The sequence below is a fragment of the Salmo trutta genome, chromosome 4 (assembly GCF_901001165.1).
Source record: "Salmo trutta chromosome 4, fSalTru1.1, whole genome shotgun sequence".
Lineage (NCBI taxonomy): Eukaryota > Metazoa > Chordata > Actinopteri > Salmoniformes > Salmonidae > Salmo > Salmo trutta.
Window position 1 is genome coordinate 4066000 of NC_042960.1, and position 288358 is coordinate 4354357.

The window sequence follows — 288358 nt, forward strand, 5'->3', positions numbered from 1 at the left end:
ACCGTGATAACTAGCACCGCTCATAGGAAGTGAAGGATTGCACAGTCAAGTCTGAATAATCAATTCCTTCCTATGATCCCAATTCGCCTTTAATGAATTGCACTTTTCCTGGAGTTTTCATGCTGGAGTGGTTTTGACAGATATGACGGCACTAATCAAAGGGAGTTCATTAAAATGGTAGGGGTGTGAGTTGAGTGCGTCATAAGCTTTGACATTCAGGAACTGTTACGGAGCGGAGGGGGGTGTGTGTGTGTGTGTGTGTGTGTGTGTGTGTGTGTGTGTGTGTGTGTGTGTGTGTGTGTGTGTGCGTGCGTGTGTGTGTGTTTACTGAGTGACTTTACTACAGGAAACGGAAAACTGTAATTTATACAGTAATTTGCGATATTATCAACAGTAAAATACTGTGTAATGTTTTACTTCAGCATACTGTAAATCATGGTTCACTGTGAGAATGTTAGCGAGAAAATAATTGCAGTATTTTGAATGGTACTGTAATTCCATCACACAGAATACAGTACCGTAATGTATTTTTGGAGCGCCAAAAACCTTTTGACCACTAGTAGGTTGTTTCTGGCTCATGAACATGTTTTGAGGTGTGCCTTTTAAGAGGCTATATTTGTTGTACCAATTAGTGAGAGTGCTGTACCAATTTAACTGGTATGTGGTTGTAATGCCCAATCAATTGAAAATGTAAAGGGGTCAAATTAGGGGCGGCAGGTAGCCTAGTGGTTAGAGCGTTGGGCCAGTAACCGAAAGGTTACTAGATTGATTCCCTGACAAGCTGACAAGGTAAAAATCTGTTGTTCTGCCCCTGAACAAGGCAGATAACCCACTGTTCCTAGGCCGTCATTGTAAATAAGAATTTGTTTTTATAAAGGTTAAAAAAAATCTTAAACCTTTAATGGTTTAGCATTTTGCCAGTTCATTTTGGTCTGTTTTGCCCTGTAGTTGCTGACACTTTGGAACCCTTGTTAAGGCCTCGAGAAGTAGAAGTGTCATAAAACACCAAAATAGGAATTGATCTGCTGTAATGTGGAAACACATTACCTGGAAACCAACCTGCTTTGCGGTGTTTTAACATGATATGTAGCTTCATGACTGACTTACTAAGGACACGTAGAGACACTCCAGTCTGTTGATTTTTGTGTTGATTTTTGTGTCTCTGAACAACCCCCTCTAAGGAAAACCCTCAAAGACCTTCTGAGGAAAATAATGAGCTGGTGACAGAAGTCTCTAATCATACAGCAGGAAGTGGAGGAAGAAGGTGAAGGAGTGAAAGAGGAGGAGGAGGGACTCTTTGTTTTTGCCGAGGCCTTGTAGGCCCCTGAAGGTTCATAACTAACTCAAACTAACTCACGGCATGGCATTATCTCCCAAACTTTGATCAACACTGAGTGCATCCAAAATGGGACTCTATTCCCTATATAGTGGCATGGCCCCTATAGGTCCTTGTTAAAGGTAGTCCACTATAAAGGGAATAGGGAGCTATTTGGGATGCAGGACTGTCTCTAGTCTTAAGTGAGGTTCCTCTCCCCCGGCTCTCAACCTTGGGCAGGCTTTGAAATCTCTCCCTTTCTAGGAACCCCTCGCCCACTTATCTGCCATATTCAAGTTTCATTTCCAAATTACCAAGGGTGGCTTTGTCGTTGCTCTGTCGCTCTGTAACCAAAGTATCACTGCAACCCTCCTCTCTAGACTATTTTCTTTTTGTTTACTGCTGTATCTTTACAGAATAGGACCCTCCTCTCTAGACTATTTTCTTTTTGTTTACTGCTGTATCTTTACAGAATAGGACCCTCCTCTCTAGACTATTTTCTTTTTGTTTACTGCGGTATCTTTACAGAATACAACCCTCCTCTCTTGACTTGTATTTCTTTCAAAAGGCTGTTTGCTATTGAGTCTTTCAAGAATGTATCTGTTTGTTCGCCGGATGGATGAAAGAGTGGATGAAAGAGTTTGAAGGACAAGAGCAGGAACAGTCAGAGAAAATAATGGGTCTATTGGATTTAAGGTTGTACTGTTTTGACAAAGTTACAGCAGATACATGACAGATCAGATCCTGAACTGAACTTGGAAAAGGAAAACCTTTATGGACTGCACAAAAAGTTTGGCACCAAAAGGAGGACATTTACTCTGTGTGTGATCATGTGAGAAAATATCTCTCTCTCTCTCTCTCTCTCTCTCTCTCTCTCTCTCTCTCTCTCTCTCTCTCTCTCTCTCTCAGCAGCTGTTACTGTACCTTCTCCCATGACGTCCTTAGAGCTGGTTTCCACAGTCAATATCCAACAACCAACGGTTGGCAGTTGCCTTACCTGGATAACCCCACCGAGACGCCATTTAGGCTGTTAGTTGCCGGGAAACCCTTGTCTCATAGGGAAACTAGGGTCCTCAGTCCTACATACGGGGCCTGTTTAGAGCCGGTTAGAGCCCCAATGGAGACTCACAGCTCTGTAAGTGACAGTGACGAGAGGGGAGGAGGATCGAGGCAGGAGAGCTGGCTACAGCAGCGCTCCATGCCAGAGATTTCTTGGCCACGTCGGCAACACGTTTTCCCACCACTCAAAAGGGAAACACTATACATTCCATTACAATATGCTTCCTAAATGGGGCTTTCAGTGGCGCAGCTCGGCGGCAAAGAGAGACACGCCTGTAAGCGCTCCGACAGAAGAATCGTTAGACGAGCACTAATGCCCGCACACAGATGCCAGAGATTTTGATTCACGCCAGTTCCAATTGAATCGCACTCTAAAAGACCCTTTTGGATTGTGAAGGGGGACTATGGATGGAACAGTGCGCTGGGGTAGGTGCTTTACTACTGTACACGTGTGTGTGTTTTCTGCTTAAACACCAGCCCCTCGTGTCACACCTGAGGAGCCTCTGCTATGAGTGCAGGTCTACTGTTGGTGATATTGGGAAATCTGGGCCATGTTCACAGAGTGACAGTACCTTCAGATAGCAGGCCTGCATGAGACTAAGGCGAAGCAGCTAGCGAGGTACTGCTCCAGGTCAGCAGTCATGGACGGCCTTGCTGTGTTTCCCTAGGTGTCCTGAAATGTTTTAATCGTTCTTGTATGAACGATGATTTGTGGATTCAAACAAAGTGTTTCAAATGTGTGTGTGTGTGTGTGTGTGTGTGTGTGTGTGTGTGTGTGTGTGTGTGTGTGTGTGTGTGTGTGTGTGTGTGTGTGTGTGTGTGTGTGTGTGTGTGTGTGTGTGTGTGTGTGTGTGTGTGTCTGAGTAGCGCTGTCACAGTGGAGTCTCTGTTAGTCCAGCAGGCCTGACGAGAGGCAACAGTGAAAGCAACTGAGGGAATTAATGCAGTGGCAGCGACTCAGCACTGCAGAGAGAGAGACAAGAGAGTGGGAGAGAGAGAGAGACAATGAGAAATATATAGCGAAAGGGAGAGCGGGGGAGAGACTAGAAAGGGAGAGAGAGAAAGAAAGGGAGAGCGGGGGAGAGAAGAGAAAGGAAAGCCTTGATGTGTCACTGATTGTTAAGTCTTACTTTGGGTGTTTGATTGCAAGCATGGTGTCCATCTCAGTCTTCACACACCTACATACAGGAAGCTGGTGTATAATAGTTAGCGTGTGTCCACCGTGTCCAAGTATCAAGGCATTGGACTCGCGTCTCAACCGAAACTCCTAAGGCGACACAGTGGTTACCTCCATTTTACTCTCAGCCGGTGTTTATATTACAGTGTCTAGATGACAGTCAGCTCCCACACAACCGGAATGCAGAAAGGTATTTACTGACTGCTCCTGTCTGAGTCTTGAACACATGAAGACAGCAGTTAGGGGACAACCAAACACCATTGCCTCATCCTCTACCCACAATCCTCTTCGGTTTCTGCATTAAGGAAGTGGTGTTGTGCAGACCCTTGTCTTTGATCATGCTAAAATGTGCTTTTAACCACAGCTCTTGGATCAGATTACCTTAAACTCAATCCTGACATTAACCTAGGGGGATGAAAGTAAGATCTGACCCTGTATCAGTGTGTATTTCTCCCTGCAGTTTAGGAGTTAAGCCTCCGCTAGGCTGGAGGCTGCATTTAAAACACTCTGCATCAGGATGAAGTCATGAGCTCAGTCAGCTATGGGAACTGTGGGTTGCCATAGAAATTAGAACCGGTGAGTTGGAGAGAGAGGGAGGGAAGAGAGGAGAGAGAGAGGAGGCAGGAAGGGGAGAGGTACCCATGGCAACAGAAGCATTCTAAATAGAAGCCGAGACTGACCTGCCTTGGCGAGTGTTAAGTCAGGCCTACACCCACGCACACAAGCGAGGGCACACACAAAAACGTATGTACACACATGCATCCAGGCACATGGAGAGAGAGAGAGAGACGTCTGAAGAAAAGGTAAGAAACCCCACTGTGGAACCACTAGACTATTGGTACAGCAAATGTCAGACAAGACACTTCTGTCTCTGTTTTCTCCCCACCCGCCTCCTCAGTCATGTAAGCAGGGTGTGTAAAGTCAACCAAGCGACATTGTAGAGCGAGAGAGACGTTAAAACAATGGGGTTCATTAACACTTCTGTGACACGGTACATTCCCTCGTTCCCTCACTTATTCTCTTTCTCTCACTCGACTGACACTCGCTCACTAAAAGGAAAAGTAGAATTCGATTGACAGTGTTGTTTGGGTCTTGTAGCCACACTGCTTGTTTCTAGCCTGGTCCCAGATCTGTTTGACAATGACCATCGGAGTTGACAAAACGGCACAAACAGATCTGGGACCAGGCTAGCTTGTTTCTACACCGCTTCTGAATCACAATGCCATCGGACTAGTGTCGGTGCTTTCGACACATACAGTGAGGGAAAAAAGTATTTGATCCCCTGCTGATTTTGTACGTTTGCCCACTGACAAAGAAATGACCAGTCTATTATGTTAATGGTAGGTTTATTTGAACAGTGAGAGACAGAATAACAACAACAACTAAAATCCAGAAAAACGCATGTCAAAAATGTTATAAAATGATTTGCATTTTAATGAGGGAAATAAGTATTTGACCCCCTCTCAATCAGAAAGATTTCTGGCTCCCAGGTGTCTTTTATACAGGTAACGAGCTGAGATTAGGAGCACACTCTTAAAGGGAGTGCTCCTAATCTCAGCTTGTTACCTGTATAAAAGACACCTGTCCACAGAAGCAATCAATCAATCAGGTTCCAAACTCTCCATCCACCATGGCCAAGACCAAAGAGCTCTCCAAGGATGTCAGGGACAAGATTGTAGACCTACACAAGGCTGGAATGGGCTACAAGACCATCGCCAAGCAGCTTGGTTAGAAGGTGACAACAGTTGGTGTGATTATTCGCAAATGGAAGAAACACAAAAGAACTGTCAATCTCCCTCGGCCTGGGGCTCCATGCAAGATCTCACCCCGTGGAGTTGCAATGATCATGAGAACGGTGAGGAATCAGCCCAGAACTACACGGGAGGATCTTGTCAATGATCTCAAGGCAGCTGGGACCATAGTCACCAAGAAAAACAATTGGTAACACACTATGCCGTGAAGGGCTGAAATCCTGCAGCGCCCACAAGGTCCCCCTGCTCAAGAATACATATACATGCCCGTCTGAAGTTTGCCAATGTACATCTGAATGATTCAGAGGACAACTGGTGAAAGTGTTGTGGTCAGATGAGACCAAAATGGAGCTGTTGTTTGGAGGAGGAGGAATGCTGCCTATGACCCCAAGAAAACCATCTCCACCGTCAAACATGGAGGTGGAAACATTATGCTTTGGGGGTGTTTTTCTGCTAAGGGGACAGGACAACTTCACCGCATCAAAGGGACGATGGAGGGGCCTCCTCCCCTCAGCCAGGGCATTGAAAATGGGTCGTGGATGGGTATTCCAGCATGACAATGACCCAAAACACACGGCCAAGGCAACAAAGGAGTGGCTCAAGAAGAAGCACATTAAGGTCCTGGAGTGGCCTAGCCAGTCTCCAGACCTTAATCCCATAGAAAATCTGTGGAGGGAGCTGAAGGTTCGAGTTGCCAAACATCAGCCTCGAAACCTTAATGACTTGGAGAAGATCTGCAAAGAGGAGTGGGACAAAATCCCTCCTGAGATGTGTGCAAACCTGGTGGCCAACTAAAAGAAACGTCTGACCTCTGTGATTGCCAACAAGTGTTATGCCACCAAGTACTAAGTAATATTTTGCAGAGGGGTCAAATACTTATTTCCCTCATTAAAATGCAAATAAATGTATAACATTTTTTACATGTGTTTTTCTGGATTTTTTTGTTGTTATTCTGTCTCTCACTGTTAAAATAAACCTACCATTAAAATTATAGACTGATCATTTCTTTGTCAGTGGGCAAACGTACAAAATCAGCACAGGATCAAACACTTGTTTCCCTCACTGTAGCTGACCTGGGGGTAAACATCATACCACATCAATTGATTGTATAGCAAATAAGCTAGTGTTATAAACAGCTAGGTATACCCTGCCTGACTGGGAGATCTCTAGTGTTATAAACAGCTAGGTATACCCTGCCTGACTGGGAGATCTCTAGTGTTATAAACAGCTAGGTATACCCTGCCTGACTGGGAGATCTCTAGTGTTATAAACAGCTAGGTATACCCTGCCTGACTGGGAGATCTCTAGTGTTAGATTGGAGAGCAGAGACAGGATGGTGATGGAATGATGTGTTCTCTCTCTCTGTAGAAAACACACACGTTCAGTAGTCTCATGTTATAATGCACCGACCACCCCGGTTTTACCATTCTACAGTACTCTGTCTACTACAGATACTATAATATACTACAGTACATCACCTGTCTACTACAGATACTATAATATACTACAGTATATCACCTGTCTACTACAGATACTATAATATACTACAGTATATCACCTGTCTACAACAGATACTATAATATACTACAGTATATCACCTGTCTACTACAGATACTATAATATACTACAGTACATCACCTGTCTACTACAGATACTATAATATACTACAGTACATCACCTGTCTACTACAGATACTATACTATACTACAGTACATCACCTGACTACTACAGATACTATACTATACTACAGTACATCACCTGTCTACTACAGATACTATAATATACTACAGTACATCACCTGTCTACTACAGAGACTATAATATACTACAGTATATCACCTGTCTACTACAGATACTATAATATACTACAGTATATCACCTGTCTACTACAGATACTATAATATACTACAGTATATCACCTGTCTACTACAGATACTATAATATACTACAGTACATCACCTGTCTACTACAGATACTATAATATACTACAGTATATCACCTGTCTACTACAGATACTATAATATACTACAGTACATCACCTGTCTACTACAGATACTATAATATACTACAGTATATCACCTGACTACTACAGATACTATACTATACTACAGTACATCACCTGTCTACTACAGATACTATAAGATACTACAGTACCTGCTCGATTCGTTTTTTTAAATGTTTTTTTAGTGAACAAAAATAGTAGTGATTATGAATACTCCCAATATTATTGGTGTCATGGTTGTAAAAAAAAGAGCGGGGGAAAGAGAAAGAGAGAAAGGGAGGCATATAAATACAGAGCGTGAGAAAGAGAGACGGAGAAATGCAGAGAAAGAGGGAGAGAGGACATGAGAGAGAGAGAGAGAGACAGAGGGAGAAAGACAAAGGGAGGCAGGGTTGGAGGAGGAGATTGAGGTGTGTTCAGCAGAGGGTGAGATCATTACCCTGTTCCAGTGAGCTGCACATTTGTGATATTGCAGAATATGTTTGGAAGGACACACCTGCGTTTAGAATCTACCCATGGTGCATCTGTATTCCTTGTTGTTGTCGGGGGAGGAGGGGTGCTGATTAAGGCCTGGTTTCATTAACAACAGAGCGAGCCAGACCATTAATCACCTGGTTACAGGGGGGTACGGAGGACGGTGAGCAGGGTGGAGGGTACCAAGATGGCTCCTAACGGTCCGCTGATTACAATAACTGCACAGATAATGAAATTGTCTCTCGTCTCAATCACCGAGAAATTAGACACTTGGGAGAAACACAGTGGGTGGTTTGAGAACTGTGGCTTTCGGGCAAGATGGCGACACTTCCTCTGAGATATGTTTGGTGCAGAGTCTGTTACAGCTTCCATCAATAGATCGTAACTGTAGTGGCTAAATTGTCCAATATAATTGTCTCGATAGAATTTCCATTTTAATTCTTTAACCACACGTGACGCATACAAATCCAATGTCCAGAGTTTGATTCAACTTGAAAAATGATAATACATTGATTTGTCGCTACAGTATTCTACCAAAACTAATTGTGATGCTTAAACTAAAGAAACAAACTGCATTGTAAACATGGTCTTGTATGGTCAAAATAGTGTGTGCTGCTATTCCAGTCACTCCCAGTAGGCCTTGGAGCAAGTCTGCCTTTTAACTGTATTCTCCATTGGCCTGTAGAGGGGGAACACACACTTGACAGGGGATTAATGGCAAACACACATACAACAGAACTGCGTCATGAATTGGAAACATGCAAATATACAATATGACCTATTCGGGCTCCTAAATGATCAATATAATGATCGTTATCGACATTATCGGTACACATTACTGCCTAGTGCTTGGGGTTTTGAAGTGAATAGCTCTCTCTCTCTCTCTGTAGGTTGAAGATGTACACCATTCCCTATGGTCTTCTCTCAGATGCCATAGCAGATCTTCTGAACAGATCTGTGTGTCTGGAGTTACGTACCCTGATTGTACAAGCTGTACTGCTGTAGTAGTTCAGCAGCCTTGACTGGTGAAGAAGTAAGGGAATGGATAGTTTGTCTCATGTTGAAGCATCAGTTAATGCAATGTAGCCATGGTTCATCTAGGTGTTTCTTGTTTTGCACACGCACACACACACGCACACGCACACACATCACCTAAATAATTTAGGCCCAGCGTTCCTGTGTGGCTCAGTTGGTAGAGCATGGTGCTTGCAACATCAGGGTTCTGGGTTTAATTCCCTCAGGGGGACCAGTACGAAAAAGTAAAAATATGAATCCACTCACTACTATAAGTCACTCTGGATAAGAATGTCTGCTAAATGATTGAAATGTGAAAATATAACGTTGATTGAGTTTTACAGGAAGCGCACCGTCCCGTCGACGCACAGATGGGGAATGTCACATCACTCTCACACACACACACTCAAAGTGCTAATACCGTTAGAGACTGCAACCAGCAATGCGGCAACATCCAATATATATGCTAACCAGAAACACAAAGGGCCACTTTGAACAGAATTATCATAAAGCCCCTTTCACTGACTAGGAGAAGCATAGTGGAGATGTTGTTCCAGGAACACTGAGAGGGTCCATAGAAACGGTTCTTACCTGGTTGGAAAACATTTGAGGGAGTAAGTTCCAATTTCTACCCCTCCGAGCGATACATCAGTGTGGATGAAATACCCGGTGAGAGGAATGGGTGGATGATGAAGGGAGGAATGGGTGGATGATGAAGGGAGGAATGGGTGGATGATGAAGGGAGGAATGGGTGGATGATGAAGGGAGGAATGGGTGGATGATGAAGGGAGGAATGGGTGGATGATGAAGGGAGGAATGGGTGGATGATGAAGGGAGGAATGGGTGGATGATGAAGGGAGGAATGGGTGGATGATGAAGGGAGGAATGGGTGGATGATGAAGGGAGGAATGGGTGGATGATGAAGGGAGGAATGGGTGGATGATGAAGGGAGGAATGGGTGGATGATGAAGGGAGGAATGGGTGGATGATGAAGGGAGGAATGGGTGGATGATGAAGGGAGGACTGGGTGGATGATGAAGGGAGGAATGGGTGGATGATGAAGGGAGGAATGGGTGGATGATGAAGGGAGGACTGGGTGGATGATGAAGGGAGGAATGGCTGGATGATGAAGGGAGGAATGGGTGGATGATGAAGGGCGGAATGGCTGGATGATGAAGGGAGGAATGGCTGGATGATGAAGGGAGGAATGGGTGGATGATGAAGGGAGGAATGGATAAATACATGGATGAATGGATGTATGGATGAATGATTGCATAGGTCGATAACTTAGTGAGGGTACGGTATCGCCATTCGAGATAATGAGAAAGAGAGAGATAGACAGAGAGAGAGAGAGAGAGACAGAGAGAGACAGAAAGAGAGAGAGACTGAGCGAGACAGAAAGAGAGAGATAGACTGAGAAAGAGAGAGACTGAGAGATAGAAAGAGAGAGATAGACAGAGAGAGACAGAAAGAGAGAGATAGACTGAGAAAGAGAGAGGCTGAGAGACAGAAAGAGAGAGATAGACAGAGAGAGAGACAGAGAGAGAGAGAGAAAGAGAGAGATAGACTGAGAAAGAGAGACAGAGATAGAAAGAGAGAGACAGAGAGAGAGAGAGACTGAGAGAGAGACAGAAAGAGAGAGATAGACTGAAAAAGAGAGAGACTGAGAGATAGAAAGAGAGAGATAGACAGAGAGAGACAGAAAGAGAGAGAGACTGAGAAAGAGAGAGGCTGAGAGACAGAAAGAGAGAGAGACAGAGAGAGAGAGAGAGAAAGAGAGAGATAGACTGAGAAAGAGAGACAGAGATAGAAAGAGAGAGATAGACAGAAAGAGAGAGAGAGACTGAGAGAGAGAGACAGAGAGAGAGAGAGAAACTGAGAGAGAGATAGACTAAGAGAGAGAGAGACTGAGAGAGAGAGAAAGAGAGAGAGAGAAAGAGAGAGAGATAAACTGACAGAAAGAGAGGAGGACTCTAAGCATACTTGGCACCGGAGGGTCATTATCAATAGTGTTAATGCCATTGTCTTCCATCTGAATGGAATTATTCAGCCTGTGATGTAGAGGCCTTGTCATCTCCCAGCCTCGTCCCTATTCATAAATACATAGTTGTGTGTGTGTGTGTGTGTGTGTGTTAATCAGCCATTAAGGGAATAGAGATCATGTTTATTGTTAATATTATTATTACTTACACATTATTATTACACCGTTTCTATGGTGATTGTGCAATTACCATAGAAACGGTGCGATAAACACATTATTTATTGTATACAAATTAAGAGGCACTCATTGGTGTTCCATACGCTGCCATACATTAACCTCTTGTGAAAGCGATGGGAAACCATTGCCAGGAAGGTAAATAAACAGGGCCCGTAATCACAAAGAGCGCTGGGCCCTGGTCAGAGGTAGTGCACTATATAGGGAGTAAGGTGCCATTTGGGACCAGCCCTAATGTAGCTTTGAGTTGGCTCTGAAAGACCCTGTAATAGCTGTTTTCCTATTTGGGTAGAATGGGCCGACCCTCGCTCCTGTTCCTGGAAGGCTCTGCTTGACCTGGCACTCTGGACATGCTGCTTCTTCTTCATCTTCTTGTACTGACTCATTTTCCATACCACATTATTTTGTCCCTGCCAAACATCCCCCCCTCCTTTCAGAGGAAGAGAGAAAGAGATTTTGCAAGTTGGCGTTCGTACAAATGTCGGATTTCCTAGTGCAAGCTGGTCTTTCTTTTGTTGTTGATGTATTTTCGTGTTTTTTTGTTCTTGCACATGTTTACACGCACAGATGACTGCACACACACACACAGGCACGAACACATACACACGCACACACAGGAAGGTAAATAAACAGGCACACTTACATACACATTTGCTCCCCCATCCCCCCAGACACACCCCCACACCTTGTCCTGTCCCCTCCTCTGGGGTAGGATGTGGGCATTGGTGCAGTCCTCAGTTGTCATTTCGGAAGCACAGAAGCTATACCTTGCAGAACTTCTGCCTCTAATTCATAAAGACACTGTGATGATGGCAGGTTAACACTATTTTAACATACAGAGAAGGCTCTATTAACATATGGTTAACACTATATTAACATACAGAGAAGGTTGTATTAACATATGGTTAACACTATTTTAACATACAGAGAAGGCTGTATTAACATATGGTTAACACTATATTAACATACAGAGAAGGCTGTATTAACATATGGTTAACACTATTTTAACATACAGAGAAGGCTCTATTAGCATATGGTTAACACTATATTAACATACAGAGAAGGTTGTATTAACATATGGTTAACACTATTTTAACATACAGAGAAGGCTGTATTAACATATGGTTAACACTATATTAACATATGGTTAACACTATATTAACATGTAGAGAAGGCTGTATTAACATATGGTTAACACTACATTAACATACAGAGAAGGCTGTATTAACATATGGTTAACACTATATTAACATACAGAGAAGGCTGTATTAACATATGGTTAACACTATATTAACATACAGAGAAGGCTGTATTAACATATGGTTAACACTATATTAACATACAGAGAAGGTTGTATTAACATATGGTTAACACTATTTTAACATACAGAGAAGGCTCTATTAGCATATGGTTAACACTATATTAACATACAGAGAAGGTTGTATTAACATATGGTTAACACTATATTAACATACAGAGAAGTCGGAAGTTTACATACACTTAGGTTGGAGTCATTAAAACTTGTTATTCAACCACTCCACAAATTTCTTGTTAACAAACTATAGTTTTGGCAAGTCGGTTATGACATCTACTTTGTACATGACACAAGTAATTTTTCCAACAATTGTTTACAGACAGATTATTTGACTTATAATTCACTGTATCACAATTCCAGTGGGTCAGAAGAATTACACACACTAAATTGACTGTCCCGTTAAAGAGCTTGGAAAATTCCCCAAAATGAAGAGGCTAATGGAGGTGTACCTGTGGATGTATTTCAAGGCCTACCTTCAAACTCAGTGCCTCTTTGTGTCACGACTTCCGCCGAAGTCGGCCCCTCTCCTTGTTCGGGCGGCGTTCGGCGGTCGACGTCACCGGCTTACTAGTCACCACCGATCTATGTTTCCCTGTTCAGTTTGTTTTGTCTTAATTATACACACCTGTTTTCAATTTCCTGATTATGTTACTTATTTAACCCTCTGGCTTCCCTGTTTGTCTTGTCCGTGATTGTTCATGTTTTGTGGTTGTTGGAGGTGTTTCTCCCAACCCTGTTATTTTGCTGTGGGAGAAGTCTTATTGTGGTTTTCAGTAAACACGTTTTGTTTGCACTCATCCCTGTGTCTTGCGCCTGACTCCGATACTTCTTCTAACGAAAGCGTTACACTTTGCTTGACATCATGGGAAAATCAAAAGAAATCAGCCAAGTCCTCAGAAAAAAATTGTAGACCTCCACAAGTCTTGTTTATCCTTGGGAGCAATTTACAAATGCCAGAAGGTACCACGTTCATCTGTACAAACAATAGTACGCTAGTATAAACACCATGGGTGTCACGTCCTGACCAGTAAAAGGGGTCATTTGTCATTGTAGTATGGTCAGGGCGTGGCAGGGGGTGTTGTTTTTGTGTGTTTTGGGGTTGGTTTGTTTCATGGGGATTTGTTCTAATTTTAATTTTCTATGTTCATTTTCTATGTGTAGCCGAGTATGGTTTCTAATCAGAGGCAGGTGTCTTTCATTGTCTCTGATTGGAAGCCATACTTAGGCAGCCTGTTTTTTCCTGTGGGTTGTGGGTGGTTGTTTTTTCGTATTGTCTATGTTACCTTACGGAACTGTCGTTTGTTTATTTTGTTTAAGTGTTCTCTTTAATAAAATAAAAGAAGATGAGCACTCAACACACTGCGCCTTGGTCTGTCCCTTCCGACAGTTATGACAATGGGACCACGCAGCCGTCATACCGCTCAGGAAGGAGACGCGTTCTGTCTTCTACAGATGAACGTAGTTTGGTGCGAAAAGTGCAAATCAATCCCAGAACAACAGCAAAGGACCTTGTGAAGATGCTGGAGGAAACAGGTACAAAAGTATCTATATCCACAGTAAAACGAGTCCTATATCGATATAACCTGAAAGGCCGCTCAGCAAAGAAGAAGCCATTGCTCCAAAACTGCCATAAAAAGCCAGGCTACGGTTTGCAACTGCACATGGGGACAAAGATCGTACTTTTTGGAGAAATGTCCTCTGGTCTGATGAAACAAAAATAGAACTGTTTGGCCATAAAGACCATCATTATGTTTGGAGGAAAAAGGGGGGGCTTGCAAGCCAAAGAACACCATCCCAACCGTGAAGCACGGGGGTGGCAGCATCATGCCATGGGTGTGCTTTGCTGCAGGAGGGACTGGTGCACTTCACAAAATAGATGGCATCATGAGAAAGGAAAATTTATGTGGATATATTGAAGCAACATCTCAAGACATCAGTCAGGAAGTTAAAGCTTGGTCGCAAATGGGTCTTCCAAATGGACAATGACCCCAAGCATACTTCCAAAGTTGTGGCAAAATGGCTTAAGGACAACAAAGTCAAGGTATTGGAGTGGCCATCACAAAGCCCTGACCTCAAGCCTATAGAAAACTTCAGAATTCCACTGTATTTAGAAGGCTGTATTAACATATGGTTAACACTATCTTAACATATGGAGAAGACTGTATTAACATATGGTTAACACTATATTAAGATATGGTTAACACTATATTAACATATGGTTAACACTATATTAACATATGGTTAACTATATTAACATATGGTTAACACTATATTAACATGTAGAGAAGGCTGTATTAACATATAGTTAACAGTATATTAACATGTAGAGAAGGCTGTATTAACATATGGTTAACTATATTAACATATGGTTAACAGTATATTAACATGTAGAGAAGGCTGTATTAACTCCATACATCATGATTAAGGGTGATGGTGGGGCATAGCGTCACTCCTCTTTAACACATCGTGTAAATAGAGTTAAATAAAGCATAGTATCATGCGTTATGCACCATGTGCAGGGTGTTGCTTCATTAGATGGGAATAAGCCATGGGCTGGAGATGTGGTAGAAAGGTTTGAGTAATGCAGGGATCTGTTTAGTGTAGTGCCTAGAAGAGTGGTGGTGTTCTGTAGAATCAACAGCTCTTTTGACTAAGCTTAGCAACACAAGCACACAGACACACTTAAACACACACAAGCACACAGACGTTTGAACACACACACACAAGCCCACACGCATTCACACACCCTTTGTTTTTGAGTGCAGTAACAATTTATTTTGGCAATAAAATGTTTGTGTGCGTGTGCGTGTTTGTGTGTGTGTGTGTACACAACATGGGTACTAGGGAGACCATTTTGGAAGCACGTTCACGCTGGGTTGGTGCTTCTCTTCCTCTGTTTAGTCATGGTAGCTGTGGTGAGAACACGAACATTCAAGCACAGTTTGTTTACAGAGCTCTTTTGGCTCTGAAGAACCATCTCTCCCCGCAAACCGATTTATATTCAGCCCACATTTGTACATGTTTAATAAAATTATAACCCCAGTCAGGAGAAAGTGCTTCTTCTTCTTCTTCGTCTTTTTCCTCTTCGTCTTAAAAAATGTTTACAGTAATCCACCATGAATGAGCAACTGTCCTGTAGTGGGACTCTTTCTGCTATTGCTTCTGGCTGGACCCATGTAGGCAGAAATACCCGCTTCATGTTTGCTCCTTTTAAATACAGGTATGTCCTTTTAAATACAGGAATGACCTTTTAAATACAGGAATGTCCTTTTAAATACAGGAATGACCTTTTAAATACAGGAATGTCCTTTTAAATACAGGAATGTCCTTTTAAATACAGGAATGACCTTTTAAATACAGGAATGTCTTTTAAATACAGGAATGTCCTTTTAAATACAGGAATGTCCTTTTAAATACAGGTATGTCCTTTTAAATACAGGAATGTCCTTTTAAATACAGGAATGTCCTTTTAAATACAGGAATGGCCTTTTAAATACAGGAATGACCTTTTAAATACAGGAATGTCCTTTTAAATACAGGAATGACCTTTTAAATACAGGAATGGCCTTTTAAATACAGGAATGACCTTTTAAATACAGGAATGTCCTTTTAAATACAGGAATGTCCTTTTAAATACAGGAATGACCTTTTAAATACAGGAATGTCTTTTAAATACAGGAATGTCCTTTTAAATACAGGAATGTCCTTTTAAATACAGGAATGACCTTTTAAATACAGGAATGTCTTTTAAATACAGGAATGTCCTTTTAAATACAGGTATGTCCTTTTAAATACAGGAATGACCTTTTAAATACAGGAATGGCCTTTTAAATACAGGAATGACCTTTTAAATGCAGGAATGTCCTTTTAAATACAGGAATGACCTTTTAAATACAGGAATGACCTTTTAAATACAGGAATGTCCTTTTAAATACAGGAATGACCTTTTAAATACAGGAATGACCTTTTAAATACAGGAATGTCCTTTTAAATACAGGAATGACCTTTTAAATGCAGGAATGTCCTTTCAAATACAGGAATGTTTTTTTTTAAATACAGGAATGACCTTTTAAATGCAGGAATGTCCTTTCAAATACAGGAATGTTTTTTTTAAATACAGGAATGTTTTTTTTTAAATACAGGAATGACCTTTTAAATGCAGGAATGTCCTTTCAAATACAGGAATGTTTTTTTTAAATACAGGCAAACAAGAATATAACTGAAGCCCAAAGATGGGATCACAACTTTGCGTAAGTTTGCTGGCAGAATTTTCCCATTGTGAATATACTGGACATTAATATGTGTTCTTTATATGGTTACTATATCTATGTGAGTCCCATTGAGGTAGATATGTCTACTACAAGGGACATCTACTGTAAGTAGGGAGGCGAAAGTATTGTCCATGTTGATGGGTTATCATGGACACACAGCTGAGGTCTGTTGCATAAGGAAGGAGCCTTAAAACTCCACAGCTATGCCATCGTCAGGATATTGATGTTATAGCCTTATGGGTCACAGACCTGGAGAGATGAAGGTGTGTGTGTGTGTGTGTGTGTGTGTGTGTGTGTGTGTGTGTGTGTGTGTGTGTGTGTGTGTGTGTGTGTGTGTGTGTGTGTGTGTGTGTGTGTGTGTGTGTGTGTGTGTGTGTGTGAGAGGGAAAATAAGACTTGAATATGGATTCAAAATAAATCAATCCAGATGTATTTACCTGAGAGGGATAGCCCTAATGTAGGAAACAGACATCTTTCATTTTTGCCTGGTATTATCACAGCCCTAGTAGATAGACATCAGAGAGAGAGAGAGAGAGAGAGAGAGAGAGAGAGAGAAGGATGCGTGAGTGAAAGAGGGGGTGGGGTGAAAGTAACAAAGAAAAATTAAGAGACCCAGAGGGAGAGAGACTCAGAGAGAGAGAGGGAGAGACCCAGAGAGAGATTGAGAGATTCAGAGAGAGAGAGAGGGAGAGACCCAGAGAGAGGGAGAGACCCAGAGAGAGAGAGGGAGAGACCTAGAGAGAGGGAGAGACCCCGAGAGAGAGAGGGAGAGACCTAGAGAGAGGGAGAGACCCAGAGAGAGAGAGGGAGAGACCTAGAGAGAGAGACCCAGAGAGGGAGAGACCTAGAGAGAGAGACCCAGAGAGAGAGAGAGACCCAGAGGGAGAACGAGACCCAAAGCGATTCATAGCTCAATGTTCCGATTGGTTCCCTACTAGATCCCAGGGTTTTTAAGCCAGGCAATCAGCTCCACCGGGCCATTAAGGCCTATTTGCATCTGTTGACATGACAGGTGCTAAGGGACCCGCGGTGTGCCCGGTCCTCTTGGGCTGCCACCACCAGCGGGCCCACGCAATGTCACAGCCATTAATCAGTGATGAACTCCCAGTGACCAGGGACAGAGGCTGTGTCTCAAAGGGCACCCTATTCCTTATTTAGTTTACTACTTTCGACCAGACGCCATCAAAAGTAGTGCACTATGTAGGGAATATGGTGCCATTTGGGACGTAGCCAGAGTACCAGAGACACCGGGGTCGGGGCCAAGGGGACTCAGATGCCACCCAGCCATGGCAGATGTCATGGGGGACAGGCGCAGGAAAAAAGGCCCCTGATGGGCTGGGGTTGTTGGCTGGGAGTGAGGGAGGTTGGCAGATGCACAAGCAAAAACACACACACACAGAAATAGGTTGATGTAGTTTTTCTGCATGCACACACACACACACACACACAAGTAAACTCACCCAGGTACACACACATACCGGCATACCGCACACACCAACCAGTTGTAGATGTATGGTACTGTATGTATTCATTTGTGGATGTCCATCATCCATTTTGTACAAAATGTTACCAATTTGCAATACGTAAAATATGTTACGAATTCCAATTTGTTGTTGTGGCTAACGTTAGCAAGGTGGCTAGGTGGCTAACGCTAGCTAGGCTTGGGGTTAGGGGTTAAGGTTAGGTTGAACAATTAAAAATATATATATAATAATTTCACCTTTATTTAACTAGGCAAGTCAGTTAAGAACAAATTCTTATTTACAATTAGGGCCTACCATTAGGGTTAAGGGTTTGAGTTAGGGTAGGGATTAAGGTATGGTTAGGTTTAGGGGAAGGGTTATCTAACATGCTAAGTAGTTGCTAAAAAGTAGTAAATGGTCGCAAAGTTTCTAATTAGCTAAAATGCTAAAGTTGTGATTTGAACACGCAACCTTTGGGTTGCTAGACGTTCGTGTTACACGCCCACCTATCCACCCTGACAACCCCCTCCTTCATTACACGCCCCCCCATCCACCCTGACAACCCCCCTCCTTCATTACACGCCCACCCATCCACCCTGACAACCACTCTCCTTCATTACACGCCCACCCACCCACCCTGACAACCCCCCTCCTTCATTACACCCCCACCCATCCACCCTGAAAACCACTCTCCTTCGTTACACCCCCACCCATCCACCCTGACAACCACTCTCCTTCATTACACCCCCACCCATCCACCCTGAAAACCACTCTCCTTCGTTACACCCCCACCCATCCACCCTGACAACCACTCTCCTTCGTTACACCCCCACCCATCCACCCTGACAACCACTCTCCTTCGTTACACCCTCACCCATCCACCCTGACAACCACTCTCCTTCGTTACACCCCCACCGATCCACCCTGACAACCACTCTCCTTCGTTACACCCCTACCCATCCACCCTGACAACCCCCCTCCTTCTCATTACACGCCCACCCATCCACCCTGACCAATCACCCTCCTTCATTACACGCGCATCTATCCACCCTGACCAACCAACCACCCTCCTTTGTTTTTGCCTTAATGCCTTCTGTCTTATGTAATCACACCAAACATAACATCCTAACATATCATACACATCAAAGATGTACATTTACTATGTTACCTCTACTCTTTGAGACCGCGCACACACACACACACACACACACACACACACACACACACACCGTCACCATGCAGTGCCTTATTGGTATTTCTATCTCTGGGCCCATTTGATGTGCAATTACAACATAGCTAAAGATTCCTAGTGTACCTCAGCTCTGGCCTCTAGAAATTATGAAAGGAGAGAGAGATGTGTTATGTGCCTATAAGACAGGGTATCCTGATAGGAGAAGGGAGGGAGAGATGTTGCTATGTGCCTATAAGACAGGGTATCCTGATAGGAGAAGGGAGGGAGAGATGTGTTATGTGCCTATAAGACAGGGTATCCTGATAGGAGAAGGGAGGGAGAGAGGTTGCTATGTGCCTATAAGACAGGGTATCCTGATAGGAGAAGGGAGAGAGAGATGTGTTATGTGCCTATAAGACAGGGTATCCTGATAGGAGAAGGGAGGGAGAGATGTGTTATGTGCCTATAAGACAGGGTATCCTGATAGGAGAAGGGAGAGAGAGATGTGTTATGTGCCTATAAGACAGGGTATCCTGATAGGAGAAGGGAGGGAGAGATGTGTTATGTGCCTATAAGACAGGATATCCTGATAGGAGAAGGGAGGGAGAGAGGTTGCTATGTGCCTATAAGACAGGGTATCCTGATAGGAGAAGGGAGGGAGAGATGTTGCTATGTGCCTATAAGACAGGGTATCCTGATAGGAGAAGGGAGAGAGAGATGTTGCTATGTGCCTATAAGACAGGGTATCCTGATAGGAGAAGGGAGAGAGAGATGTTGCTATGTGCCTATAAGACAGGGTATCCTGATAGTAGAAGGGAGGGAGAGATGTTGCTATGTGCCTATAAGACAGGGTATCCTGATAGGAGAAGGGAGAGAGAGATGTTGCTATGTGCCTATAAGACAGGGTATCCTGATAGGAGAAGGGAGGGAGAGATGTGTTATGTGCCTATAAGACAGGGTATCCTGATAGGAGAAGGGAGGGAGAGATGTGTTATGTGCCTATAAGACAGGGTATCCTGATAGGAGAAGGGAGAGAGAGATGTTGCTATGTGCCTATAAGACAAGGTATCCTGATAGGAGAAGGGAGGGAGAGATGTGTTATGTGCCTATAAGACAGGGCATCCTGATAGGAGAAGGGAGGGAGAGATGTGTTATGTGCCTATAAGACAGGGTATCCTGATAGGAGAAGGGAGGGAGAGATGTTGCTATGTGCCTATAAGACAGGGTATCCTGATAGGAGAAGGGAGGGAGAGATGTTGCTATGTGCCTATAAGACAGGGTATCCTGATAGGAGAAGGGAGGGAGAGATGTTGCTATGTGCCTATAAGACAGGGTATCCTGATAGGAGAAGGGAGGGAGAGATGTTGCTATGTGCCTATAAGACAGGGTATCCTGATAGGAGAAGGGAGGGAGAGATGTTGCTATGTGCCTATAAGACAGGGTATCCTGATAGGAGAAGGGAGGGAGAGAGGTTGCTATGTGCCTATAAGACAGGGTATCCTGATAGGAGAAGGGAGGGAGAGATGTGTTATGTGCCTATAAGACAGGGTATCCTGATAGGAGAAGGGAGGGAGAGATGTTGCTATGTGCCTATAAGACAGGGTATCCTGATAGTAGAAGGGAGGGAGAGAGGTTATTATGTGCTATAAGACAGGGTATCCTGATAGGAGAAGGGAGGGAGAGATGTTGCTATGTGCCTATAAGACAGGGTATCCTGATAGTAGAAGGGAGGGAGAGAGGTTATTATGTGCTATAAGACAGGGTATCCTGATAGGAGAAGGGAGGGAGAGATGGGAGATGACAGTGGTCAATGGGGAACACACACAAACACACACGTACACCCACTCACAAACCAATTTCTCCAGCATGAGCTACCGTATACAGCTATTTAAGTTAACACCTCGTGGAGATCACAGACACTCTCCCAGTCCACTGTTCACACACAGTCCCGCTTCACACACTCCATCACACACAGTCCATCACACATAGTCTATCACACACAGTGTATCACACAGACTTTATCATGACTGTGATGTGCCAGGGGAAATGTGAAGGAGCAGATCATCACCGCTATCAGCCTCTTCTAAAAGCCCTTCTCTGTGATGGGAGAGACAGAGAGGGAACTGGAACCAGCTGGCTCCAGGCACCGGCGAGTGTGTGTTTGTGTGTGTGTGAGTCTGTGTGTGTAGTAGGTAGCAGTGCAGGAGGCAGTGTGACTATGTGTGAAACATCCACTATACGTGTAGGATGTAACTTGACATAGATCAACTATGTTTGTAAGCATGTTGATTAATTAGTACTAGATGGTCATGAATGCGGAGTGACTACAGTAGCAGATGAATGTGGAGTGACTACAGTAGCAGATGAATGTGGAGTGACTACAGTAGCAGATGAATGCGGAGTGACTACAGTAGCAGATGAATGTGTAGTGACTACAGTAGCAGATGAATGTGGAGTGACTAAAGTAGCAGATGAATGTTGACTACAGTAGCAGATGAATGTGTAGTGACTACAGTAGCAGATGAATGCGTAGTGACTACAGCAGCAGATGAATGCGGAGTGACTACAGTAGCAGATGAATGTGTAGTGACTACAGTAGCAGATGAATGCGGAGTGACTACAGTAGCAGATGAATACGGAGTGACTACAGTAGCAGATGAATGCGGAGTGACTACAGTAGCAGATGAATGTGTAGTGACTACAGTAGCAGATGAATGTGGAGTGACTACAGTAGCAGATGAATGTGTAGTGACTACAGTAGCAGATGAATGTGTAGTGACTACAGTAGCAGATGAATGTGTAGTGACTACAGTAGCAGAGGAATGTGGAGTGACTACAGTAGCAGATGAATGTCGAGTGACTACAGTAGCAGGTGAATGCGGAGTGACTACAGTAGCAGATGAATGTGTAGTGACTACAGTAGCAGATGAATGTGTAGTGACTACAGTAGCAGATGAATGTGTAGTGACTACAGTAGCAGATGAATGTGGAGTGACTACAGTAGCAGATGAATGTGGAGTGACTACAGTAGCAGATGAATGTGGAGTGACTACAGTAGCAGATTAATGTGTAGTGACTACAGTAGCAGATGAATGTGGAGTGACTACAGTAGCAGATGAATGTGGAGTGACTACAGTAGCAGATGAATGTGTAGTGACTACAGTAGCAGATGAATGCAGAGTGACTACAGTAGCAGATGAATGCGGAGTGACTACAGTAGCAGATGAATGCGGAGTGACTACAGTAGCAGATGAATGTGGAGTGAGTACAGTAGCAGATGAATGTGGAGTGACTACAGTAGCAGATGAATGTGGAGTGACTACAGTAGCAGATGAATGTGTAGTGACTACAATAGCAGATGAATGTGGAGTGACTACAGTAGCAGATAAATGTGTAGTGACTACAGTAGCAGATGAATGTGTAGTGACTACAGTAGCAGATGAATGCGGAGTAACTACAGTAGCAGATGAATGCGGAGTGACTACAGTAGCAGATGAATGTGGAGTGACTACAGTAGCAGATGAATGTGTAGTGACTACAGTAGCAGATGAATGTGGAGTGACTACAGTAGCAGATGAATGTGGAGTGACTACAGTAGCAGATGAATGTGGAGTGACTACAGTAGCAGATGAATGTGGAGTGACTACAGTAGCAGATGAATGTGGAGTGACTACAGTAGCAGATGAATGTGTAGTGACTACAGTAGCAGATGAATGTGGAGTGACTACAGTAGCAGATGAATGTGGAGTGACTACAGTAGCAGATGAATGTGGAGTGACTACAGTAGCAGATGAATGTGGAGTGACTACAGTAGCAGATGAATGTGTAGTGACTACAGTAGCAGATGAATGTGGAGTGACTACAGTAGCAGATGAATGTGGAGTGACTACAGTAGCAGATGAATGTGTAGTGACTACAGTAGCAGATGAATGTGTAGTGACTACAGTAGCAGATGAATGTGGAGTGACTACAGTAGCAGATGAATGTGTAGTGACTACAGTAGCAGATGAATGTGGAGTGACTACAGTAGCAGATGAATGTGGAGTTACTACAGTAGCAGATGAATGTGGAGTGACTACAGTAGCAGATGAATGTGGAGTGACTACAGTAGCAGATGAATGTGGAGTGACTACAGTAGCAGATGAATGTGGAGGATTTGTCCCAAATGGCAACCTATTCCTTTTATAGTGCACTACTAAGGCCAAAGGGATCTGGTCAAAAGTTGTGCCCTATTTAGAGAATAGGGTGCCATTTGGGAGGCATCTGAGGTATTCTGCCCATTTGGTTTTAGTCTTCCAATAGTTCCTCTCTTTGTGAGGCTCCTTTTGGCCTCTTCTCCATCTCTGTCACACTGTTCTCCCAAGCAGCAAGGTGCCTCCTATATTGAGCCAGGTCACTCATGATACAAGTCAGTATTCGTTGTCCATCCATGTCTGAGGAAGTCGGGAGATGACGTGGACACCGGCCACTAGAGGCAACAGTGAGCGCTGGTACCGTTCAATTCAGTTTCGGTTTTGCTAGGGTGTTGTTGGCTGGGATGGTGGATGGTGGTAAGCATATGCCTCTGATACCGAAGTTTGCAACTCCAAATCCAATGATAGAAGGTATTTTTTTAGATTTCTGTATTAAGCCTATCCCAAACCTTAACCCTTACCTTCAAATGTTGGAGTTAATGCCTGATCTTAACCATAAAACATGGATGAACTTCTGTGAGACTGTGAGAACTAGTTGATAGACTGTGAGAGCTAGTTCATAGACTGTGAGAGCTAGTTGATAGACTGTGAGAGCTAGTTGATAGACTGTGAGAGCTAGTTGACAGACTGTGAGAGCTAGTTGATAGACTGTGAGAACTAGTTGATAGGCTGTGAGAGCTAGTTGATAGACCCAGAGAGCTAGTTGATAGGCTGTGAGAGCTAGTTGATAGACCCAGAGAGCTAGTTGATAGACTGTGAGAGCTAGTTGATAGACTGTGAGAGCTAGTTGATAGACCCAGAGAGCTAGTTGATAGACCCAGAGAGCTAGTTGATAGACCCAGAGAGCTAGTTGATAGACCCAGAGAGCTAGTTGATAGACTGTGAGAGCTAGTTGATAGACCCAGAGAGCTAGTTGATAGACCGTGAGAGCTAGTTGATAGACTGTGAGAGCTAGTTGATAGGCTGTGAGAGCTAGTTGATAGACCCAGAGAGCTAGTTGATAGACCCAGAGAGCTAGTTGATAGACCCAGAGAGCTAGTTGATAGACTGTGAGAGCTAGTTGATAGACTGTGAGAGCTAGTTGATAGACCCAGAGAGCTAGTTGATAGACTGTGAGAGCTAGTTGATAGACCCAGAGAGCTAGTTGATAGACCCAGAGAGCTAGTTGATAGACCCAGAGAGCTAGTTGATAGACTGTGAGAGCTAGTTGATAGACTGTGAGAGCTAGATGATAGACCCAGAGAGCTAGTTGATAGACCCAGAGAGCTAGTTGATAGACTGTGAGAGCTAGTTGATAGACCCAGAGAGCTAGTTGATAGACCCAGAGAGCTAGTTGATAGACTGTGAGAGCTAGTTGATAGACCGTGAGAGCTAGTTGAGAGCTAGTTGATAGACTGTGAGAGCTAGTTGAGAGCTAGTTGATGGACCGTGAGAGCTAGTTGAGAGCTAATTGATAGAATGTGAGAGCTAGTTGAGAGCTAGTTGATAGACTGTGAGAGCTAGTTGATAGACTGTGAGAGCTAGTTGATAGACCGTGAGAGCTAGTTGAGAGCTAGTTGATAGACTGTGAGAGCTAGTTGAGAGCTAGTTGATAGACTGTGAGAGCTAGTTGATAGACTGTGAGAGCTAGTTGAGAGCTAGTTGATAGACTGTGAGAGCTAGTTGAGAGCTAGTTGAAAGACTGTGAGAGCTAGTTGATAGACTGTGAGAGCTAGTTGATAGACTGTGAGAGCTAGTTGATAGACTGTGAGAGCTAGTTGATAGACTGTGAGAGCTAGTTGATAGACTGTGAGAGCTAGTTGACAGACTGTGAGAGCTAGTTGATAGACTGTGAGAGCTAGTTGATAGGCTGTGAGAGCTAGTTGATAGACCCAGAGAGCTAGTTGATAGGCTGTGAGAGCTAGTTGATAGACCCAGAGAGCTAGTTGATAGACTGTGAGAGCTAGTTGATAGACTGTGAGAGCTAGTTGATAGACCCAGAGAGCTAGTTGATAGACCCAGAGAGCTAGTTGATAGACCCAGAGAGCTAGTTGATAGACCCAGAGAGCTAGTTGATAGACTGTGAGAGCTAGTTGATAGACCCAGAGAGCTAGTTGATAGACTGTGAGAGCTAGTTGATAGACTGTGAGAGCTAGTTGATAGGCTGTGAGAGCTAGTTGATAGACCCAGAGAGCTAGTTGATAGACCCAGAGAGCTAGTTGATAGAACCAGAGAGCTAGTTGATAGACTGTGAGAGCTAGTTGATAGACTGTGAGAGCTAGTTGATAGACTGTGAGAGCTAGTTGATAGACTGTGAGAGCTAGTTGATAGACCCAGAGAGCTAGTTGATAGACCCAGAGAGCTAGTTGATAGACCCAGAGAGCTAGTTGATAGACCCAGAGAGCTAGTTGATAGACTGTGAGAGCTAGATGATAGACCCAGAGAGCTAGTTGATAGACCCAGAGAGCTAGTTGATAGACTGTGAGAGCTAGTTGATAGACCCAGAGAGCTAGTTGATAGACCCAGAGAGCTAGTTGATAGACTGTGAGAGCTAGTTGATAGACCGTGAGAGCTAGTTGAGAGCTAGTTGATAGACTGTGAGAGCTAGTTGAGAGCTAGTTGATGGACCGTGAGAGCTAGTTGAGAGCTAATTGATAGAATGTGAGAGCTAGTTGAGAGCTAGTTGATAGACTGTGAGAGCTAGTTGATAGACTGTGAGAGCTAGTTGATAGACCGTGAGAGCTAGTTGAGAGCTAGTTGATAGACTGTGAGAGCTAGTTGAGAGCTAGTTGATAGACTGTGAGAGCTAGTTGATAGACTGTGAGAGCTAGTTGAGAGCTAGTTGATAGACTGTGAGAGCTAGTTGAGAGCTAGTTGAAAGACTGTGAGAGCTAGTCGATAGACTGTGAGAGCTAGTTGACAGACTGTGAGAGCTAGTTGACAGACTGTGAGAGCTAGTTGATAGACCCAGAGAGCTAGTTGATAGACTGTGAGAGCTAGTTGACAGACTGTGAGAGCTAGTTGACAGACTGTGAGAGCTAGTTGATAGACTGTGAGAGCTAGTTGACAGACTGTGAGAGCTAGTTGACAGACTGTGAGAGCTAGTTGATAGACTGTGAGAGCTAGTTGATAGACTGTGAGAGCTAGTTGATAGACTGTGAGAGCTAGTTGATAGACTGTGAGAGCTAGTTGATAGACTGTGAGAGCTAGTTGACAGACTGTGAGAGCTAGTTGATAGACCCAGAGAGCTAGTTGATAGACTGTGAGAGCTAGTTGATAGACCCAGAGAGCTAGTTGACAGACTGTGAGAGCTAGTTGATAGACTGTGAGAGCTAGTTGACAGACTGTGAGAGCTAGTTGATAGACTGTGAGAGCTAGTTGACAGACTGTGAGAGCTAGTTGATAGACTGTGAGAGCTAGTTGACAGACTGTGAGAGCTAGTTGACAGACTGTGAGAGCTAGTTGACAGACTGTGAGAGCTAGTTGACAGACTGTGAGAGCTAGTTGATAGACTGTGAGAGCTAGATGATAGACCCAGAGAGCTAGTTGATAGACCCAGAGAGCTAGTTGATAGACTGTGAGAGCTAGTTGATAGACCCAGAGAGCTAGTTGATAGACCCAGAGAGCTAGTTGATAGACTGTGAGAGCTAGTTGATAGACCGTGAGAGCTAGTTGAGAGCTAGTTGATAGACTGTGAGAGCTAGTTGAGAGCTAGTTGATGGACCGTGAGAGCTAGTTGAGAGCTAATTGATAGAATGTGAGAGCTAGTTGAGAGCTAGTTGATAGACTGTGAGAGCTAGTTGATAGACTGTGAGAGCTAGTTGATAGACCGTGAGAGCTAGTTGAGAGCTAGTTGATAGACTGTGAGAGCTAGTTGAGAGCTAGTTGATAGACTGTGAGAGCTAGTTGATAGACTGTGAGAGCTAGTTGAGAGCTAGTTGATAGACTGTGAGAGCTAGTTGAGAGCTAGTTGAAAGACTGTGAGAGCTAGTTGATAGACTGTGAGAGCTAGTTGATAGACTGTGAGAGCTAGTTGATAGACTGTGAGAGCTAGTTGATAGACTGTGAGAGCTAGTTGATAGACTGTGAGAGCTAGTTGACAGACTGTGAGAGCTAGTTGATAGACTGTGAGAGCTAGTTGATAGGCTGTGAGAGCTAGTTGATAGACCCAGAGAGCTAGTTGATAGGCTGTGAGAGCTAGTTGATAGACCCAGAGAGCTAGTTGATAGACTGTGAGAGCTAGTTGATAGACTGTGAGAGCTAGTTGATAGACCCAGAGAGCTAGTTGATAGACCCAGAGAGCTAGTTGATAGACCCAGAGAGCTAGTTGATAGACCCAGAGAGCTAGTTGATAGACTGTGAGAGCTAGTTGATAGACCCAGAGAGCTAGTTGATAGACTGTGAGAGCTAGTTGATAGACTGTGAGAGCTAGTTGATAGGCTGTGAGAGCTAGTTGATAGACCCAGAGAGCTAGTTGATAGACCCAGAGAGCTAGTTGATAGAACCAGAGAGCTAGTTGATAGACTGTGAGAGCTAGTTGATAGACTGTGAGAGCTAGTTGATAGACTGTGAGAGCTAGTTGATAGACTGTGAGAGCTAGTTGATAGACCCAGAGAGCTAGTTGATAGACCCAGAGAGCTAGTTGATAGACCCAGAGAGCTAGTTGATAGACTGTGAGAGCTAGATGATAGACCCAGAGAGCTAGTTGATAGACCCAGAGAGCTAGTTGATAGACTGTGAGAGCTAGTTGATAGACCCAGAGAGCTAGTTGATAGACCCAGAGAGCTAGTTGATAGACTGTGAGAGCTAGTTGATAGACCGTGAGAGCTAGTTGAGAGCTAGTTGATAGACTGTGAGAGCTAGTTGAGAGCTAGTTGATGGACCGTGAGAGCTAGTTGAGAGCTAATTGATAGAATGTGAGAGCTAGTTGAGAGCTAGTTGATAGACTGTGAGAGCTAGTTGATAGACTGTGAGAGCTAGTTGATAGACCGTGAGAGCTAGTTGAGAGCTAGTTGATAGACTGTGAGAGCTAGTTGAGAGCTAGTTGATAGACTGTGAGAGCTAGTTGATAGACTGTGAGAGCTAGTTGAGAGCTAGTTGATAGACTGTGAGAGCTAGTTGAGAGCTAGTTGAAAGACTGTGAGAGCTAGTCGATAGACTGTGAGAGCTAGTTGACAGACTGTGAGAGCTAGTTGACAGACTGTGAGAGCTAGTTGATAGACCCAGAGAGCTAGTTGATAGACTGTGAGAGCTAGTTGACAGACTGTGAGAGCTAGTTGACAGACTGTGAGAGCTAGTTGATAGACTGTGAGAGCTAGTTGACAGACTGTGAGAGCTAGTTGACAGACTGTGAGAGCTAGTTGATAGACTGTGAGAGCTAGTTGATAGACTGTGAGAGCTAGTTGATAGACTGTGAGAGCTAGTTGATAGACTGTGAGAGCTAGTTGATAGACTGTGAGAGCTAGTTGATAGACTGTGAGAGCTAGTTGACAGACTGTGAGAGCTAGTTGATAGACCCAGAGAGCTAGTTGATAGACTGTGAGAGCTAGTTGATAGACTGTGAGAGCTAGTTGACAGACTGTGAGAGCTAGTTGATAGACTGTGAGAGCTAGTTGACAGACTGTGAGAGCTAGTTGATAGACTGTGAGAGCTAGTTGACAGACTGTGAGAGCTAGTTGATAGACTGTGAGAGCTAGTTGACAGACTGTGAGAGCTAGTTGACAGACTGTGAGAGCTAGTTGACAGACTGTGAGAGCTAGTTGACAGACTGTGAGAGCTAGTTGATAGACTGTGAGAGGTAGTTGACAGACTGTGAGAGCTAGTTGATAGACTGTGAGAGCTAGTTGACAGACTGTGAGAGCTAGTTGACAGACTGTGAGAGCTAGTTGATAGACTGTGAGAGCTAGTTGACAGACTGTGAGAGCTAGTTGACAGACTGTGAGAGCTAGTTGACAGACTGTTAGAGCTAGTTGACAGACTGTGAGAGCTAGTTGACAGACTGTGAGAGCTAGTTGACAGACTGTGAGAGCTAGTTGATAGACCCAGAGAGCTAGTTGACAGACTGTGAGAGCTAGTTGACAGACTGTGAGAGCTAGTTGATAGACTGTGAGAGCTAGTTGACAGACTGTGAGAGCTAGTTGACAGACTGTGAGAGCTAGTTGACAGACTGTGAGAGCTAGTTGACAGACTGTGAGAGCTAGTTGACAGACTTTGAGAGCTAGTTGATAGACTGTGAGAGCTAGTTGATAGACTGTGAGAGCTAGTTGATAGACTGTGAGAGCTAGTTGACAGACTGTGAGAGCTAGTTGACAGACTGTGAGAGCTAGTTGACAGACTGTGAGAGCTAGTTGACAGACTGTGAGAGCTAGTTGATAGACTGTGAGAGCTAGTTGACAGACTGTGAGAGCTAGTTGACAGACTGTGAGAGCTAGTTGACAGACTGTGAGAGCTAGTTGATAGACTGTGAGAGCTAGATGATAGACCCAGAGAGCTAGTTGATAGACCCAGAGAGCTAGTTGATAGACTGTGAGAGCTAGTTGATAGACCCAGAGAGCTAGTTGATAGACCCAGAGAGCTAGTTGATAGACTGTGAGAGCTAGTTGATAGACCGTGAGAGCTAGTTGAGAGCTAGTTGATAGACTGTGAGAGCTAGTTGAGAGCTAGTTGATGGACCGTGAGAGCTAGTTGAGAGCTAATTGATAGAATGTGAGAGCTAGTTGAGAGCTAGTTGATAGACTGTGAGAGCTAGTTGATAGACTGTGAGAGCTAGTTGATAGACCGTGAGAGCTAGTTGAGAGCTAGTTGATAGACTGTGAGAGCTAGTTGAGAGCTAGTTGATAGACTGTGAGAGCTAGTTGATAGACTGTGAGAGCTAGTTGAGAGCTAGTTGATAGACTGTGAGAGCTAGTTGAGAGCTAGTTGAAAGACTGTGAGAGCTAGTTGATAGACTGTGAGAGCTAGTTGATAGACTGTGAGAGCTAGTTGATAGACTGTGAGAGCTAGTTGATAGACTGTGAGAGCTAGTTGATAGACTGTGAGAGCTAGTTGACAGACTGTGAGAGCTAGTTGATAGACTGTGAGAGCTAGTTGATAGGCTGTGAGAGCTAGTTGATAGACCCAGAGAGCTAGTTGATAGGCTGTGAGAGCTAGTTGATAGACCCAGAGAGCTAGTTGATAGACTGTGAGAGCTAGTTGATAGACTGTGAGAGCTAGTTGATAGACCCAGAGAGCTAGTTGATAGACCCAGAGAGCTAGTTGATAGACCCAGAGAGCTAGTTGATAGACCCAGAGAGCTAGTTGATAGACTGTGAGAGCTAGTTGATAGACCCAGAGAGCTAGTTGATAGACTGTGAGAGCTAGTTGATAGACTGTGAGAGCTAGTTGATAGGCTGTGAGAGCTAGTTGATAGACCCAGAGAGCTAGTTGATAGACCCAGAGAGCTAGTTGATAGAACCAGAGAGCTAGTTGATAGACTGTGAGAGCTAGTTGATAGACTGTGAGAGCTAGTTGATAGACTGTGAGAGCTAGTTGATAGACTGTGAGAGCTAGTTGATAGACCCAGAGAGCTAGTTGATAGACCCAGAGAGCTAGTTGATAGACCCAGAGAGCTAGTTGATAGACCCAGAGAGCTAGTTGATAGACTGTGAGAGCTAGATGATAGACCCAGAGAGCTAGTTGATAGACCCAGAGAGCTAGTTGATAGACTGTGAGAGCTAGTTGATAGACCCAGAGAGCTAGTTGATAGACCCAGAGAGCTAGTTGATAGACTGTGAGAGCTAGTTGATAGACCGTGAGAGCTAGTTGAGAGCTAGTTGATAGACTGTGAGAGCTAGTTGAGAGCTAGTTGATGGACCGTGAGAGCTAGTTGAGAGCTAATTGATAGAATGTGAGAGCTAGTTGAGAGCTAGTTGATAGACTGTGAGAGCTAGTTGATAGACTGTGAGAGCTAGTTGATAGACCGTGAGAGCTAGTTGAGAGCTAGTTGATAGACTGTGAGAGCTAGTTGAGAGCTAGTTGATAGACTGTGAGAGCTAGTTGATAGACTGTGAGAGCTAGTTGAGAGCTAATTGATAGACTGTGAGAGCTAGTTGAGAGCTAGTTGAAAGACTGTGAGAGCTAGTCGATAGACTGTGAGAGCTAGTTGACAGACTGTGAGAGCTAGTTGACAGACTGTGAGAGCTAGTTGATAGACCCAGAGAGCTAGTTGATAGACTGTGAGAGCTAGTTGACAGACTGTGAGAGCTAGTTGACAGACTGTGAGAGCTAGTTGATAGACTGTGAGAGCTAGTTGACAGACTGTGAGAGCTAGTTGACAGACTGTGAGAGCTAGTTGATAGACTGTGAGAGCTAGTTGATAGACTGTGAGAGCTAGTTGATAGACTGTGAGAGCTAGTTGATAGACTGTGAGAGCTAGTTGATAGACTGTGAGAGCTAGTTGATAGACTGTGAGAGCTAGTTGACAGACTGTGAGAGCTAGTTGATAGACTGTGAGAGCTAGTTGACAGACTGTGAGAGCTAGTTGACAGACTGTGAGAGCTAGTTGACAGACTGTGAGAGCTAGTTGACAGACTGTGAGAGCTAGTTGACAGACTGTGAGAGCTAGTTGACAGACTGTGAGAGCTAGTTGACAGACTGTGAGAGCTAGTTGACAGACTGTGAGAGCTAGTTGACAGACTGTGAGAGCTAGTTGACTAGACTGTGAGAGCTAGTTGACAGACTGTGAGAGCTAGTTGACAGACTGTGAGAGCTAGTTGACAGACTGTGAGAGCTAGTTGACAGACTGTGAGAGCTAGTTGATAGACTGTGAGAGCTAGTTGATAGACTGTGAGAGCTAGTTGATAGACTGTGAGAGCTAGTTGACAGACTGTGAGAGCTAGTTGACAGACTGTGAGAGCTAGTTGACAGACTGTGAGAGCTAGTTGACAGACTGTGAGAGCTAGTTGATAGACTGTGAGAGCTAGTTGACAGACTGTGAGAGCTAGTTGACAGACTGTGAGAGCTAGTTGACAGACTGTGAGAGCTAGTTGATAGACTGTGAGAGCTAGTTGATAGACTGTGAGAGCTAGTTGACAGACTGTGAGAGCTAGTTGACAGACTGTGAGAGCTAGTTGACAGACTGTGAGAGCTAGTTGACAGACTGTGAGAGCTAGTTGACAGACTGTGAGAGCTAGTTGACAGACTGTGAGAGCTAGTTGACAGACTGTGAGAGCTAGTTGACAGACTGTGAGAGCTAGTTGACAGACTGTGAGAGCTAGTTGATAGACTGTGAGAGCTAGTTGATAGACTGTGAGAGCTAGTTGACAGACTGTGAGAGCTAGTTGACAGACTGTGAGAGCTAGTTGACAGACTGTGAGAGCTAGTTGACAGACTGTGAGAGCTAGTTGATAGACCCAGAGAGCTAGTTGACAGACTGTGAGAGCTAGTTGACAGACTGTGAGAGCTAGTTGACAGACTGTGAGAGCTAGTTGATAGACTGTGAGAGCTAGTTGACAGACTGTGAGAGCTAGTTGACAGACTGTGAGAGCTAGTTGACAGACTGTGAGAGCTAGTTGACAGACTGTGAGAGCTAGTTGACAGACTGTGAGAGCTAGTTGACAGACTGTGAGAGCTAGTTGATAGACCCAGAGAGCTAGTTGACAGACTGTGAGAGCTAGTTGACAGACTGTGAGAGCTAGTTGATAGACTGTGAGAGCTAGTTGACAGACTGTGAGAGCTAGTTGACAGACTGTGAGAGCTAGTTGACAGACTGTGAGAGCTAGTTGACAGACTGTGAGAGCTAGTTGATAGACTGTGAGAGCTAGTTGATAGACTGTGAGAGCTAGTTGATAGACTGTGAGAGCTAGTGACAGACTGTGAGAGCTAGTTGACAGACTGTGAGAGCTAGTTGACAGACTGTGAGAGCTAGTTGACAGACTGTGAGAGCTAGTTGACAGACTGTGAGAGCTAGTTGACAGACTGTGAGAGCTAGTTGACAGACTGTGAGAGCTAGTTGATATATTATCTCTCTCTCTTTTACTGTCTTTTTTCTCTGTATGTTTCTATCCTTCTTTTGTTTATCCCCCATCTGAATCTCTGTCTTTTAATTCCACTATTGATCTCTCGCTTCTTCATCCCTCCTTCTACTGTGTTTCTGTATCTGTCAAAAACAGTCATGCACATGCGCAGAAGCCCTGACTCTCCCCTCTCAGTCCTCCAGGGCTTTACTGCATGATATCATGGGCTGTGGAAGGGAAAAGGCTAGATGTTTATTTTAACCCAAAGAAGAAGCTGACAGCCCTGCTAAAGAGCTGTGGAGAAACATGTAATTTAGGTATCAGCAAGCTCCCGTGGAAATGCGGCAAAGAGCACTGAAAACACAGTGATGGACAAACAAATTGCAGAGAGGAAAAGAGTTGAAGAGTAAAAGATGGGGGGAGAAGAGAAGGGATGGAAGTTTGAGAGTGGGCAAGAGAACCACAGAATAAGGCAGAAAGAGACTACAATCCATTCTGTGAATATCCAGTTTTACAACACAGGCACGTTATTGTGATGGATCTTGTGATTTTCTTATTCCCAGAATTGAACCTTGGGACATTTTTCACTATGTCTTTGTGTGACTGTATAAAATAATATAATTGTAGTGTGGCTAGATGGTAGTTGTACTGGTTGTGATTATTGTATGCGTATAATTTGCACAATCTTTTTTTTCTGTAGTGTATTGTAAGCATGACGGCTGGGCACCGGTATGATGCTTAAATAAATCATAACAATTAAAAAAATATATATATATTGGCACATCCTTATTACATGGTTATCTATGCTTCGCCTGGAAGCAGACCTTATAACAGAGAGCAGAGATTATAACATTATTGAGTTTTTACTGGAGATTGTGCTATGTACTCTGAAATAGGATTGCTGTGTCTAGAGCAGAGCAGCATTGTGCTGGATCAGAAGGTCTTTGACCACCTGTTCTCTCAGTGTGTGTGTGTGTGTGTGTGTGTGTGTGTGTGTGTGTGTGTGTGTGTGTGTGTGTGTGTGTGTGTGTGTGTGTGTGTGTGTGTGTGTGTGTGTGTGTGAGTGTGTGTGTGTGCTCCCCCCTTTCCTAGCTGTCACTTTGATGCACAAGGTAATCAGGCCGGCTAATGAAGTCCTCAGGCATGTTAATGACTGTCTAAACTCCCTGTAAGACTCTCTCTCCCTCTCCGCTCCGCCAACGGGACACTACACACCCCGTTCCCACGCCTCCATACCACACAGGTCAGCGTTTCCATTTAAATCCAATTACCCACGGCATATTTCATTCTCTGGCCCCGGGTCTTCCGCGGCAACAAAAACAAGAAAACAACTCATTGCAGGCATCAGTCATCAATGAAAATGAATCGATGCAATAATGTGACAGGTAATATAAGGAGTTGGGACGCAAATAGAATAGGCCACCGAGAGGACCTGGTTGAGATCTCCTTGGTATTCTACTCTCTCTGCTCTCACCCTGAACTTCAGGCCTTATTGATTCGGAGTAGTTCTTTTTCATTTCATTGTTGACAGGAACACGATACCCGTGTGGATATTATTTTCTATTATTGCTCCATAACTTATGTACATCAGTGGAATTATAGTAATTTTCTGTTGTTTTTAAGGGGTTGGTTCTCCATCAGTTTCTTGTCAACGCTGTGACACGTTTGGTAATGACTTTATCCACGGCGACAGAATGCATATTGAAATAGATTGAGGTATTGTGAAAGGAAGATGAGCGTGCATTGGGGGATTCATTCCACCGTCCTCTGGCCGGGATGCGCCGAGAATGATTGCGTTTGTTATAGTTTTGGCTTTCATTAGAAGTCGAGATCGAAGCAGTGTCCTTCTTTTCCCCCTCCGCCGTTCTGCACGGAGAAGTGCACAAAGTCAATACAGTATAAAACTAGTCTCCCATTCAGAGCACTGAAGCTGAGTACACCAAGCTGGACGAGGAGAAGAGGAGTAGGGTTACACCGGGCCAAACGAACAAAGGTGTGAACGTAAGAGTCTTTTCTTCCTGAGTCTTCCTTGTAAATCAGTGTATTTCTTCTGAAAGAATCGCTTGGCATTGAAGGCAACCCGAGCTCGCTACGGTGGTGCGGCATTCACAAAAGCACACGCAATGTCAACGTTTTTTGCATCGTTAGTGGACAGAGGTGAACCTCCACATCCACCAACAACAAGGTCTCCCAGGCTTTTAGTCTACACGTTCAGGAGTGAACCGCAAACCGTTAATGTGTTTCCCTTATCACCGACAGAAAGATAATAGCTCCTACAATTCCACCCTGGACGGGCGCACACAGCACTCAGCCTTTAATATCACACCGCATCTCAAAACAAACTCCAAAAGCTTTTCACGCTGACTTTAAACCTTCTTATGTGTTTATCTCGGATGAATAAACAGCGTCGCGCGAAGGAGAAGGTAGACAGTAGAGGTTACAACTGTGGACTTTTGTTATGATCCAGCATTCATGTCGAGGACCCAATTGCTGGATCTTTCGAAAGCAAAACAAAACTCTGTGTTCTCTTTGTGAGCGATGCTGGTAGCTGCAGACACTGATTTATGTATAGATACAGTGCCTTGCAAAAGTATTCATCCCCCTTAGCGTTTTTCCTATTTTGTTGCATTAGAACCTGTAATTTAAATGGATTTTATTTAGTTTTCATATGATGGACATACACAAAATTGTTCAAATTGGTGAAGTGAAATAAACAAAAATAATCCCCCCTTTGCTATGAAGCCCCTAAATAAGATCTGGTGCAACCAATTACCTTCAGAAGTCACATAATTAGTTAAATAAAGTTCACCTGTGTGCAATATAAGTGTCACATGATCTGTCACATGATCTCAGTATATATACACCTGCTCTGAAAGGCCCCAGAGTCTGCAACACCACTAAGCAAGGGGCACCACCAAGCAAGCGGCACCATGAAGACCAAGGAGCTCTCCAAACAGGTCAGGGACAAAGTTGTGGAAAAGTACAGATCAGGGTTGGATTATAAAAAAATATCGAAACTTCGAACATCCCACGGAGCACCATTAAACCATTATAAAAAAAATGAAAAAATATGGCACAACAAACCTGCCAAGAGAGGGCCGCCCACCAAAACTCACAGACCAGGCAAGGAGGGCATTAATCAGAGAGGCAACAAAGAGACCAAAGATAAGGAAGGAGGAGCTGCAAAGCTCCACAGCGGAGATTGGAGTATCTGTCCACAGGACCACTTTAAGCCGTACACTCCACAGAGCTGGGCTTTATGGAAGAGTGGCCAGAAAAAAGCCATTTCTTAAAGACAAAAATAAGCAAACACATTTGGGGTCCACAAATATATGGAAGAAGGTGCTCTGGTCCGATGAGACTAAAATGTAGCTTTTTGGCCATCAAGGAAAATGCTATGTCTGGTGCAAAATCACCCCGAGAACACCATCCCAGCATCATGCTGTAGGGATGTTTTTCATCGTCAGGGACTGGGAAACTGGTCAGAATTGAAGGAATGATGGATGGCGCTAAATACAGGGAAATTCTTCAGGAAAACCTGTTTCAGTCTTCCAGAGATTTGAGACTGGGACGGAGGTTCACCTTTCAGCAGGACAATGATCCTAAGCATACTGCTAAATCAACACTCAAGTGGTTTAAGGGGAAACATTTAAATGTCTTGGAATGGTTTTGGAATGTTTTTGTCATATTTATTGTTTGTTTCACCCCCCAAAATATTTTGCACCTTCAAAGTGGCAGGCATGTTGTGTAAATCAATTGATACAAACCCCAGGTTGTAAGGCAACAATTCCAGGTTGTAAGGCAACAAAATAGGAAAAATGCCAAGGGGGGGGAATACTTTCGCAAGCCACTGTAACTGAAGATAAGGACTAGAGGTCACCCGATTATGACTTTTCAACGCCGATACCGATACCGATTATTGGAGGACCAAAAAAAGCCAATACTGATTAATCGGCCGATTTATATATATATATGTATATATATATATGTAATAATGACAATTACAACAATACTGAATGAACAATGAACACTTATTTTAACTTAATATAATACATAAATAAAATCTATTTAGTCTCAAAATAAATAATGAAACATGCTCAATTTGTTTTAAATAATGCAAAAACACAGTGTTGGGGAAGAAAGTAAAAGTGCAATATGTGCCATGTTAAAAAGCTAACGTTTAAGTTCCTTGCCCAGAACATATGAAAGCTGGTAGTTCAATATTCCCAGTTCTTCAATATTCCCAGTTAAGAAGTTTTAGGTTGTAGTTATTATAGGAATTATGACGCGTCAACTATTTCTCTCTATACCATTTGTATTTCATATACCTTTGACTATTGGATGTTCTAATAGGCACTTTAGTATTGTCAGCTTAATCTTAGGACTTGATAGGCTTGAAGTCTTAAACAGCGCTGAGAATCAAGCATTGCTAAGAGCTGCTAGCAAATGCAGTAAAGTTTGAATGAATGTTTACGAGCCTGCTGCTGCCTACCACCGCTCAGTCAGACTGCTCTATCAAATATCAAATCATAGACTTAATTATAATATAATAAACAGAGAAATACGAGCCTTTGGTCATTAATATGGTCAAATCGGAAACTATAATTTCGAAAACAAAACGTTAATTCTTTCAGTGAAATACGGAACCGTTCCGCAAATCTAAATATTGTTATATAATAATTATGTAAAATTCTGGCAAATTAGTTCAAAACAAGCCAAGCGGCCCAAACTGTTGCATGTACCATGACTCTGCATGCAATAAACGCAAGAGAAGTGACACAATTTCCCTAGTTAATATTGCCCGCTAACAGGAATTTCTTTTAACTAAATATGCAGGTTTAAAAAAATATACTTCTGTGTATTGATTTTAAGAAAGGCATTGATGTTTATGGTTAGTTACATTCGTGCAACAATTGTGCTTTTTTCGCGAATGCGCTTTTGTTAAAACATCACCTGTTTGGCGAAGTAGGCTGTGATTCGATGATAAATTCACAGGCACCACATTGATTATATGCAACGCAGGACAAGCTAGATAAACTAGTAATATCATCAACCATGTGTACAGTCGTGGCCAAAAGTTTTGAGAATGACACAAATTTGAATTTCCACAAAGTTTGCTGCTTCAGTGTCTTTAGATATTTTTGTCAGATGTTACTATGGAATACTGAAGTATAATTATAAGCATTTCATAAGTGTCAAAGGCTTTTATTGACAATTACATGAAGTTGATGCAAATAGTCAATATTTGCAGTGTTGACCCTTCTTTTTCAAGACCTCTGCAATCTGCCCTGGCATGCTGTCAATTAACTTCTGGGCCACATCCTGACTGATGGCAGCACATTCTTGCATAATCAATGCTTGGAGTTTGTCAGAATTTGTGGGTTTTTGTTTGTCCACCGGCCTCTTGAAGATTGACCACAAGTTCTCAATGGGATTAAGGTCTGTGGAGTTTCCTGGCCATGGACCCAAAATATCAATGTTTTTTTCCCCGAGCCACTTAGTTATCACTTTGGCCTTATGGCAAGGTGCTCCATCATGCTGGAAAAGGCATTGTTCATCACCAAACCTTTCCTGGATGGTTGGGAGAAGTTGCTCTCGGAGGATGTGTTGGTACCATTCTTTATTCATGGCTGTGTTCTTAGGCAAAATTGTGAGTGAGCCCACTCCCTTGGCTGAGAAGCAACCCCACACATGAATGGTCTCAGGATGCTTTACTGTTGGCATGACACAGGACTTATGGTAGCGCTCACCTTGTCTTCTCCGGACAAGCTTTTGTCCGGATGCCCCAAACAATCGGAAAGGGATTCATCAGAGAAAATGACTTTACCACAGTCCTCAGCAGTCCAATCCCTGTAGCTTTTGCAGAATATCAGTCTGTCTCTGATGATTTTTCTGGAGAGAAGTGGCTTCTTTGCTGCCCTTCTTGACACCAGGCCATCCTCCAAAAGTCTTCACCTCACTGTGTGTGCAGATCCACTCACACCTGCTTGCTGCCATTCCTGAGCAAGCTCTGTACTGGTGGTGCCCCGATCCTGCAGCTGTTATCAACTTTAGGAGACGGTCCTGGCGCTTGCTGGACTTTCTTGGGCGCCCTGAAGCTTTCTTCACAACAATTGAACCGCTCTCCTTGAAGTTCTTGATGATCCGATAAATGGTTGATTTAGGTGCAATCTTACTGGCAGCAATATCCTTGCCTGTGAAGCCCTTTTGGTGCAAAGCAATGATGACAGCACGTGTTTCCTTGCAGGTAACCATGATTGACAGAGGAAGAACAATGATTCCAAGCACCACCCTCCTTTTGAAGCTTCCAGTCTGTTTTGAACTCAATCAGCATGACAGAGTGATCTCCAGCCTTGTCCTGGTCAACACTCACACCTGTGTTAACGAGAGAATCACTGACATGATGTCAGCTGGTCCTTTTGTGGCAGGGCTGAAATGCAGTGGAAATGTTTTTTGGGGGATTCAGTTCATTTGCATGGCAAAGAGGGATTTTGAAATTAATTGCAATTCATCTGATCACTCTTCATAACATTCTGGAGTATATGCAAATTGCCATCATACAAACTGAGGCAGCAGACTTTGTGAAAATGTATATTTGTGACATTCTCAAAACTTTTGGCCACGGCTGTAGTTAAGTAGTGATTATGTGAAGATTGATTGTTTTTTATAAGGTAAGTTTAATGCTAGCTAGCAACTTACCTTGGCTCCTTGATGCACTCGCGTAACAGGTGGTCAGGCTGCCACGCAGTTTCCTCGTGGAATGCAATGTAATCGGCCACAATCGGCGTCCAAAAAAATGCTGATTATCAATTGTTATGAAAACTTGAAATCAGCCCTAATTACTTGGCCATGCCGATGAATCGGTCAATCTATAATAAGGACATAGGATCACTCCCAAGCCTAATGCAACGATGTAACGGCAACATCTTCCAAATGAATTTTCATTGACCTTCCATAACGGCCACTGACAGTAAACTAATCTGTGAATACACAGTACCGTATAGGATCTCACTACAGTGTATATGCTTACATTATGCATAGGAATTATATTAGGCCTTTACTCTTATGAGATCGTTAAAGGTTATTAGTGAGGTCATTAATCTAGAACCTTAAGGCTCTTAAGGTTTTTTCCTCCCTTGTGGGGAGACTTTTATTTTATTTATTCATGAAGTTTTTTTAGGGACAATATACGACAAAACGTAGAGAAAAGATGTGTTGCACCAGATTTATTTCATGTATCATATCCAGAACCACTGGGAATCCCATGCAGTCAGTGCTCTTCAACGTAAATACTACCAATATACATCTGAAAGGGAAATGCATCGACCGTGGAGTTACATGAAAAACACATATCTGCATTTCAACCCAATCCCATTGTGCCATACAGTGACATGGGTAGAAGGCTCTGTTCTCTTCTCCTCCAGTGAACACAAGCAGCACTTTCCTGCAAAACATATACTTTCCCAGGGCTTACGGTGAGAGGTTATTGTCATCACGACGACTTTTCTTTTCTATATGAGGATGAAACTGTATTGTATTGTATTCTCTCTGCATTCTTTCTCATCCTCTCTCTTTAGTCTTCTCTCTCTCTCTCTCTCTCTCTCTCTCTCTCTCTCTCTCTCTCTCTCTCTCTCTCTCTCTCTCTCTCTCTCTCTCTCTCTCTCTCTCTCATTTCTTAACACTACCATGCTGGGTCACTTAAAATTTTAAATAGACAAAAAAGGACCCCAAATAGTATATTCAATGTCTGATGAGCTGGCCTGTGAAGAGCCTGACTGTAAACATAGAAAGCTGCTCTGAGCTGTGACTGGCAGGGAGTCGGGCAGTGCCAGGGACTCATATATGAGAGAAGGGCCTGAGATGAATAGGACAGTCTTGCTCTGCGAGATTCCTCTGACAAGAGTACGTGACCAGCACGGTGAAACCAGATGAAAACACCTTAACATTAGTCTCTCTTCATAAAGCCCGGTGGATGGTGGAGGAGGGGGGAGGAACGGGTTGGCAGCGTTACCATAGCGATAAGTGTCTCTTCCCCCCGGCAAATGGACGCAGCGCGGAAGTCTCTCAGTCCACTGTCCCCAATAATCCAAAATACATCAAGGCTTCTCAGCTCTGTGGGTTGAGTTTAATTGGAACTTTGTTCGACGGGAAAGAGAGAGACGGAGAGAGTTGGCGGAGAAGTTTAGTGGCCTACTGGCTGTCTTCATTGAGCTGAGGATTTGAAAAGAAAACGGCCTCGCGCTTGTTCTTCTTCTTTGTACATGTTCTGTCTGTCATTTTAGTGGCGTCAGTATGTAGATGGGCCTGTAGCGAATGTTGTGAAGTTGAAATGAGGGCGATGAGGTTTACAGTGGAAAGAAACGTTTGCTAGCATCACATCAATGCAGAACAAAACGGTTCTCCATGTTTTCACATGATTAGAGTGTTGCTATGGCTTTTAGCGTCAATATTTCCCATGAGTTATTGTCCCGAATACACAGGGAGTCAGGAAGCAGGTGCAGAAGGAGAGTTTAATAACAATGATGAAAGGCAAATGAACAAAACAGGCGATGCGTATTGAACATGAAAGCAAACCAATATTGCCTGATGACTGAGGCCACTGAGGGTTGAATAAAGGGAAGGTAATCAAGGTGATGATGAAGTCCAGGTGTGCGTAATGATGGTTGCCAGGACTGGTGGTTAGTAGACCGGCAACGTGGAGCGCGGGAGAGGAAGAGCAGCACTAGGCGTGACAGCTATGACCTATTGGTTGGTACAGTTGCAGCTCATTTAGGACTTAAGATCCTGGCTTTAAATTATGGGTTTGGGTCACAAGAAAACGGCAAATGTTTTTGGTCTGTATCACCTACTACTGTTTGGCTACCATTTGGTGAAAGCCATTACAACTTCAATATGCAGAAGCACGCATTGTAGGAAGTATTGTCAAGGTCTATATCTGAAGAGAAAATACAAATTTTTAACTGTGATTCCGTCAATAATGCTAATAGTGGCTTCTAAAGAGTGTTGTTGATTCAGTAATGTTTTGGTATTCAAAGCACTTCCTCTTATAGTTTGATGCCTTGGGGAGTCCAACAACTGCTGTCTTTCAAATGAGTATAAAAAAAAGACTTCAATCTCTCTTATCTCAGATGTACTACGGTGGTGCTGCTGTCGATCAGTATTCTCTAAATAAGAAAGTATTGCCTGATCATTAATGGTGGTACTTCTGAGTGGTACAGACAACATCTGAATGTTGAACAACATGTTATTGCGAAACATCATCAAGAAGAATCACCAAGCACTTTCTGTACATGTCAGACTCAGCCCTCTACTGCTTATTGCTGAGTTTCTTGGGTAAAACTCACTTCTCTTTTAGCCCACTTATCCCTCCATCCTCTTCTTACCCAATCCTGTACTTCTCCTCAGAGCTCTGATGTCATTCCTTCATCCCTCCATCCATCCCCGATCCCAAGTGGGTTTTACGCCACTGTCCCATCACATACGCATGGCCTTCATACATTTCTCTCAGAGTCTGTCTGTAGTACTTTAAAGCCATTCCCCTTAGCGGAGGCAGAGACTGGACCCTCCAGTTGTAGAATCGATCCTGGTTTAATATAACTAGAAGGCTTGCCCGTTAGGTCAAGCTCAGGGGTCATTTACAGATGGTGATAATAAAGGGCCTTGCTTGGGACATCGTCAGCGTCGGGACGTCTCTGTCATCCAGCCATCTCTGTAGAGTTCTTATACTGTTTCTACCAGTTCTTATAGAGATTCCAAAGATGGAGGACAGAGGATTGGTGTATTGGAACAGGTTGCCAGTGAGCTGAGAAATGGCTCTGACAGGACACGGAAGGGAAGGTTTCAGTGTGTGGTTTTGTTATGGATATAAAGGACATATCATCTCATTTTTTTCATCTTCTTGGATTTTTATACATTGTACAGTAAGCCGTTTTGCTTCCTAAGCTGGTGGATTTATAAAAAGAGTTACTTCATGATAATCGCATCACTTTTGTGAACATTTTCTGTCTTTAAATCATTATCTTCCAGGAAGTTATGTTGTTTCTCGATTTTTAGGGCAGGTTGTTTTCTAAGATTGGTCACAATTGTTACTCACACAATAGTCTTACTGGAATTGTTGCTGAATCTGAAGGAGAGAATGCAAGTAAGTTGAAAAGTGCAAAACCATTACTCACCAGAACTGTTTGTCCCTCATGCACGACAGCAGAAAGCATTATCACTGGTAGAAGTTTTGGATGACTCATGCCAAACCATTCAAAGAAATGGGCCCAACTGCTTGAAAGAAGGCAAATCAGGCTATACGGTGCCACGCTCTGTGGTTTACATGTATACAGCTTTACATTCATACAGGCTTCCTCTGCCGTGGTGTTATTATAATGCATATTTTGAATGAATGTGAGCGTGAGATCCATGAACATTTGAAATGGGTGGCATATGGCTGTGTACCTGAGCCCTCTGGTTTAGTATGGCCGTTACCTGTATTTGTCTAGCGTCCCTTTATGTGAGGACACTACAGCATCTGCCAGGAGGTCTGGACTTTATGACACAGGTTGAGGGAATGGTTAGGTGGGGACTGAAATCTGTCTAGTTTCACTTTTTTTTAAGGAACAACTTGTTGAAGGCTATAACTTCACAGGCCAACTTCAAACCTGTGACACAAATGAAACATAACGAGAATGAAAATAAGAGCATGAAAGTTTTATGCTTTTCTTTCTTCTAGTTTTGTAATAAAGTTTTTAAAATAGCATAGCAGAAATCCTCAGGCAGTTTTAGAAGGCTGGTTTTAAAGACAGGGAAGGGAGGCAGGGAAGATCAGTGCGCCAGCGTTTGATAACAATATTTTCCCTCCCCGGTTCTGTTGTTCTCACTGGGGGGGAAGACTTGGTGCACCGCCGGGAGCCTCGCCAGCTGATTTGGTGGCTTGTTAGAAATGATTGCTTTATAATTACCTTCGACGCATTGTGTGCGAGCCTCGTGAGCAACGTTCTATTATACTGTATTAGTCGTAATGAACCAGTCCATATGCTAGCAATCTGCTTGAGAGACAAGACAGCGGGAAACGGAGACCGTTTTGCCTCTTTCTATCAGACGTTTACGTCTCAAGCTCCAACTGGGCCTCCTGAAGATGACGAGAAGCAAAGGTTTGGGGAAGGTAGCAAACATGTCCGCTGAGACGCAACAACTAGCCGCCCTGAATTACCGCCTCCCGCTTTGTACCGTTGTATAACTGGTTTTGTGGTGAGACGCGATTCGCCAGGGAGCCTCAGCTTTCAAAAGAGACGTTATTTAATTCTCTCAAAGTTTCAGAAGTGAATTCATAGGCTACATGCCTAAGAATGCCATGATGTTTCATCTACTAACTTTGTTGAATGAGCGTTTCCCCTAGTTTCCAACCTAACTGCGGTAGAGTGAAGAAGCAAAGCACTCTGTAAGTACCATGCTCATACACAACCTGCACTCTGCGATTAGATGGTGTATCTATCTACTGTATGGGGGACTAGAGGCAGTAAACGCACTTACAGCGCCATGTCTCTATTGTAGGTAATTAATCATGCAAATTAGCTTTTGTAGGTACCCTTGGGACAGCCAGATTTTAAGTTTACATTAAAATGTGAGTTAGCTCCACATGCAAGATTATGATAGCAGAGCCAACTTTATTTCTTCCGCCCTTCTGCTGTTTCCAAGCCTCAGGATCTACGTCGGCTATTTTGTTGTTAGCCATGACGGTTGGTATTAGTGTAGCAATTTCTCAAAGTCACAGTACTGTAAAGTTGATATAGACAGACTAATGGCAAAGTGTTCAATGGACTGTTTTAATGCCTAACTGTTTGATGAATTGTTCATAGGCCTACAATCTTAGTTTTTGGGAGTGGAGGACGGTATTTTCATAACAGTTACTATAAGTTAAAGGTCCAATGCAGCTGTTTTTATCCAAATATAAAATAGTTTCTGAGTAGCGATTAAGTACCGTACTGTGATTGTTTTCAAGTAAAATTGTCAAAAAGAAACAAAAATTGCTTCTTAGCTGGGAGTGGTCTGAGTGGGGAGGGGAAAACTAGCTGTTATTGGCAGAGAGGTTTGTAACTCTCTTTTTTATTGGTCTATTAACCAATTTACCGCCCAATGATGTCACCTGGCACGCCAAAACTCCATCCAACCAACACAGGCTGAAATTTCAGACAGTTTTTTCAAACAGCTCTCAAACTAAAATTAGTTCATATTTAATAATAATTTTCACAATTTCACAGAATTGTTCCAACCACATAGTGTGGAAGTATATATAAAACATAGGAAAATCACATTTTTGACTGCACTGGGCCTTTAATCAGTTGATGTCCGTTTGGTTCTTCTCCTTCATGCCCCAGGGATTAATTTCCTATATATATATATATATATATATATATATATATATATATATATATATATATATATATATATCGTTCTCATTGTATCAGTTCAACCATTGGCTGCACAGTTTGGTCTCATCCTTACAGAGTGAACACACTTAGGCTTCTGCATAATAAATATCCCCTACCCAGCCCATACTGAAGAGTTGTAAGCAGCATCAGTACAGCATCGGCGACGTGCATGGCGTCTTTACTAGCGTCAGATGCAGCCTCGCTTTAATCACCGTATCCAGGCTTTAACTGTCATGGGGCTTCGTAGCCAGCCGCCACCGCTTCCTCAAAACGTGACAGGAACATGCTCCGGTAGGCAAGCGTGGTTGACGGCGTGGGCCAGGGGAGCATGGGCCGTGTGCAAACATCACACAATTAATATTTTATTGAACGTTTAAAAGGGGCAGCGACTGGCGGTAAAACTGTTGTCCGGCAGTCGGTTTTTACCTTAACAATACTTCGATCTTATCTTGACTATTAGTGGTCAATGACGTAGCTTAGTGCCCGTTTAGTGTACTAGGGTCTTAATGTCCAACCTAGAAAACAACCACTCACCTCTTAATGTAAGGCCATACTGTTAGTATATTATATGATGTTGGTATCATCTGTTCAGCTTCCTCTGAATACTCTAAATCTTGTAGACCTTCTACACATAATGTATCTCAATGACATGGTTTCTCTCACACAGACAATCTACTCATAAAATATCTACATATACTGTATCCATAAAACGTATACATGTAAGTATATACATATTTACAGTACCGGTCAAACGTTTTAGAACACCTACTCGTTCAAGGGCTTTTCTTTATTTTTACTATTTTCTACATTGTAGCATGATAGGGAAGACATCAATATTATGCAATAACACATATGGAATCATGTGGTAACCAAAAAAGTGTTAATCAAATAAAGATATATTTTATATTTCAGATTCTTCAAAGTAGCCACCCTTTGCCTTGATGACAGCTTTGCACACTCTTGGCATTCTCTCAACCAGCTTCATGAGGTAGTCACCTAGAATGCATTTTAATTAACAGGTGTGCCTTCTTAAAAGTTAATGTATAGAATTTATTTCCTTCTTAATGTGTTTGAGCCAATCAGTTGTGTTGTGACAAGGTAGGGGTGGCATACAGAAGATAGTCCTATTTGGTAAAAGACCAAGTCCATATTATGGCAAGAACAGCTCAAATAAGTAAAGAGAAATGACAGTCCATCATTACTTTAAGACATTTTCAATCAAATTTCAAGAACTTTGACAGTTTCTTCAAGTGCAGTCACAAAAACCATCAATCACTATGATGAAACTGGCTCTCATGAGGACCGCCACAGGAAAGAAAGACCCTGAGTTACTTCTGCTGCAGAGGATAAGTTCATTAGAGTTATCTGCAGAAATTGCAGCCCAAATAAATGCTTCACAGAGTTCAAGTAAGAGACACATCTCAACATCAACTGCTCAGAGGAGACTGCATGAATCAGGCCTTCATGATCCATTTGCTGCAAAGAAACTACTACTAAAGGACACCAATAATAAGAAGAGACTTGCTTGGGCCAAGAAACACAAGCAATGGACATTAGACTGGTGGAAATTTGTCCTTTGGTCTGATGAGTCCACATTGGAGATTTTTGGTTCCAACCACCATGTCTTTGTGAGACGCGGTGTGGGTGAACGGATGATCTCCGCATGTGTATTTCCCACCGGGAAGCATGAAGGAGGAGGTGTTGTGGTGTGGTGTGGGAGTGCTTTGCTGGTGACACTGTCAGTGATTTATTTCCAATTCAAGGCACGCTTAACCAGCATGGCTACCACAGCATTCTTCAGCGATACGCCATCCCATCTGGTTTGCACTAAGTGGGACTATCATTTGTTTTTCAACAAGACAATGACCCAACACACCTCCAGGCTGTGTAAGGGCTATTTTACCAATATGAAGAGTGATGGAGTGATGCATCAGATGACCTGGCCTCCACAATCCCCCGACCCTAACCAAATTGAGATAGTTTGGGATGAGTCGGACCACAGAGTGAAGGAAAAGCACCCAACAAGTGCTCAGCGTATGTGGGAACTCCTTCAAGATTGTTGGAAAATCATTCCAGGTGAAGCTGTTGAGAGAATGCCAAGAGTGTGCAGAGCTGTCATCAAGGCAAAGGGTGGCTATTTGAAGAATCTCAAATATAAAATAATATACTTTTTTTTTGCTTACAACATGATGCCATGTGTTATTTCATAGTTTTGATGTCTTCACTATTATGCAAATCTAAAAAATAGTAAAAATAAAGAAAAACCCTTGAATGAGTAGGTGCTCTGAAACTTTTGACTGGTAGTTTACATAAAACATATACAGTTGAAGTCGGAAGTTTACCTACACAGTCTTCCCTGTGGCTCAGTTGGTAGAGCCTGGTGTGTGCAATGCCAGGGTTGTGGGTTTGATTCCCACAGGGGGCCAGTACAAAAAAAAAATGCATGAAATGGAATGTATGCATTCACTACTGTAAGTTGCTCTGGATAAGAGTGTCTACTAAAATGTAAATGTACACCTAAGCCAAATACATTTAAACTCAGTTTTTCACAATTCCTGACATTTAATCCTAGTAAAAATTCCCTGTCTTTTATTTCTTTCATCACATTTCGAGTGGGTCAGAAGTTTACATACACTCAATTAGTATTTGGTAGCATTGCCTTTAAAGTGTTTAACTTGGGTCAAATGTTTCGGGTAGCCTTCCACAAGCTTCCCACAATAAGTTGGGTGAATTTTGGCCCATTCCTCCTGACAGAGCTGGTGTAACTGAGTCAGGTTTGTAGGCCTCCTTGCTCGCACACGCTTTTTCAGTTCTGCCCACAAATGTTATATAGGATTGAGGTCAGGGCTTTGTGATGGCCACTCCAATACCTTGACTTTGTTGTCCTTAAGCCATTTTGCCACAACTTTGGAAGTATGCTTGGGGTCATTGTCCATTTGGAAGACCCATTTGCGACCAAGCTTTAACTTCCTGACTGATGTTTTGAGATGTTGCTTCAATATATCCACACAATTTTCCCTCCTCATGATGCCATCTATTTTGTGAAGTGGACCAGGCCCTCCTGCAGCAAAGGACCCCCACAACATGATGCTGCCACCCCCGTGCTTCACGGTTGGAATGGTGTGCTTTGGCTTGCAAGCCTCTCCCTTTTTCCTCCAAACATAACGATGGTCATTATGACCAAACAGTTCTATTTTTGTTTCATCAGACCAGAGGACATTTCTCCAAAAAGTACAATCTTTGTCCCCATGTGCAGTTGCAGACTGTAGTCTGGCTTCTTTATGGCGGTTTTGGAGCAGTGGTTTCTTCTTTGCTGAGCGGCCTTTCAGGTTATATCGATATAGCACTCGTTTTACTGTGAATATAGATACTTTTGTACCTGTTTCCTCCAGCATCTTCACAAGGGCCCTTGCTGTTGTTCTGGGATTGATTTGCACTTTTCGCACCAAACTACATTCATCTCTATGAGACAGAACGCGTCTCCTTCCTGAGCGGTATGATGGCTGCGTGGTCCCATGGTGTTTATACTGGCATACTATTGTCAACTTAGTGTATGTAAACTTCTGACCCACTGTAATTGTGATACAGTGAATTATAAGTGAAATATTATGTCTGTAAACAATTGTTGGAAAAATGACTTGTGTCATGCACAAAGTAGATGTCCTAACCGACTTGTCAAAACCATAGTTTGTTAACAAGAGTTTTAATGATTCAAACCTAAGTGTATGTAAACTTCTGACTTCAACTGTACATATATAATATATATATATATATATATATATATATATATATATATATATATATATATATATGTGTGTATATATTCATAAAATATATACATTTATACATAACATATGTTCTTAGATAATCTCTCAACTCTCCCCTCTTGCTATTACATATTCATTTACCACTGCATGTTTACATTGGTACATTTTGTTCATGGTACATATATAATATGCACCAGCCTGGCAACAAGCCTGTTTCCAGCCTACTTACCAGTATTTCAAATGCAAATACCACTTGTGCATTCGACAAACAAACAACCTGTTGACCAGCCACAAACAATGTCCCATTGTACAGTATGTCACATAATACATCTCCATGTCCATAGATGGCCTTCTTCCTGGCTATTACATATTTATGCATATACTGGAACGTTTTATTCCGTGGTACATAATATGCAATAGACAGCGAGGCGAGTATGGCACCCCAGCGTGTTTGACATTCAAACAGATCTGAAGCGCAGAGACCAGGCAGACTCAGCTGGCGGTTTACATCTCTTTAAACCTGGGGCTCTTCTGGCAGCCGCTCAGAACAGCCAGACCCAGATGTTGGGTGTATAGCCGGCCGTGGCTGACGGCCAAGTGCTGTGCGATGGTGGCTAGGTGAGCAGAGATTGAACGGGATGGAGAGGGAGGGAGGGGAGCAGGGGTATAGGGTAGAGATATAAGGATGTGCGATAGAGAGAGCGAGGGGGACGAAGGATGAGAGAAGGGGGAGAAAAGACAGTTAGGATGAGGAAGATTGAGAGACTATGAGAGCGAGGGGGAGAGGGAGGATGTGGAAGAGAGAGATTAGATGAGGGAGAGAAGAGAGAGAGACGCTGGCTCAGTGTGCTATAAGGACAGATGCTGCGTTTGAATGTATCACCAGTGAACAGAGCTTTATACTGCTGTGTTCTGACCAGTTTTACAGCAGGCGGCTGGGTTTACAAGAGCACAGAAAATAGAGCGCAGCCTTACAATCTATTACTAGTGTCAGTTTACAATACAGATAGATAGCTATGCTATTTATACATTATTAATACTGTAGGCTACTAATTGGGACATTTGCATGAAGATGGAGGGGTCCATATGTAATTACTGGATAATAAAATATCATGGTAGTAATGTCTGTGTGTGTGTGTGTGTGTATTTGTGTGCGAGTGAGCAAACGTGTGTATGCTGCAGGTATGTTCCTGCATGTGTGTGTGTGTGTGTATCCGTGCATGCATGTGTACATGCGTGGGTGTGCCAGTCCATGTGTTAGCATGTGACACTGTTCTCATGTGTTGTCATCCTTGAGCCAGCATATTCCCAACCACTACTCAGTACCCACCAGTCCCCTGTACCCCACCATGTCCTCTCATCCAGCAGGCAGGACACCCACCTGTCCCCTGTACCCCCATGTCCTCTCATCCAGCAGGCAGGACACCCACCTGTCCCCTGTACCCACCATGTCCTCTCATCCAGCAGGCAGGACACCCACCAGTCCCCTGTACCCCCCATGTCCTCTCATCCAGCAGGCAGGACACCCACCTGTCCCCTGTACCCCCATGTCCTCTCATCCAGCAGGCAGGACACCCACCAGTCCCCTGTACCCCACCATGTCCTCTAATCCAGCAGGCAGGACACCCACCAGTCCCCTGTACCCCACCATGTCCTCTCATCCAGCAGGCAGGACACCCACCAGTCCCCTGTACCCCACCATGTCCTCTAATCCAGCAGGCAGGACACCCACCAGTCCCCTGTACCCCACCATGTCCTCTCATCCAGCAGGCAGGACACCCACCAGTCCCCTGTACCCCACCATGTCCTCTCATCCAGCAGGCAGGACACCCACCAGTCCCCTGTACCCCACCATGTCCTCTAATCCAGCAGGCAGGACACCCACCAGTCCCCTGTACCCCACCATGTCCTCTCATCCAGCAGGCAGGACACCCACCAGTCCCCTGTACCCCACCATGTCCTCTCACCCAGCAGGCAGGACACCCACCAGTCCCCTGTACCCCACCATGTCCTCTCATCCAGCAGGCAGGACACCCACCAGTCCCCTGTACCCCACCATGTCCTCTCATCCAGCAGGCAGGACACCCACCAGTCCCCTGTACCCCACCATGTCCTCTCATCCAGCAGGCAGGACACCCACCAGTCCCCTGTACCCCACCATGTCCTCTCATCCAGCAGGCAGGACACCCACCAGTCCCCTGTACCCCACCATGTCCTCTCATCCAGCAGGCAGGACACCCACCAGTCCCCTGTACCCCACCATGTCCTCTCATCCAGCAGGCAGGACACCCACCAGTCCCCTGTACCCCACTATGTCCTCTCATCCAGCAGGCAGGACACCCACCAGTCCCCTGTACCCCACCATGTCCTCTCATCCAGCAGGCAGGACACCCACCAGTCCCCTGTACCCCACCATGTCCTCTCACCCAGCAGGCAGGACACCCACCAGTCCCCTGTACCCCACCATGTCCTCTCATCCAGCAGGCAGGACACCCACCAGTCCCCTGTACCCCACCATGTCCTCTCATCCAGCAGGCAGGACACCCACCCGTCCCCTGTACCCCACCATGTCCTCTCATCCAGCAGGCAGGACACCCACCAGTCCCCTGTACCCCACCATGTCCTCTCATCCAGCAGGCAGGACACCCACCAGTCCCCTGTACCCCACCATGTCCTCTCATCCTGGGTTCTTAGTATTCATGGCCATAATGCTGCCTCCCTGGGGAGGGAGAGAGAGGTAATACCTGCTACTCCCTATCCTCTCTTCCACTGTTCATTCCATCCCTTTATCCTACACGCTTCCCTAGTCACTGTCCTTATCCTCCCTTCCTTCTCTTCATCCTTTCATCCCTCCATCCTCCACTCTTCCGTAGTCACTGTACCCATCTTTGCCTCCTATCTTCCATCCCTCACTCCACTCCTCCCTAATAACCGCCCCCAAACCTCCCCTCCATCCCTCTATTTCTCTTCAAACCTCCCCTCCATCCCTATATTTTTCTTCAATCCTCCCCTCCATCCCTATATTTCTCTTCAAGCCTCCCCTCCATCCCTCTATTTCTCTTCAAACCTCCCCTCCATCCCTCTATTTCTCTTCAAACCTCCCCTCCATCACTCTATTTCTCTTCAAGCCTCCCCTCCATCCCTCTATTTCTCTTCAAACCTCCCCTCCATCCCTCTATTTCTCTTCAAACCTCCCCTCCATCACTCTATTTCTCTTCAAGCCTCCCCTCCATCCCTCTATTTCTCTTCAAACCTCCCCTCCATCACTCTATTTCTCTTCAAGCCTCCCCTCCATCCCTCTATTTCTCTTCAATCCTCCCCTCCATCCCTCTATTCATCTTCACTCTTCCCCTTCATCACTCTATTTATCTTCTTTCCTCCCCTCCATCCCTCTATTTTTCTTCAATCCTCCCCTCCATCCCTCTATTTCTCTTCCATCCTCCCCTCCATCCCTCTATTTCTCTTCAATCCTCCCCTCTATTCATCTTCAATCCTCCCCTCCATCCCTCTATTTCTCTTCAATCCTCCCCTCCATCCCTCTATTTCTCTTCAACCCTCCCCTCCATCCCTCTATTTCTCTTCAATCCATCCCTCCACCCTCTCCTATTTCCCTCCCTTCCTTCCCCCAGGCAGCCTCTGTCACCTGGGCAGCAGCTGGAGTGTGCCCACTGTGCCCGTGCCAGGCTCACAGCCTCTGGCAGGAGGTGGCAGTGATGCCAGGTGAGCCATTAACACAGCCACCCTCCAGGCATGTAGCCCTCACATCCAAGTGTGAGTGTGTGTTTGCATTTGCGTGTAATGCCCACACATTGAGGACCACACACACACACACACACACACACACACACACACACACACACACACACACACACACACACACACACACACACACACACACACACACACACAGCGCACACACTCATATGCAATCACACACACTCATATGCAATCACACGTGTTCTCTCTCCAACCAACACATGCAAGGACACACACACACACTCATACAAGCTGGTGAAAAGGATGTTGTTGCCAAGACACATTCACAAATCCAGGCCTTTGGATGTGCAGTACTTAAGGTCCAGCCCCACAGTACAGCTGGTGTCAACAGGATACAAAGTGTATAATTGAAGAGGCTGAGACTGAGACAGGTAGCATGCATTGGCTTCAGTGAGAGTTGATACACTCAGTGACCATGTAGTGTGTGTGTGGCCTGCAGGTCAAGAAGTGTGTGTGGGCTCTGTTGGCTTGTCTTCCCCTGCCAGGCTAGCAGGCATGAGGCTGAGGGTCTCTCTCTCTCTCTCTCTCTCTCTCTCTCTCTCTATTTCTATCACTCTCTCTTTCTCTCCCTCTTTCTGTCACTCTCTTTTTCTCTTCTATTTCCCTCTTTCTCTTTCTCTTTCTCTCTCTCTCTCCTTTTCAAGGGATGGACGTCTGCCAGGATCCTTTTCAGCTACTCAGCCAATTTAGCAGGTTCCTTTCTGCCTCTCTGTGTGTATTTCAGAGGCTAGAGCGAGATAGAGAAATGGATTGAATTCCTGTCTCTTCCAGTGCGACAGTACACACTGACCCTCTGTACTACTGTATAGTCTGTCTGTCTGTCTGTCTGTCTGTCTGTCTGTCTGTCTGTCTGTCTGTCTGTCTGTCTGTCTGTCTGTCTGTCTGTCCAGCTGCTGGTTTCTATGTAGCGTGATTCTATTCAAATGGCTTCCTCCTCCTCCCCTCCTTCAGGAAATGTAGAGTCAACAGACACACACACACTGTTACTTTCAGTCACATTTTCCTCCCCTTTCCTGTGCCTATGGTGTTGAAGGACTGCCTGATGCGTTAATGATTATGAATTCCAAAGGTTTTAGAGGGAACATTCCGCCACTTATTTCCATAATATCCAGTTAACCACAGGAAGCATATTGGGCGGCCATTCAAAAGGTTTATCACTGTTAAGACCTCTTAGTAGAATGACGTAGCCTAATGATTTGGAACGGGCCTCTCTCTATGATCGTGACGGATAGCCATTGGTCGTCATATGTTGTTTTATTGTCAATCCGCCATTACATTTATCCAGGGTTTGTTTCGTTTTCGTTGTTGAAGAAGAACAATGACCGAGACGCAATCATTCAAGTTTTCATTTGACTTATGCATCCTTATTGAACTGTTAGGGTAAATAGTGTCACACTTGGATAAGCTGTGTGTGTGTGTGTGTGTGTGTGTGTGTGTGTGTGTGTGTGTGTGTGTGTGTGTGTGTGTGTGTGTGTGATAGTGTGTGTGATTATGTGTGATTATGTGAGATTATGTGTGATTGTGTGTGTGATAGTGTGTGTGATAGTGTGTGTGAGTGTGTGTGTGTGTGTGTGAGATTATGTGAGATTATGTGAGATTATGTGTGATTGTGTGTGTGATTGTGTGTGTGATAGTGTGTGTGATAGTGTGTGTGCGTGTGTGATAGTGTGTGTGAGTGTGTGATAGTGTGTGTGCGTGTGTGATAGTGTGTGTGTGTGCGTGTGTGATAGTGTGTGTGCGTGTGTGATAGTGTGTGTGCGTGTGTGATAGTGTGTGTGCGTGTGTGATAGTGTGTGTGCGTGTGTGATAGTGTGTGTGCGTGTGTGATAGTGTGTGTGCGTGTGTGATAGTGTGTGTGCGTGTGTGATAGTGTGTGTGCGTGTGTGATAGTGTGTGTGCGTGTGTGATAGTGTGTGTGTGTGTGTGTGATAGTGTGTGTGCGTGTGTGATAGTGTGTGTGCGTGTGTGATAGTGTGTGTGCGTGTGTGATAGTGTGTGTGTGTGTGTGTGTGTGATAGTGTGTGTGCGTGTGTGATAGTGTGTGTGCGTGTGTGATAGTGTGTGTGCGTGTGTGATAGTGTGTGTGCGTGTGTGATAGTGTGTGTGCGTGAGTGATAGTGTGTGTGCGTGTGTGATAGTGTGTGTGCGTGTGTGATAGTGTGTGTGCGTGTGTGATAGTGTGTGTGCGTGTGTGATAGTGTGTGTGCGTGTGTGTGCGTGTGTGATAGTGTGTGTGCGTGTGTGATAGTGTGTGTGTGTGTGTGTGCGTGTGTGATAGTGTGTGATAGTGTGTGTGTGTGTGTGTGCGTGTGTGATAGTGTGTGTGCGTGTGTGATAGTGTGTGTGCGTGTGTGATAGTGTGTGTGCGTGTGTGATAGTGTGTGTGCGTGTGTGTGTGCGTGTGTGATAGTGTGTGCGTGTGTGATAGTGTGTGTGATAGTGTGCGTGTGTGATAGTGTGTGTGCGTGTGTGTGTGTGTGTGTGATAGTGTGTGTGCGTGTGTACTATAAGACATTGATTTAAATGTACAGCTGGGGATGTGAGACGTCCAACAATGCAGTTAGAGACGCGTGAACTCAGACAAGATCAATAGCTCAGCCTGATCAATCTGATCAATCTGATCAATCTGAACAATCTGATCAATCTTAGTCTCGGTCCTGCTTTCTTCCTCTCTCTTTTCTCTCTTTTCTCTCTCCCTCTCTCTCTCACTTTATTCCTCTCTCTCTCTCTGTCCTGCTTTCTTCCTCTCTCTTTTCTCTCTCCCTCTCTCTCTCACTTTATTCCTCTCTCTCTCTCTCTGTCCTGCTTTCTTCCTCTCTCTTTTCTCTCTCCCTCTCTCTCTCACTTTATTCCTCTCTCTCTCTCTCTTTCTCTCTCTCTTTCTCTCTCTCTCTCTCTCTCTCTCTCTCTTTCTTTGTCTTTCTTTCTTTCTTTCTCTCTCTCCTGCTTTCTTCCTCTCTCTCTCTGGTTTATCCATACGTCTCCATTTTGGATAGATAACTCTTTGTGTTGTTGTTTGTTTAGAGTTTTCCAGTTTTCCCAGAAGTGGTTAGATTCTATGAGTTCTTCAATTATGTTGAGCTGATTGATGTCTGACCTGCTGTATTGTATTTCTGTATTGTTTTAGTGATTCACCTTAGTAAAGGTGTAGGCTCAGCTTTTCTGGAACTATGCTTTTGGTTGGATAGGTTTCTCAATTTCTTTCTTAGGTTTTTCCATTCTTCATCAAACCATTTGTCATTGTTGTTCATTTTCTTAGGTTGTCTGCTTGACATTTTTAGATTTGATAGGGAAGCTGAGAGGTCAAATATACTGTTTAGGTTTTCTACTGCCAAGTTTACAGGAAATTGTCTAAAAGGGATTGAATTTGTTGTTGCCTAATTGTTTTTTGGTAGATTTCCAAACTATTTTCCTAATATCTATAGCATTTCTTAATATTATTCAGTTCCTTTGGCTTTGATGCCTCATAAATGAGCAAAGCTCTGTTCAGTGACAAAGTAGTCTATTGACAAGAGATGAGCTATAGGTGTACCTACCATAGGAGTCCCCTCGAAGCCTACCTTTGACTATTTACATACCCAGTGTTTGACAGAGCTGAGTTGTGAACCGTTTTCGTAGTTATGTGTGGGGGGCATATGGGGGAGGGAATGCTGTCACCTATAGGTAGGTGTTTGTTCCTCTGTTTGCTGAGGGTGTCGGATTCTTGTCCAGTTCTGGTATTTAGGTCGCCAGAGACTAGTACATGTCCCTGAGCCTGGAAATTGTTGATCATCCCCTCTAGGACGGAGAAGCTGTCATCGTTAAAGGATGGGGATTCTATTGGGGGATATAGGTAGCACACGAGGACATTTTTCTCTGTTGAGATCATTTCTTTGTTCATTTCTAGCCAGATGTAAATTGTTCCTGTTTTGACTATTTTTAAAGAGGGGGTTAGGTCTGCTCTATACCAAATGAGCGTACCCCCTGAGTCTCTTCCCTGTTTCCCACCTGGTAGTTTAGTGGAGTGGGACTACCAGCTCTCTGTAACCTAGAGGGCAACCAGGGGATCTGTCTCCTCTACACCTTGTTTCTTGTAGGATGACAATGTCTGTATTTCCGATTTCTTGGATGAAGTCTGTGTTCCTGCTCTTTAGGCCAAAGGCAGTTGACCTCATACCTTGTATATATGAGATAATAAAAGCTTTGTGTTCCATAGGGTCTAGTGTTGTTTTTGTGTGGATTAGGCCCGGATCATCACAGTAGGTGTGAGAAGAGTATGTTGAGCATCTGATACATACCTCTTAGGTCGCAGGATAGGGATAAGGCAGGTGTAATAGTGGGGGTTGGGCCTGTTGCTCTGCTCATGGCCTGGGCATACAGTACCAGTCAAAAGTTTGGACACACCTACTCATTCAAGGGTTTTTCTTTATTTTTTCCTATTTTCTACATTGTAAAATAATAGCATCAAAACTATGAAATAACACATATGGAATCATGTAGTAACCCAAAAAGCGTTAAACAAATCAAAATATATTTTAGATTCTTCAAAGTAGTCACTCTTTGCCTTGTTGACAGCTTTGCACACTCTTGGCATTCTCTCAACCAGCTTCACCTGGAATGCTTTTCCAACAGTCTTGAAGGAGTCACCACATATGCTGAGCACTTGTTGGCTGCTTTTCCTTCACTCTGCGGTCCGACTCATCCCAAATCATCTCAATTGGGTTGAGGTCGGTTGACTGTGGAGGCCAGGTCATCTGATGCAGCACTCCATCACTCTCCTTCTTGGTCAAATGGCCCTTACACAGCCTGGAGGTGTGTTGGGTCATTGTTCTGTTGAAAAACAAATGATAGTCTGACTAACTGCAAACCAGATGGGATGGCGTATCACTGCAGTATGCTGTGGTAGCCATGCTGGTTAATTGTGCCTTGAATTGTAAATAAATCACTGACAGTGTCACCAGCAAAGCACCTTCACACCATCACACCTCCTCCTCCATGCTTCACGTTGGGAACCACACATGCGGAGATCATCCGTTCACCTACTCTGCATCTCACAAAGACACAGCGGTTGGAACCAAAAATCTCAAATTTTGACTCATCAGACCAAAGGACAGATTTCTACCCTTTGTGGGGTTGAGGTTCTGGTCTGGGTCTGAGCTGGGCTGTTCTGCTGGCTTGTCTGGGGGATTATTCTGCTCCCTGTCACAGCTCAGCTTTCTGACCTCGTCCTTCAGTGCCATGTGTGCCTCTTTAAGTTCTCTCACCTCAGTCCGTAGAGCAGCCAGTTCTCTCAGACAGCCGTCTATATCCACCTTCTTCCCTCCGGGTCTTGTTAGGGGGTGTTGTTGTGCTGGTCTGTTTTGTGGGTTTGTTCTGTCTTGATTGTGTGGACTAGCTCTCTGAGCTCCACCATGTCTCTCTCCAGCTCTGTGAATGTATCCCTCTAAATGATGGAGGAGCAGTGCAGTTGTGGGACCTAGCTGTTTTCAGTGCCGGGGGGGGGGGGGGGGGGGGGGGGGGGGTGACTATCGTTGTCTGCAGGACATTTTGAAGAGGTGTGATCAGACTCACTCAGGATGGAGGAGTCATCACAGAGAAAGAGCTTTTCCTGCTGTGCTCTCTCTTTGATCCTGTAATGGTGCAGGATGCCCTGCACCATTACTGTCCCAGACTTGTACACGTTGACAGAGGCTGTTTCAATTTCCTCAATGTCTAGTATTGTGAGTTTCCACCCTGGGCCAATACCCTCTCTAATGACATAGAGGTAGTGTCCTCTTATAGCACTGTACCATGCCAGGTTCGTTTTAATATCCATGGGGTATTGTAATGACCCCTGGACAGGGATAAGCCATTGGGGCTTCAAAGGCCTCTGCATTTGGGAAGGGTAGGGGTGGAGAGTTGGAGGAGGAGGAGGGGGAGAAGAGGATGAATGGGTAGTACAGATCAACTCATGGGACGGGGGTTACGATATTAACTAATAAAATGATGTTTTCATCAAAGCCTGCTCAGAGGCCTTTATCCTCACTGATCGTCTCTCTAGCGAGCCCAACCGGCATTAACATTCACCTGCCATCAATGGAAAGACCTTGAAATTGCATCATTCGAGACTTCCATATTTAATACGCCGTTTTCCCTCATTCCTCCTCCTTTTCTTGATTTCTGGTTAAATCGTGCTCCAGATGTAACTTTGTATTTAGATTAGGTCTGCGTCCCTATTCAATATATAGTGCACTACTTTTGACCAGGGCCCATAGGTTCTGGTCAAAAGTCGTGTACCTGTAGGGAATAGGGTGGCATTGGGACACACTTGACGCTTTTACTGTCAAAAGATATTGCCTCGCAAAACAGGGCACTGTCAGGAAGGATGAAAACGGGGTTGTTTTATTGTTGCTGGGCGGCTCTGCCAGGAAAGGGGGATGGAGGACCAGGCCTGATCAGTAGCTGTCAATGTCATCTGTCTGTCTGTCTCCTCCTTCATAGGAACATATTCATATGTAACATATTCATATGGGCATCTGGTGTCCTTTTAGACCCACACACATTGGCATGGATACACACACACACATACACACACACATTGGTATTGGTACACACACACACATACACACACACATTGGCATGGATACACACACACATACACACACACATTGGCATGGATACACACACACACATACACACACACATTGGTATTGGTACACACACATACACACACACACATTGGCATGGATACACTCACACATACACACACACATTGGTATGGATACACACACACATACACACACACATTGACATGGACACACACACACATACACACGAACACTGGCATGGATACACACACACATACACACACACATTGGAATGGACACACACACACACAATTTCACACTCTGGCGCTCCCGATGCATTTGGGTATTGCTCATCACTCATGCACATGAGTGCACACACACATCGACTTGCGGACACACACACACACACACACACACACACACACACACACACACACAAACAAACATTGTGTCATTCACAGAACAGCACAGCAACAAGCTACTGTCATAGTGACACATAAACAGATACACACAGACATGCTGGGCCTGACAGTAAGATGAATGTGATAGAAAGGCATTCTCTAACTGTCCAAAGGCATAACTGCCCCCTCTCTCACCTTAGTGGCCTCCCCCTGCCCCCTCTTTCACCCTAGTGGTCTCCCCTCACCCTGCCCCCTCTCTCACCCTAGTGGCCTCCCCCTGCCCCCTCTCTCACCCTAGTGGCCTCCCCTCACCCTGCCCCCTCTCTCACCCTAGTGGCCTCCCCCTGCCCCCTCTCTCACCCTAGTGGCCTCCCCCTGCCCCCTCTCTCACCCTAGTGGCCTCCCCCTGCCCCCTCTCTCACCCTAGTGGCCTCCCCTCCCCCTGCCCCCTCTCTCACCCTAGTGGCCTCCCCTCCCCCTGCCCCCTCTCTCACCCTAGTGGCCTCCCCTCCCCCTGCCCCCTCTCTCACCCTAGTGGCCTCCCCCTGCCCCCTCTTTCACCCTAGTGGTCTCCCCTCACCCTGCCCCCTCTCTCACCCTTGTGGCCATATACACACTGGACATATAGTATTACAGTAATACAACCAGACCTGCTACTGCATTAGAGCCATATACACACTGGACACATAGTATTACAGTAATACAGCCAGACCTGCTACTGCAGTAGAGCCATATACACACTGGACACAGTATTACAGTGATACTGCCAGACCCATAGATATAAATACATACTGTATGACAACAGATATAGACTCAGCTTTTCATTAAGTATGTGTGGGTCACAGGAGGCTGCTGAGGGGAGAACGGCTCATAATAATGTCTGGAACGGAGCCAATGGAATGGTATCAAATACCTGGAAACCACGGAAACCATTTGTTAGATGTGTTTGATACCATTCCACTAATTCCACTCCAGTCATTACCAGGAGCCTGTCCTAATCATTTAAATGTGCCACCATCCACCTGTGGTGTGTGTGTGGTGTGTGTGTATGTGTGTGTGTGGTGTGTGGTGTGTGTAGTAAGGGATGTTAACCTGATGCAATGCCCTTTATAAATACAGTCCTGTACTGCATTGCATTATGCTTCCAGACCTGTTGCTACAGGACTTGTTATGCGTCTGAAATAAAGGCTTTGTCTTGGCTTTCTATCTAATGAGTTTGTTGTTGTCTGACGCGTATTCTGACCGGCAGGGTGCTGATTTGATTACGGCGCCACGCGGCGCCTCGTCAGATCATGTCGCTGATAAAGAATGTCTGGGACCCCGACCTGCCCAGCTCACCCGTCCGTGTTTGGAGGCCAGAGGGGTGAAGGGTAATTTGCATCGTCTCCCTGTCGCCCCTCGCATCTTGTATTCCTTCATTAGTGTTATCCTTTAACGAGCGGATCAAACGTGAGGGTAATTATTAAGTAGATCATATCTCTGCTGTAGCCGTGGCAACGGTCGCCGGGCAGGGAGGGAAGCGATGTTGGGAACCTGGTGCATGATGAGTACTTTTGGTAGACCCTTGTTTGTGTTGTGTGTGTGTGTGTGTGTGTGTGTGCGTTCGCATTGCGTTGTGTGTTTGAGTTGTGCGTGTGGTGTGTGTGTGTGGTTGTGTTGTGTGTGTGTGCGTTTGCATTGTGTTGTGTTGTGTGTTTTGAGTTGTGTGTGTGTGTTTGTGTTGTGGTTGTGGTGTGTGTGTGTGTGTTGTGTTGTGTGTTTGAGTTGTGTCTGTGGTGTGTGTGCAACAGAAATCTCAGTATTCAACGTTTGTCCAGGAGGGGGATAAACTTCACATTTCAACAGTTCAGTTTAGATAAGGATTAAGGTTTGGGAAAGACCAGAAAAAAACGAATGGCCCTATTCAGGGAAAGGGGAAACCTAGTCAATTGAACAACTCAATGCATTCAACAGACATATGCAGTTGCTAACATATACTAACACTATTGACATCCTGTACATGTTAGCTGATGTGCTGTATCCCTGCTGTGACAGCCCTACCTGTACTACCACTGTACTATACTGTACATAATAGCCGTAACTCAGTGCAGGCTGTAAACCTATAAGAGCCATTGTGACTGGGATGCCCTTGAGTGAGATGGCTCCCTAGCAGTGTGACTAGAACACAGAGTACCCATCACACACACACACAAGCACACACACACACACACACACACACACACACACACACACACACACACACACACGTGCACATACACACACACAAACACACACGCATTTTGTTCCCATCTACTTTCAATGGGGTTAGGGTGGTAGGTTGTAACTCGCCCGCATCAAGGTCTACAGCAAGCAAATCAATTATGCAAATAACTTAAAGGTAAATGCTTTTGCTAACATGGCTGCGTTAGCAGCGGCCTTGGTGTGTGTGTGTGTGTGTGTGTAGAAAGCCTCCCTGGAGGTTTGAGTTATGAAATCCAGGTGCGCTGATAGGGGATTTGCATGTAAACAGCCCCACGGCCATTTCAAAATAATCCCCATAGACATCTATCTGGGAGAGGAGGGAGAGGGACCCGCTAATCAGACGTCTGTAGCTAGCCTAGCCCTGAGGTGCTGCCTTCCTACCATCTACTTACTGCTACACTGTACACTATCTGTTTTGAGATTGTTAGCGCAAAGCTATGGTTGCGTGTGTGTGTGTGTGTGTGTGGGTAGGGGGATTGTGACATCGAATGAATCATACTTCTGTCATCTCTGACATCACACACAATCAAGTGCGCACACACATGCATGCACGCAAGCACACACACAAATATACTAAAACGGAACACAAAGGCCGTTGATTAAAGCCCATCAATTGTAGTGGTGAAGGAGAAAGGTAAGGGCCTCCACATTGATTCTTTGCTAAAGGGACATAAAGGGAGAATAACTGTCCCACAATCAGCTTCACACCTTCAGCAGGGGGCAATTACACTGGTGTAAGGTCAGCTAATCCCTGGTTTACATACACACACACACACACACACAGGCATGCACAAGTGCACACACAACATACCCACACAGACAAACGTTCTCAGGGTCCATCGGTCACCAGTGTACACGTGAGCAGACTTTTGAATGATCACTTAGCATGCGTCTTGTAGAAAAGAAACTGACAGATTAGGGAGAAAAGAGGTGTTCTGAAGAGTGAAGCTGGTGATGCTGGTTGGAAATGGAGGGAGAATGTGATGAGCTAGTGGTTTGGTAGGGCTGATTGTGACAGAGATTGGATATGTTTAGAGAGAGACTCTCTCCCTCTCTCTCTCTCTCTCTCTCTCCTCCTTCTCAGTGTGTAGAAATTCATCAGGCACTCTGATAGATGAGAGTGCATAAAGGGACATGTGGGGTGTAAATCTAACACACACACACACACACACACACACACACACACACACACACACACACACAGCTCTATCAGTGAGGGTTAGTGAATGGTCAGAGACTGCACCGTGGAATAAATCCTACATGGCACCCTATCCCCTGAATAACAGCCTATTCCCTATGGGCCCTGGTCAAAAGTAGTGCACTATATAGGAATTAGGGGGACATTTGTGACACAGACACGGAAAAAACACAGGGAGGGAGGGAGGGAGGGAGGAAGACAGGGAGGGAGGGAGGGAAACAGGGAGGGGAAGAGAGAGGGAAGGGGAGAGGGAGAAATGGTGGTAGGTGGGATGAAAAGAGAAGTACGGAGAGGGAGAGGTAGAGCGAGAGACAGAGGGAGGAGGAAGAGTGGAGGGATCAGAGCTCACTGAGCAACATCATAAAGCTGGTGTTCTGATTCTGTCACCATGAGAGATTTACACACACACACACACACACACACACACACACACACACACACACACGTACAGTACACACACACTTCCATCACCTCTCTGACACACACACAAACGCACATACACACACACACACTAAGCCCCATGTGCTGCCTATTCAACGTTATCTCATGACAAAGTATGGCAAAGAAAAATACTGTATTTTCTCGTCCTTCCCTCAATCACAAATGTCTTACCTTCTCGAGTTAATATGCCATAGCCAAGAATTACCTTTCTCTCCTCTCACTCCCTCCTGCAGTTGTTTAGACTGATCCCTGACCTTTTGGTATATAGATAAACCTATGTACAGGGATGCCTATGGGCAGCCTGTAATGTTGTTATCTGGCCTGTAGGGGGAGGCCTCACCAGGGAGGGATGTTGTGAGGAACAATGCTAGCGCTCGTCAGCATAAATAAGGCGAGGACTGCATCCCAATAATCTCTTATTTCTCCCAAAATGTGTACTTGATCACTCTCTTCCATGGGTTTGAAAGGAAAAGAGTGTCTGCCTCCTGAACTGCATTTCACAGCACTCCAGTCAAGAGTAGTGCACAATACAGGCTGACATTTTGGATGCAAACACTGAATATATGCGTTTCCATCCTCCTCTTTCTGTCCAGAGACAGAGACCCCTACAGAACAACAAGCAACAGTGACGTGGTGATGGCAGACAGACAGCGTGGTGGCAGAGAGGAGAGGAGAGGGAGGAAAGTAGAGGGGAGGAGAGAAGAGGAGAGGAGGACTTTGTCAGCAGAAGGTGATCTGCCAGAAAACCGAATAGAGGGGAGAGAGAGTTGTGAAGAGGGCTGTGAGCATCTGTAGTCACAACATGAGCTCCTAGGGGAACGCCAGAATGGAGAGGACAGAAGAGAGGCTGGACTAGGCTCACACACACACCTGCTCTGCTGGTCCGGCCGAGTTGGTCCGGTGGGTTTGAGAGACGTGATGGAGGGATGTGTTGTTGTAGGTAGTGGACTAAGACTATGTACGTAGTGGACTTAGATGGTGTAGGTAGTGGTCTTAGATGGTGTAGGTAGGGGTCTTAGATGGTGTAGGTAGTGGACTTAGATGGTGTAGGTAGTGGTCTTAGATGGTGTAGGTAGTGGACTTAGATGGTGTAGGTAGTCGTCTTAGATGGTGTAGGTAGTGGTCTTAGATGGTGTAGGTAGTGGTCTTAGATGGTGTAGGTAGTGGTCTTAGATGGTGTAGGTAGTGGTCTTAGATGGTGTAGGTAGTGGTCTTAGATGGTGTAGGTAGTGGTCTTAGATGGTGTAGGTAGTGGTCTTAGATGGTGTAGGTAGTTTTCTTAGATGGTGTAGGTAGTTTTCTTAGATGGTGTAGGTAGTGGTCTTAGATGGTGTAGGTAGTGGTCTTAGATGGTGTAGGTAGTGGTCTTAGATGGTGTAGGTAGTGGTCTTAGATGGTGTAGGTAGTGGACTTAGATGGTGTAGGTAGTAGTCTTAGATGGTGTAGGTAGTGGTCTTAGATGGTGTAGGCGGTGGTCTTAGATGGTGTAGGCGGTGGTCTTAGATGGTGTAGGCGGTGGTCTTAGATGACTGGCACACTTTTATTGACTGGTGCAGTTGGTGAACATTTTTAGCCCAGTGGGCCAACTGAAAAAAAAAACATTTGCACAGAAAGATCCTTATTTGGCTAGTAATTGAGGCCTCAAGTAAAAAAATGGTCTGGTGTGCTAGAAAATGCCAGGGCTGATTTCTGGCCCCAGTCCGCCCCTGGTCAATCAGGTTTCAGGATGCTACTAGGCTGACTGGCCTGACATCCTATTGGGTGTTCTCTAATTGAGCCTGTCACTAATCTGTTTTGTACCCTATCTCCTTCTTGACTCCCATCAGGTCTGAAACATTACACTAATTAACTACCATCCTCAGGTAGATAGTTTAAAACAACAGGATACCTGCCTATCAGCTCTGAGACCACATACCACAGATGTAGGATCTCAATTTGAGCCAGTATGCTACAGCAGGAAATAATCATGCATCAACAGTAAATTTGAATTATTTTGTGGATTATAGTTAATATGCTTTTTTTGTAGGGGTTGATAACTTTTTTCATAAGGGAAAATCAAGTCTGAAATTTCAAAGTGAAAATTACAAACTTCAGAAGCCTTTTTAAACCTCATGCATTACTGTACATGTTTTACATTTCCTGCATTGCAGGCAAGTTCTCCTGCGGCAGGGTGATCAAATTAAGATCCTACATCTGTAATTAACTTCCTAATATCCCCAGGTAGAGAACATAAAACAACAGGATACCTCCCCAACGAACATAGACAGGCAATAAGGGAATAAATTACACAAATAATTACCCAGTGAAGCACTATACATAATTCTTAAGATTTATAAAACATAAAATAATTATACAAGGAATTTGTGAAGTTAAATGTGGTCTTTGCAGTACACGAGATAAGCTATCAAGAAACATTTTCAAAATACTGTAAGCATTAAAGTGGTCTTGGCCGTACACAGGCAGGTAACAGGGTATAGGGCCCACTGGGTTAAGGGTCCACTACTTTTCTGACAAACTAGAGGAGGGAAACCTCTAGTACCCAAATGGCATCCTATTCCCTATATAGTTCACTACTTGTGGACCACACAGGGAATAGGGTGCCATTTGGAACACAGACCAAGTTTGCAAGCTTGGGTTATTAGTTTGACCCTCTGTCAGATTCCAGTGTGTAGTTCTGCAAAACAAGGTATCCAGGGGTCCTAGATAATGTATGGGTTTAGGTGCTGTAGTTTAACATTATCTCTCGCTGTGTGTTTCTGTGTGTTCACGACAAACACTGGAGCTCGGCTGGCCGCACTAAATCTGAAGGATTACTGGGCGGTTGACCGCACAGGGAGATAGGCTGGCAGGTCAAAACCACCGGTCCGGACATACACACACCACCACACACACAAAAGCGCGCACACACACACACACACAAAAGCACACACACATATTTATACACACACACACACACACACACACAACATAGGACTGTTTATCTAAGGGTGGCTCAGTGAGGTCCTGTATGGCTCAGTTGGAAGAGTGTGACACATGCAATGCCAGAATTATGGGTTCGATTTCTGGCCGTGGCCACCACTATATCTAATGTATGCACACATTACTGTACGTTGCTTTGGACAAAAGTGTTAAATGCAGTATAAATGAATACAAATATTTGTTGTGTGTAATGTTCTAAGTCTTTATCAAAGGTAAAGAACTGTCCACGCCAGCCCAGCGGCAAATATTTCTGGTATCTCAGATTGTTCTGTGAATTCTCACATAGAAACTTCATTGGGTGAAAGAATGTTTAACATGCTTTTTACATTTGTATCACAAAACGTATATTGTTTGAGAATCATGATGAACGTAGCCACTTTAGGCCCTTGTTAGACCTAGACATGCCTCCTGTCAGACCTTATGACCTGTGAACTGTACCAGATACAGACATCATGGTGTCGTCACACTCTTATAGTGTCATCTAACTGATGGAATATGCACAAACTCTGACATTCAAATGTTCACATTCATTTATTCAACACTAGAAATATGAATATTTTCCCTTTTTGATTTAGCTTATTTTAAGACATATGGTTTGGAACAATATACTCTTGAGTGGCTGTCTGGTACTTTTAATGACATGACCCATTTTACTGTATACATAGAAATTGACATTCAGCAAATGACTAGCAGCAGGAGTTTGAATCCATTCACTGTGTTGGTGGTGCTCATAACATTGATCAGAACTTCCGAATTAGCTCCGAGCCCACTCTGTAAATGTGATGTACTTGTAGAGTTTATTGTTCCAAAAAATATGTCTTAAAATGAGCACAATCAAAAAGGGTCGTTTTTAGATATTCATATGAATAAATGAATGATGAATAAATGAATGAATAAATGAATGTGAACATTTGTATTTCAGAGTCTAGACATATTCTAGAAGTTAGAGCACACTATGGAGTTTAATAACACCATGATGTCTATCATGTACAATATACAGATCATAAGGTCTTGCAGTGGGTTCCCGAGTGGCGCAGTGGTCTAAGGCACTGCATCTCAGTGCTTGAGGTGTCACTACAGACACCCTGGTTTGAATCCAGGCTGTATCACAAGCGGCTGTGATTGTGAGTCCATAGGGTGGCGCACAATTGGCCCAGCGTGGTCTGGGTGTGGCTGGTGTAGGCCGTCATTTAAATAAGAATTTGTTCTTAAAGGATTACAAAAAATACAAAGAAACAAAAAAGTTTTTTTTGTTGTTTTTGTACCATCATCTTTGAAGTGCAAGAGAAAGGCCATAACGTATTATTCCACCACAGGCACAATTTAGATGTTGGCCACTAGATGGCAGCAGTGTATATGCAAAGTGTTAGACTGATCCAATGAATCATTGCATATCTGTTCAGAATGTTGTGTCAAGACGACCCATAGAGGTTAACTGACTTGCCTAGTTAAATAAAGGTAAAACAAATTATAATAATTGCAGGAGATGTGTAGGTCTTACAAGGGCCTAAAAATGCTAATTTCTCAATGTTTTGTGATACAAATGTAAAAAGCATGTTAAACAGAATTCCTCCCAATGCAGTTCCTGTGTCAGAATTCCCAGAACAATCTCAGATACCAAAATATTTCCCTCTCCTGCCCTGCAGTAATGTGTGTTTTTATAGCTTGTATGGTGTGTAATAGTTCCATGATTACAATCTGGTGTGATATCATGTGTGACAGAAAACAGACACACACTCACACAGCTGTTCCTCACACTGTTAAAGACATGGAGAATGCGAGCCTGGTGAGCATTGAGTCATGTAATCCTTAACTGTGCAGTACTCAGTCGTGAAAAATTCTCAGATAACGAGTCTAGAATCATGGCTTTTTATCAGTTTCACGGGGCCACGAGGATTCAGGCAAACACACTGTATTACATCTTCTCCCCGTGCTCCACACACACACACACACAAAGCAGCTACATTATTATTTATAAGCACCTCACAAACACACACTTAGACACAGTGAGATGTAGCCTACTTTCCTCGACAACCAGTTCCATCTCCCTCCTTTTAAAATCATCAAACCAATTCTCTTCAGCATCCGTTATCTGGCTGAACGGAATCAGTGTCCTCCTTCTCAAGTTTCTTCCACGCGGTGCGGAGCAGGTGAACCCAAGAGCAGACTCAGATGAGGAGACTGGGATGAGGTAGCCAAGGTATTTATTGAAACACAGGGGGAAGGTGGGTTGCAGGTCAGGGGAAGCTCGGGTAGGTTGCAGGAAGCCAAGTGCGGAGGCTGAGGCTGGAGCGAGGGGAGTTGGGACTGGGTAAGCAGGTCCGGAGAGGAATCCAAGGACGCAGTGTAGTGGGCGGTCCAGGACAGTGTAGCAGGACTGACGAGACGTGGGACTGGAGACAGGGACCAGAGTCAGAGCAGGAGAGGAAAACAGCGTCAAGCACAGGAAAACAGACACAACACGAAAACAGAATCTAAGCAGGAACTAACAGCTAAAAAAACAGAGACTGACTGAGCAGAGATTACAATCTGGCAGCGTGGAAGTGGCAAGGCTGAGTACTTGTAGAGGTCTTGATTATGGAACAGGTTGCAGCTGGTGGGGATCTGCTCAGCCTCCAGCACACCTGTGTCCGCCCACACACACACACACACTCACACACACACACACACACACACACACACACACACACACACACACACACACACATAGAGGAACAGGGAGAGAGCACTGTGGGAGTGGCGGCAGGTTAGGGAGACACAGGATGAGCAGTAGAGGGCGTGGCAGGCGCAGATGTAACAGTTTCCCTGGCCAACTTCCAACTGCCTTAAACCTTGTTTGAGGCGTTAATTGGATATGGAAATGAGTGATTACATAGGACAGTACACTACATACTTGAGAACCTTCCACAGGGGAAGTTCATCAGGGAAAATTGGGAAGGAGGACACTGCTTCTTTTCAGTCAGATAACCGATGCTGAAGTGAGTTTGTTTGATGATAGCCTGTGCAGGGCTACTTCAGCCTAGGAGGTTTGATTTTCTCAAACATCTAATGTGGAGCGAGGGGGTGGGGGAGGGAGGGAGAGGGGATGGACGGGGAGGCAGGGAGAGGGGATGGACGAGGAGGCAGGGAGAGGGGATGGACGAGGAGGCAGGGAGAGGGGATGGACAAGGAGGCAGGGAGAGGGGATGGACGAGGAGGCAGGGAGAGGGGATGGACTAGGAGGCAGGGAGAGGGGATGGACGAGGAGGCAGGGAGAGGGGGTGGACGGGGAGGCAGGGAGAGGGGGTGGACGAGGAGGCAGGGAGAGGGGATGGACGAGGAGGCAGGGAGAGGGGATGGACGAGGAGGCAGGGAGAGGGGATGGACGAGGAGGCAGGGAGAGGGGATGGACGGGGAGGCAGGGAGAGGGGATGGACGGGGAGGCAGGGAGAGGGGATGGACGGGGAGGCAGGGAGAGGGGATGGACGGGGAGGCAGGGAGAGGGGATGGACGGGGAGGCAGGGAGAGGGGATGGACGAGGAGGCAGGGAGTGAAATTGAACCGTTTCTCACAGCAGGAAAATAATCTTGCAGCATCAGGGAATGTGAATTATGGTTTGGCTTATAATTAATTAATTAATAATGAATTACACACACACACACACACACACACACACACACACACACACACAGCCTTGTATAACTAACCTTCTGGGAACATTCAAAATCCTATTTTCCCTAAACTTAACCCTAGCCTTAACCCTAAACCCCTTTAGCATTTGAAGTCGTGGGAACAACACCCCCCCCCGGTACATTTTTGTTCGGTTACTATTCTTGTGGGGACTTCTGGGCCCCCCAACTATAGTTAAACATGTCCGCACATGCACGCACGCACGCACGCACGCACGCACACACACACACATACACAAACACACCAGTTAGATCATTATTTATAAGCTTCTCACAAACACACACTTACACACACACTTACACACAGTGAGACGTAGCCTACTTTCCTCGACAACCTCCTTTTAAAATCATCAAACCAAATCACTTCAGCATCCATTATCTGACTGTAAAGAAGCAGTGTCCTCCTTCCCAAGTTTCCCTGGCCAACTTCCTCCTGCCTTAAACCTTGATTGAGGCATTAATTGGATATGGAAATGAGAGTGATTACATAGGACAGCACGGTACACCCTTAGGAACCTACCACTGGGGAAGTTCATCAGGGAAACTAGGGAAGGAGGACACTGCTTCTTTACAGTCGGAAGTCAGATAACGGATGCTGAAGTGATTTGGTTTGATGATTTATTTATTTGTCTTATATATTTTACCCCCTTTTTCGGGATATCCAATTGCGATCCAATTACGATCATGTCTCAACGCTGCAACTCCCCAACGGGCTCGGGAGAGGCGAAGGTCGAGTCATGCGTCCTCCGAAACATGATCCGCCAAACCGCCCTTTTCAACACCCACCTGCTTACCCCGGAAGTCAGCTGCACCAATTTGTCAGCGGAGACACCGCTCAACTGATGACCGGAGTCAGCCTGCAGGTGCCCGGCCCGCCACAAGGAGTCGCTAGAGCCCGATGAGCCAAGTAAAGCCCCCCCCCCCCCCCCCCCCCCCCCCCCCCCAGCCAAACCCTCCCCTAACCCGGACAATGCTTGGTAAATTGTCCGCCGCCCTATGGGACTCCCGGTCATGGCCTTAGACCGCTGTGTCACTTGGGAGGACACAAGTCTGACATTTTAAATTGGAAATTACAAACTTTAGAAGTCTCTTTAAAATCAAATACACTACAAGTTTGTATTTCCTGCAACAACAGTTTGATCAAACTAAGATCCTACATGTGTACTTTTTGCACACACAAACACACACACCCACTCTTGTGACGGCAAAGTTTAATTAGCCATAAATCTGCACTGTCTATCTCTCTACCGTAAGTTGAGTTACAGCAGCAACTGCTATGACCTTTTTAAAAGATGTATTGATTTGTTAATGCGGCTTACCATGTGTGCTCAAACTCTGCCGAATGTCATTGCATGAAATTGAAGCAAGTTGAAAGCCGTATCGATTGAGGAAACATGTTACATATTTGACATGTTTGGTTTGACAGAACGAGTGCGCTAGTCAGTGAAGTTAACATATGACTTTTCCTCTCGACCATACAATCCGATGCCTGTTAGGCAGGTCGAACATGATACGGAAGACCGCAAAAGATGACAATCTTTCAAAGAACAAAATTGGTCATCCCTTTGGCAGTTTTTAAAGGAACACTCCAGAACATTTGTATAATTTCAGCCAGTAGTTTTGAAAGCCTCAGTCCAAAACGAGTCCCCGCTTTCTGTGTACCACGTCATCCAATTGTGTACTACGTCATCCAATTGTGTACTACATCATCCAATTGTGTACTACGTCATCCAATTGTGTACTACGTCATCCAATTGTGTACTACGTCATCCAATTGTGTACTACGTCATCCAATTTTGTACTATGTCATCCAATTGTGTACTACGTCATACATTTAATTTGATATGTTACGTCCTGCAAAGAACTGTCAAATAATAATGTTTTGCAATTCGTATGATATGTTACGAATCAAATTATACTTTTTTACGAATTTGTTGACCTTAAGATCCCAGACTGCATCTTTAGCAGTTACATTTACATTTTGGTCATTTAGCAGACACTCTTATCCAGAGCACTTCAGTCAGTGCATTCATCTCAGGTAGATAAAACAACCACATATTGAAGCAAGTCAAAACTTTCTCTTCTCCGTCCTCCTTTCCTGTCTTTAACAAGGAAAAGTCACTTGCCCGTCCCAACACCATTATCTCCTTCCCAGTTCTCTGATGAGCTGTGTCGGTGTCCCAAATGGCACTGTATTCCCTTTAAAGTGCGCCATATAGGGAATAGGGTGCTATTTGGGATGCATCAAGTGTTTTCTTACACACCTTCAATCACCTGTACTCTGAGTCATTGTATCAGAGGAGATGTGTATCCATTTGGGGAATGGGATTCAATAGGGCAATCTGCAGGAAGAGAAAATAGCATTACATCTTGGCTGGCTGGATCCCTTCCTGTCCCTTGATGCTTTCGCTACTCCTCTCTGACTGAGGCATGAGTCATTACACACACACACACACACACACACACACACACACACACACACACACACACACACACACACACACACACACACACACACACACGAGCAGGCAGGCAGGTACACACACACACATACGCGCGCAGGCAGGCAGGCAGGTACACACACACACATACGCGCGCAGGCAGGCAGGCAGGTACACACACACACACACACACACGAACGAAGGCAGGCAGGTACACACACACACACGCCTCCTGCAAGTATCTGACTGACGATGTAGTGTCATTACCCTTAACATTAGTCTCTCTATGAGTCATCAGTGTACCTTTAACCCAGACCTCTCCACACCTCTTCAACTAAACCTCACCAATATAACTCACCTCTATCTCCCACATCACTGGTTTACAGCTGAGCCATTCCTCCATCTCTTCCCTTTTCCTTTCCATCCCGTTCCCTCCATATATCTCTACCCAGGGAATTCTGGGAAATTCCCCCTCAAAACAAACAACCAACCTCATTCTGTGAGTTTTCCCATTTCTTTCCCCCCTACTTTCTTCTCTAAAGTCTTCCCTTCTTGAATGGCTGCTAAGATGTGGTGATGCAGCACAAGACGCTATCAGGCTGATTGGATGGCGGCGGCGCCTGGGTTGCCGCGACAGCAGAGGCGTTTGGCTGTTAAGGCGTTAATAAAGTCACGTTGCGGCCCCATCGGAAAGCCTCTCAGGCGGGGAGACCCGGGCGTGATGGATTGCTCCTTGTCAGTACAATTTGAGAAATGTATTGAGACTACATGGGGTTGGTGGTGGAGGGTTGAGAGGCATACAGGTAGCGTAAAGAGAGAGGGAGAGGGGGATGGAGAAATGGATGGAGAGAGAGAGAGAGATGGATGGGAAAGGAATGAGAGAGTAAGAGGAAAAAAGAGGGAAATGGAGAGAGAGCTAGAGAGAAGGAGGGGGAAAAGATGGCCAGAGAAAGGAGTGAGGTAAAGAGGGAGAGCAGGAAAGAGAGGGAGAGGAGAGATGTGGCCACATTAGTGATGTTCAGAAGAAGGATGAGAAATGGGAAAAGGCAACAAACAGTGAGAGGAAATAGAGAGAGAGAGAGACACAGATTGAGGGAGGAGGTGGTGGGAATGAGAAGTTATGTTTCTTCACTTCTAATGCATTGCTCATTAGATATTTATAGCCACATGAAGTCCCGGGGCTGTGAGAAGCAGCTCTGACCTGTTGAGCCCAGGCAACGTCTCCGTCCCAAATAGAACCCTATTCCCTCTTCAGTGCACTACTTTAGACCAAGGCCCATAGGCACTAAAAAGGAAATAGCGGTGACATTTTGGACTTCTAACACAGCATTCTGAATGGTAGAATACAGTCATGCTGTTTACACAAACAATCAAGTTTGGCAAGCGGTGAAAATGCCAGTGAGAATGTCTGCAATCTCCAATAGCAGAACACTGCTGCTGAACACTATTGCTAATTCAATACGTCACCGTGTAATTTTCTATGGGCTTGTGAGTAATGGGCATTCGCTGATGTGTCGAATGGATTCTATAGTTCCCGGTTAGACTTTTTAGTGAGAATCCAGGCAGAGCCCAGCAATATAGACTAGAGATCTACAGGGAGATACCAGAGGCCTGGCAGAGTGGTATCTTTCCTATCCTCAGCTCTTCAAGCAGTAGAACGAATGGGTTTTCTCTCCTGTCTTTCTTATCTCTCCCGCTCTCCTTCGCACGCTCTCTTTCTCCGTTCTCATCTTGCCTTCCTCCCTCCTTTCCTTCCTTCCTTCCTTCGTTCCACACCACCTGTCTTCGCAATCTCTGCTCTATCCACTGCTCTCTGTCTCTCTTTCTCTCTCTTTTTCTCTCTCTCTGTCTCTCTTTGTCTCTCTCTCTCACACTGTCTCTCTCTCAATTCAATTCACATTACACTCACAGAAGTTCCAAAAGAATAAAGACATTACAAATGTCATATTATGTATATATACAGTGTTGTAACGATGTACAAATGGTTAAAGTACAAAGGGGAAAATAAATAAGCATAAATATGGGTTGTATTTACAATGGTGTTTGTAATTCACTGGTTGACCTTTTCTTGTGGCAACAGGTCACACATATTGCTTCTGTAATGGCACACTGTGGTATTTCACCCAGTAGATATGGGAGTTTATCAAAATCGGGTTAGTTTTCGAATTATTTGTGGATCTGTGTAATCTGAGGGAAATATGTGGCTCTAATATGGTCATACATTGGGCAGGAGGTTAGGAAGTGCAGCTCAGTTTCCACCTCATTTTGTGGGCAGTGTGCATATAGCCTGTCTTCTCTTGAGAGCCAGGTCTGCCTACAGCGGGCTTTCTCAATAGCAAGGCTAGTCTCACTGAGTCTGTACATAGTCAAAGCTTTCCTTAAGTTTGGGTCAGTCACAGTGCCACTGTGTACTGTGTACTCTCTGTTTAGGGCCAAATAGCATCTCTCTCTGTCTCTCTCTCTCTCTCTCTCTCTCTCTCCGTCATATGTCCATTCTTTCTATCTCCCATCTGCTCCTCCCCCATCCCTCCTCCCCTCTCTTTGACCTTCTCTTCCTCCTTTCCTCTATGTCATCTTCTTCCGCTTTCTGCCTCACTTCATCCATATCCTCTCCTTCCCTCTCTCTCTCTCTCTCTCTCTCTCTCTCTCTCTCTCTCTCTCTCTCTCTCTCTCTCTCTAACCTTGACCCCTCTTTCTTGCCTCCCATCCTCTCTTTCCCTGTCCCGTTAGTCCTAACCCTTTGTCTCTTTCCCTGTCCCGTTAGTCCTAACCCTTTGTCTCTTTCCCTGTCCCATTGGTCCTAACCCTTTCTCTCTTTCCCTGTCCCGTTAGTCCTAACCCTTTGTCTCTTTCCCTGTCCCATTGGTCCTAACCCTTTCTCTCTTTCCCTGTCCCATTGGTCCTAACCCTTTCTCTCTTTCCCTGTCCCATTGGTCCTAACCCTTTCTCCCTTCCCTGTCCCATTGGTCCTAACCCTTTCTCTCTTTCCCTGTCCCATTGGTCCTAACCCTTTCTCTCTTTCCCTGTCCCGTTAGTCCTAACCCTTTCTCTCTTTCCCTGTCCCATTGGTCCTAACCCTTTCTCTCTTTCCCTGTCCCATTGGTCCTAACCCTTTCTCTCTTTCCCTGTCCCGTTAGTCCTAACCCTTTGTCTCTTTCCCTGTCCCATTGGTCCTAACCCTTTCTCTCTTTCCCTGTCCCATTGGTCCTAACCCTTTCTCTCTTTCCCTGTCCCATTGGTCCTAACCCTTTCTCTCTTTCCCTGTCCCATTGGTCCTAACCCTTTCTCTCTTTCCCTGTCCCATTGGTCCTAACCCTTTCTCTCTTTCCCTGTCCCATTGGTCCTAACCCTTTCTCTCTTTCCCTGTCCCATTGGTCCTAACCCTTTCCCTCATCCCCTCTCCCCTTACTAACTTCTCAGTCTCCCTCTTCCTGTTCGCGCCTTCCACTCCATTGCTTCCCCCATCTCCGCTAACCTCCAACCTCACCTCCCTAATCCCTTTGTCACCTCTCTCTGTCTTAACCCTCATCCCCCATCCATGTCTGTCCTCTCTCCTCTCACTGCACCTTCTCTCTCCATCCCTACCTTGGAAGTGACAGAGGGCAGCAGATAGCCTAGAGGTTAGAGAAGTGCTTCATCAGTTGGAGGATTGTGGGTTTGAATCCCAAGTCTGACCAGCATTTCTGTTCTCTCCCCCTCCTCCTCCAGATGACCCAGGAGCAGTACATCCTCGCGGCCCAGCCCAACACCCTGAGCCAGCGGGTACACCAAGGTGCCCAGGCCTACCCGGTGGGTATCTACGGCTGGAGGAAGCGCTGCCTCTACTTCTTCATCCTCCTGCTCCTGGTCACCATGATCGTCAACCTGGCGCTCACCATCTGGATCCTCAAGGTCATGAACTTCACCGTGGTGAGTTACCCATAGTGCCCCTGGAGGTCTGGAGGGGAAGTGTGACCGTGTGCTGAGAGGTAGCTTGTTGTAAGGGTGGTAGTGTGTCCCATGTAATGCTTTACGAGTGTTGAAAAGTTCCCAGTCTGGTTCTTTAAGGTCATGAACTTCACCGCGGTGAGGTGACCATAGTGCCCCTAGAGGGCTAGAGGGGAAATGCATGTGAACGTGTACCTACGCTGGTTGTTTGGGATCTTGTCAAGGCTATGTCATGTTGATGTCAGGTTTATGTCACGTCTATGTCATGTAAACCTCAACGTGTTAACATACAAGATATCTAAGAGTGGTTTCATAAGACCAACTAAATGCTCCGTTTGCTCAACATTAGTCCTCGATTGTAGCTAAGTGATTATGCAGGTTTCTGCTCCAACCTAAATCATGCTGATAGAGTATCTTCACTGAGTAAGGATGTTGCTAGGGAACTATATCATGTCCTCATGGAGACGAGATGAGGCTTGCGGAGGAAAGGTTTTCTCACTTGATAGATGGGTCAATTGAAAAACATTCAGTGATCAGGCGGAAGGGGAACCCAATGTTAAATTAGTGGCTAAACATGACTGTGGATGAAATTCTTAGCGGGACAAAAAGCCAGATCAAATCACATGTTAATGTGAATATGTTAATGGCTTTAGATAGACCATTTGTCGTGGCTCAAGGCACAGGTAAACAGCCTTCTCTAACTATGACAGAAACCCAGCTGTGAAAGTGGACGGCGTGTGAAATGGAGCCTATGGAAATCCTGTCTGGATGGGGAGAGAGCGGGGGCGTACCAAAATTGAGTGTGCGCTCCAAATGTCACCCTATTTGTGTATTATTTTTGACCAGAGCTCTATGGTAAACGTAGTGCACTATATAGGAAAAGGATACGATTTGAGATCATTACCATGAATATTTCCATCCAATGCTCTGCCTCTGACAGATAAACAAACCTGTCAAAAGTTGCGGATCTATTTACTTGTTTTTCATCTATTTGTCTTTTCAACTCAATTTGGCGCGGGGTGGTCAGGGGGGCGGCCTAGTCTGTAATATACCCAGCACGCCCCGGGGCCCCTGGGGCCGCCCATAATAATATATATGCAAATAAGTTTGGATGAGGTGACCCCGCCTGCCAATTGCTGATGTTCTTCCCCTTCTGTTTTCATAATGGCTTCCTGCAATCAAATCTGCCGGCGACTTCAAAATAACCTAAAATACGCCGGAAGGCATTTAATTTCTACCAAATAAAAGGGCGAGAGCGAGTGTGTTTGTGTGAGCGTGTGTGAGAGACAGAGCGGTGCGGGTTTTTCGCGAGGCCCCCAGCCATTCCCATAGGCCGCCGGCATTCCTGGTCCCAAATCCAATTGTGCAGATGCATTTTCCGAGGTGTTATTCCCACCATGGCTCCCAATATCCTCCAGATATTAGTGAAATCCCTCAAAGTGATAAATGTCAACGTGCGCTGACTAATGGGCCGCGTTCCCCCCTGTACACAGAGACAGAGAGAGAGCGACAGAGGGAGAGCGACAGAGGGAGAGCGACAGAGGGAGAGCGACAGAGGGACAGAGGGAGAGGGACAGAGGGAGAGCGACAGAGGGAGAGGGACAGAGGGAGAGCGACAGAGGGAGAGCGACAGAGGGAGAGCGACAGAGGGACAGAGGGAGAGGGACAGAAGGAGAGCGACAGAGGGAGAGGGACAGAGGGAGAGCGACAGAGGGAGAGCGACAGAGGGACAGAGGGAGAGGGACAGAAGGAGAGCGACAGAGGGACAGAGGGAGAGCGACAGAGGGACAGAGGGAGAGCGACAGAGGGACAGAGGGAGAGCGACAGAGGGAGAGCGACAGAGGGAGAGCGACAGAGGGACAGAGGGACAGAGGGAGAGGGACAGAGGGAGAGGGACAGAGGGAGAGCGACAGAGAGAGAGCGACAGAGAGAGAGCGACAGAGGGAGAGCGACAGAGGGAGAGCGACAGAGGGAGAGCGACAGAGGGAGAGCGACAGACAGACAGACAGACAGACAGACAGACAGACAGACAGACAGACAGACAGACAGACAGACAGACAGAGCTCGATAACCACATACCTAGCACTATAGCACTGTTTTTCATTTCTTCTGCCTCACTCTCTCTTTCTCAATTAAATTAAAATAGCTTTTTAGGCATGACAAAACAATGTAGATATTGCCAAAGCATACTTTGGGAATGAAGTGATTAATTTACAATATTAACATAATGAATTCCCTCTCTCGCTCTTTCTCTCTCGCTCGCTCTCTCTCTCTCTCCCAGGTCTATTTTCCTGTACAAGTCACCTTTCCCCTTGTCTGCACATCTCCTCCTCCTCTCCTTAACTTTTCCTCTTCTGTCTTTTCCCGTCTGTTTATCGTTCCTCTCCTTGTTACTGTATCCTCTGTGAGAAACGCAGGCGGCCAGGCAGAGTAGGGATCCATATTGCTGCAAAATGCCTCGGCTGTGTGTTTTATTTCCTGGTTTGACCCAGCTGAAACCAGACTGTTGCTTCGAACAAACAGATCAATAGGCGAGCAGCAGAAAACACATAAAAGATGGATCCCCCTCGGACAGATATAGGCTCACCTCTTCATTACCTGGGGGGGAGGGGAGGGGGGAGGGGGGTGACTGACAATGGTGCTCTGAAGCTGCAGCTTGCCACAGTGTTTCTGATATCAGTGGTCTTGGTGTTTGAAGCAGTAACCGGCCTTGATGACAGAATAACCAAGCATCTCTTTTGAACGGTACTATTGCTGCTGCTATTACTGATGCGTTATTCCTCTAGCTATCGCTACATGCTATAGGGTGGCATCAATACACAGTCTTGCTCTATGTGAATCCCCAGTGAGCCATGATTTGACGTCGATCCACATAGATCAAAGCTGTTCAGACACGGTTTCTGTGTGGATTTCAGAACACTGTTTTGTGGCGCTTGTAGATTTGGCGGCGCTGCACACTAAACGCGGCGGGTGATTCTTCAAAGCTAACTCTTTGATGGTGACATCACACTAGTTTAGGACCCCCTCGACGAGTCAGGAGAAGATTCTTTGGCGTGTCGGCGAGACATTAAACATGGATGCATGACAGCCCTGAGCCTCAATGGAGATAAGTCACATCTATTTTGGATGGGTTATCCTTGGTTGACATGGGCTGGAGTGGCCGGGGTTTATGTGTTGGAATGTGATTTGACGATGGAAGTATGCCAGCAATCAAATTCAACTTACAATTTCTGTTCTATTCTATGTTATAATATATGTATAATATTCTACTTTCTATTCTTAGCTATTCTTTCTATTGTATTCTACACTATTCTACACGCAATCTGGTCATTGAAGTCGTAATCTGTATCTCGGAGACAATTTGGTTATCAGATCAAATGAACATTAAACAACGATATGGAATCTGCCCAAAAGACGGGGGCGTATCAATGACATTCACTTCAACACAAGTCCATGTCAGTGAAGACTCCATAGACTAGCACCATGTCAGTGAAGACTCCATAGACTAACACCATGTCAGTGAAGACTCCATAGACTAACACCATGTCAGTGAAGACTCCATAGACTAACACCATGTCAGTGAAGACTCCATAGACTAACACCATGTCAGTGAAGACTCCATAGACTAACACCATGTCAGTGAAGACTCCATAGACTAGCACCATGTCAGTGAAGACTCCATAGACTAGCACCATGTCAGTGAAGACTCCATAGACTAGCACCATGTCAGTGAAGACTCCATAGACTAACACCATGTCAGTGAAGACTCCATAGACTAGCACCATGTCAGTGAAGACTCCATAGACTAGCACCATGTCAGTGAAGACTCCATAGACTAGCACCATGTCAGTGAAGTCTCCATAGACTAGCACCATGTCAGTGAAGACTCCATAGACTAGCACCATGCCAGTGAAGACTCCATAGACTAACACCATGTCAGTGAAGACTCCATAGACTAACACCATGAGAATAATAATGAGATCTGAAATATAGTTATATTATTAAAGCTGGTTGCAGATGACGTGGTACAAAAAGGTCAGAGTTCATCAAAGTGTTAATGGCCTATTTTAGGTAGTGATTAGCGATATGATGAATAGGCTATGTGTTGTTATGATTGCTTCATGATTATTTATTGAGTTTCAATGTCACCCGAAAGGCTATCAAAGGAAGATTTAAATTAAACACTTGACAAATGGCAAAAAGGCAACAAAAAAATTATGTTTTAATTCTTTTGTTTGAAGTGACAGCTTGGCTGTAAATGGGGAGGTCGGACTTCAATTTGGGGAATGCAAATCCTGCGGGGTCCTTTGGGGGTTTCACGCAGGGATAACATTTCCACTTGTTCTGCCGTTGGCATGGCAATGTTGTCACCAATCAATTGTCTTCATTTCCTCGTCGGGGGAAGGATGTGAGGTTACTTTCTAATGGCATGAGGATGAGGAGAAACAAAGATATTGGGATAGTGCGTGGAATTACCCATTGGTTCTCCTGACATCATGACCGGACTAGAGTTGTTCCTGGTCATATCTCATTCCTGTTCATGGATTGTACTTTACAGCCACAACAGACGCTGTGTTAACGTCTAACCCCCAAGGCACAAGAAATATATGGTATTTATTCCTTGTGTCACTATTTCTATGTTTTATTTTTGATCTTTAACTGCATTGTGGGAAAATAACCCGTAAGTAAGCATTTCACTGTTAGTCTACACCTGTTGTTTACGATGAATGGGACAAATAACATTTGATTTGATTTGTCTCTTGAGACTGCGATGCTGTGGACCACCATCTCAGAACATGGTCATCATTCCGTTGCACATCCTGTCTAAGCTAACCATCCTGTCTAAGCTAACCATCCTGTCTAAGCTAACCATCCTGTCTAAGCTAACCATCCTGTCTAAGCTAACCATCCTCCGCTTACATTCCCTCTTGTCTGTCAGACAGTACGCTGGGACAAACACTATCATTCTCCGTTGTAGACAAAAATAAACAGGCTGACAAGCCAAGCCCAGTGCTGCTGCTCAGATCCAGAATGGGGGGGGTTGATGATAGATTAGAGAGACTGGGGACGGCCGTGTTTGGCCATGGGAATGGAGGGAAGGAGGGATGGGAAGCGGAGGTTAAGAGATGGTGAGGCAGGTGTTGGACAATATGGCCGCTGTTATTATTAGGGGTTTAAGAGACAGGGTGCTTTTGTTTTGGTGCATCCTTAGAAAAGAAACGCAGGAGAGAGAGAGAGAGAGAGAGAGAGAGAGAGAGAGAGAGAGAGAGAGAGAGAGAGAGAGAGAGAGAGAGAGAGAGAGAGAGAGAATGTATGTGTGTCTGCAGTGTGTGGGAAGGCATTTCTTATGTAACAATTTGGTATGAGTGAAATAATGTTGTGCGTGTATTTGTGCGTGTGTGTGTGCGTTGGTGTGCGTTTGTGCGCATGCCAATGTGTGTGTCCTATACTATCCTATATCTCCCAGCTGTGCCCTGGGGCCAGAATATGCTGTACGGTGCTCTTCTACAAACCTGTGTGCTCAGCTCTAGTCATTACGAGAGGCTAGCACCTGAGCCCACTGCTACACACACACACACACACACACACACACACACTGCTTATCCGCTGAACTCCATCACTGATCCCCCCTAGCCACGCCTGGGTCTTTGTTCTGACCTGAGGTAATGGAGGAGGCCCGGCTTGAAACACACACACATACGTGTTCTCATGCTAACACCAATACCCCCTCAGGTAATTGAGGGCACACCATTAAATGCACACACACACACACACACACACGCACACACACGCACACACACACACAGAGCAGAGGGAGGGTGGGTTAATGTTGGGGATCCATCAGGTCCAGAGTGCTGACGTGTCTGATCTTAATCAGAGCAGAGGGAGGTCTGCACAGAGAGAGATAATCTAACAGCCTCCCTCCCTCCTTCCTTCCATCTTGCCACGCTCTGTCTGTCTGGACACTACTGGCCATTCTTCACTTCCTGTCCCCATCTCTCTCTCTCTGTCTATCTCTCGCTCTCTCGCTCTCTCTTTCTCCCTCTCTCTCTCTGTCTCTGTCTCTTCTCCCCGCCCCCTCTCTCTCAATTAAATTCAAAGGGCTTTATTGGCATGGGAATCATATGTTTACATTGCCAAAGCAATTGAAACTATCTCTCTCTCTCTCTCTCTCTCTCTCTCTCTCTCTCTCTCTCTCTCTCTCTCTCTCTCTCTCTCTCTCTCTCTCTCTTTCTATATATATCTATTTAGACATTGTATATAATTTACCAGTTCCATTTCACGTCATGCTGTTCGTAGAAATAATTGATTATAATATACCAGTTCATCTCCATTATTTATCCGCAGAAACGATAATGGGTTTGGCCGGGAAATAGCGGTTCCCGCTCTTAAACCCTAGTGCGTGCGTGCTTGTGCGTTCGTGTGAGTGTGTGTCTGTAAGTGTGTGATTTATATATACATTTTTTCTCTGCAAGAATGACGATGCTAGTGAGAGAGGGAGAAAGTAGCAGGAGATGATAAAGAAGAGAAAAAAGTCATATCCATCCATTCAGCATTAAATCTTTCTCAGAAACAGATACGCTGTCGGCAAGCCTTTCTCGGAACGTACAGAGAAAGCCAGATGGCCCTTGACCTTTATTTGACCTTATATGTGAACCCCGCTGACCCCCACAGTGTGTAACAAAGCCTGTGGCCTGGGCTTCACAGCAGAATGTTTTCTCATTTCCTCTCCGCTAAATGAGCTAAGATCCCTCAGCCCTCCACCACTGAAGATCACAGCCCCGTCTTTCTCTGTCTCTCTGTCTGCTATGGAGGGAGATAAAGGTTGTGGCCCTGCTGCTCTCGCTACTCCAGTCCGTCTGTCTCTCTGTCTGCTATGGAGGGAGATAAAGGTTGTGGCCCTGCTGCGCTCGCTACTCCAGTCCGTCTGTCTCTCTGTCTGCTATGGAGGGAGATAAAGGTTGTGGCCCTGCTGCTCTCGCTACTCCAGTCCGTCTGTCTCTCTGTCTGCTATGGAGGGAGATAAAGGTTGTGGCCCTGCTGCTCTCGCTACTCCAGTCCGTCTGTCTCTCTGTCTGCTATGGAGGGAGATAAAGGTTGTGGCCCTGCTGCTCTCGCTACTCCAGTCCGTCTGTCTCTCTGTCTGCTATGGAGGGAGATAAAGGTTGTGGCCCTGCTGCGCTCGCTACTCCAGTCCGTCTGTCTCTCTGTCTGCTATGGAGGGAAATAAAGGTTGTGGCCCTGCTGCTCTCGCTACTCCAGTCCGTCTGTCTCTCTGTCTGCTATGGAGGGAGATAAAGGTTGTGGCCCTGCTGCTCTCGCTACTCCAGTCCGTCTGTCTCTCTGTCTGCTATGGAGGGAGATAAAGGTTGTGGCCCTGCAGCTCTCGCTACTCCAGTCCGTCTGTCTCTCTGTCTGCTATGGAGGGAGATAAAGGTTGTGGCCCTGCTGCTCTCGCTACTCCAGTCCGTCTGTCTCTCTGTCTGCTATGGAGGGAGATAAAGGTTGTGGCCCTGCTGCCCTTGCTACTCCAGTCCGTCTGTCTCTCTGTCTGCTATGGAGGGAGATAAAGGTTGTGGCCCTGCTGCTCTCGCTACTCCAGTCCGTCTGTCTCTCTGTCTGCTATGGAGGGAGATAAAGGTTGTGGCCCTGCTGCTCTCGCTACTCCAGTCCGTCTGTCTCTCTGTCTGCTATGGAGGGAGATAAAGGTTGTGGCCCTGCTGCCCTCGCTACTCCAGTCCGTCTGTCTCTCTGTCTGCTATGGAGGGAGATAAAGGTTGTGGCCCTGCTGCTCTCGCTACTCCAGTCCGTCTGTCTCTCTGTCTGCTATGGAGGGAGATAAAGGTTGTGGTCCTACTGCGCTCGCTACTCCAGTCCGTCTTTTCTCTGTCTCCTTTCTGTTCGTCAAAGAGAGAAGTGATTCTTCTCCAGCACATGCGGGTTACAAGCTTGGGTTACAGCTGTGCGTGTCAAATCAAATTTTATTTGTCACATGTGTCGAATACAAAAGGTGTAGACTTTACCGTGAAAATGTTACTCACGAGTCCTTTCCCAACAATAAAGAGTTAAAAAGTAAGAAAAAAATAAATAGTAACACAATAAATAACAATAATGAGGCTATATAAAGGGTACCAGTACCGTGCAGGGGTACCAGTACCGAGTCAATGTGCAGGGGTACCAGTACCGAGTCAATGTGCAGGGGTACCAGTACCGTGTCAATGTGCAGGGGTACCAGTACCGTGCAGGGGTACCAGTACCGTGCAGTGGTACCAGTACCGAGTCAATGTGCAGGGGTACCAGTACCGTGCAGGGGTACCAGTACCGTGTCAATGTGCAGGGGTACCAGTACCGAGTCAATGTGCAGGGGTACCAGTACCGTGTCAATGTGCAGGGGTACCAGTACCGAGTCAATGTGCAGGGGTACCAGTACCGTGTCAATGTGCAGGGGTACCAGTACCGAGTCAATGTGCAGGGGTACCAGTACCGAGTCAATGTGCAGGGGTACCAGTACCGTGTCAATGTGCAGGGGTACCAGTACCGTGTCAATGTGCAGGGGTATCAGTACCGAGTCAATGTGCAGGGGTACCAGTACCGAGTCAATGTGCAGGGGTACCAGTACCGTGTCAATGTGCAGGGGTACCAGTACCGTGTCAATGTGCAGGGGTACCAGTACCGAGTCAATGTGCAGGGGTATCAGTACCGAGTCAATGTGCAGGGGTACCAGTTCCGAGCCAATGTGCAGGGGTACCAGTACCGAGTCAATGTGCAGGGGTACCAGTACCGAGTCAATGTGCAGGGGTATCAGTACCGAGTCACTGTGCAGGGGTACCAGTACCGAGTCACTGTGCAGGGGTACGGGGTAGTTGAGGTAATATGTACATGTAGGTAGGGGTAAAAGTGATCAGGCAATTTGTGTGCGTGTGTGCTTCTGTGTCTATGCGCAAAGTGACCCTAACCTGGAAAACTTTCATGTGAAAATGTTGAAAATGATCCAAATATTGAATTAAAATACAACTTTTTTTCCTTTGGATGATTTTCTCTCCACTCCCTCCTCTCCTAAACGGTTTCTTCACGGTGACTGAACTGGTTTTCTCTGCTTCACTGTTTGGACTTATTTTCTCACATGTGAACATGGTTGACAAGAGTACTGGTACCGAGTCAATGTGCAGGGGTACGAGGTAGTTGAGGTAATATGTACATGTAGGTAGGGGTAAAACTGACTAGGCAATAGGGGGGAGTGTGTGTGTGCATGAATGCTGGTGTGCATTGACATCTGTCCGTCCATCTGTCCGTCCACCCATGTATTTCCACAAGCCCTTACGTGTGTGTCTTCTTAAAGCTATAGCCTTGCTCTTTGACTAAAAGATAAATGGTTGGTAGCAGTCATTAAGGCCCAGGGGGAATCATCCCAGCCAATCACCATGCTGATGTGGTGCAACGGAGAGCTGGGTCAAACCACCTGGAAACTAATGGCCATTAGCACTTCAACGCCGCGTCTCATTGTCCTTGTGCCACAGGGGATGAGGATGAACGAGAGCGAGGGAGAGTCTGGGGATGGAACAGGGGGGCGTGTGTGTAAGAGGTAATTACAGAATCTTAACACACTCTCTAGACGAGATTTCTATAGCTCAGTTGGTAAAACATGGTGCTTGCAACGCCAGGATAGGCTGTTCGATTCCCAGGACCACCTGTACGTAAAATGTGTGCACGTGTGACTGTAATTAAATGTGGATAAAATAGTCTGCTTAATGGTATATATTACAAGACAATTTATAAACCCAGTCTGCCAAATAACATATTCACCGACTACTATTCCGACTCTAGCTGTATAGCGGCCAATATTATTCACGTTTGAGCTAATGAACAGGGAACTGTCACCAGTTTAAATCATCATGGAATCATACAGGAATTAGCTCATACCCAGCATCTGTGCACCCAGGGGTCCTCGCAGCCTGGCTGGACCCCTCAGCCAGGGTACAAAGCCATCCAGCACGATGCCGGTCTGTATTCCCCTGTCCGTGTTGACGACCTTGAGGATGACATAACAGGGGAAGACATGTTAGGTTTAATTAACGCTGAAAGAACGTTGGGAGTTTACCTTTACACCACCGCGGATTAGCAGTTGATTAAAGAAGGGTGTTTCAAACGGCTGGGACGATATCCCTGCGTGGGATAGGGACATCCGGTCACGCCTGAGGCCTTCTTTCCTTCTCATCCCCCTCTCCTCTCTTCGATCACCTCGACCCTCTCCCGGGGCCCTGACAGATCTCCTTTCTTTTCATGTTTGCATCGTTCCCTCCCTTTTTCCTCTCATCCACCGGCCGACTTTCCCTCCCCCCTGCGGGAGATCGATACCGATCGCATCGGGCTGATTGTCTCACGCTGACGATGTCACAGCTCCTGTGAAGTGGAGCCCAGGAGGAGTGAGTCACTCCCGGGCAGAGGATACCGTGACTTCCTGCCCAGAAAAATCAACAGAAGGAGGATAGAGGAGGACAGAGCAGGTAAGCACAGTACAGAGGGACAAGCAGAGGACAGAGGCTCCAGAGGACACAGGCTATAGGTTAGACCAGAGGACACGGGCTGCAGGTTAGACCAGAGGACACGGGCTGCAGGTTAGACCAGAGGACACGGGCTGCAGGTTAGACCAGAGGACACGGGCTGCAGGTTAGACCAGAGGACAGAGGCTGCAGGTTAGACCAGAGGACACGGGCTGCAGGTTAGACCAGAGGACAGAGGCTGCAGGTTAGACCAGAGGACAGAGGCTGCAGGTTAGACCAGAGGACAGAGGCTGCAGGTTAGACCAGAGGACAGAGGCTGCAGGTTAGACCAGAGGACACGGGCTGCAGGTTAGACCAGAGGACACGGGCTACAGGTTAGACCAGAGGACACGGGCTGCAGGTTAGACCAGAGGACAGAGGCTGCAGGTTAGACCAGAGGACACGGGCTGCAGGTTAGACCAGAGGACACAGGCTACAGGTTAGACCAGAGGACACGGGCTGCAGGTTAGACCAGAGGACAGAGGCTGCAGGTTAGACCAGGGGACACAGGCTGCAGGTTAGACCAGGGGACAGAGGCTGCAGGTTAGACCAGAGGACAGAGGCTGCAGGTTAGACCAGAGGACAGAGGACTGCAAGGTTAGACCAGAGGACAGAGGCTGCAGGTTAGACCAGAGGACAGAGGACTGCAGGTTTAGACCAGAGGACGAGGACCTGCAGGTTAGACCAGGGGACAGAGGCTGCAGGTTAGACCAGGGGACAGAGGCTGCAGGTTAGACCAGGGGACAGAGGCTGCAGGTTAGACCAGGGGACAGAGGCTGCAGGTTAGACCAGGGGACAGAGGCTGCAGGTTAGACCAGGGGACACAGGCTGCAGGTTAGACCCAGGGGACAGCGGGGGAGGGGCTGCAGGTTAGACCAGGGGACAGAGGCTGCAGGTTAGACCAGGGACAGCAGGCTGCAGGTTTAGACCAGGGGACAACAGGCTGCAGGTTAGACCAGGGGACACAGGCCTGCAAGGTTAGACCAGGGGACACAGCTGCAGGTTAGAAGGACACAGGTTAGACCAGGGGACACAGGCTGCAGGTTAGACCAGGGGACACAGGCTGCAAGTTAGACCAGGGGACACAGGCTGCAGGTTAGACCAGGGGACACAGGCTGCAGGTTAGACCAGAGGACACAGGCAGCAGGTTAGACCAGAGGACACAGCTCAGAACAAAGCAGAGAAAAAATCCAGAATGTTTTGTCCCTGCTCTGCTGACAAGTTTTTTTGCTCTGCTCTCACAGGTGTAATAAAGGCCTATTGCACTGATTTGGTTTGGGTGGGAAGTAAATACTTTTTTATTGTGATTTATCAGGGGGTGCTGCAGAACCCTCAGCATAGGACCGGAGCTTTGAGGAAGTTAACAGGATTAGACAGGAGAATTGAGGAAGGGATCGAACCCTTTTTTAAACGTTTTGCCTCAAATGACATACCCAAATCGAACTGCCTGTAGCTCAGGACCTGAAGCAAGGATATGCATATTCTTGATACCATTTGAAAGGAAACTCTTTGAAGTTTGTGGAAATGTGACATTAATGTAGGAGAATATAACACATTAGATCTGGTAAAAAAAAATTAAAAAAAAAACATGCGTTTTTTTGTATTTTTTTTCTTCTTCCATCATCTTTGAAATAGGAGAGAAAGGCCATTATCTGAGTTAGGACTCTAGGCGCAATTTAGATTTTGGCCGCTGGATGACAGCAGCGTATGTGCAAAGTTTTAGACTGATCCAATGAACCATTGTATTTCTGTTCAAAATGCTGTATCAAGTCTGCCCAAATATGCCTAATTGGTCAATATATACATTTTCAAAAGTGTGCACTCTCCTCAAACAATATAATGGTATGTTTTCACTCTAATAGCTACTGTAAATTGCATAGTGCAGTTAGATTAACAAGAATTTAAGCTTTCTGCCCATATAAGATATGTCTATGTCCTGGGAAATGTTCTTGTTACTAACAACGTCATGCTAATCACATTAGCGCACATTACCTCAACCGTCCAGAGGGTGGAACACTGATCTCTAGAGATCTTTAAGAGGTTTAAACAGGATAGGCGTATTGGGGACGTTAACAGGACAAGACAGGAGCATTGAGGAAGTTAACAGGACAAGACAGGAGCGTTGAGGAAATGAACAGGCCAGGAGCGTTGAGGAAATGAACAGGACAGGAGCGTTGAGGAAATGAACAGGACAGGAGCATTGAGGAAATGAACAGGACAGGAGCCTGGAGGAAATGAACAGGACAGGAGCGTTGAGGAAATGAACAGGACAGGAGCCTGGAGGAAATGAACAGGACAGGAGCGTTGAGGAAATGAACAGGACAGGAGCGTTGAGGAAATGAACAGGACAGGAGCGTTGAGGAAATGAACAGGCCAGGAGCGTTGAGGAAATGAACAGGCCAGGAGCGTTGAGGAAATGAACAGGCCAGGAGCGTTGAGGAAATGAACAGGACAGGAGCGTTGAGGAAATGAACAGGCCAGGAGCGTTGAGGAAATGAACAGGACAGGAGCGTTGAGGAAATGAACAGGACAGGAGCATTGAGGAAATGAACAGGACAGGAGCGTTGAGGAAATGAACAGGACAGGAGCATTGAGGAAATGAACAGGACAGGAGCGTTGAGGAAATGAACAGGACAGGAGCCTGGAGGAAATGAACAGGACAGGAGCATTGAGGAATGTTAACAGGACAGGAGCGTTGAGGAAATGAACAGGCCAGGAGCGTTGAGGAAATGAACAGGACAGGAGCGTTGAGGAAATGATCAGGACAGGAGAATTGAGGAAATGAACAGGACAGGAGCGTTGAGGAAATGAACAGGACAGGAGCGTTGAGGAAATGAACAGGACAGGAGCGTTGAGGAAATGAACAGGCCAGGAGCGTTGAGGAAATGAACAGGCCAGGAGCGTTGAGGAAATGAACAGGCCAGGAGCGTTGAGGAAATGAACAGGACAGGAGCGTTGAGGAAATGAACAGGACAGGAGCGTTGAGGAAATGAACAGGACAGGAGCGTTGAGGAAATGAACAGGACAGGAGCGTTGAGGAAATGAACAGGCCAGGAGCATTGAGGAAATGATCAGGACAGGAGCATTGAGGAAATGAACAGGACAGGAGCGTTGAGGAAATGAACAGGCCAGGAGCATTGAGGAAATGAACAGGCCAGGAGCGTTGAGGAAATGAACAGGACAGGAGCGTTGAGGAAGTCAACAGGACAAGACAGATCAAAAAGTAACTAGAACAGCTCAGTGAGATGAAGAGGGAGAACACGGAAAAACACCCTCCCCAGAAGCATAGCTTGTCCCTGCAAACCCTGAAGTTTGAAACCGCAGTGAAGTCGTCCAGTTTAGAAGCTTTTTTCCCCTGTTTCCCCAGGTGAATTGTGGCCCGAGCACCATTCATCTGAAGTCGTTTGTGTGGGATATAAATCAATAGTAACACTATGGGCCGTGTCGTTCCTCCAGCCCCCTACGGTGTGTAATAACCGAGCTCAGGAGCGTAGTCGTTGTATCATGATTATTATTTCTCAAGTTCTGCAGCGTTAATTTTTAAACGCGGGTCGTCCATTGAAGGTTGTAGGAAATCCAATTAGACATTGATCTGTCGGCGGCGGACCCTGACAAAGCCACATTGTTAAATGTGGACGGGGAAAAAAGCTTTTAAAAAGACAAATAAGGGCGCCGACCTCGTACTGGGTTATGATTATTAAACAGACCGCTGAACGCTGGTCCTCTGATACCTGTTGGTGGAATGAAAATCCGATGGCTCTAATGGGTGGTGTCCTCCTCGGAACGGCCTCGTTTGTTGTTTTAAAGGGCCCTGTTTTATTGCTGAGGCTATGGAAGCCATGTGATAGTTCAATGCTATTTTGTGGAAAACAACATTATGACTGACTTGCGCTGCCATATGTACTTACAGTAACGGAGCAAAAACTATTAGAATGTGATCTTCTTCTTTTTAAACAGGTCTTCTAGTCCCAGTCCACACACATGTGGGGACTTGATTTGATTCGTCTGTTTATTTGGGATTTCAGATGTAATTATGTGAGTGGCCGTGTGTCGCTGCTACAGTCAGGATGTGTGGCTAATTTGCATGACTTGTTTTATGCGTTTTCATTACCGTACCAAGTTCTGCCCATTTCTTTTCTGATGAGAATCTTGAGAGAAATATGGTCTGTTTCTGCTCTCCAGCCAACTGCTTATGCAATTGTCATGCTTGACAATCACAATGGAGAACACTCTTAGATAAAAAGGGCTATATGCTTGCTTCATATATGGCACCTTTTAAGGTTCTATATAGAAACAAAATTGGTTCCATATTGAACCAATTTGTATGGAACAAAAGGGTTCTATATGGAACCAATTTTGGTTCAGTGAAGAAGAACCCCTGGGGTTCTGATCAAAGGACCCTACAAAAGGGTTCTACATAGAACCTATAGGGGTGCCATATATAAAGCAAGCATAGAACCGTTTTTGGTTCTATCCAGAACCTTTTTTTCTAAGACTGTAGGCAAAAGCACTACCAGATCTGGGATCAGGCGAGCTGTATGGTATTAAACAAGGTGACTCTGGTCATGACTCATTCTCCTCAGCCCAGCTAGCGATGACGGACAGGCCTGGTGTGAGCATGCTCAGTCTGTCCCGGTGCCGCTCTGCTGTGCTTCTCTCTGTTCTGTTTGGCAAGCGGCTGTCCACAGTGACTGACAGTCTACAAACAAGGCCATGGGCACAGTGCAGGGTGCACACATACACATGCAACTAGACAAGCAGACACACACACACAGGCACACAGTTGCACATAGACACGCACACACACACACACGCACACGCACACACACACAGGTGCACGTAGACACACAAGCACACACACACACACACACACAGGTGCACGTAGACACACACACACACACACACACACACACACACACACACACACACACACACACACACAGGCACACATACCTCTGCCTCACACACAGAGACAGACAGTGATCGGATAGCAGCCCGTCCACGTCAACGTGAGCGGTTTGCCCACCAGACAAACGTTCCAGTCGGTTTGGTATTCAGGTCAGATGAAAGACGGGCAGGGCTGGACAGGCCTGGACACGCAGGCCAGTAGACTTGGACAGTAGGTCACTACTCAGACACACGGTCATCTGTCACTCTGCTCAGGGCACAGCAGAATGGATGGAGAGTCACGTCCAGGACCTCTATAGCAGGCGCTGTCAGAGGAATATGTTGCATGTTATCTATCCTGTTGCCGCGTCACATTATTCCCAATTACAGTGTTTTTCAATTGCTAACAAGCATCGGTCGATACTGAAGCCACTTCTTCAAAACTCTTCACACAGTCTGCATTACCAACATGCATCTTGGCCAAACAGTTGATCTCTCCTCCAAAACTCACTCAAACCACCAAAACATTTTATACATGTCTCAAAATATGCTCATTCGACCAAAACACTGGCACCAATTCTCACTCAGAAAGCATAACTTGTCAATAATAACACACTGACCTAAACAACACTAACAACAGGGAGCATTACAGAAATGATTCACTTTTCTCTCTGAAGTTTGAATGATTTGTCACATAAATCAGTATTTCATTATTGTCACGACACCGACGGATGGTGGCGCCCCTCCTCGACCGGGCGGCGCTCGGCGGTCGTCGTCGCCGGCCTACTAGCTGCCATCGATTCTTTTTGTTTCACTTTTTGTTGGTTAGGTCTAGGTAGGCACGCACCTGTTTTGGTTTAGTTATTAGTAGGGGGGGTTATTTAGTCTAGCAAGGTATGTCTGTGTTTGTGCGTGATTATTTTCGTCAGGTTGTACGTCTGGGGAACAGGTGTTTTTCCCTTCTGCCTGTGGGTTTTGTGGCAGTGTGTTTTGGGCTGCGTCCCTACTCTGTGTTCGGGCTGTTTATGGGTATTTGTTTTACCTTGCCCTGCCCTACCTGTTTTTGGCAAGCGTGGATTATTTATTAAAAACCAGTGTTCACGGACTTGTGTCTCCTGCGCCTGACTTCAACCCTCCTGCTTCCTTGAGCATTCTGACAATTATAGAATAAGAATAACACCTTTTCACTTTATTGACTGTACTAAAGTATATGTAACAAGAATGAATCAGAAATGCAGCAATTTGCTTCAATAGCCTTTATTTTTTCTATATCTTTGCATATAGTACTTTACTTGTGAAAAATAAATAGTCGAAACAAAAAACAAATTCCTGAAATTCCAGGGTTGCAATAATAATTACAAACCATCATCAACATGTATAGTATAATCACTCATACTGTACAGTACTGTGAGGGTTCTAGTTCTCATCAACATGTCTAGTATAATCACTCATACTGTACAGTACTGTGAGGGTTCTAGTTCTCATCAACATGTATAGTATAATCACTCATACTGTACAGTACTGTGAGGGTTCTAGTTCTCATCAACATGTATAGTATAACACTCATACTGTACAGTACTGTGAGGGTTCTAGTTCTAATCAACATGTATAGTATAATCACTCATACTGTACAGTACTGTGAGGGTTCTAGTTCTCATCAACATGTCTAGTATAATCACTCATACTGTACAGTACTGGGAGGGTTCTAGATCTCATCAACATGTCTAGTATAATCACTCATACTGTACAGTACTGTGAGGGTTCTAGTTCTCATCAACATGTATAGTATAATCACTCATACTGTACAGTACTGTGAGGGTTCTAGTTCTCATCAACATGTCTAGTATAATCATTCATACTGTACAGTACTGTGAGGGTTCTAGATCTCATCAACATGTCTAGTATAATCACTCATACTGTACAGTACTGTGAGGGTTCTAGTTCTCATCAACATGTCTAGTATAATCATTCATACTGTACAGTACTGTGAGGGTTCTAGTTCTAATCAACATGTATAGTATAATCATTCATACTGTACAGTACTGTGAGGGTTCTAGTTCTCATCAACATGTCTAGTATAATCACTCATACTGTACAGTACTGTGAGGGTTCTAGTTCTCATCAACATGTCTAGTATAATCATTCATACTGTACAGTACTGTGAGGGTTCTAGTTCTCATCAACATCTCTAGTATACTCACTCATACTGTACAGTACTGTGAGGGTTCTAGTTCTCATCAACATGTCTAGTATAATCATTCATACTGTACAGTACTGTGAGGGTTCTAGTTCTCATCAACATGTCTAGTATAATCACTCATACTGTACAGTACTGTGAGGGTTCTAGTTCTCATCAACATGTCTAGTATAATCACTCATACTGTACAGTACTGTGAGGGTTCTAGTTCTCATCAACATGTATAGTATAATCACTCATACTGTACAGTACTGTGAGGGTTCTAGTTCTCATCAACATGTATAGTATAATCACTCATACTGTACAGTACTGTGAGGGTTCTAGTTCTCATCAACATGTCTAGTATAATCACTCATACTGTACAGTACTGTGAGGGTTCTAGTTCTCATCAACATGTATAGTATAATCACTCATACTGTACAGTACTGTGAGGGTTCTAGTTCTCAACAACATTTATAGTATACTCACTCATACTGTACAGTACTGTGAGGGTTCTAGTTCTCATCAACATGTCTAGTATAACACTCATACTGTACAGTACTGTGAGGGTTCTAGTTCTCATCAACATGTCTAGTATAATCACTCATACTGTACAGTACTGTGAGGGTTCTAGTTCTCATCAACATGTATAATCACTCATACTGTACAGTACTGTGAGGGTTCTAGTTCTAATCAACATGTATAGTATAATCACTCATACTGTACAGTACTGTGAGGGTTCTAGTTCTCATCAACATGTATAGTATAATCACTCATACTGTACAGTACTGTGAGGGTTCTAGTTCTAATCAACATGTATAGTATAATCACTCATACTGTACAGTACTGTGAGGGTTCTAGTTCTCATCAACATGTCTAGTATAATCACTCATACTGTACAGTACTGGGAGGGTTCTAGATCTCATCAACATGTCTAGTATAATCACTCATACTGTACAGTACTGTGAGGGTTCTAGTTCTCATCAACATGTATAGTATAATCACTCATACTGTACAGTACTGTGAGGGTTCTAGTTCTCATCAACATGTCTAGTATAATCATTCATACTGTACAGTACTGTGAGGGTTCTAGATCTCATCAACATGTCTAGTATAATCACTCATACTGTACAGTACTGTGAGGGTTCTAGTTCTCATCAACATGTCTAGTATAATCATTCATACTGTACAGTACTGTGAGGGTTCTAGTTCTAATCAACATGTATGGTATAATCATTCATACTGTACAGTACTGTGAGGGTTCTAGTTCTCATCAACATGTCTAGTATAATCACTCATACTGTACAGTACTGTGAGGGTTCTAGTTCTCATCAACATGTCTAGTATAATCATTCATACTGTACAGTACTGTGAGGGTTCTAGTTCTCATCAACATCTCTAGTATACTCACTCATACTGTACAGTACTGTGAGGGTTCTAGTTCTCATCAACATGTCTAGTATAATCATTCATACTGTACAGTACTGTGAGGGTTCTAGTTCTCATCAACATGTCTAGTATAATCACTCATACTGTACAGTACTGTGAGGGTTCTAGTTCTCATCAACATGTCTAGTATAATCACTCATACTGTACAGTACTGTGAGGGTTCTAGTTCTCATCAACATGTATAGTATAATCACTCATACTGTACAGTACTGTGAGGGTTCTAGTTCTCATCAACATGTATAGTATAATCACTCATACTGTACAGTACTGTGAGGGTTCTAGTTCTCATCAACATGTCTAGTATAATCACTCATACTGTACAGTACTGTGAGGGTTCTAGTTCTCATCAACATGTATAGTATAATCACTCATACTGTACAGTACTGTGAGGGTTCTAGTTCTCATCAACATGTATAGTATAATCACTCTTACTGTACAGTACTGTGAGGGTTCTAGTTCTCATCAACATGTCTAGTATAACACTCATACTGTACAGTACTGTGAGGGTTCTAGTTCAAATCAACATGTCTAGTATAACACTCATACTGTACAGTACTGTGAGGGTTCTAGTTCTAATCAACATGTCTAGTATAATCACTCATACTGTACAGTACTGTGAGGGTTCTAGTTCTCATCAACATGTATAGTATAATCACTCATACTGTACAGTACTGTGAGGGTTCTAGTTCTCATCAACATGTCTAGTATAATCACTCATACTGTACAGTACTGTGAGGGTTCTAGTTCTAATCAACATGTCTAGTATAACACTCATACTGTACAGTACTGTGAGGGTTCTAGTTCTCATCAACATGTCTAGTATAATCACTCATACTGTACAGTACTGGGAGGGTTCTAGATCTCATCAACATGTATAGTATAATCACTCATACTGTACAGTACTGTGAGGGTTGTAGTTCTAATCAACATGTATAGTATAATCACTCATACTGTACAGTACTGTGAGGGTTTTAGTTCTAATCAACATGTATAGTATAATCACTCATACTGTACAGTACTGTGAGGGTTCTAGTTCTCATCAACATGTCTAGTATAACACTCATACTGTACAGTACTGTGAGGGTTCTAGTTCTAATCAACATGTATAGTATAATCACTCATACTGTACAGTACTGTGAGGGTTCTAGTTCTAATCAACATGTATAGTATAATCACTCATACTGTACAGTACTGTGAGGGTTCTAGTTCTAATCAACATGTATAGTATAATCACTCATACTGTACAGTACTGTGAGGGTTCTAGTTCTAATCAACATGTCTAGTATAACACTCATACTGTACAGTACTGTGAGGGTTCTAGTTCTAATCAACATGTCTAGTATAATCACTCATACTGTACAGTACTGTGAGGGTTCTAGTTCTCATCAACATGTATAGTATAATCACTCATACTGTACAGTACTGTGAGGGTTCTAGTTCTCATCAACATGTCTAGTATAATCACTCATACTGTACAGTACTGTGAGGGTTCTAGTTCTAATCAACATGTCTAGTATAACACTCATACTGTACAGTACTGTGAGGGTTCTAGTTCTCATCAACATGTCTAGTATAATCACTCATACTGTACAGTACTGTGAGGGTTCTAGTTCTAATCAACATGTCTAGTATAACACTCATACTGTACAGTACTGTGAGGGTTCTAGTTCTCATCAACATGTATAGTATAATCACTCATACTGTACAGTACTGTGAGGGTTCTAGTTCTCATCAACATGTATAGTATAATCACTCATACTGTACAGTACTGTGAGGGTTCTAGTTCTCATCAACATGTATAGTATAATCACTCATACTGTACAGTACTGTGAGGGTTCTAGTTCTAATCAACATGTATAGTATAATCACTCATACTGTACAGTACTGTGAGGGTTCTAGTTCTCATCAACATGTATAGTATAATCACTCATACTGTACAGTACTGGGAGGGTTCTAGTTCTCATCAACATGTCTAGTATAATCACTCATACTGTACAGTACTGTGAGGGTTCTAGTTCTAATCAACATGTCTAGTATAACACTCATACTGTACAGTACTGTGAGGGTTCTAGTTCTCATCAACATGTCTAGTATAATCACTCATACTGTACAGTACTGTGAGGGTTCTAGTTCTAATCAACATGTATAGTATAATCACTCATACTGTACAGTACTGGGAGGGTTCTAGATCTCATCAACATGTATAGTATAATCACTCATACTGTACAGTACTGTGAGGGTTCTAGTTCTAATCAACATGTATAGTATAATCACTCATACTGTACAGTACTGTGAGGGTTCTAGTTCTAATCAACATGTATAGTATAATCACTCATACTGTACAGTACTGTGAGGGTTCTAGTTCTCATCAACATGTATAGTATAATCACTCATACTTTACAGTACTGTGAGGGTTCTAGTTCTCATCAACATGTATAGTATAATCACTCATACTGTACAGTACTGTGAGGGTTCTAGTTCTCATCAACATGTGTAGTATAATCACTCATACTGTACAGTACTGTGAGGGTTCTAGTTCTCATCAACATGTATAGTATAATCACTCATACTGTACAGTACTGTGAGGGTTCTAGTTCTAATCAACATGTATAGTATAATCACTCATACTGTACAGTACTGTGAGGGTTCTAGTTCTCATCAACATGTATAGTATAACACTCATACTGTACAGTACTGTGAGGGTTCTAGTTCTCATCAACATGTCTAGTATAATCACTCATACTGTACAGTACTGTGAGGGTTCTAGTTCTCCCTCTCTCCTGCATTTGGCCTCAAGTTCTCATCAACATCACATCTTATGTCTTCTTTGGCGATGCATCTTGGAAAGTATCTTCTGGAATGTCTTATCCAACCCTGGCAGTCTTCAGGAGAAGTGTTTCCATACCTCGTTCATGGTATCCAGTAAGGACATCTGGTCATGTGGATGGTGGTCATAAACCTTCCACCTCCACGCAGAGAAAAACTCCTCTATGGGGTTTAGGAAGGGGGAGTATGGAGGCAGGAATAGAACTGACATCCTGGGATGTGCAGTAAACCAGTCTGTGACTGCAGCAGAGTGGTGGAAAGCCACATTATTCCACACAACAACGAAGGTCGGGGAGTTTCTTGCCCCTCTCTCCTCCGCTGGCACAAGTCGATTATGCAGGTCATCCAGGAAATAAATTAGCCTCTCTGTATTGTAGGGGCCAATGAGTGGTTTGTGTAACAGCGAACCATCATTGGACAGTGCTGCACACATTGTGATGTTAACTCCTCTCTGGCCTGGGACATCCATGGTTGCTCTCTGTCCAATCACATTTCTTCCCCTGCAGAGTGTTTTTGCCTGGTTGAATCCAGCTTCATCCACAAAGATGAATGTATGTGCAGTTTGCCTGGCTTCCATCTTCATTACTCTGTAAAATACAGTAAATCCACAGTTTAACAGTACTTTACATTATGCATAGCTGTGTATGTAACCTGTTTGGTTATTGAACAGACATCTGACCTGGACATATTGATACTGGAGTTCTTTCACACGTTCAACGTTTCTCTCAAAGGGTACAGTGTACAACTGCTTCATCCTTATTTTATGTTTCTCTAGGACTCTGGCAATTGTCGTTGTGCTGACCGTATTCACATTCCCAAAAGTGAAATTGTCTGCCAGCACTCTGTCCCAAATTTCCCACAGTGTAATTGAATTGTTGCCAATTACCATGTCAACGATGGCAATTTCCTGCGTATCTGATAATATTCTGCCTCTCCTTCCTGTGGGAGGCAACATTTGGATCCTACTGAAAAACACAAACCAATCAATATATTTCAAAATGTCAGTACATGTAAAAATGTGAGTATACTGTATTATACTGTAATATGTAGTTCAATTACATTGAAGGATGCACATCTCACAGGGAAATTCATACAATTGATGCAACTGTTGAACGCTGCAGATTTGGTTGCACCCTTCAACCGGCCTCTCAAAGAGAGACCAGGGTTTACAACATGGTCAATAATTGTGGCCCTTATTTCATCAGAGACCACTGCTCTTGGTCTTCCTCTCCTTTGTCCTCCACGCATTCTCCCTCTCCCTGCCACTCTTCTTTCCCCACCAACCTGTCTTCCTTGATCCATGTTTCCAAACTAAATCATTCTGAAGCCGTCCTCTTTTGTCTGTTTGGTAATGAGACTAAAATAGGGCACCTGGGTAGGCTTTCAGCTGAAACTGCAATCAGCTGTCTTTGGAATTATTTTTTTGATTTCATTTTTTGATTTCACCTTTATTTAACCAGGTAGGCTAGTTGAGAACAAGTTCTCATTTACAACTGCGACCTGGCCAAGATAAAGCAAATCAGTGTGACACAGACAACAACACAGAGTTACACATGGAATAAACAAGCGTACAGTCAATAACACAATCGAAAGAAGAAAAGAAAGTCTATATACAGTGTGTGCAAATGGCGTGAGGAGGTAGGCAATAAATAGGCCATAGTAGCGAAGTAATTACAATTTAGCAGATTAACACTGGAGTGATAGATGAGCAGATGATGATGTGCAAGTAGAGATACTGGTGTGCAAAAGAGCAGAAAAGTAAATAAATACAGTTTGGGGATGAGGTAGGTAGATAGATGGGCTGTTTACAGATGGACTATGTACAGCTGCAGCGATCGGTTAGCTGCTCAGATAGCTGATGTTTAAAGTTAGTGAGGAAAATATAAGTCTCCAGCTTCAGCGATTTTTGCAATTCGTTCCAGTCACTGGCAGCAGAGAACTGGAAGGAAAGGCGGCCAAAGTAGGTGTTGGCTTTGGGGATGACCAGTGAGATATACCTGCTGGAGCGCATGCTACGGGTGGGTGTTGTTATCGTGACCAGTGAGCTGAGATAAGGCGGAGCTTTACCTAGCATAGACTTATAGATGACCTGGAGCCAGTGGGTCTGGCGACGAATATGTAGCGAGGGCCAGCCAACTAGAGCATACAGGTCGCAGTGGTGGGTAGTATATGGGGATTTGGTAACAAAACGGATGGCACTGTGATAGACTGCATCCAGTTTGCTGAGTAGAGTATTGGAAGCTATTTTGTAGATGACATCGCCGAAGTCGAGGATCGGTAGTATAGTCAGTTTTACGAGGGTACGTTTGGCGGCGTGAGTGAAGGAGGCTTTGTTGCGAAATAGAAAGCCGATTCTAGATTTGATTTTGGATTGGAGATGTTTAATATGAGTCTGGAAGGAGAGTTTACAGTCTAGCCAGACACCTAGGTATTTGTAGTTGGTCACATATTCTAGGTCAGAACCGTCCAGGGTAGTGATGCTAGTCGGGTGGGCGGGTGTGGGCAGCGAATGGTTGAAAAGCATGCATTTGTTTTTACTAGCGTTTAAGAGCAGTTGGTAGAGCATGGTGTTTGCAACGCCAGGGTTGTGGATTCGATTCCCACGGGGGCCAGCACAGAAAAAAAAAAAAAATGAAATGTATGCATTCACTACTGTAAGTCACTCTGGATAAGAGCGTCTGCTAAATGACGTAAATGAGTGTTGAATGGCATTGAAGCTCGTTTGGAGGTTAGTTAACAGTGTTCAAAGAAGGGCCAGATGTGTACAGAATGGCGTCGTCTGCGTAGAGGTGGATCAGGGAATCACTCACAGCAAGAGCGACATCATTGATATATACAGAGAAAAGAGTCGGCCTGAGAATTGAACCCTGTGGTACCCCATAGAGGCTGCCAGAGGTCCGGACAACAGGCCCTCCGATTTGACACACTGAACTCTGTCTGCGAAGTAGTTGGTGAACCAGGTGAGGCAGTCATTTGAGAAACCAAGGCTATTGAGTCTGCCGATAAGAATACGGTGATTGACAGAGTCGAAAGCCTTGGCCAGGTCGATGAAGATGGTTGCATAGTACTGTCTTTTTTCGATGGTGGTATTGATATCGTTTAGTACCTTGAGCGTGGCTGAGGTGCACCCGTGACCAGCTCGGAAACCGGATTGCACAGCGGAGAAGGTATGGTGGGATTCGAAATGGTCAGTGATATGTTTATTAACTTGGCTTTCGAAGACTTTAGAGATGCAGGGAAGGATGGATTTAGGTCTATAACAGTTTGGGTCTAGAGTGTCACCCCTTTGAAGAAGGGGATGACCGTGGCAGCTTTCCAATCTTTAGGGATCTTGGACGATACGAAAGAGAGGTTGAACAGACTGGTAATAGGGGTTGCAACAATGGCGGTGGATAGTTTTAGAAAAAGAGGGTCCAGATTTTCTAGCCAAGCTGATTTTTACGGGTCCAGGTTTTGCAACTCTTTCAGAACATCTGCAATCTGGATTTGGGTGAAGCTAGGGAGGCTCGGGCAAGTAGCTGCGGGGGGCGGAGCTATTGGCCGGGGCTGGGGTAGCCAGGAGGAAAGCATGGCCAGCCATAGAGAAATGCTTGTTGAAATTTCCGATTATCATGGATTTATCGGTGGTGACCGTGTTACCTAGCCTCAGAGCAGTGGGCAGCTGGGAGGAGGTGTTCTTGTTCTCCATGGACTTTACAGTGTCCCAAAACTTTTTGGAGTTGGAGCTACAGGATGCAAATTTCTGTTTGAAACAGCTAGCCTTTGCTTTCCTGACTGACTGCGTGTATTGGTTCCTGACTTCCCTGAACAGTTGCATATCGCGGGGACTATTCGATGCTATTGCAGTCCGCCACAGGATGTTTTTGTGCTGGTCAAGGGCAGTCAGGTCTGGAGTGAACCAAGGGCTATATCTGTTCTTAGTTCTACATTTTTTGTAAGGGGCATGCTTATTTAAGATGGTGAGGAAATTACTTTTAAAGAACAACCAGGCATCCTCGACTGACGGGAAGAGGTCAATATCCTTCCAGGATACCCGGGCCAGGTCGATTAGAAAGGCCTGCGCGCAGAAGTGTTTTAGGGAGCGTTAGACAGTGATGAGGGGTGGTCGTTTGACCGCGGACCCATAGCGGATGCAGGCAATGAGGCAGTGATCGCTGAGATCCTGATTGAAAACAGCAGAGGTGTATTTGGAGGGCAAGTTGGTCAGGATAATATCTATGAGGGTGCCCATGTTTACGGATTTAGGGTTGTACCTGGTGGGTTTCTTGATGATTTGTGTGAGATTGAGGGAATCTAGCTTAGCTTGTAGGACTGCCGGGGTATTCTGCTGAGATTTTCTATATGTTTCAGTCTGGTTACTGCAGAAATGCACAACATTTGCCATCCTTCTGTTTTGAATGTGTTTTTAACAGTTTTGGTAATAGTGTGTTAGAATTTGAAAACATGTGCTTCAAATATATAGTTTTGCAGGTGGTGGAGTATGAATGAGAAAAGAGATAATGGCTTTCGGAGAATGTGGTCACTGATGCATTTTGTGTGAAAGCAATGAAAAAGGATTCACATTTTGGTCCACATACACTTCTGTTTCACTGACTGTGTGAAGAGTTTTGACAATGTGACTTCAGTTTTGACTAATGCATGTTAGCAATTGAAAAAAAAACTGTAAATGTACATATCTACCTCCGATGACCTCGTACATCTGCACATGGACTCGGTATTATTATCGTTATCGTTAGTCATTGTGGATCTATTATTACTTTTATTATTAGGAGTCTTACTTTTCTACCTTTTCTGTCTCTGCATTGTTGGGAACACGTCTCATTAGTAAGCATTTCACTCTTAGCCTGCACTTCTACCAAGCAATTGAAGAAACATTTGGTTTGGGACTAATAGATTCTACTTAATTAAGTAAATTTAATTTCTAATGTAATAGATTCAACATAATTACGTTTATTTAATTTATAATGGAATATATTGAACTTAATGAAGTTGATTTAATTTATAATGGAATAGATTCAACTTAATTAAGTTGATTTAGTTTATAATGGAATAGATTGAACTTAATTAAGTTGATTTAATTTATAATGGAATAGATTCAACTTAATGAAGTTTATTTAATTTATAACGGAATAGATTCATCTTAATTAAGTTCATTTGATTTATAATGGAATAGATTTAACTTAATGAAGTTAATTTAATTTATAATGGAATAGATTCAACTTAATGAAGTTTATTTAATTTATAATGGAATAGATTCAACTTAATTAAGTTTATTTAATTTACAGTGGAATAGATTCAACTTAATGAAGTTTATTTAATTTATAATGTAATAGATTCAACATAATTACGTTTATTTAATTTATAATGGAATAGATTGAACTTAATGAAGTTGATTTAATTTATAATGGAATAGATTCAACTTAATTAAGTTGATTTAGTTTATAATGGAATAGATTCAACTTAATGAAATTGATTTCATTTATAATGTAATAGGTTAAACAAGTTGTTTGAGAAACAGAGGGTTAGAGCTCATTTATTCACCTATATACAATACACACTCATTGGCCAGTTTTTTAGGTACACCACCCTATTCACCAATAGGGTTCGCTCCTACTGAGTGTATGACTGATGGTCTTTAAAGGTCCAGGGGAAACCGTACTGAAGCCGAGGCATAGTTGAGTTTATTCACCTATGTACAATATAGCAGGGGTACACTTTTACCCTAGGAGGTCTGGAGCTTGCTGCTTTTCTGTTCTAACTGGTAATTCATCGCACACACCTGGTGTCCCAGGCCTAAACCCAGCCCTGATTAGAGAGGAACATTGAAAAATTGCAGTGGAGCTGGCTTCGAGATCCAGAGTTGAGGGCAAAATAGGATCGATCAATATACAATATAGGTGAATTAATGAGAAGTATTCAGCCTTTGTATTTTCATTACATGTATGACATGAGACTGTAATAGAACTTGGTCCACATATTGAAGACACTGGGGACTTGAGAGTGAAAGTGTAATAGAACTAATAACACTTCTCTCATAGACAGACTATCTGGCCTTATTTGAAATAGTCCTGTAAGGAAATGTGCTGCGTTAGATCAGCATTCAGGGAGGGCCATCCAAAGCTTCTTGAGGCCCCGCCACAAGGGGACCATGCAGGCTTTCAGGAGCTTTAAGTTAGGTACTGAAATTATGCCTTGGCTTCAGTACGGTTTCCCCTGGACCTCTAGAGGTTACCCGTCATTTTGAGAGAGAGAGAGAGAGAGACTGCATGTGCGCGCACGCTGGCGAGTGCAAAGGGATTTGATTCGTTCCAATAAACCCCAGTGTGTGTCTCTCTTGTTGTGTGTTTGTGGGAAGGTTTTGTATTCCAGTCCTAGAGCAGAACAGCTTTTCTTTCATCCCAATCATTGCACTGTAAACAATATTGTGCCCCTTTTACTTAAAAAATATAGGTAACTATTTGCATCAGCTTTTTAAGTAAATCCAACAAGGAGGATCTTTTAAGTATAATATACTTCGCTTTTAGTGTATTACAACCTCAAATATATGAAGTGCAAACCGCTAACTGGATTTAAAAAATTCCTTTCATTCAACTTCATTTTATCAGCTTCAGAATGTAATTTTTTTGTTGTTGACCTGCTTAAATCCTTCAAGTCCTAGAACTAATGTTATAAGTTTGATATCATTAATGTAATCAGTTACAGAACTAATATTGTACGTTTAATTTGCTGAATTTACTAAGTATCGTAATTGATATTCTATGTTTTATCTACAAATGTTTTTTGCTCAATTACTTATGGTACTCAGGTTAGTAAAATGTATTTAAATTACTCAAATATATACTCAGAACTATACTTAAAAAGCTGATGCAAATACTTACCTCAATATACTTGGGATAATTTACAAAAAAAGATTATTTCTATACAAGGGAATATGCAAAAAGAAACAACAGTGTTCAACTTCAAACTTCCACACATTTATTTTGAATAAAATAAATGTTATCATTTTATCATTTCTTCAAACTTCAATCAGAAATTGCCCCTTAAACCCTATTCCTTAGGCATTTGTATTTTGTAATCTGTAAGCATTCTGGGTATAACTCCACCTTGCCTCCGTAGGTAAAGTTACATCTAGATAACTTGCACCTGACAACAAATAATTTTTGATCTTTACAACTGCATAAAGTTTAGGTGATAGTTGGGATTAGCACTTTAACTTCACATCTTGTACAGTTTGGCAAGAATGTTCTGGTGGTCTGTGTTCCCCTTAACAACAAAGCAATATTTTAACAGGAACGTAAATGAACGATTTGTCTTAATAGACTTTACACAAAGCACAATATGAACTTTAGCTCAAATACAACCTCATTCAAACTGTTTTAGATGAATCAAAACATGGGTTTTCAAAACATAAATTTCATATTTGTTACAAAATATATGCCAAATTCTCCCTTAAACCTGACTGCATATCCACCTTGCCTCCTTAGGTAAAGTTACATCCAGATAACTTGCACCTGACAAATAATCTCAGATATCCACTAGTGCACATGGGATAAGTTTTAAAACAAAGCTGTTTTTTAAACAGGAATGAACAATGTCTCTTATGACTTCACCTGACAAAGAGCATCATGTAAACTGTAGCTCCTATACTACCTAGCAACTAGCTGTTCAGCTTACTGAGGAGGGTTTAGACCACAGTTTGTGAGTGGCCCTTTGAGAGTTCTCATAGATATCTTTAGATATCTCTGAAAACCAGTAACTTCATCTTTAGAGCTTGGACCCGTGGGGAGGTCCTGAGATCATCAAGTTCCAGGAATACCTTTTGGAACACCTCAAAGGTATATTTCAGTTCTTTGGAGTACCTTAGATTTAAGCCATAGATGAGGCCCATAAGCAACGTACATGACTGTAACACTGTGAATGCCAGCCAGGACCTCTGCTCCTTCGATGCAGATCCTTCACAGTGAACACCTTCATCACATGCTGAACGAGGTCCTCTCGGATCATGGTGTCGTCAGCATCCTGAGTGAAAAAAATGAAGAAATAACAGACTAGGCTACTAGATTTCGTCAAATATGTGTAGACAAATCCAAGCTACATTCCAAGTTATAATTTGGTCCTTACCTGCTGCATGGCCATTCCAGAGGAGAAAGATCAAGGCGAGGTCCGTTGAGCTGTTCCAAGCACGATTTAAATTCAGAACTAGACCTAGCATGTCAGTCCAACATAATAATGATAAATTGAATATCATATTTTTAAGTTGTTGGTTGTTACTTCAAAATATTTGTTCAAATTTTGCAGCATATTACCTTGGATTTTTATTTGCAAATGCCAGTCTTTTACAACACATATAAATGAAGTATTATATTCAAAAATGTTAGTAAAACCAGAAATCTATTATTTTAAGTAAAAATCATTGATTTACTTTTGCAATATGTACTAAGCCCGTGGGCCAGTTTTTACAGTGTGGAGAGCGGAAGCCCCTTAGAAGTGGAATAGCTCTTATTGTAGGTCAGAGTCAACGTGAGCTGACATTCTAATACAAGACCATGTTTAGGATGCGTCCCCGAAGGGGAAGTGATGCGCAAGGAAGCTCTCCAAGAACTCTGATGAAAGTCAATGCGTTGATTTCAGACCCTGACAAGGCATTGCTTCTACGTTGGCTCTGAAAGGTCAAAAGATTTTCCCGGCAGAGAGGGCATACAAACAAACTCGTATCTATGTTTCCTCATTTGTTAATTTCTATACGTCCCTCCAGCTTTTTTTCTTTTCTCTCTAAACATTGTTGGCACGGAAGGTTGAGTGAAAAATGTAGCCGAGAGAGAATATTAAAACCTTCCCTGAGAATGTTTTCAGTGGCCATCCATCATGTGGAGGAGGGAGTATTATACTGTTCACTATAACCTTGTGCCAGGGATGGGATGTGAGTCCTAATGGCCAACTCCACCAGTTAACCTCGCTGCGCTGGGCGATACAACATTATCAGCTTGACTTCTACTGAAGGACTCGGCAGAACACAGTCACACAGACAGACATGTCGACAATCACGCTTACACACACTCTCACACACGACATGGATGGGGAAATATGTCATTATAACACAACATGGGAATCCAATTTAACAGAGAAGGACATCATTATCCGAGTGCAGGCCTCTGTTACTACAGAATTCACCATCATTCACATCCCGGAGGAGTGGCTTCATTATCCTAAAGTCGCCTGCTTCCCGCCAGGATTCCTGAATACCTTCGGTGTTCCCACCACTGACGCCACTAAGCTCCGCCACTGCCACGCTAATCAGACTGAGAAATGTAATTTACGGCGTGTCTGGTAGGCTAATAGAAGTGACTTTGGCTGCTGGGTATGTGGTTAGCGTAGCTCTCTCTCGCTCTCTTCCTCAACCTCTCTCTCTCTTTCTCTCCGTACCTGCAAGGCTCTCAGGTAGACGGCATTAGTGTGTTAGCGGCGCCGCGGCGCCTAGCCAAGGGGCCTGTTCTTTATCTGACCTTTGTGTTCCCTCAGATTGAACACCAACCTGCCCGAGAGAGACGTTAATGTCTACAACCTGCCACGTCAAATCAAGGCCCCATGCCTTCGCACGCCGCCACCATCGCTAAACACTGTCAGGGGTGACGGGGCTAGACGAGAGAACGGGGGTCTTTAGCTCAGCGTTGGCTCGTCACATTAATGATTCATTATGAATTATTCAGGAATCATCTTTATGTTTTGACGATTGACGGGGGGCCGTACTCCTGCCTGAGCATGTTCCACCCATGGATAGTTCTGCATAATGTGTCGCTTCCTTTTAATTAAAGAAGCATAATATATCTTTTTTTATTTTCACCTTTATTTAACCAGGTCGGCCAGTTGAGAACAACTTCTCATTTACAACTGTGACCTGACTAATATGAGTAGTCACCTGCAGTCGTATGTGTGTGTGTGTGTGTGTGTGTGTGTGTGTGTGTGTGTGTGTGTGTCCCTTTTCAAAGATGTGATTTTTCACCTGCATGCAGCTAACAGATGTACAGTATGTGAGGAGATGTGGGTGTACAGCAAGAGAGTGTGTGTGTGTGTGTTGTGTGTATTCATGCATGTGTGTGTGTGTTGTGTGTATTCATGCATGTGTGTGTGTTGGGTGTGGGTGTGTAAAGCAATAATGTATGTATTATAGGAACTGCAGGCTGGTGTGTGTTAGTTTATTGAGGAGCTGTTTCCCTGTTTGACTTGCTTAATCACCATGTGTTAGGAACAGTCCTAAGGCTGATTTAACCCATTGAGTCCTGTTTGTTTCTATCTTTGGGGTGGTCAAGTGTTGTGTGTGTGTGTGTGTGTGTGTGTGTGTGTGTGTGTGTGTGTGTGTGTGTGTGTGTGTGTGTGTGTGTGTGTGTGCATCTGTGCCTATGCGTAATGTGACATTTCTAACCCAGAAAACATACAGTACTTTGTTGTTGAACATGATCCAAATATTGAATTAAAATACAACTTTTTTTCCTTTGGATGTTTTTCTCTCCACTCCCTCCTCTCCTAAACGGTTTCTTCACGGTGACTGAACTAACACTGGTTTTCTCTGCTTCACTGTTTCGACTTATTTTCTCAATTTTGTCTTTCTCTCTCTCTCTCTCTCATTCCTCTCTCTCTCTCTCTCATTCCTCTCTCTCTCTCTCTCTCTCTTTCCTCACTCTCAATCTCCTCTCTCTTCCACTCTCTTTCCCCGCAGGATGGAATGGGTAATCTTCGTGTAACCAAAGAGGGGATCAGGCTAGAGGGTGTTTCGGAGTTTCTGCTCCCTCTCTACGTGAAAGAAATAGAATCCAGAAGGGTAAGAGACACAACTCTCCTTATGTCCCTCATATGAAGCATCGTAACACCCTATGACTCGCGATGAATGTCATATCCCTCACTAAGACACACCCTTCCCTTGTCATATCAACTGTCATTTCTCAGTAGTAGAAGGTTGAGACACAACCTTCCTTATGTCGCTCATATGAAGCATCGTAACACCCCATGACACACCATATATTACTTCATTTGCACACACTGTATATAGACTTTTTCTATTGTATTATTGACTGTATGTTTGTTTATTCCAAGTGTAACTCTGTGTTGTTGTTTGTGTCGCACTGCTTTGCTTTATCTTGGCCAAGTTGCAGTTGTAAATGAGAACTTGTTCTCAACTGGCCTACCTGGTTAAATAAAGGTGAAATAAAAATAAATAAATAAAGAATATCCCTCACTAAGCCAGCCCATTCCTCATATCATGGCATACCAAGCGTCAGTGCTTACCCATTGTCATAAAGGAGTAGTATAGCACTATGCAATGCCACATCCCAGAGAAATCATGTGAGACCTAGTAGAGAAGCTCATCTATCTGGATGCCGGGTCCCATGTAAGGTCCCATGTAAGGTCCCATGTAAGGTCCCATGTAAGGTCCCATGTAAGGTCCCATGTAGGGTCCCATGTAAGGTCCCATGTAAGGTCCCATGTAAGGTCCCATGTAAGGTCCCATGTAGGGTCCCATGTAAGGTCCCATGTAAGGTCCCATGTAAGGTCCCATGTAGGGTCCCATGTAAGGTCCCATGTAAGGTCCCATGTAGGGTCCCATGTAAGGTCCCATGTAAGGTCCCATGTAAGGTCCCATGTAAGGTCCCATGTAAGGTTCCATGTAAGGTCCCATGTAAGGTCCCATGTAAGGTCCCATGTAAGGTCCCATGTAAGGTCCCATGTAAGGTCCCATGTAGGGTTCCACGTAAGGTCCCACGTAAGGTCCCACGTAAGGTCCCATGTAAGGTTCCATGTAGGGTTCCATGTAGGGTTCCATGTAGGGTTCCATGTAAGGTCCCATGTAAGGTCCCATGTAAGGTCCCATGTAAGGTCCCATGTAGGGTTCCATGTAAGGTTCCATGTAGGGTTCCATGTAAGGTTCCATGTAAGGTTCCATGTAAGGTTCCATGTAAGGTTCCATGTAAGGTCCCATGTAAGGTCCCATGTAGGGTTCCATGTAAGGTCCCATGTAAGGTCCCATGTAAGGTCCCATGTAAGGTTCCATGTAAGGTCCCATGTAAGGTCCCATGTAAGTTTCCATGTAGGGTTCCATGTAGGGTTCCATTAAGGTTCCATGTAAGGTTCCATGTAAGGTCCCATGTAAGGTCCCATGTAAGGTTCCATGTAGGGTTCCATGTAGGGTTCCATGTAAGGTCCCATGTAAGGTCCCATGTAAGGGGCACAGAAGGATAATGGGAATGGACTTGAATGTGTGACAAATGACCAAATGGGCATCCAATGGAAATTCCAATGAAACATTTGGAGAGAGACAGGGATGTGATGAGGCACGCTGTTGATAAATATACCCCATGATGCCGCTGCCCTTAACACCATGGACACACACACACACACACACACACACACATACACACACCCTGGCTGCTGTCATGTATAGGTTACTGTGTGTCCCGGGCTATTGGGAAGGCAAGGGAGTCATCACCTTGCATTCTCCACCTTTGCTCAATGTGTCTGTGTGTGTGTGATGGAGGGGTAGGGTTGTAAAGGCAAGTGCACATGCGCATGCTTATTGCTTTACAAGGGAGTATGGTGAGAGTGTGTGGAGTGTGTGACAGTCCTGAATACATTACACTGATCTATCCACTCAAAGATCACGCCATTTCTGGGTGACACAGAGGTCAACACTCCATCAGCCCTGACCTTTGAGGTGAAATTGATGGATGGTGTTAGATATATTTTATGGGAATATCTTTCTTTGGCCTCCAATTGAAATCCTATGTAGTCGATATCTTACTTTAGAATTTTTTTGTTTGCCTACTCATTGAAAGCCTACAAGATATCTTCTTGTATAACATCTTTGTTTGCTCTCCTATTAAAAACTTAAATGGAGGAGACATATTCTTTTTTGAATATCTTTGTTTGCCCTCGCATTAAAGCCTATGGAGATATCTTCTTTTAGAATATTTTTGTTTGCACTCCCGTTGAAAGCCTATAGAAGAAATCCAGTCTTTCTGGTTCTTCTTAAGTGTGTGTGACAGAGAAGGCACTAATTGCTGTTGAGGAAGTGACTCTGGCTTGTAGATAACCCCTATGAAGGAGCAGAGCTTCCTGTCAATAAATCAAAGAACTCACTGGCTTCTCTGCCGACTCTTCATCTATCATCAGACAAACAGTATGTTTGTGTGTGTGTGTGTGTGTGTGTGTGTGTGTGTGTGTGTGTGTGTGTGTGTGTGTGTGTGTGTGTGTGTGTGTGTGTGTGTGTGTGTGTGTGTGTGTGCGTGTGTGTGTGTGTGTGTGCATGCCTGCGTGCATCTATCCACCACATGTAATGACACCGTGATCCCTTTCACATCGGGTCTGCACATCAAAGCAAACACTCTTATTTCGAAAAATACACAGGAAACATGCTGAATCTAACAACCCACTTTTCTCCCCTGAGGGCTTGTTGGTGTGTGCCATTTAGTTTATGGCAGTTTTTTGGGTAGTGGGCATGCTTCAGAACTGAGCTAATCTGGGCAGTGTGGTTCCAAGTATTATTGGCTAGCGGTGTTAGCCGTACGATGTTAGCATAGGGCTCCAAAGCCCCTGGTGAGACTGGGTCGCTGGCCCAGGATGTATTTGGGCCGTGGTGTATCCGGCCCGGGGTGGCCCTAACCTGATCTGGGCCCACCATGAGGGACTGGGACTGTGGCACTGACAGAGAGAGAGTGAGGGATGGAGGGAGGGAATTAGGGAGGGAATGAGGAAGGAAATGTATTTTGAATATGCGCTGGAAGGGTTTGAGCGGTTTGTTTTTCCAGAGCAGAGCCAAACAAACAGAATTTACAATTTGGTTCGATCGGTTTCGGGTTGACAAATAAACCTGTATGATATATTGTTTTGTTTTTTTTTTGCCGCCAAAACTTTAAAATGCCTCTAGGTTTTTCACACTTGGATTGGAAGCCTGATTGGAGGCGGCGCTCATAGTGGCCGGGGTCTTTAATGCAGGGAAACACAAATCCGATTTACCTAATTTCTACCAGCATGTTACATGTGCAACGAGAGGGAAAAAATTATAGACCACCTTTAATCCACACACAGAGACGTGTACAAAGCTCTCCCTCGCCCTCCATTTGGCAAATCTGACCATTACTCTATCCTCCTGATTCCTGCCTACAAGCAAAAACTAAAGCAGAAAGTACCAGTGACTCGCTCAATACGGAAGTAGTCAGATGGCGCGGATGCTATGCTACAGGACTGTTTTGCTAGCACAGACTGGAATATGTTCCCGAGATTCTTCCGATGGCATTGAGAAGTACACCACATCACTCCATCCATGACGTCATCCCCACAGTGACCGTACATACATACCCTAACCAGAACCCATGGATTACAAGCAACATCCTAACAGAGCTAAAGGGTAAAGCTGCCGCTTTCAAGGAGCTGGACTCTAACCCAGACGCTTATGAGAAATCCCACTATGCCCTCAGACAAACCATCAAACAGGCAAAGCGTCAGTACAGGACTAATCCTACTGCACCGGCTCTGACGCTCGTCGGATGTGGCAGGGCTTGCAAACTGTTATGGATGACAAAGGGAAGCACAGCCGCAATCTGCCCAGTGACACGAGCTTACCAGACAAACTAAAGGACTTCAATGCCCACTTTGAGGCAATCAACACTGAAGCATGCATGAGAGCACCAGCTGTTCCGGACGACTGTGTGATCACGCTCTCCATAGCCGATGTGAGTAAGACCTTTAAACAGGTCAACATTCACAAGGCCAGACGGGTTACCAGGACATGTACTCCAAGCATGCTCTGACCAACTGGCAAGTGTCTTCACTGACATTTTCAACCTGTCCCTGACTGAGTCTGTAATACCAACATGTTTCAAGCAGACCAGTATAGTCCCTTTGCCTAAGAACACTAAGGTAACCAACCTAAATGATTACCGACTTGTAGCACTCATGTCTGCAGCCATTAAGTGCTTTGAAAGGCTGGTCATGGCTTACATCAACACCATAAACCCTAGACCTACTCCAATTTGCATACCGCTCCAACAGATCCACATATGATGCAATCTCTATTGCACTCCACACTGCCCTTTCCCACCTGGACAAAAGGAACACCTACGTGAGAAGGCTGTTAATTGACTACAGCTCAGCGTTCAACACCATAGTACCCTCAAAGCGCATCACTAAGGTAAGGACCCTGGGACTAAACACCTCCCTCTGCAACTGGATCCTGGACTTCCTGACGGGCCGCCCCCAGGTGGTAAGGTTAGGTAACATCACATCTGCTACGCTGATCCTCAACACAGGACCCCTCCCTCCTGTACTCCCTGTTCACCCATGACTGCATTGCCAAGCAAGACTCCAACACCATCATTAAGTTTGCCGACGACACAACAGTGTTAGGCCTGATCACTGACAACGATGAGACAGCCTATAGGGAGGTCAGAGACCTGGCCGTGTGGTGCCAGGATAACAACCTCCCCCTCAGCATGATCAAGACAAAGGAGAGCACTCCCCCATTCTCATCGACGGGGCTGTAGTGGAGCAGGTTGAGAGCTTCAAGTTCCTTGGTGTCCACATCACCAATGAACTGTCAAGGTCCAAACACACCAAGACAGTCGTGAAGAGGGCACGACAATGCCTATTCCACCTCCGGAGACTGAAAAGATTTGGCATGGGTTCCCCAGATCCTCAAAAAGTTCTACAGCTGCACCATCGAGAACATCCTGACTGGTTGCATCACCACCTGGTATGGCAACTGCTCGGCCTCTGATGGCAATGCACTACAGCCACCCTAGTCATTGCCTGCTATCAAATCAAATTTATTTATATAGCCCTTCTTACATCAGCTGATATCTCAAAGAGCTGTAGAGAAACCCAGCCTAAAACCCCAAACAGCAAGCAATGTAGGTGTAGAAGCACGGTGGCTAGGAAAAACTCCCTAGAAAGGCCAAAACCTAGGAAGAAACCTAGAGAGGAACCAGGCTATGAGGGGTGGCCAGTCCTCTTCTGGCTGTGCCGGGTGGAGATTATAACAGCACATGGCCTAGATGTTCAAATGTTCATAAATGACCAGCATGGTCCAATAATAATAATCATAGTAGTTGTCGAGGGTGCAACAAGTCAGTAACACAAGAGTAAGGGTCAGTTGGCTTTTTCATAGCCGATCTTTGAGAGTATCTCTACCGCTCCTGCTGTCTCTAGAGAGTTGAAAACAGCAGGTCTGGGACAGGTAGCACATCCGGTGAATAGGTCAGGGTTCCAGCAGGGCTGGGACAGCAGGTCTGGGACAGGTAGCACGTCCGGCGAACAGGTCAGGGTTCCATAGCTGCAGGCAGAGCAGTTGGAACTGGAGCAGCAGCACGGCCAGGTGAACTGGGGACAGCAAGGAGTCATCAAGCCAGGTAGTCCTGAGGCATGGTCCTAGGGCTCCCGAGAGAGAGAAAGAAAGAAAGAGAACGAGAGAATTAGAGAGAGCATATTTAAATTCACACAGGACACCGGAAAAGACAAGAGAAATACTCCAGATGTGACAGACTGACCCTAGCCCCCCGACACATAAACTACTGCAGCATAAATACTGGAGGCTGAGACAGGAGGGGTCAGGAGACACTGTGGCCCCATCTGATAAAACCCCCGGACAGGGCCAAACAGGTAGGATATAACCCCACCCACTTTGCCAAAGCACAGCCTCCACACCACTGGAGGGATATCTCCAACCACCAACATACCATCCCGGGACAAGGCCGAGTATATCCCACAAAGATCACCGCCACGGCACAGCCCAAGGGGGGGCGCCAACCCAGACAGGAAGACTACGTCAGTGACTCAACCCACTCAAGTGACGCACCCCTCCCAGGAACGGCATGGAAGAACACCAGAAGCCAGTGACTCAGCCCCCGTAATAGGGGTAGAGGCAGAGAATCCCAGTGGAAAGAGGGGAAACCGGCCACGCAGAGACAGCAAGGGCGGTTCGTTGCTCCAGCCTTTCCGTTCACCTTCACACCCCTGGGCCAGACTACACTTAATCATAGGACCTACTGAAGAGATGTGTCTTCAGTAAAAACTTAAAGGTTGAGACTGAGTCTGTGTCTCTCACATGGGTAGGCAGACTATTCCATAAAAATGGAGCTCTATAGGAGAAAGCCCTGCCTCCAGCTGCTTGCTTAGAAATTCTAGGAACAATTAGGAGGCCCGCGTCTTGTGACCGTAGCGTACGTGTAGGTATGTACGGCAAGCGGTAACGGCCCGCCAAGTCTAAGTCCAAAAGGCTTCTTAACAGCTTCTACCCCCAAGCCATGAGACTCCTGAAAAGCTAACCAAATAGCTGCTCGGAGTATTTGCTTTGAACCCCCATTTTTACACTACTGCTACTCTCTGTTTATTATCTATGTATAGTCACTTTACCTCTTCCTACATGTACAGATTCATCAATTACCTTGACTAACCGGTGCCCCCGCAGATTGACTCGGTACCCCCTGTATAAAGCCTCGATATTGTTATTTTATTGTTGCTCTTTTATTTAAAAATGTTTTTTTTGTAAATCTTTTTCATAACTCATATTTTTCTTAAAACTGCATTGTTGGTTACGGGCTTGTAACTAAGCGTTTCACGGTAAGGTCTTGTTGTCTTCGGCGCATATGACAAATACAATTGATTTGATTTTGATTAGATTATGTGGTCGAGGTCAACCACTTATAACAGTCGATTGGATCAGTCATGTAGGTCACTGTAAAAGCCTCTTCCTTCTCTCTTTGTTTCTAAATAACAGATCAATGATCATGGTCATCATTCAACAACGTTATCACAGTTAACACACACACACTCCGTATACTTTACAAGGCCCCATGCAGGAAACATGGCGTCACTGCACAGATGTAGGATCTTAACTCGATCACTCTTTTGTTGCTAATAATTTTCCCTGCACAGCAGGAAATGCGAACGTGTAGTGTATTTTATAAAGGCTTCTAATGTTTGTCATTTTCACTTTGAAATTTCAGACTTGATTTGCCGTGATGAAAAATGTATCAACCCCTACAAAAATGTCCATTGATTATAATCCACATAATAATTAACATTTCCTGTTCCTGCAGGATTATTTTACTGCTGTAGCAAACTAGCACAAATTAAGATCCTTCATCTGTAAGGGTGATGTCTCGTGGACAGACACATGTAACATAACTGGTATTATAGACAGACTGTGGGTTGCCACGATTTACAAGGAACTTCTTGGTGTCGTCACTGATCATTTGGACAAATCACAATTTCGCAGGTGTTCACATCTTTCAAAAGGGGATACTAGGTCCGTGACTTTCAGAGAGGTTGGAGGAGCTACCGTGGTGCTTCGGCTCTTGGTCCGAGTATCTTTTCCAACATTGTCTCCCTCCTGAACTTCATCAAGCATCTGACGCAATTATGCTTGATTTTTGTTCTGGGTTTCCGAGATTACTCCGATTATTGTAAGATAGGTTTGTGCTGTAGCTATATCATTGATGTCACAGTCCTATTGACAGACAGCCTGATGGACCTTGGTCCCGATCTCCTTTGAAAAATAGATTTATCTCAATGAAACACCCTGGTAAAATATATATTTTTAAAATGTCTTGAAGATACCTGGCGCTGCAGCAGACTGACTGCATGTTCCTTGTGGTTTGTTCCAAGAGTGTGCTGTGCTGTCATCCTCTCTCTCCGCACCATGAGGGATGAGCCGAAGCCTGCTCGCCAGCACAGACTCTTCTAATTGTCCCCTCAGGGAGCCAATGAAATTCCAGCTTTCTCTGAGGAGTTGTTTTCCTCCCTTTATCAATCACTAATTTCTGGCTCGCTCGCTCACTTGCTCGCTCTCTCGCTATCTCTCTCTTTATCACCCCTGACACAATGCTTTCAGCTGACAGGCACTGAAATGGAACAAAACGCAAATTGTAAGTTTCCATTGTAAAACATTGCGTTCCCTAACGAACACGACCCCGACTAAAGCTTTGTGGAAAAACCCTCTCGTTAGCCATTTGTCAGTTTGGCTATATTTATTGCTTGGTTTTCTGAGGGTCCAAACACTTGCCGGGTAATTTTCGAAGAGAAATTCGTTGTCAGTGTTTTGATATTAGAGTGGTTTCTTTCTTTGGCCTCATGGCTGACATTGATTCAGCCCTCTGCGGTATACAACATACTGTAAAGAACACAGGAAATACTTAAATACTATTCTACCATATAGTTACACTTCAAGACTTCATACAAATTATTCAGCGATGCAAGCGACTCTGGGTGGTCAAGAAACTCGAGATCGTTATGTGCGAGCACACACAACCTTTGGGCGTCGCCGTAATACCCATTACTCCCCGCGACTCCACAATATTAAAAAGATACCAGGAAAAAAGGCATCGTCCAACTTCAGAAGTGACCTATAAAAGTGAAACAAAATAATCTGAGAAAACATTTTTTTTTCCTGGAAGAAGCGTGAGACTCTAAATGTTTTATTCAGACCAGGCCAAGGGGTATGTGGCACCAGATTGCGACCAATGTAGAAATATGCCCCATTTAACATTTAACAAGATTTCCAGAGTGATGGAACGTCGAAGGAGGCGACTTGGCCTTCAGGAGAAGGGAATGAAAGGGAATATTAATTCACATCATCGCCAGAGATCAAATCCTGCGCCCAGATCTTCTTCTTCCCGAAATGCCGCGAGCCCTTTCAGATGTCGCCCCTGCCAAATATATAGATGTAGAGAATGTAGAAATGCCTCTTTTTGGATAGATCATTGAAAAGTTAATGCAGAATCCATTTCTTTGGATTCTGATTTGGATGGCAGATTTGAGTAGAGTTGATTTGTGCGTCTCGTACCTTATCTTGGGCCTAGGAGCACATTATTATACTAGGATCTGTGAGGAATGAGACTTTATTAAGAGCAAATAGATGGGCTGGTAAGCTACTTCTTTTGACAGCTGTAGATATGGCTAATCCTCATGTCAACGATGGTATCCGAGAGTGGAATGTACTGTAAAATGTGTTGGCCCATTTAGCAATCCTTTATGAGTTTCCACTGACTCAGACTTCATATTTTTTGTGAATTCAGAATGGCTGGCACAGCTTGCAATAGTGTTGTATACACACTGTTCCACTTCCATAGAAATCTGCTGGTAGCAGACTTACTTAGTCAACCGTGGCCAAACGAAGTGCAGCCAATCAAATCACGGCATGACTAAGCCAGAAGTCATGGCAGCTGTCGGCATGGTTACGAGGGCCACGCCACAACTACACCAGGCAGTTCATTAGTCGAATAAACAAAGACTTTTTCATGTCTTTAATCGTTCTGACACTACAGATGCCTTGGTGGGCCTTCACTTATATATACACACACACACACACACACACACACACACACACACACACACACACACACACACACACACACACACTACTCTTACACACACACACACTACTCTTACACACACAAACACACACTACTCTTACACACACACACACACACACACACACACTACTCTTACACACACACCCGACATCCCACCAGGTTTTAGTATTCACTGAGCATCACAGGTTACGGTTGTTCAACTCACTGAAATTAAGAGACATTTAATTCATTAATGGCAGCAAATTGACATTACACTGGTATCTGGCCTGCTTGGTTTTATCTTGGTCCCCATCAGTACCTAATGACATTTCCATGTGTGTCACACGGCCTGGGGAAAATGGCATGGCACGCTTCCTGTATTTACAGAGGCAGTGGGATGGTCTCCGGCTGCACGGCGCTAACAAGGCAAATACTAAAGGTGACCGCACTGACCGAGGGAGGATCAAGGGAGGAAGAGGGGGGTAGAGGGAGGATACAGGAAGGTAGAGGGAGGATGCAGGGATGTAGAGGGAGGTAGAGGAGGGTAGAGGGAGGACACGGGGAGGTAGAGGGAGGACACGGGGAGGTAGAGGGAGGACACGGGGAGGTAGAGGGAGGACACGGGGAGGTAGAGGGAGGACACGGGGAGGTAGAGGGAGGACACGGAGGTAGAGGGAGGACACGGGGAGGTAGAGGGAGGACACGGGGAGGTAGAGGGAGGACACGGGGAGGTAGAGGGAGGACACGGGGAGGTAGAGGGAGGATACGGGGAGGTAGAGGGAGGAGACGGGGATGTAGAGGGAGGTAGAGGGAGGATACAGGGAGGATACAGGGAGATAGAGGGAGGTAGAGGGAGGACACAGGGAGGACACAGGGAGGTAGAGGGAGGACACAGGGAGGTAGAGGGAGGATACAGGGAGCTAGAGGGAGGTAGTGGGAGTATAGAGGGACGTAGAGGGAGGATAGAGGAGGGTACAGGGAGGAGAGAGGGAGGTACAGGGAGGATAGAGGGAGGTACAGGGAGGATAGAGGAAGGTACAGGGAGGATAGAGGGAGGTACAGGGAGGATAGAGGGAGGTACAGGGAGGATAGAGGGAGGTACAGGGAGGATAGAGAGAGGTACAGGGAGGATAGAGGGAAGTACAGGGAGGATAGAGGGAGGTACAGGGAGGATAGAGGGAGGTACAGGGAGGATAGAGGGAGGTACAGGGAGGATAGAGGGAGGTACAGGGAGGATAGAGGGAGGTACAGGGAGGATAGAGGAGGATAGAGGGAGGTACAGGGAGGATAGAGGGAGGTACAGGGAGGATAGAGGGAGGTACAGGGAGGATAGAGGGAGGTACAGGGAGGATAGAGGGAGGTGCAGGGAGGATACAGGGAGGTACAGGGAGGATAGAGGGAGGTACAGGGGGATAGAGGGAGGTACAGGGAGGATAGAGGGAGGTACAGGGAGGATAGAGGGAGGTACATGGAGGATAGAGGGAGGTACAGGGAGGATAGAGGGAGGTACAGGGAGGATAGAGGGAGGGGTACAGGGAGGATACAGGGAGGTACAAGGAGGATAGAGGGAGGTACAGGGAGGATAGAGGGAGGTATAGGGAGGATAGAGGGAGGTACAGGGAGGATAGAGGGAGGTACAGGGAGGATAGAGGGAGGTACAGGGAGGTTAGAGGGAGGTACAGGGAGGATACAGGGAGGTACAAGGAGGATAGAGGGAGGTACAGGGAGGATAGAGGGAGGTACAGGGAGGATAGAGGGAGGTACAGGGAGGATAGAGGGAGGTACAGGGAGGATAGAGGGAGGTACAGGGAGGATACAGGGAGGTACAGGGAGGATAGAGGGAGGTACAGGGAGGATAGAGGGAGGTACAGGGAGGATACAGGGAGGATAGAGGGAGGTACAGGGAGGATAGAGGGAGGTACAGGGAGGATAGAGGGAGGTACAGGGAGGATAGAGGGAGGTACAGGGAGGATAGAGGGAGATACAGGGAGGATACAGGGAGGTACAAGGAGGATAGAGGGAGGTACAGGGAGGATAGAGGGAGGTATAGGGAGGATAGAGGGAGGTACAGGGAGGATAGAGGGAGGTACAGGGAGGATAGAGGGAGGTACAGGGAGGATAGAGGGAGGTACAGGGAGGATACAGGGAGGTACAAGGAGGATAGAGGGAGGTACAGGGAGGATAGAGGGAGGTATAGGGAGGATAGAGGGAGGTACAGGGAGGATAGAGGGAGGTACAGGGAGGATAGAGGGAGGTACAGGGAGGTTAGAGGGAGATAGAGGGAGGTAAAATCAATTTAAATCACATTTTATTGGTCACATACACATGGTTAGCAGATGTTATTGTGAGCGTAGTGAAATGCTTCTAGATCCGACAGTGCAGCAGTATCTAACAGGTAATATCTAACAATTCCACAACAAAACCTAATACACACAATCTAGTAAAGGAATGGGATGAGAATATATAAATATAAAATATATGGACGAGCAGTGACAGAGCAGCTAAGATGTAGTAGATAGTAAAGAATAGATAGTGAAGGATACAGTATACAGTATATATAAGATGAGTAATGCGAGATACATAAACATTCTTAAAGTGGCATTATTAAAGTGGCCAATGATATAAAGCCTGTAGGTAGGCAGCCACCTCTCTGTGCTAGTGGTGGCTGTTTAACAATCTGATGGCCTTGAGATAGAAGCTGTTTTTCAAACTCTCTGTCCCAGCTTTGATATAACTGTACTGACCTCGCCTTCTGGATGATAGCGGGGTGAACAGGCTGTGGATCGGGTGGTGTTGTCCTTGATGATCTTTTTGGCCTTCCTGTGACATCGGGTGTTGTAGGTGTCCTGGAGGGCAGGTAGTTTGCCCCTTATGATGCGTTGTGCAGACCTCACTACCCTCTGGAGAGCCCTGCGGTTGTGGGCGGTGCAGTTGCCGTACCAGGCGGTGTTTCAGCCCGACAGGATACTCTCAATTGTGCACCTGTAAAAGTTAGTGAGTGTTTTCGGTGACAAGACACATTTTTTCAGCCTCCTGAGGTTGAAGAGGCGCTTTTGTGGCTTCTTCACCACACTGTCTGTGTGGGTGGACCATTTCAGTTTGTCCGTGATATGTACACCGAGGAACTTAAAACTTTCCACCTTCTCCACTGCTGTCCTGTCGATGTGGATAGGGGGCTGCTCCCTCTGCTGTTTCCTGAAGTCCACGATCATCTCTTTTGTTTTGTTGACATTGAGTGGGAGGTTATTTTCCTGACAACACACTCCAAGGGCCCTCACCTCCTCCCTGTAGGCTGTCTCGTCATTGTTGGTAATCAAGCCTACCACTGTAGTGTTGTTTGCAAACTTGTTGATTGAGTTGGAGGCGTGCATGGCCACACGGTCGTGGGTGAACAGGGAGTACAGGAGAGGGCTGAGAATGCACCCTTGTGGGGCCCCAGTGTTGAGGATCAGCGGAGTGGAGATGTTGTTTCTTACCTTCACCAGCTGCGGGCGACCCGTCAGGAAGTCCAGGACCTAGTTGCACAGGGTGGGGTCGACACCCAGGGTCTCAAGCTTAATGATGAGTTTGGAGGGTACTATGGTGTTGAATGCTGAGCTGTAGTCAATGAACAGCATTCTTATGTAGGTATTCCTCTTGTCTAGATGGAATAGGGATATCTTAAGGTGAATGCACCAATTTTTAAGTCGCTCTGGATAAGAGCGTCTGCTAAATGACTTAAATGTAAATGTAAATAGGGCAGTGTGCAGTGTGATGGCGATTGCATCGTCTGTGGACCTATTCGGGTGGTAAGTAAATTGGAGTGGGTCTAGGGTGATATGATCCTTGACTAGTCTCTCAAAGCCATTCATGATGACAGAAGTGAGTGCTACAGGGCGATAGTCATTTAGTTCAGTTACCTTAGCTTTCTTGGGAACAGGAACAATGGTGGCCATCTTGAAGTATGTGGGGACAGCAGACTGTGATAGGGATTGAGAGAATATGTCCGTAAACACACCAGCCAGCTGGTCTGCGCATGCTCTGAGTACGCGGCTAGGGATGCCGTCTGGGCTGACAGCCTTGCACGTTTAAATGTTTTACTCACGTCGGCCACAGAGAAGGAGAGCCCACTGTTTTTGGTAGCGGGCCTTGTCGGTGGCATTGTGTTGTCCTCAAAGCGGGCAAAGAAGTTGTTTAATTTGTCTTGGAGCAAGACGTCGATGTCCCCGACAGGGCTGGTTTTCTGTTTGTAATCCGTGATTGTCTGTAGACCCTGTCACTTACGCGTCGTGTTTGAGCCGTTGATTTGCGTGTGTTACTCTGCAATCGATAATCTGATACTGGGAAGCGGTGGGTGGTGTGCGCACATCTGAAGCCTCACTAGAAGACCGCTCCGGCACCCTCTCCTCTGACGCCGTTGTTTTGGGGCGGCCTCTGGAATCAGCTCAAATGCCCTGGGACGTGCAGACAAAGGTAGAGGGAGGATAGAGGGAGGATAGAGGGAGGTAAAGGGGGTAGAGGGAGGATAAAGGGAGAATAAAGGGAGGATAGAGGGAGGATAGAGGGAGGATACAGGGAGGTTAGAGGGAGGATAGCGGGAGGATACAGGGAGGATAAAGGGAGGATAAAGGGAGGATAGAGGGGGAAACAGGGAGGATAGAGGGGGATAGAGGGAGGATACAGGGGGATAGAGGGAGGATACTGGGAGGATAGAGGGAGGATACAGGGGGATACAGGGAGGATAGAGGGAGGATTCAAGGAGATAGAGGGAGGTGTGCTACTTTTAGAGTTGAGTTCATTGTTCAGCGATTCAGTGCTTTCTCTCTCTCTCTCTTTAGCTTTCTGTCTACGTTGTTAGGAGCTGTCGCAGTCTTAGTTAAGTAGAATTCACATCAGTTTAGTGTTTGCAGGCCCTGCAACTTCGGAACCGACCCCACTAAAATAGTATACAGTGTATCCAGATATACCTATAACGCGTGTACCGAAATTCATTTGATTACCAACTCATGATCTTTCATGTTGAATCATATAAAAATGTGATCAACAGATTTCGCTGCATCATTGTTGCATCAACATTGCACTGCATCAATTATGATGTTCTCCTCACACCACACAGTACAGCTCCGAATTCACACAGAAAAGGGAAAAGGACATGGAGAGAGGGAAAAGGACATGGAGAGAGGGAAAAGGACACGGAGAGAGGGAAAAGGACATGGAGAGAGGGAAAAGGACACGGAGAGAGGGAAAAGGACATGGAGAGAGGGGAAAGGACATGGAGAGAGGGAAAAGGACATGGAGAGAGGGAAAAGGACATGGAGAGAGGGGAAAGGACATGGAGAGAGGGAAAAGGACATGGAGAGAGGGAAAAGGACATGGAGAGAGGGAAAAGGACATGGAGAGAGGGAAAAGGACATGGAGAGAGGGAAAAGGACATGGAGAGAGGGAAAAGGACATGGAGAGAGGGAAAAGGACATGGAGAGAGGGAAAAGGACATGGAGAGAGGGAAAAGGACATGGAGAGAGGGAAAAGGACATGGAGAGAGGGAAAAGGACATGGAGAGAGGGAAAAGGACATGGAGAGAGGGAAAAGGACATGGAGAGAGGGAAAAGGACATGGAGAGAGGGAAAAGGACATGGAGAGAGGGAAAAGGACATGGAGAGAGGGAAAAGGACATGGAGAGAGGGAAAAGGACATGGAGAGAGGGAAAAGGACATGGAGAGAGGGAAAAGGACATGGAGAGAGGGAAAAGGCAAGTGAGAGGGAGAGAGAGCGCACATTAGACGACTTTCCTGTTTCGCGTTATATGAAACATCTCCGTCATTAAACGTCAGCAAAAGGGAATTGGCGGAGATGTCTCGAGCAAGTACATGTGCAAGAAAATGTATCACCCCAAAGATCAATGGACAGGCAAAAAGATGCAAATGAAAGCCTCACTCTGGAGTCTGGAGAGTGTGACAAGAAACACGACACTCCCTCATCTCCTTTACACACTCAGTGGATCCGAAAATTCAGTTTGAACCAGCTCCAGCTTCGTTTAGGGAATTCACCATACATAATGCAATGGAACCAGAGACAAAATGAAAAGAAGTAACAAAATGATGGGGGACGGGCAAAATAACACTTGTGTAATCAACAGCATGCAAAGAGAAAACAACACTCGACTGATCGCGGGCCAGTGGAATGACTAGTCGGGCTCCAGAGAGATATAGTGGCTGTTTAATCAGAGGGAACGGTTAAGTAATCCATAGCTGTGACCGACAGACAAGCTCTGTGCATTTTAGTCAGACGTGTTTGATACAGGATACGCTGACCAAGTCCCAGAGATAGGAAGAGAGAGGGATGAATTGGAAATGTCTTGGATGCCTTGGTTGACCCTAGAGTTAAGTCATGCCTTTTTAAAGAGAGCAGAGGTCCTGTTAGGCCGTGGAGACCATAGAAATAGTCAATGATCATTGATTATATTTATATGATGGAGACAGAGCTACATGTATGATGTGGCTTGTCATGAAGAATCCCAAGACTAAACCCTTGTTTTTTCTGCCTTGCCTTGTAAGCGGTTAATAATGGATATGAATCCAAACTAGTCGAACATACTGTGCATTTGGAAAGTATTCAGACCCCTTGACTTTTTCCACATTTAAATGTCTAAAAACCTGTGTTTGCTTTGTCATTATGGGGTATTGAGTGTAGATTGTTGAGGGAAACGTTTTATTTGATCCATTTTATAATACGGCTGAAACGTAACAAAATGTGGAAAAGGTCAAAAAGGGTCTGAATACTTTCTGAATGCACTGTACAATTGCCCAGCTCAGACTGGGTATTTATTGAATCACAATCCACAAGCTTCATTTTAAACCTTCGCTCTGGGGTAAAATATAACCTTTGAGCAAATTTAAAATGAAATGATATTTGTGGCATTTTGGTGTCATTACCATACTCCTGTCTTGTGTTCAGTGACCAATGTTGGCGTGATGAGTGACATTACCTGAGACCTGCCTAGTCTGAAGCTTAGCAGTCCAACACAGTCTTGTGGCACGTAGGAGACCCGAGTTCAAACCCAGTCGGTGACAGTTGTAAAGCACAGTCGTCACTGGTACCCTGTGTCGTTAACCCTCAGCACAGTCCACTCTGCCGTGACACACACACACACACACCACTCTGCCGTGACCTCATTTAAGTTCTATTCTCCCCTGGACAGATTGGACTGGCTGACCCCGGCCCCTCTAAGTCCTTTTAAATCCCAGGGGGTCAGGGTGAGTGACAGAAGCGAGTAATATGTGTTATTCATGTTTTATTACTATGTTATAAGTGTGTTAATACGGTGTAATAACTGCCAGGGAACACACAGACAGACAGAGCAAAGCCAGGGCTGAGGAAACTGAAATCCCACCAAAGCCCTTCGTTTTGAGAGAGAGAGAGCGAGAGAGAGAGAGCGAGAGCGAGCGAGAGCGAGCGAGAGAGAGCGAGAGAGAGCGAGAGAGAGCGAGAGTTTTATTTATTTACACAGTGCAGGCTGTCTGGCCCTGCCTGGAGGCCTGAGAGATGGACTGGCCCTCTGATCAATAATCTATTAGTGGAGAGACATGCCTCTGAAGGCCCCAGACAGACTCACACACACCTATATACACACTGTATGTCTGTGTGAGTACAATTATGTGTGTGCATGCCTGTGTTTGTTCGTGTCCATGTTTTATGTTTGCATGTCTTTGTGCATATGTTGACAGCAATTGTGTATTCATGCAGCGTGTGGTGTGTTTGTGTTCTTGCATGTCTCTATGTACTGTGTGTGGCTAGGTACCGCTCTGTTTCAGCTGTCGTGGGCAGCCTAGCTGTTTGGGGAAGGAGACCAGTTGGCTAGGTACCGCTCTGTTTCAGCTGTCGTGGGCAGCCTAGCTGTTTGGAGAAGGAGACCAGTTGGCTAGGTACCGCTCTGTTTCAGCTGTCGTGGGCAGCCTAGCTGTTTGGTGAAGGAGACCAGTTGGCTAGGTACCGCTCTGTTTCAGCTGTCGTGGGCAGCCTAGCTGTTTGGAGAAGGAGACCAGTTGGCTAGGTACCGCTCTGTTTCAGCTGTCGTGGGCAGCCTAGCTGTTTGGTGAAGGAGACCAGTTGGCTAGGTACCGCTCTGTTTCAGTTGTCGTGGGCAGCCTAGCAGTTTGGAGAAGGAGACCAGTTGGCTAGGTACCGCTCTGTTTCAGCTGTCGTGGGCAGCCTAGCTGTATGGTGAAGGAGACCAGTTGGCTAGGTACCGCTCTGTTTCAGCTGTCGTGGGCAGCCTAGCTGTTTGGTGAAGGAGACCAGTTGGCTAGGTACCGCTCTGTTTCAGCTGTCGTGGGCAGCCTAGCTGTTTGGTGAAGGAGACCAGTTGGCTAGGTACCGCTCTGTTTCAGCTGTCGTGGGCAGCCTAGCTGTTTGGAGAAGGAGATCAGTTGGCTAGGTACCGCTCTGTTTCAGCTGTCGTGGGCAGCCTAGCTGTTTGGAGAAGGAGACCAGTTGGCTAGGTACCGCTCTGTTTCAGCTGTCGTGGGCAGCCTAGCTGTTTGGAGAAGGAGACCAGTTGGCTAGGTACCGCTCTGTTTCAGCTGTCGTGGGCAGCCTAGCTGTTTGGTGAAGGAGACCAGTTGGCTAGGTACCGCTCTGTTTCAGCTGTCGTGGGCAGCCTAGCTGTTTGGAGAAGGAGATCAGTTGGCTAGGTACCGCTCTGTTTCAGCTGTCGTGGGCAGCCTAGCTGTTTGGAGAAGGAGACCAGTTGGCTAGGTACCGCTCTGTTTCAGCTGTCGTGGGCAGCCTAGCTGTTTGGAGAAGGAGACCAGTTGGCTAGGTACCGCTCTGTTTCAGCTGTCGTGGGCAGCCTAGCTGTTTGGAGAAGGAGACCAGTTGGCTAGGTACTGCTCTGTTTCAGCTGTCGTGGGCAGCCTAGCTGTTTGGTGAAGGAGACCAGTTGGCTAGGTACCGCTCTGTTTCAGCTGTCGTGGGCAGCCTAGCTGTTTGGAGAAGGAGACCAGTTGGCTAGGTACCGCTCTGTTTCAGCTGTCGTGGGCAGCCTAGCTGTTTGGTGAAGGAGACCAGTTGGCTAGGTACCGCTCTGTTTCAGCTGTCGTGGGCATCCTAGCTGTTTGGAGAAGGAGACCAGTTGGCTAGGTACCGCTCTGTTTCAGCTGTCGTGGGCAGCCTAGCTGTTTGGAGAAGGAGACCAGTTGGCTAGGTACCGCTCTGTTTCAGTTGTCGTGGGCAGCCTAGCAGTTTGGAGAAGGAGACCAGTTGGCTAGGTACCGCTCTGTTTCAGCTGTCGTGGGCAGCCTAGCTGTTTGGTGAAGGAGACCAGTTGGCTAGGTACCGCTCTGTTTCAGCTGTCGTGGGCAGCCTAGCTGTTTGGAGAAGGAGACCAGTTGGCTAGGTACCGCTCTGTTTCAGCTGTCGTGGGCAGCCTAGCTGTTTGGGGAAGGAGACCAGTTGGCTAGGTACCGCTCTGTTTCAGCTGTCGTGGGCAGCCTAGCTGTTTGGAGAAGGAGACCAGTTGGCTAGGTACCGCTCTGTTTCAGCTGTCGTGGGCAGCCTAGCTGTTTGGAGAAGGAGACCAGTTGGCTAGGTACCGCTCTGTTTCAGCTGTCGTGGGCAGCCTAGCTGTTTGGAGAAGGAGACCAGTTGGCTAGGTACCGCTCTGTTTCAGCTGTCGTGGGCAGCCTAGCTGTTTGGTGAAGGAGACCAGTTGGCTAGGTACCGCTCTGTTTCAGTTGTCGTGGGCAGCCTAGCAGTTTGGAGAAGGAGACCAGTTGGCTAGGTACCGCTCTGTTTCAGCTGTCGTGGGCAGCCTAGCTGTTTGGAGAAGGAGACCAGTTGGCTAGGTACTGCTCTGTTTCAGCTGTCGTGGGCAGCCTAGCTGTTTGGTGAAGGAGACCAGTTGGCTAGGTACCGCTCTGTTTCAGCTGTCGTGGGCAGCCTAGCTGTTTGGAGAAGGAGATCAGTTGGCTAGGTACCGCTCTGTTTCAGCTGTCGTGGGCAGCCTAGCTGTTTGGAGAAGGAGATCAGTTGGCTAGGTACCGCTCTGTTTCAGCTGTCGTGGGCAGCCTAGCAGTTTGGAGAAGGAGGTGCTTTCTGTACCCTTGAGTGCCATGGATACAGGGACCTTTGAATTCTTTTTTTTTCTTGGTAAATTTGATTGCTGGATTCAAATAAAGTATTAAAATGTGTGTGTGTGACAGCACGGTGATTGAGTATCAGCAGGAGTGAAGGGGATAATGGAGGTGATAGAAGGAGTATCAGAGGTGGGCGCTCTGCGTCACGTGGTCTCGTCTCAAAGGATGTTGGGATACGCAGGGTGCAAACAAGGTGGACTACAGAAGAGAGCAGAGGTCCCACTGTGTGTGCATTGCATGAGTGTGTGTCTCGTGTGTGTGTGTGTGTGTGGGGGGGGGGGGGGGGGTTCTGTGTGTGTCTGTATGTCTCTGTGTGTCTTTCTGTGTGTGTGTGTTTACATTGCATGAGGATGTTCTGTCTCCCGTTTGTCTCCACATTCATACAAACAGGTTTAGATTGTCTGTCTTTCCTCCAGTGATGATAACGATTTTGCATTGTTGAAGGACGTCTCTAGAATGTGACGACTTGTACAGAATGTGATGTGCTAAAACGTTGGGGACAGCTGGTGGAGTGTTGTAGCCTAGCTGGTAGAGCATTGGGCCAGTAACCAAAAGGTCGCTGGTTTGAATACCTGAGCTGACAAGGTGAAAAATCGATCAATGTTCCCTTGAGCAAGGCACTTAACGCTAATCGCCGTCCTACTATGGCCGACCCTGTAAAACAACACATTTCATTGGACCTATCCAGAGTTTATGTGACAATAGAACATTATTTAGGTAAAATAGTTTGTGTGATCCATTAATAGACATGGATCAGGTCCATATATACTGCTATATGTCATGGTGTTGTATGTCCATTGTGTACCGGTAGGGTTGATGATAGAGGCTCTTAGTTACAGTAAAAGTTGAAATATTTAGTTGGCTTTTGTCAAGTACAAAGCTGTCTCATACCGCATATTGTCTTCTACCGTATGTAGCTATTAGAAGCTCTTGAAGTGTTGTGGCTGAAGGCCGGCTGATGAGGAGCTTGGCTACTAGAGTTCTGGAGTTCTCTGTGCGTTCTGTTTGCTTGGTGAAAGGCACACGCTGTCGGACACGCGCAGACACGAACGCATGGACGCACACACACAGTGAGAATCCCAGAAGCACAGCTAGTCAGTGGTAGGAACAAGAGTAGCTGTATTTTCCCTCCTGCAACCCGAGTCCTGGTTAGGCAGAGTAGAACAGTCAAACTGTGTAGTACTCAGGTAGAGCTGCAGAGAATGGTGATGACTATACTCACTGTTTCTGCTCCCTAAACAAATGTTCTCCAGGTTGAACCTCAGCGTTGCGTCTTCTTCTCCAGGGCCAGATTTATTTGCTGCTTGGCGGGCCCGGGGGGGGGGGGGGGTAAGGCAGATCCATCGCCCAGATAAGATACTCTGCTGGGGAAAAGTTAAATGGTGCCCTGAGGCACACTGTTATGCCTCATGTCCACCAGATGCATCAAACTCTTTGCGTTCCGGGGGAAGTCATTAGTTGTCAGTGGAGCAGTCAGCAACGCTACGTTCTGTGAACCGCATGCGTTCAGTATTATCAACTCGTCTGGCGATGTCACAAAGTGCTGTACAGACACCCAGCCTGAAAGCCCGAACAGCAAGCAATGCAGATGTAGATGCACGTATATTACTGTTGATGTGCTACGCCCCTGAGGAATCCATCATTTCACACACTGAATCATTTTGGTTTTGTCAATTTTGTCTTGAGACTCACTAAAACCCACCTGGCGCTCGTTTGGGAAAGCGGACGTAATCGAAGCGGGAAACACTATTGCTGCACCTGCCAATGGAATAATGTCACGCGTGTCGGAAAGGGGAGCGGAGAGTTGAAAATAATGTCCAGAATGCCTAAGCAACGCCACATTGATGAACACCATTGCTTGTTAACCCCTCTGGTAAAGCGTTATGAGGGCCACCGAAAGCGTTGCACTTTTTCTTTATTTTCTTCTCATTCGGTCGCCTGTTAAATTCACACACTTCAGAGGGTTAAATTCAGACAGCGGGGTCTTCAGAGAGTCCTGTGGAGGGATATCGTATTTCTCCTCCACCAGCTGCATTGCTATTCACAGCTATGCGCAGCAGCAAAGCTGAAAGACCGATAAGACCCTACCAATCCAACCCTCCACTCTTCTGCTTATTACCCAACTAATTCAATTCAGCTTTCTGACGTGCGTCCGCCTATACAAACCATCAAAGTGAAGGGAAACTATTGACTGTCTAATTAATCTTAGTACAGTGGGACTTGAATGTGGTCATGAATGGACTTGAAGAGCCAACCCGGGCTTAGACTACAGAGGCTTCTGGGTAATTGCCGAAATACAAACACTTTCAATATAAGATGCAACCGACATCAGAAAACCTTTAAATGACAGGATTGAAGGCGGAAGAGATTGAATAATTGGAAGGGCTATTTCTTTGAAAGAGGGATAATAAGGTTACACTGATGTCTGTTTACCAGCTGAAAGTTAATATATGTTTGTTAATCAGTATTTGGGCTCTGAGGCTTCCCTGAAATCCACAGAGAATTACATGTAATTATTTAGGATATGCTCTTTTCCACAGTGACTTCAAATCACACACAATTGAATGTAGGCTACAGTGGCTGAGCCTTGGGGAGATGAGTCCATGGAAGGATTCAGGGCCCAATGTTTTCACGCTGAGCAAAGTCCTATCAATTGAAACTGTGTGGAGAACAATACTAAATCCCATCATACGCACCATTGCAAATAATTAATTCCAAGAGCGGGGTATTCACCAATTAGGTGAGGCGAAATGATTTGGTGAATGTTACCGCCGAGCCGGTCCACAGCATTCTAAAATTAGAGCCAAGCAGGTGTGATTTATTAAAGTTTTGGCCTGCCGTCATAAACAGGAGAAAACAATGAAAGTGGGGATAATGAATCGCAGGTGGCAGACTGGGGGAAAAAATCTATCTATCTGTCTCTCTCTCTCTCAATCGGATCAGCAACTCTCTCCCAATTTAACAGAATATTAAAATTCTCATTTGAATTCACGCCCGAACAGCGGCATATTAATTTGGGGAAATCAACAGAAAAATTGGGTCACCCGCAGTTTATTCATTCCCATACGTTTTTCATTATATATAGAGAGAGCTAGAGAGAGAGACCTGCTTCTAAGAATGAATGTAATAAATGCATCTCTGTCTGGTCATCGTGGGTAGTCTTTTATTTGTATTTTTTTCCTGAGTAATATTTCTGTCTGTAATAAAGCCCTTTTGTGGAGAAAAACTCATTCTGATTGGCTGAGCCTGGCTCCCCAGTGGGTGGGCTTATGCCCTCCCAGGCCTACCAATGGCTGCACCCCTTCCCAGTCATGTGAAATCCATAGATTAGGGCCTAATGCATTTATTTCAATTGACTGATTTGCTTATATGAACTGTTACTCAGTCAAATCTTTCACATTTTTGCATGTTATTTTTGCTCAGCATAGAAACGGAATTCTATATGGAACCATTTTGGTTCAGTGAAGAAGTATGTAAAGATGAGTACTGGTCACCTTGGTGTTCCAGGCCTACTACATTGCAGATGTTGCATTGCATCAGCCAATGGTTGCGTGCCACCTCCTCGACTGTGCAGTCGGGCATCAGATTTCTTTATCATATGGTGTGGTTAGCTGATATGTTAAACACCCATCCAGACGTTGTGAGATCTGGCGTGCATCTGCAATGTAGTCAGCCTGGAACTGGTCTAGTCTTGGATTAGTGGTCTTTGGCCAATCAATGACCTATCCTCGTCTTTGGGTAGAAATCTACCTGACAGTGTGTTGTGGCCCACACCTCTACACACATGCGGGTGTAAAAAAACACTGTCCGGGCACTTTGCATTTTGACCTTGACTTGGAATCAGCAAGTAGGGGCGAGGTGAGAGTTTTTCCTCTGTAATTTGAGACTACCGTGACGACGGCGGCCCGAAGCATAGACAGTTATTTGAATGAATTATCCTAAGTTATGGCGACGCGGCAGAACGGCGCTAGTGAACTCCACCCTGCGGTGTGTGATTGAGACTATGACTATGGGACAAGCTGCTCTAAATAAACCCTGTTTGACTCTTACCACAACCCTCCTCTTTTGTTTTCAAGATTCAAATGATGATGTCATGTTTTGCACCGTGCCACTTTCAAAGTCTCTTGTTTCAGTGTTTTTCATAGCTAGGACCAGGAGTTTTACCTGACTACATGTATAGCTTGTAACGAGGGGTCAGTAGTTTTACCTGGTCAGGTCACATGGTCCGGGGAAAAGTCCAATAGATAGCACTTCTACAAAAGCTCTTTCTACGTTTCCTCTTGACCTTGGGAGGCGACCTCATCACAAAGGGCCAGATTTCATGTACGTACTGTATGTGGGGTGTATAGGGAGGGTGGAGGAAGGAGGAACTAACTGGAACAAAGGAGAGCGCCCCGGGAGAGAGGTATCGACACCTGGTACACTTCTAAAGAGCCAGCACTTCAGACATCTAAATCCCTTCAACTGAGCCCCAGTGTCTAACTGTATGTGTGTGTGTGTGTGCGTTTCTAACGGTGTTTGTGCTCTTCACCAATCAAACAGATTGCACAGAGACTCAAATGAACTCTGACCTGCAGTCAAGCTCACCAAGCCAGTCTTAGGCCACAACCCCGGGTCCTCAACCGCTGACCTCTCAACTTTTAGGGCAATATTTAGCTGGCTTAATATAAGCCTGTGACTTTTCAGAGGATCCTCGCCACTGACTTTGCAACTTTTAGGATTGTCTTTGCTATCAGGGGTTCTTGGGACGTCCCAACTCTGACGTTACCCCATTGACGTTGACATTTGAAATGGTTGAGGTAAGGGGTAAGATGAGGGATAAAGTAAAGGTTAGGATTAGATAAGGGTTATGGTTAAGGCTAGGGTTTAGGGCATGGACGTCGCAAGGATCCCAGATAGCACTACCCAATTTAGTTGGCTTAACATAAGCCTGTGACTTCACGGAGTGCCTGAGACATTTGCATTTGAACGAAAGGGAAGATCCTGAAAATCATTTGACGGTCAAGGTGGAGTGTATTGACAGCCTGTGTGCTGCAGCAATTGAATTACTGATCAAATCAGGACCATTCAATAGAGTTTAGATGACTCATTGGTGTAAACACGTGGGTTTACTTAGTGACTGCCGGGGTTTTCCTTGGTGTTCTACCAATGTATAGGGATTCTCTAAAATTGCTTGTAGCAATGGCCATGTGAGTGATTCATGTTAATGAATCCCTCAATGGCGCCATTCCTGAGGAAATTATATCAACATTTACGACAACCCAATCTTAGTCACTACTGCTCCATTTTACATCTGTTGATGTATTCGTACTCATCGCTGAAGGTCACGAAAAACATATTCCATTTCAATCCTCATTTCAACAGACTTTTGACTTAAGCTTTCTACTAAGTGTTCATAGCGTTCTGCTGTTGTGTGCATTATTCACTCTCTGTCCAAAGCCTAAATGCTCTAGGAATGAGTGAGTCACAATCACCGCATGTTGTACTCAGATGGAATGGGGAAGGATGAACTTATTTATAGAGGGCTGTTGCAGGGCAACATCAGTTCAGAGAACTGTTAGAACATGTGGCTCTTCAAACACAATAGACTTCAATGGAACTCAGTGAGGACGTGTACTCTGCACTTACATCAGGCACGGTGGTTGTTTTAGAAATATCACAGAGACAGAGACAGAGAGAGGAGAGAGAGACAGACAGACAGACAGACAGACAGACAGACAGACAGACAGACAGACAGACAGACAGACAGACAGACAGACAGACAGACAGACAGACAGACAGATGCTGTTATTGTCACATACACCAGATAGATAACAGTGAAATGTGTTGTTTTACAGGGTCAGCCATAGTGGTGCAACGCCCCTGGAGCATATTAGGGTTAAGTGCCTTGCTCAAGGGCACATCGACAGATTTTCATCACCTTTCTGACTTGGATATTTGAACCTTGCGGTTACTGGCCCAACACACTAGGCTCCCTGCCACCCTACAGAGAGAGAGAGAGAAGGGGGTGGAAAGGGAAGAGAGGTTTCCTGTATGGTTTGGCATGTAAAGTGCCTGTTAGGGGTTTATTAAGCAGCAACATGAGTGACTGACTTGTCCTTGACCCCGAACAGTGCCTGTACATTTATTGTGCAGATTATCCATTGTTGCTGTAGCCATTTGCTCTAGCGATGGGGTCTACCGTGGAAAGTTATTTGCTGACCTCTCTTCTCTCTCTCTCTCTCTCTCTCTCTCTCTCTCTCTCTCTCTCTCTCTCTCTCTCTCTCTCTCTCTCTCTCTAGGACAATCCTCTGATCCTGCAGTCAGACAGGAATGTGACGGTGAACGCGAGAAACGACCTTGGTCAGCTAACAGGACAGCTCACTGTGGGTGAGTCAGCCTCCGTCGCCACCAGCTGGCCACACACACACACACACACACACACACACACACACACACACACACACACACACACACACACACATATTACCTGGACTCTTGAAAAAAAGTAGCCCATCTTGGGACAGCAGGGCCTCAGAATCCCCCAGGCTGGGAAGAACCCGACCAAGCAACCAAGCACATGATGGGGCTTCCGTTAACTATCCCCGCCCCCTGGGCCACACCGCATGGTGCCTCACTGACTGACAGACTTGCTGGCACCAACACATCATTCTGGGGGAGTTCTGCATTGTTCCTGAAGTCCGGAACAGAATTCCTTCCTCTCCTCCTGTCAGAGATTCCAGAAGGATTCCGAAGTGTTTCTGAAGGAGCTCTGAGTCAGCATGTTGACGACACACACACTTTCTAGTCAGGAGGAAAAGGGCTTTCAGAGGGAGAATGTGCATGCGTTTTACTGGACTGCTGCTCCTTGGATATGGCCATGATTGATTGGGAGATTTTGTCCTGGAATGGAATGGAAACTCTGGTATCTGGAAGGGACTCATACATAGCAGTACCACTGGCAGACTAGTGGGACCCACAAGGAGAGAGAGAGAGAGACTCAACTTTCTTAGATGGCTATCATTGTAGTTATCAGCTTAGTGGCCTCTGGTCCAAGAAGATAAGGGTACCTGGTGAGACCAGTATGGTACTCAGGCAACCTTAGTGTGTTAGTCTCTTTCTCTCTCTCTCTCTCTCTCTCTCTCTCTCTCTCTCTCTCTCTCTCTCTCTCTCTCTCTCTCTCCTCTTCTCTCTCTCTTCTCTTTTACATACTGTCTCTTCCTCTCTCTCTCTCTCTCTCTCTCTCTCTCTCTCTCTCCTCCTCTCTCTCTCTCTCTCTCTCCTCTCTCTCTCTCTCTCTCTGTATTTCGAAATCACGGCTGACGTGCTCTGATCGTAAGGTCCTTGGAGGAGACACACACAGTTCACCTTGGTGCTATTAGGGCATTGGAACTCCAGCCAACGACACACACGCACATGCATTCGCTCACAGACAAACACATACAGTGAGGGAAAAATGTATTTGATCCCCTGCTGATTTTGTATGTTTGCACACTGACAAAGAAATGATCAGTCTATAATTTTTATGGTAGGTTTATTTGAACAATGAGAGACAGAATAATAACAAAAAAATCCAGAAAAACACATGTCAAAAATGTTATATAATGATTTGCATTTTAATGAGAGAAATAAGTATTTGACCCCTCTCAATCTTAAAGATTTCTGGCTCCCAGGTGTCTTTTATACAGGTAACGAGCTGAGATTAGGAGCACACTCTTAAATTAGGGAGTGCTCCTAACCGCAGCTTGTTACCTGTAAAAAAGACACCTGTCCACAGAAGCAATCAATCAATCAGATTCCAGATTCCATTTCTTTGTCAGTGAGCAAACGTACAAAATCAGCAGGGGATCAAATACTTTTTCCCTCACTGTACATGTACACACACACACACACACACACACACACACACACACACACACACACACACACACACCTTATTCCCCTCCCTCAGCCAGTTGCTAAGGGCACAAAGGAACAGACAGGGCCATCACTGAGCCTTGAGCGCTGCACTCTGTTTTATCCTCCCTCCCTCCTTCCTTCCTCTCATTTCCTGTCACCTCGTTAATTTGAGTGAGGACCTGTCACGGCCCATATCCGAATCAGGGCTCGTAAAATGAAAAGTGAACTTGGCCCACTGAAAGTAGGCTTTTGGCCCCCTTCTCTGACACCAAAATGCTATTGTCCTCCTCTCCATGTAGAAATTGCCTTTAACCACAGATCTAGGATCAGCTAAGCCTTTCAAAATCCTTAACAATCAGAAGTGAAGAAAAACTGAAAACTGTCCTTGGATCAGTCTACAGCAGCAATCTCCTAGTCCTGTGTCCTCCTTCCCCCCTTGGAGAGAGAATAACATCATGAGAGTATTTTCTGGATGTGGGGCCCAGCTGCTCGGAGGACAGCGAGGGCGAACGGGAACGCCTGTTGTCTTTTTTTGTTGTTGGGGTGTGTCATTGACTTTTCATTTGTATAAGTGCATTCTGGGTAATAAATGGCTTTCTCACTTTGCGAGAAGATTTCATTACGACCGTGGCAGGAGACAGGCGACCAAAACTGGCGACGAGGGCCAAAATGCATTTTTGGGAAAGACAGCGCATAAGGGCGTATGTGACTGTGAGTGTGTGACAACAACGTCACAGGGATCACTCTCACCCGCCACGCTGCCAATTTTAGAAGTGACTTTCACCGTCCATCCGAACACTCTATCCAAAACACTCCTTTTATACGCTTTCCTCTCCTTGTCCCTTTCCTAGAAGAAATGGACTTCAAACCTTAAGCTGGCAAACTCCCCTATGACTTTGAAATGAGCTTCTAAACTTCGGGCTTAATTTATGCCCCGTTATCTTCTCCTGCTCAGTAATTATTTTCTCTTTTATCTCGGAGGAATCGTTCCACTAATTTTTTTGTCCAGCTGCTGTATCGTGTGGAATGGATTAAGGCAAGGGTTAGAGTGGGAGATGTTCTGTGATTACCACACAAGAGTTTGGTGTAAAGAGAGAGGCACTCTGATTGGATCCCCGCTCTGTCACCCATTCTTAGTGTCCAATAGGAACAGGTGTTGAAAGCTCTACTTCCTTGTTATTTTGGTATTTGCTCTTACTTGCTATTAAGCAATTTGGTATGTACTCAAAGTCTAACTTGCCCTTGAGTCATTCTGGGTAAGAGGCAGCTGCAGTGACAGGAATATGAATTATACATTTGATCATGTCTGCTGTGCCTGTACGGGGCATGGGGCCGTCTTTCCCTGTAGCTACGACCGACAGTTTGCAACTGTTCTTTACAGATGGCATATAAAAGGTGATGAACTAGCATTGCATATGCTTTGTGACGCGAGATCATTCTCAATGAGAACATATTTGCTATAGGTCTATTGGGACATATGTTAGAATAGAATCTGTCCCTTTTTATGAAGGAAATACTTATTTTGCTTTGTTCCCATCAATGTCCCATATTGATGTGTGTGTACAGATGACACTGCAGGCCTCCGTGTTTACAGATAGCTATGAAGAGTGTGTGATTAAATCAACCTTTAGCATCGTTTCTTCTTTGCCTCCTTCGTCTCCCTGACTAAAAAGATTCTCCTGATTAATGTGCCGGATGAAAACACACTTTTTCCTTTTTTCTCCCGCGCTCTTTATTAATGAGTGTAATCAAATTTAGATACATTATTTGTGTATGTTTGTCCATAAATCATGTGTAGTTTTTCTAACCTGAGGTAAAAGTTGCTGCGCGCTGCAGTTTTCTGACTCCTTCACTCCACGGCTCTTTAGTTTTTCAAAAAGCACCTTCAAAGAGTCAAAAGGTCTTCTTCCAGGAGACTCCGCTCTCTGACTGATTTCAGCACTTCAAAAAGAGACCAGTGATGACCTCGTTGTTTCGCAGAGTTGCATCACCTTCTTCAGTGTTTACTTTTGAAAGTCCAAATTAATTCAGCGTTTTTCAGCCCTCGTTCAAAGTTAAAGGGGCCGTGCCGTGACTTACCCATGACTAACTAACTCGATGAGTTCCAAACTTTTTACTTCAGACTTTATATTTTGAAAGGCCAAAATGACTCCAGAATTTGTTGTCTCTTCCCCCGTTCCCTCTTCTTTGTATTTGACAGGTCAAAATGGCACTAAACAGGGATTGCCCCTTCCCTCTTCGTGGTTCTCAACAAACCCCCCAAACTGCCCGCGTTCCAGACTGACTAAAAAACAGTCATCTGCTGTCTCACGACGCCTGGGTGTTGAACATATTCACTAACCACATTATATCCTATAGCGATGTGATGCCTGACAGTCATTGACGTGGCACTCAACCTTTGGCTGATGCAATGTCACGTCTGCAATGTCGTCGGCCTGGAACCCTATCTCTGATTTAACAAGTGACATTTCCTGCGTGTTCAATATCACCACAGTGGATCATCCTTCATCCTTCTCTAATCACAGGAAAATCTGTATCAATTAATGATCTCGAGCAGCTCGTTTATAACGCCCTGTTGTCATTAATCTTCTGAGGAGCAAAAGTTTCAGACGACAGTCCAGACCCAATATCTCCTCGGTGTGGGCTGCTGCTGTCAATGTGGATTTAACTACTTCTTATCACCGGTTGTGGCTAAGTGGCAATGTCCTTGTCTTCTCCAAAGTGTTCCAAAGTGTTCTAACAAGCCATCCCGTGAAGTGTTGTGAGTGTAAACTCTGCTCTGGAGGGTTTTCTTTGACGTCCAGCAGCCATTTTCCCCTCTTATATTACATTTACAGTTATTATGGTCATTTAGCAGACACTTATCCAGAGTGACGTTCATCTTAAGGTAGCTTGGTGAGACAGCCACTTATCACGGTCTTACGCCACATACCGCTGATGTTTAAATTCATCCGTTTTGACGTTTTTGACGGTGAGGACATACGGAGCTGTCAGGGAGTCAGTCAGAGTCAGTTAGCACTGCTTTTGCCTTTCCGACGACGTTTAAAAATGTAAGAGAGCATTCTAAAATGTACCTCATTAAAGTTGACGTTTTTCTTAAACTGAAGTCATGTACCTCAGAGCCAAAGAAAAAAACGTGCCTAGATCACGGGCATGAAAACATGGAATGTTCATCAAGTATTAACAGTGGCTTAACGCCTGGATGTAGAATCCGATTATCTTTCCTGCGTGGTGTTGTTGCTCTGCTTGTGTGAATAGGAGTAATTCCCCCGTGGTTGTATCTGGGGGACTGGAGTTGTTGATGATCTTTGGAGCGTATCTCCTGTAAGTGGAAGTCTATGGGATCTGAAGGAAGGTTGAGGTTGTTGATGATCTTTGGAGCGTATCTCCTGTAAGTGGAAGTCTATGGGATCTGAAGGAAGGTTGAGGTTGTTGATGATCATTGGAGCGTATCTCCTGTAAGTGGAAGTCTATGGGATCTGAAGGAAGGTTGAGGTTGTTGATGATCTTTGGAGCGTATCTCCTGTAAGTGGAAGTCTATGGGATCTGAAGGAAGGTTGAGGTTGTTGATGATCATTGGAGCGTATCTCCTGTAAGTGGAAGTCTATGGGATCTGAAGGAAGGTTGAGGTTGTTGATGATCTTTGGAGCGTATCTCCTGTAAGTGGAAGTCTATGGGATCTGAAGGAAGGTTGAGGTTGTTGATGATCTTTGGAGCGTATCTCCTGTAAGTGGAAGTCTATGGGATCTGAAGGAAGGTTGAGGTTGTTGATGATCATTGGAGCGTATCTCCTGTAAGTGGAAGTCTATGGGATCTGAAGGAAGGTTGAGGTTGTTGATGATCTTTGGAGCGTATCTCCTGTAAGTGGAAGTCTATGGGATCTGAAGGAAGGTTGAGGTTGTTGATGCCGGGCACTGTTGATGCTGAGCACTGTTGTAGCCATATTGCAAATGTAATCAGAGTCAAACTATTTGACTTTTCTTTCTCAAAGTCAAACAGTAATGTGGCAATTCAATGAGAGGCCGGTGTGGGAGGGGGGGTGAATGCTTCCTGCTGTGACTCGATGCCTTGGTCACTGCCGCATTTACACGTTTTTTAAAGCATCTAGTAATTTATTCACAACCGTGGCGTCTAAGTGTGTCGCCGGACCCCGAGAGCAACGCCCGCCACCCCACGTCCATCACGCCAGCTTCCTCTTCCTTAACGCACCCCCCTACGCCTGCAATTCCCCTTCTCTCCCGGAGCAAGAGAGAGGGAGACAGAGCAATGGAGTGACATCAGCAGGAGAGAGTATAATTTGAATACCGCACTGTTGTTTTGATGTAGTCTGCGGCGATGCCACGGCTATTTATTTCTGGTTCCCAGTTTGTCACCCCAATCTCTCTCTCTCGCTCCATCCTTTCTTTTCCTCCCATCTCTTTTGCTTTTCAGTGTCTGCTTGTATCATATCCGTACCATCGCCAGCAGGCAGAGCAGGAGCAGGAGAGGAGCCAGGCACAGCATATGAATAAGGGCCCCTGAGAAACCCATCATAGTAAGATTCGGTCAAGTGGGGATTAATCAAATGAGCACATAAATTAACACTTTTCTTAATGAGGACTCCTGTCGTTATCGGCATCCATCGGAATTAGGTTGGCTTTATCTGCGGGAGTGGGGTACTATTAATCTCCAACCGTCATCATTATTCCAAGTTTTTTCTTTTAATCAGATGGGGCTCATAGAAAAACAAGTTGTCAAACTCTGCAAACCACTTATAGGAGTCTACATGTGGAGGATCTGAATTGCATACATGATGGATTTTTAAACGACACCAGAAGAAAGAAATCGAAACCACGTTTCATCGCTGGACAGATTGATGCCCAACTTTTTTAGATTTTTCAAGAGACTACTGTCACGATCGTTGTAAGAACTGGACCAAGGCGCAGCGTACGTAGCGTTCCACATCTTTATTATAAAGTGAAACTTCAGCAAATACAAAACAATAAACGAACAAACGAAACATGATGCAAGTGAAGTGCTCACAGGCAACAACACAAAACCAAAACAAGATCCCACAAAACACAGTGGGGAAATGGCTGCCTAAATATGATCCCCAATCAGAGACAACGATAAACGGCTGCCTCTGATTGGGAACCATACCAGACCAACATAGAAATAAAACAACATAGATTACCCACCCTAGTCACACCCCGACCTAACCAACATAGAGAATAAAAGGCTCTCTATGGTCAGGGCGTGACAACTACAGTATAATTGCCCCAATACTAATTGATATCAGAAATATATCTCCGCTGGGTAACAGCCCACAGTGTCTTTATTGCAAACTATTTCAAATCCTTTCATCCTCATTGGAACAATTATTTTCATTAGTACAAATCAATGAAGACGGAACAGAAAAAAAGTGCCATTTAAACAATAGAAAAACGAGCCTCGGAATCCAGAGACACACATTAAAAAGAGAACCTGAGAAGTAAACAAACAACAACAAAAGAAGCACTGAAAAACCAGCCAGCACAGCAGGATAGCTTTAACTGTCCGATGTGTTTAAGGGCCAGAGAGGGAGAGGCCATCTTATCAGGTGGAAAGTAATCCCAGATTGATCACCAGTAATAAAGTATTATTATGACTGACATGGCACTCTGGGATACTAAATGACAGATGGAATGGCTGAAGAGCACAGCTCCGAGCAGCTAGCAGTAGACCTGCTGGAAACCTCCAATAGATACAGGCTTTTACCTCAGCTCAGCAAGACTTAAGGCCAAATGAAAAGAGAGCTGGAAGAGTGGATTTGATGGGATGGGAGGGAGGGAGGGAGGGATGAAGAGGCAACAAACAAATAATGCCCTCTCCTATCAGTCCCTGAAGGTCGGAAAGATGTGGAGGAGGTGATAGCTAATAGCTATGTATTTTTTACCTTTGACATGGCTATGTAAGACAAGCAATGGTTTTTAGTTGTAGACCAAGGCTTTTCTGCCTCAAGTCTTCAATGGAACAGGGACACAAGGTCAGGTTTCCTTATTGTGTGCTGTACAGTACTGCCATATGGTTAGAGTTACAGAGGCTGCAGGTCTAGCATGATAGGTTGTTTTACATTACTGTCCATGTTTCAATAAAAATGTCTCCATTCACAACCAGCCATTCAAAAACAAGGCTTCTGTTCAGTATAACGGCAACATTTAACCACAAGCTGTTAGGTCAAGTACTTCAGTGTAAGAACCTGTTTGTACCAAGTAGTACACTATGTTGAGCACCAGTGCTCAAGGATCAAAGGTTAAAAGTTGCCTTCCCAGCTTTCAGCTCGCTCTTTTATTTACAGACTGGCTCACTTTCTCTGCTTTCTCTCTCTCCCTACCTCTCTCTCACCCTCTATCTCTCCCTCTTTCTCCCTCTCTCATGCTCTCTCTCTCTCAATTCAATTGGCTTTTTATTAGCATGGGAAACATATGTTTACATTGATAAAGCAAGTGAAATAGATAAAAAAAACTAAAGATAAATAAACAGTCACAAATGAACTGTAAACATTACACTCACAAGCTTCAAAGGAAGAGACACATGTCATGTTATGGCTATGTACTGTGTTATAATGATGTGCAAATAGTTAGAACTCTCTCTCTCAACTGTCCTTATTCTCTCTTCAAAAACCATTGCATCTCTGCCCTCAGGTAAACACCTGCAATAGAGGTGAGGTGTGATATGTGACGGTTTGCAATGTGTTTGTGTTTTGTATGACATTGACCCAACAAAGGGGATTTTTCATTCTAATTCTCTTTCTCTCCCGCTCTCTCCAGGCTCGGAGATGGTGGAGGCCCAGTGTCAGAGGTTCGAGGTGAGGAGTCCCGACGGGGAGCGGGTGCTCTTCTCCGCTGACGAGAAGGAGATCAGCATCGGCACTGAGAAACTGAGGGTGACAGGTAACGCACATACACATGCATGCAGGCACATACACACACACACACGGAGGGCAGCAGGTAGCCTCTAGGGCGACAGGTAGCCTAGCGATTAGAATGTTGGGCCAGTAACCGTAAAGTCACTGGTTTGAATCCCCGAGCTGACAAGGTGAAATCTGTTGATGTGCCCTTGAGCCAGGCACTTTACCCTAATTGCTCGCTGTTGAGGCAGACCCTGGCTGGGACCTCACTCGGAGGGGGAGTTGGGATATCCAAAAAAACACATTTCAAATTCACACATAAGTACTACTACAGACTTGTACATGTTTGAACTAGGACAAATATAAGCACCCCCCAAATGATTGTTATTAAAGACCCAGTGCATTCCTGTGTTTTCTATATATGTTATACATTAGTTAATAGACCAATAAGAGAGTTCCAGACCTATCTGTCAATAACAGCTCGTTTTCAGTTTTCCCCTCCCCACTTAGACCACTCCCAGACAATCCTAGCTAAATTCTTGCTTGAGAAATTGCTCTTTGCAAAGAACCTATTTTTTTTGTTTATTTTTGCCTTTTTTTAATTCAATCGTTACCCACAAATCATTTATATATAGAGTAGGCTGCCTATGCATAAACAGAGAACCAAGTAGTAGTTATCTTTTCAAGGAAATGTACAATGCCTGTAAATCATTATTGATAACGGAAAGAAGTGCAGGGCGCTCAACCAACGTGAGTTGAGGTGCAATCCAAACCTTCGATCATAGTTTAAAAGGAAAAAGAGCAACTTGCGCATGATCTACTGTACCACGGTGAGCGAGCATTGAGCCTTTTCATTACCCATTTATTTGTCTCTGCCTGAAAATCATCCTCCCAAAGGATAAGCTAGATCATATATGCAAAACGTAGCTCAAGAGAAAGTCTCCTCTCTCATCATTCCTGCTGCTTCAAGTTCAGTAGCCATACGAGGCTATGATCAATTAAATTGGTCTCAATTAAATAGAGTAGGCTATAGTCTATACATGGACGGAGAAACACGTGGCAGTTATCTTTCCAAAGAAATGTACTTCCTTAATAGGATTAGGCTATAGGTTACTAAATTTGGTTATAAATAAATATTGATCGCCCATATTTGTCTCAGTCTGAAAATCGTCCCACTCCTAAAAGGTAGGCTATAAAATGTAGCTCAAGAGAAAGTGCAAGTCTCTCAGAATCTGCTCGTATTAAACTACTTCTAGACTATTTGCTGATGTAGCAGAGTAATACCGATAGCCTAATATAATGGGCCATGCGAGAATCTCTGGTAATTTAACCTATTTCTTAGGTTATTTTTGAGCATTTTAATATTGCCTGTAGGGAGCAAAATTGTTGAGTCCATGCCTGGCAAGTGAGCTGTGTCACATACGCCTAAAATAATCTTGCGGGACTGAGGTTGGGTTTGAAGCAGTTGTAGGTACAGTTATATGTTAAATGCGGGTCAGTTGGGTGGCTTTACCCAGTCTAAAAGGCTCCATTCACAGATCAGTGCTCCTATAGCAACCAGATAGATTGTGATGGTGCTAAGGGCTTGTGTGCAGCAAAGCACAGCGACTGCTAGTGAGTGGGTTGAGCAGAACTCAGACAGTTGTGTGTGGCCTACATGCAGACATCAGTTTAGATAGAGGGATGGAAGAGAACATTAAAAGAGAGTGGGAGGGAAAAAAGGGAAGAGAGAGAGAGGGAGAAGTAGAGAGAGAGAGAGAGAGAAGGAAACATTAAGAGAGAAAAATCACATGCCTAGCTCTGTTTGCTTTCCTGGCGCGGTGGTCTCTCTCGGTAAACGAGGCGGCGGGGAGGTCAAGTGGAAGCAGTCGGGGGTCGTGGGCGAACAGACACCCCTCCTCCATCCTCCTCCTTTTTCCCCTCTGTAATTGGAAAGATCTGTCCATTACAAAGCCAGGAAAGAAAGAAAGGGAGGGGAAATGAGAGTGAGAGATGGAGGGAGGGAGGTAAAGTGGCGGAGGTCTGCAAGGTGATGGATGTTGTCTTTCGTCGCTCACGTCTGGAGAATGAAAGCATGGAGGAAGGAGGGCGGGTTGGAGGAAGGTGGGAGGGATGGAGGGAAGATGGACAGAGGAGGCCAGTGAACAGGAGGTAATAGGGGTTAGGCATGAGCAGACGAAAGACACTCGACGTTGGGGAAGGCTGCGGATGGAAATGGTCAGAGTCTCGACTCGACTAGCACTGCCTGGCCACTGGGGAAAACTGATGTTTCTGTATGTGCTCCATGCTAGAACATCTCTCATTCTATCTCTGTTTAGTGTGGGGAGATATGATGTCATTGCCATGTCTTCTAACATGGGCTACTTAGACTGATGTTATTTTTGGATACATGTTTCTATTCGATTTTTTATTATTATCTGCATTGTTGGGAAGCTCTCAAGTTAAGAATTTCACTGTACTGTTTTACACCTGTTGTATCCTGGGCACATGGCGAAGAAAGTTTGAAATCTGAAACTTCTAACATACATTGAGTGGACAAAACATTAAGAACATTGTTGATGTCACTTGTTAAATCCACTTCAATCAGTGTAGATGAAGGGGGGGATACAGGCTAAAGAAGGAATTTTTTTAGCACTGAGACAATTGAGACATGGATTGTGTATGTGTGACATTCAGAGGGTGAATGGGCAAGACAAAATATTTAAGTGCCTTTGAATGGGTTAGTGTAGTAGGAGAACTGCAACGCTGCTGGGTTTCTTTATCCTCAACTGTTTCCTGTGTGTATCAAAAATGGTCCACCACCTAAAGGACATCCAGCCAACTTGACACAACGGTGTGAAGCATTGGAGTCCATGTGGAATGCTTTCGACACCTTGTAGAGTCCATAACCCCAAGAATTGAGACTGTTCTGAGGGCTTTAAGGCAACTCAATATTTCAGAAGGTGTTCATAATGTTTTGTATACTCAGTTTTTATACGTGTGCCTTTCAAAATGGCCAATTCTCACATCACACATTTGAGACGTGGTGTCAGTATCACAAACATGAATATTGTAATATCACAGGACTTCTCATCATCAGTGTCATGTTACACAGGACTGGCTAATCAGGACCTTAGCTGGCTTGAATTACATTATATACAGTACCAGTCAAAAGTTTAGACACACCTACTCATTCAACAGTTTTCCTTTATTTTTTACATTGTAGAATAATAGTGAAGACATCAAAACTATGAACTAACACATATGGAATCATGTAGTAATCCAAAAAGTGTTAAACAAATCAAAATATATTTTATATTCTTCAAAGTAGCCACCCTTTGTCTTGATGACAGCTTTGGACACTCTTGGCATTCTCTCAACCAGCTTCACCTGGAATGCTTTTCCAACAGTCTTGAAGGAGTTCCCACATATGCTAAACACTTGTTGGCTGATTTTCCTTCACTCCATCCCAAACCATCTCAATTTGGTTGAGGTCAGGTGATTGTGGAGGCCAGGTCACCTGATGTAGCACTCCATTCACTCTCCTTCTTGGTAAAATAGCCCTTACACAGCCTGGAGGTGTGTTGGGTCATTGTCGTGTTGAAAAACAAATGATAATCACACTAAGCGCAAACCAGATGGTATGGCGTATCGCTGCAGAATGCTGTGGCAGCCATGCTGTGTGCCTTGAATTCTAAATAAATCACAGACAGTGTCACCAGCAAAGCACCTCCACACTATCACACCTCCTCCTCCATGCTTCACGGTGGGAACCACACATGCAAAGGTCATCCGTTCATCTACTCTGCGTCACAAAGACACGGCGGTGGGAACCAAAAATCTCAAATTTGGACACATCAGACCAAAGGACAGATTTCCACCGGTCTAATGTCCATTGATCGTGCCCAAGCAAGTCTCTTCTTATTATTGGTGTCCTTTAGTAGTGGTTTCTTTGCAGCAATTCAACCATGAAGGACTGATTCACGTAGTCTCCACTGAACAGTTGATGTTGAGATGTCTGTTACTTGAACTCTGTGAAGCATTTATTTGGGTAGTTAACTCTAATGAATGTATCCTCTGCAGCAGAGGTAACTCTGGGTCTTCCTTTCCTGTGGTGGTCCTCATGAAATTCCACAAATTAACTTTTAAGAAGGCACACCTGTTAATTGAAATGCATTCCATGTGACTACCTTATGAAGCTCATTGACATAATGCAAAGAGTGTGCAAAGCTGCCATCAAGGCAAAGGTTGGCTACTTTGAAGAATATAAAATATATATCCTTCACTCATGCTGCCAAACATACCCTCGTACATCTGACTATCCTACCGGTCCTTGACTTCGGCGATGTCATTTACAAAATAGCCTCCAACACTCTACTCAGCAAATTAGATGCAGTCTATCACAGTGCCATCCGTTTTGTCACCAAAGCCCCATATACTACCCACCACTGTGACCTGTATGCTCTCGTTGGCTGGTCCTCGCTTCATATTTGTCGCCAAACCCATGTGGCTCCAGGTCATATATAAGTCTTTGCTAGGTAAAGCCCCGCCTTATCTCAGCTCACTGGTCACCATAGCAGCACCCACCCGTAGCACGCGCTCCAGCAGGTATATTTCACTGGTCACCTCCAAAGCCAATTCCTCCTTTGGCTGCCTTTTCTTCCAGTTCTCTGCTGCCAATGACTGGAACGAATTGCAAAAATCACTGAAGCTGGAGACTCATATCTCCCTCTCTAACTTTAAGCACCAGCTGTCAGAGCAGCTCACAGATCACTGCACCTGTACATAGCCCATCTGTAAATAGCCCATCCAAATACCTCCTCCCCATACTGTTTTTTTTCTCTCCTTTGCACCCCAGTATCTCTACTTGCACATTCATCATTTGCACATCTATCACTCCAGTGTTTAATTGCTAAATTGTAATTATTTTGCCACTATGGCCTATTTATTGCCTTACCTCCCTTTATCTTACCTCATTTGCACACATTGTATATAGACATTTCTATTGTGTTAGTGACTGTATGTTTGTTTATTCCATGTGCAACTCTGTGTTGTTGTTTGTGTCGCACTGCTTTGCTTTATCTTGGCCAGGTCGCAGTTGTAAATGAGAACTTGTTCTCAACTAGCTTACCTGGTTAAAACCTCTTACATCTACACGTTCCGCTAGCGGAACGTCTGCTCCAATATCCAATGATGGGCGGGGCGCGAAATACAAACTCCTCTAAAATCCGAAAACTTCCATTTTTCAAACATATGACTATTTTACAGCTATTTAAAGACAAGACTCTCCTTTATCTAACCACACTGTCCGATTTCAAAAAGGCTTTACAGCGAAAGCAAAACAATAGATTATGTCAGCAGAGTACCCAGCCAGAAATAATCAGACACCCATTTTTCAAGCTAGCATATCATGTCACATAAACCCAAACCATAGCTAAATGCAGCACTAACCTTTTATGATCTTCATCAGATGACACACCTAGGCCATTATGTTATACAATACATGCATGTCTGTTCAATCAAGTTCATATTTATATCAAAAACCAGCTTTTTACATTAGCATGTGACGTTCAGAACTAGCATTCCCACCGAACACTTCCGGTGATTTTACTAAATTACTCACGATAAACGTTCACAAAAAGCATAACAATTATTTTAAGAATTATAGATACAGAACTCCTCTATGCACTCGATATGTCCGATTTTAAAATAGCTTTTCGGATGAAGCACATTTTGCAATAATCTAAGTACATAGCCCGGCATCACAGGGCTAGCTATTTAGACACCCAACCAGTTTAGCCTTCACCAAAATCACATTTCCTATAAGAAAAATGTTCTTACCTTGCTTGTTCTTCGTCAGAATACACTGCCAGGACTTCTACTTCAATAACAAATGTAGGTTTGGTCCCAAATAATCCATCGTTATGTTCCATCAAGACGTTTTGTTCGTGCGTTCTAGACACTATCCCAACGCTAAATCTCGGCCACGAGCATGACGCAGAATTTGACAAAAAAATTCTAAATATTCCATTACCGTACTTCGAAGCATGTCAACCGCTGTTTAAAACCAATTTTTATGCAATTTATCTCGTAGAAAAGCGATAATATTCCGACCGGGAATCTGCCTGTCTGTATACTGAGGGAAAAACCGAAAGCCGGGGGCTGGGCGGGTCGCGAGTGTAAGGCTTAGTCCACTGAGTGACCACTTAGCTTTTGCTCTCCTTTGTTTCAGCCAGGGCTTTGAATTACGTCATTCCTGTTTTTCCCGGGCTCTGAGACTCCATTGGAGACGTGCGAAGTGTCACGTAACAGCAGAGATCCTGAGTTTTTGGAAAAGATGTCAAACAAAGAAAATAAAAGGTCTGACAGGGTACTTCCTGAACAGAAGCATCTCAGGTTTTTGCCTGCCATAGGAGTTCTGTTATACTCACAGACACCATTCAAACAGTTTCAGAAACTGTGGAGTGTTTTCTCTCCAAAGCTAATAATTATATGCATATTGTAGTTTCTGGGCAGGACTAATAATCAGATTAAATCGGGTACGTTTTTTATCCAGCCGTGAAAATACTGCCCCCTAGCCATAAGAGGTTAAATAAAGGTGAAATAAATACATTTAAAAAAAATATTTGTTTAACACTTTTTTGGTTACCACATGATTCCATATGTGTTATTTCATAATTAGAGTGTCTAGTTTGAGAAACAGACACCTCACAAGTTTTCAACTGGCAGCTTCATTAAATAGTACCCGCAAAACACAAGTCTCAACGTCAACAGTGAAGAGGTGACTCCGGCATGCTGGCCTTCTAGGCAGAGTTCCTCTGTCCAGTATCTGTGTTCTTTTGCCCATCTTAATCTTTTCTTTTTATTGGCCAGTCTGAGATATGGATTTTTCTTTGCAACTCTGCCTAGAAGGCCAGCATCCTGGAGTCGCCTCTTCACTGTTGACGTTGAGACTGGTGTTTTGCGGGTACTATTTAATGAAGCTGCCAGTTGAGGACTTGTGAGGCATCTGTTTCTCAAACTAGACACTCTAATGTACTTGTTCTCTTGCTCAGTTGTGCACCGGGGCCTCCCACTCCTCTTTCTATTCTGGTTAGAGACAGTTTGCACTGTTCTGTGAAGGCAGTTGTACACAGAGTAGTTCCAGATCTTCAGTTTCTTGGCAATTTCTCGCATGGAATACCCTTCATTTCTCAGAACAAGAATAGACTGACGAGTTTCAGGAGAAAGTTCTTTGTTTCTGGCCATTTTGAGCCTGTAATCGAACCCACAAATGCTGATGCTCAAGACACTCAACTAGTCTAAAAACGGACAGTTTTATTGCTTCTTTAATTAGAACAACAGTTTTCTGCTGTACTAACATAATTGCAAAAGGGTTTTCTAATGATCAATTAGCCTTTTAAAATGATAAACTTGGATTAGCTAACACAACGTGCCATTGGAACACAGGAGTGATGGTTGCTGATAATGGGCCTCTCCACGCCTATGTAGATATTCAATAAAAAATCTGCCGTTTCCAGCTACAATAGTCATTTACAACATTAACAATGTCTACACTGTGTTTCTGATCAGTTTGATGTTATTTTAATGGACAAAAATGTGCTTTTCTTTCAAAAACAAGGACATTTCTAAGTGACCCCAAACTAGTGAACAGTAGTGTGTGTATATATATATATATGTGTGTGTGTGTGTGTGTGTGTGTGTGTGTGTGTGTGTGTGTGTGTGTGTGTGTGTGTGTATGTATGTATATGTGTATATATATATATATATATATATATTGTCCTTCTATTGTGCTACTATTGTCTTTCTATTGTACTTGTACTATCCTTATATTGTACTACTATTGTACTACAATTGTCCTTATATTGTACTATTATTGTCCTATTGTCCTTCTATTGTACTACTATTGTCCTATTGTCTTTCTATTGCCCTACTATTGCCCTTCTATGGCTTCTATTGTACTACTGCTGTCCTTCTATTGTACTACTATTGTCCTATTGTCTTTCTATTGTCCTACTATTGTCATTCTATGGCTTCTATTGTCCTACTATTGTCCTATTGTATTTCTATTGTCCTACTATTGTCCTTCTATGGCTTCTATTGTATTACTGTTGTCCTTCTATTGTACTACTATTGTCCTATTGTCTTTCTATTGTACTACTGTTGTCCTTCTATTGTACTACTATTGTCATATTGTCTTTCTATTGTCTTACTATTGTCCTTCTATGGCTGCTATTGTACTACTGTTGTCCTTCTATTGTCCTACTATTGTCTTTCAATTGTACTACTATTGTCATTCTATGGATTCTATTGTCCTACAATTGTCCTATTGTATTTCTATTGCCCTACTATTGTCCTTCTATGGCTTCTATTGTATTACTGTTGTCCTTCTATTGTACTACTATTGTCCTATTGTCTTTCTATTGTACTACTGTTGTCCTTCTATTGTACTACTATTGTCCTATTGTCTTTCTATTGTCCTACTAGTGTCCTTCTAAGGCTTCTATTGTACTACTGTTGTCCTTCTATTGTCCTACTATTGTCTTTCTATTGTCCAACTATTGTTTTTCTATGGCTTCTATTGTCCTACTATTGTCATTCTATGGATTCTATTGTCCTACAATTGTCCTATTGTATTTCTATTGCCCTACTATTGTCCTTCTATGGCTTCTATTGTATTACTGTTGTCCTTCTATTGTACTACTATTGTCCTATTGTTTTTCTATTGTACTACTGTTGTCCTTCTATTGTCCTACTATTGTCATATTGTCTTTCTATTGTCTTACTATTGTCCTTCTATGGCTTCTATTGTACTACTGTTGTCCTTCTATTGTCCTACTATTGTCTTTCTATTGTCCTACTATTGTCCTAATATGGCTTCTATTGTACTACTGTTGTCCTTCTATTGTCTTTCTATTGTCCTACTATTGTCCTAATATGGCTTCTATTGTACTACTGTTGTCCTTCTATTGTCCTACTATTGTCTTTCTATTGTCCTACTATTGTCCTAATATGGCTTCTATTGTCCTACTATTGTCTTTCTATTGTCCTACTATTGTCCTAATATGGCTTCTATTGTACTACTGTTGTCCTTCTATTGTCCTTCTATTGTCTTTCTATTGTCCTCATATTGTCCTTCTGTTGTCTTTCTATTATCTTTCTCAGGGAACGAAGGCGTCGTCTTCGGACATTCAGTGGAGACATCCCACATCAGAGCAGAACCTTTCCAGGATCTCAAGTAAGCATTCTGGGATCACACACACACACACACACACACAAATGGACACACACATGAAGATGGATGGACACACACACACACACACACACACACACACACACAGATGGCTGGACACACACACACACTGACTCACTCATTTACTGTTACTTTGAAGATACCCCAAAGTCATTAAAAGAAAGGGAGAGTGAGTGGGAGAGTGTGTGTGGGAGAGTGTGTGTGGGAGAGTGTGTGTGTGTGTGTGTGTGTGTGTGTGTGTGTGTCCATACCTGTTTATTCCAGTAGTGTGTTGAGAGCCCTTGACTTCACTTCATAAAACCCATCTGCCTTGGCGGCGAGGTCATCCTGATGTGAGTGTACAGTAGAGACTGTAGTGCCGTGCAGTTATACAGCTCTTTAAGAGGACAGTCCTGGCCAGGCTGCTCCTCCATACACTCTCCAGTCATCTACATTAAACCCAGGTAAGGATCAGATGAGATGCTTTATACAGGCTCAGCTAGTGACCGAGGACACACTGCATCGACCCTCTCAGTCAATGGCTGATGGATAGAATGAACCAGGGTCTGTCTTCATAAAGCGTCTCAGCCACAGGAGGTTGGTGGCACCTTAATTGGGGAGGACGGGCTCGTGGTAATGACCGGAGCAGAATAAGTGAAATGGTATCAAACACATCAAACAGATAGTTTGATGCCATTCCATTAACTCCGTTCCACCCATTATTATGAGCCCTCCTCCCCTCGGCAGCCTCCTCTGGTCTCAGAGTAGAGTTGCTAGGATCAGTTTTGTCTTTCAGATCGTCATGAATAACATTACATGGAGAAGAGGGACCTGATCCTAGATCAGCACTAGAATCAGCAATCCCCATTTCCATGTAATCACTACGATCTAATAGGATCCAGGATCAGATTTCTCATTTGATATCTATTTTGTTATTGTATAGAAGGCAGAACGGATCCTTGAGATAGTGACAAGTGTAAAGGCATATACAGTGTTTCCCCTACTGTTGTACAGGTGGGCTTGCCTAAAAAGAGTTTGGTTTCTTTTGTTTTCAACTGACAATGTTGATGCCAGAGGGCCTGGATGTTGCCTTGGGGGTGTCTCGCCTCACGCCGCCGTCTGGGTACAGACTTCAATAGCAAGTGAACATGTCATTCTCCTCCTAATTCAATACAGCTGTGTACTCTTATTGTGAATCCATTCAACACAGTTTGATGGCAGAGGTATTTGATCGCTGGTCTCTCAGCCAATCAAATCTCACCGATTTATATACCTCTCGCCTCATTGGCCCGACAGCCGCATTGACTGCCGGCCATAACACTTACATCCTCTTGAACAGTCAAGCAGCTCCGTATCAGTGTCTGTATTGTACGTCATAGCAATGATCCTTTAAAACGATAGCCTAAGGGCCCTGCGGGCTAGCTAGCGTAGCGGTAAGTACATGTGTGGATTGGCAGAGAGACTGACAGACAGGCAGACAGGCTAGCGTAGTGTAGCGTTAGCATACAGTGCAGTATGTAAATGTGTGGATTAACAGAGAGACTGACAGACAGGCTAGCATAGCGCTAGCATACAGCGCAGTATATAAATGTGTGGATTAGCGGAGAGAGAGAGACAGACGGGTATGATGGAGAGCTAATGGGCAGCTTCCAGTCACCTATGAACTGCTTTTATGCAAATGTGGCAGGCTCATTTGTATATTGTCAGGGCAGATTAAGTTCTGGGTAGAGAAAGGGACTGATGGGCATGGATTGGACTGGAGGGAAGGAGGGACTGATGTAGGGAGAGGGAGAGAGAGGGGAGGAAAGAGAAGAGAAGGGGGGAGAGAGAGGGAGGGGGAAAGAGAGGGAGGGAGAGAGGGAGGGAGTGATAAAAATAGTGGGGGAGGGAGGGGGGGAGAGGGAGGGAGGGAGGGGTGTGTTTTATGTATCATATTGTTACACCTTCTCTGTGTGCATCCCAAATGGCACCCTATTCCCTACATAGTGCACTACTTGCTATAGGGAATAGGATGCCTTTTGGGCCTCTTCCTCTGTCTGTAATATAGGTGTTGGTTGGGAAGTCTCTTTTGAATTTCTCCTGATTTCTCTCCGTCTAAATCCACAATACACCAGGTAGTTGCCGCACACACACACACATGCACACACACACATGCGCGCACACACACGCACGCACGCACGCGCGCACACACACATGCGCACACACACAAAATGCATGACACATATGAATCATTTCAGAGTGGCACTCTCATCCCTTACCTCTGAGTGAACTGAAATGCGACACATTTTTGACTGACCAGCCGTGGCCTTTCTCTCCGCTCCGCGTCGGGGGTTAATTCGGTATTACACGCTTTACATATTTCACTCCCTCGTCTCTCACTCATTAATTGTTCGGCAGAATGGAAACATAGAAATGAATCAAGTTCATATCCCTACCTTTTTATAGTTGTTTAATATAAGTGTGTTCATTAGGACTTGTACTTAACAGGCGATCGAGGTGAATCACTGCTAATTAGCTGGACCAGGGCTTCTGTCTCTATTTTTGGATTTGGTATCACTTTTTTACTTTTCTTTTTTTGATCAAATCCGTTTTTTGGCCGAGGTCGTTTGTCCCTCCCCCTTCTTTCTTTCTCTATAAAAGTCCCCTGATTTTGCAGTTAAAGTAAATGAAAGATGTAATGACTTGATGGAGTCTATTTGAGGCTAATGATGTATGTTATGGTGTAACCCTCTAAAGTACAAATGAACATAGAATACATCCCAAATGGCACCCTACTCTCTATTAATTGCACTACTTTTGACCAGAGTCCTATGGGCTCTAGAGTCCTAGTAATGCACTAATGGGAATAGTGTGTCATTTGGGATGCAGTCAAGCCTACGCAGCAGGATAGACACGCCAATAGTTATAGAGACTCTTTTAGAAGTTTGGACACAATTTGCTTGACGGTGACCCCAGGAAAACTGGGATAAAGTCCTCTCCTTTCGATTAACCCCAGACCCTGTTCCTAGAATGCCCTGTTGAAACTTTTGCATATTGGTCCCACCTAACCCCAAATTCTTTCTCCTACATCACATATTAACTACTAAAAAGTAGTGTAAGTGTGGTTTGTGTCTGTTGTCCTCTGTGGTTTGTAAAAATGGGAGGGAGAGAGAGAGACAGTAGAGAGAGAGAGAGAGACAGTAGAGAGAGAGAGTTAAAGAAGAGAGACAGTAGAGAGAGAGAGGGTTAAAGAAGAGAGACAGACGGTTAAAGAAGAGAGAGAGAGACAGTAGAGATACAGAAGGTTAAAGAAGAGAGAGAGAGACAGTAGAGATACAGGTAAAAGAAGAGAGCGAGAGTAGAGACAGCAGGTAAAAGAAGAGAGAGAGAGTAGAGACAGCAGGTAAAAGAAGAGAGAGAGAGTAGAGACAGAAGGTAAAAGAAAAGCGAGAGAGAGAGACAGACAGGAGGTGAAAGAAGAGAGAGAGAGCGAGACAGTAGAGAGACAGATGGTAAAAGAAGAGAAAGAGAAACAGTAGAGAGACAGACGGTAAAAGAAGAGAGCGAGACAGTAGAGAGACAGATGGTAAAAGAAGAGATAGAGAGAGAGAGACAGTAGAGACAGAAGGTAAAAGAAGAGAGAACAGTAGAGAGACGGAAGGTAAAAGAAGAGAGAGAGAGACCTTAGAGAGACAGAAGGTAAAAGAAGAGAGAGAGAGAGAATAGAGAGACAGAAGGTAAAAGAAGAGAGAGAGATAATAGAGAGACAGACGGTAAAAGAAGAGAGAGAGAGACAGTAGAGAGACAGACGGTAAAAGAAGAGAGACCGTAGAGACAGAAGGTAAAAGAAGAGAGAGACAGTAGAGAGACAGTAGAGAGACAGACGGTAAAAGAAGAGAGAGACAGTAGAGAGACAGAAGGTACAAGAAGAGAGAGAGTAGAGAGACAGAAGGTAAAAGAAGAGAGAGAGAGACCGTAGAGAGACAGAAGGTAAAAGAAGAGAGAGAGAGACCGTAGAGAGACAGACGGTTAAAGAAGCGAGAGAGAGACCGTAGAGAGACAGACGGTTAAAGAAGAGAGAGAGAGAGTAGGGAGACAGGAGTTTGATCAAAGAGAACAAAATCTCAAACAAGAGTCAGAAGACAGAGAGTGCGTGTCATCAGCAATCAGCTAATTCCACTAGCTAACACTGGCTCCATAATCAGATGAGCATTGATCAAGCTGTTGGAAGTCGACATGGCCCAAATGACACCCTTTTCCCTACATAGTGCACTACTTTTGACCGGAGCTCTATGGGCCCTGTTTAAAAGTTGTGCACTATATAAGGAATAAGGTCAATTTGGGATGAAGCCAAAGAGTTCACAGAGGTCCAGACTCAATTAAAGCCTCATCCAAAGAACTACAGAGGAACAGGTCCAGTCGATATCCTCCTCTTCCCTCTCTGTACACCCTTACAGCTCTACCTCCCTACCCCCGGTCAAAGGGGAACCCCTTTGAGACTTCAACCCCACTCAGAGTCAAGGGCTTTGGGAGAGATCTCCCCCACATATCCCCCTTCCCTCCAAAGCCACAGTGCAGTACAGTGATGCTCCTGAAGCAAAGTTTAAGTTGGCTCTTTGGGAAAGTTTCTGTGAAGTGAACTTGGCTCTTTGGGAAAGTTTCTCTGAAGTGAACTTGTTTTTTGGGGAAAGTATCTCAGAAGTGAACTTGGCTCTTTGGGAAAGTTTCTCTGAAGTGAACTTGGCTCTTTGGGAAAGTTTCTCTAAAGTCTACATGGCTCTTTGGGAAAGTTTCTCTAAAGTGTACATTGCTCTTTGGGAAAGTTTCTCTAAAGTGAACATGGCTCCTTGGGAAATTTTCTCTAAAGTGTACATGGCTCTTTGGGAAAGTTTCTCTGAAGTGAACTTGGCTCTTTAGGAAAGTTTCTCTGAAGTGAACTTGTTTTTTGGGGAAAGTATCTCTGAAGTGAACTTGGCTCTTTGGGAAAGTTTCTCTGAAGTGAACTTGGCTCTTTGGGAAAGTTTCTCTAAAGTCTACATGGCTCTTTGGGAAAGTTTCTCTGAAGTGAACTTGGCTCTTTGGGAAAGTTTCTCTAAAGTGTACATGGCTCTTTGGGAAAGTTTCTCTGAAGTGAACTTGGCTCTTTGGGAAAGTTTCTCTAAAGTGTACATGGCTCTTTGGGAAAGTTTCTCTGAAGTGAACTTGGCTCTTTAGGAAAGTTTCTCTGAAGTGAACTTGTTTTTTGGGGAAAGTATCTCTGAAGTGAACTTGGCTCTTTAGGAAAGTTTTTTGTAAGTTTGACTGAAAGTATGGAAAAGTTTCATGGAGGTTTGGCTCAAAACGGAAGTTGGTTCTGTGAGAAGCTTGATGACTCGCTTCACTTTTGTGGCCCACTTTAATAATAATGTCGATCACATCAGGTGGGTTGGAAGTTAATGAAAATCCTTGGCTAAGGTCAATGCAGCCGGCGCTGTATTTCTTTAGTATGTGGGCTATGTACAGGAACAGCCATCTGGGTCTTTTATGACCAAAACCAAAGCGCCTTTTATTCATTATCAGGCAGATTTACCGGGACATTGAGCAACAAGGACGTTCTCCACCATCCTCTTCCATCAACCATTAATTAGTTACACTGAAAGAGGCATTACAGGCATAGGAAAAGGCCTGAACAGAGTTGGGATATGGAAATAATTTGGTGTGTGTGTGTGTGTGTGTGTGTGTGTGTGTGTGTGTGTGTGTGTGTGTGTGTGTGTGTGTTTGGTGTGTGTGTGTGTGTGTGTGTGTGTGTGTGTTTGGTGTGTGCGTGTGTTTGGTGTGTGCGTGTGTTTGGTGTGTGTGTTTGGTGTGTGTGTGTGTGTGTGTGTGTGTGTGTGTGTGTTTGGTGTGTGTGTGTGTGTGTGTTTGGTGTGTGCGTGTGTTTGGTGTGTGCGTGTATGCGAGTACCAGCCTCTGTATATAGCCGTGTGTCTGTCAGTCATTGTGAACCCATCCAGAGGTTACGCTGCTCTGTGGACTGGTTGCTGACATGTTAGTTTTGCAGCAGGCTGGACACCCAGGTCTCTTATAGCAGATGGAGAGCCGTGTGCGAGACTCTCGCTCATCTCAGAATGGCTCGGTTGGATCAGCAAACAGCCCAGACAATAGACTAAGAATGCATTCCGTCAACACTACACACAGTTTTGCATTCCTACTCCCTAGTAGGTAAAGTAATTGTCCACTGAAAATCTCACTTTGAAAAGTCAATATTCTGTTATACACAAATAATGTTGTTGACTTGTCATAGTTGCTCTCGCTGTAACCTGTGCGTTGCTGATATTTACATATTGATATGAGGAGCACAGCACCGCAACAGGAGTTCTGCTGGTTGGATTTCTTCACTTTGACAACCGCTTGGGCCAAACCCGACGAGCTTGACTATTCTGCGTTATTAGTTGTGCATCAACTGCCTTCCTTCTGACCGGAGGCCTTACTTACTCCCCACAATGCAACACACTTGTGGGGTTTAGAGTTCCCTTTTCACTCCTCTTATCTAGCTTTAACCCAGTCTTAGTTGTACGAGCGTTGGTTCGGCATAATCAGCGGAATTCCCTGCTAACGGGCCCTTTGGTACGCTCCATATTGTGGATGGACGGTGGGGTACAGTTGTACTTCAATGGTTCCCATGACCCAGCCTGTACTCCTTGGAGCTACCCACGTTTGAGACGGTGTACGGTGGCCAGGAGCAAAAACTCCCTATTAGTCGGGCCCAATGGAGAAACCCTGGGAGGACCAGGCTGTTCGGAGTGGCCCTTCCTCTGAGGCTGTGCTGAGTCAAGATTAGAAGATTTCACCAGTGGAACCCAACCCACCTTTTTTCGGTTGTCAGGAAGTGCATCCTGTATGACTTAGCTCAAGTCGGGACCTGCTCCCCTTTAGTATCTTATTCTCCTTCGCTTTCCCTCCCAGTGCCGACTGCTCGCCCGATGCCGCACTCTAGGCCAAAGGCCTTCAGTATATCCAGTGAGTACAGTATCACCCGTGTACTGATCAAGGTCACAAGTCTTGTTCACCGCGACCTCATAGGCCCAGTGTCCTCAGCAGATCGAAGTTTGAGGTAGGCCATTTTCCACGGGCTCCCATCGGAAAACCGTAGACCAGGACTCTGCTGAGCCAGAACTGCTCAGCAATGAGTGGGGCAATCGGTAAGTACTTATCCACCTTTTCCTCTCTACCCCTCTCCAGGGTATCCTCATTCCTCTCATATCTCACCATGACATCCGCAACCACTCCCAGCTTACCTCTCACGAACAGCAAGTCTGGGATCCACAGACCCCCCTCCTTCGTTTTCACTCTCAGCTCTTTGGTGACTTTCCACCCCTGCTTCCTCGGCGAGTAGGTCACAAATGAGATTGTGCCTTCTCAGCCTGGCATTGCCCTAGTATGTGTGATATTGTTTCCAACTTGTGGTCACCTTCTGCATACGGCTTCCACTTTGTTCCGCCCGCGAGCCAATGTCTCCCTTGTAGGATATACGTTTGCCCTCAGTTTAAGCTCAGCTACATAGTGTAGCTGTTTAAATCGCACCGCTGCTGGATCTGCAAGCCAGCTGTAGCTGATCTTGTCTTGGTGGAACATGCCAGTTCCATTTCCACAAGCAGCACCGCCCAATCCTCAAATACTTTCAACCTCCAGTTAGAGGGATTCTTACACAGCTGCTTGTGCTTTTTTGGCTCCACCTCTGCTCTCTTTGTGCTTGAGCCATCTTCCCCGACTGGCATCATAGCATCTAGACTTTCTCCCAGTTTCAGAGTTTGCTCCGGGACTCCCCCATATCCACAGTTTTGAAAATTCCTCCCGTGGCATTGTATATTCCGTTACCGCCCTTGTCAGTGGGTCTGACGACACTGACAGGTTAAATAACCATCGCGCCTGGATTGCTGGTATCATTTTTGCCAACTTCACAATGCCTAAGCCGCCGTCTTTGCTCCGAGCATAGAGCAGGCCGTCACAGGTTGACGGAGGTAGGTGCAGCCACTTTTTCACTGTTCGAATGTCCCGATGTCCCCGTGGTTTACCGTATATATCACTTGGGGGACTGTGTCACGCTCTGACCTAGGAGAGCTGTGTTTTCTCTGTTTAGCTAGGCCAGGGTGTGATAGGTGGGTGGGCATTTTATGTTTTGTGTTCTATGTTTTGGCCGGGTATGGTTTCCAATCAGATGCAGGTGTCTATCGTTGTCTCTGATTGGAAGCCATACTTAGGCAGCCTGCCTTTCCTTTGTTTTTTGTGGGTAGTTGTTTTCCGTTTTGTCTGTGTACCTTACGGAACTGTTGTCAGTCGTTTTATTGTTTTGGTTCGAGTGTCTTCATTAAAAGTCTAAATATGAGCACTATACACGCTGCGCTTTGGTCTACTCATTTTGACGTCTGTGACAGACTGCATATGCATTTAGTATGCTTACTTTTTGTCTGGGTTGTAGTGGCGCTTAATTGATTCTGATGACCCACTCTAGGATTTGTCCTCTCAAATCCGGCTTTGAAATCCCCAGCCCGGAGTTCACTTTCATGCCCAGATATTTTTCTGATTTATCTGGGTCAATCAGGTGTAGCTTTTCCCCTTCGATTGTCCATGCCTGACAGTTATTGACGGTGAATGCTACGCCCCCGTGTCTCACCATGAACCCATGGCACTTTTTTGGCTGCACACGTAGGCCAGAAAGTTGACAGAGACTTTCCAATATTTTTATGTTATGTTGCATGCCCGCCCAAGAGCTGCTCATAAGCACCAAGTCATCAGCAAATGCTAGGGTAGTCACCTTCTCTCCCCCAAACCTGTAGCCCTCTCCCATGCTCTCGAGCTTGTGAATCAGAGGGTCTACCGCAATGTTGAAGAGGAGGGGGGACATTGGGTCTCCCTGTTTCACTCCCACTTTCATTTCGATTGGCGGTGAGGTTCCTTCCTTCACCTTTATTCTCGTGCACACCTCCTCGTCGGAGTCCTTGATTAGTCTGATTATATGGCTATCCAGTCCCCTCTCTTTCAGGACATGGATTAAGTGTTCATGGGCCACTGAGTCAAATGCCTTGGCAAAGTCTATGAATACCACTGCTAGATCCCTTCTCTCTTCCCTGCTCTGATGTAATTCTCCATTTAGGACCATCAGGTTCTCCGCACACCCAGGGGTGGCAATAAATCCCCTTTGCCTGGGGTTGATCGGACACGCCTTCATCCTATAGTTGTATTTGTGGCCAAAGCATACATTACAAGAAAAACTCCCACTTAAAAAACACTTTAAAAAAGCTCAGCTGGCCAATCAGCTGTTTACTTGTCATGGATATTTTTAATGGAAACTGATCCCAGATCTGTATCTGCAGCCAACTTCCACCTAGTGCTAGCTCATCAGAGGGCCTTCTTACTGTACAAGAACCCCTCTTCTGGAAAGGGGAATTTATAGACAGAGTGGGAGATTTCAGCTGAGTGAAGCAGACGGTCTGTGTTCTAAAATGGTCCGTTTGTATGTGTCCGGTCCACCCCAGATAAATGGGTTTACAGTACAGTGTGTAGCCAGCTGGGAGTTTCCCAGTCTCTTCAAGCATGTGTTGGAACAAGCTGCAGTTAATGGAGCACAGTGTTTATCGTTCTTCATTTGATGTTTGGTTATACACTTCTTCAGGGGGCAATTGAAAATAAATTAGATTAAAACACAATGCATTTGCATGTGTGTGTGTGTGTGTGTGTGTGTGTGTGTGTGTGTGTGTGCATGTGTTTGTAGTTTATCTGTGTGTGTATCTGTGTATCAGTTTCTGTTTTCTTTAGTCTCAAACCGAAACACCCTCTGGCCATTTCTCCTAGTCTCACTCAAACTGAAACATTGTTTTACGGGCTCCGAAAACCTGATATTATCAAACTATCTCACCGCCGAAACACGCCTTCTGTTCTCTACGCGGTCACAACAGCTGCCGACACCCTCCAGACGTAACCGCGGCGACGTTCGTAGACGGTTTGGGGGCCCGCGGGGGCCCGGGCATATTGATGTCTGTCTGCCTTCCTGGTAAAAAAATCTAAATGATATTTATTGAGCCATCAGTAGCCTTCCAGGAGAGATGTAGTGACTGAGAGAAGCTCCGGCTTAGTCTAATCGCCTGTCCTCTTCCTTTACTTCCAACCAAAACATCATTATCGTCTTCAGCCATTTTCTTTTTTTTAACACTCTGAAAACACTCACCAGCTGGGACTTTCAGGGGCTTTATGTTAGATTTACTGGCAACACTTGGATCTGCGAGTCGGATCTAAATGGATTGGCCACCTTCCAATTCTGATCTTTTTTCACTAATTGGTATTTTGACCAATCAGATCAGCTCCTTTGCCCATAATCGGGCCAAAAGGTCAGAATTGGGCTGCCTGTGTAAACGCAGTCATCGTCACCCTATAGTATATTGTTGTTCTGTAACATGAGCTTTTGTATACAGAGAGTGAATCCTTACTAAAAAGGTAAAGTCAAACCAATGTTAAGTGGTGTTTCAGCCAAAACTGATATCACAGGCCTTAAATCAAATCCCATTTTATTGGTCACATACACATGGTTAGCAGATGTTAATGTGAGTGCAATGAAATGTGTCTACTTCTAGTTCTGACAGTGCAGTAATATCTAACAAGTAATCTCACAATTCCACAACAACTACCTAACACACACATGTAAAGGGATGGAATAAGAATATGTACATATAAATGTATGGATGAGCAGTATATACATATGAGATGAGTAATGTAAGATATGTAAACATTATTAAAGTGCATTATTTAGAGTGACTAGTGATCCAGCCTAGTGGTAAGAGCGTTAGACTAGTAACCGAAAGGTTGCAAGATCGAATCCCTGAGCTGACAAGGTAAAAATCTGTCGTTCTGCCCCTGCACAAGGCAGTTAACCGTCATTGAAAATAAGAATTTGTTGTTAACTGACTTGCCTAGTTAAATAAAGGTTAAATAAATAAAGTGGCTGATGATTTGAGTCTGTATGTACATAGCAGCCTCTGTGTTAGTGATGGCTGTTTAACAGTCTGATGGCCTTGAGATATAAGCTTTTTTTCAGTCTCTCGGTCCCAGCTTTGATGCACCTGTACTGACCTCACCTTCTGGATGATAGCGGGGTGAACAGGCTGTGGCTCGGGTGGTTGTTGTCCTTGATGGTCTTGTTGGCCTTCTTGTGACATCGGGTGGTGTAGGTGTCCTGGAGGGCAGGTAGTTTGCCCCTGATGATGCGTTGTGCAGACCGCACCACGCTCTAGAGAGCCTTGCGTTTGAGGGCAGTGCAGTTGCTGTACCAGGCGGTGAAAAAGCCCGACAGGATGCTATCAATTGTGCATCTGTAAAAGTTTGTGAGGGTTTTAGATGAGAAGCCAAATTTTGTCAGCCTCCTGAGGTTGAAGAGGCCCTCCTTCACCACACTGTCTGTGTGGGTGGACCATTTCTGTTTGTCAGTGATGTGTACGTCGAGGAACTTAAAACTTTCCACCTTCTCCACTACTGTCCCATCGATGTGGATAGGGGGGTGCTCCCTCTGCTGTTTCCGGAGGTTCACGATCGTCTCCTTTGTTTTGTTGACGTTGAGTGAGAGGTTGTTTTCCTGACACCACACTCCGAGTGCCCTCACCTCCTCCGTCTCATTGTTGTTGGTAATCAAGCCTGCAAACATCTGCAAACTTGATGATTGAGTTGGAGGTGTGCATGGCCACACAGTCGTGGGTGAACAGGGAGTACAGGAGGGGGCTGGGCACGCACCCTTGTGGGGCCCCAGTGTTGAGGATCAGCGAAGTGGAGATGTTGTTTCCTACCTTCACCACCTGGGGGCGGCCCATCAAAAAGTCCAAGACCCAGTTGCACAGGGTGGGGTTGAGACCCAGGACCTCAAGCTTAATGATGAGCTTGGAGGGTACTATGGTGTTGAATGCTGAGCTGTAGTCAATGAACAGCATTCTTACATAGGTATTCCTCTTGTCCAGATTGGATAGGGCAGTGTGCAGTAGTGTTCATGGTGTTAGTAACTTCGGGCCCTAATTATTGACTCAAATCCTAGCTGGAGTTTCACAGGCATACACTGGCAAATCTCCAATTGCTAATCTCCAAATCTCAAGTTATGAGCCGACTCCTAACTGAATGTCTGAGTACTTCCTACCCTAGTTTTAATGCCATGCTATTGATAACTTTAGAAAGTGAAACAACCACTTCAGATAGGAGGGAATACCAATCCAGCTTCACATAGCAGAATATCCACCCTAGAATATCCACCCTAGAATATCCACCCTAGATTATCCTTACCCTAGAATATACACCCTAGATTATCCACCCTAGATTATCCTTACCCTAGAATATACACCCTAGAATATCCACCCTAGATTATCCTTACCCTAGAATATACACCCTAAATTATCCTTACCCTAGAATATCCACCCTAGAATATCCACCCTAGATTATCCTTACCCTAGAATATACACCCTAGATTATCCACCCTAGATTATCTTTACCCTAGAATATACACCCTAGAATATACACCCTAGAATATACACCCTAGATTATCCACCCTAGATTATCCTTACCCTAGAATATACACCCTAGATTATCCTTACCCTAGAATATACACCCTAGATTATCCACCCTAGATTATCCTTACCCTAGAATATACACCCTAGATTATCCACCCTAGATTATCCTTACCCTAGAATATACACCCTAGAATATACACCCTAGATTATCCTTACCCTAGAATATACACCCTAGATTATCCACCCTAGATTATCCTTACCCTAGAATATACACCCTAGAATATCCTTACCCTAAATCTACTGGCCCCAGTTATAATGCTTCACAGCTGTTTTAATACCTCCTGTTACCCCACCAACCAATTCAGCTGGAAGTGGATATATGAATCCGGCCTCACACAGCAGAATATCCACCCTATCCATCGTCTCCTATAGCGTATAGACTCACTCCAGAGGTGGGCTGTATGGGCCAGATTGACTGAGCGCCCCAGAAGCCTGAACCATTGATTTCTTGTGAAGCCTGCACTGATTTAGCTAGCGGCCTTTCTGACGTTATGTGTCGTTTCACTTCAACCTGAGCCTGGGACTGAGCCTGAGTCTGCAGCTGTTACTGCCACTGGGAGGAGGAGAGAGGCCTTGTGCTGTCTTCACAAATACCTTACATCTGACCCAGCATTTTATTTTTTTGTGCTGAGTGAGAGAATGTAGTACGTTTCCCCTCCACCACGTGAGACCAGGGAAAGAGACAATGACACTGAATGTGGAACAATATGTCACATTGTTACGGCTCCTTCATCATCTCTCTCTCTGTTTCTCTGTCTCTCTCACACATCTAGCTCAGATAGAATAATGTGAGCAGCTAGCTCGTATTACCCATTTTATCTCTCTCTCTTTTGCTCTCTTTCTCCCTCCCCCATGTCTCTCTCTCTGTTGAAATGTCACATCACCTCAAAAGCGCCTGACGTTTCAGTCCCTCTCGAAAAACAGTCATCCTCTCCTTTCCTCCTATCCTCTCCTTTTCTCTCCTTTCCTCCTTTCCTCATTTCCTCTCCTTTCCTCCGTTCCTCTCTTTTCCTACTGTCCTCATTTTCTCCCTCTCTTTTATCTTGTCTTTAAGGGAAGTGTTTTCGTCAATACTTTTAGACTACCTGACAGGCATTTCAGGCAGATGAACAATGGTGTCTCTTCTCCTAGCAGGAGGCAGTATGAGTCAGCATATGGTCGCTCAGAGGGGTGGCATGCAGTAGTACAACAGATTCCCTCAAGCTTGGATAAAATGGGAGATAAAACCACATATAGATTATTTTTAAATTAATTTTTCTTTTACCCAATTCAAAAAGACTAGTATTTCCAGCTCATCAAATATGAAGCATATAAGTTAAGTTTCTCCTGATCACATGACTGACAGGATGTAATGGCTGTGCAGACTTTTGTTCAGGCCCTGCCCTAAAACACCTGGTTCCGCTAATTATGGTTTAGGCTGTTAGTGAGTTGACTATTTGGATCAGGTTTGTTAGTGCTAGGCAGGAACAAAAGCCTGCACAGCTAGTAGCTGCAAACCCCTGGTCTAATGTGGGCCTGTTTACCGGACACTGATTAAAGCTTTTCCTGAAGTAAAAAGGAATAGAGAATATTTAGGTTCAGAGAACCTGCTTTAAAAGCCTAGCCGGTCATTTTGAATGAGGTGTACGGATGAAATATTCTGCTAACTTTCCCAAAATTCTAAAGTGTTCCAGAAATCTTCCACAGAGATTTCTGGAAAACCTGGGAATTTTGGGAAAGTTACCACAATTTTCCAACCCTACAGGTGTCTAAGTCTGGCTGCTCACATATCAGCTTGTTGTTCTTACTCTCACCCTACTAGTTCCACTTCAATACATCTGTTTGTTTTCACCCCGGGACATGTTAGCCTCTCACATCGGTCTGTGGTAGGCGACTTTTACTGGCACTCCGCTTTGAGCCACTCACACTCTCAGCAGGGAGCCCCAGTGCACCATGGGAAGTTAAAGAGCTGCTTGTGCCTTGTTCTGATTGTGTTGCTAGCCGTGTAAGAGCTGCTGTTCTCAGAGCATAGCCTGGCGTTTCAGTTGGTGGTTTGTACTGGATTTGAATGGTACGGTGTCCATATTAGGACATAGTATGAGAAGTATGGAGTCCATATTAGGACAGCCAGATGAGGATGTTTTATGTAAATGTGACGAGAGACTGACTGGAAGCTTTTGTGTAATAAAATAGTATTTAACTACTGCTTTGAGGGTGTGTATACACTATTTATACAAAAGTATGTGGACACCCCTTCAAAGTAGCGGATTCAGCTATTTCAGCCAAGTCCGTTGCTGAAAGGTGTATAAAGTTCAGCTCACAGCCATGCAATCTCCATAGACAAACACTGGCAGTAGAATGGCCTTACTGAAGAGCTCAGTGACTACTACTTTGAGGTTGTATATGTGTTGTCTCTCTCTCTCTCTCTGTTCTTTTCTCTCTCTTTCCGCACACACTCAAATAAGTTCTGACACACATCCATCGGGTAGTCACGTCAGCGGCCTGGGCAGAAACGAAGGACGGACCACAGTCTTTTCACTATTGATTAAATGATCACCGATGGGATGCATGGAGCCATGAAATTACATTTTCATGAAATTAAAATAAAAAAATTCCAAGGGTCTCACTGCCATGTGCAATTTCCCAGGCTACATTTCACAGCCGCAGACGGGCGGGACGCGAATGTCCTTTTTTGACATTTTTGACCCAACCTAAGGATTTGCCAGGGAATCTACTGTAGTTAGTAGTAGGTTATAGTGGATGGATCATGGTTAGAAACAGGATCACGGTGCATTAGTTTGTAAATGTGAAGACGGAAAAGGCTTGAAACACCTTCAGGTGACCTCCCTGCTTCTCTTGCCTTGCGGGCACACACATACACAGTCTCACACATGCCTACACACTATTTTACACCTGACTGGCATTCGGTATTTAAGTGCTCTGAGTTTTACGAAATGCAACATTTACTTTTCAGTGATCAGAACCCCCACCCTCCATGTACCCATATACTCCATTACCCATAGTTCCGAGTCATCCCCCATACCTGTCTCTCTGTGACAAGTGTTGTGAGTTTTATAACTTTTACAACACAGTTGAAGGCTCTCACCTGTTCTTTTACTCTGAGAGATTCATGGAGCGAGTTTAGCACGGGATAGAACTACTCTTGGAGATGGGGACTTAAAAAAAGTAGTCACAAAAGTCACAGAGGCTTGAAAATGTCATTTTCCAACCATTTCTCATCGTTAAAGTCGGCTCACTCTTCCTGCCAGACGACACCTTTGTATCGCTCAGCGCTCTCTGACACTTTAAACAATTTATGTCGCCCCGACCGGCGACACAGAAGGGTGATGTGGGTTTTTTTTTACCGAAAAGGTCATGGGTTCAGATCTCAAACGGAAACATGGCGATACGGCATCAGGGCCATTAAAGGAGAAAGGTCAAGGTGAATGTCAAGCTATATACGCCTGGAAAACATCTAACTTATATTGTGACTGAAACCTCCATGGAGAAAGTTCTGAGTTTTTCTGTCTATGGTTTCTGTCTATCACACCCTCCCTCACTACTTTACAATGTGTACGCACCAGAACTATTATTACATTGCCTCCCCCTCCGTACCCCCCTGAGCTTTTAGAAGTTGTCAAATTAAGACGATAACTGTGTTGATGCATTCTCTCGTTGCCTATCTCTGTCATGTTATAAAAAATATGTCCGCCGCATAAAACAAGCCGTGGCGGACGGCATTGAAGGTCAAAGCGGATCTCCTCGCCGGCGAGAAGGAGCGCGGGAACGCAGGAAGGCGCGTCCTGCATGATAATGAATTGGACCGATAAGACCTACAGTCTCTGACTCTGGTGTCTTTTCATATAAAGAATCACCACCAAGGCCCTGGCTTTCTGGATGGATGGAAACTTTTTACGTTTTTTTTGGTCTCCGAATCACCGGGCGGAACAGCAGCCGGAGCAGCAACAGAAAATCAATGACCTGATTGAATTCCTCTTTTAAAACGGCCGAAAGTACCAGAGCTATTCATAGATATTGTATGATATCCTGACTGTGTAAGAGAAAGAGGCTGTGAAGGTTTTTTTGCAGAGAAGTTGGAAGGAGGGATCGTTAAGTCGATATATTCATTTCTGTCAGGTGGTTAATTATCCGAGGCCTGTTTCACCAGCTAACCTGATGGACCAGTGGACCAGATGACCGCTCAGTCCACAGGGAGACTTCCCATCCAGGCTTCCGTCTCTCTGTGTGTGTGTGTGTATGTGTGTGTGTGTGCCTGTGTGTGACAGAGAGAGAAAGGAACAGTGAGAAAATATGTGTACTAATGTGCCTGTGTATCACTTAGTGTCCCCCCCTCCCTTTCACATCACAGTCCAATCAAATCCTCTCAGCTAGATCTGTGTAATACTTTTTAAAGAAATGCTGCTTTAAAAAAAGTTTCAGTTCAGTTATTTTTCCGATCGGCGACTTACATTCTAATTGTACAGTAGGTTTTCATTATTGATCCTTCAAGTCACCCATGCATTGAATCTAAAGTGATTCGTTGTCTAACTGAATCCCTGGATGTCTGGTTCTCTGCAGGCTGGAGTCTCCCACCAGGACCCTGAGTCTGGAGGCTCCCAGAGGGGTGGAGGTCAACGCCGGGGTGGGCGACTTCAAGGCCTCCTGCCGGAAAGACCTGTTGCTCCAGTCGTCAGAAGGAGAGGTGAGAGGGGGGAGACGGGGGTCAGGTGGGAGTGTGTTGGGGTGGGGGTGTTGTTGGGGTGAGTGTGTGTGTTTTAGGAGGGCTACAATAGCGATGCTAGTAGCAGGAGTTCATTAAGTGTCTTATTAACCTAAAGAGCTCCATCAATCAGCGCAACCTTGTCCAGCTTTGTTCTCCTCTCCATTTATTTGGGGGAGAGATGTGACCTCATTAACGCTGCAGTCATGATGAGGTAGGTGCCTGTTATCTGTCTGTCTCTCTGTCTCTGTCTGTCTGCCCTTCGGTCTGTGGCCCAGCGCGCTGTCGAGACTTCACTGGAGCGAACCTTGTCATTAGCTCTGTAATTAACTCGGAAAGAAAAGCAGTGTTCGCCAAGACTGTGATAGTTTGATAGCATGTAGGAGAAAAAAAACGAGGAGAAAAGTTCTGACTTATTTGTCGTCTTCTTCTTTTTAAAGCTTGTTTTTCAGGGGGAGGGACGGATGGTTTTGGGAAGAGCCTTTCGTCTCATAGTAAATGTTAGTGGCATTTAGAAGGTAACTTACTCCTAACTCCTAAAGCACCACTTCAATCTCTATTAGACTTCCTTGTTGCTATGACCCACAATGCATCTGGGGCAGGCGAGAGGTCACAGGTTAGAGGCCAGTGTGATAAGTAGATGTCCCTGTCACGGTTGTCGTAGGAAGGAGAAGCGGACCAAAGTGCAGCGTGTGTGTCGTTCCACATTTTATTTACACTGTGAAACTATGCGATACATAAACTAAAGCACAAAACAACAAACCGTGACGCAGAGTTGAAACATACACTACTCAAAAAACAATCTCCCACAAACCCAGGTGGAAAAAAACCCTACTTAAGTATGATCTCCAATTAGAGACAACGAGGACCAGCTGCCTCTAATTGGAGATCATCCCAAACAAAACCCCAACATAAAAATACAAAACTAGGCCCTGACAACATAGACATAGAAAACATAGAGAGAGAAAACCCTGTCACGCCCTGACCTACTCTACCATAGAAAATAACATCTTTCTATGGTCAGGGCGTGACAGTCCCCCCCATAGAGTTAGATAGATAGGGTCTCATCTCCTATCTTTTCAATGTCCACTTCCACTTCTGGCTTTGGGCAACGTGCACCCTCTATCCAACTCCATGATGTCCCCTCTTTCTTTGTGTTGTTTGCATGCTAAGCACAACGCTGAAGTGGAACTGGTTTTTGTGACTGGTCCTAAACAAGTCAAGCGTTGTCAGACTTTCAGTCTCTCTCCCTGCTGTTACAGGATCACCTTCAGATGAAGACTAGCTAGTTCCTGAGATGTGTCCCTCTCTCCTTTCAGCTCCAGGCCCCCAGCCTGGCTTTAGTAACTACACCGACTATTTAATTAACTTCCAACATCCCCGGCAAAAGATCATTGTATGCCGTCACTTAACTATAAAAAGGCAATTGTTTTCTTATTTCTCCTCTTCCCTTTTTCTTTTTCTTCTCTTTCCTGTATAGGAGATAGAAAAATGTCTACCTTTAGAGGTAGATCTGGAGGTGAAAGAAATGCATACCTGTTTAGGTGAGGTGCTGGCTAGTGAAGTAGAACACTTGAAAAAGAAAAGGAGAGCCGCACACTCTAGGAGCCCAGATGCAAAAATGTAATAACCTAATATCCAACGTTTAGACAGACAAGCTGTCTTCATCAGGGTCTACCATTAGAGGTAGATCAGTCTGTCTTCATCAGGGTCTACCATTAGAGGTAGATCTGTCTGTCTTCATCAGGGTCTACCATTAGAGGTAGATCAGTCTGTCTTCATCAGGGTCTACCATTAGAGGTAGATCAGTCTGTCTTCATCAGGGTCTACCATTAGAGGTAGATCTGTCTGTCTTCATCAGGGTCTACCATTAGAGGTAGATCTGTCTGTCTTCATCAGGGTCTACCATTTGAGGTAGATCTGTCTGTCTTCATCAGGGTCTACCATTAGAGGTAGATCAGTCTGTCTTCATCAGGGTCTACCATTAGAGGTAGATCTGTCTGTCTTCATCAGGGTCTGTCTGTCTTCATCAGGGTCTACCATTAGAGGTAGATCAGTCTGTCTTCATCAGGGTCTACCATTAGAGGTAGATCAGTCTGTCTTCATCAGGGTCTACCATTAGAGGTAGATCAGTATGTCTTCATCAGGGTCTACCATTTGAGGTAGATCTGTCTGTCTTCATCAGGGTCTAGAGGTAGGTCAGTCTGTCTTCATCAGGGTCAGTCTGTCTTCATCAGGGTCTACCATTAGAGGTAGATCTGTCTGTCTTCATCAGGGTCTACCATTAGAGGTAGGACAATTCCCTGAAGAGGAGAAGAGATGATCATAGAGAGTGTAAGACTAGCAATAGACACTTGGCACAAAGCGTTGTCGGCAATCCGTGGGCTTTGACGCACAACGAGGGGTGTTATGAAACAGATGGACCTCTCTGTAGCCTTAGTGTGAAGGAGTTCTGTCAGTCTTTGTGCGCCGCGACAGCCAGTGATGCGTCCTGACCTTCCTGTCTTCGTCCCACATTGACTTCCTCCCTCATCTGTCCAGCCCTGGCAGCCACACAAATTACAACTTATGGGCCTCTATGAGGAAGTTGGGGAACACAGCCAATTAGATTAACCGCTCCTACTTTCCTCTCTCTTTCTTTTTAATTCTCAATTATTCCTCGTGTGATGGAAGACGTTGACAGAAGAAGAGGGAGAAGAGGAGAAAATAGATGTCTCTGTCAATTTGGAAGGGAAGGCAAACCACATCGGACACCGGGGCTTAACGCGAAATCGATGTTGTCAGCAGCTGGCACTTAAATGAGCTACATTAAAGTTTAAAAACTTTGGAGAGGCTGGAATTAAAACCAAATGGGTTCGGGTTCCCGATTCGGGAGCATCTTATCGCCTCCTCCGGGATTTCCATTAAAATCAGAGGGAATGAGACTTGACAGAGTCCTCTCGCTCTCCTCTAGTCCCGAGGCCTACTCACTCGCTCTGTCTCTCGCTCTCTTTCTCTCATCCCAAGGCCTACTCACTCTATCTTTTGCTCGCTCTCTTTATCTCTCTGTCTCTCTCTATTTCTTTCTCTCTCTCTGTGTTTCTCACTCACTCTCTCGGTCTCTCTCATCCTGAGGCCTCCTCTCTCGCTCTCTCTCATCCCTAGCGCTCCTTACTCTCCCTTTCTCAACTCTCTCAGCTCTCCATGTCTCTCTCTCTCTCAATTTCAATAGAATTCTCTCTCTCTTTCAGCTCCCCATGTCGCACATGTAAATGGTAAAGAGCAGGCAGGTACTCAAATGAAATCTTCAAGCCTGCCATTGCCCAAAGCCTTTGACTGTCTCTTTTTGTTGTTGTAAATTAGTGCCATTCAACTTTAAGAGCGGAATATAATAAAGTTCAATTGCCCTCATTCAACCTACTTAGAGAATAGCTAAGTAGTAATAGGAAGAATGGAGTGTAGGTTCAGTGGGAGTTATTCTGAGCTTATTCTTTTAGCCACTGCTAAAGCTGCACTGAAGTGGACGCTTAGAACTACTTTCTGTTTCAACTATGTTTGTTGTTGTGGTGGTGGTAACTCACTTCCTCCTCCCGTTCCTTCTCTTTCTCCTCTTCCTCCTCTTCTCCCTCTTTCTCCTCCCCCTACTCATCATCAGTCACAACTCTGAAACCTGAGTAGAAACCTACTTCTCATATCTAGTATGCAACATTTGACTGAAACCTGTCATGATCAACCCATATTTTCTCTGACTTTACAGTAAGACATTGAGGGTAGCCGTAATGGCACACTATTCCCTATATAGTGCACTTTTAACCAGGGCCCAACTAAATACACCTATACACATGTAACCACAAAGCTAAGGTGACAAACTAGCATGGGTAACCCATATGTGGTCTTACAGTATGTCTCATTTGTTTGAATAAAGATCCAGGCTGCCTCCCAAGTGTTCACTTTTACAGGCATTTCGCTACACCCGCAATAACATCGGCTAAACACGTGTATGTCAAAATCAAATCAAATCAAATCAAATCAAATGTATTTATATAGCCCTTCGTACATCAGCTGAAATCTCAAAGTGCTGTACAGAAACCCAGCCTAAAACCCCAAACAGCAAGCAATGCATGTGAAAGAAGCACGGTGGCTGGGAAAAACTCCCTAGGAAAAACTCCTGAGAAAGGCCAAAAACCTAGGAAGAAACCTAGAGAGGAACCAGGCTATGAGGGGTGGCCAGTCCTCTTCTGGCTGTGCCGGGTGGATATTATAACAGAACATGGTCAAGATGTTAAAATGTTCGTAAATGACCAGCATGGTCAAATAATAATAATCATAGTAATTGTCGAGGGTGCAACAAGCACGTCCGGTGAACAGGTCAGGGTTCCGTAGCCGCAGGCAGAACAGTTGAAACTGGAGCAGCAGCATGGCCAGGTGGACTGGGGACAGCAAGGAGTCATCATGCCAGGTAGTCCTAGGGCTCAGGTCCTCCGAGAGAGAGAAAGAAAGAAAGAAAGAGAGAATTAGAGAGAGCATATTTACATTCACACAGGACACCGGATAAGACAAGAGAATACTCCAGATGTAACAGACTGACCCTAGCCCCCCGACACATAAACTACTGCAGCATAAATACTGGAGGCTGAGACAGGAGGGATCAGAAGATACTGTGGCCCCATCCGATGATACCCCCGGACAGGGCCAAACAGGCAGGATATAACCCCACCCACTTTGCCAAAGCACAGCCCCCACACCACTAGAGGGATATCTACAACCACCAACTTACCGTCCGAAGACAAGGCCGAGTATAGCCCACAAAGATGTCCGCCACGGCACAACCCAAGGGGGGGGCGCCAACCCAGACAGGAAGACCACGTCAGTGGCTCAACCTACTCAAGTGACGCACCCCTCCCATGGACGGCATGGAAGAACACCAGTAAGTCAGTGACTCAGCCCCTGTAAAAGGGTTAGAGGCAGAGAATCCCAGTGGGAAGAGGGGAACCGACAAGGCAGAGACAGCAAGGGCGGTTCGTTGCTCCAGCCTTTCCGTTCACCTTCACACTCCTGGGCCAGACTATACTTAATCATAGGACCTACTGAAGAGATAAGTCTTCAGTAAAGACTTAAAGGTTGAGACTGAGTCTGCGTCTCTCACATGGGTAGGCAGACCATTCCATAAAAATGGAGCTCTATAGGAGAAAGCCCTACCTCCAGCCGTTTGCTTAGAAATTCTAGGGACAATTAGGAGACCTGCGTCTTGTGACCGTAGCGTACGTGTAGGTATGTACGGCAGGACCAAATCGGAAAGATAGGTAGGAGCAAGCCCATGTAATGCTTTGTAGGTTAGCAGTAAAACCTTGAAATCAGCCCTTGCCTTAACAGGAAGCCAGTGTAGGGAAGCTAGCACTGGAGTAATATGATCAAATTTTTTGGTTCTAGTCAGGATTCTAGCAGCCGTATTTAGCACTAACTGAAGTTTGTTTAGTGCTTTATCCGGGTAGCCGGAAAGTAGAGCATTGCAGTAGTCGAGCCTAGAAGTAACAAAAGCATGGATTAATTTTTCTGCGTCATTTTTGGACAGAAAGTTTCTGATTTTTGCAATGTTACGTAGATGGAAAAAAGCTGTCCTTGAAGCAGTCTTGATATGTTCTTCAAAAGAGAGATCAGGGTCCAGAGTAACGCCGAGGTCCTTCACAGTTTTATTTGAGACGACTGTACAACCATCCAGATTAATTGTCAGATTCAACAGAAGATCTCTTTGTTTCTTGGGACCTAGGACAAGCATCTCTGTTTTGTCCGAGTTTAAAACCTCTTACATCTACACGTTCCGCTAGCGGAACGTCTGCTCCAATATCCAATGATGGGCGGGGCGCGAAATTCAAACTCCTCTAAATCCGAAAACTTACACTTTTCAAACATATGACTATTTTACAGCTATTTAAAGACAAGACTCTCCTTTATCTAACCAAACTGTCCGATTTCAAAAAGGCTTTACAGCGAAAGCAAAACATTAGATTATGTCAGCAGAGTACCCAGCCAGAAATAATCACACAGCCATTTTTCAAGCTAGCATATCATGTCACATAAACCCAAACCATAGCTAAATGCAGCACTAACCTTTGATGATCTTCATCAGATGACACACCTAGGACATTGTGTTATACAATACATGCATGTCTGTTCAATCAAGTTCATATTTATATCAAAAACCAGCTTTTTACATTAGCATGTGACGTTCAGAACTAGCATTCCCACCGAACACTTCCGGTGATTTTACTAAATTACTCATGATAAACGTTCACAAAAAGCATAACAATTATTTTAAGAATTATAGATACAGAACTCCTCTATGCACTCGATATGTCCGATTTTAAAATAGCTTTTCGGATGAAGCACATTTTGCAATAATCTAAGTACATAGCCCGGCGTTACAGGGCTAGCTATTTAGACACCCTGCAAGTTTAGCCTTCACCAAAATCACATTTCCTATAAGAAAAATGTTCTTACCTTGCTTGTTCTTCATCAGAATACACTGCCAGGACTTCTACTTCAATAACAAATGTAGGTTTGGTCCCAAATAATCCATCGTTATATCCAAACAGCAACGTTTTGTTCGTGCGTTCTAGACACTATCCCAACGCTAAATCTCGGCCACGAGCATGACGCAAAATATGACAAAAAATTTCTAAATATTCCATTACCGTACTTCGAAGCATGTCAACCGCTGTTTAAAACCAATATTTATGCAATTTATCTCGTAGAGAAGCGATAATATTCCGACCGGGAATCTGCCTGTCTGTAAACTGAGGAAAAAACCGAAAGCCGGGGGCGGGGCGTGTCACGCGCCTAAGGCTTAGTCCATTGAGTGACCACTTAGCTTTTGCTCTCCTTTGTTTCAGCCAGGGCTTTGAATTACGTCATTCCTGTTTTTCCCGGGCTATGAGACCTCATTGGAGACGTGTGAAGTGTCACGTAAGAGCAGAGATCCTTTGTAAACGATAGAGATAATAAAGAAGGGCAAGAAATGTTCAGACAGGGTACTTCCTGAACAGAAGCATCTCAGGTTTTTGCCTGCCATAGGAGTTCTGTTATACTCACAGACACCATTCAAACAGTTTCAGAAACTTTGGAGTGTTTTCTCTCCAAAGCTAATAATTATATGCATATTCCAGTTTCTGGGCAGGACTAATAATCAGATTAAATCGGGTACGTTTTTTATCCAGCCGTGAAAATACTGCCCCCTAGCCATAACAGGTTAAAAGTAGAAAATTTGCAGCCATCCACTTCCTTATGTCTGAAACACAGGCTTCTAGCGAGGGCAATTTTGGGGCTTCACCATGTTTCATTGAAATGTACAGCTGTGTGTCGTCCGCATAGCAGTGAAATTTAACATTATGTTTTCGAATGACATCCCCAAGAGGTAAAATATATAGTGAAAACAATAGTGGTCCTAGAACGGAACCTTGAGGAACACTGAAATTTACAATTGATTTGTCAGAGGACGAACCATTCACAGAGACAAACTGATATCTTTCCGACAGATAAGATCTAAACCAGGCCAGAACTTGTCCATGTAGACCAATTTGGGTTTCCAATCTCTCCAAAAGAATGTGGTGATCGATGGTATCAAAAGCGGCACTAAGATCTAGGAGCATGAGGACAGATGCAGAGCCTCGGTCTGACGTCATTAAAAGGTCATTTACCACCTTCACAAGTGCAGTCTCAGTGCTATGATGGGGTCTAAAACCAGACTGAAGCGTTTCGTATACATTGTTTGTCTTCAGGAAGGCAGTGAGTTGCTGCGCAACAACTTTTTCTAAAATTTTTGAGAGGAATGGAAGATTCGATATAGGCCGATAGTTTTTTATAATTTCTGGGTCAAGATTCGGCTTTTTCAAGAGAGGCTTTATTACTGCCACTTTTAGTGAGCTTGGTACACATCCGGTGGATAGAGAGCCGTTTATTATGTTCAACATAGGAGGGCCAAGCACAGGAAGCAGCTCTTTCAGTAGTTTAGTTGGAATAGGGTCCAGTATGCAGCTTGAGGGTTTGGAGGCCATGATTATTTTCATCATTGTGTCAAGAGATATAGTACTAAAACACTTTAGTATCTCCCTTGAGCCAAGGTCCTGGCAGAGTTGTGCAGACTCTGGACAATGAAGCCCTGGAGGAATACCCAGATTTAAAGAGGAGTCCGTAATTTGCTTTCTAATGATCATGATCTTTTCCTCAAAAAAGTTCATAAATTTATTACTGCTGAAGTGAAAGCCATCCTCCATTTGCGAATGCTGCTTTTTAGTTAGCTTTGCGACAGTGTCAAAAAGAAATTTCGGATTGTTCTTATTTTCCTCAATTAAGTTGGAAAAATAGGATGATCGTGCAGCAGTGAGGGCTCTTCGATACTGCACGGTACTGTCTTTCCAAGCTAGTCGGAAGACTTCCAGTTTAGTGTGGCGCCATTTCCGTTCCAATTTTCTGGAAGCTTGCTTCAGAGCTCGTGTATTTTCTGTATACCAGGGAGCTAGTTTCTTATGACAGATGTTTTTAATTTTTAGGGGTGCAACTGCATCTAGGGTATTGCGCAAGGTTGAATTGAGTTCCTCGGTTAGGTGGTTAACTGATTCTTGTCCTCTGACGTCCTTGGGTAGGCAGAGGGAGTCTGGAAGGGCATCAAGGAATCTTTGGGTTGTCTGAGAATTTATAGCACGACTTTTAATCTTCCTTGGTTGGGGTCTGAGCAGATTATTTGTTGCAATTGTAAACGCAATAAAATGGTGGTCCGATAATCCAGGATTATGAGGAAAAACATTAAGATCCACAACATTTATTCCATGGGACAAAACTAGGTCCAGAGTATGACTGTGGCAGTGAGTAGGTCCAGAGACATGTTGGACAAAACCCACTGAGTCAATGATGGCTCCGAAAGCCTTTTGGAGTGGGTCTGTGGACTTTTCCATGTGAATGTTAAAGTCACCAAAAATTAGAATATTATCTGCTATGACTACAAGATCCGATAGGAATTCAGGGAACTCAGTAAGGAACACTGCATATGGCCCAGGAGGCCTGTAAACAGTAGCTATAAAAAGTGATTGAGTAGGCTGCATAGATTTCATGACTAGAAGCTCAAAAGACGAAAACGTCATTGTTTTTTTTTTTGTAAATTGAAATTTGCTATCGTAAATGTTAGCAACACCTCCGCCTTTGCCGGATGCACGGGGGGTTTGGTCACTAGTGTAACCAGGGGGTGAGGCCTCATTTAACACAGTAAATTCATCAGGCTTAAGCCATGTTTCAGTCAGGCCAATCACATCAAGATTATGATCAGTGATTAGTTCATTGACTATAACTGCCTTGGAAGTGAGGGATCTAACATTAAGTAACCCAATTTTGAGATGTGAAGTATCACAATCTCTTTCAATAATGGCAGGAATGGAGGAGGTCTTTATACTAGTAAGATTACTGAAGCGAACACCGCCATTTTTAATTTTGCCCAACCAAGATCGAGGCACAGACACGGTCTCAATGGGGAAAGCTGAGCTGACTACGCTAACTGTGCTAGTGGCAGACTCCACTAAGCTGGCAGGCTGGCTAACAGCCTGTTGCCTGGCCTGCACCCTATTTCATTGTGGAGCTAGAGGAGTTAGAGCCCTGTCTATGTTCGTAGATAAGATGAGAGCACCCCTCCAGCTAGGATGGAGTCCGTCACTCCTCAGCAGGCCAGGCTTGGTCCTGTTTGTGGGTGAATCCCAGAAAGAGGGCCAGTTATCTACAAATTCTATCTTTTGGGAGGGGCAGAAAACAGTTTTCATCCAGCGATTGAGTTGTGAGACTCTGCTGTAGAGCTCATCACTCCCCCTAACTGGGAGGGGGCCAGAGACAATTACTCGATGCCGACACATCTTTCTAGCTGATTTACACGCTGAAGCTATATTGCGCTTGGTGACCTCTGACTGTTTCATCCTAACATCGTTGGTGCCGACGTGGATAACAATATCTCTGTACTCTCTACACTCGCCAGTTTTAGCTTTAGCCAGCACCGTCTTTAGATTAGCCTTAACGTCGGTAGCCCTGCCCCCTGGTAAACAGTGTATGATCGCTGGATGATTCGTTTTAAGTCTAATACTGCGGGTAATGGAGTCGCCAATGACTAGGGTTTTCAATTTGTCAGAGCTAATGGTGGGAGCCGTCGGCGTCTCAGACCCCACAACGGGAGGAGCAGAGACCAGAGAAGTCTCGGCCTCCGACTCCGACTCGCTTAACGGGGAGAACCGGTTGAAAGTTTCTGTCGGCTGAATAAGCGACACCGGTTGAGCATTCCTACAGCGTTTCCCTCCAGAAGCCATGAGAAAGATGTCCGGCTGCGGGGACCGTGCGAGGGGGTTTATACTAACGTTACTATCTGTACTTACTGGTGGCACAGACGCTGTTTCATCCTTTCCTACACTGAAATGACCCTTGCCTAACGATTGCGTCTGAAGCTGGGCTTGCAGCACAGCTATCCTTGCCGTAAGGCGATCGTTCTCCTGTATATTATGAGTACAACGACTGCAATTAGAAGGCATCATGTTAATGTTACTTAGCTTCGGCTGTTTGAAGTCCTGACGAACCATGTCCAGATAAAACCTCCGGGGTAGGAAAGTTGAATGAAAAAAAAGTTGAGTGAGGGAAAAAGTAAAAATATACGGTAATGAAAATGTAAAAACCGTCAGGTAGCAAAGTAAAAACGGCAACAAAAACGCACAACAGCGTAAACAAGTCTGCAAGTTGTGACAAATAACATTTGATTTGATGTCACCCTATTCCCTATTTGGTGCACTACTTTTGACCAGGTGCCATACAGTAGCTTTTATAAAGGGAATAGGGCGCCATTTGAGACGTACCCTGATAATGTATTCTCTAGTGTTTGGGAACAGAACTACAGTCTAACTGTAGTTGAGATATGGGAGAAATAATAGGATAATCCGTCAAAATAGCAACCAACATAACTAGAGTACCCTACAGTCCCTTCAGAAAGTATTCATACCCCTTGACTTGTTCCACATTTGTGACCGGCCGGCACGATTCGGTCTTATGTAGCAACATTTGATATGGTGTTTTTTACATTGGATAAAAGTAGAGACTCAGAGCTATAAAATGATATATCATACAATACAGTTGAGGAACAATGGGAACGTAATTCTGCTTTGAAATTTATAAGCTTGTAACCTCACTTTTGACCAAATGTCCCTTGAATGTTTTGGTACCTACTGCAGGGCTCTTCTTTGTCTACACTCAACACACCCTCTTAAACTTTAGCCCCACCCATCTCTTTAAGGATTCACGTGAGGCTATGCACTAAACAACCAAACATTTCAAGACTAATGGCTGGTTTATACAACAGGTGTGTTTGTAAATGTAATCTGGAGTGCCAGAGCGTGCTCTGTGCATTCATAAACTCAGAGCACTGTCAGATTGTCCGTTTGTAAAAAACACTGGACGCTCTGGCCAAGGAGTAGGGTAGATCTGAGTGTTCTGACCTAACAACAGCAGCCATGCACCCAAGCTAACTGGCTAATGTTGGCTAACTTGCTAGCTACTTCCTGACACAAATGAGAGAACGGCTCACTCATTTTACTCACCCGAGCTGTTTAGGATGTTTTTATGTTATCCAGAGCATTGGTGACTGCAACTGTGCTGCTGGCAACAATTTAATTACACTTTTTTGCCAATGTTTACTGACACCGGCCATATTCAACAGGTGTTGAGCGTTCGTAAATTCGGCTGTTATTCTGCGCTCTGGCACACTCAGACAAGAGTTCTCTGAAATCGGAGTACATAGATATAGTCTATTGACAGTTGTCGCAGTGACATAAACATTCTATTGAAATAGTTACTTACTAAGTGTAGTCTTTTGTTTAGACATGTCAGCTAGCTAGCTAAACAACAAACCATAATCCCAACTGATAATGTTACTACCAGCCAGGTTCACTGTTAGCTAGCTAACATTAGGGTATAACTTGCAATGCAAATGGCTCTGAGATACAAATAAAATTACTACACAGATCATACACTTAACGTTAGCTAGCTAGCCAGCCAGCTAGCGTCTGCTAGCTAGCGAACAGTACACTTTAACTTGAAATGAAAGCGACTTTCTGACAAAATTTGAAACGTCTAACTGTGACTCCATTCTGTACAAATTTGCGCAACCACAGCATTCAAATGAGGCTGCAATGAAAACTAATGGACTGTAGCGACTGTGTTGGCAACAAAATCCGGGGTGTGAACTAAGTTTCGATTCAGCGTTGATTGACATGATAATGGACTAATACTATTCAAGAAAGGATGAAAAAGCTGACCCCTCTGACGTGGTATGTTACATCGTGACGTGTCACTACGTAATGGAAGGCATGCATTTGCAACTCATTTTGTGCCGTACAGCCTCTTTCCACCAGGGGTAGCCCTTCTCTCGCATATTAAAAACGTTAACACTAACAAGAAAGGGACAGGGTGAGGGGGATACCTAGTCAGTTGTACAACTGAATGCATTCATTTTTTGCGTCATCACTGCGAGTCATCATGGCTCTCAAAAGCCAAGACTGCCGCTGTTTACTTCTGAAGATAACTTTAGCGCCGCCCTAAAAACCTGACTCAAATTTGACACAAACCTTTAAATAGGTAGGTAATGACACATTATATAAACTCTTTATAGTGTTTTATTTACATTTTAGATGTGATAAGTTGGACAGATCAGGTGAAAAAGCTGTATCCCCACACAACATATCTTTCACTATCACGCAGTAGGTTTCATTTTCCCACCCGCCATTTTTAAAAAGACCTGATGGAGCTCATTGCTTTCTTCAATCATGCAGAGACAGGCAGCATGAAGGTCTCGTCGTTTATTTTGCTGGAAAGGGGAATGGTATTCATATTTCAGTTTACCTGGAAGTATTACAAAAAAATGGTGCGCTAAAATAAGGTAAATTGTACGGAATAGCGCAATGTACAAAAGTGCGCTAGTTACCGTTAATATCTGAAAATGTAGCTAGCTAGCCGGATGCTTCTGCCTCTGTCACGAATGCCATGGTTGCCCTTAGAAGACGTAATCCAGAGACAGGTGTTTTATACAACAGCCTCTAATTCCACTGATTTCAAAACTCTGTCCTTCAGAAAGTGGAGAGCAACACTTATGCTGTTCTACTACGTGATATCTTTCAAACAAGCAGCGTTAGAAAGGATTACCAACACATACTGACCAGCTGACATTATAGACAGAAGTGTGCTATATGGCAGACCAATCCATACTGTCACGTCCTGACCCTGGTATGAGGTCCTTTTTCCCTAGTAGATTGGTCAGGGCGTGACAGGGGGGTGTTTTGTCTAAGTGTTTTGGGTTTTCTGTTTTCTATGTGGGTTGTCTAGAGTTTCATTCTATGTTGTCATTTTCTATGTTGTGGCCAGGTATGGTTTCCAATCAGAGGCAGCTGTCTATCGTTGTCTCTGATTGGAAGCCATACTTAGGCAGCCTGTTTTTCATGGGGTTTTGTGGGTGGTTGTTTCCGTTTAGTCTAGAGTACCTGACGGGACTGTTGGTGGTCGTTTTATTGTTTTGTTGTTGAAGTGTTTTCATTAAAAGTTTAAAAATGAGCACTATACACGCTGCGCCTTGGTCTCCATTCAACAACCCCTGTGTCATGACTGTCCTGATCAGGTCAGGGTACAGGAGACCACCACCCTACAGATTATCTCCCAAACCCCCAACAGAGGAGGAGAGATCTAGGGGTCTGAAGATGTGGGGGTTTTATGACACCTCATGCCCATAATACAGAGAAATTCCTTTGTCCTAACAATGGAGAACTGGCCTCAGAACATTAAACATGCAATAAAGGGACTTTGGAACAATGGTTTCCGTCAGCCACAATGGTGGTTATGACGAAAAGTGGAATATTAAAATGTATGTAACTTTTGTATTTGTTTTTAAAGGTTAAGAGATTACGTTATTATGAAAACATTGTACCTTTAAGAGTTTTCCCAGTATATGCCTGATGTTTATACATTGTACGCTGTTTGGAAAATATCCAAATCAAACAGAATGTTTTGATAAAGATGAAATGTGAAGTTAGTGTCTAAAATCGGATTTTTAGAAAAATCTAAGCCTTGCCCCCTTTACTTGGTCCGCCCAGAGAATTGCCCTAAAGGCTGTTACACCCACTTCTGACCCGAGGGTATAAGACAGGAGAGTGAAGAATTAACATAGAAGACTATTGACCCCAAGCTGCAGCTAAGGTCTAACAAAGTCGACGAACCCCAAAACGAAACACAAGGTTGAAGACAAAGAAATATTTTTCTACACGAGCTACGGACGAGTAGCTGTGTCTAAGCGGGTGAATTCAAGCCGAACCACCCAGCCTCCACTCTCCATTGAATCGTGGTATCGACACCATTCGAGCCGAAGCTGTGAGCTCTGAGCTACAGAGCTGTCTGTCCTCAGAAGACCCCTTTCCGATCAAGGGTGAGGATCAGACCACTTAGCCAAGAAGGACACTGACATCGTGAGGACAACCAGAGAGTTGCGCCGGAGAAGAAGTGCGTCATTTAGAAGCCTAAACGACCCACGCGGAGCTTCCCACCTGAGAACTCCAACACGTAATTACATCATTATATTCTGACCCATAAGAGCGGCAGTTCGGGGCAAGGCTAATTTTAAATAAGCATGGCTGACAAATGAACCCAAATGTATATTTCTCTCGTGTACTTCCTTTCTTTCTCTCTCTTTAAAATCCCCATTTTGGGTAACAAGCGCCATAGTGTGTTGGCCCGTTATACTAAGTCCTAATCAATAGCTAGACTGTGTTTTGTGTATGTGCATTTTTATCATCATTTTAGCTTGCTAGTAAATAAATAATCAACTAAGATTGGTGTGGTAAATTCAGTGGTAAAGCCCGGGTCCGTGCAGATTCCCGGATTATACGACTTTCAGATTATGAGACTGTAGAGGAAATTGATTAATTTAGCGACTGTTGTAATCGATATTCTGATATCCTTTGAGTTAATTTGGGAAATAGAAACTCAATCAAAACAATGTTCCCATGGTGCCCCAGGTTAATGAGTTAATAATTGCTTGATTCATTGCTTAATTCATTTAATCACGTAATTATAAACCGTTAATCATTCGATGAGCAACAGTCGTCACATTAACTAATACAACGTCACGACATATGGCGCCCCGTGTGAGGCATCTAAGATAGGACTAGGCCGCACTGTTGTGTTATTCCATATCAATTGTGTAGCAATATATATACATTCCATTAATAGCTATAGGCAGGACTAGTGCGGGAGAGAAGTGTGTGTGTCGTTCCATTTGACCCAGATACTGGTCGGGAGAGAACGACCCCTGTTGTATATCTGACCAAAGCCAGTGTGAAGGGGGTCTACTGAATGCTACGAGCTAGGGCATATGTACCAGCCGATGCAGGCATTCTGAGAAATAATACTAGTTGGGCCTAACGTAGTGTTATTTCTGTCGATCGCTTTCAGGAGTGATCTGACTCGGTCATAAGTAATTCCTAGAGCAGAGGACATATGAGCCAGCCATTACGGAAATTAGAGTAGATATATTCGTTTGACCGAAGCGAAGTTATTATCTCTCTACCTCTCGCGTTGGGTAACGGGGAGAGGTTAAGGGTTGAACGTGAGACGTCACCAAGTAAACCCGTTCCCTTGTTGGAGGGAACATCCCTTGTGCGGCGAGGAGGAAACCCCGCGCAAGGAAAGCTAAGCATTGCGCCAGATGCTAAGCTAACAAAGGGGAGCTGCCATTTTTGTTTTCCTCTTTGTTCATAGTGAATTCCCGCGTTAGACGGGAATCCTGTGAGATCTCAGCTTGGGCTATCCGTAACCTCTGGCGAAGAAACGCCAGTCATTTTTCGTGAAATAAGTCAGGTTACGCTGTACGATATCTAACCAGTCTCAACTGATTGGATATCACTGTCTCATCCAATTTAATATACATTAAATTGCTACACTACCTGTGCAGGTTGGTTAGGGGAATAATACACACACGAATGTGCCATAACCAATGAGACATTGTTAAACTGTTCCACGTTAACTTAGATATAGCAACTATTTCAGGTTAATTAAAGCTAATTCCTTTAGCCTATACAGGGTTGACTAATCATTCAAATTGATTAATAGATTAAAGCTGTTTTACCAGCTTAATGGTGTTTAGGTAGACTTTTTAACAGTTTTGTAAAATTCTATTTTCACTGGTACCCTGTCGATTTTAGCTTGTGTTAACAGTGACCTCCGGTGGTGAAGAATCACCAGTAATTATTTTTAAGTAATTCAGGTTATGCTGTACGATATCTAACCAGTCTCAACTGATTGGATATCATTGTCTCGTTCAATTTAATATACATTAAATTGCTACACTACCGTTCAGGTTGGTTATTGGAATAATACGCAAACTAATGTGTTCTAACCAATGAGACATAGTTAAACTTTTCAATGTTAACTTAGATATAGCAATTACTTCAGGTTAATTAAAGCTAATTCCTTTAGCCTATACGGGGTTGACTAATCATTCAAATTGATTAATAGATTAAAGCTGTTTTACCAGCTTAATGGTGTTTAGGTAGACTTTTTAACAGTATTGTAAAATTATATTTTCACTGGTACCCTGTCGATTTTAGCTTATGTTAACAGTGACCTCCGGTGGTGAAGAATCACCAGTAATTATTTTTTTTAAATAATTCAGGTTATGCTGTACGATATCTAACCAGTCGCAACTAATTGGATATCATTGTCTCGTTCAATTTAATATACATTAAATTGCTACACTACCGCCCAGGTTGGTTATTGGAATAATACGCAAACTAATGTGTACTAACCAATGAGACATAGTTAAACTTTTCAACGTTAACTTAGAGATAGCAACTCTTTCAGGTGAATTAAAATAAAAATTCCCAAATAGCCGATACAGGTTAGATTTATCATTAAAATCGATTTAATCAATTAAACCTGTTTTGGCAAGTTCAGTAATAACCAACTCACATTACTGACCCAGTCTTGATGATTCACTGACGTTTACAAACTGAGTTAAATCGTGTTTGCAGCCTCCAACTAAAAACCCCAAACATTACGTAAATTGAAATAACTGACAATCATAATAATGAGCAATCCATCAGATGGGTTTCCACCCATTTCCCCTCTAATCAGTGGACCTTCACCCACGGAAAGATTGATCGCGGACCTCAGCAACGATGCAAATCCTAACTATGCCGAGGGGCTGAAAATGTTAGATTTCAATGCCATAAGCGAGAAAAATGCAGACATTGCGACAGACGCTCTTCAAAATAGACCATCAGGCGGAGGCCTTGTGAAGGTTCTCTCCAGTTTAGCCCTCAACTATGCCCACCAGCAGAGATGGACAGTGCACCAGTACCTCAGTGCCCAGCAGAGGCACGAGCAGGAAGCTGGGGAGTTCAAGGTACAGGTGGAGAGAACCAGGGAGCTGGCATCGAAAGCCGAAAAAGATAAGCTACTGCTAGCTGAGGAACTGTGTGTGAGAACAGATAAATTGGAAGATCTGTCTAACACTTATAACAAAGAACGCGAACAAACTCTTGACCAAGTCCGTATTCAAAAAGAACAACTCGGTTTAGCCAAAACTAAATACGATGAAGTCCACGCGAAACTAGATGAATCGGAAGAGCTAGTTAGAAAACGGGGCGAGCAAATTGATGCCCTACAAACGGTTGTGAATGAAACCACTCAAAGCAATAATGCTCTATTCCAAAAGCTGCAGACCAAAGACGATCAGTTAATGAACACAATGACCAAGTTGGAGGACAAAACAGCAGAACTCATTGAAGTCGCTGATTTAATGAAGGATGAGAAAGACCAGGTGAGAAAGTTGGAAAATGTGACCTCTAAACAAAAGGAGGACATCGCATCACTGGATCTCTCACTCCACACTCGCGACCTCTCCCTGCAAACCATGACAGATAAGTATGAGGCCGAGCGAAAAAAGGGCGACACCTACGTGTCGAAAATAAACACCCTCAACTCCCAGGTGGACTCTGCGATGCAGCATAACACCACCCTTAGGTATCATCTGGAGGAACTCCAGAACAGTCACGCGCTATCGCGGGACAACCAAACCAAGAAACCTAGCTCACATCCGGAGCTAAGAGAACGAGGGAATGTAGATGACAGGAGATTTCAGCCTCTTTCTCTTGGCCATTCGGCCCACAGTGAATTGGGGCCTCCTCGCCAACACAACCACAGCTTGACTTTTCCTCTTGGCCTCTCGGCCGACAATTCTCCACGGGAGAGTGCAGATGCTCCCCGCGCACTTGGCGGGGATCGCCTTGACAAAATCGTCAAAAACTTCCGCCTCTTCGACCCCGTTCCGGGAAAGCCAAACGACACTGAGACATTCTTAGCAGACATAGAGGACGCCTTGGATGGCTACCCAAACGCTACGAATGCAGACAGGCTCTATCTTTTGAAGCGAACGTCCAACAGACACGTGACAAGGTTCATCCGTCTACAAGAGCAACACGTGCAAAACGACTATGCTAAACTTGCCACGGTTTTGAAAATAGAATTCAGTGGTTCTGCGACTCGCAAACACGATAGTTCGTTGGCTAACAATATCAGACAAGCTCGAAATGAACACCCACAAGCCTACTATCACCGGCTTCGTTCAGCTTACTTTGGCATGCTCACTGAAACAGGAATGGAAGACCTATTACCGTTCAAACAACTTTTTCTGTCAAACATGTCTCCCAACTTCATTAACTACTTGGGCCCTACTGCCCACGTCGGGTTGCCAATCTCGACGCTCCGAGAGCTGGCAAGCACCGCTTTTGAAGCATCAAAAGCAAGCCGGGCTAAGAGCCCGGACACCTCGACTTTCGAGCTTAGGCGGGAACCATCACTCGAATTAGAAGGGGCTGCATCAGGGACATATGCTGTAAAAGAGGACGATCAAAGTGGGTGGCTACCAAGTAACCACCACCCCGACAACCACTGCCGTAACAATAGCTACGATGAACGTCCCCAATCTAACAGGTCCCGTAGAGATCAACCTAGCCGACATGCCCCTCCGCCTAACTCTCACAAAGGGTCAGGACACAAGGGTAACAAGCGTAACAAGGGCAACAAAGTGTTCAACAATGATTTAAACGCTAACCGAAATGATATAGAAGCTCTGATAAAAGATGTACTGCATCGTAAGAAATTTGAGAAAGAGGACAAGGATAAATCCTTATGACTAGGCGTAAAATCGTTGGAAACCGAGTCCGCCGAAATTCATGCAATTCAAGAGGACGCAAACATTTCCATTACCCCCGCCCCCACTCGAATCCCTGTCCAGGTACCGCCCGTTCTAGACACAAGCCCGCAGGTTTTGTCTACAGACTTGGACACGGAGGTGGAGATGCACGAGATAAGCAGCTTTGTAACAGATGATTCCTCTACCATTCCGATAGAGGACCCACTGGGTCACGTAGGTAACTTATCTGTCTTGGAAATCGACGCAGATTACAAACCGCTCCGTTCTCCCAACCCACTCCATTTTGTTGGGGATATGACGAGAAAAACCAACTCGAACAGGCCATACCTTAGAACAGTCCTGGAGGACTGTGTGACCTGTCACGCTCTGATAGATTCGGGTTCAACAATTTCCCTCATATCCGAAACCTTGCTGGATGAACTAAAAAGGGCAGTGGACCCAACAAAACGTTGGTTGAAAACGGAACATTGCGATACGAATCTTCGAGGTTTCACTCAAGCTACCTCGCCCCTAACCAAACGTCTCCTACTTAAACTCAACTTCGAAAGCGTGTCACTGATACACCCCGTGTATGTGACTAGCATCGAAATCGAACGAATGCTGATTGGGAGTGATTTAATTGACCGTTTGGTACCACTAATGGATTGGAAAACCAATCAAATCTGGTCACAAATACCTATGCCTACTCCGTTGACTTCGCCGCATTCTTCCAAGGCTACCTGCCATACATTGTGCAACGACGTGGGTCCGACGTCAGCATCTGACGCAAACCCTGTGAACTTGGCCATGAGCCCGCCATTTGTGGCAAAGGACAATGTGAGTTCGACTCGGAACTTAACCGAACATGTGGTTTTCTTGTGCGGCTTGGGTGATTCACCAGCCGACACTTACCGCCCTCCTCTGATAGGGGGCGTGTGCCTAAACGGCACTATGGCTGAGGATACTAGGCTGGCCACCTGGTCAGAAAAATCCGCAATCAGTTTGGAAATGTTCAACGAAATTTCGAAAACGGCTAACTGCAATCCCCTTGTGCCGAAAACGTTTAGATTTCCACTGGGAACGACTCCCCAGACAACACTCACCGCAATAGGGGTGTGTGCGCTATCGATCCGCATTGGAACCAAGGAATTATCCCACTACCTACTGGTTGTCGCGGACCTCCCACATACAGTCTATGTGGGAGCGGACATCTTGGTAAGATTGGGTGTTAAACTTGATACCATACACCAAGTTCTTTGGTCTTTGGCGCAGCCAAACCAACATGCCTTGTCTTTCGACCCGGTGCGAATGGCTTCCGGGCAGACTATTCCTGAAGCTTGCAAGACGATAACTGAGTCCGCCATGTTGATACCGGCAAGAACCACAGAGGTTTCTGTAAGACTGAACCTGGCGCCCGGATACCGGATGGAAGGCACCACTGCGTTCTTCCAACCCTCTCCAAAACTATTCGACTTGGGGCTAACTATCAATGGCAACCCACTGTTGGAACTAACCGCTAGATCCACTTACCTCCTGGTACAAAATCTGACTCAAGCGGATATTTCCATTCCTCGGCACACTCAGCTAGGAACATTGATCGATTACGCCTTCCATGATTTTGAACTAGTTGTTCCTGTGATTGGGCCTCTTCCGTCCTCCCTAGACCTAGATGGCGAGGGAGGTACGCTGTTTACTTGTCAGTCAAAAGCAATAGCACTAACTCCTGTATTGCCACTGGACGACACATCGGCATTCCGGCTGGATGCCGATCCTGACAGCAACCTGTTAATATACTCCATCGTCACGGAGGTTGATATTGCGTCTCCTCCTGTATGCGAAGTACACTCTTGTGAGAAAACAACCGATGACTCTTCCAAAGGTGACATGCCGTCACCACCCGATGAAGACCTGTACAATGTCGCCGAACCATATCCTGGTTTCCATGCACAGGTAATACAACTACTGTCGGAGGCTGATGCTCTTGTCAATGACACTGAACGCCATCAGTTGAGAGAATTGTTTAACAAACACAGTGAGATCTGGTCGACAGACTCGCTGGATTGCGGGGTTACGGGTATCCATGTGGTGCGTATTCCTACACCACCCGGAGCAACTCCTACGTTCGTTAGACAATACAAAATCCCGCTCGCAGCATACGCAGCAGTACAAGAGATTATCGATTCCTTATTAGCTAAACGGATAATCAGGGAATGTAACAGTACGTACAGCGCTCCCGTGTGGCCCGTTCTGAAACCAACGGGTAAATGGCGTCTTACCATTAACTATAGACAACTCAACAAACTGGTTCCGTTGTCTCGTTGGCCAATGACACAGCTCGACCAAGAGTTGCCAAAGGTGGCAAACGCCAAGTACTTCTCCACCGTCGACGTGGCAAATGGTTTCTGGACCATGACAGTCGACCCGCGTGACCAACACAAGTTGGCTTTCTCTTTCTCGAACAAGCTCTTCACGTTCAATCGTTGCCCATTCGGGTATGCGAACTCCCCCTCAGAGTTCAACATCTTCCTGCACAAGGCGATGGGGGGACGATAATTTACGTGGACGACGTTCTCATGAGAAGTGAGACTTGGTCACATCACCTCAATGAAATGGACCACGTTCTCACCCAACTCGGGACTGCAGGGGCTAAGTTGGCCATTATGAAAGGACAATGGTGCAGGACCAAGGTAAACTACGTTGGGCTTCTGGTGGGTGCCGAGGGCATCCTGCCACAGTCTAACCGAATCCAAGCAGTCCGCAACATCAAAACACCTACAAACCTTCACGAGGTGCGCAGCTTCTTGGGAGTATGTAATTACTCCCGTCAATTCATCGAAAACTACGCCGACTTGTCAAAACCGTTGACTCACCTTCTTCAGAAAGACACCCCATTCGTTTGGGATGTCACTCACAACGAAGCGGTGGCTTCCTTGAAAAACCTGCTTTGCGAGGCACCCTGCCTGGTATACCCCAACAAAGACAAGACATTCTTTTTGGAAGTCGGTTTCTCAGAGCACTGCCTTAGCGCTGGGTTGTACCAAAAATACGACCAAGACAAACGTGTGGTTGCTTACGCGAGCAAAACACTCAACCCCGCCGAACACAAATACTCAGACTGCGAAAAAGCGCTGCTGTCGACAGTCTGGGCGATCAAACACTTCACCAGTTATGTCGGCGGACAAAAGGTGATCATAGAAACATGTCACCAGCCTGTGACTTTTCTGAAAAGCCAACGAATCCGTGAGGGTGCTGTACACAACAGCAGGATAGCGGCTTGGCTCATGACGCTGCAGAGCCATGATGTAGTAATCAACTACGCAAAAGCAAAGAACCTGCCTTTGGGCAGTGCTTTGGCGGTGTGTCAACACTGTGGTGACGATGAAACCGACTCCGGACCAGCCCCGCGTGACATCGCTCCGCCATTGCCTTCGAACCATCACTATTTCGAAGAGAACGTGTGTCTCGACATGCCGATGGCATTTGTAGATGGCTGTTCTTACCGCCATCTAGACCACTTGCAAGCTGGGGTGGGATTGGTATGGCACAACGACATTCCGTGCAAACCACTTCAATTTCAGCTTGGCAACAAGACCAGCCAGTTTGCAGAAGTGGCTGGCGTGCTGATCACCCTGCAAACAGCGGTGAAACACGGATTGGCAGAACTGGCGATCTGCACCGACTCTAACTACGCGAGACTCACCTTCTTATGCCACTTGCCGTTTTGGAAACAAAAGCACATGACTACTTCAAGTGGTAAAGAGGTGAAAAACAAAGAGCTCATTCTAGCTTGTGATGATCTCATCACCAAACACGACATACAGGTGTATTGGAAGAAAGTCAAGGGACACTCCAAATCACCTGGTCGTGACAAACTTGGCAACGACCATGCTGACAACATGGCGAAATCTGGTGCAATTCACGGCACCCCTTGGGTGTTTGCTGCTCGAGACGAAAAACCCACTGAGGAAGCTATGGTGTCTGCGGTAACGCGTAGCCATGTAGCACCACGGAAAACGTCGTCGCACAAACATAATGTGTTGCTAACGCATTCATTCATGAATGGCGACCTGGTAGCAATGCAACACCAAGATGAGTCCCTCGCCACGTTGATGGCATTCCTGTCAGATCCTGTCAACCACCCAGTGTCCGAACTGGCTTTGGCAGGTTCACACGACTTGCGTTCCCTGTACGCAACTAAACAGCACCTCACACTTGTAGATGACCTATTGGTGTATGTTTCAGAAACCGACACCGCTCGAAGGTGGGTGGTTCCTGAAACACAGAGGGGGATAATGATAGCTCATGCCCACGACGAGCCATGTGGAGGCCATAGGGGGGTCAAGGCTACATGTGAAACATTGCGACAGGTGTCCCACTGGCCTCACATGGAACAAGACGTGGCACGATACGTGAGGGGGTGTCTAGTTTGCTGCCAGTTTCAACCCACCAAGCCACTTCACAGAGCACCCCTGCAACGCAAGGGTGTGTCTTACCCCTGGAGCTCGATCCAGATCGACTGGGTCGGCCCAGTTGCCAGGTCTGCCAGAGGCAACAAGTACCTCCTCACAGTGACTTGCGCATTCACAAAGTGGGTGGAGTGCCTGCCGGCGACCAATGACACAGCGGAAACCACTGCCGTTCTTTTGCTAAACCACGTTTTCAGTCATTTCGGCCTGCCAGGAGAAACCGTGGACAGCGACAGAGGAACCCACTTTTCGGCAGCTGTAATGACCGAACTGTGGAAGCTCCTGGGAGTCAAAGCTAAACTCCACATCGCGTGCCACCCTAGGAGCTCGGGGGGGGGTAGACCAGAGCAAACAATCAATTGTCAGAATCTTGAGGAAATATGTGGCAGCCAACCACAAAGATTGGGACCTCAATCTCCCATTGGTACTGATGGCAATCAGAGCCACACGCAACAAGTCTACGGGAATGACACCCTTTGAGATGATGACGGGCCGGCAAATTACCCTTCCTCTGCATCTCCTGTACCAACCGGGAGATGTCGCCGCAGCCACCGCCTACACGGCTCATCAATACGTGACCGACTTGCTGAACCATCTCCAGACTACCTTTGCGTACGCTCAAGGACAATTGGAAAGAAGTGCAGAAGGTGACAAGACCTATTACGACAAAAAAGCCTCACACCAGGTGTTCGAGGTCGGAGATAAGGTGTGGTACTACATATACACCAAACCCGCGGGCGTTGCAACAAAGTTCCTGCCCCACTGGACGGGGCCACACGAGATTGTGGTGAAGCTATCACCTGTAGCTTACCAGATCAAAATCAGCAAAGGTCGACAAAACGCCACATTAAAGTGGGTCCACCGGAACCAAATCAAGTTGTACACTCCCCCCATGGGAATAGAAGGGGTGCTAGCCAGCACCGAATAGATAAAAACCCTAGCAAAAAACCAGAGGTACTAAGAAAATTCTTAAGTACCCTCAGCTGATCCCTTCCAGGAGACCAGTACGTTGCACCTAATATCTTTTATTCTCTTCCCAGCTACCAGATATACATCTGTTGTCACTAGTGATATCGTCCTGCGCTGTACTGATTAAAAATAAGAAAAACAGAAAAATAGTTGTCAAAACAATTTTTGTTTACGAATACAAATAACTGAAATAATCCAACAATCTCTGATTATGCGTTTCTGTAGGATGGAGTTCCTTTGGATGATCCTGACACTCTGCGCCCTGGTCAAAACCAACCCAGCAGACGTAATCACGAACGGACCCCCTACGGGAATCGTTCTCCGCGACGATCCAGGACTCCTCATAACTAACTGCAGAGTACACACGCAGAGGGTATATGTCCGCCTAGATGCAGAGAATGTGTACCGCCAACACATTCCACCTGCGGCGCATTTGAGTTGGGCCGGGGCTGACTGGACCAGCCAGGCAATTAAGCACGCCCAGCTAGACACTGCCCATATGTTGGCCCAACTCCAAAAGTTCACAGTAACCCAGTCAGAACTAGCTGAGCCCAGGCGAGAAAAACGATTCGTCGGGGCGCTACTATCGATAGGGGCAGCCGTAGGGTCACTATTTGCCCTAGGTACCACTGCTGTCAACGCAGTCAGTCTAGCCACAGTCAAGAGGAATGTTAGGGAGATTACTGAAGAGATGCCACTTATCCAGCAGCAGATGAAGGCACAGGCCCTTAGGTTGCAACATGTGGGAAAGTCTCTCCAGGACACTATTCTGGTGGTCAACACACACGCTACTCTCCTGAACAAAACTATCCTGTCTGTAGGAAAGCTAGCAGAGGTCATGAACCATGACTATGCCCATGTCCAATTGGTTCGATTGTTACTGGAGGATTTTCTCCGTGAAGTTAGCTCTTCTATGGACCACTTGGCCATGAATAGAATCCCCTCATATCTAGTGCCCCTCTCAATGGTGCACGACATATTGACCTCAGCTACTTCAACCACACTAAGGCCGTTACAATCGCATTTGGCCTATAGTCTGGGGTCGGCCATCCCAATACACGTTGATGTTGATCGTAATGAAGTGGGTTTTCTACTGACGCTGCCGGTTGTTGAACTGGAGAATATCTATAGATTGAAAACGGTTCTCAATGTAGGATTTTGGCGCGACAGTACCCACGTAAAGATTGCCACGCCCCCAGTTGTAGCTTACCAGGAAAACAACCCAGATTTCTATCTCACCCCTAACCTGCTAATGTGTACTCTAACCAAAGATGTCCACTACCTTTGTCCTAGCAAACCATTTGTCAGGGATAACACTGAGCGTCTTTGTGGTATTAAAGCTATCACCAGCGAAGAACGCTGTAGAGCCAAACTAACAGCCAGGGATGGGGCCACCACCACACAAGTGGAGGTGGTAGGGAACCGATGGTTGGTCAACACACCGTTCGCGTCCGCCACTATGACTTACGAACGCCATGACTCCATCACCCAATTGAACCTCCCCAACCAGACTGTTTTTGTTACGGTACCAGAGGGGGCGATTATTCACGTAGACGACCTCGCTCTATACCACCTTCCCGACGACCGGATAGACACAGAGATTGAAATGCCGGACGCTTTTGCTAAACGTTCCCTTGAGTTACCACAAGCCATTCAATACCAAATCCAGTACGAGGGACCCATGACTGTCGATCTTAGCGTACGGGATGAGGCACTGTTAGTCGACCCGACTGACAACAGACCAAAAGATTGGTCTGTCGCCCGCTCTTGGACGGTGCCGGACAGTATCCTGACTGTTACCATGATCCTTGGTCTCATTTCCCTTGGCGTGTGCACCTACTACGTACACAGGCGCACACGTGCAATGGAAGACCTAATGAGGTCTTATACTAGGATCACCCGTGGGACGGAAGCGATCCCGATTTTTGGAAAGGTGGCAATGGATCCGGAAACCCTCTTACAGGGCCCAGTCCCAGCCTCCTCTCCCGAACTCGCTAGGTCAGCCCAGTAATGTCCCTAATGTAAGCTTTGGCCTTCAGGGGCCAAGTTTTTCCAAGTGCCTTAACTACCCACCTGCAAGTAGGATCAACCTAGACATGACATTAGAGACAATGCCATGATAGAGCTATTTAGCCAAGGCCTTGGACATATATAGAACATAGTCCATATTAGATGATTAAGGTGTGGTAGACATATTTTGTGTACTTTTATGTTTTTATTCCAATTTTTCGTTTCATTACCTTTGACACTTAGGAAGCCTTAGAGCCAAGACACCGCTCGTTTGGGGAGGAAATGTAATGATGTATTGCCTGAGTGTTGTGCGTTATTAACGTCTGCCAAGTTACTGCCTAGGTCCACTAACCGGGATAACCGGACGACGGGCCGGAACACAGAGCCACTGCCAGACCTCCTTGATCCATTCTGGTGGTGATCCACAGCTTGCGGAAAGCCTACCAGGGGGAACCACTAAAGGGGGGGGGGGCTGCTCTGATGATCCACAGACCAGGACATCCGATGGTCATTCTTATGGTGGGTTGCAACATGCAGAATCATTCCAAGTTGAACCTACCAGAGGGGGACTGTCATGACTGTCCTGATCAGGTCAGGGTACAGGAGACCACCACCCTACAGATTATCTCCCAAACCCCCAACAGAGGAGGAGAGATCTAGGGGTCTGAAGATGTGGGGGTTTTATGACACCTCATGCCCATAATACAGAGAAATTCCTTTGTCCTAACAATGGAGAACTGGCCTCAGAACATTAAACATGCAATAAAGGGACTTTGGAACAATGGTTTCCGTCAGCCACAATGGTGGTTATGACGAAAAGTGGAATATTAAAATGTATGTAACTTTTGTATTTGTTTTTAAAGGTTAAGAGATGACGTTATTATGAAAACATTGTACCTTTAAGAGTTTTCCCAGTATATGCCTGATGTTTATACATTGTACGCTGTTTGGAAAATATCCAAATCAAACAGAATGTTTTGATAAAGATGAAATGTGAAGTTAGTGTCTAAAATCGGATTTTTAGAAAAATCTAAGCCTTGCCCCCTTTACTTGGTCCGCCCAGAGAATTGCCCTAAAGGCTGTTACACCCACTTCTGACCCGAGGGTATAAGACAGGAGAATGAAGAATTAACATAGAAGACTATTGACCCCAAGCTGCAGCTAAGGTCTAACAAAGTCGACGAACCCCAAAACAAAACACAAGGTTGAAGACAAAGAAATATTTTTCTACACGAGCTACGGACGAGTAGCTGTGTCTAAGCGGGTGAATTCAAGCCGAACCACCCAGCCTCCACTCTCCATTGAATCGTGGTATCGACACCATTCGAGCCGAAGCTGTGAGCTCTGAGCTACAGAGCTGTCTGTCCTCAGAAGACCCCTTTCCGATCAAGGGTGAGGATCAGACCACTTAGCCAAGAAGGACACTGACATCGTGAGGACAACCAGAGAGTTGCGCCGGAGAAGAAGTGCGTCATTTAGAAGCCTAAACGACCCACGCGGAGCTTCCCACCTGAGAACTCCAACACGTAATTACATCATTATATTCTGACCCATAAGAGCGGCAGTTCGGGGCAAGGCTAATTTTAAATAAGCATGGCTGACAAATGAACCCAAATGTATATTTCTCTCGTGTACTTCCTTTCTTTCTCTCTCTTTAAAATCCCCATTTTGGGTAACAAGCGCCATAGTGTGTTGGCCCGTTATACTAAGTCCTAATCAATAGCTAGACTGTGTTTTGTGTATGTGCATTTTTATCATCATTTTAGCTTGCTAGTAAATAAATAATCAACTAAGATTGGTGTGGTAAATTCAGTGGTAAAGCCCGGGTCCGTGCAGATTCCCGGATTATACGACTTTCAGATTATGAGACTGTAGAGGAAATTGATTAATTTAGCGACTGTTGTAATCGATATTCTGATATCCTTTGAGTTAATTTGGGAAATAGAAACTCAATCAAAACAATGTTCCCATGGTGCCCCAGGTTAATGAGTTAATAATTGCTTGATTCATTGCTTAATTCATTTAATCACGTAATTATAAACCGTTAATCATTCGATGAGCAACAGTCGTCACATTAACTAATACAACGTCACGACACCTGTGACACATACTCATCTCTAAGTATATCCAGCCCACTCATTATCTTAGCCAATCATGGCTAGCGGGAAGGTTTCTAACTTTTTCCGTGGCTAAATATAAGTTCACATGTTCAAGAAGGCATTTCTGCCAAAAAATGCATTTACTTTCAAATGGCGCTCCTGTGTAGTAGTGACGCACGAGCTACGCCTAGTTTCCTGAAACAAGTCATATTTTGTTGTTACAGCCTGAATTCAAAATGGATTAAATAAAAAAAAATTCTCTCACCCATTTACTCACACTACCCCATAATGACAAAGTGAACATTCAATATCATCTTGGTAAGCAACTCGAGTGTATATTTGGCCTTGTGTTTTTTAAGTACAGGCTTCCTTCATTTCACTCTGTCATTTAGGTTAGTATTGTGGGGTAACTACAATGTTGTTGATCCATCTTCAGTTTTCTCCTATCACAGCCATTAAATGGCAAATGGCCAATGGCCTCATGGTGAAGACCCTGAGTGGTTTCCTTCCACTCCGGCAACTGAGTTAGTAAGGACGCCTGTATCTTGGTAGTGACTGGGTGTATTGATACACCATCCAAAGTGTAATAAATAACTTCACCATGCTCAAAGGGATATTTAATGTTATTTTTTAGTTTTTTTGACCCATCTACTATTACGTACCCTTCTTTGCGAGGCATTGGAACACCTCCCTGGTCTTTATGGTTGAATCTGTGTTTGAAATTCACTGCTGGACTGAAGGACCTTACAGATACAGTAATTGTATGTGTGGGGTACAGAGATAAGGCAATCAATCCAAAATCATGTTAAACGCTATTATTGCGCACAGTCTGTGCAACTTATGTGTCTTGTTAAGCAAATTATTACTCCTGGAAAAATGTAGGCTTGGCATAACAAAGAGGTTAAATATTTATTGACTCAAGACATTTCATCTTTTGATTCTTAATGAATTTGAAAGAATTTATAAAAACCTAATTCCACTTTGACATTATGGTGTATTGTGTGTAGGCCAGTGACACTATATTTAATACATTTCAAATTCAGGCTGTAACACAACATTTGAAAAAGTCAAGGGGTGTGAATAATTTCTGACTGCCCTGTATGTCAAACATCAGTTCATAACAGATAATCACAGCTGTCCAACGTTTGGCAATGACGATGGTAACCATGACTGTGGCGAGGCCTGCGTTCTGTCTGACATTGTCCTAGTGTCACACTGAGGCAGCAGACTAGACACACACACACACACACACACACACACACACGCTTCTAAAAGACTTATAGGACATATTTAATCATAGTAGTTGTCGGGGGTGCAACAAGTCAGTAACACAAGAGTAAGTGTCAGTTGGCTTTTTCATAGCCGATCTTTGAGAGTATCTCTACCGCTCCTGCTGTCTCTAGAGAGTTGAAAACAGCAGGTCTGGGACAGGTAGCACGTCCGCTGAACAGGTCAGGGTTCCAGCAGGTCTGGGACAGCAGGTCTGGGACAGGTAACACGTCCGGTGAACAGGTCAGGGTTCCATAGCCTCAGGCAGAACAGTTGGAACTAGAGCAGCAGCACGGCCAGGTGAACTGGGGACAGCAAGGAGTCATCAAGCCAGGTAGTCCTGAGGCATGGTCCTAGGGCTCAGGTCCTCCGAGAGAGAGAAAGAAAGAGAGAAAGAGAGAATTAGAGAGAGCATATTTAAATTCACACAGGACACCGGAAAAGACAAGAGAAATACTCCAGATGTGACAGACTGACCCTAGCCCCCCAACACATAAACTACTGCCGCATAAATACTGGAGGCTGAAACAGGAGGGGTCAGGACTACACCTGGACTAGGTCTCAGGTGGTCAGTACCTTTATTATGGTGGTCAGTACAGTACTAGGGTCTGTCACTACAGCTGGACTAGGTCTCAGGTTTATTGTGGTGGTCAGTACAGTACTAGGGTCTGTCACTACAGCTGGACTAGGTATCAGGTTTATTATAGTGGTCAGTACAGTACTAGGGTCTGTCACTACAGCTGGACTAGGTCTCAGGTTTATTATGGTGGTCAGTACAGTACTAGGGTCTGTCACTATGGTGACGGCATGGCTACATTCCAATATCCATACTATTTTACCACATGTCCAATACACAGACTGTGTCTAAAGTGGATCCCTGTGCCCTATATAGTGCACTACTTTAGCCGTATGGGCCCTGGTCAATAGTAGTGCACTGCGCTATATAGTACATATTAGGCCATTTTAGACACAACCATAGCTTCCTCCTGAACGGTAAGCGTATGTGGATATTGGATCAGAGCCATGGATCTGTGACACCTTCGTCCCAACCCCTTGCTGGGGGGATGTCACATGTCTATCTGGTAGAAGCTTCTGTAGCCACTAGGCAGCCATTTCTAGAACAATCTCTAGTATCCACAGTCGTTGAGGAACAATGCAGTCCAGTACAGTCATGATTCCCTTTGGCATCAATGTGGACAGACACCAGCTATTCTAGAGCATTAGGTCCTGTATTGTGTTTCTGTGGTTCTGTAGCTGCTGCAAATACTATATACACTGAGTGGAAAACACCTTCCTAATATTGAATTGAAATATTTTGCCCTCAGAACAGCCTCAATGTGTCGGGTCATGGACTACAAGGTGTCAAAATGGTTCCACGGGATGCTGGCCCATGTTGACTCCAATGCAAACTGTTGAGGGTGAAAAACCCAGCAGCATTGCAGTTCTTGACACACTTAAACCGGTGCGCCTGGCACCTACTGCCATACCCCGTTCAAAGGTACTTAAATCTTTTGTCTTGCTCATTCACGCTCTGAAGGGCACACATACACAATCCATGTCTCAGTTGTCTCAAGGCTTAAAAATCCTTCCTTAAGCCGTCTCCTCCCCTTCATCTACACTGTTTGAAGTGGATTTAAAAAGTAACATCAATAAGGGATCATAGCTTTCACCTGGATTCACATGGTCAGTCTATGTTATGGAAAGAGCAGGTGTTCCTAATGTTTTGTGCACTCAGTGTATAGTAGTTTTGCCCCAGTTGTATGTAGGCTGAGTGAATCCTAACTTGAGATGAATGTCAAGTGGGAATTTCTGTATTTTTTTTTCATTAAAAATTTAGTTTAGCCCACACATATCTGAAGTTTCGATTCACATACTCTTCCACTCTAAATTGATTTGATATAACTTCTGTGATCTTTCTCTCTCTTGCTGTGTCTCTCTCTCTTGCTCTCTGTCTCTTGCTCTCTCTTGCTGTTTCTCGCTCGCTAACACACACACACGCAGACACACACACCAACCTGTCCCCTTTCCCTCATATAAAACTTTGCCTTCACCCTATTTTACTTAACTTTCAGGGCTAAATTAGGCAAAAACAAGTTTTGAGGATAAACAGAGATGGCTCTTGAGACTCTTGAGATGAGGACATCATTGGTGTCGCGGAGAGGGAAAGGAACATTAAACTCACAAGAGGGTTCGTCAGAGCTCTCCCCAACAGGCCCCCAGGTGCTGTGATTGCAGCATGCATCTTATCAGGATAAAATAACCTTAACATAATTTAAAGGAGGAGATTTCTTTCTGGTTCGATTAAATCCCCCCTCTCTTCATTAGCCTACTGCTCGATTGGCTTTGGGGCATTGGAATGAATCATCAATTATATCCCTGCACTTTTTTAATACCATTTATAATTCATGAAGTTACTCTGTTTTAATTTTGCACCGATTCAATCTCAAAAGGGTGTCTTTGTGTGTTTGTTGACTGAGGGTGTTGTTGCGTGTGTTGATGGTGTGTGTGTGTGTGTGTGTGTGTGTGAGAGACGTTGTGATATGTGTTAATGGTGTGTGTGATGTTGTGGTAAGTGTCAATTTTGTGTGTGTGTGTGTGACGTTGTGATATGAGTTGATGGTGTGATGTTGTGGTGTGTTGATGGTGTGTGACATTGTGGCATGTGTTGTTGGTGTGTGTGATGTTGTGGTGTGTTGATGGTGTGTGTGTGTGATGTTGTGATATGTGTTGATAGTGTGGTTGTGGTATTTGTTGATGCTACTAGGGACCAGAATCATCTGGAGAGGAAAAACTCCTGGCCCTAGTTATAGCCTGGAGTTATATCATATCATTCAGCTACAACTAGGGACCATAATCATCTGGAGAGGAAAAACTCCTGGCCCTAGTTATGGCCTGGAGTTATATCATATCATTCAGCTACAACTAGGGACCAGAATCATCTGGAGAGGAAATACTCCTGGCCCTAGTTATGGCCTGGAGTTATATCATATCATTCAGCTACAACTAGGGACCAGAATCATCTGGAGAGGAAATACTCCTGGCCCTAGTTATGGCCTGGAGTTATATCATATCATTCAGCTACAACTAGGGACCAGAATCATCTGGAGAGGAAATACTCCTGGCCCTAGTTATGGCCTGGGGTTATATCATATCATTCAGCTACAATTAGGGACCAGAATCATCTGGAGAGGAAAAACTCCTGGCCCAATTGTTTTTACTATTTGCACTCACAGTATCTGTATGTCCCAAATGGTACTCTATTCCCTATATAGTGCACTACTAGAGCCATATGGGGAATAGGGTGCCATTTGCTTCACACTAGTCAGAGAGACAGGTCTTTACAGTGGTGCTGGTCCACATTAGTATCAGTGTGATTAATGGGACATTGTCTGAGTCAATGGAAACACTAGCTCCTCTCCATCCACTTCTTCCCATTTCCTCCATTGTCATGTGACATTCTTATGTAGGCTCATTCTGGGAGGGTAATGGACTGTGTAATGCACTCAGATGGTCCTAGTCATTTGTACCACCTCCGTGATGTGTGTGTGTGTGCCTGCATGCTTGTGCACTCCCAGGCATCCGCAAAGGCACAACTTTCGTCCTTCAACTCCCCCTTCCTCCCATCCCCCCTGCCGACATGCTGAGACACTAAAAGGGTTTCGGTTCAGGATACCTTCCTCCTCCTCTCTTCTCCTCCCTCTTCCCTCTCTCTCTCTTCTCCAGCTGCGTCGGGAGAAATCATCCATGAAAAATGTTTTGACCGCCTATAATTGCCCGTCCCTACTCGTTCAGGGTAGGAAGGAGGGGGGGTAGGCTAAGGAAGCTAGCATCTGCCCCATAAACATAATGTGGAGGGGCTGCTAGCACTGCGCTAGCTACGGCTGCTGCTGTGACAAGTACTAATACTTACAGACACTTTCATTTGGGATGTGTGTCAACTCTAATCCTTTTATAAACTGGCACAAATTATTTCTGCTCCTCTCTTCCTCCATTCCCTTCTTTCTCAGCTTTCTATCTCTCCTTTTTGGGGTTATGGTTTGATGAAAGTTCAAAATTAGGTGTTATTTGAGTTGTGTTGTTCCATTGTGGGTCGTTGTTGCTATGGAGAGGAGGTCCTGGGGAATCTGATTGGTTTAGAAACCCCCCGGTGCCAGTGATCTCTTTTCCCATAGGTAGGAAGGGCAGAGAGAGTAATTTCCCCTATCATGGAACAATATGCTAAAATCAAATCTCCCTGGAGTGTAATATCTAATACACAAACGCTATATATATCAAATAAACTTTTATTGGTCACATACACATGGTTAGCAGATGTTATTGTGAGTGTAGTGAAATGCTTATGCTTCTAGATCCGACAGTGCAGCAGTATCTAACAAATCCTAATATCTAACAAATTCCACAACGAAACCTAATACACACAATCTAAACTCAGCAAAAAAAGAAAATTCCCTTTTTCAGGACCCTGTCTTTCAAAGATAATTCGTAAAACTCCAAATAATTTCACAGATCTTCATTGTAAAGAGTTTAAACACTGTTTCCCATGCTTGTTCAATGAACCATAAACAATGAATGAACATGCACCTGTGGAACGGTTGTTAAGACACTAACAGCTTACAGACGGTAGGCAATTAAGGTCACAGTTATGAAAACTTAGGACACAAAAGAGGCCTTTCTACTGACTCTGAAAAACACCAAAAGAAAGATGCCCAGGGTCCCTGCTCATCTGCGTGAATGTGCCTTAGGCATGCTGCAATGAGGCATGAGGACTGCAGATGTGGCCAGAGCAATAAATTACTATGTCTGTACTGTGAGACGCCTAAGACAGCGCTACAGGGAGACAGGACGGACAGCTGATCATCCTAGCAGTGGCAGACCACGTGTAACAACACCTGCAAAGGATCGGTACATCTGAACATCACACCTGCGGGACAGGTACAGGATGGCAACAACAACTGCCCGAGTTACACCAGGAACGCACAATCCCTCCATCAGTGCTCAGACTGTCCGCAATAGGCTGAGAGAGGCTGGACTGAGATCCTCACCAGACATCACCGGCAACAATGTTGCCTATGGGCACAAACCTAAACCTACCATCGCTGGACCAGACAGGACTGGCAAAAAGTGCTCTTCACTGATGAGTCGCGGTTTTGTCTCACCGGGGGTGATGGTCGGATTCGCGTTTATCGTCGAAGGAATGAGCGTTACACCACCACCCTCTGGAGAGCATTGTGTTTGAGGGCGGTGCAGTTGCTGTACAAGGCGGTGATACAGCCTGACAGGATGCTCTTAATTGTGCATCTGTAAAAGTTTGTGAGTTTTTTCGGTGACAAGCCACTGCTGCGCCTTCTTCACCACACTGTCTTTGTGCGTGGACCATTTCAGTTTGTCGGTGATATGTACACCGAGGAACTTAAAACTTTCCACCTTCTCCACTGCTGTCCTGTCGATCTGGATGGGGGGCTGCTCCCTCTGCTGTTTCCTGAAGTCCACGATCATCTCCTTTGTTTTGTTGACATTGAGTGAGAGGTTATTTTCCTGACACCACACTCTGAGGGCCCTCACCTCCTCCCTGTAGGCTGTCTCGTCGTTGTTGGTAATCAAGCCTACCACTGTAGTGTCATCTGCAAACTTGATGATTGAGTTGGAGGCGTGCATGGCCACGCAGTCATGGGTGAACAGGGAGTACAGGAGAGGGCTGAGAACGCACCCTTGAGGGCCCCAGTGTTGAGGATCAGCGGAGTGGAGATGTTGTTTCTTACCTTCACCAGCTGGGGGCGACCCGTCAGGAAGTCCAGGACCCAGCTGCACAGTGTGGGGTCGAGACCCAGGGTCTCAAGCTTAATGTTGAGTTTGGAGGGTACTATGGTGTTGAATGCTGAGCTGTAGTCAATGAACAGCATTCTTACATAGGTATTCCTCTTGTTCAGATGGGATAGGGCAGTGCGCAGTGTAATGGCGATTGCATCGTCTGTGGACCTATTGTGACGGTAAGCAAATTGGAGTGGGTCTAGAATAACAGGTAGGGTGGAGGTGATATGATCCTTGACTAGGGCTGGGCAATATGGTAAAAATATTATAAAAAAATTGCATAGTATGACGGTATTTGACGGTATTTTTAGTTTTTGAATAATTTAAGTTTTACATTTGTTTTGAGTAGTGAGTGATCCTAGGGCGGCAACACATACATTCTAAGTGATTTCATTGAGTCTTTCTCCATTCTCATTGTTTATACTGTTCAAATCAACTTTTATAATTTCGGCATTTCCTACACTCAATTGCAGTGGTGGAAAAAGTACCCAATTGTCATACTTGAGTAAAAGTAAAGATATGTTAGTAGAAAATGACTCAAGTAAAAGTTAAAGTCACCCAGTAAAATACTACTTGAGTAAAAGTCTAAAAGTATTTGGTTTGAAATATACTTAAGTATCAAAAGTAAATGTAATTGCTAAAATATACTTAAGTATCTAAATTAAAAGTATAAATTATTTCAAATTCCTTATATTAAGCAAACCAGATAGCACCATTTTTTATTTTTTATTTATGGATAGCCTGGGGTCACACTCCAACACTCAGACATAATTTACAAACAAAACATTTGTGTTTAGTGAGTCCTCCAGATCAGAGGCAGTAGATGACCAGGGATGTTCTCTTGACAAGTGCGTGAGTTAGACAATTTTCCTGTCCTGCTAAGCATTCAAAATGTAACTAGTACTTTTAGATGTCAAAGAAAATGTATGGAGTAAAAAGTACAGTATGTTCTTTAGGAATGTAGTTTCCTAAGGGCTTGAAGCAAAGCTGCCATCTCTATCGGCGCCATCTTTTATTGGCCTTTATGAAATACATAAACATATTTTGTTATTATTATTATATGAAGTTCTGTGAGACGTACATAGCCATAATCAGACCTGAGGTAAAGCCTATATTACGACAAATACTATTCCCCCTCGAGAGCATCCTGACCTGTTGCATCACTACCTGGTATGGCAACTGCTCGGCCTCCGACTGCAAGGCACTACAGAGGGTAGAGCGTACGGCCCAGTACATCACTGGGGCCAAGCTTCCTGTCATCCAGGACCTCTATACCAGGAAGGCCCTAAAAATTGTCAAATACTCCAGCCACCCAAGTCATAGACGGTTCTCTTCGCTACTGCACATCAAGCGGTACCGGAGCGCCAAGTCTAGGTCCAAAAGGCTTCCTAATAGCTTCTATCCCCAAGCCTGTGGAGTTAGCTTACGGCCATGGCAGACCAGGCCAGACCTGTGGAGTTAGCTAACGGCCATGGCAGACCAGGCCAGACCTGTGGAGTTAGCTAACGGCCATGGCAGACCAGGCCAGACCTGTGGAGTTAGCTAACGGCCATGGCAGACCAGGCCAGACCTGTGGAGTTAGCTAACGGCCATGGCAGACCAGGCCAGACCTGTGGAGTTAGCTAACGGCCATGGCAGACCAGGCCAGACCTGTGGAGTTAGCTAACAGCCATGGCAGACCAGGCCAGACCTGTGGAGTTAGCTAACAGCAATGGCAGACCAGGCCAGACCTGTGGAGTTAGCTAACAGCCATGGCAGACCAGGCCAGACCTGTGGAGTTAGCTAACGGCCATGGCAGACCAGGCCAGACCTGTGGAGTTAGCTAACGGCCATGGCAGACCAGGCCAGACCTGTGGACTATGCGCTATTAGTGGTGCTCCAGGTAATCAAAGGAAAGATGATAAACATGGCGGCAGCTGTCGTCTCTGATCATCATGCTGGGGAGAGGAAGAGGGAGGGAGTCAGGGAGGGAGGGAGGGAGGAGTGTGTCTGGGCTTTTGTTTGTGTTTACGCTGGTGAAGATATGCCCTGTCAGCTCGCGGAGACGCCATTACTTACACTAATTGGTTCGCCACCGCCGGCTTATATCTGACTACCCGCGCTCTCTTTCCTGGTTCCTACACTTTCTCTCTCTCTTTATTTCTCTCTCTCTCTCTGCAATGTCACTCTCTCCATTTAGTATATTTCTCTTTTCTCCTTCATCATGAAAATGGGGTACATGAATGATGGTGGGTAAATGCCGGGAAAGATTACCGGGTAGCGAGCTACTTAAGGCTGTCAAGGAGTGCTCTTGTAACTTTATACTTAGATAAATACATATATAAATAAATAAATGGATAAATGAATAAATATCCGTCAATAAATAAGAGGGGATCTAATGAGTTCTAAGTTGATCGCTGCCTGTTTCAATCGCGATACCAGGAGCACTCAGCTTTTGAAATACAAATCTCTCTCTATCCCTCTCTCTTCCCCTCTCTCTCTCTCTCTCTCCATCTCTCCCTCTCTCTCTCTTTATATTTCTCTCGCTCCTTCTCACTCTTTCCCCTCCATTGCGTCGTTAGCGGTGTGTATGACACTTCATAAACGATACACACTCCTAGTGAAGGCTCTTCTAATGGAGTGTATGGTGCTCATTACTCGGGGAGAGGAGATGCTACTGACTGACTGCTGCTGGTGCTTCTGCACAGGTGTTTTCTCTCGACAGATGGAGAGGCCATGGTCGCGTAAGGGTGTTGAACTCAGAAATCGAATCCATAGAAAGGGCTTGGAACCTCTAACCCTCACAATTTGACTGGTAAACTCATGGGTACTCTCGCAATGGCTGCCTGGTATTGTGATCGTTTCCATGGTAATTCCATTCTGTTTCTATGGTTTAACTGGACAGGAAGTGTCCCTCTGTCCTCTGGTGGCAAATTTAGAGAGACTGTATTATACGAGTGTCACGACATGGAGAGCTAGATAGTGCACGAGTGAGGAACCATTAAGTGTCCAGAATTACCTTGCTATAGCTATTGAGCACTTTGAAAAATAGCTCTTTCTGTCTGTCTGTCTGTTTGTCTGTGTATTCCCTTCCTTCTGTTTTATATCTTATATCTTATTGTCTTTTTCTCCCTCTTTCACTCTCCTTCTTTCTTTTTCTCTCACTCTCCAGATCTTTTTAGATTCCAACACAATTCGACTGGGGAACATTCCTCACGGGACAGCGGCGGACCCGCTGCACGGGGCGCCGGGCACCACGTACCCCAAACAGACTGTGTACGAGCTGTGCGTGTGCCCAAGCGGCAAGCTCTACCTGTCCCCGGCTGAGAAGGGCTCCACCTGCCAGACGACCAGCAACGTGTGTCTGTGGAGCTGAGAGAGGGGGGGCCAGCGGACCGCTGAACACCAGAAAGGCCTTCCCCTCGTTAGCATCCCAGTCCAGGATACCAGGACCCCAACAGACCCTGATCCCCATCCATACTGTTCCCCATCCATCGATAGATTTATTTACTTTGACAGACATTCTTCATTTATTTTCTTTCTTTCTCTGTGGTGTTCACTCTCTCTTTCTTTTTTCTCTTCTTCCTTCTTTCTTTGTATTACTTTTCCTCTTCCTTTCCGTCAGTTGTTATTTCTTTCTCTAACCCTCTCTGTCGTTCTCTCTCCTGCTCTCTTTCTCCTCCCTTCGTCATCTTTCTCTCACAGTCCTCCCAAACAAAGAAGAAAAATCAGGAATCCCTTGAAAAATGAGGCTTGGGGAAAAAGCCCCTTCTTCCAAAATTTTGATGGAACAAAAAACGATATTAAATGACAATTTGTTTTCTCCTTTTTTTTCTATTTTTCTATCGTTCTCAGATGGGGAATGAGTGTTCGGAGCGCCGGGCCGAATTTGAACCGAGAGATTTGCGTGGACTGATTTGTTTTTCTAAGAAAGCGATACACAGGTGCCTTTGCTATTGTTGGTAAAGCACATCACCTCCAACGTTCTCATCCTCTTCAGTGGACCATCGTTAACTCACTGGAAAACTAACTGTCTTTGGCTTAAAGCCTTGTCCAAATCTCTATACAGACTTCAAGTACAGTTCTTTTTTTTTTCTTCCTCTGATGTTTTCTTGATAAAAAAAAGCACAAAATTATGCCATGTATATAACAATACCAATAAAATGAAAAATAAAACTATATTGTTTTATAAACACATCCTGAATCTGAGAATGCTCCAGGGTTGACTTTCTACTTTTTAATTTGAAGTGCTATGGTCATGTGTACGTTCTACATTTTGAGGTTGTGGCCAATTTCCCTGCTCTGAAATCATGGTCTAATGTAACATAAAGTAATATTACAACAAAGTGCAGTATTTCTCCTTTGTCTATCAGAGCTGAATCACTAATCACTATCACTTATTTTACCAGGTAAGTTGACAGAACACATTCTCATTCACAGCAACAACCTGGGGAATAGTTACAGGGGGGAGGATGAATGAGCCAATTGGAAGCTGGGGATGATTAGGTGGCCATGATGGTATGAGTGCCAGATTGGGAATTTAGCCAGGACACCGGGGTTAACACCCCTACTCTACGATAAGTGCCATGGGATCTTTAATGACCACAGAGAGTCAGGACACCCGTTTAACGTCCCGTCCAAAATATGGCACCTTACGTAGGGCATCACCATGGAAAGTATTCGACTGCAAAAAAAATCTTTTAGGCTTTTAATTCTATTGAACAATACAGACTTATCATATAAGGTTGGTATACCCAATCTGATGTTTATTTGATTAGGATGTTATACTCATTTTACCCTCACAAGTGGGTAATCTGTCACAGCAAGATTACCTCATACAGCCTCCATCCAATCAGGATGCCCTCTGACAGTAGCAACAGTGACTTTTGCCCGGTCTGGAAACAACAGTTGGGTTTGTTGTGAGATGGGACTGGGGCCAGGATTCAAACCAAATGCGCCGACATTGCACTACACTTGACTTTTATTAAAGGTAATTTCACTGACTTTCACAGCGATCGTATTTGCGGTAAACGCAGCAGATATCGGCTTAAACATAAATGACCTTTTAAAAGTAAAATGTAGTGAGATGTAGGAGCCTTACTCTCCCCAGTAAGGAAACTGGGGAGATTTTATAGTTATGATATTTAACTATCCAACCACATACACATACAACTACAAACAATATGGAAACAATATGTTTTGTAAGCATTAAGTGGATACATAGATTTTAAAAAGAAAAAGCTATTTATTCATATTCACATGTATGTAAATACACAACCACATGTTTTAGTAATGATTTAAAGATATATATAAATATATATTTTTTTTTCTTAGATTTTATGCAATGTGTTTGTAAGATTGTTGTAAAATGGCAATATTATCCAATGACAAAATTTGTTTCGAGTTTTATTTCCTGTTGTGCGCTAACTGTTTTCCTGCTTTCTTTGCATCCATACTAAAAGGTTGAAGATCTAAACATAGAAACTTACAAGGTGACTCCGCATAACATGACTTTGGGCCATAGCCTTTGGTCGATTAATCAAGTAGTGATATGAGAATAACGGTGGACATCATTAAATGTCTTTATTTGGGAGAAGAAATGTAAGCGTTCTGCCATTGGTTTGTTCCCCACGGCAGTTACATACACTGCACAGTAGATGACATGAAACGGTCAACAGTGAGTAGTCGTTTTAAAAGACTTCAGTCTCAACAATGTCACCAGGCCAGGGCCTAACATGCATTTAAAACCAGAGTGAAACAACGTGGGTCAGTTTCAATGTCAATTAGACACTCGCTCCACTTTGGTTTTATAGCCGCCAATGTTCTCCACTTGATCAAATCAAATGTCACGTTTTCATTGTCTGTTTCAGTGTCACATTATGTGAACAATGTCATGTTATTGAACGGGAAAATGACAAGGAAGCCCAGCCTCTGTTCTTCTCCCTCTTTTCCTTTCCCTTTTTCCTTCTTGCCATCTTTCTAACTCCCTCTCTTTCTTTCCCTCTCCCCTATCTCTCTCTGTGTTTTTTATTGGGATTTTGAAATGCAGCGTCGGGGGCTGAGTCAACTTTACCCCAAAATAGGACATCTTCATCAAACCATGAGGTCAGCCTCACTGGCGATGTGGCTTCTTCTTCTTTTCCACACTCTCTCTGTTTACCACCTCTTCAGGAGATTGAAGGTGCTGCCCGGGCCAGTAAAGAAGGGATATATCTCTTATTCTCTTCCACATTTAAGAAGATGGGAGATTGTGAAGATGGGAGGATGGGAAAATGTGAACATGTGAACATGGGAAGAAGGGATGATGGGAGAATGGGATGATGGGAGAATGGGACGAAGGGAAGAAGGGATGATGGGAGGATGGAAGAAAGGAGGATGGGAAGAAGGGAAGATGGGAGGATGGGATTATTGGAAGATGGGAGGATGGGAGGATGGGAGGATGGGAGGATGAGAAGAAGGGATAGTGGAAGTTGTTTGTTCTGAAGTAGCGAGGTCAAACAACTATTTTAGTTAAGTTATGTGATTAATTATTATAGGGAACTATACTGGCTGTCATAGGTGGGTTGGTGTGGGTGGGTGCATATTTGCGTGTGTGTGTGCGAGCATACTTGCCTGTTTGCTTGCCTGCATGCGTGTACCTGTGCAGTTACATTTGCATACTTGGCCACAAACACACATACAGTACCTGTGTGTGTTTACACAAAAGTCATTGCCATAAAGTGCGCTGAATGACCCAAGCTGTGCCGTGCCCACACTGGTCTCATTGACAATTCATGGTGTGCTCTGTCTGTCTGGCAGTGGAGAGTACCAGTCAGAGATATGGTCCAGACCTGGCACTCTTCTGTCTGACTCTGAATAATTTAACACTACCCTAATCCACATGACACGAGTGATTCTCTCATTCTGATTGGATCAGCTCGAGTTTTCTCTTCATGTCTGGACTTAGACAGGTCTGTGGTTGGTGGAGGACACTGGGAGAATATTATGTTTGCTCTCTGGGCTGGAGTGCTTTTGTTTGAGCCCCTCAGGAGGGAGAGGAGAGGCACTTGGAGTGTCTGGTACTCTAGGACAGAGGTTTCCAAACTGGGAGCATGTTTTGGTTTCTGCCCTACACTACACAGCTGATTCAAATAACCAACTCATCATCAAGCTTTGATGATTTGAATCAGCTGTGTAGTGCTAAGGCAAAAACCAAAAGGTGCCCCCAGAAGGGGCCCCAGGACCGAGTTTGGGAACCTCTGCTATAGGATGTGTCTTGGGACATGGGATAGTCATGTCCACAGAACCTATTTTGATTCATACACACACTCATATTGGTACACACATGTGTAGCCTCAGACATATCATGTTATGTCACATAAGTATTCATGATTGTGGACTAACAAAACATCTTATCTCTTCCAACACACAGACACACATATGCTCTCGCTCTCTCTCTTTCTCTCTCTCTTTCTCTCTCTAAGATGACAGTGGCAGGATGATGAATGCGGATTTGCATCACAGCCTAGCTGCTCCCAGGCCAGCGGTGCAGAGATAGAGTAGAGGAGACAGAATAATGTTCTGTCATTTCCTCTTAACACTCAAATCAAATGTTATTTGTCACATACTTTGTAAACAACAGGTTTAGACTAACAGTGACATGCTTAAGGGCCCCTTTCAACAATGGAGAGAGAAAGATTTAGAAATAATAACACAAGCAATAAATCAACAATGAGAAACGATAACTTGGCTATATACACGGGGTACTGAGTTGATGTGCAGTGGTATGAAGTAACTGAGGTAAATGTGTAAATATGTGTAAGGGTCAAGTAACAAGGCAACATGATGAATAATAAACAGTTGCAGCAGTGAATGAGTCAAAAGAGTTAGTACTCAAAGGGTCAATGCAGATAGTTAAATAGTTAACCAATAACTTCCCGGATGAAGTATTTATCAGTCTTATGACTTGGGGGTAGAAGGTGTTCAGGGTCCTGTTCGTTCCAGACTCGCTGCATCGGTATTGCTTGCCATGCGGTAGTAGAGAGAACAGTCTATGACTTGGGTGGCTGGAGTGTTTTAACAATTTCTAGGGCCTTCCTCTGACACCACCTGGTATAGAGGTCATGGATGACAAGGAGCTCTGCCTCAGTGATGTACAGGACCGTACGCACTACCCTCTGTAGCTCCTTGCGGTCGGATGCCAAGCATGTGTCATACCAAGTAGTGATACAGTTAAGACGCTGTAGAACTTTTTGAGGATCTGGGAGCCCATGCCAAAATTGTTTTAGCCTCCTGAGGGGGAAGAAGCATTGTCGTGCTTTCTTTAAAAGGACAGCAAGGAACGTGAAGCCGACCCGCTGTCGGCCTCCATTTCCTGTAGTCCACGATCAGCACCTTTTTCTTGCTGACTGTTGTGGATATTATAAAATAAGGATTTGCTGGAGTCCAAGTCAAACTAAGATTCTTTATTTCTGAGCTCAGAGGGAACAGTTACGCAGTGCAGTGTAGACAGTCTGAATTCCGAAGCATTGGGTGATAAGCACATACAGTGAGGGAAGAAAGTATTTGATCCCCTGCTGATTTTGTACGTTTGCCCACTGACAATGAAATGATCAGTCTATAATTTTAATGGTAGGTTTATTTGAAGTGAGAGAAAAAATATCCAGAAAAACACGTCAAAAATGTTATAAATTGATTTGCATTTTAATGAGGGAAATAAGTATTTGACCCCCTCTCAATCAGAAAGATTTCTGGCTCCCAGGTGTCTTTTATACAGGTAACGAGCTGAGATTAGGAGCACACTCTTAAAGGAAGTGCTCCTAATCTCAGTTTGTTACCTATATAAAAGACACCTGTCCACAGAAGCAATCAATCAATCTGATTCCAAACTCTCCAGCATGGCCAAGACCAAAGAGTTCTCCAAGGATGTCAGGGACAAGATTGTAGACCTACACAAGGCTGGAATGGGCTTCAAGACCATCGCCAAGCAGCTTGGTAAGAAGGTGACAACAGTTGGTGCGATTATTCGCAAATGGAAGAAACACAAAAGAACTGTCAATCTCCCTCGGCCTGGGGCTCCATGCAAGATCTCACCCCGTGGAGATGCAATGATCATGAGAACGGTGAGGAATCAGCCCAGAACTACACGGGAGGATCTTGTCAATGATCTCAAGGCAGCTGGGACCATAGTCACCAAGAAAACAATTGGTAACACACTACGCCGTGAAGGACTGAAATCCTGCAGTACCCGCAAGGTCCCCCTGCTCAAGAAAGCACATATACATGCCCGTCTGAAGTGTGCCCATTATCATCTGAATGATTCAGAGGACAACTGGGTGAAAGTGTTGTGGTCAGATGAGACCAAAATGGAGCTCTTTGGCATCAACTCAACTCACCGTGTTTGGAGGAGGAGGAATGCTGCCTATGACCCCAAGAACACCATCCCCACAGTCAAACATGGAGTTGGAAACATTATGCTTTGGGGGTGTTTTTCTGCTAAGGGGACAGGACAACTTCACCGCATCAAAGGGACGATGGACGGGGCCATGTACCGTCAAATCTTGGGTGAGAACCTCCTTCAGTCATCCAGGGCATTGAAAATGGGTCGTGGATGGGTATTCCAGCATGACAATGACCCAAAACACACAGCCAAGGCAACAAAGGAGTGGCTCAAGAAGAAGCACATTAAGGTCCTGGAGTGGCCTAGCCAGTCTCCAGACCTCAATCCCATAGAACATCTGTGGAGGGAGCTGAAGGTTCGAGTTGCCAAACGGTCAGCCTCGAAACCTTAATGGCTTGGAGAAGATCTGCAAAGAGGAGTGGGACGAAATCCCTCCAGAGATGTGTGCAAACCTGGTGGCCAACTACAAGAAACGTCTGACCTCTGTGATTGCCAACAAGGGTTTTGCCACCAAGTACTAAGTGATGTTTTGCAAATACTTATTTCCCTCATTAAAATGCAAATCAATTTATAACATTTTTGACATGTGTTTTTCTAGACTTTTTTGTTGTTATTCTGTCTCTCACTGTTCAAATAAACCTACCATTAAAATTATAGACTGATCATTTCTTTGTCAGTGAGCAAATGTACAAAATCAGCAGGGGATCAAATACTTTTTTCCCTCACTGTATCTTTATAGTTTCCTGTTCTTGGGCGGGACTTTATCTATACAAAGACGCAGGTTCAAGCTGGTTTGCAACACATTATTATACTCCCAAGAACAGGAGATTATAATAGGACCGTTTCACACAGTATTACAAGGTCAGAGACATACTCATTTATTTGTTACTTCTATTTTTTACGTAAAACTTATTGTTCTTAAAACTGCATTGTTGGTTAAGGGTTTGTAAGTAAGCATTTCACTGTAAGGTCTACAATACAATTTGATTTGATGTGATTTATGTGGACACATAGAATTAACGTTTCCCATTACACCCTTTTTACAGAGGTGGCTATCTTACACTCCCAATTCCTGAACCAGAGAATCTCTCACACCAAGAGAAAGATTCAGGAATAACATCAATACCAACAGTATCAGGAACAGTTAAAGCCAGGTGTTCGTCTGCAGTTCAGGTCACGCATTTCTGGAGTTGTGGTATTTGCATAGCTCTCAGTGATTGGTCTTATAAACAGTATGGGGGGATAGACATTGACCTTATAAACAGTGTAGGGAACAATTGATGAATGAAACATCTTGCAAGTTTTACAGTCAGTAAGTCTTATTGCCATCAGGGGACAAACCCCTGACAGATTTAGGTGTCAGTCCACAAACACCATGTCATTGTCCATTGGTTTGAGGCACCTTGTTATGGATGAAATACATACATTCATCACAGTAGTTTGGGGAGGGTCATGGGGGTGAGCTGGTGAATTGTCAGAATGTTCATTGCCACTCAATCCTACCATCTCACTTCTGACACCAATCTGTCCTGTTGAACAGAGCAGCAGTTAAGTCCCAGGATGAAAAGTGTGAATTGCTGCCATCACCTCAGATCTGATCATCCTCAGGGTTGCCCACCTTCCGGCAGTGGGATCCTTGTATCCAGTTGTCCCTTTCAGCGATCCTGACTGCAGTCGGAGTGGTCAGCAGCACTTGTTATGGTCCCCTCCACCGAGGTTGGTGCCAGTGCTTTCGTCTGAGATCCTTCACCCCGATCCAGTCGCCAGGGGAGATCTTATGCAGCTCTCCTCCCATTGGCTCGGACAGGGCAGCTCTTAACCTCTCTAGTACATGTGGGACGAACTCGTCCCACCTACGTAACAGCCACTGAAATCCAGTGGCGCGATTTTTGAATCGTTAGAAATGCTATAACTTCAATTTCTCAAACATATGACTATTTCACAGCTATTTAAAGACAAGAATCTCGTTAATCTAACCCCACTGTCCGATTTCAAAAAGGCTTTACAACAAAAGCAAAACATTAGATTATGTCAGCAGAGTACCCAGCCAGAAATAATCACACAGCCATTTTTCAAGCTAGCATATCATGTCACATAAACCCAAACCACAGCTAAATGCAGCACTAACCTTTTATAATCTTCATCAGATGACACACCTAGGACATTGTGTTATACAATACATGCATGTCTGTTCAATCAAGTTCATATTTATATCAAAAACCAGCTTTTTACATTAGCATGTGACGTTCAGAAAAAGCATAACCACCGCAAACTTCCGGTGAATTTACTAACAGTTTGCTAAATTACTCACGATAAACGTTCACAAAAAGCATAACAATTATTTTAAGAATTATAGATACATTACCCCTCTATGCACTCGATATGTCCGATTTTAAAATAGCTTTTCGGATGAAGCACATTTTGCAATAATGTAAGTACATAGCCCGGCATTACAGGGCTAGCTATTTAGATACCCACCCAGGTCAGCATCCACCAAAATCACATTTCCTATAAGAAAGATGTTCTTACCTTGCTTGTTCTTCATCAGAATACACTGCCAGGACTTCTACTTCAATAACAAATGTTGGTTTGGTCCCAAATAATCCATCGTTATGTTCCAACAGCGACGTTTTGTTCGTGAGTTCTAGAATGCTTTTTCGCGGTGTCGCGCATGGCGCATTGGCGTGTCAAAAATGTCTAAATATTCCATTACCGTACTTCGAAGCATGTCAACCGCTGTTTAAAACCAATTTTTATGCCATTTATGTCATAGAGAAGTGTTAATATTCCGACCGGGAGTATGCATTGAGCCTAAACAGCCGAATAAAATTTCTCCTCAGAAGCGACTCATGCACGCGCATCATTGAAAGGTCCTCCGAGCATCCACTTACAAAAGGCGATAATATATTTCAACCTGAGGTTCCCTCGTAAACCTTCAGTTATTTCGCGGGCTCTGAGAGCCTATTGGAGCCCTGGGAATTGTCACGTTACAGCTAAGATCCTTACTTTTCAATAAAAAGAGGTAAGACGCACGACTCCTTGTCAGACAGGGTACTTCCTGCTTGAAGCCTTGTCAGGTTTTTGCCTGCCATAGGAGTTCTGTTATACTCACAGACACCATTCAAACAGTTTTAGAAAATTCAGAGTGTTTTCTATCCAAACCTGAACAATAATATGCATATTCTAGCTTCTGAGTTGGTGTAGGAGGCCGTTAAAAATGGGAACATATTTTTTCCAAAATTCTCAATACTGCCCCCTACCCCAAACAGGTTAAGTTCTATCATATACGTTACCATCTGGTCATCCACACTGGTCAAGGTGAGCTGGGCCAGCTTCACCGGCACGTTGTACATCTTCATCGGCCTTCCTGTAAGTATTTCATGGGGCGACAGCTCAGTAGAACAATGGTCTCTACTTGTCATATACATCAAAACCAGTGGGAGGACGGTAACCCATGGGAGAGAAGTCTCCACCATTTTCCTCAGCCTTTGCTCAGCTATAACTTTACATAGCTTAGTTTTCACGGTTTGGTTGCCGCATTCGACCGCGCCGCGACTAGCCGGATGATATGAACAGTGAGTGCGCAGGTCAACGCCTAGACACTCAGATAAACTCTTTGTTACATTATTTTCTAAATGTGAGCCATTGTCGCTTGAGAGTTTTATCAGAATCCCCCAACTGGGAACAATTTCTCTCATTACTGCCTTAGCTACTAAACATTCTATCCATTTAGAAAACATGTCCACTATTACCAGACAATACTCATCAAGTGACTGAAAGGCATCTCAGGTGTGGGGTGAGCTGAAATAAGCATGGGTGTAGCTCTTCCAACATTATGGGCTGCACAGATTGTCACGATTTCCGCCGAAGTCAGTCCCTCTCCTTGTTCGGGCAGCGTTCGGCGGTTGATGTCACCGGCCTTCTAGCCATCGCCGATCCACTTTTCATTTTCCATTTGTTTTGTCCTTGTCTTACACACCTGGTTTCAATCCCCCAATTACTTGTTCATTATTTAACCCTCTGTTCCCCCATGTTTGTTTGTGAGTGATTGTTTATTGAATTGCGGTTCGTTATTGTGGCCTTGGATTTATTTGACGTGTATTATGATTATTGTTGAGTAAAATTGTGAACATTACTCATATCTGCTGTCCTGCGCCTGACTCATCTACACCAGCTACACACAGACATATTACACAGATAGATTTTAAATCATAGTTTTGTTTATTCTCCTAACTGCCCTGTAAATTTAATGGAAAGTGACCTATTGTGTAAGTTAGGAATTCAAATTTCTTGCAGTGAGGATGGCTGGTAGTAACTTCTCCAAGCATTGGTATATATACACCGCGCTGGACTTACAGTACCAGGCCACGATTGGTGTTATTCAGGGGATTTTTCAGACCCCTTTGACCCACTGAAGTAACACTGGAAGGGCCCGACAGGCCTCCCTTTACATGTGACAATTTTGCAAGGTAGGGAAAAGCCACTGGAGGGAGTAAAGGGAGGCCCGTTGGGCCCTTCCAGACACCAGCAGAGGAGTCACGCATGTCCGCTGCCAACGCTTCTTTTCCACTCCATCAGCCCCCTGTTGTAGCAGAGAGACATCATTAACGGAAAGAGAGGTGGCAGGGTCGATGCATGACATCACAAGGAGAGGGCAGGTAGGGGAATCAGCAGTCGCTTTCGCTGCACAGTCTGCAGCAGCGTTTCCTAGAGAAACAGCATCAGTGTGTTTAGTATGAGATGCACATTTACAAATATCAAGTGTGGAGGGCAGGAGTACTGCCTCACGCAGTTATTTAACCGTGTTATGGTGTGCTATTGAGATGAGGAAAACACGATGTTGCCACAGTGTTCCAAAAATGTGACAGACACCAAAAGCGTACTGAGAGTCAGTATACACTGTGAGGAACTTTCCCTTCCCCAACACAAAGGCATGTGTGAGAGCAAACAGCTCTGCTGCCTGTGAGGAGAAGTGGGAGGGCAGTCTGGCTGCCTCCTCAATACTGTGGGGTGTACACACGGCATAAGATGCAACTGGATCACCTGATGAAGAGCGTTTCGCACGACCATCAACCAAACAGATTAGATCACCGTTAGGAATAGTCACGTCTTGGAGATCAGGGCGCGGTTTACACAAGAGGTCAACCACCACACTGCAGTCATGTGCATCACCGTCGGACTGTGTGGGGTGTAAGCTTGCAGGGTTTAAGACAGTACATCAGTTCAGAGTAACATGCCACATTGTAAGTAACACATTCTGCCTATGTAGCAGCCTTGCGGGGGTGAGATGTGCTGTCCTTGCCTGCGGGATAAGGGAGAAGACAGAATGAGGCACATGAACAGTTAAGGGCCGCAAAGCTACAATGTCAGCACAGGCCAACACTGCCTCCGTTGCTGCCGCCACAGAACGCAGGCAAGGGAGCAGTGCACGCGCAACAGTATGGAGACGTTCCCAGGAGAAACCAACAGGTCTCATCTCACCACAGTTTGTGTCAGTATTGTAGACATATACCCATTATTTTCCGAAACAAACAAAAGGAAAGGTTTGGAGTGATCAGGGAACCCCAAAACAAGGTGGCGACGAGAGTGCCTGTTTAAGCTGAATGAACGATTCTTCACCATCTTTAGTCCACTTTATCTGATCTGGCCATGGGTTTCAAATGAATGAGGTCAGAGAGACGTTGGACAATTTCAGCATAATCAATTAACCAAACTCTACAATAGCCTGCCATTCCCAGGAGTGTCAACATATGTTCCTTGGTGCATAGTTTATGAACTTGTAAAATAACTTTAACCCTGTGTGTAGCCAAGCTTCAACCCTGTCTGTAGCAAACCTTCTGCCTCCTGATGTGATAACGTGTCCCAAATATTTAACAGTTTGTTGGACACATGTTCATTTGTTTTTTGAGGCCCTGGGGCCGTTATCAGCTAGAAAATGTAGCAGTGCAACAGTGTCAATTTCGCATGATTCTCTGTCAGGAGAGCAAAGAAGGAGGTCATCAACATACTGAACAAGAGTGCTCCATTTAAGCGGCACAAATGACAGCGAGTTGGAACTCAATTCACCCGTACAAATTACATGGCTCTCAACATAATCTTGTCTTTGAAAGAAAACCACAAACCAATACTGAGAATCAGGGTGCACAGGAATGCTAAAAAATGCATTATCCAAATCAACAACTGTAAACCAATTTGAATCTGGCGGGACAGAAGAAAGGAGACTGGGTTTGGCACTGCTGGGGCCCTGGCGAACACTGCATCTAAGATCTTGTACCATTCACCAGATGCTTTTCTAACCGGTACAAATTGGCGTGTTGCAAGGTGATGACGTACAGGTGACAACAGCCCCCTTGCTCAGCAGAGAGGTCCGGATTTTGCCAATGCCTTCCACCTTACGCAAGGGGTACTGTGCCTTGTGGGACCGATATGTGCTTTTAGGAGAGAAGGTCACAGACGTTGCTCCTCTCATCTTCCCTATGTCATATTTATCCTTTGGCCATAAACAGTCGGGAACCTGAGACAACAGTGCGCTGTCAGGGGCTGGCTGGTTAAGTGCAAGGGGAACAGAAACAGGGGCTTCATTGTCTCCTCTGTGCACTGCGTTCGTGCTGTTCACATCCTTTCTGTGAGCCCCAGGGGAGAATTCTCTCCCGTCTGGCTGAGCCTCCCTGTCAGTTGCCAACCACACACCCTTAACCCATGTACCAAATTCTTCCCATTTGGTATCCTCTCAAATCCCCAAATCAAATTTTATTGGTCACATACATGGTTAGCAGATGTTATTGCGAGTGTAGTGAAATGCTTATGCTTCTAGATCCCGCAGTGCAGCAGTACAGTATCTAACAAAACCTAATATCTAACAAATTCCACAACAAAATAATGTGAGATATGTAAACATTCTTAAAGTGGCATTATTAAAGGGAGGATACAAGGAGGTAGAGGGAGGAGACAGGGACATTGAGGGAGGTAGTGGGAGGATAGAGGGACGTAGAGGGAGGATAGAGGGAGGATACAGGGACATAGAGGGAGGTAGTGGGAGGATAGAGGGACATAGAGGGAGGTAGAGGGAGGATACAGGGACGTAGAGGGAGGTAGTGGGAGGATAGAGGGACGTAGTGGGAGGTAGAGGGAGGATCTGGGACGTAGAGGGAGGATAGAGGGACGTAGAGGGAGGATACACAGAGGTGGAGGGAGGATACAGGGAGGTACAGGGTGGATAGAGGGAGGATAGAGGGAGGTTGAGGGTGGATACAGGGAGGTAGAGGGAGTAAGAAGGAAGATACAGGGAGGATAGAGGGAGGTTAGAGGGAGATAGAGGGAGGTAAAATCAATTTAAATCACATTTTATTGGTCACATAGCAGATAGTTATAGTTATTGTGAGCGTAGTGAAATGCTTCTAGATCCGACAGTGCAGCAGTATCTAACAGGTAATATCTAACAATTCCACAACAAAACCTAATACACACAATTTCTTTTCATTTATTTTATTTCACAATCTAGTAAAGGAATGGGATGAGAATATGTAAATATAAAATATATGGACGAGCAGTGACAGAGCAGCTAAGATGCAGTAGATAGTAAAGAATAGATAGTGAAGGATACAGTATACAGTATATACGTATAAGATGAGTAATGCGAAATACATAAACATTCTTAAAGTGGCATTATTAAAGTGGCCAATGATATCAAGTCTGTAGGTAGGCAGCCACCTCTCTGCTAGTGGTGGCTGTTTAACAATCTGATGGCCTTGAGATAGAAGCTGTTTTTCAATCTCTCTGTCCCAGCTTTGATACAACTCTACTGACCTCGCCTTCTGGATGATAATGGGGTGAACAGGCAGTGGCTCTGGTAATTGTTGTCCTTGATGATATTATTTGCCTTCCTCTGACATCAGGTGCTGTAGGTGTCCTGGAGGGCAGGTAGTTTGTCCCCGGTGATGCGTTGTGCAGACTGCACCACCCTCTGGAAAGCCTTGTGGTTGTGATCGGTGCAGTTGCCGTACCAGGCGGTGATACAGCCCGACAGGATGCTATCAATTGTGCATCTATAAAAGTTAGTGAGGGTTTTCGGGAACAAGCCACATTTTTTCAGCCTCCTTAGGTTGAAGAGGCGGTGTTGCACATTCTTCACCACACTGTCTGTGTGGGTGGACCATTTCAGTTTATTGGTGATATGAACATAGAGGAACTTAAACTTTACACCTTCTCCACTACTGTCCCGTTGATGTGGATTGGGGGCTGCTCCCTCTGCTGTTTCCTGAAGTCCACAATCATCTCTTTTGTTTTGCTGACATTGAGTGAGAGGTTATTTTCCTGACACCACACTCCGAGGGCCCTCATCTCCTCCCTGTAGGTTGTCTCGTTGTTGTTGGTAATCAAGCCTACCACTGTTGTGTCGTCTGCAAACTTGATGATTGAGATGGAGGCGTGCATGGCCACGCAGTCGTGGGTGAGCAGGGAGTACAGGAAGGGGCTGAGAACGGACCCTTGTGGGGCCCCAGTGTTGAGGATCAGCAGAGTCGAGATGTTGTTTCCTATCTTCGCCACCTGGGGGCGGCCCGCCAGGAAGTCAAGGACCCAGATGCACAGGGCAGGGTTGAGACCTAGGGTCTCAAGCTTAACCTCTCTCGGGTATGTGGGACGATTTCGTCCCACCTACGTAACAGCTACTGAAATTCCAGTGGCGCGATTTTTGAATCGTTAGAAATACTATTACTTCAATTTCTCAAACATATGACTATTTTACAGCTATTTAAAGACAAGAATCTCGTTAATCTAACCCCACTGTCCGATTTCAAAAAGGCTTTACAACGAAAGCAAAACATTAGATTATGTCAGCAGAGTGCCCAGCCAGAAAAAATCAGACAGTCATTTTTCAAGCTAGCATATCATGTCACATAAACCCAAACCACAGCTAAATGCAGCACTAACCTTTGATGATCTTCATCAGATGACACACCTAGGACATTGTGTTATACAATACATGCATGTCTGTTCAATCAAGTTCATATTTATATCAAAAAACAGCTTTTTGCATTAGCATGTGACGTTCAGAAAAAGCATAACCCCCGCAAACTTCCGGGGAATTTACTAACAGTTTGCTAAATTACTCACGATAAACGTTCACAAAAAGCATAACAATTATTTTAAGAATTATAGATACATTACTCCTCTATGCACTCGATATGTCCGATTTTAAAATAGCTTTTCGGATGAAGCACATTTTGCAATAATCTAAGTACATAGCCCGGCATTACAGGGCTAGCTATTTAGATACCCACCCAGGTCAGCCTCCACCAAAATCACATTTCCTATAAGAAAAATGTTCTTACCTTGCTTGTTCTTCATCAGAATACACTGCCAGGACTTCTACTTCAATAACAAATGTTGGTTTGGTCCCAAATAATCCATCGTTATATCCAAACAGCGACGTTTTGTTCGTGAGTTCTAGACACTATCAGAATGCTTCTTCACGGTCCCGCGCATGGCGCATTGGCGTGTCAAAAATGTCTAAATATTCCATTACCGTACTTCGAAGCATGTCAACCGCTGTTTAAAACCAATTTTTATGCCATTCAACTCGTAGATTAGTGATAATATTCCGACCGGGAGTATGCATTGAGCCTAAACAGCCGAATAAAATTTCTCCTCAGAAGCGACTCATGCACGCGCCTCATTCAAAGGTCCTCGGAGCAGCCACTTACAAAAGGTGATAATGTGTTTCAGCCTGAGGCTCCCTCGTAAACCTTCAGTTATTTCCCGGGCTCTGAGAGCCTATCGGAGCCCTGGGAATTGTCACGTTACAGCTAAGATCCTTACTTTTCAATAAAAAGATGCAAGACGCACGACTCCTTGTCAGACAGGGTACTTCCTGCTTGAAACCTTGTCAGGTTTTTGCCTGCCATAGGAGTTCTGTTATACTCACAGACACCATTCAAACAGTTTTAGAAAATTCAGAGTGTTTTCTATCCAAACCTGAACAATAATATGCATATTCTAGCTTCTGAGTTGGTGTAGGAGGCAGTTAAAAATGGGAACATATTTTTTCCAAAATTCTCAATACTGCCCCCTAGCCCAGACAGGTTAATGATGATTTTGGAGGGTACTATGGTGTAGCTGGTCTGCGCATGCTCTGAGGACGCGGCTAAGGATGCCGTTTGGGCCGGCAGCCTTGCGAGGGTTAACACTTTTAAATGTTTTACACACGTCAGCCATGGAGAAGGAGAGCCCACAGTCTTTGGTAGCGGGCCACGTCGTTGGTACTGTATTGTCCTCAAAGCGCGCAAAGAAGTTGTTTAATTTGTCTGGAAGCAAGACGTCGGTGTCCGTGACGGGGCTGGTTTTCTTTTTGTAATCTGTGATTGTCTATTGACCCTGCCACATACGTCTCGTGTTTGAGCCGTTGAATTGCGACTCCACTTTGTCTCTATACTGATGCTTTGCTTGATTGATTGCCTTATGGAGGGCTACAGTAAATGCAGCCTCAGGATATATGGTTTCCAGTTTGCATAAAGTCCAGAGAAGTTCCTTGATGGCCATCTTGGTATCCGCCTGCGGGGGGATATGTTCAGCTGTGACGATAACCGAGGATAGTTCTCTTGGGAGATAATATGGTCGGCATTTGATTGTGAGGAATTCTAGGTCAGGTGAACAAAAGGACTTGAGTTCCTGTATGTTGTTACAAATACACCATGAGTCGTTAATCATGAAACATACACCCCCCGCCCTTCTTCTTACCGGAGAGATGTTTATTCCTTTCAGCACGATGCACTGAAAATCCCATTGGCTGTATGGACTCCGACATCATGTCCCCAGCTAGCCATGTTTCCATGAAACAGAGTATGTTACAATCCCGGATATCTCTTTGGAAAGCAACTCTTGCCCAGATTTCATCGACTTTGTTAACTAGGGACTGGACATTAGTAATATTCTCGGGAGCGGTGGGTGGTATGCGTGCATCCGAAGCCTCACTAGAAGACTGCTCTGGCACCCACTCCTCCGGCGCCGGAGGAGATAGAGATATGGGGAACTGATTGGGGTGCACAGAAAAACTGTTGCTGTTCAATGGTTAAGTTCACATCAGCTACCACACCCAAAGTTCCTTCATACACATAACACATAACCTAACTCTTCCTGCTCTGTGATTCAGTGATTCAAACAAATGGTCCCTTTGACCATGACTAAAGTTGTCAGGGAAGTGTAAATGGTCAGGCTTAGTTTGGTCTGGTTGAGCAAATGCATTCAGCGGGTCACAGGGGTCTGAAAAATCCGCTCAATAATACCAATTGTGGCCTGGTACTGTAAGTCCAGCGCGGTTTATATACCAATGCTTGGAGAAGTTACTACCAGGCCTTCCTCACTGCAAGAAATGTTAATTCCTAACTTACACAATAGGTCTCTTACCATTAAATTTACAGGGCAGTTAGGAGAATAAACAAAACTATGATTTAAAATATCACCAAGTTGGACCGAAAGGCGTTTGGTAAGGTTCTCTACCATTGGAATGCCAGATTCTTTATTACATATTTTGACAATGGAACTTTTAAATTGTTACATTTAGATAAAATAGAGATGGTTGCCGCTGAATCGACCAGGAAAGACATTTTCACACCGCCCACACACATCTATATTAGGTGAATCTGCGCTATTAGAAGATCAAATTGAGTACTCACCAAAGTGGCATTGTTGGCTGTCTTTTCCTTCTACCTCCTCCTCATCCTATCTCCAGCCTCCCCCTCTCCTCTGTGGGTTAGATGCTGTCACATGTGGTGGTGGTGGTTAGTAGGTATCACTGTACTCAGCTTCATCATAGCCACTCACATCACCCCTGTTCTGGGGGCAATATTTTGAAATGTGGCCAGGCTGTTGACAGTTATAACACCTTCATGGCTCCCCTCTTCCTCCTCCACATCTTCCTCCTCCTCAGTGTGTGTGGTGGTCAGAGGAGTTGGTATTCTACTCTGGAACTCAGTGTGTGTGGTGGTCAGAGGAGTTGGTATTCTACTCTGGAACTCAGTGTGTGTGGTGGTCAGAGGAGTTGGTATTCTACTCTGGAACTCAGTGTGTGTGGTGGTCAGAGGAGTTGGTATTCTACTCTGGAACTCAGTGTGTGTGGTGGTCAGAGGAGTTGGTATTCTACTCTGGAACTCAGTGTGTGTGGTGGTCAGAGGTGTATCTTTTTCTTCTTCGTCTTCCTCAGATTGTCCACTGTCTGCCCCCACAGCCCCCAGTCCTGCTGCTGGGGGTCCTGGGTGTGGAGGTGGTACCGTAGCTGTTGGTTGAGGTGGGGGAGCATACGGTGGTGGATGATGTTGATACAGTTCATCTTCACGTCTGTTCCCACCTGCTTTGCCTTTCTTTTCTTCAGCTTTCATCGTTACCTCTGCACCCTTCTCTGCACTTTTCCTCTCTCTCTCTCTGTCCTTGTCTCTGCTTCAATTTCTAAAATGATCCCAGCGTATATTATGTTTCTTGTCTTTCCCTACTTTCTCCAACTGTTGTCGGACTAATTTCAACTTAACCACACTGAGGGTGCCTTCTTCGGGAAAATCTCCATCCGTTAAGCGGTGCCATTGTGACACGTCCTCGGCAACACTCGGACCCCATTTGCTTACCATCACCTTCAACGGCCCTGTGTAGCATGTGGTGGCTAGAGAACCCTTTTTTCTCCAGGATGATCCCATCTTGAGTTCCTATCTCACGCACACTCTCTCTCTCTCTCATGCACATGCACGCACACACACACACACACACACACGCATTACATTTTTACATTTTACATTTTAGTCATTTAGCAGACGCTCTTATCCAGAGCGACTTACAGTAGTGAATGCATACATTTCCCCCCCCCCCCATACACACACACACACACAAAATAGAGGAGGGATCAGTTCCTACAGTTCCTCCTTTCTTGTTTGCTTATTTAGTATTTATTAGGATTCCCATTAGCCTCTGCGAAAGCATCAACTACTCTTCATAGAGTCCACATGAAACATGACATAATACATAGGACAGAACATTATTAGTCAAGGACTGAAATACATACATTTAAAACGTGACACATACATACACATCACGGCCCGCCACAGCCTACATATCAGTACATACACACAATATCTATGTCTAATACATAGTACAGTGCAGATTAGAGTACAATATATATAAAATGGCTGTCTCTTCACAGTCCCATTTGTGCAGTAAGGTGTTCTTTTATCTGTTTCAAAAAAGAAATACTTGTGGCCCTATTCATCTCATTGAGTGTGTTCTTAGTGCCAGCTTCGGTTTGTGGTGGTAAATAGATAGCTATGAAAAATAGAGAAACTCTCTTGGTAAATAGTATGGTCTACAGCTTATCATGAGTTATTCTAACTCAGGTGAGCAAAGCCTTAAGACTTCCTTAACATTAGAGATTACGCACCAGCTGTTGTTAACAAAGAGACACCCACCTCCCCCTCTTAACCTTACCCTAAGCTGCCATTCGGTCTTGACGATGCATAGAAAAACCAGCTAGATGTATATTATCCACGTCCTTCTTCAGTCACGACTCCGTGAAACATATTACAGTTCTTTAGGTCCCGTTGATAGGACAGTCTCGAATGGAGCTCGTCCAGTGATGGTACGTTCACCAATAGAACGGAGGGTAAAGGCAGTTTATTTACTCATCGACGAAGTCTCATCAGGAAGCCCGCTCGTTTGGGGATTAGGGACTGGTCTGGAATGAGCATGTACATCCACAGTTTCAGACTCGTTGAAGTAAAAATCTTCATCCATATCGAGGTTAGTGATCGCTGTTCTGATGTCCAGAAGCTGTTTTCGGTAAGAGCAAATGATCTCGGTAATATTATGTACAAATATTTTGGGACCAAACAGACAAATGCAGAATTTGACAGAAATGTTGACAAAATAGCAGTAAGACAGTAGCTATCCACTGAAACACAATCTTTGTAGATGACATTTACATTTGAGTCATTTAGCAGACGCACTTATCCAGAGAAACTTACAGGAGCAATTAGGGTTAAGTGCCTTGCGCAAGGGCTCATCGGCAGATTTGTTTAATTTTCTCTGAGATTCGAACCAGCAACCTTTCAGTAACTGGCTCGACGCTCTTAACCGCTAGGCTACCTGCCGCCCCAAATTACGTACAAGATGCATAATCAGCAGGAAGAGAAGGACGCCATCTCTGGCGCCATCACCCCATCACTGTGCTGTTATCACTGATACCATACTGACAGACCGCGGGGGGAAGGGTGAGTGTGTGTGAGAGGGGGGATCTGTGTGTATGTGGTGAGGGTGAAGTGTGTGCATATGTGTGTTAATGTGTTTTTTGTGGTAATTTGACTTCATTATTTTGCTTCTTATAAGTCATAATATGCATATACTAAGAGATTAAGGTGATGCTATTATTGTAGCAATACAGCTAATGAGATTTAATTTGGTAACTTTAATTCTTAACCCTTGTGTGGTGTTCGGGTCTGTGGGACCCATTTTCAATGTTTTCTAAAAGTAAAATGATACAATGAATTATTTTTTCAACCTGAGACTCAGTGGCCTTGGCTCATTTTCTGTGAAGAACATGTAAAATAACACATTTTCATTGAGTGCACACTGTGCACCTCCCTACACATTTATATTACATATGTGGTGTTTGGGTCCACTGGACCTGTGGGTAATAGAAGTGTGGAAAAGTGTGCGTGTAGGTGAAAACAAGTTAAAATTGTGTACTGTGTGTACTATTTCAAACATAGCACCAAGAACCTGTCTGTCTCCCTGACTGTCTGCCTGTCTCCCACTTTTCTCCCACTCTTTACCCTTTGTAGTGTGTGAAACTACACAATGTCTTGCAGGAACCTACACAATGTTCTTACAATACATTATTTTGATACACTGTAAAAAATGCAGTATTTTCCTACACTTGCAAATTGGGGGAGGTACACAACAAATAAATAGCCTTGCATGTGTGGCTCCTTACCACAATCAATCAGTATGGCAGAAGGAATCTCTGCTCAGAGGGCCTTATAAATTATTTTTGCAGAGAGATAAGCTAGTGTGGAAGGAGAGTTTTCCATTTTGGAAGATTAAGAATTTTCCAAATAATAGGATCATGTCTCTGTCAAATCGGAGTCTGACAGTGAGTTGGAAGAAGAGAATGAGATTGACCCTCAGCCAGCCCCAGGACCAGCCAGTCAACAACCAGCTCATCAGCAGCCTGCAGGAGGAGAAATATGGATGTCAAAAAATTGGGGAATTGAATGGTCTTCTTGCCCAAGGAATGAGCCACCCCGCATGGCTGCCAATGTGATAAGGATGCAACCAGGGCGAACGTGGATGGCGGTTACTCATGTGCAGGACAGAAAGTCTTCTTTTGAACTGTTCATCCCAGACACCATCCAGAAAATCATTCTAGACTGCACTAATTTGGAGGGAAGGCGTGTTTTTGGAGAGGGATGGAAGGAGATGGACCAAACTCATTTACATGCATACTTTGGTGTTCTTATCCTTGCTGGGGTTTTCAGATCCAATGGGGAATCCACAGAATCCCTGTGGAATGCAGAAACTGTCAGAGAACCTTTCAGTGCAACAATGTCTCTTGGAAACTTCCACATTATTTCCAGGATTATCCTCTTCGATAACTGAGACACCAGACCAGCTCGGCGGCAGAGAGACAAGCTAGCTGCAATCAGGTCAGTGTGGGACTAGTGGGTGGGCCGCCTTCCCCTGTTTTACAACCCTGGGCCCAATGTTACTGTTGATGAGCAGCTTATGCCATTTAGGGGCCGCTGTCCCTTCAAGCAGTGCATACCCAGAGGTGACAATTTAGACATTTAGAGCTGGTGACTGGCTACACCTGCAAAAGAACAACCCTACACGGCCATTTGTTATATTCTTCCAAATCTCAGCATACAACGCGTTTGTCATCTAGATGGCATTGAACCCAGATTGTAACAGAGGGAAGCTCTAGAGGAAACAGCTTTTTCTCAAGGAGCTGGGCAAGGCATTGGTAAGACCTCAAATTCAGAGGCAACATATCCCAAGGACTCCAGCTTCTGCAGCCATCGTGAGGAGGATGCTGGTGCCCCATTCACCCGACCCACAGAGCCAACAACAAATTCCTGAACTGTTTTCAAGAAGAAGCACTGTGATGTGTGTGGACCCAAGAAGGACAGGAATACACATTTACATTTTAGTCATTTAGCAGACGCTCTTATCCAAAGCAACTTACAGTAGTGAATGCATACATTTCATTTCATGCTTTTTCTTTTTGTACTGGCCCCCCGTGGGAATCGAACCCACGACCCTGGCGTTGCACACACCATGCTGGCGTTGCAAACACCATGCTCTACCAACTGAGCCACAGGGAAGGTCCTACGTAGTACACATGTGTCAATTGCAAGAAATACATTTGCAACACACACACAGTAAAACTCTGTCCCTCATGTGGTGTGTAGACCGGCCTTCATTTGCGTTCGATGGAGCTCATTTATCATTTCCATAAAATACTGGATGTAAAATCTGTCCTTCTACTTTGTTCAGTTCAAAGCAATAAACATCTATAGTGATGAAAACCTTGTTTCATTGATATTTGTTCATGATAAACATGATTTATTCGACCTATGTCTTGATTTTTTTATAAAAAATGGTATGGTATCCTGTCTATATTGCTTATAATTGATATAAGTCAACATCTAAGTAGTAAGTCTTTTTACTTTAATTGTTATGGGCTGTACTGTTTTAAAAACCCAATGATGTTGTGGGTCAAGCAGACCCCCGAACATTGGGTGAATAACAAAAACAGGAACTCCACACAAGGGTTAGTAAATACTAGTTACATTTGGAGTGGTTCTGCAATTGCTGCAACTTCAAGGTATACCCTTGAGCCTTGTTAGTGTACAATATGACAGGAATCATATTCTGTCATGTTCCTACTAATACAATCCACCCACCAGTGCGTTCAACCACATTGACTCTTTTTATACGAGCAATCATCCAGAACATTACTGCTAGCCAGTTGCCCTATTTGGCCTTAATGGGTCACTTAAGTCACCAGAAAAACGTTCCTATTAAATTGAATTGGAGGGGGGGTTGATACTGTATCGTAACTATGCACAGAGGGACATGCAGTGTAGATCTCTATGTGTTCCTGCTGTTCCTGAGTGAGTATCTGTTCCTGTTCTAGTTATTAAATAGAGTACCACAAATGGACTATAGCATCATTAAAGTGCATTGTGGCGGTTGAATGTGGTGTATGCTGTAAGTACCCACACTACTAAGTTCTAAAAGTGCGGGTGTCCTCCATATACATCAAAGTATCAGATCTGTAGTTGGTGACTTCAATACAGGTAAATAACTCATGGGATCCCCAACATAAATTGAAATGATACTGAGACTTTAACGTCACCACATAAACATCCTCTCCAATCTCCAACAAAACGCAATTTCCCCCGATATCCGATAATAATCTCCTCCTACTCTACCTTGTATGACCTAATAGTTGGTGACAGGCAATTTCGTGGTTGTCTCTACCGATGAGAAGGAAGTGATATTGGGTTAAGGTTTATTGGGTCAACGGGATATTGACGCATCCGTCAAATAATTGTTTCAGTGGTGTGTGTGTGTGTAGGAGTGTGTTTATCACCCCCTCTGCCTCTGGCGAGCGTCGTCACCTAGAGCATTGGTTAGACTGTTCGGTTGTTAGAAGAAGACACTGCCAGAGGAAATCCCCATAGCAACATTAATGCCTGCTAAAGCTACATTTGTTCTATTTTTGTGGACATCCCTCTGTGGATTGTGGCCCTAGTATATACTGTATTGGCTGTAATTGGTGACTGAGCGTGATTAGATGAGGCATATCGATATGAACTGTTAGTCCTCTCATGTTTGTGTAATGAAATGGTGACCTATTATCAGTCAGTATGTGTGGCTGATCACTGTTTCTAGGCCTATAGCCGTGTCAGAACACCTGTACTTGTGTTTTAAATAGTAGGCATTTTGGGTAGGCGAATATAGAACATTTTATAGTGTGAGAAATGTTGAAAGGTTGTATGCTTTAAATGCCAGGATGTCATACTCTTTTCGACATTAATTCGCTGCATGCTATTGATGAAGATAATTGTTTTTTCAGACCGGCGTGTGTTTGACAACAGCTGATATTCATCTGATAATGAGATAAGGGGATGAGCTACCAAAATAAACAAATGGCGGGACACAACACAGTTAATAATTAGATCTCAGTATAGGTGAGTCTAGTATGTTGATACGTGTCACATACTGCATTTGTTTTCACTGAATAGAACATTCTAAATAGTGTGTAGTATTAGTACACAGAATATAGCTTTAGTAAGCAGTAGGCAAGACAGATTTCAGACACAGCCTATGTGTTCAGTCTGGAGGATGTAGTAAGAAGTTGTCCTCAGAGACTGATTTAAGGTCATATTTTATCACCCTGTCTGGCTTGTTTCTCCCTAAAGTTAGGATTTGGGGAGGGGGAGCTCATCCTAGAACTGCACCTATATGAGTATATTCTACCTGCACAGCAGAAATTGCAAACGTGTAGTGTATTCTAGGTTTAAAAAGGCCTCTAAAGTTTGTAATTTCCACTTCAAAATGTCAGACTTGATTTGCTGTAATGAAAAATTTATCAAACCCTCCAAAAAAAATGTCCATTAACTATAACCCACATAATAATTCACCTTTCCTGTTGCTGCAGGATTATTTTCCTGCTGTACCAAACTGCCTCGTATTAGAACCCTACATCTGTATGACTGTGTGTGACAGGTGTGTGTGACACGTGTGTGTGGCCCGATTCGTTAGCGTCACCACCGAGACCTGTGAAGAGAGCTGTCAGTGGTAAAAACACTCTCCGGGTAGGCTATGTAATTCCAAATTCCAAGGGAAAGAAGTCACTGAAAAGGTCCTTGTACCGTTGTCGGCTGGCACATGACATTTTGTATCATGTGCACGGAACCGACCACCTTGTCCCAGTCCTATAACATTTAAAAAGTGCCAGGGGGCTCTAAGGTTTTGGTTACACCTCTCTCTCTCTCTCTCTCTCTCTCTCTCTCTCTCTCTCTCTCTCTCTCTCTCTCTCTCTCTCTCTCTCTCTCTCTCTCTCTCTCTCTCTCTCTCTCTCTCTCTCTCTCTCTCTCTCTCTCTCTCTCTCTCTCTCTCTCTCTCTCTCTCTCTCTCTCTCTCTCTCTCTCTCTCTCTCTCTCTCTCTCTCTCTCTCTCTCTCTCTCTCTCTCTCTCTCTCTCTCTCTCTCTCTCTCTCTCTCTCTCTCTCTCTCTCTCTCTCTCTCTCTCTCTCTCTCTCTCTCTCTCTCTCTCTCTCTCTCTCTCTCTCTCTCTGACACATGTTCCTGCCGTCTGTTACCTGGATGTTTGGATATGGCTGACAGCCTTCCGCTGATCTAGAGTCAGTTTATACCAAGGGCATTTCGCTGTCTGGATTTGGTCGTCAGTGCTCTGCTGCTCTGAGGTTAGTTACCACGGTGTCTATTCCTAGGCATCTGGCTGTGGTAGTTGGCGTTCCTACATTTCTGAGGCCAGTTTGTTCTCGGGCATCTGGTAGTTGTAGTCAGGTCCCTCACAGCTCCCAGATCAGTAGTTTCTCCACACCGCCTGTACCAATCCTACGGTCAGTACCAGTGGAGGCTGCTGAGGGGAGAACGGCTCATAATAATGGCTGGAACGTAGCGAATGGAATGGCATCAAAACACATGGAGACCATATGTTTGATGTATTTGATACCATTTCGCTCCAGCCACTACCATGAGCCCATCCTCCCTAATTAAGGTGACATCAACCTCCTGTGGTCAGAACCCAGCAACCCAGGTCGGTGTATCATTAAACCTCACTGGCAAACACTTGGCCAGCTGCGACCGGCCTCCCAACCACTAGATCCAACTGCTTGGAGAACTGTTGTGTAAAAATAGAACAGTACAGGGAAGTTTAGTTCAGATCTGCTACAGAGGATGTACTGGGTGTTACAAAGTGGTCTGTATGCGTGCGTGCATGTGTGTGTGCTTGCATGCATGCATCCATGTATATGTGCCATACTTGTTGTAGCTAATAGGAAATATACTGAACAGAAATCTGAATGGAACATGCAACATTTTCAACGATTTTACTGAGTTATAGTTCATATAAGGAAATCAGTCAATTTAAATTAATTCATTAGGCCTTAATCTATAGATTTCACATGACTGGGCAGGGGCACAGCCATGGGTGGGCCTGGCTCCCCAGTATGTGGGTCTATGCCCTCCCAGGCCCACCCAAGGCTGCGCCACTGCCCAATCATGTGAAATCCATAGATCCATATTTTTGAGTTTTTCCCCACAAAAGGGGCTTTATTAGATTCATCGGCTGTCCGGCTGGCTGGTCTCAGACGATCCCGCCGGTGAAGAAGCTGTATGTGGAGGTCCTGTGCTGGTGTGGTTACACGTGGTCTGCAGTTGTGAGACCGGTTGGTCATATTGCCAAATTCTCTAAAACAGTTGTGAGGCCTGGAGGCTTATGGTAGAAAAATTAACATTCAATTCTCTGGCAACAGCTCTGGTGGACATTCCTGCAGTCAGCATGCCATTTGCACACTCATTCAAAACTTGAGACATCTGTGGCATTGCGTTGTGTGACAAAACTGAACATTTTAGAGTGGCCTTTTATTGTCTCCAGCACAAGGCGCACCTGTGTAATGATCATGCTGTTTAAGCAGCTTCTTGATATGCCACACCTGTCAGGTGGATGGATTATTTTGGCCAAGCAGAAATGTTCACTGACATGGATGTAAACAAATTTGTGCACAAAACTGGAGAGAAAAGCTTTTTGTGCGTATGGAACATTTCTGGGTTCTTTTATTTCAGCTCATGAAACATGGGATGTTGCGTTTATATTTTTGTTCAGTATAGATAATGAATTGGTGGTGCCGAATAAGGGAAATTTGTTCAAGATGGACACAACTCTTATTCTATATCAAAGGAGGAAGGACGTTGTCACGGATCCCTCCGGAACTTTCATCATGCACACCTGTCCCATATTCCCACTCATTAGTACCTGTATAAGTGTGCCCTTTGGTTTCCATTGGGCTGTCCATTATTATTACAATGCCCGTTGGTGCGTGTGAATACCTGTGCGGTGTGTTGTGGGCTTTCGTGCCATTGTGGATTGTTCAGATGATTACGGGTCTCGTCCCGTGGGATAATCATTGTGATCGTGTGTTATTTATTCAAGGTACTCCTCGCTCTTTTGTTTGGGTTTCAACCCTGTGTTTTGTTACGTGTTTATTTGGTCTTCCTCCCTGTGCCTTTACACGGCACGCCGTAATTTTGGGTATAATAAAAAATATATATTACGCATTCCTGCGCCTGTTGTCACGCCCTGACCTGAGAGAGACATTTTATTTCCTCTATTTTGGTTAGGTCAGGGTGTGATGTGGGGTGGGCATTCTATGTCATGTATTTCTTTGTGTTTGGCCGAGTATGGTTCCTAATCAGAGGCAGCTGTCTATCGTTGTCTCTGATTGGGAGTCATACTTAGGCAGCCTTTTCCCCACCTGTAGTTGTGGGTAATTATTATTTCTGTGAGGGTTTTGTGTGCGCCACAGTTGCGTCCCGTTTCTTTCTGTTTACCTGTTTATTGTTTTGTTCAGTTTTCTTCAATAAAGTATGTGGAATTACCGGCACGCTGCGCCTTGGCTTATATATGACAGGGAGTTTGAGGACAGTGAACATGACAGAATTACCCACCACAAGAAGACCAAGCAGCGTGCGCCTACGGGGAAGACGAGGTGGACATGGGAGGACATCCTGGAAGGCAAAGGATCCTGGATGTGCAGCGAGGGAGGAACAGCGACGAGATCGGGAGGCACGGCAACGAAGGAAGCCCGAGAGGCAGCCCCAGAAAAAAATGTGGGGGGGGCACACGGGGAGATCGGCTAAGCCAGGGTTCAGACCTGAGCCAACACCCCGTGCTTACTGTGGGGAAAGTAGGACTGGTCAGGATCCATGTTATGCGGTGATTCGCACGGTGTCGCCAGTGCGCCTGCACAGCCCAGTATACCCTGTGCCTGCTCTGCACACCCAGTCTCCTGTGCGCCTCCCCAGTCCGGTGAGACCGGTTCCAGCTCTACGTAAGAAGCCTCCAGTGATGATTTATGGCCTGAAGCCTCCAGTGATCATCCATGGCACGAAGCCTCCAGTGACGATCCATGGCCCGGAGCCTGTAGTGATGATCCATGGCACGAAGCCTCCAGTGATAATCCATGGTCCGGAGCCTCCAGTGATGGTCCATGGCACAAAGCCTCCAGTGATGATCCATGGCGCGGAACCTGTAGTGATGATCCATGGCCCCGGAGCCTCCAGTGATGATCCATGGCAAGAAGCCTCCAGTGATGATCCATGGCGCGGAACCTGTAGTAATGATCAACGGCACGGAGCATCCTGAGACGGTCTACAGTCCGGAATCTCCTGAGATGGTCCACAGTCCTGAACCTCCTGAGACGGTCCACAGTCCGGAACCTCCTGAGACGGTCCACAGTCCGGAACCTCCTGAGACGGTCCACAGTCCGGAACCTCCTGAGACGGTCCACAGTCCGGAACCTCCTGAGACGGTCCACAGTCCGGAAACTCCTGAGACGGTCCACAGTCCGGAACGTCCTGAGACGTTCCACAGTCCGGAATCTCCTGAGACCGTCCACAGTCCTGAACCTCCTGAGAGGGTCCACAGTCCGGAACCTCCTGAGACGGTCCACAGTCCTGAACCTCCTGAGACGGTCCACAGTCCTGAACCTCCTGAGACGGTCCACAGTCCTGAACCTCCTGAGACAGTCCACAGTCCGGAACCTCCTGAGACGGTCCACAGTCCGGAACCTCCTGAGACGGTCCACAGTCCTGAACCTCCTGAGACGGTCCACAGTCCGGAACCTCCTGAGACGCTGCGCCTTGGCTTATATATGACAGGGAGTTTGAGGATAGTGAACGTGACACCTGTCTTCCGAATCTCTTCTTCATACCAACGTGACAGACATCATTCCCCTCTATCACAATTATCAATTTGATGTATTCAGCCTGGAGAATGTGGAGTGATTGCTCAGTCAATTGGACTGATAATATCACAGTGCTGGATCAGCGTTAGTGAGTGATGGCCTCTTAACCTTCAATGGGTTGTTGTGTAATAGGGGTGTATTAAATATGTAACGGGGTCATGTGATACAGTATGTTATATAGAGGACATGTGTATCATCTCACGTAATAGGGTCTATTTACTATTTATATTATTTTTATTCTTCAATTTTTGAGATGGACATTTTATTTAACACCAAATATGTGCCAAAAGGCAATATGTTTTAGTGTAACTGTGGATTTTAAACTGGTTAACAGATGTAGGATCTTAATTTGAGCCAGTTTGCTAGAGCAGGAAAATAATCCTGCATCAACAGGAAATGTAAATTTATTATGTGGATTATAGTTAATGGACATTGTTGTAGGTATTGATACATTTTTCATAAGGGAAAATCAAGTCTGAAATTTCAAAGTGAAAATTACAAACTTCAGAAACCTTTTTAAACCTCAAATAAACAACACGTTTTCAATTTCCTGCAACGGGGTGATCAGATGAATATTCTATATCTGTATATGGCTTAACTGTACATTTCCACAGTAGAGTCATAGCCATAATATACTGTATAAGCCCATAGGGAGTGTATCAGACTGAAACAGCCTGCAGTGCTGTACCATAGACGCCCACCCACCTGAGGGTCTGTCTTTTTCAGCCATCTACTTCCTGTGTTTTAGGGGTGCAAAAGTCACTTGTAACTTACATTTTGCTGGATTAATTTCTTTCATTTTACTCGTGTGACTCTTTCATACTCTTGCTTGTAATTTTTCCCCGTTAACGTTACAACCGCAGAAATGTTTGTAATGACCTGTCATAAGCGTCGATGAAAGGGGACCAAAGCGCAGCGGGTAAAGTGCTCATCTTCTTTCTTTATTTTGATTAGAGTGAACACTTAAACAAAAATACTAACAAACGACAAAACGACAGTTCCGTAAGGTACAAGACTATAACGGAAAACAACCACCCACAAACCCAAAGGAAAAAACAGGCTGCCTAAGTATGGCTTCCAATCAGAGACAACGAAAAACACCTGCCTCTGATTGGAAACCATACTCAGCCAAACATGGAAAAGAAACATAGAAATAGAAAACTAGAACCAAAATCCCCTAGAACCCAAAAAAACCAAAACACACAAAAAAAACACCCCCTGCCATGCCCTGGCCATACTACAATGGCAAATGACCCCTTTTACTGGTCAGGACGTGACATGACCAGAATGTCAAACACACCCAGGTAAAGGCTGAGTTAGCCTCAATGAATACATTGTCTTTCCGTTAAATCTATAAGAAGGCTAAAGTTTTGTTGGGGATTTAACTCACCGTCTCGACACGTACATCACAAGTAAGAGAAGAAAGATAACTTTATTTGCATTGGTGTACATTTTTGGTAGAATTGAAACAAGTGATAATTTAAGACAGTTGAAATGTTTACAAATTAGATGACCTGAAATGGAAACAACTTCAGAAAATGTAGTGATATTATGTCTGATCTCGCAAACAATGTAGAGTATGTTTAGATAGGTGTAATCTAGAGCCATGCGTGTTGATTTTCAATCTCAGGGTATCCTGCTATTGACACACTTGTTGAATTATGCAAGAGAATGTGAAAACAACAGTAATTAATGAGTCAGTCTAGACAGAGGAAGTGAGTGCAGGTAGCGTAGACAGAGGAAGTGAGTGCAGGTTGGGTAGACAGAGGAAGTGAGTGCAGGTAGGGTGGACAGAGGAAGTGAGTGCAGGTTAGGTAGACAGAGGAAGTGAGTGCAGGTTGGGTAGACAGAGGAAGTGAGTGCAGGTAGGGTGGACAGAGGAAGTGAGTGCAGGTTGGGTAGACAGAGGAAGTGAGTGCAGGTAGGGTAGACAGAGGAAGTGAGTGCAGATTGGGTAGACAGAGGAAGTGAGTGCAGGTAGGGTTGACAGAGGAAGTGAGTGCAGGTAGGGTTGACAGAGGAAGTGAGTGCAGGTAGGGTAGACAGAGGAAGTGAGTGCAGGTAGGGTGGACAGAGGAAGTGAGTGCAGGTTGGGTAGACAGAGGAAGTGAGTACAGGTAGGGTAGACAGAGGAAGTGAGTGCAGGTTGGGTAGACAGAGGAAGTGAGTGCAGGTTGGGTAGACAGAGGAAGTGAGTGCAGGTTGGGTAGACAGAGGAAGTGGATGGTGGTTGCAGCCCTGTTCCACCCCTTTATGTTAATGCATTTATATATGCAAATGCACCCAGTGTATTTTTGCAAATGATGTACATGTCACGACTTCCGCCGAAGTTGGTCCCTCTCCTTGTTCGGGCGGCGTTCGGCGGTCGACGTCACCGACCTTCTAGCCATCGCCGATCCACTTTTCATTTTCCATTGGTTTTGTCTTGTCTTCCATCACACCTGGTTCCAATTCCATCAATTACATGCTGTGTATTTAACCCTCTGTTCCCCCCATGTCCTTGTCCGTAATTGTTTGTTGTACGGCTTGTGCACGGTATGCTGGTATGTACCGGGTATTGTTTGACCAATTTATTGTATTTGTTCTGTTGACGGTGGTTTATGTTTAATAAACACAACCGTTGTAAATCAGTTTCCGCTCTCCTGCGTCTGACTTCTCTGCCGCCAGTAGCATCGCATTACAGTACATATAATTGTATTTATTTTAACACAAAGTATATTAAAGAAATACCTGATACAATAACAACAGTTATATGAGTGCCTTCTAAGGAAAAATGTGGGAAATTTGACAATAAATTGAATACTTGAATTCCTACCAACATCACTGAACTCCAATCGTTATTTGTCTGTGCCAGTACAATGTGTTATGTGTTATAATTAAGTCAATATCTGATGGATTGTAAAAATTCATAAAGTTTGGAATATCTTCATCCATTGTCCAACTTTATTAGAATTGTTTTTAAAACCTTTTAACAATTTCGATTACCATTGCTACCTCAACGCCAGCGAAATCATGATTATGACATTTAGACACCATTTCGTTTTATTGGCTGGGGGGAAAAGTCTCAAAGGAGAACTTTATTTGATAGTTGAATTATCTTTAGTGGCTGAATCATCGTTGGGAGGATTCCTGGGTGAGTTTGAAGGCTTTTAAAGTGCCAGGGCTGATGCACTTGGCTTCTTGGAATGCCGTGTCCTCAATCTGGATACATGGTGTCTATAAGGCAGGTGCATGCGTCTATGTGCTACACTTGATGTGATGTTAACTGATCTGTTATTCTTGGAATGATGTGCTTTCTCTCTGACAGGTTAACACATTGATAATTAGTCTGTTGGTTCGATAGTAAAGCTACCTATCAAGGGGTGTGGAGGGATAGCGACCGAGAGATTTGTAGGATCAAACGTTATCAATCACTTGATATAGTCCTTTTCTCGCCGCAAGGATACAGTAGGCCTACAGCGAGGATCATACCTGTAGATGCCATGGTTTCTTTAAGCTATCAAAACCAGGAACACCCTGGTTTTCAGAGCTTACATTTGACACTGCTTAAAGGTAGTGCTAATGGTTACCATACTCTACATGGTGTGATAAGCTACAACCACGGGGAAGGGTACCTTTCAGGAACGCTAATAGACACTTTCAAACCACCTTCCTCTGTGCTTGGATGACGCTAACAAAAAGGCGTTTGAAGAGGTGGATCGGCTGTCAGGTTCCATGTTGAAAGATGTATTTGAAATAGCTGTTAGCCCTGACTGGCCCTTAATAAAAACGGATGGATTGGGTTTGATGATTCCTGCCTTCTGAGCACAAAGGAAGGCAGTCAGTGTGAGGTGATTGTTCTCTCTGAGTGAATGACACGGTGAGGCCCAATGCAGCTGTTTTTATCTCAATATCAAATCATTTCTGGGTAACAATTAGGTACCTTACTGTGACTGTTTTCAATTAAAATGGTAAAAAAAAGAAACAAAATAGTTTCTTAGCAAAGAGCAATTTCTAAAGCAAGAATTTTATTAGATCTATCTTGGAGTGGTCTGACTGGGGAAGGGAAAACTGAAAACTAGCTTTTATTTGCAGAGAGGTTTGGAACTCTCTCTTCCTGGTCTATTAACTAATTTACATTTACGTCATTTAGCAGACGCTCTTATCCAGAGCAACTTACAGTAGTGAATGGATACATTTTATAGCATACATTATTTTATTTATTTTTCCATACTGGCCCCTGTGGGAATTGAACCCACAACCCTAGCATTGCAAACACCATGTGTTGCAAGCACCATGCTCTACCAACTGAGCTACAGGGAAGGCTATGGTGATTTTAAAAACTCCATCCCACTAAAACTGGCTCAAATTTCAGGCAGTCTTTTTAAACAGCTTTTACACTAAAAAGGGCATTATCATACTTTTCACAGTATTATTCCAACCTCATAGTGTGGAAATCTACCACACAGGAAAATCAAGTTTGTGACTGCGCTGGGCCGTCAACGATCACGGCGGTTAGAGATGAGAATGTCTGAGTGTCTTGGAATGAACTGTACTGTGTCTAGTCCTTGTTACAACTCTCTTAGTCACTATTGTTAATAGTATTAAAACAAGCTACCTGTTCTCTGTCCTCTCCTCTCCACCCCCTCCACAAAGGGTTCTACATGGAACCCAAAAGGGGAACCCTTTTATCTAAGAGTGTAGGGAGGAAGGGAACAAGTGTTGACGCCTGCCGGGGGTATGGTTGAAGGTGGTTTCAGGCGACTAATTAAATCTGTCAACCCCCATGCAGAACTCTTTGATTCTGGCACTGCAGGGATCCCGCAGGCTTGCCCCGACCCGCCTCAGGGGGAGTCTGGGTAAATGTGATCAAACCTCACATCTCTACTTTCATCATTTCACTCGGCGGTGGTCACGGGGGAGAAGAAACGAGGAGATAAAGAACCCCTTTATTTTCTTCACAGTCTTGTTTTTTCTTGCTTTGTTATTCATATATTTTCTATGTTAAAGTAGCAGATAAAAAGTGATTGACCTGAGGTGACTCCGATGTCAGGCTGCCAGTTACGCTCTCTCTCTCGCTCCCTTTCTCTCTCTCCATGTCATTCTCTCTCTCCATGCCATTCATGTTTGTATGCATCAGCGTTCCTAATTCTGGGAACTACCTACAGAGGGCCCAGATGCAATTAGTGTTTTCAATTCATGTTCATTAACGCTAGGTCCCCACCTGCCACCCTTCAATACTACTGACCTAAACCATGCTGAGACCATCCTCCTACTGAAAAAAAGATGTCTGTCTCAGTGGAAGACGCTTGCTGATCATGTTAGCTAATGTTTGTTCAGTCAACAGCCAACGTCCCCAGACCGCTGATATTATAGAATTTTTCGTCTGTAAAAAATGGTGTAGGTTCTTTAATGACTTTCCATTTCGGGCAGATTTGAAATGGAGGTATAGCCTATCTACTGTATACTCATTGGTTATTAGTTTGGATGTAATTTCGGGAGCAGGGAGAAGTCAACGAGGAACGCCCCTGACTCGCCCCCTCTGAATCATGGCAGGTTATTGTAGTGTAATGGATGAAAAGGCCTAATGAGTATGAATCAGGTTGGAGGCAGCAGGTACACTCCTGGACCACTCTGCTATGTAATCTAATTACCTACGATGGGGTTATTGTTGTTGTTGTCAGAGAGAGAGATGAGAGGGGTTGGAGATTGATGAGAGATAGAGGGAGGGAGGGAGGGAGGGAGGGAGGGAGGGAGGGAGATGAGAGATGGCGAGAGGGAGAGATGTAGAAGGGTAGAGGTAGAGGGAGAAGGAGGGAGGTAGAGATACAGAAAGATATATACAGGCAGTTAGAGGGAGGGTGAGTGTGATGGATAGGGAGAGAGTGAGTAAAGGCAGAGAGAGAGAGAGAGAGAGAGAGAGAGAGAAAAAGGAGAGAGAGAGAGAGAGAGAAAAAGGAGAGAGAGAGAGAGAGAGAAAAAGGAGAGAGAGAAAAGGAGAGAGGTGGGGGTGGAGGGGGGGGGGAGAGAGAGAAAAAGGAGAGAGAGAGAGAGAGAAAAAGGAGAGAGAGAGAGAGAGAGAAAGAGGAGAGAGAGAGAGAAAAAGGAGAGAGAGAAAAAGGAGAGAGAGAGAGACCACAGTTATGAAGATGAGTCATTCATTGTCCTATTCTATTTGACTGGGGGCTCGCTCGCTCGCTGGCTGGATTAAAGTAAAAGAACGAGAAAGAGAGAGAGAGAAGGAAAAAAAAACATACACCATTTTGAGCGCAAAGTGATAGCATGAACACAGGCACGGGAGACCTGCCCAGGTTTCCGAAAATTAAATACAACATCCATCTGGCCTCCAAATTCAATCACGGTGCCCCTTTGCAAATGACCCTCGGAATTGAATCCTCGCAACAAGGTGTAGTTTCTGCGGCATCGCTTGTCTGCCAGACTGAGGGAGAACATCCATACCAATACAGTACACTGACCCATATTAATGACCTAACAACGGATGACGTTGACCACACTGTTCTCTCTCTAGATGTTTCTTGGAAGGTATTTTTACTGTCTCTTTGTTTTATTGAACCATCTATGTATTAGATATCCAGTCATGTCTTTTCTGTCTTCTGTGTTGTTCTGAGTAGCAAAATGACCAAGGCTGCCGGTTCAATCCCCGCTTGGTCCACAAGCCACTGGAGACGCACAGCAGCTCAAATCTGTGAAGGTAACTGCCTGCTATTTGGTTCAAATCCAATCAAAGGTTATTGGATGCGCTCACAGTTTAGCAGATGTTATAGCAGGTGCAGCGAAATGCTTCTGTTACTAGCTCCGAAGTTAAAATGTGAAACAAGTACACAAATAATAATCAAATACTAGAAACAAGACATCACGAATGTCAGAACGAATCTGGTGTCATGACGTTGGCCTGTGGGTAAGGTTTATGACCCCCCCATAAATACCTTTCTCCCTTCCCCTCTCTCTCTGACCCTACTGAAGGACTTGAATAGCCTGTGTTAAATATAGAGAGTCTGGGAACATCAAACAAATGGGGAAAAGGAACCATATTTTGGTAATAAAACCAGTTGGAAATATGCTTGATAACGTAATGAGTTTGGAGGTCAGTTCATTGTTATCTGGGACATTATGATTGACGACAGGACGACATAAACTGTACCTGAGAAAGTATACACCCTCTAGTTATCAGAGTCACATGGAATTGTTATGCAATTGAAATGTTTGATATTAAAATTGTTTGTTAGGAGATTAAATGTAATTTTAGCTTCCAAATGAGAGAATTGGGTTTTCATAAGGAAAGTGCCCTGCTCGATCAGTGGCCCAACCCTGTGAAGAGACAGGGGTTATAAACGATGAAACACCTCCTTTCCCCCTCTCCACTATATAAGCCTTTGACGAAAAGACATTCAGGAGTTCCAGTACAGGAGGTCTGCAGCCTCTACGTTAGAAGGACACATGTCAAGAACAGAACTAAGCCAACCTCGGCGTGAGCTTTGATGGCGAATGGTATGAACTTTGAGCTTATTCACTACAGAAGTGATACTTCCTAGCCGTTGAGTTAGCCGCTGCTAACGTGGGCTAGGAAAGGACGGACGACGGATCCAGTCTAACAACCAGACGAAGATACCACCACGTATCCAATTTACCACCATTGACATTCTTCCACTACAGGAAGATCTGTTGGCCAACCCGGCCAGCATCTACGACCAATCTACCGAAGCGCAGCTCAGAGTAAATATTTATTGCATTTTCCTTTTCCAAATGGGCGGTAATTTAGAATGCATAAGATAATGTATTTACGATAGCATAGCTGCTGTTTCTTTGTTCCTAAATCTTCCCGCTCTTTCATTCAAGCCCAACCCCCTTTCCTTTGTGTAACCAGGTTCCGTCCACCGGGACGTTTTCTGTATGACATCATTGGTATTCTGTGCATTTGTAATTCTGTGTGATTAGTTAGGTATTTAGTAAATAAATAATTAAACCCAATTTTGTGTTGCTGATTCAACTTGTTAGCCAGGGTTCGTGAAGATAACCAAGAATTTACAACTTTCATTATGAGACTGAAAATAAGATAAGGTTAATATTGACTGCTATCGATGTAAAATATTACTAAGTATTTTAAGAGTTTATTCGGAAGATAACGGCTCTATAAACGTTCTTCCGTGGTGCCCCGACTTTCTAGTTAATTACATTTACATGATTAGCTTAATCAGGTAATATTAATTACAGAGAAATCATTTTATAAGTTAGCATGTCATATCACTTATCACACAAAGTGCTGTACAGAAACCCAGCCTAAAACCCCAAACAGCAAGCAATGCAGGTGTAGAAGCACGGTGGCTAGGAAAAACTCCCTAGAAAGGTCAGAACCTAGGAAGAAACCTAGAGAGGAACCAGGCTATGAGGGGTGGCCAGTCCTCTTCTGGCTGTGCCAGGTGGAGATTATAACAGAACATGGCCAAGATGTTCAAATGTTCATAGATGACCAGCAGGGTAAAATAATAATAATCACAGTGGTTGTCGAGGGTGCAACAGGTCAGCACCTCAGGAGTAAATGTCAGTTGGCTTTTCATAGCCGATCATTCAGAGTATCTCTACTGCTCCTGCTGTCTCTAGAGAGTTGAAAACAGCAGTCTGGGACAGGTAGCACGTACGGTGAACAGGTCAGGGTTCCATAGCCGCAGGCAGAACAGTTGAAACTGGAGCAGCAGCACGGCCAGGTTGACTGGGGACAGCAAGGAGTCAACCCGGACAGGAAGATCACGTCAGTGACTCAACCCACTCAAGTGACGCACGTCTCCTAGGGACGGCATGGAAGAGCACCAGTAAGCCAGTGACTCAGCCCTTGTAATAGGGTTAGAGGCAGAGAATCCCATTGGAGAGAGGGGAACCGGCCAGGCAGAGACAGCAAGGGCGGTTCGTTGCTCCAGTGCCTTTCCGTTCACCTTCACACTCCTGGGCCAGACTACACTCAATCATACGACCTACTCAAGAGATTAGTCTTCAATAAAGACTTAAAGGTTGAGACCGAGTCTGCATCTCTCACATGGATAGGTAGACCATTCCATAAAATTGGAGCTCTATAGGAGAAAGCCCTGCCTCCAGCTGTTTTCTTAGAAATTCTAGGGACAGTAAGGAGGCCTGCGTCTTGTGACCGTAACGTACGTGTAGGTATGTACGGCAGGACCAAATTGGGAAAGATAGGTAGGAGCAAGCCCATGTAGTGCTTTGTAGGTTAGCAGTAAAACCTTGAAATCAGCCCTGGAGTAATATGATCACATTTTTTGGTTCTAGTCAAGATTCTAGCAGCCGTGCTTAGCACTAACTGAAGTTTATTTAGTGTTTTATCCGGGTAGCCGGAAAGTAGAGCATTGCAGTAATCCAACCTAGAAGTGTCAAAAGCATGGATTAATTTTTCTGCATAATTTTTGGACAGAAAGTTTCAGATTTTTGCAATGTTACGTAGATGGAAAAAATCTGTCCTTGAAACAGTCTTGATATGTTAGTCAAAAGAGAAATCAGGGTCCAGAGTAACGCCGAGGTCCTTCACAGTTTTATTTGAGACGACTGTACAACTATCAAGATTAATTGTCAGATTCAAGAGAAGATCTCTTTCTTTCTTGGGACCTAGAACAAGCATCTCTGTTTTGTCCGAGTTTAAAAGTAGAACATTTGCCCCCATCCACTTCCTTATGTCTGAAACCCAGGCTTCCAGGGAGGACAATTTTGGGGCTTCACCATGTTTCATCGAAATGTACAGCTGTGTCATCCGCATAGCAGTGAAAGTTAACAATATGTTTCCGAATGACATCACCAAGAGGTCAAATATATAGTGAAAACAATAGTGGTCCTAAAACGTAGCCTTGAGGAACACCGAAATTTACAGTTCATTTGTCAGAGGACAAACCATCCACAGAGACAAACTTATATCTTTCCAACAGATAAGATCTAAACCAGGCCAGAACTTGTCAGTGTAGACCAATTTGGGTTTCCAATCTCTCCAAAAGAATGTGGTGATCGATGGTATCATCCTATTCTTGCTATACACCAAGTCACTTGGCTCTGTCATATCCTCACATGGTCTCTCCTATCATTGCTATGCTGACGACACACAATTAATCTTCTCCTTTCCCCCTTCTGATAACCAGGTGGCGAATCGCATCTCTGCATGTCTGGCAGACATATCAGTGTGGGTGACGGATCACCACCTCAAGCTGAACCTCGGCAAGACGGAGCTGCTCTTCCTCCCGGGGAAGGATTGCCCATTCCATGATCTCGCCATTACGGTTGACAACTCCATTGTGTCCTCCTCCCAGAGTGCTAAGAGCCTTGGTGTGACCCTGGACATCACCCTGTCGTTCTCCGCTAACATCAAGGCGGTGACCCGATCCTGTCGGTTCATGCTCTACAACATTCGCAGAGTACGACCCTGCCTCACACAGGAAGCGGCGCAGGTCCTAATCCAGGCACTTGTCATCTCCCGTCTGGATTACTGCAACTCGCTGTTGGCGGGGCTACCTGCCTGTGCCATTAAACCCCTACAACTCATCCAGAACGCCGCAGCCCGTCTGGTGTTCAACCTTCCCAAGTTCTCTCATGTCACCCCGCTCCTCCGCACACTCCACTGGCTTCCAGTTGAAGCTCGCATCCGCTACAAGACCATGGTGCTTGTCTACGGAGCTGTGAGGGGAACGGCACCTCCATACCTTCAGGCTCTGATCAGTCCCTACACCCAAAGAAGGGCACTGCGTTCATTCACCTCTGGCCTGCTCGCCTCCCTACCTCTGCGGAAGCACAGTTCCCGCTCAGCCCAGTCAAAACGGTTCGCTGCTCTGGCACCCCAATAGTGGAACAAGCTCCCTCACGACGCCAGGACAGCGGAGTCAATCACCACCTTCCGGAGACACCTGAAAACCCCACCTCTTTAAGGAATACCTGGGATAGGATTAAGTAATCCTTCTAACCCCCCCACCCTCCCCCCCAAAAAAGATATAGATGTACTATTGTAAAGTGGTTGTTCCACTGGATATCATAAGGTGAATGCACCAATTTGTAAGTCGCTCTGGATAAGAGCGTCTGCTAAATTACGTAAATGTAAATGTAAATGTATCAAAAGCATCACTAAGGTCTGGGAGCACGAGGACAGATGCAGAGCCTTGGTCTGACGCCGTTAAAAGGTCATTTACCACCTTCACAAGTGCAGTCTCAGTGCTATGATGGGGTCTAAAATCAGACTGAAGCGTTTCGTATACATTGTTTGTCTTCAGGAAGGCAGTGAGTTGCTGCGCTTTCATTCATTCCTATGGAAGACTGCTTTTTTCTAGGGAGTGCCAATGTGGTCGACCGGTGGCTTCAAAACCTCTCATTGGCCAATGCATCACATCCATAATCCAGGTTTTATATACATCATTGGTCTGTACAGCATTAGGGTTGCAGCTGCTTCACATGATGTCACTGATCCTCAAAATGAGAGAGAGAGAGAGAGAGAGAGAGAGAGAGAGAGAGAGAGAGGAGAGGAGAGGGGGGAGAGAGAGAGGACGGGGAGAGATAGGAGGGGCGGGGGGAGACAGAGAGAGGGGAGGAGGGGGTAGAGAGAGGACAGAGAGAGAGAGAGAGATGAGAGAGGGAGGGAGGATGTGAGAGAGAGAGAAACAGAGAGAAGGAGCTCAAAAAGCTTAGTTTCAGACAGACATTAGTTCTCAGACAGACATTTCAATGGAGCTTTACTAAAAAGAGGCGCTGAACGTCGCTCCACAGACAGACAGACAGACAGACAGACAGACAGACAGACAGACAGACAGACAGACAGACAGACCTGCTCTGAGTGACTGAGCGTCAGAACGGATTGGACATCACATCAGCTCTGTGGCTTATAGGCTGCTGTAAGGCCGTGCTTCACTGTCTCTTCTCTATCACAGTAAATGTGCATCCCAAATGGCACCCTATTCCCTACATAGTGCACAATTTTGACCAGAGCTCTATGGGCCCTGGTCCATAGTATTGTACTACATACGGTAGGGAATAGGGTGCAGTTTGGAACGAAGCCCCTGTCCTCTGTGCTCCACTGACTCTGACCACAGTCTGTGGATTACCATCAAAACCCTGACACTCAGACTTTAAACATCACAGCCAGTCAGTCATATAGTCCTGAGGTAAGAGTACATCCAGCGATATCTGTGCCAAAGGGAGCGCTGGGTAAGATTTTAGTGGTTGAAGTGTTTTTTTTTGTGGTTTGGGTTTGTGATCGAGGTGAAAAGGTTGTTCAAGTTCATTCACTTGTAAGGCTTGGACTGTGTCCCTAGGTTTTGGTTTGTTTGTGTTGGGTGTCCTTGTCGGTGTAAGAGGCAGTAGGTGCGTCATTTGTGTGTATGTGTGTGTGTGTTCAACACAATACTTTCCCTGCTGAACCTCTCTCCAGAGATGGGCACCATGCTGATTCAGCCATTTTGATCAGCAAGGACCATATGGTGAGGTTAATGATGAATGTTTATCAGGCCAGATTTGGAACACACACACTCACACACTCAGTCCCCGCAGTGTTAGGAAAAAATGCCAGCTGCATCTCAGATTTCATTCTATTGTATCTCAGTTGGTTAGCCATCCATGGTATCTGCAATATGCTGTTGAGTAGCACTACATCCAAATGATGTTAGCGATTGTGTCATTGTGTGTTATTAAACCAGTACGACTGCAATCTGTTATCAGTGCATAACAGGGGAAAGGAAAGGGGATACCTAGTCAGTTGCACAATGCAATCAACCAAAATGTGTCTTCCTCATTTAGCCCCTCCCAATAACAGAGATAGTGATGATGAAGATGATGAAGAGCTCTCTCGGTGTGAAGACAACACAGTATAAACAGGTCCTGAGGTGTTGAAACCCCTGAAACTGCCCTGTGGGAAATGTCTTCCCCTTCCTTTGATCTGTCTATCTGACCAGCCCTGGGGAGAGAGGGAGAGAGGGATATTCTGTCTGAAGAGAAACTGTCATTATAAAGGACCCTGCGTCAAGCTGCTCGCCGTTTCTCCCTTCCCAGTCCTTTCTTGTGTCAGGAAAAGCAAAGGGGGAAAAAAAGAGATGGAAAAAAGAGGAGGTAAAGAAAGAGAGAGACAAAAGGATGTTTGCTCTCATTCCCTTTCATGGAACGCCAAGCCTCTCCCTCTCTCTCTCTCTCTCTCTCTCTCTCTCTCTCTCTCTCTCTCTCTCTCTCTCTCTCTCTCTCTCCCCCCCCTCTCTCTCTCTCTCTCTCCCCCCCTCTCTCTCCCCCCCTCTCTCTCCCCCCTCTCTCTCTCTGTGTGTGTATTCCTGAAAGCTTTGATATGATGCCACCTTTGAATTGCCTCGAAGGAAACCAATGGTGATCTGCCTTTGAATGGCCAAACACTATCAATATAATTCAGTTACAGTATTTTCTATTCTTTCGCTTAAATTTTGCAAGACAACGTACTGTTGTTTGGTGATAAAAAGTCAATGACTATTCAGCTTTCGTATTCTTAAGTCTGTTTAAAAATCACTTGCGTAACTAAGCTTTTGCGATATGCTTTCGCATTTTTTTTAGGAGCTATTGTTGTCGCATATCGTTTTATTTTGAATGAGCTACTGTTGTCATTAATGTTGCTATCCTACATATCCACATTGAGGAGGTGGATTAATTATTTTCTAAATAATTATTGTCCTTTCTGCCATTACATGAACACATACATGCACACTCACAAATACACTCACACACATGCACACACACACGAAGACACGAAGACACACACACAGAAACACACAGACACCAGGGTTAAAATCCACATTGAAAGAAACATGAGGATTCTCTGTGATAACGTTGTGTGCCCTAAAATGGAATAGGTCTACCAACTAAGTCGCTGTGTGCTCAGTAAGGTCACCCATGAAACAAGTCAGCATTCGACGGCCATTAAATGTCTGAAGACGTCGCGAGACGATGTGGAAACCGGCCACTAGGGGTGCTATTAAAGCCTTTATATCTCCCGTCTCTAATCTCATATGATGGCCTGGTAATGTAGACATATATGTTGGTGTGTGTGTGCATCCTGCTATGTTAAATAAAGCAATATAAATAAATTCCTCCTCCTGTTTATCCCTCAAATTTTACAAGCACCGCACACACACACACAACAAACCCTCCTCTACCTCCCACTTCTCCCCCCTCCGCCTGTCCCTCTCTCCCTCCCTAGATCAGTCTGTACAGTAATGACAGTGTGTGAGGCAGCTATACTAAACTTGATGTGAGTCCCTATTGGCCCTGCTTAAAAGTAGTGCACTATGTAGGGAATAGGCTGCCATTTGGGACACACTTCAAGGCTGTAGGGGTGTTGTGAACCCTGGACACTGAACAGGTGTTCCAGACAGTAACAACATCAGGCCTCACCCCCAACTCTCTCCCTCCTCCCATCCTCCCCCCCCCACTCTCCATCCTCTACCTCCCCCATCCCACTCCCTCCCTCCTCTTCCTCCCATCCTCCCCCCACTCATCCTCCCCCACTCTCTCCATCCTTCCTCCCACTCTACCTCCCTCCTCCCATCCTCTCCCCCCCACTCTCCATCCTCTACCTCCCTCCCCCATCCCACTCCCTCCTCTTCCTCCCATCCTCCCCCCACTCTCTCCATCATCTAACTCCCTCCTCCCATCCTCCCCCACTCTCTCCCTCCTCTACCTCCCATCCTCACACTCTCTCCATCCTCTCCCTGCTGCGACAGACACAGAGAGGGTCAGCCATTTCCATGGCTGTCGGCTGCTCAGCGGTAAGCCGAAAATTGCATTTGTCGATGGGGCTGGGATTAACTTCCTTTGGATTTACTGGAATGCAGAGGAGTTTGCTAAACAAGCGAGAGAGGGATTGGGGAAGATTGGGCAAAGAAGGAGGAGAGGGAGGTGGGCTTGTGGGGTGTGTGGGTGTGTGTGTTAATGTGTGTGAGGGAGCGAAGAGAGAGACAGTAACAGTAAATAGAAACAAATAAATCCCAATACCTTGCTTTACATGACATGTACAGCATATGTCCATCTGAGCGTTCAGCGCCTGAACCCATAATCCTTTGTAAACATTCTGAATCACCTAACACCCGTTAAATTGGGGATAATCTCACACAATGCCACGGTAACAAGCGGTGGCGATATGTCAGCGTTTTTATACAATCATCTAACGTTAATAACGTAGATCTCCATTTCATACGTGGCGAAGCAACTCACCCCCACGCCGTTACTTTTGAGGATTATTTACTTTTCCTGAGTTATTCAGGGAAACCAAGAAAATGTGTTTAGTAAGAGGCTCTGTTTACTTCCCAGGAGAGAAGAAGTGAATACAAAATGTACATATTTACTGGTACTTTCTACAGTACAGTTACTGTGAGCTTCACTGTGTTTGGCCTTGGAATGGAGTTACGTCTCAACCCCAGCATATGCTGTTTCTGGGGACACACACAGACTCCGTCTCTTAAACACACACACACACACACACACACACTCCGTCTCTTACACACACTCCGTCTCTTACACACACACACACACTGTCTCTTACACACGCACGCACACACACGCCATCTCTTACACACATACACTCCATCTCTTACACACACACACACACACACACACACACACACACACACACACACACACACACACACACACACACACACACACACACACACACACACACACACACACACACACACACACACACTCCATCTCTTACACACACACACACACACACACACACACACAGTGAGATATCACCAGTGTGATACTGATGCTGCTGAAGGTAATGTATAGTGTCTGTTTCAGTGGGGGATTCCTTGGGGCGGTTCCCAGTGTTCTAGCTCAGCGTGGTGGGTGTGTGTGTGTGTGTGTGTGTGTGTTCCCTCATAGCGTGGTGGGCTTCCTCTCATAATCGTCCATTAGTTTGCCATCTTTGAACTTGTGCTGATGCATCGCCCCTCACTGCAACAACGGCTGCTGTATAGTCCTACTGGTCTGTTCTCTAGTCGGTTTCCTCCTGAAGTCAAGCCTGTGTTTCCAGCACTCGTCTCACTGCACTGGTTCTTGTACAACACAGGGGTTCAGTGAACCATGCTAACCCGATCAGCAGCCTTGCCTGAGAACTGTAAGCTGTGGCGCAAATGCAATGTTGTAACATCAGGTGTATGGGGGATTTGGGCATCACCGTAGGCAATACATCTTTACAAGCCATTTGACAAAGTGGGTTACCAGAACATTCTCCATGTCTCTATCTCGGATAACAAGATAGTAACTTCAGAACAAAGCCTGAGGATACAATAAGGGCCACAGCTTGAGAGTTGTAATTCAATAGGAATACGTGTGTATGTGTGGACGTGTTTAACAAAAATACTAAACTAAGAAAGATTTGACCATCTGGGGACATTTTGTTAGTCCACACAAGGAAAAATACTATTTCTAGGGGGTTTAGGGTTAAGGTTAGAATTAGGAGTTAGGGTTAGGTTTAGAGTTAGGGAAAATATGATTTTGAATGGGAATCAACTGTGTCCAAAAAGTTAGTTAAACAAGACGTTTATGTGCGTGTGTGTGGGAGTGTGTGTGTGAGTGAGTGAGTGAGTGAGTGAGTGAGTGAGTGAGTGAGTGAGTGAGTGAGTGAGTGAGTGAGTGAGTGAGTGAGTGAGTGAGTGAGTGAGTGAGTGAGTGAGTGAGAGAGAGAGAGAGAGAGAGAGAGAGATGTAGATGCTTCTTTACTCTCATCCATCTGCGAGCGAGCTCTGATCATGGACAGCTAAGTGAGCCCTCATCTAAAACACTTGACCTCATTATGGCATCCTCACTAAGTGGTATGAATGGGACAGCGTATCGAACGACAACTCAAACATTACCGTGTGGTTTTTACTGACGAGTTCAGTGAGTGTGTCATGCTTCTCACTGTGTGAATCCCAAATGACACCCTATTCCCTATTTAGTGCACTACTTCTGACCAGGGCCTTAGTCAAAAGTAGTGCAAGTATATAGGAAATAGGGTGCCATTTGGGATGTAGGTACAGGACTCACTTTCTCGACACCAGCACTGGTTCAGTGCACAGCTACTGAGCCCGTACAGTGAGAATATACAGTCGTTTGTCAAGACACATTTTATAAGGTTATTTTGCGAGTGTATACAGGGAGCTTGTATAGGCAAGACCCTACTGTTGATACGTCTGGTAGCTGTTGCTCTATCACAGTGTTGCTGTGTCCTTGCTAATCACTGGATAATGATAGCCATAGACAACCCTAGATTTAGTTAGAAAGACCCACATACAGCCAACATCTTTGTGTCTAGAGACCCCTCTCTAAAGTTCCCCTTTGTTGCTGAACTCTTAAAACTTCTTATGGATCCCTTCGTGCACCAAATTCAAAAACAGAAATACTCATAATAATAATTCATAAATCATACAAGTGTTATACATCGGTTTAAAGATCAACTTCTTGTTAGTCCAGCCGCAGTGTCAGATTTCAAAAAGGCTTTACGGCAAAAGCAAACCATACGATTATCTGAGGACAGCACCCGGCATACCAACACCTGAAAATCAACCCGCCAGGCGCGACACAAAAGTCGGGAAATAACGAAATAATACATGCCTTACCTTCGAAGATCTTCTTCTGTTGGCACTCCAATATGTCCATTAAACATCACAAATGGTCCTTTTGTTCGATAAATTCTGTCGTTATATCCCCAAAATGTCCATTTATTTGGCGCGTGATTCAGAAAATACACCGGTTCCAACTCGCCCATCATGACTACAAAGTATCTAATAAGTTACCTGTAAGATTGATCTAAAAATTTCAAACAACTTTCCTAATCCAACTTTAGGTATTTTAAAACATAAATAATCAATAAAATTTAAGACGGAATAAACTGTGTTCAATAGCAGATAAAATGAAAGTGGAGCGAGTTTCAGGTCATGCGCACCAAACAAAACAGTACACTTGGCTCTACACCCAGAAAGGAAAGGGCTACTTCTTCATTTCTCAAAGGAAAAAAATCAACCAATTTCTAAAGACTGTTGACATCTAGTGGAAGCCATAAGAACTGCAACCAGGTTCCTCATAAATCTAGTTCCCCTTAGAAAACGAATTGAAAAGACAGTGACTTCACAGTTTTTTCCCCCTGGATGTTTTGTCCTCGGGGTTTCGCCTGTCAAATAAGTTGTGTTATACTCACAGACATAATTTTAACCGTTTTAGAAACTCTAGAGTGTTTTCTATCCAAGTCTACCAACTATATGCATATCCTAGCTTCTGGGCCTGAGTAGCAGGCAGTTTACGTTTGGCACACTTTTCATCCGGATGTGAAAGTAGTGCCCCCTAGCCTTATTAAGTATATTCAAGATGGACAGTGATACTGTAGATAGAGGAGTCATCATGGAGTACAGGGACATAAACAGAGACACCTCTCCACCTCTCCTCTGGTTGTGGGTGAAAGAACATGTAGGGCCTGATACAGCCAGACACTATTTCTATTATCCTCTCTCCTCTCGTTTCCCCTCCAGTGTGTAGACTGAACCTGGGTGTTGTGTCTGAGCCAGTAGCCAAACAACATCAGAGTAAACAGACCCTCCTCAGGGACTTCATGGAGGAAACTCTCTGACTCACACAATAACACTGGTGTAATCTAGGGCTAGGCTACCTTATAGTGACATCCTGTCTTCTCTTCTCTTTTATTCTACTCTTCAGTACTCTCCTCTCCACCTCTCCTCCTGTCCTGTCCTCCCCCCCAGTCCTCCTCTCCACTCCACCAGTTTAACTGGAGCGGCCTCCACCGCAATGGCCATGTATTTATTCATCACTGCTAAAGTTGTTATTATGTATGTAGTGCTATTTCTATTGTTTTTATTACCATTGTCCTTATTTTATTTCACTAGTCCTGCATGTTGAAGCTCAAAAGTACTAAGATGTTCACTGTACCCTGCAACCACACCTGCAGCCCTGTACCTGTCACTATTAAACACTCTGAATGTCAATCTAAAACATGGACCAGACGATATCAATAATGCCAATGCGTGATCAGTGTTTTGATTTAGGTTGAGGCCGTCCGCCCGCTTGTGCTCATCATTTATAAAACTCAGAGTTTCTCTCTGGGTGAGTCCCAAATGGCACCCTCTGGCCTACATGGTGCGCTACTTTTGACCAGGGCGTAGAGAAATGTAGAATGCAGACAACATTCTGCTGCAGTAAAGACTGAACACATGGTGGTATGTAAGGAGCAGGAGAAGACAACATATTAGTCTAACAGTAGTGGATTAGTGACATATAGGAAACATATTAGTCTAACAGTAGTGGATTAGTGACATATAGGAAACATATTAGTCGAACAGTAGTGGATTAGTGACATATAGGAAACATATTAGTCGAACAGTAGTGGATTAGTGACATATAGGAAACATATTAGTCTAAAAGTAGTGGATTAGAGACATATAGGAAACATATTAGTCTAACAGTAGTGGATTAGAGACATATAGGAAACATATTAGTCTAAAAGTAGTGGATTAGAGACATATAGGAAACATATTAGTCTAAAAGTAGTGGATTAGAGACATATAGGAAACATATTAGTCTAAAAGTAGTGGATTAGAGACATATAGGAAACATATTAGTCTAAAAGTAGTGGATTAGAGACATATAGGAAACATATTAGTCTAACAGTAGTGGATTAGAGACATATAGGAAACATATTAGTCGAACAGTAGTGGATTAGTGACATATAGGAAACATATTAGTCTAACAGTAGTGGATTAGTGACATATAGGAAACATATTAGTCTAACAGTAGTGGATTAGTGACATATAGGAAACATATTAGTCTAACAGTAGTGGATTAGTGACATATAGGAAACATATTAGTCTAAAAGTAGTGGATTAGAGACATATAGAAAACATTTAGTCTAACAGTAGCATACTGATACCAACACTCAAAAAGCCCTACAGCAGTAACTATATAAAGTAGCATACATTGTGATTGGAACACTGTTTTACAACTGGACAGCAAAAACAGCACTGAAAAATGAAATAACTCAATGCCCACAACACCAATAAACATACATTCCTATTGACTGCATCTACACGGCGTGTGATTGATTGATTGATTGATTGATTGACAGCAAGGAGGAGAGGGAGTCGGGCATCGGCTCGGAATATGAATGCAGCTCAATCAATAGTGTTTATGATAAAGACTGTCTCCGTATCGGCGTCCATCTTGTGTTACATTCCCTCCGCTGCAGATAAGACTGTAAAACCAACAACATGCTCTCAGATAAACGCTGTATACCAGCCCAGTTGGATCCCATTGGATACCAGAATGTGTAGATAACAGTGGATACGAGGGGTTTGTAGGGTACATAATGTACTGCAGTGTACATTTTGTTGTGATATCTGTAGCCCTGAACAACTACACTGATACACTAGGTTTTTTAGCCGTAAACATTTTGTGGCACTATGACAGGAAATGCTGTTTTTTGGGAGTAAACATTTTGTGGAACTACGCTTTGTCATTTCAAGTCACAAACACTTTATATGTCCTGCTATTCAAACCCCCAAATACAAAGGCAGATGGCACAATACATGAGCTATTCACCAAGACACGACAGGGTGTCACGCCCTGACCGGGTGAACTCAGGTGTTTTGGGTCAGGGTGGTTTATGTTGGGTGGTTTTCCTGTGTTTGTTTTCTGTTTTGCGTTGGAGCCTTGTGTTGGCTCTATTGGGGAGTATTTCTATGTTGGTTTCTGTCTTCCCAATCAGAGACAGCTGTCGCTAGTTGTCTCTGATTGGGATCTCATTTAAGTTCATTTTCCCCCACGCTGTTGGTGGGGAATTGTATTTGCATTGCTATTCGTAGCCTGTGAAGCTGTTCGTTCATGGTATCGTTTATTGTTTTGCTGGTTCACCGTTCTAATAAAAATGATGATGAACCAAACCTCCGCTGCGCCTTGGTCCCTCTATAACGACGAACGTTACACAGGGTCACATTTCTTTCAACGTGAGGTCACAGTTCTTTGACCCCATTCTCTTCAGTCATCTTGTGTGGTTGTTATGGTTACGCGTTGCTTTCTTTTCTCCGGTAGATGGGTTTGGGTCAAATAATCAACTTGACTCAAAAGAGAAAGATTTTTTTGTTTATTTTGCCTATTATGATAGAAACTCAAGAAACCATAAATCCATCGTCTGTCATTGGTTCCATCATCCTTATTAACCTCTCTGTCCCTCTCAGGCACCTGAATCAGAAATGTAGCAGGCAAGAGAGAACAGCTGAACAACTATGTTGGCTCAACCCTATGATCCTGCGGTGTTATACTCCCTGCCTCATAAAACCTTTAGCCTGTGGCAGAGCTAGCAGCCGCGGATCAGAAATAAGCTCTAGCTTCTTCTAGTTTCTGTAGACACACACACACACACACACAACGACTCAGTCTGAAACCACCTGGAACCGTCGTGGGAAGGATTAAGAGTAATACATTTCAACTACGATGGTATGACGACTCAATTTTTCCACATCCAGAGATGTTTCTGTTTCTGCAGGGGTTGCAAAACGCTGTTGTTAAGGCCAAACTGTTGTTAAGGCCAAACTGTTGTTAAGGCCAAACTGTTGTTAAGGCCAAACTGTTGTTAAGGCCAAACTGTTGTTAAGGCCAAACTTGCGAACACACAGCATTTCTCTTTTCTTTACTAAGTTAAATCTTTGAGGCTTTACAGCGCAAAAAAAAAATCATCTGGTGAACGCTCCTGTTGTGTTGAGTCCACACGAAACAAAATGGAGATGGATTGTAGAAGAGGGAGGCAGTGTGGTACAAATGTATTGTTAGACCGTTTCTAACATTTTACCAAAATACATCTGCAGATACGCAAAGGGAAGTCTCTCTCCGTTTCTCGACAGACACCGAAAACACAAATAAAAAACACAGAAGATAGAAAACTCAAAGTGCAGAAGTACGAGAAACTGTTCCAGTACGGGAAACCCGTTATTCATTGTTGACAGAAATCTCATCTTTACTGGAAGATGTGAGACCAGGAAGTAGAAGAGAAGTCCCCGTAGACTTAAGTTAGAAAAGTTCTGCTGCTGTCCCCCAACTAAACACTCACAAGCAGTGCTGATGAACAGCTGTCCTGTTCTATTTCCTTCATTTTGTCTCCCAAATACGCCAAACTGCTATTTATCTTCTACCACACTGCAAACTTTAGGGTGGATGCAAATCTCTGATGTATTCCGGTTGATGCGACCTTGGCTTTGACGGAGCGTATGCAACACAACAACACAGTGAAAAGCTGGATATAGAGCTAGCTACTGTAGCTACTCACTTAATAATGCCTACACATAATTGGTTAAAAATCACATGATGCACACCAGATGATGTCATCGGAAACACTTATCTTCCTATATATTTTTGACCACAAAACATAGAAACGTGCCATTTTCACATATGTTGATGTCTGGGTGGCGCTGGAGATGATGACAACGAAGTTGAACACTTGGATAATTTCACTTTAAGCCGCCTCTCACTGTGCGTTGCTCTAACAAAGGTCACATTGAATGTAAAAGCTTAGCACCAAACACCAGGATATGCATCCATCCTAAGTGTTCGGAAGATTCCTTCAGAATGCACTGAGTGGTGACACATGCTCAATATTTCCTGAGTGGCTTTCATGTTACATTGCTGTTTCTTGTGATTGCCCTGGATGACTTCAAGGTAGCGATGTCCTCCCATTCACCCGGTCTATCCTTCACACACTGTATAATGGCATCCTGTACAGTAATCATCAAGGTTGGGAGAATGCAGGAAAAACAAAGACCATGGGAGAGAACAGAGATTTTATATTGCTGACATTTTGTCTCTAAGACCTTTTTACATAGTTTATGACCCCTGCTTTACTGTAAAACCCAATTAAATCAATCCAACAAAGGGCGAAAGAGGTAAAGAAATTACTTTCAAAAATAAAAAAAAGAGATGGGGGAGAGAACGAATAATTTCTATTGCTGACATTAAGTCTCTAAGACCTTTTTACATCATCTCTGATCTCTGCTTTATTCTCAACCAAGAAAGTAACAATGGGTGAACGAGGTAGAGAAGAGAACATAAATTTCAAAAATAAAAAGGAGTCATAATGGCTTCATGAATAATGAACAACCTCGCCGCATCCTTTAATTAGAGGTTATTCATTTTTTTTACGGAATTCTTTATTTATTTCCGCAGCTGCGTCACAATGTATTGTGCCCAATTTATCGAGGCAATTGATAAACATATCCATCAAATTAGAAGGGAATTGTGACTGTACTACCGACGTTCCTCGTTTAAATGAATCCTGGAGAAAAGCGCCGTAATGGATTTGAGTATAATTACGAGCTCGTTCACAAAGGCACAAATCATCGCCGAGCTTTTGTCCATGGATCCTGTAGTCTTAACGTATTATAGTTACTCTTCTTCCCAAAAGCTCCCTCTTCACCTTCCCTTTAACCGTGTGGATGTTACTAAATGTTCTTTAAAGAAGTACATGGTGTTTAAAGTATTTGGTAGCGTGATGTGCTCTGAAAGAGCAAAATGATGACATTTTTACCCTGATCTGTGTGTACCAGAGGAGGCTGCTGAGGGGAGGACGGCTCATAGTAATGGCTGGAATGGAGTCAATGGAATGGAAACCACATGTTTGATACTATTCCATTGACTCCATTGCAGCCATTATTATGAGCCTCCCTCAGTAGCCTCCACTGGTGTGTGTGTGTGTGTGTGTGTGTGTGTGTGTGTGTGTGTGTGTGTGTGTGTGTGTGTGTGTGTGTGTGTGTGTGTGTGGGTGGACGAATGAGTGAGTGTGCATGGGTGAGTGAGTGTATGTGTGTGTTGACTACTAAGTGTTGTATTTAGAAACATTTGCATGTTGTGTGGGTGGCGCAGGCTGTCTTGTCGGTTTACGTGTTGGTGGGTACAGTACACAGCATCTCTGAGTGGAAAGAGCTTCTTGAATGCTGATCTGTCAATGAAGAGTGTGTGCGAACGTGTGTGTGTGGTGTAGATGGGTGGTGGGTGACTGGTGATTTAAACGTGCAGTGGGATTGCAAGTGTACATATATGGGTGGGATTAGGGTACTGTATCTCGTTCCAAATGCATGAATCACACACTCACACCGCGGTGATTATCCGACGAATGGCAACGCGCCATCGGCTCAGCTGTGCTTCTCTGTACGTGGGTCTGTGGCACTTCAGGGTGAGTGTGAGAGAGAGACTGGATGGGCCTAGTATCTCTCTCTCTCTCTCTGACTGACTGACTGACGAGAGGTACAGCTACTCCAATTCAGCCTGGCTGGGACTCGATGACAAGCGTGTGTGTGTGTGTGTGTGTGTGTGTGTGTGTGTGTGTGTGTGTGTGTGTGTGTGTGTGTGTGTGTGTGTGTGTGTGTGTGTGTGCCTGCCATTGGAGCAGTGACAAGAGGTCCATTTTGATCCTGCTCCTGCCACATTGTGTCTGTGTGTACGATCAGTTATTTTCTCTTTACAGTGAAAACCCTGAAATACCTCAGTATTTTCTCTCTCTGTTTCCTTCATACCTTCATTGTCAGGAAGCGTTCTACTAGAAAGGCTATAGATGTGCTGTATCATACAGTATCAGGAAGGAAGAAGAGTTTTTTTACACCATTCCCCAAGACCTTCAAAACACAAAAACGGAGTCAAGCTGACAGGCAAGAATGGGGTGCAGTGGTTGTGTGTGTCTGTGTGTGTATAGCTCGAGAGGGTTGCATTGTACCTTGTGTCTATGGGTGTGTAGCGTAGAGTGGGTGTGGTTCACTGACCCGTAGCTGTATGGGATGTTTACTTCACCCATCAGGGTGGACAGGAAGGGGTTAGTGAAACAGTGGGGGTTGTGACCTTATACCGTTCCATAATTATGTAACAATCTTTCACCCCTAGAACACCTCGGGGTACCCGTCCACACACACACACAGTTATATATATATATATATATATATATAAGTACTATTTGGAAAGGTCCGGTCACACACATTTCCTAGGTGGCAAACCCATGCGACCTCAAACTGTTCACACCCCTCTTGCTGGTGGAGAGAAGCTCATTTCCCACAATTCTATACATTTAGCATGGGACAGAGATTACTTTTGTTTTGTTTTAAAGCTTAGGAAGATTAGCTGACGTTATGGGATCCACACACACACACACACACACTGCTATCAATGGTGTTTACTGTCATCTATTTAGTTCCCACAGACCCCTAGTGTCCCCCTGCTATGTACACGATCTCCACACTGATCTGTAGACAGCGGCTTGTACCGTCAGCTTGTCTTTGTTTGTCCCCTCAGGAGAAGCCTGTTTGCTTCCAGGTAAGAACCCTTTCGTGGTGAATAGTCTGGGAAATCACAGACCTATAGGGAAATGCAGCACTAGGTCTGGGATTCATGGAAGATTTTCTTTGCCAATTAGGGGAGGGTGCTCTTCAGATAGACAACTCTCCCAACAAATCACGTGTTTGGATAGGCGGTGCTTTAAAATAATCCCCGCTAAAACCCGACATAGTCCAGCACACAATGTAGACACAGATAGTAACAGCCAGTCAGTTGTACGTTTGTAATGCTAACATCATGGCGCATGCAATCTATTCACATGCAAAATATAATAATTGAAAATATCCTCCCTCCTCGAGCTCCATCTAGCTAGCTACCGGAAATGTTTACGGCAGGGCTCTGGAGGGATTTTCCAGCACTCAACTCCACCCTTTCCTCTCTGCTAAACTGTCGTTGGTTTAATAAAAGACAAGTTTGCCGGACCATTGGTACATAGGAGGCACTAGTGGTGAAAGGGTTCTACATAGAACTTTGTATTAGTGAAAGGGTTCTACATAGAACTTTATTGGTGAAAGGATTCCATATAGATATGTGTATTAGTGAAAGGGTTCCACATAGATCTTTGTATTAGTGAAAGGGTTCCACATAGAACTTTGTATTAGTGAAAGGGTTCCACATAGAACTTTGTATTAGTGAAAGGGTTCCATATAGATATGCGTATTAGTGAAAGGGTTCCACATAGAACTTTGTATTAGTGAAAGGGTTCCACATATAACTTTATATTAGTGAAAGGGTTCCACAGAGAACTTTGTATTAGTGAAAGGGTTCCACATATAACTTTATATTAGTGAACGGGTTCCACAGAGAACTTTGTATTAGTGAAAGGGTTCCACATATAACTTTATATTAGTGAACGGGTTCCAATTCGGATCATACTGGCTGCCATTTTGTATTTTTTGGGGATTGAACCTGCCGTTCAGGGGCTTTTTTGTGGTTGTTGCACTGACCTTCTCTCACTTGTGATTCGGTGAAACTACATGCAATACCATTACTTTTTTGGTCTCTACAGATGAAAAATAACTCAAATTGTAAGATAAGAATTCTGGGCTAATACAGTGCCTTCGGAAAGTATTCAGACCCCTTGACTTTATTCACATTTTGTTATGTTACAGCCTTATTTTAAAATGTATTAAAAAAATTATATCCTCAGCAATCTACACACAATAACCCATAATGACAAAAGTGAAAACATTTGTATTTTATTTTTTTAACCTTATTTACATAAGTATTCAGACTCAGTATTGAGCTCAGGAGCATCCTGCTTCCATTGATAAACATTGAGATAGCCTCCAATACACTACTCAATAAACTGGATGCAGTCTATCACAGTGCCATCCGTTTTGTCACCAAAGCCCCATATACTACCCACCACTGCGACCTGTACGGTCTCATTGGCTGGCCCTCGCTTCATACTCGTCGGCTAACCCACTGGCTCCAGGTCATCTACAAGACCCTGCTAGGTAAAGTCCCCCCTTATCTCTGCTCACTGGTCACCATAGCAGCACCCACCTGTAGCACGCGCTCCAGCAGGTATATCTCTCTGGTCACCCCCAAATCCAATTCCTCCTTTGGCCGTCTCTCCTTCCAGTTCTCTACTGCCAATGACTGGAACGAACTACAAAAATCTCTGAAACTGGAAACACTTATCTCCCTCACTAGCTTTAAGCACCAGCTGTCAGAGCAGCTCACATATCACTGCACCTGTACATAGCCCATCTATAATTTAGCCCAAACAACTACCTCTTCCCCTACTGTATTTATTTATTTATTTCGCTCCTTTGCACCCCATTATTTCTACTTCTACTTTGCACTTTCTTCCATTACAAATCTACCATTCCAGTGTTTTACTTGCTATATTGTATTTACTTTGCCACCATGGCTTTTTTTGCCTTTACCTCCCTTATCTCACCTCATTTGCTCACATTGTATATAGACTTATCTTTCTACTGTATTATTGACTGTATGTTTGTTTTACTCCATGTGTAACTCTGTGTTGTTGTATGTGTCGAACTGCTTTGCTTTATCTTGGCTAGGTCGCAACTGTAAATGAGAACTTGTTCTCAACTTGCCTACCTGGTTAAATAAAGGTGAAATAAAAATAAAAATATGTTTCTACAACTTCTTTGTAGTCCACCTGTGGTAATTCAATTGATTGGACATGATTTGGAAAAGCACACACCTGTCTATATAAGGTCACACAGTTGACAGCGCATGTCAGACGAAAAACCAAGCCATGAGGTCAAAGGAATTGTCCATAGAGCTCCGAGACAGGATTGTGTTGAGGCACAGTTCTGGGGAAGGGTAGCAAAAAATTCCTGCGGCATTTAAGGTCTCCAAGAACACAGTGGCCTCCACCATTCTTAAATCGAAGAAGTTTAGAACCACCAAGACTCTTCCTAGAGCTGGCCGTCCAGCCAAACTGAGCAATGGGGGAGAAGGACCTTGGTCAGGGAGGTGACCAAGAACCCGATGTCACTCTGACAGAGCTCTAGAGTTCCTCTGTGGAGATGGGAGAACCTTCCAGAAGGACAACCATCTCTGCAGCACTCCACCAACCAGACCTTTATGGTAGAGTGGCGAGATGGAAGCCACTCCTCAGTAAAAGGCACATGAGAGCCCGCTTGAAGTTTGCCAAAGGGCACCTAAAAGACTGTCTCAGTAGGCTGCCATTGTAAATAAGAATTTGTTCTCAACTGACTTGCCTAATTAAATAATAAAATGTACCTCCATTGAAGGAGGACAAGTCTTTGTTGCAGATCACGATGCCAAAACTGTTGTCTGGAAGAGACTTACAGTATCTGTTGTCTTCATTCATTCAATGGATCGATGGTCGTTGATGTTAAGAAAGTAAGTGCAACTAACAATGGATAACCTCTCAGCTGACTTTTCTAAGAATTTATCTGACAATGACAACGAAGGAGAGAAAGAGTGGTTAATAAGAAATGACAGAATGAAAGAAAGGCAGAGTAGAGATTAAATATTGGAGTTGTCTGCATGGTCTCCCAACTTCTCATTCTGTTACGCTCTTTTTTCTCAGAACATAGAAAAGGAAACAGAGAGGCAAACTTACCCGTTCAGCATTTTCTAAAGTGGGGCAAGAGCTCCTGCGTGCGTTATTGCAAGTGTGTGTGTGCGCGCGTCTTCCCGCCATCGCTGCAGCTAACAGAGATATCTGTCTGTCTTAACCTTGCAGCCTCTCCTGGATGTTAAATCACTAACAGAACAGTCTATAGTCTAAGATTCACTCTCCACTATCTGCAGTCTGCACTGACAGGTAGTAGCTCTAATTAGGTTGCCTGGCTGCCTGGCTCCATGTGAACCTGCTCTTGCTCGTGCGTGCATGCGTGCGTGTGTGTGCGTGTGTGTCCGCGCATGTATTTGTGTGTCTACTTATGTGTGTGTACCATGTATCATGTTTTGTGTCTATAAGTACATAATGTGTTGGGTCACACTTAGCTGAGTCAGCTTGTAATGTCTCCAGCTCTATGTTACGGAGCTGACAGTACAACTCCTTCATACTATCTCCAGCTCTATGTTACGGGGCTGACAGTACAACTCCTTCATACCGTCTCCAGCGCTATGTTACGGGGCTGACAGTACAACTCCTTCATACTATCTCCAGCTCTATGCTACGGGGCTGACAGTACAACTCCTTCATACTATCTCCAGCTCTATGTTACGGGGCTGACAGTACAACTCCTTCATACCATCTCCAGCGCTATGTTACAGGGCTGACAGTACAACTCCTTCATACTATCTCCAGCGCTGTGTTACGGGGCTGAAAGTACAACTCCCTCATACTGTCTCCAGCTCTATGCTACGGGGCTGACAGTACAACTCCCTTATACTGTCTCCAGCTCTATGCTACAGGGCTGACAGTACAACTCCCCATACTGTCTCCAGCTCTTTGCTATGGGGCTGACAGTGCAACTCCCCATACTGTCTCCAGCTCTTTGCTACGGGGCTGACAGTACAACTCCCCATACTGTCTCCAGCTCTTTGCTACGGGGCTGACAGTGAAACTCCCCATACTGTCTCCAGCTCTAAGCTATGGGGCTGACAGTACAACTCCCTCATACTGTCTCCAGCTCTAAGCTATGGGGCTGACAGTACAACTCCACATACTGTCTCCAGCTCTTTGCTACGGGGCTGACAGTACAACTCCCTCGCTAGCTGTGCTATGTACACATAACCAATTATATATACATTATTTAGTATCTACCAGTCCTTAGATAGATACAGATAGCTGAATCAACAACACAACCATCTCCTATTGCTAACAGGCAGAGAGCAAGAGGACAATTAGACCCTGATTAGTCACCAATGGCAACAGACACACACACACACGTTTGTTCACACACACACACACATTTTTAGTCACACACACACACACACACACATACACACACACACACACACACACACGTGTAGACACACGCACACACACAGTACACACACATTTGTTCACCTGCCCGGGGACTACAGATGTGAATTAGCTGTGAGCTGAATCTGGTGCAACACATCCTTTCTCAGTGCTCTGAGACCTGTGTTTTGTTGTTCATTGTCCCTGTTCAAATAAACGTAACAGATAAATAAAATATAAGCACACACACACAGACACACACAGACGACGACTAAATGAGAGTATTACCAGGGATTGGATGAATAGGCCCAGCTTTCTTAACAGCCATCATAGACTGTTTAGAAAAGACGTTGCGGACGCTAAGTCGCACCAGCGTGCTAGGCTGCTTTCCATGGACAGCGATTAATCATAATTAATTGTGAAGTGTGCGCTGTTAATTTGGCCAGATGACTGCTGGAGGAGTGCCAGAGTTTGCTCAGTCAGAGCCATTCCATTGGATGATAACGACGTAGGAATATACTACATACTCAAGAGAGGAAGAGAGCTAAACTAATTGGTGTGTGTTGGGTGGGCAGAGAGTTCAGGGATTTTTCTAACCTGGTCACAGTGTTTTAGGAGGATACATACACTCGGAGAAAAAAAACGTTCTATCTAGAACCTAAAAGGGTTCTTCGGCTGTCCCCAGAGGAGAACCCTTTGAATAATCATTTTTGGTTCCAGGTAGAACTCTTTTGGTTCCAGGTAGAACCCTTTTGGGTTCCATGTAGAACCATTTATACAGATGACTCTACATGGAACCCAGAAGGGTTCTACCTGGATCAAAAGGGGTTTTGTCTGGAATCAAAATAATTTTGCTATGAGGACAGCCCAAGAACCCTTTTGGAACCCTTTTTCTTAAGAGTGTACTGTACTACAGCACACACACACACACACTCATACTATACACACATACACTCATACTATACACACATACACTCATACTATACACACATACTATACATACACACATACATACTGTTCATATATGCTGTACACAGTGCCGATTTTAGCATGTACATCAAAAAGTTTTTTCAGATGCATGCCAGCAAAGTCACTACACAACACTAAACAATACATTAATTGCACTATAACAGCGACAAGCGGTGCCCACAAACTGTTAGGGTCTACATAAAGCTGTCCCAACAGCAGAGCTTTCTTTTCAGCACTTACCACCACTACACCTGTCTATCAGTGGAGCCTTGTCTGGCAGCGAAACAGTTCATTCAGCCTCATTTACTGCCTTTTTAAAAATCATAGCTGATATGGCTGACCAGATCTCCCTGGCATATTACATCATTTATGCAGCTGCATATAAGACCTTTTGGGACTCACCATGTTGTGCGAGACGGTCGTTAGTTGGCAAATTATGTCATTAATAAAAAGATTTACAATTCCAAGTTGGATGACCGTTCAAAACTTATTTTCCTAGTCTGACTTCCCAGTTGCAACGCTTGCGGTTAGCCACTGTCACCGATTCCTTCCAAACAACTATTTGTTGAATTTGCGATTTTCAAGTTGTTGTGTAATGTTCATGTCCAATGGCCGATGAGCACCGATACGTTTTATCTATAATTTCTCTTCATTATTTCTCTTCATATGACATGGATTATAAAGGATTTGCCAGTAGATTGTCTACTTGATTTATGATGATGATGATGATGACTGCTAGTTAAGATTTTGGAAGTAAGATGTTGACCAATCAAAGCTACTGTGAAATATAACGTGATTTGATGTCATTTTATCTGTGGCCCTTCTTGGAAGGGGACTTCTAATGTAACTCTATGGCAGCACCCAAAGGGCTCACATTCTTGATGTCTGCCCTTACTTAAGGTGTGTGACGTAGTGTTCCCATAAGTGACAGAACACTGAGCCAAACACGGTGCAATGCTGAGCCAATCACGGTGCAATGCTCCTATCTTCTGCTGGCCTGCCCCACCACCATAGATAGCACTGTTCTAGGCTGAAACATCTGCATTTTGGAGCTGCCTGTTTGTATGCGGCTTTATTAACTCAATAATATATACTGCTCAAAAAAATAAAAGGGAACACTTAAAACAACACAATGTAACTCCAAGTCAATCACACTTCTGTGAAATCAAACTGTCCAATTAGGAAGCAACACTGATTGACAATACATTTCACATGCTGTTGTGCAAATGGAATAGACAACAGGTGGAAATTATAGGCAATTAGCAAGACACCCCCAATAAAGGAGTGGTTCTGCAGGTGGAGACCACAGACCACTTCTCAGTTCCTATGCTTCCTGGCTGATGTTTTGGTCACTTTTGAATGCTGGCGGTGCTTTCACTCTAGTGGTAGCATGAGACGGAGTCTACAACCCACACAAGTGGCTCAGGTAGTGCAGCTCATCCAGGATGGCACATCAATGCGAGCTGTGGCAAGAAGGTTCGCTGTGTCTGTCAGCGTAGTGTCCAGAGCATGGAGGCGCTACCAGGAGACAGGCCAGTACATCAGGAAATGTGGAGGAGGCCGTAGGAGGGCAACAACCCAGCAGCAGGACCGCTACCTCCGCCTTTGTGCAAGGAGGAGCAGGAGAAGCACTGCCAGAGCCCTGCAAAATGACCTCCAGCAGGCCACAAATGTGCATGTGTCTGCTCAAACGGTCAGAAACAGACTCCATGAGGGTGGTAATGAGGGCCCGACGTCCACAGGTGGGGGTTGTGCTTACAGCCCAACACCGTGCAGGACGTTTGGCATTTGCCAGAGAACACCAAGATTGGCAAATTCGCCACTGGCGCCCTGTGCTCTTCACAGATGAAAGCAGGTTCACACTGAGCACGTGACAGACGTGACAGAGTCTGGAGACGCCGTGGAGAACGTTCTGCTGCCTGCAACATCCTCCAGCATGACCGGTTTGGCGGTGGGTCAGTCATGGTGTGGGGTGGCATTTCTTTGGGGGGCCGCACAGCCCTCCATGTGCTCGCCAGAGGTAGCCTGACTGCCATTAGGTACCGAGATGAGATCCTCAGACCCCTTGTGAGACCATATGCTGGTGCGGTTGGCCCTGGGTTCCTCCTAATGCAAGACAATGCTAGACCTCATGTGGCTGAAGTGTGTCAGCAGTTCCTGCAAGAGGAAGGCATTGATGCTATGGACTGGCCCGCCCGTTCCCCAGACCTGAATCCAATTGAGCACATCTGGGACATCATGTCTCGCTCCATCCACCAACGCCACGTTGCACCACAGACTGTCCAGGAGTTGGCGGATGCTTTAGTCCAGGTCTGGGAGGAGATCCCTCAGGAGACCATCCGCCACCTCATCAGGAGCATGCCCAGGCGTTGTAGGGAGGTCATACAGGCACGTGGAGGCCACACACACTACTGAGCCTCATTTTGACTTGTTTTAAGGACATTACATAAAAGTTGGATCAGCCTGTAGTGTGGTTTTCCACTTTAATTTTGAGTGTGACTCCAAATCCAGACCTCCATGGGTTGATAAATTGGATTTCCATTGATTATTTTTGTGTGATTTTGTTGTCAGCACATTCAACTATGTAAAGAAAAAAGTATTTAATAAGATTATTTCTTTCATTCAGATCTAGGATGAGTTATTTTAGTGTTCCCTTTATTTTTTTGAGCAGTGTATATATATATATTTTACATTGTTTGCAAATTGATATGTGAGACGTATTAATGCCAAAATAATACGTGTGTAAATATATATACACGTATTATTTGTATTTGTTTTTTTGCAAAAAATGTGGGGCTTAAAACAGGTGAATGACAGGTCGCCACTGGCTGTACACACATACAGTACGCACATACTGTACACACACACACACACACACTGTTCACATATGCTGTACACACATACTATACACACACACACACACACACACACAGTTCACATATGCTGTACACGCATATACAAATGCCTGATGTGCACATGCACGGCACAATCAATCACACACACATTTTCCTCCCTCCCCTCAGTCTCCTCATCTGCAGAAGGTCACCCAGTAGTATCCATTTAGACAGCTTCTACCAACGGCGCTGTGCTATGACTTCCCCATTAAGATAATTTAGTCTCCCTTTCCCTCTCTCACTCTCTATCTTCAGAGACTGGTGTGAGAGCAAGAGGAGATACATAGAGAGAGAGTATCACGGCTCAGGCTAAGAACCCATATGCAGACACAGGAGGCAGATAGTACGAGTCTCAGAGTTTATTATAGTTCAAGGGGCAGGCAAAAGGTAAGTCAAGGCAGGCAAAGGGTCATAATCCAAATCAGAGTCAGGCAGGTACAGGATGGCAAGCAATCGGTAGGTCAAGACAGGCAAAGGGTCGTAAACCCAATTCCTGGAAACAGGAGACAAAGAGCTGTGAGACATAGGTTTAATCCTAGACACATGAAAAGTGGGATGTATACGGAGAGTACGTGGCAACAGAATGCGAACAGCAGAGGGGCTAGGGACCTTAGAGATGGGGAAAGGTTAGATAAAACGGGGGGAAAGTTTGTGGGACTCTACCCGTATGGGCAGATCCCGAGTGGAGAGCCATACCCTCTGCCCAAGACGGTAGCGGGGAGCAGGGGTCCGGTTGGCGGTCCACCTGTCGTCGATACCTGGAGGTGGTCTTGAGAAGAGATGCCCGGGCTCTCTTCCAGGTACGGTGAAAGTGACGGATGAACATCTGGGCAGAAGGTATGCTGACCTCTTCCTCTTGCTCCGGGAACAGCGGGGGCTGATATCCCAGGGAACACTCAAAAGGCGAGAGACCCATAGCAGAACAGGGAAAGGTGTTGCGGGAATATTCCACCAACATGAGTTGCTGGCTCCAGGATTGGTGGAGACAAGGCAGCCAAGAGTTGTTTCCAGGTCCTGATTGGCACGCTCCTACTGGCCGACGACCCAATGAGTGTGCAGAAAGCCTTCCAGAACCGGAACGAGAACTAAGGGCCGGCAGTCCATGGATCCGGATGATGTGCTGCACCATGAGCTGGGCCGTCTCCATAGCTCAGGGCAACTTAAGAAGGGGGAAAAAATGGGTGGCTTTGGAAAACCTGTCCACCACTGTAAAGGATGGTGGTGTTGGCATCTGACGGAGGGAGGCCCGTGACGAAGTCCAAGGATATATGGGACCAGGGGCAGTGAGGGATAGGGAGTGGTTGAAGGAGGCCAGCCGGAGCTTGAAACAGAATCTTGTTCTGCGCACAGTACAGACGGCAATGAACGCAGAGACATCAGCAACCATGGTGGGCCACCAAAAACGTTGTCAGACAAAAGCCAAGGTCCGACGGGAGCCAGGATGATAGGTGACTCTCGAGGAATGTGCCCATTCCAGAACAGGTTGCACGGGAAGAGTCCGGGACAAATATCCGGTTAACCGGGGTCGGGCTGGGAACACTGTGCCTTGCGGACTTGACTCTCGATTCCCCAGATGATAGCTGCCGCCAGACAGGAAGGATGGTCTCGGGGTTCGAGGATGTAGTAGCGGGGCTGTACAGACGTGAGTGTGTGTCAGGTTTCACATTGTTGGACCCCGGGCGGTAGGAGATAGTGAAATGGAAACGAGTGAATAACAGGACCCATCTTGCCTGACTGGAGTTGAGGCGCTTGGCAGTACGAAGATATTCCAGGTTCTTATGGTCCATTCATAAGAATGACTGTTCTGCCTCTTCTAACCAGTGCCTCCACTCCTCTACTGCCATCTTGACAGCGAGTAATTCTCAATTTCCCATAGTTCATCTCAGTGGGGTTAAGGCAAGGGGAAAGTTAGGGTGCAGGGATGCAGCTTCTGGTCCTAGGCAGAGCGCTGGGACAGGTGAGCTCCCACTCCGACATCCTGGGCGTTGACCTCCACAACGAACTGACGGGACGGGGTTTAAGATGGGGCTGTAGTGAATCACTGGTCTGAGAACACCCGGTCAGCTGCTGGAGACCATATGAACGGAACCTTGGGAGAGGTGAGTGCAGAGAGAGGGGAAGCAAGGGAGCTGTAACCCCGGACGAAATGATGGTAGAAAATGGCAAACCCTAGAAAACGTTGCAGCTGTACTCTGGATGTGGGTTGAGGCCATTCCACCACTGCTCTCACCTTGTCAGGGTCCATCTTAATGTTCCCTGTAGCGATGACGTATCCTAGGAAGGAGATGGTGCAGCGATGGAACTCACACTTCTCTGCCTTCACGAATAGCTGGTTCTCCAGGAGACGCTGGAGGATCTGTCGGACATGGAGGACGTGCTCTTGAGCTGAACAGGAATAAATGAGGATGCCGTCGAGGTAGACAAAAACAAATCACTGCGGGAGCGTTGGTCAGTCCGAATGGCATCACCAGGTACTCGTAGTGCCCGTTAGCCATGTTAAAAGGCAGTCTTCCACTCATCTCCTTCCCATATCCGAACCAGATGGTAGACATTCTAAAGGTCCAACTTGGAGAAGATGATTGCACCCTGGAGAGGCTCGAAAGTTGAGATGAGTGGTAGTGGGTAACGGTTTTTAACTGTAATGTCATTGAGACCCCGGTAGTCGTTACAATGACACAGGGCCTTGTCCTTCTTCTCCATAAAGAAGAATCCTGCACCGGCGGGGGGGTGGAGATGGACACATAATCCCTGCAGCGAGACAGTCCTCAATATACCCTTCCATCGCTTTGGTCTCCGGACACAACAGGGAATAAAGTCGCCCCAGAGGCGGTGCCCGGGAGAAGGTTGATAGCACAGTCGTAGGGCCGATGCGGCGGAAGAGATGTGGCTTGGGCAGAGTTGAAAACCTCCCATAAGTCCTGGTACTCCGCGGAAAAGGTGGAGAGATCCAAGGTTTTTCTCAAGCCAGCAAGGAGATGTCCCGGGGCAGGCTGCGCCAACTTCAGACAAAAATCATGGCAAAATGGGCTCCAAAATGATGAACCCCATAGCCCAGCCGATAAGGGGATTGTGCCTCTGGATCCTTGAAAACCCCAAAACCATGGGTACATGAGGAGACTAAAGGAGCAGAAACTGCATAGATTCACTGTGGTTGCTTGACACTCACAGGTGGATAGGAACCATACTGTGGTTGACTCTGCCAATAGAGCGCCCATCTATCGCTCTGACGTCCATCAGAATGGAAAGGGGTTGAGTTGAGATGCCCAGCTCCGACACCAGGGTAGTGTCCATAAAGCTCTCGTCGGCCCTAGAGTCAATGAGCACCCGGATGGATTTGGACTGACCTCCCCACAACAGGGTAGCATAGAGGGGGTTACGAGTAGTAAGGGATTGGAAACTCCCGTACGGCTCACCAGTGTACTCGTACCTACTGATGAGCCTGGTCTTTTAATGGGCAGGTAGATAAGAAATGTCCCATAGCTCCACAATACAGACAGCTCTTGGTGTTTAGTCTGCATAAGCGCTCAGCAGGAGACAATCTAGCCCTGCCCATTTGCATGGGTTCCGGAGGAGGCGAGTCGGCAGCCCTCTGTGATTCCCGAGAGAACTCAGCTGACATCAGATTCACTCGGAAATGTAGAATTCAAGGATTTCTGGGATTCCTCGGAGGCGAGACGGGAATCGAGAACGAGCGAGGGCGACAGGGAACAGATTCCCTCTCCCTCCTACTTTCCCGTAGCCGCCCATCGATCCAGATGGTCAAGGCTATGAGGGAGTTGAGGTCCATAGGCAACTCTCAGACAGACAAATTGGAATGCTTTCTGGCCCTAAATAGACAGTACAAATGCAGAATATCTGACCACTGTGACTGACCCAAAATTAAGAAAATTCTTGACTAGGTACAGATTCAGTGAGCATAGCCTTGCTATTGAGAGAAGTCGCCATAGGCAGACCAGGCTATCAAGAGAAAACAGACTATGTGCACACTGCTCACAAAATGAGGTGGAAACTGAGCTACACTTCCTAACCTGCCAAATGTATGACCACATTAGAGACACATATTTCCCACAGATCACATAGACCCACAAAGAATTTGAAAACAAATCAAACAATGATGAACTCCCATATCTGTTTGGCAAAAAAACACAGTGTGCAGTCACAGCAGCAAGATTTGTGGCCTGTTGCCATGAGAAAAAGTACCCCTTCAAACATTCAACCTCCAGCTGCGTACCCCCTCTAGCACCAGGGTCAGCGCAGTCTCAAATGTTGTTTTTTGCCACCATTGTAAGCCTGCCACACACACACTATACGATACATTTATTAAACATAAGAATGAGTGTGAGGTGTCACAACCCGGCTCATGGGAAGTGACAAAGAGCTCTTATGGGACCAGGGCACAAATAATAATAATCCAGAATTTTGCTCTTTATTTAGCCATCTGACATATAACACTGTATTTGTTCATCGAAAATCAAATAACTCACCACAGGTTAATGAGAAGGGTGTGCTTGAACGGATGCACATAACTCTGCAATGTTGGGGTGTATTGGAGAGTCTCAGTCTTAAATCATTTTCCACACACAGTCTGTGCTTGTATTTAGTTTTCATGAGGGCCGAGAATCCACTCTCACATAGGTACGTGGTTGCAAAGAGCAACAGTGTCTTAACAGCGTGATTTGCCAAGGCAGGATACTCCAGCAATCTGGCAGTGGCTTCTGATTAAATTCAATTTTCACAGAACTGCTTGTTGCAATTTCAATGAGGCTCTCTTGTTCAGATATCGGTAAGTGGACTGGAGACAGGGCATGAAAGGGATAACGAATCCAGTTGTTTGTGTCATCCGTTTCGGGAAAGTACCTGTGTAATTGCGCACCCAGCTCACTCAGGTGCTTCGCTATATCACATTTGACATTGTCCGTAAGCTTGAGTTCATTTGCACACAAAAAATCATACAATGATGGATAGACCTGTGTGTTGTCCTCGTTAATGCAGACAGGGAAGAGCTCCAACTTCTTAATCATAGCCTCAATTTTGTCCCGCACATTGATTATAGTTGGAGAGTCTCTGTAATCCTAGATTCAGATCATTCAGGCGAGAAAAATCATCACCCAGATAGGCCAGTCGTGTGAAAAACTCATCATCATGCAAGCGGTCAGACAAGTAAAAATTATGGTCAGTAAAGAAAACTTTAAGCTTGTCTCTCAATTTAAAAAATTGTGTCAATACTTTGCCCCTTGCTAACCAGTGCACTTCTGTATGTTGTAAAAGCGTTACATGGTCGCTGACCATATCATTGCATAGTGCAGAAAATACACTAGAGTTCTGGGGTCCTGCTTTAACAAAGTCAACCATTTTCACTGTAGTGTCCAAAACGTCTTTCAAGCTGTCAGGCATTCCCCTGGCAGCAAGAGCCTCTCAGTGGATGCTGCAGTGTACCCAAGTGGCGTCGGGAGCAGCTGCTTGCACGCGGGTTACCAGTCCATTGTGTCTCCCCGTCATGACTTTTGCGCCATCAGTACAGATACCAACACATTTTGACCACCAATGTCCATTTGATGTCACAAAGCTGTCGGGTACTTTAAAAATATCCTCTCCTGTTGTGCTGGTTCCAGTGGTTTGCAGAAGAGGATGTCTTCCTTAATTGACCCCCCATGAACTTAACGGACATATACAAGGAGCTGTGCCAGGCCCACCATGTCGGTTGACTCATCCAGCTGTAACGCATAGAATTCACTGGCTTGTATGCGAAGCAGTAATTGTTTCAACACATCTCCTGCCATTACATTTACATTTTAGTAATTTAGCAGACGCTCTTATCCAGAGCGACTTACAGCAGTGAATGCATACATTTTCTTCTTTTGTTTGTTTTTGTACTGGCCCCCCGTGGGAATCGAACCCACAACCCTGGCGTTGCACACACCATGCTGGCGTTGCAACCACCATGCTCTACCAACTGAGCCACAGGGAAGACTGTCAGGCATTCCCCTGCCATGTCACTGATGCGTCATGAAACAGTGTTGTTTGATGAAGACATTGTCTGTATAGTTTTTTTTACCTTTTCCCCCAGCATTGTCCCAGCCATGTGTGCGGCAGAAGGAAGAATTAAGTCCTCCACAATAGTATGGGGCTTGCCTGTCCTAGCCACTCGGTAGCTCACCATGTAAGACGCTTCTATCCCCTTCTTAATAATGGTATCTGTTGCTTTTATACATTTCTAAAGGTTTCATTGAGTTGTGAGATAGTACTTTTGCACGTATAACACACTGTGGCTGAGGAAGGCACTACTCCCAATATAAGCGAACCCCAAGTCAATGTAGTTATCATATTTGCGCCTCTTCGATGGTCCAACGTCCCTGTCTGTTGTTTGGTGCTTTCCCAGGTAAGGGGGCAGTAGCTCTTCGGCTGCATCAGATTCACAACTGTCAGTGTCCATGCTAGCTGGGCTCACAACAAATGTAGAATTACTGATGCTAGCATTGGATGTGCTCGTGGAAGCAGAACAACCTGTGTCGTCGACAGGTGCAGGTGTAGTACTGCTGGTAGTAGCAGTACTACTAGTAGAGCTGGTATGTGTCTCTATGGACGTGGGCCTTAATTTTTTTTAACCATTTATCCATTTCCGAGCAAACGGAATGAGCAACAGCTACGTTTGGCCACATACGGACCGTTGGTGGATTTCCAGCGAGAGAGTAACAGTTAATGTGATTGGATGTTCATTATTTGACTAGGCTACCTGTATTTGACATTGTGTTGCTGTTTCGCTGGTCACTAGATGGTTTCATTTTATTTTTGGCAGTGAAACGAGGATACTCAGACGAGGAGAAAAAAACCTCACAAAAATGTATAGCCACGTTGGAAAATATGAATGGGCTATTTGAAAATGCGAAGAATTCTTATTTTTATTTAAATGTGAATCGCATTTTTATTTGGCGTACCCCCGACGGCGTCGCACGTACCCCTCGGGGCACGCGTACCCCAGTTTGGGAATGCCTGGTCTATTCCATTTACCTTGGCAATGTAAACATAGGCCAATAAAGCCCTTTGAATTGAATTGAGAGAAAGAGCAGGAGAACGAGAGCGAGAGAGAGAGAGAGACACACAGAGAGCACCAGCAGTAGAACTAAAAGTTGAAAAGCTACCAGACCTCCCCCTCCCCCTGAGCACAACATTTAATGAAGGACTTGAGGAACTTGTTTGCTTCACACCTACCCCTCCTTTCTTTCTCCTCCCTCTCGCACTTCGTTACGATACACCGTTAGGAGGCATGGAGGGAGGCAGGGGGGGAGGGAGGGTAAAGACAGGGAGCCGAAGAGTGGGAAGGTATTTCAGCTTAATAACCATCTCACTTAATCACTGCTAAGCGCTAAAAACGCTGCATGATGAGGTGAGATAATAAGGCATTGTTTACACGTTTGATTAGGCGGCCTCCTGCTGCGTGGTGTGTTAAAAGGGGAAAAAACAGTGTGTGTGTGTGTGTGTGTGTGTGTGTGTGTGTGTGTGTGTGTGTGTGTGTGTGTGTGTGTGTGTGTGTGTGTGTGTGTGTGTGTGTGTAAGAAGCAGCAAACACACAGGTTGTGTGTTAGCCGGGTGCTCTCCTTCAGCGACTAATACCCTCCTAACTTCAATGTCAACCGCAGCTGTACAAAGTGATCAGGGCTCTTTGGTTATTAACGTGGATGTGAATGGGACTAACTGGGTCTCCACTGCCCTCCGATGGCCACTGTATGTACTGCATTACCTCACATTCACCAGGGTTGCACTTGCTGTGCTGGTTGTGTAAGTGTGGAGACATAGTGCAAGCACTGTGTAGATCCCAGAACTGCTGTGGTTTCTAATGGTGTTTTATCAGTCAGCTTTGGGGCCATTTTAGAGCAGTGTTTGTATTCCTTATAAGGTGTCATTACAGTATTCTGGTGGTGGGAGAGTTAGTTCAAACCTGAGAGGGTTCTGAAACGACGGGCGTCTGTGACAGTTGGAGTCCTTCCTTCACATTCTGATTAATAGCCTGCTTTTCGCCACCCTGTACGACCCGGGAGGGGGTGGCAAGAAATGAAAGAGAACCCTAATACCTGGAGACCCCCTGAGCAGGGCAGTTAACCCGCTGTTCCCCGGGCGCTGAAGACGTGGATGTGAGTTAAGAAATTAAAGAGAACCCTAATACCTGGAGACCCCCTGAGCAAGGCAGTTAACCCGCTGTTCCCCGGGCGCCGAAGACGTGGGTTAAGAAATGAAAGAGAAACCTAATACCTGGAGACCCCCTGAGCAAGGCAGTTAACCCGCTGTTCCCCGGGCGCCGAAGATGTGGATGTGGGTTAAGAAATGAAAGAGAACCCTAATACCTGGAGACCCCCTGAGCAAGGCAGTTAACCCGCTGTTCCCCGGGCGCTGAAGACGTGGATGTGGGTTAAAAAATGAAAGAGAACCCTAATACCTGGAGACCCCCTGAGCAAGGCAGTTAACCCGCTGTTCCCCGGGCGCCGAAGATGTGGATGTCGATTAAGACAACCCCCCGCACCTCTCTGATTCAGAGGGGTTGATTTAAATGTGGAAGACACATTTTAGTTGAAAGCATTCAGTTGTACAACTGACTAGGTATCCCCCTTTCCCTTTCCTTTGGTTAGCCCGGACGCTAACCTCCATTTTGCGCACATGAGAGATATTACTAGTGTCTGTACCGGCGTGTTTCAGCCTTATGCCGGCCTTATGCTGCCTGCTGACACAGTCGGTGTGGCGAGCGGCTCCCAGAGCGGTGCGGGGGCCCGACGCCAGGTGGTAACGCTAATTAGCCGCGGGTTCCAACCAGGCCTCCCAGACAACCCATTGTCACAAGGTTATTACTCTTCTTCTTTGTTTGTGTTTTTCTTCCTTTCTCTGTCGCCTCTACCTGTCTTGTCTTTGTATTTGTAGTTTTACCCCACGTCCACCTCTCCTGGGGGGTGTAATGCAGGCCAGCTTCTGTCTCCTCTTTGTATGGAGGTATTTGTCCTCAGTCTGTATGTTTGTATTGGAAGGGCCTTTTGAAAAGAGCTGGCTGGTATTTAAGAGTTGCCAGCCCAGGTCCCTTTTTATTAGTTGGTTAGAATTCGTCTCACGGAAGAGTGAACCTGTCCGATTGGAATGCAAGAGAGTTATCCCTCTTCTGTAATTTTCCTGTCATTTGTAAAGGACAGCCAAATTTGTTTTGGTCCCCCTGCAGTAACAACGGCATTTCAAGTTTTGCAGAGCCAATCACAGAGATAGAGGCTCAGACTCTGACAAATCTTCAGACATGGACAGACACACACACACACACACACACACACACAAACAGATGTACACACACTCGTCAAGCCTTCCCTCAGTCTCAAGAGAACTTCAAAGCTCAGAAGTACCCTCAAAACCTTTTACTGGATCCCAGTTAATTAGAGAGCTAATTATTAATCTAATGATTTATTGAATAATTTATATTTCCTTCTAACCAGGCTCTAACTACAGTACATAGTCTATGTCCTGAATAGCACCCTTTTCCCTACATAGTGCATTACTTTTGACCAGAGCCCTATGGGTCCTGCATGTCATTTGGAATGCAGAATAGTCTACCTGTCAATGTCCCTACAGACAGTCGACCAGCGCCCCATACAACACCGTGGCAGACAGCCGACCAGTGCTCCATACAACACCGTGACAGTCAGCCGACCAGTGCTCCATACAACACCGTGACAGTCAGCCGACCAGTGCTCCATACAACACCGTGACAGTCAGCCGACCAGTGCTCCATACAACACCGTGACAGTCAGCCGACCAGTGCTCCATACAACACCGTGACAGTCAGCCGACCAGTGCTCCATACAACACCGTGACAGTCAGCCGACCAGTGCTCCATACAACACCGTGACAGACAGCCGACCAGTGCTCCATACAACACCGTGACAGTCAGCCGACCAGTGCTCCATACAACACCGTGGCAGACAGCCGACCAGTGCTCCATACAACACCGTGACAGACAGCCGACCAGTGCTCCATACAACACCGTGACAGTCAGCCGACCAGTGCTCCATACAACACCGTGACAGACAGCCGACCAGTGCTCCATACAACACCGTGGCAGACAGCCGACCAGTGCTCCATACAACACCGTGACAGACAGTCGACCAGTGCTCCATACAACACCGTGACAGACAGTCGACCAGTGCTCCATACAACACCGTGACAGACAGCCGACCAGTGCTCCATACAACACCGTGACAGACAGCCGACCAGTGCTCCATACAACACCGTGACAGACAGCCGACCAGTGCTCCATACAACACCGTGACAGACAGCCGACCAGTGCTCCATACAACATCGTGACAGACAGCCGACCAGTGCTCCATACAACACCGTGGCAGACAGCCGACCAGTGCTCCATACAACACCGTGACAGACAGCCGAACAGTGCTCCATACAACACCGTGACAGACAGCCGACCAGTGCTCCATACAACACCGTGACAGACAGCCGACCAGTGCTCCATACAACACCGTGACAGACAGCCGACCAGTGCTCCATACAACACCGTGACAGACAGCCGACCAGTGCTCCATACAACATCGTGACAGACAGCCGACCAGTGCTCCATACAACACCGTGACAGACAGCCGACCAGTGCTCCATACAACACCGTGACAGACAGTACAAGGACAACAGGGCAAGAGCCTGCCCTCACTTGAAGACACCCACCCATTCTGATGAATGACTTTACTAGAAGGGCACCTACATGAGACTTCATAACACAAGCAATACATCATGAATAGGTCCTATATGTCTGTTGGAGTTGTTACGTAGTTGGAGACCAGTCCTTGACGTGGCCGGTGGCCAGACCAAACTAGCTAGATGTCACCTTGTCTTTCCACATAATGAAACTATGCTCACTTTGTCAATGAAAGTGACATCTCTGTCCCCTCATTCCTCTCTTCTCTCCTCCCTCCCCTCATCTGATTGCTCTGCCTCTTCTCGCTGGCCAGTAACATCTCTGTCCCCTCATCCCTCTCTCCTCTCCTCCCTGCTCTCGTCTGATTGCTCTGCCTCTTCTCGCTGGCCAGTGACATCTCTGTCCCCTCATCCCTCTCTCCTCCCTGCCCTCGTCTGATTGCTCTGCCTCTTCTCTCGGGCCAGTAACATCTCTGTCCCCTCATCCCTCTCTCCTCTCCTCCCTGCTCTCGTCTGATTGCTCTGCCTCTTCTCTCTAAACAGTGACAGCCACAGTAATTGTTTCAAGACTCCCCTGTACCGTACTGTCATCGAGCTAGGCTGCGCCTCAGGAGGCGTCTGTCTTTAGGGTGTGTGTACTTGTTCTCCTGTGTGTGTGTGTGTGTGTGTTTGCACATTCATCTGTAAGTGGCTAGGGCCCATACCGCACACAGAGGTGTTCTGTGTAGTAATGTGTCTATGAGTCTACAACTTTCGGTGTACGTGTGTGTCTGTGTCTGCGCACGATAGCTTCACGCTGCGTTGCGTGTGTGTGTCTCAAGCCAAGCGATAGGGCCACTAACAGGGGATAGAGCTATCTGGACTGTAGGCTGTGTGTTCTACCAAGCCTGGCCCGTGCCAGAGGGAAAAGAACCAAGATGGACGCTCAGTAATCCCTTTATTAAATGCCTGGGTAGAAACAGATGAGTTTGGCTTCCCCAGAGGTACACTAACAACACCACCGAATTATTAAACACCTAGAGGAGGTGGGAGGGGGGGGGGGGTTGCCACTATGTTGTCCCTATGCAGAATAACTACACATTAGACAGAAGGTAAGGATGAAGGCTAAAGAGACAGTAAAAGAGAGAGGAGGGAGAGGGTTGGAGAGGGGGGAGGGGTGGAGAGAGTTGGAGAGGGGGGAGAGGGGTGGAGAGAGGTGGAGATTGCAGAGTCTGTTTTTCTTGTCCTAGAATAAAAGTCAACATGAAACCAAGACAAACCCTGTCATTACAATTCCCCTCTACAGACAGCATCCCAAATGGCTTTAGACTAGGCCCATAGGGTAGGGCACTATATAGGGAATAGGGTGTCATTTGGGACACAGTCATATTCTCCAAGACACCTTCTCAGCTGCTGTTATGTCAGACTTCCATCATAACGTGTGTCTCTGACTGACTCACCACAGAGCCCTGGTGAGACAATCCCAGCCCCGACAAAGGGGACCCCTACTGAGAGAGAGCTGCACATCCCTGGGCTGCTAGCTAGGCACACATATGATAATTCACAGTTGCACACACACATTCATACATGCACACGCAGGAACACACACACAGTCTTGTACAGCTAACCTTGTGAGGACACACAATTCAGTCCGATTCAAAATCCTATTTTTCCTAACCCTAAACCTTACCCTCACTCTAACCCCAAAACCTAACCGTAACCCTAAGCCTTACCCTAGCTCCTAAAACTAATTCTAACCTTAACCCTAAACCCCATAGAAATAGCATTTGACCTCGTGGGAACTAACAAAATGTCCCCAGTTGGTAAACTTTTTGTTTGTTTACTATTCTTGTGGGTAAGGTTAAACACATCCAGAATACCGTAGCTGGTTAGCCCACGCTATACCTTCATAGACACACCCCAACACACAGAGGTCGAAAACCAAGAGCTGCATTAGGACAATGGGACCAGGAACAGTAGCTGCTGCATGTGGAACAGCTAATGGGGTTCCTAATAAATACAATGAAGACCACGATGTGGTTCACAGCCTGCTGCTCAGAGCTGAATATGCTGCTAAAGAGCCCTTGCAGGCTGGCAGACGTGTGCGTGTCAGTGTCCATGTGAGCGTGCGTGTCGTACCTAGCTAACAGCACATTGGAGCTGGGTAAAGAGTAGTCCGCTCAGACACACAGAGAGAGAGACCTGGCTCTCAAGAGAAGACTGGCTATGTGCACACTGCCCAAAAAAATGAGGTGGAAACTGAGCTGCTCTTCCTAACCTCCTCCTGCCAAATGTATGACCATATAAGAGACACATATGTCCTTCAGATTACACAGATCCACAAAGAATTTGAAAACAAATCCAATTTTGATAAACTCCCATATCTACTTGGTGAAATACCACAGTGTGCCATCACAGCAGCAAGATTTGTGACCTGTTGCCACAAGAAAAGGGCAACCAGTGAAGAACAAACACCATTGTAAATACAACCCATATTTATGTTTATTTATTTTCCCTTTTGTACATGAACTATTTAACTGACCAGAAAAATAACTAGAGAGAAGAGGTAAGAAAAGGAGAGAGAGAGAGAGAGAGAGAGAGAGAGAGAGAGAGAGAGAGAGAGGGAGAGAGAGAGCATAGAAAGGGGAAGTGGGAGTGAAGGAGAGAGAGAGAGAGAAAGGGGAAGTGGGAGTGAAGGAGAGAGAGAGAGAGAGCACATAGAAAGTGGGAGTGAAGGAGAGAGAGAGAACATAGAAAGGGGGAGTGAAGGAGAGAGAGAGAGAGAGAGAGAGAGAGCACATAGAAAGGGTGACTGAAGGAGAGAGAGAGAGCACATAGAAAGGGGAAGTGAAGGAGAGAGAGAGAGAGAGAGAGAGAGAGAGAGCACATAGAAAGGGGGAGTGGGAGTGAAGGAGAGAGAGAGAGATAGCACATAGAATGGGGGAGTGAAGGAGAGAGAGAGCATAGAAAGGGGGAGTGAAGGAGAGAGAGAGAGCACATAGAAAGGGGGAGTGAAGGAGAGAGAGAGAGAGAGCACATAGAAAGGGGAAGTGAAGGAGAGAGAGAGAGAGAGAGAGAGAGAGAGAGAGAGAGAGAGAGAGAGACAGCACATAGAAAGGGGGAGTGAAAGAGAGAGAGAGAGAGCACATAGAAAGGGGAAGTGGGAGTGAAGGAGAGAGAGGAGGGAGAGAGCACATAGAAAGGGGGAGTGAAGGAGAGAGAGAGAGAGCACATAGAAAGGGGGAGTGAGAGAGAGAGCACATAGAAAGGGGAAGTGAAGGAGAGAGAGAGCACAGAAAGGGGAAGTGGGAGTGAAGGAGAGAGAGAGAGAGAGCACATAGAAAGGGGGAGTGAGAGAGAGAGAGAGAGAGAGCACATAGAAAGGGGAAGTGAAGGAGAGAGAGAGAGCACATAGAAAGGGGGAGTGAAAGAGAGAGAGAGAGCACATAGAAAGGGGGAGTGAAAGAGAGAGAGAGAGAGTACATAGAAAGGGGAAGTGGGAGTGAAGGAGAGAGAGAGCACATAGAAAGGGGAAGGGGGAGTGAAGGAGAGAAAGAGAGCGAGAGAGCACACATAGAAAGGGGAAGGGGGAGTGAAGGAGAGAAAGAGAGAGAGCACATAGAAAGGGGAAGTGGGAGTGAAGAAGAGAGAGCACATAGAAAGGGGAAGTGGGAGTGAAGGAGAGAGAGAGAGAGAGCACATAGAAAGGGGAAGGGGGAGTGAAGGAGAGAAAGAGAGAGCGCACATAGAAAGGGGAAGGGGGAGTGAAGGAGAGAGAGCACATAGAAAGGGGAAGGGGGAGTGAAGGAGAGAGAGCACATAGAAAGGGGAAGGGGGAGTGAAGGAGAGAGAGCACATAGAAAGGGGAAGGGGGAGTGAAGGAGAGAGAGCACATAGAAAGGGGAAGGGGGAGTGAAGGAGAGAGAGCACATAGAAAGGGGAAGGGGGAGTGAAGGAGAGAGAGCACATAGAAAGGGGAAGGGGGAGTGAAGGAGAGAGAGCACATAGAAAGGGGAAGGGGGAGTGAAGGCGAGAGAGCACATAGAAAGGGGAAGGGGGAGTGAAGGCGAGAGAGCACATAGAAAGGGGAAGGGGGAGTGAAAGAGAGAGAGGAGAGGGAGAGAAGGATAGAGGGACCTTCATTCCCAGAACAATAATGATGTTTTCTAATATCTTTCTGTTTATGCGATTTAATTCTCATTTCATACTCATGTTCTGTGTGAGCTGTCTTCACCCATATGGGAACAATGATATTAAAGGAAATCATTCTTCCTATTCAAGATCCTATGGAGAGGCATTTGTAAATAAACAGCTCCCTCTGTTAGAATACTAAACGTGAGTGATTCTCGGCTTTGCACCTTCAATAGTGCATCAGGTGTTCAGACGTGCTTAGAATATTCCACTAAATAGATTCAGATTTTCTTTGTGTGATACATGTAGAGGAGATATCTAAATAATACTAAACTGCTGTAGAAATAAGGCTATTGTTGAAAGATAATACATTACAGCACAGGAGGTTGGTGGCATCTTCATTTGGGAGGATACGCTCGTGGTAACGACTGAAGTGGAATCAACGTATCAATAACATGGTTTCCAGGTGTTTGATGCCATTCCATTGCCTCCGTTCCTGCCATTATTATGAGCCGTTCTCCCTCAGCAGCCTCCGCTGCATTACAGTAATGGTAGGCCTGTATGTACATTGAGGTCAAATTAAATTACATGGTGTTTGAAAGCATTAGTAAAAAAAAAAAAAAGTGGCTCAGTTACATCAAACGTCTTAACTTTGCCACGTAGAAAGAGCTTTTCCAAAGCTTAAAAACATTCAAATAAAAAAGGCTGGCTGTATGGTTCTTCTACATTCAGACTACTTCCTGAGACGAGGGCAGGCTGGCTGTATGGTTCTTCTACATTCAGACTACTTCCTGAGACGAGAGCAGGCTGGCTGTATGGTTCTTCTACATTCAGACTACTTCCTGAGACGAGAGCAGGCTGGCTGTATGGTTCTTCTACATTCAGACTACTTCCTGAGACGAGAGCAGGCTGGCTGTATGGTTCTTCTACATTCAGACTACTTCCTGAGACGAGGGCAGGCTGGCTGTATGGTTCTTCTACATTCAGACTACTTCCCGAGACGAGGGCAGTCTGGCTGTATGATTCTTCTACATGCAGACTAC

General features: G+C 44.9%; 1 protein-coding gene across 2 annotated transcripts; it reads left to right on the plus strand.

The window, feature by feature from the left end:
- Nucleotides 1–2759: 2759 nt before the first annotated feature.
- LOC115191684 (zeta-sarcoglycan) lies at nucleotides 2760–210902 on the plus strand. 2 transcript variants are annotated; one of them, XM_029749529.1, is made up of 8 exons: nucleotides 2760–2800; nucleotides 76973–77173; nucleotides 109785–109886; nucleotides 135800–135887; nucleotides 144185–144307; nucleotides 153409–153481; nucleotides 170590–170713; nucleotides 209729–210902. In XM_029749529.1, exons 1-8 carry the CDS (start codon nucleotides 2783–2785, stop codon nucleotides 209930–209932), a joined length of 933 nt encoding a protein of 310 aa, XP_029605389.1. In that variant the 5' UTR covers nucleotides 2760–2782; the 3' UTR covers nucleotides 209933–210902. The 2 variants fall into 2 exon arrangements, with proteins under 2 accessions (XP_029605389.1, XP_029605390.1); XM_029749530.1 differs by lacking the exon at nucleotides 2760–2800 and adding an exon at nucleotides 44300–44815.
- Nucleotides 210903–288358: the final 77456 nt, after the last annotated feature.

What these genes read in the sequence shown, in the direction of transcription:
- LOC115191684 (XM_029749529.1), top strand. An exon ending in AGGTCATGAACTTCACCGTG is followed by an intron (nt 77,174 to 109,784) that starts GTGAGTTACCCA and finishes CTTTCCCCGCAG; the next exon opens with GATGGAATGGGTAATCTTCG. An exon ending in GAACCTTTCCAGGATCTCAA is followed by an intron (nt 153,482 to 170,589) that starts GTAAGCATTCTG and finishes GGTTCTCTGCAG; the next exon opens with GCTGGAGTCTCCCACCAGGA.